General features: G+C 38.4%; 2 protein-coding genes and 2 long non-coding RNA genes across 13 annotated transcripts; 2 read left to right on the top strand and 2 right to left on the bottom strand.

Annotated features, from left to right (window-relative positions):
• Window positions 1-10,278: 10,278 nt before the first annotated feature.
• On the bottom strand, window positions 10,279-117,187 carry ASB5 (ankyrin repeat and SOCS box containing 5). Of its 8 annotated transcripts, XM_031664158.1 has the most exons (14): window positions 116,362-117,053; window positions 103,899-104,055; window positions 99,991-100,121; window positions 99,292-99,403; window positions 77,504-77,590; window positions 77,191-77,281; window positions 76,927-77,110; window positions 69,924-70,208; window positions 20,442-20,521; window positions 17,492-17,599; window positions 16,623-16,773; window positions 16,329-16,463; window positions 13,425-13,616; window positions 10,279-12,336 (listed from the first exon to the last, which is right to left on the bottom strand). In XM_031664158.1, exons 8-14 carry the CDS (start codon window positions 70,117-70,119, stop codon window positions 12,209-12,211), a joined length of 990 nt encoding a protein of 329 aa, XP_031520018.1. In that variant the 5' UTR covers window positions 70,120-70,208; window positions 76,927-77,110; window positions 77,191-77,281; window positions 77,504-77,590; window positions 99,292-99,403; window positions 99,991-100,121; window positions 103,899-104,055; window positions 116,362-117,053; the 3' UTR covers window positions 10,279-12,208. The 8 variants fall into 8 exon arrangements, with proteins under 8 accessions (XP_031520018.1, XP_031520019.1, XP_017814714.1 ...); XM_031664159.1 differs by lacking the exon at window positions 116,362-117,053 and adding an exon at window positions 117,123-117,187 and having other exon boundaries at window positions 76,927-77,281; XM_017959225.3 differs by lacking the exons at window positions 76,927-77,110; window positions 77,191-77,281; window positions 77,504-77,590; ... (2 more) ...; window positions 103,899-104,055; window positions 116,362-117,053 and adding an exon at window positions 74,597-74,659.
• Window positions 31,884-60,390, top strand: LOC103884800. 3 transcript variants are annotated; one of them, XR_004182605.1, is made up of 6 exons: window positions 31,884-31,924; window positions 32,042-32,080; window positions 33,455-33,535; window positions 41,545-41,581; window positions 50,793-50,915; window positions 58,949-60,390. It is a non-coding gene; the product is annotated as an uncharacterized LOC103884800 (long non-coding RNA). The 3 variants fall into 3 exon arrangements; XR_647570.3 differs by lacking the exon at window positions 50,793-50,915; XR_004182604.1 differs by lacking the exon at window positions 58,949-60,390 and having other exon boundaries at window positions 50,793-51,847.
• LOC108586158 lies at window positions 64,992-66,559 on the bottom strand. The gene is made up of 2 exons (XR_001903062.3): window positions 65,720-66,559; window positions 64,992-65,408 (listed from the first exon to the last, which is right to left on the bottom strand). It is a non-coding gene; the product is annotated as an uncharacterized LOC108586158 (long non-coding RNA).
• A 196-nt stretch (window positions 117,188-117,383) lies between the features above and the next one.
• On the top strand, window positions 117,384-129,793 carry SPCS3 (signal peptidase complex subunit 3). Its single transcript, XM_003899385.4, has 5 exons — window positions 117,384-117,665; window positions 119,605-119,678; window positions 121,638-121,714; window positions 124,720-124,835; window positions 125,758-129,793. Exons 1-5 carry the CDS (start codon window positions 117,523-117,525, stop codon window positions 125,888-125,890), a joined length of 543 nt encoding a protein of 180 aa, XP_003899434.1. The 5' UTR covers window positions 117,384-117,522; the 3' UTR covers window positions 125,891-129,793.
• The last annotated feature ends 87,316 nt before the right edge of the window (window positions 129,794-217,109 follow it).

Raw genomic sequence — 217,109 nt, 5'->3', positions numbered from 1 at the left:
CTTAGAAGGTGGTATTTTAAGCTGATTAAGATGAGAGCTTTGAATAGCCATTTCTATTGTGAAAGGAAGTTAAATCTTGGGATCCCCCCCAACTCCAAATCACTAAAAGGAAAAGTCAAAGTGGGAACCACTTAGGGCAAACCTGCCTCCTCTTCAGTCACCCGTCTGCTCACTGAGCTAAATGCATACCTGATTGCCTCCTCTGGAAAGTCCAATCAGAAAGTCAACAGAATGCAATCCTTTGTCTCTTGTCTACCTATGACCTGGGAGTCCCCTCCCTGCTTGAGTTGTCCTGCCTTTGCTTCTAGTTGTCCCACCTTTTCCAGACCAAATCAGTGTTCATCTTACACATGTCGACTGATGTCTCCTGTACCCCTAAAATGTATAAAACCAAACCACTCTGCCCACCTTGGGCACATGGCAGGACCTCCTGGGGCTGTGTCATGGGTGCTCATCCTCAACCTTGGCAAAATAAACTTTCTAAATTAACTGTGACCTGTCTCAGAGTTGGGTTCACACTACCTTTTATTAGCTATATGTCTTTGGACAAGTTATTTAACATTTTTATTTGTAAAATAGGGAAATAAATAGGATACACCACAAAGTTGTAGAGATTAAATAAGTGAAATCTATAAAAAGCCTGAAACAATGGGCAGCACATAGTGCTCAGTAAGCATAGATGACTGCTTCAAAGGTGATCTTGGAAATTTATTTGGATGATGAAGGAGGAATCTCACACAGAATGACTGATGGGAGCAATTGCACAGAAATATGAGGGGTTTATGAAATGAGTTTTAGTAAATAACGGAACGCATTAGGGTTAGAGAGAGTGTTCTGGTGTTATCAACCAAAGAAACATTATCAACCAAAGAAACATTATCAACCAAAGAAACATTATCAACCAAAGGTTTAGATGATAATGGCTAGAGAAGTAGGTTAGGTCTATAGGTTGGGGTTTATTTGTTTTTGTTTTTGAGACAGAGTCGTGCTGTTGCCCAGGCTGGAGTGCAGTGGTGTGCTCAGGGCTCACTGCAGCCTTGACCTCCTGGACGTAAGTGAACCTTCCGCCTCAGCCTCTCATCTCAGTCTCCCACGTAGCTGGGACTACAGGTGCGAACCACAATGACTGGTTGGTTGTTAAATTTTTTGTAGAGATGGGTCTTGAACTTGTGGGCTCAAGGAATCAATCCTCCAGCCTTGGCCTTCCAAAGTGCAGCAATTACAGGCATGAACCACCACGCACAGCTGGATTGGGGCTTCATTGTAAACAGTTTTGCTAAAGAGTTAGAAAATCTTCCTGTAATCAATATGCCAATTGTTAAGCAAATACATCTTTGTTCCAAGTGTGACCTTTCCCTCTAGCTTGTTAGATTCCAGGATAGGGTAAAGGAATTACCTAAGTCACTTCCATCTGATTCAACCAAAGAGGACAACTTCCCTCCAGATGGGTGTTACGTACTAGCGTATGAGCTGGTGCATGCACAACAGAGTAAGACTAGCTGCGCAATTTGTAGGGCAAAGTACAAAATAAAAATGTGGGCTTATTGATCAAAAATTAAGAATTTCAAGACGATAGCGGATCCGTAAAAGCAAGCATGGGGCTCCTCTAAGTGTGGGGCCTTGCAGCTGAGTCCAGCTCAGTGTTAATAAAGAGGCATGGAAAAAAAGCATGTTGATCACGTAATTTGTCCTATACAACTCAAGAAGAAAGTTTGTGAGATTTTAAAAAATAATCCTTTTTTTTTTTTTTTCCCCAGAGAGAATGTGACTGAAAGGGTAAAATTACTGTCTTTCATTTCCTTAGAAAGGGACCATTTGGCTGACAATTAAATTGAGTTCTTCCTTACAAGGAGTAATGTTTTACCTTAGCCAATGTGTCATTATGTACATAATGAATATGGTTCTACAGAATAATTTGAAACATAATGATGAGAAGTGCTGACTTCACTTAGAGAGAGATGCCTAAAAAATTATAAGGTAGTTAGGAAAATATTTCTTACTGTCACACTGGCAGGGAGGTCACAAGCCCCACCAGCTTCTGAATGTCTAAGTCCAACCCAGGCTTGCGCGCCTAGTCTCTGAGGTGTGCAAGCTGTGCAGCCTGGGAAGCTCCATGCCTAGAAGGGGTCCATGCTTGGAGCCAATTACAGCGTTGGTCCCATTCTGCAGTGATACTGTAAATCCACACTTCCTTTAATACCCCTCTGCATACAGCAAATATGTCTTCAGGTGTTTGTATATCAAAGGAATTACATCTGTTGAAGTCACTGAAGGATTACTGTACATTGCTGGCTCTCAGTGGGGCAAATTTGCCCCCAGGGGACATTTGATAATGTCTAGGGACACCTTGATTTTCACAACTGGAGGGAGAGGGGACAGGGCGGGGTGCTGACAACTTGGGGGAGGGAGCAGATTGCTGATATCTGGTGGGTGAAGGCCAGGGCCGCTGCTGGACATCCAACAGTGCACTGGACAGTCTCGCACAGTGAGAAGTATCTGGTTCCAAATGTTCACAATGTGGAGGTTGAGATACTCTGTTTTAGATTAACTCAAACTTGCAAAAGTGTGCTGCTGAGTGGGAGATGGGGACTCCGAGGTGAGGATGGTGCTGTGAGCAGATGGTGTGGGTTCCTGTGAAGTCTCCAAGGAGAACACAATGAAGGGAAGAGGGTGGCCCTCACATACCTGAGGACAGAAGGTGGGGGATGGACGGGTAATGTTAGAACTGAGCTCCACAGACACTTATCCCACCTCGGGAGGTGGAGAAAGGAGAACAAACAGCATGTGCATTTATGAATAGTGTGAACTGTGATAAGAAGCAAAGGTTGAAATTATGCAACGTTGTTGCAGACCTTATGAATATTTTACTTCCTGCTGTTACTAACCATTACTACAGCTAGACAGAGTTCATGCAAAGCTGGCCCTGCTTATCACGAACAGGTCTTAGGAGTAAGCTACTCTGCTGAATTATAAAGAGTCTCAAAAACATGCTCCCTTCCCTCTTGCATTCTGAAACGATTCTCAGATAAGACAAAAGATCAAAGCAGTTGGAGAAAAACCCCTCAAATCTGTCACTGATGGAGTTGTTATTTGAGAAGGTGGCTTACGTCCATGGGCAAGCGTCTTCCTAATATTCAACTCCAGGTCTAGAATGAAGCCTCTCCTAGTCACAGACTCCTGGGACCTGGATTCAGGTAGAATCAGCTGCTGTCAAATGCATGGTTATAGAGAAGCAGAACAGAGCATTTGCTCCCTGTGGCAGCTCAGACCAGGTAGGGAGAGGAAGGGGTTAGACACACTCAGTTCTCCTACTAGTTAACCAATCCCATTCAGTCGCTCCCTCTCTTGTAAGAATGGGCACTACTGCAGGTGGCAGTTATGGAGGATGGGGCTGGGGGAGTGAGGACAGAGCCCTGGAGCGCTGTACTGGTGGGGCTTCCTACACATGGGAGAGTACAATAGGAATGGGAGAAAGATGCCGTCCTGCCCACCTTGCAGAGAGGATCAGTGTGCAGTCAGCTACTGCCTTTGGAGAGAGGGGACCCAGCTTGATGAAACCCCTCCTTATTGTCACGAGAACAGAGGGGCATGGGGTTGAGGGAGGAGCAACTAGAAGAAGAAATGCTTGCCATATATGGAATTGCTAAGGTGCACAGGCTTCATTTTCAAAACTCCTCTTGAATAAGCAGCTGAAGTTGGGGGCCCAAAAGGTGACGCATCACATCCAGAGTGCTAGCTTCATCCATTTAGGGGAAGGAAGTGGCTAAGAATCCAGCCTAAGCACAAGTATGGGAGAGGGAGAGATGGAGTTCCTGCTTCCTTTCACAATATCCCCCAGCACCTCCATAATACCCAATTCTTTCTTTTTAAAAGCCTGTCGTGGAGGGTTAATTACATCTTGTGTATTGGTAAAGGGAGATTGCAAAACACTATTTTCTACAGGTCTTATTTCCTTTGTTCTATCAGGTATGCTCACGCCATGATAAAGCAAGTCCGAAGGTCTGTCCTGCGGTGTAATATACCCTGGGCTACTCCTGCAGCGAAGCAACCTTATTCCTCATTCCTCTAACTTCACATATGCTCTCCCTACACTGCTCCTGTTGAATATTTTTACAGGGTCCTCCCTGTAGAAACCTGTCTTGATATCAAATATCCTGACTGACTGACTCTTCTACCCTGGATCAATAAGGGATCCCTTTTCTGATTCTCTCGATCCTCTCCTGTTTGATGTCAAGTCTTATGCCCACCAAAACCCCCATCCTTTTCTTCCTTGTGTCTTTGGGAATCTTCCTCGTTTAGTTCTCTAGCATGTTGTTAGTGTTCTGGCACAAAAACACGGCCGGGCGCGGTGGCTCAAGCCTGTAATCCCAGCACTTTGGGAGGCCGAGACGGGCGGATCACGAGGTCAGGAGATCGAGACCATCCTGGCTAACATGGTGAAACCCCGTCTCTATTAAGAAATACAAAAAACTAGCCGGGCAAGGTGGCGGGCGTCTGTAGTCCCAGCTACTCGGGGAGGCTGAGGCCGAGAATGGGAGGCAGGCGGAGCTTGCAGTGAGCTGAGATCTCACTGCACTCCAGCCCTGGCGACAGAGCGAGACTCCGCCTCAAAAAAAAAAAAAAAAAACCACTCATACCTCCGGTTTTTAGGAACTGGACTGAATCAGCTTTACTTGCTCCCCATGGGTAGCTCAGATCAGGTAGGCAGAAGATGGGGCTATGCATGTTCCCTTCTCCTTCCAGTTAACCAGTTCCATTCGGCCATCCCCTCTGTTGTGAGGTGAGGGGTGCTGCAGGTGGCAATGATGGAGGACAAGGACTGGGGGAGTGAGGACAGAGCTTGAGGGTACTGTGCTTGTGGAACTCCCCTGACATGGGAGAAGAAAAATGGAAGATAGATGCCATCCCGCCCACCTTGCAAATGGAATAAATGTGCAGCCAGTCACAGCCCTTCATCATGCAGCCTGCAGGAATCCACTTAGAACAGCGATTCCACTGGATGTTTTCTTATGTATGTGTAGGGCATTTATATTCTCTAAAGTTCTCTCTTGAGCAATTCCTTTGAGAGGATATCAGAAGGAAAGATCCTGATGTATTGGCTTTAAAAAGTTACGTTACTGGTCTGGGCATGGTGGCTCACACCTGTAATCTCAGCACTTTGGGAGGCCAAGGTGGGTGGATCACCTAAGGTCAAGAGATCGAGACTCTCCTGGCCAACATGACAAAACACCATCTCTTCTAAAAAATACAAAAATTAGCTGTACACAGTGGCAGGCACCTGTAATCCCAGCTACTCAGGAGGCTGAGTCAGGAGAAACACTTGAACCCGGGAAGTGGAGGTTGCAGTGAGCAGAGATTGCACCATTGCACTCCAGCCCGGGAGATAAAGCAAGACCTGGTCTCAGGAAAAAAAAAAAAAGTTACATCACTGGCCTGCAAGAGACAGAGATTTTAGAGCTCTGCCCTCACCAGATTCAAGCTTTTAATTGTCTTCTCTCTGGAGCTATAAAGATAATGATTGTTGGCAGTAAGAGTTACTGGGTCACCATTATTTGCATTGACTGCCGAGATATAGCTGCCAGCTCCCTTCCTAGAGCACACAGTTCACCTCAGTGCTTACATTCCCCATCGAGACGCACTTTGGCTGCTTGGACCTACGAAACCCCTTTTAAATACTTTAATTGCTTACTGTAAGTTGTTCTATATAACCCATAAAAGGAACCTCCATGCCAGAGCTCGTGAAGCAGCTAATGAATCCCAAAATAGTGTTTGCACAATAGGAGGATGTCTTCCCTCTGGGCTATTTCTTAGATATTCATGAATTTGCCTTTATAGGAAGGACGACGTGGGATTAGCACGGGAGAAAAGCATTAATTGCCTGCCCAAGACAAGTATTTCTGTAATAGGTTATATCACATTTTTATTCCTGCTTTCTCCCACCTTTAGTGTGTATATTTTTGACCTGCTAAAAATGACCATCTACCCGGGCGTGGTGGCTCACTCTGTTCTTAGACCTCGTTGTCTAGGGTCCAGTGTGACAAGGACAATGATGATAGAAAGATTGAGCCTTTCCATCTCTGTTGATAAAGTTTTGCTGGCTTAAGACCAGTTAAGCGGGTGTATCTTAGTAGGTGTATCTCAGTCTTCCACAAGGATGAAACTAGAAGTTTCAAGATCTCTTGAGGCCTCGGCTCGAAATTAACCCAACGTCACTGCTACTCCATGTCTTAGTCACAGAAAGAGACAGGACCCATCCAAATGCAAGACATGGGGAACGTGCCCGCTTCTCTTGTTGGGAGGAGAAGGCAAGTGACATTGCAAAAGACTGCACGGGAGGAATTATTGTCAATATTTTGCAACCAATCTACTCCTGTTCCTCTGTTTCCTTCAAGTCTTAATGGAATATGATTTGGTTTGATGTGGTAATTTTCCCACAAAAATTCAAGAGAGTAGAGGGAGAAGTTACATTTGCAAGTAGAAAAGTTAGGCTTTTCTTTTGTCAGGGGATGTGTAAGTTTGTATCTCTTGTCTTTTTATTTTGATTACTTGTATATTTTAGTTATCTCTTTTTGTTTCATGCACTAGAGACTCACTGATATTCTTTAGCATAATTGGAGGGAATTGGGTGTTATCTGAAGTGCCAAAGAGTTCATGTTTAGTGCTCATCTCTTCTGGTGTCCTGCCAGCTCTGAAAGTTCCACGATTCTCCACGATTCTGAAAGTTCTGCGATCCTCCTACTTTTGCTGCTGTGGCAATTGGCCTCTGGTTGGGCTGCTTCAGACAGGTGGAAGGGCAGGCAGGTGAACAAGGAAAGTCTTTGAAAAGTCTGTCCTTAGAGACAGCAGTTCCACTTTCTATGCCATTGGCATATGTTTGCGGCTCTCTGAGTCTCATTTGTTAGTCTCATATCTCTCTGTTAAGTGCTTTATGGGATATTCAATTTTTCAGCACCTCACATCAGAGCACCTCCTTGTCCCAGCTTATCTTTCAGACCCCTGCCACACACCACAAGTCACCTGCCTGCCTGTCGTCTGCTCTTGGGGGAAATGCCCAAGCATCTCTGAAGGGGTGGTACATGATTCACATTACACGTGCTGGACTTGGCAATGGCTGTAGGTGTAGCAGATTTTTAAGACATACTTTGTTCAGTAAAGATGAATAAGTTTTGGGTAAATTTATTTTTATTAGTGTGTTTGAGAAAGCCAGTCTAGTCTGATTGTAGAATTTGGGTTGTGTTCTAACCCTAAGTCCCAGATTCCACCCATTGTGGGATGGATTGTCATCTAACATTGCCCAGTGGAGGAGGAGTGAGGGACAGCTCTGTGGTAACTGTCCCAAAGGACCTGGATCCGGGTTCCTAACTCCGCAGATGTCTCCACCTCAAATAATAGAGCCACTCTCTTTACCCACGAAGTCTTAACTTCAAGCTTTGCAGTAGGGAGACTGATTAAGGAAGCCGAAGCCGCTGAATTCTTTTAACATCTCCTTTCTCTTGTTCCCACTCTAGGAGAAAGGGTGCTATCTTTCCGCACACAATCACACACGTCCCTAGTGGGCAGAGAAGAAAAGAACTTTTGTGTTTCAAGCTAGTTGAAGAAGTATGTGATGGCCTTTAAGGGGAAGGAAATGTAGATGAATCTTTGACTGATGAGGAGGGAGTTGTGAACACGACACAGTTCCATCTACAATAAACTCAGAGCCTACACAGGAGGCAGACAAGCAAATCAAAGTTTGTCCTATAGTACTAGGGATGTGATTAGAAGAGGCCTGCACAGGGTCCCAAAGAGAATAGATAGGTGTGCAACCCAGACTGGGGGGTAGTGAGGAAGGTTTGGCTGGGAGGAGGATGAGGACGGTTTCTTGAGTGATTTTTTAGCTAATTGTTGGTGGTAATGCAGCAGTTATTAAGATGGAGGATGGAGAAGGGTGTGTTCCAGGCAGAGGGAAGAGCATTTGCAGTGACAAGGAAACAAAATGAGCTCTGGGAGGATCTAGTCTGTGTTTTGACTTTCACATTAGGAACTTTCTTTCTTTCTTTCTTTCTCTCTCTCTTTTAACCTTTCTCTCTCTCCTCCTCTCTCCTCTTTCTTTCTTTCTTTCTTTCTTTCTTTCTTTCTTTCTTTCTTTCCTTCCTTCCTTCCCCTTCCTTCCTTCCTTCCTTTCTTTTCTTTCTTTCTTTCTTTCTTTCTTTCTTTCTTTCTTTCTTTCTTTCTTTCTTTCTTTCTTTCTTTCTTTCTTTCTTTCTTTTCTTTCTTTTCCTTCCTTCCTTCCTTCTTCTTCTTCTTTCTTCCTTCCTTTCTTTCTCTTCTTTCTCTCCCTTTTTCTCTCACTTCTTTCCTTTTCTTTCTTTTCTTCCTCCTTTCCTCTTTCTCTCTTTCTTTACTTTCTTTCTTCCTTATTTTCTTTTCTTTTCTTTCTTCGTAACCTGGCTGCTGCTGCTGCTGCTCTCTCTCTCTCTCTCTCTCTCTCTCTCTCTCTCTCTCTCTCTTCCTTCGCTTCCTTCCTTCCTTCCTTCCTTCCTTCCTTCCTTCCTTCCTTCCTTCCTTCCTTCCTTCCTTCCTCTTTCTTTCTTTTTGAGACAGGATCTCACACTGGAGTGCAGTGGTGTGGTCATAGCTCACTGCAGCCCCGACTCCTGGGCTCAAGTGATCCTCCTGCCTCATTCCTTCTGTGTAGCTGGGTCTACAGGTGCACACCACCGCCCAGCAAGAGCTTTCTTAAATCAGTGCAAATGTCCTTTGTGATCTGCCACCTAATCACTGCCCCACATCACCTGCCTAACTCTGCTGACACACTTGAGTCTCCCAGAAGACAGGAGCATACGCATGCTCCCACCACAAAGTGGATTTCACAGATGTCTCCTGGAACTTGGATGCCATTCCAGGAAGAAATGGCGCGGGCCGGGGATGGGGTGGGTGCCGGGGTGGCAGGTGGAGGGGTAGAGGTTTGAATTGACTGAAAAGTTTACCTGAAGAAACTAAGAAAGCACTGAATTGACTGAGTTTATCCGGGAATTTCCTGATTTCACTTGGTGGAAAGGAAGCTTGGAGTAAAAATTAAATTCTGTTCAGGATAATAAAACAAACTTTTTTGCAAACCTGAACATGTGATTTATAAAATTTCTACACACAATATGTTTTTCATAAACCAAAAAATAATTTTTAAAATGTATTTGAATTCCCGCATCTTTATTAAAAGACTCAATGAATTTGAACACAGAACTGAAAATGGGAAGGAAACCTATCATTTAAAAAATGTGAAAACTGGCTGGGTGCGGTGGCTGGCGCCTGCAATCCTAGCATTTTGGGAGGCCAAGGCAGGTGGATTACTTCAGGTCAGGAGTCCAAGACCAGCCTGGTCAACACAGTGAAACCCTGTCTCTACAAAACATACAAACAATTAGCCGGGTGTGGTGACGCACACCTGTAATCCCAGCTACTAGGGAGGCTGAGGCCAGAGAATCACTTGAACCCAGGAGGCAGAGGTTGCAGTGAACTGAGATGTGAGACTCTGTCTCAAAAGAAAAAAAAAAAAAAAGCAAAACTGAGACTTACACAGCTGAAATGAAATGATTTGCTTAGGGTCATGGGTCAGATGAGCTAGTAATGCACTGAATTTTCTTAATAAATTTTCTTACATCGATCTTGAAAGTGTAAGAAAGTTCAGTTAGGTTTTTAAGAGAAAGGACTAACCTTAAAATAAGCTAAATTCTAAATGATAATGATAGAGAAATTGAAGTAAAAAAGTGGGAATAATCCAAGGGAAAGGATAATTTTTAAGTTACTTTGTAGCTGGATCACTAGTCAGTGGAGCTCAGTGCTATGATGGAACAATGAAAGCCTTCTGCTCTGAAGAGGCCTTTCTTTTCTGCTACTTATTTACTTTCTCAGAAACACCAACTATATGCTGTGGTTATAAAAACAATAGAATTTAATTACTTTTTTCATCCAAAAAAATTGTGTCAACAGTGTCTATCTACAGTTACTGTTTTACTAAATTTCTTAAATCTTTTGTCACATAGTAACTCTTTTCTTTTACTTTGTGAAATTTTGTCCTTGAACTTTAATGTATGTGTGTACATATATGTATAAAATATGTATATATGTATAATATATGTATTAAATATCGCATATATTATACGTATTATATGTGACATATATATAAAATATGTTTTGGATTAGATTCGGTGATTTGGAAATCGGTGGTGAAAAAAATTAGTGCAACTGAGTCACTCCATGACCTTCATTATAAAATAAAATAATGAGACAAACACAAAGTGTTTTATTCCAGTGAATAATAATCACACTTTAATATAATAACAAACATAAAATACATTAAAGTTAGAACACTACTTTGATAAGACAATCATACTCAAGCTGAGATACAAGGTACAGATATACTGAAATTGTAAAGTGTCCATTTTAATGTTTGATATTTGCTTCTTTTATTGGCACAAGACTAGTAAGATAGATGTGTTGCATTACTCTTACAATCTAAGACTTCTCCTCTAGCTCAGGGAAAATACTGGTGGAAACCTGTTTTACCCAAAAGCAGCTTTAGTATCTGTTTAACCAGGTTATCCTGTAATAAGAACTCCATTTAATGCACATTATCCATTACAAATGTGTGAGATATTCTATACAACACACATTTAAAGGTCCTTATCCACATAGAAGACATTGTTTAGTGAATATGCTACAGCTTTATTTCTATGTTTGAAAATCTCAACAAATGTTTTAAATCACAACTGCTTTTTTTTTCTCTGCCAAAATGCAAGCTTAGTGATCTGGGGGTCATGTGCAGTCATAGTTTATTTTCTCATAGTCTAGAAGTTAGCCAAGAAGTCAGAAGAAAATAAACCCTGGGTTGTTGAAAATAGTGGTCAAAATATTTACTTTATCAAAATTTAATAGATCTATAAAACTCACCCAAAGTTGCTTTTGTTTTACAAGGAGTAGTATGTTGATTATCTTATTTCTAAAATCATTATAGACCCTGAATTACAAAAAAGGCATAAAATTTTATTATGTTTTCTATTGCACTCAAGTATAGTTAAAGCTGAAGAGAATAAACATAGTATTTACCCTTGCAGAGGACTAGCTTAGAAATATCTTCTTTTATACAATACTCTCTCTTGCTATTACCTGCAAATAGAGTATATTCTAAATCCTTGTTTGTGTAAAAAAAAATTAGAAACAGTGCGATTAAGTTCTTTATATACATTTTTTTAAGGTCTCCAAATGTGTTAAGTGGCACCCACTCTTTAAAAACTCCACAATTTGAGTTTTTAATTTCCAGTTTTTTCATATGCTTGGACTGACTTGATGATCCCTGGAATATGATCCAGGGCCTCTTCATCAATTTGATATGTAGTTCATTTTCTTAAGTCCAAGTATCACTAGCTGTTGACAATTTCTGACATGGAAGAAGGCTGGAGTAATATGCATATAACAGCCTTGATAAGAGATCATCAGGGGCTACTCCTGAGAAGGAGGCAGTCTTCAAATAGCCTTAGAAGGTGTGTAATGTTCTAAATATCTCAGGGTGAGAGGGCAGTACTGACCTTTCATCCTATCACTTTTCTGTAACAGGTCCATGTACTATGGAGAAAAGAAGTGACTTGTGAGTCCTTTGCTGGGGGCAAGGCAGTGGGCAATTTATCTTTATGAAGTGGTCATTCTAATGACCAGTGGACATTCAACATAGTGGATTTCCTGAACGAGCATCATCTTGGTTTCAGAAAGCATATGAGTTGCTCTTTGCTAAGCCATACTCATATTTTATGTCAATATCAATAACAAGTTAGCCAATTACAATAGCCAAAATTAAAAAGTTAACCCATTAGTTGAAGAATATAGACCTTTATAAATATAATATGAATAACTTTACTAAGAGTTTTATTTCTTTCCAATCTGAAAGAAAACATATGATAGAGGCTTTATTATTTTTTTCCTAAATCAATAAGAAGGCATGTTGAAATAACAAAAAATAGATATTATAAATATGCTATAATCCAAAGACAGCATCAATGATAAAACAATAGTACTAACTAGTACACTTAAAAAGAAAATTGATACTTTACTGCTTCCCTGGCTGATCTCATACTCACTTTTACCCTATCTTTAGCATATTTTAATATGAACTATTCCTAAAGCAAAAGAAATAGAAATTTTGATTTTTCAAGGTATTTAGAATTATTTTACTGTTTTATCGATACTGCAAGAAATTCTTCAGTAATGTTGGCAGCTGGAGCTGTGGGATAAGGTGCAATCTTGGTTTTCCTATGTAACTTCGGATACAGAGTCGGCAAAGTTGGTAAAGAGATCTTGGGGTAGCTACAAGAAGACATGAAACTATTTGTTAATTAAAATAGAAATGAATTTTTTATGTTGTAAGGGACATAACATAAAGCCATAAAAACTGTAATGCTTTGTAGTAAACCTAGAATAGTATGACCACTATACTAGGGAAATTTATGTAAGCAGTTATATTGCTTTTATTTGTAAGATATTATAATTCAGATATATTCCACATATGTTCTTTAAAACACTATAATCCTCAGGCTTAGGAAATAATTGTTGAATTTAAAGCCTCAGAAACAAAGTCAGCTGTTTGAAGGAGATATAAATAAAAAGTCCTGAGAAGTGTTATGCACTAAAAGGAGAAATTTTAAAATTAAGTTTAATATGTATGCTAAAAGAAATATTACAGTCCTTGGACCAGGCTTAAGAAATCCTATTTTAGAACAAAAGTCTTAAATGTAAAAATATTTACTAATTTTATTTCTATAATATGTCATAGAAGGTTCGTGCCCTTATAAAATGGGGCATGTTCCAAATAGAAATCAGCAGATATGATACCAGAACTACATATAATGCATCACCAAAACTAATTGAATAGATTTAACCAAAGAAATATGATAGTTTAGGTAAGAAGAGAAAATTAAAATTATCATATCTTTTTTTTTTTTTTCGGAGATAGAGTCTCACTCTGTTGCCAGGCTGGAGTGCAATGGCGTAATCCTGGCTCACTGCAACCTCCACCTCCCAGGTTCAAGCGATTCTCCTGCCTCAGCCTCCTGAGAAGCTGAGATTACAGGCACGCGCCACCCCGCCCAGCTGATTTTTGTATTTTTAGTAGAGACGGGGTTTCACCATGTTGGCCAGGGTGGTCTCGATCTCTTGACCTTGTGATCTGCCTGCCTTGGCCTCCCAAAGTGCTGGGATTACAGGTGTGAGCCACCACGCCCGGCCGATATCTTCTTTATAGATAAAACCTAAGTTAAAAATTATTTACTTTCACAAATAATATTCCACATTTTATGCCATTGTTACTTTCCATGCCAACAAAAACTCTCTCACTTTCATCTATTTTAGGCAAATATATTTTTGTTTTTGTAAGTTTCCACATGTATTTTTCTTACCTTCATGTTGAAGCAGTATTCTTTCCACCATGCTGCTGGACGTAGCTACATCTATAGGTCGCAGAAGCTCTGTGTTTTTGGCATTGGTATCTGCTCCAAATTCTAGCAGTAAGTTTACAATTTCTGTACTGGATTGTTGGGCAGCAGCATGTAATGGAGTATCCCAATATTTGCCTTTCTGTACATCAGCACCTACGTGTAATAGGGAGTGAAGATAAATATACATAAAAATTATTAAGTAAGCCAGTTGCCTCAGTGAGGGTAGAAAAGGAAGGGCAATAGAGGAAGGTTACTAAGGGGACTTCAACTCTATTTGTTATGAGTTATTTCTTTTTATATATATATATATATGTATATATACAGTATCTACATACACATGTATGCCTCATATGTACATAAACATCTGTATAAACTGGGCACATCTGAATAGGAGAGGGTACATACATTTGTTATGTTACACTCTGACACTTTTCTTATGCTTGAGCTATCATAATACAATTCTTTTTAACTTTTCAATGATCCCCAAAGTAATCATATTAACTAATATTATAGAGAGTGCACAATTAAAGTTCATTCATTTTTATTTTCATCATGGTTGATTGCTTTTAGAATTATTCAGGTGCTTATTTCTATTATTCTTTTCATTTATTTAAGGCAATGAAGCTCTTTGGTTTTCTTGGGAAACTCATGAATATGTGAGCTATTTAAGTAAAATGTATATAGATTTTCCTGCCATTTCTCACTTATGTAGTTTACGTCAATAAGTATATAAAGATATTGAGCCTTGTAAATCAAAAGGCACATTGATGATAGCTGCATGAAAGGAAAGTTTTTAAAAATGCTTATGTTAAAATGCAGCCTACATGTTAAATTACCTCCTGCGTACTTACTTTATCCTAGTGCAAATCCTGGCACGTGGTGGTCATTCAATGCATTTGTAATAAATAAATGCTGTTTAGTACTGTTAAAAATAACCATCCCATTTTCTGGTACATAAATGGTTACACCACCAGAAATGTCTACCAATAAAAATGCATAAGTTCTTTTCAACTCTGTTTTCCGATACTATCTTTAAAACTAACGATGTCTTTACGAGGCAGTACACTTTAAGTGTCCCTTTATGGCCCTTCTGCTCCTTTCAAATTTCAATAAATGTAATCATTTTCAATATTTTTAAAACAAATATAAAATGTTTAGTGAAAAAATTATATTCCATAACAAAATTTCCATAGAGAAAGCATAAACTTTGTTGGTTATGTCAATTTTATGGAAGAAAAGAGCCTGAAAATAACAATCAATCAACAAATACTAACAGTACTTTTTCCATATTTTATATATATATAGAGAGAGAGGGAGAGAGAGAGAGAGAGAGAGACGGAGTCTCACTCTGTCACTCAGGCTGGAGTGCAGTGGCGCGATCTCGGCTCACTGTTACCTCCGCCTCCTGGGTTCAAGTGATTCTCCTGCCTCAGCCTCCCGAGTAGCTGGGACTACAGGCACGTGCCACCACGCCTAGCTAATTTTTGTATTTTTAGTAGCGACAAGGTTTCACCATGTTGGCCAGGTGGGTCTCAAACTCCTGACCTCAGGGGATCCGCTTGCCTAGGCCTTCCAAAGTGCTGGGATTACAGGCCCATATTTTTTGAAACCCAGTATAAAATGTTTGGTGGAAAGAATAATATTCTTAGCAAATGAACAAAAGGCTTTAAAGCAGGGATGTCCAATCATTTGGCTTCCCTTGGCCACACTGGAAGAAGAATGGTCTTGGGCCACACATATAATACACTAACACTAATGATAGCTGATGAGCTAAAAATAAAATAAAATAAAATAAAATCTTATAATGTTTTAAGAAAGTTTATGAATTTTTATTGGGCTGCATTCAAAGCCATCCTGAGCCACATGGGGCCCATGGGCTGCAGGTTGGACAGGCTTGCTAGAAAGCATGAACTCTATCGATCATACAAACTTCACGGGAGAATATAGCCAAAAAATAACAATCTGTTAATGCTATTAACATAACTCATGTCTAAGACTGAGTAGGTATAATGAGGATGAAATTGTAGATGTAGACCCTGCTTGCAAGAAGTTTCTCAGTTAGCTAAGATAATGTGAGTAGTGCATAAAAGGGCTACTAAAAATAAAGGTCAGTATATATCAGGGATCAAATGACTCTCATAAACAATAAATAGCATAGAACTCCATTTACTCATTTTATTTATCTTCTAAACATCTATCACATGAGAGGATGAGAGAGAGGAACCATGCTAGAGAAAACAGGAATGGAAAAAAGGTCTGATTCAAATCCTAACGGGACTCTGAGTCCTGTGGTGAGTGGGACCACTATGGTCTCAATGGGTTACAAATGTTTTTCAGGGACTAAAGCTGAACTTACTTGAAACAAACCTTGAGGAATTGATTTCTTTCAAGTAAGTGGAAAAGGGCAGTAAGTCTTTTCAAGTAAGCAGGACAAAAAGTGCAAAGTCTAGAAAAGTGCGTGAGTTTTTAAGGTTAGCAGAAGATGAGTTTGTCCAAGCAGTTACCATCCTGAAAATTTCTTTTGATGGATTTGTTCCAAGATATATACATACTTGGCAACATCATATTCAATCTTGAGGATCCTAATTTTATGACCTAAAAGTAGAGCTTTCAGACTCCATTACATACCCATATGTCTGCTAATGCAGGGCATGCAAAATGCAGAGATGATGTATCTATCTGTGAGCTGGGAAGCCGACTTATCAAGAATGAGGTTCTTTTTATTGGTTCTCTATTCGTGTGTGAAAATGCTTACAATAAGAACATATTTAGCAATGAGATCTAATTTTTAAAGATGCTTATTTAGAGAAATAAATAACTGCTTGTGTGTATGGACAGAACGGAAGATGTTTTAAAGGAAAATACCAGCATAAAGAAGTTTCCAGATGCAATGGAATTGCTGTGACATACAAGCTACATAGAGAGGAGTTCCCAAATGAGGAATGTCTTGGTCAACGTCTATGCCCCAGGATATCAGGATGTCAAGACATTCATGGTGACCTGCCAACACAAAGTAGAGGATTTTACTCAATGCCCATCCACCCCACACACCTCACCCCAGGCTTGCCCTGTGGTATCATTCACTGAAAGATCAACAGAGCACTGCAGGTTGCTAAAGAAACTTTCTCCCCTTTTCACTTAATCCCAGAACTAAGTTACCTTTACTGGCGGCCTCATGCGTGGGGGATGGAAGACAGGACTCCAGCTGAGCTTTGGCGCCGTACTCCAGAAGCAGCTCTGCACAGCTTGGACTGCCTTGGGAGCATGCGTTGAATAACGGAGTCACGCCATCTATCGTGATTGCATTTACCTAAACCAAACCAAAATACCCAAAAATAAGATTCATAAGTCATACATGATTAACTGACTTAGTTATGCATTTTCAAAAGGTACGTGATCGGCTAACAGAAATACTTGGGAAAATGTGAACAGTAAATATGACAAAGTATATTTTGCTTTTACGCATCAACAAGAAAAGCTGTAAAACAGACAGAAATATGATGTGGCAGAGAATTCATTGGAATGGGCATAAAACTAGTGGAAATCATGAAAAAAAATGCATGCTCAAATAGCAAATAAGATCTAATTCAATGATTAGATACTTTTCAGTAAGAATAAACATGAAGAAAAAAGTGTAATGATGATGAAGTTGTAATGAAGCCACATTGCTAGTTTACAGTGGTAAAATTGGTAATTCTATTTCTGAGACTTTATTTAAGGAAAATCATCCAAAAGATGGGCAAACATTATAGACCTAAATATGTCCATCGACTGCTATTTAGAGTCATGAAAGCAGGAACTAACCTAGAGAATAGTCTATATTACGATGCAGCATGCTACCCATTTATGCAATGATTGGAAATCCTTTTCAGAGTGCAATAAGAAGGCTAAGGAATTCGAGAGCTTTATTTTTATTCTGTTATTTTTGAAAATTACCAAGAATGAAGGGAGGAAAAGTAAAATGAGAACTCTGTTGGATTCTCTCTGTCGGTAGATGTTGAATTATTAATGTTTTGAAAGGTACTTACATTAGCTCCTGCTTCCAGCAGAGTTCTGGCACATGCCACGTGATCTCCGAGGCAGGCTTCGTGCAATGGGGTGACATGGTCTAAGGTTACTGCATTTACATTATAACCCTAAATGTGACATAATTGTGAAAGGTGAGCAAAGAGTTATATACTTAAAAAATCATCTATATTGATGTCACTAGAGAGTGATATATTTTAGAGATTAAAGAATCTCAGGCAAACCAGTTTCCAGTTTAGCAGGATAGGCCAGTTCAAATGCCATGGGGTCAATCCGTTGTCCGGACTCCTAGCCTATCATTGTGGCACCATCATGCCTGGACCCAATAATGCCTTAAGTATTCGGTTCAATAGATTCCGGCACATTTTCTTTAAATGTTGCTTTCTTAATAGTTTTTGTCCTTATTTTGTGCTTTGTTTTGTGGAATTAAACACTCCTTTTTGTTTTGTAGAACTAAAGACTTTTTTTTTTTTTTTTTTTGAGATGGAGCCTCGCTCTGTCGCCCAGGCTGGAGTGCGGTGGCACGATCTCGGCTCACTGCAAGCTCCGCCTCCCGTGTTCACGCCATTCTCCTGCCTCAGTCTCCCAAGTAGCTGGGACTACAGGTGTCCGCCACCGCGCCTGGCTAATTTTTTTGTATTTTCAGTAGAGACGGGGTTTCACCATGTCAGCCAGGATGGTCTCTATCTCCTGATCTCGTGATCCGCCTGCCTCAGCCTCCCAAAGTACTGGGATTACAGGCGTGAGCCACCACACCCGGCTGACTTGTTTTGATTGAGGCTATAAAATTACAGGTCAGTCAAGAGTGGGAGAGAAATACTCTATACTATAGTAACAGTTTTGTGAATTTTTGTCCCTAAATAGGTATGATGAAGTTGTGTGCTGGTGGTTAAGAACTCTGACTACAAAATCAATTAGACTTGGCTTTGAAGCGTGGCTCCATCATGAATAGCTTTAATTTGGACAAATACCCTAACCTCTAAATTTGAAGATTATCATGAAAATTAAATGAGATGATGCATGTAAAGCAATTATTATTATAATGCCCAGCGTATGAAAACATTATTTTATTGCAATTATTCAATCAAAACTAAGGAAACACTTTTTCACTGTATTCCAATCAAACTCAGAATATCACACTGAAATAATTAAATACTATTAGGATGTGAGATTGTTTACCTTCTTGATATCTTTGGTATTTCATTGTCTATTGACAAGCATACTAAGTACTGCAACAGGAAGAACCTCAAAGCCAAATCCTCATAACATACTACAGATCACCAAGATCTGTAACACCAATATAGACATGAAGAATTTTTAAATGAAGGCAAGAAAACATAATCCTTTCAAAGATTTCGAGTTGACTAGCCAGCAGTTAGACTTGGAAAGCTAATCCCACACGGCCACACACTAGAGGCACCGGATGGCAGAAGCACCCGAGAAGGCTGAGACTCCCTTTCGCATCAGGCTCTGGGGACAGCGTCTTGTGATTCTTGGCTGAACTGTCAGTGGATTAGAGACACACACTGAAAAATATCCTAAGACAGCTCTTCTTCAAAGAACTGCATGGCCCTTTCTGAGGAATTACCCTTTAGAAATTGTTGACCCCTTTTCAGTGTTTATTTTCCTCCCATCAAGTGATGAACGAAACAAAATAGTCATATGGTTATCACAGAACTGGAAGACCCTAAGGAAGTGTCTCACTCTACAGATGAGAAAAGGAGGCTCAGGCAGGTTGTGGTTCACTTCAAGTGCCAGCCTAGGATCCAGGTCTTGAGACCCAGGCAGTGCTGTTTAAATTGGGCAACACGACCTTTCCCCTTTCCCTTCTTCGTAGCCATCTGAGAATGTTCTTTCTCCTTGAGACTGGGAAACACTAGCACATGACTTCCAGATCTGGGTGTGCATTTGATTTTTTTTTTTTTTTTTTTGAGATGGAGTCTCACTTGCTCTGTTGTCCAAGCTAGAGTACTCTGGCATGAACTTGGCTCACTGCAACCTCTGCCTCCTGGGTCCAATTGATTCTCCTGTCTCAGCCTCCCAAGTAGCTGGGATTACAGGCCATAGCCACCATGCCCGGCTCATTTTTGTAGTTTTAGTAGAGATGGGGTTTCACCATGTTGGCCAGGCTGGTCTCGAACTCCTGACCTCAGGTGATCCACCTGCCTCCACCTCCCAAAGTGTTGGAATTACAGGCATAAGCCACTGTGCCCGGCTACTTTTTAAAATTTTTTTATTTTTAGTAGAGATGGGGTTTCACCATGTTGGCCAGGCTGGTCTTGAACTCCTGACCTCAGGTGATCCACCTGCCTCCGCCTCCCAAAGTTCTGGAATTACAGGCATGAGCCACCGTGCCCAGCCTGGTTGTGCATTTGAAATACACCAGAAGCTTTCAACAACAACAAAAAAATACCCAAGCCAGAGTGGTTTTCTCAATAAGGATTTGTGTTTTTCATTTTTCCTCTGGTGAGTCTGCTGAGCAGGCAAGTATAGAAATGGTTGTCCTGTAGTTTTGTTAGGCAATTCCCCAGAGCATATCACAGATTACCATAATGTAAACAAGATTGCTTTGGCATCTGATCTGATGACTTCTTTTTGGATACTTTATTACTGAACTAAGTCTGTAATGAGCTGTACAATTGTGCAGAGTTAAGCATATTTAGAAAGCTTAGTCAATAACACATAAATCCAATCATTACTTCCTTAAATGTCTATTGATCAACAAATACGCTGTCTGGGAAATTTAAAATACTAAGACATACAATTATATCAAAATATTTATAAAAGAAGTTTCAAAGATAAGTGAGAAACTATTGACTTCTCCGACATGAGTTAAAATAAAAGAGCAGAAGTAAAAATCAAGTAGTTTTATTATATTTGGATTGATTTACTTTGACCATGTTCTATGCACATGGAAAGGGGGTATATTTTAAACTATTTGTAATATATTACCTGTGATAATAATGTTCTCAGAGCAAGAAGGCGACCTTGACTTGCGGCTTCATGTAGTGGTGATCGATCTGCCCAGGAACCTGTCAAAAAAAAAAAAAAGAAAACAAAAATCTGTGAGTCAAAGTGATTACTAGTAGATACAATCAATTCCGAGGTCACATAAATTATTCACACACAGTTCTCAACAGGGTGACCCAGATACTTATACTGTATATTAGGAAATTTGACTTTTATTGCAGGAACCAGATAGGCAGTTCCCAACATGAGCCACGATGCATGCTCTGAAATTGACCCACCCTAGACTTACTGTGCCTTTTTTTATTTTTTTATTTTTGTTTATAGATGGAATCTCACTCTGTTGCCCAGGCTAGAGTACAGTGGCATGATCTCAGCTCAGTACAACCTCTGGCTCCCAGGTCAAGAGATTATCCCGCCTCAGTCTCTTGCGTAGCGGGGACTACAGGCGCACACCACCACGCCTGGATCAGTTTTGTATTTTTAGTAGAGACAGGGTTTCACCATGTTGGCCAGGCTGGTCTTGAACTCCTGACCTCAAGGGATCCACCTGCCTCGGTCTCCCAAAGTGCTGGGATTATAGGTGTGAGCCACCGCGCCCGGCTTACTATGCCTTTTGAATTATCTGCACTCACTATTACCCCTAGTGAACCACTAGTAACATTTTTCTTCCTGACTTTATGCTTGGCTGGCCTAGAGGTCTTAGCTCCAGAGGGAGGAACCCTTCCGCCCAGAGATACAACAATGTTTCCATTGCCATGGAAGCTGAGAATGAGCTCCTCCCACCTCTGAGTCAACAGGCTAAGAAGAAGGGAGTTATGGTGTTGACTGGGGTGACAGATCCAGACTTCCATGGGGAAACTGGACTAGTACCCCACAATGGAGCTAAGGAAGAGTATGTCCAGAGTACAGGAGATCCTTTAGGGCATCTCTTAGTATTATCATGCCCTGTGAATATGATCAAAGGAAAATCACAACACCCAATCCAGGCAGGACTATGAATGGCGCAGCAGGAATGAAGGTTTGGGTCATCTTGCCAGATAAAGAAGTATGACCAGCAAGGATGCTTGCTGAAGGCAAAGGGGTTACATAATGGGTAGTAGAAGAAGGTAGTTGTAAACACCAGCTATGATCGCGTGACAAGTGACAGACATGAGAACTATAATTGTCATGAGTACTTTCTCCCTATTTTGTTAAGAATATGTTAACATATATTAAGCAAATTTATCTTTATTTTCATTCCCTTTTTATTCCTTTATAGGTAACATAAGATGTACTGATTTTTTAAATCATGAGATATCAGGAAAGGAGTAAACATCATCCCAGAACTTTACCTCTTCTTCTGGAGAAGGGATTAGTGTGTTTTCTGTTATTGTCAGGATAGTAATATTATATCTGGTGGAACCATTACCTTGTTGGGCATTTGTTTTGGAGATTACGTGGCTTAAGGAGATGCATGTAGGAGCCATGTTGACAAGGGGTGGATTAGTGATGGTAAATTTCAGATGTCAACTTGACTGAATTAAAGAACACCTAGAGAATGGGTAAAGTACTGCTTATGAGTGTGTCTGCGAGGGTGTTTCCAGAGGAGATTGTCTTGTGAGTAGGTGGCTGAGTGGAGAAGAGCTTCTTGCAGTACGGATGGGCACTATCGTATGGTTGGCGGCCTGGAAAGAACAAAAAAAACTCTCCTGGTGTTGGGACACTCTCTTCCTCCTGCCCTTGAACATCAGAACTCCAGGCTTTCTCTGACCTTGAGACTCCAGGACTTCAGCGGCCCCCTGGGTTCTCAGGCCTGTGGCCTCTGACAGAGAATTACATTGGCTTCCCTGGTTCTGAGGCTTTGGTACTTGGACTGAGCCACACTACCACATTCCAGGGTCTCCAGCTTGCAGACAGCCTGTCGCCGGACTTATCAGCCTCCAGTCATGTGAGCCCATTCCCCTAATAAATCTCCTCTCATTTATCTACATCTTTCTCTCTCTCTCTGTCTGTCTGTCTATCTATCTATCTATCTATCTATCTATCTATCTATCTATCTATCTATCTATCTATCTATCTATCTCTATCACCTATATGTTCCGTCTCTCTGGAGAACCCTGACTAATACACCTAACAGAGAAGAGGAGAATTAGGGTCACCAGATCAGCCACAACAAAGTTCTTTTCATAGTTTTTCACAATGAACCCCTCCTCTCAATTTTGTTTTGTCCTTTTAGCAGGAATAGCAGCTTGAATGCCCACCTCACCACACTCCCAGCTCCTTCTACTATATCCTGTGGTCCCCCCACCTCAGCTTGCCCAGACTCTGCGGTGTAGGGGCTGCAACATGTTGCCATGGAGGGCAAGTAGCTGCGCCCCATGTCTGAAGTGAAGCATGAGCACTGCTTCTGCACCCAAGCTCTCCTGAGTGATTCTCAACAGTGTCCTAGTGGTTAAGCATTCTATTGCCTGTTGCTATAAAATGGGTATCATCATTGTGATAAGGAAAGACCTCCAAGGCAGCTCATTATCTCCCCCGCAGTAAAATCACTCTGCATAAACCAAAAGGCAAAACAAAGAAGACAGTGCATGGTCATGCCAGTCAGGCCTAGGAGCATCAGCTCTGGAGTTAGACCATACGACTCTCTAAATCATTACATTTCATCTAGATTTCATTTCCTCAAGTTGAAGATGGAAATAATAATTGTATATACCTCAAGGAGATATGAGAAACTAAATCAGATACTATACATTGCACTTAGACTAGCATATGCACATAGTAAACACCATTCAACATTACCTGCTATTACCATTACTTGTAAGTCAACATAGAGAAGAGAAACTATGCCTGCTCTCCCGTAGGATTTGTATTTCTGAGAAAATTCTGTAATATTACCAGACACAAAGGGATTGATAACTGGTAAATGACTTCTGCCCTCTGCACCAGGCTGGAGTAACAATCTTAACATTGAGAAAAACCAACTTATTTAATGATAACCTGATTGCCTAAATAAAAGCAGAGAATGCTTGCACAGTCCTCACCATACGCCAGGTCCTACCCTGGTTGCTGGGCATAAATTTACTTGTTTTATCCTCACCCTGATCCTTTGAGGTGGGCGCTATTATTATCTCTGTTTTCCAGGTGAAGAAACTGTGACACGCAGAAGTTAAATAACTTGCCTAAGGTCGCACAGCTAGAAAGGGGTGGATGTAAAATTGAAACTGCAGCCTCCTACCTGCAGTGACAATACTTTTCACTTGTTGAGAGATAGTGATCCTATCTCTCAATACACACACACTCTTATGCACAGAGTATGTGAAACATTTTAGCCAATGGTAACAGCATACATCTCTCTGAGACATTTTGTTCCTGTCATTGATTTCATTACTATATTTTTCCTTCTAACACCCCCTCCAAAATAAAACCCTTCAATCTAAATAGAAGTTTTATTTCATTGTATTCTTAGCAAACGTAGGCTGTTGCTTGACAAGATAAAGTTTACTGAAACAAGATACCATAGCAATAGTACAGGAATATTGTAATCCATGCTAAGTTGTAAGTAAACAAATTAGGGAGGCAAAGGCTCACTTTGATTCTAAGTTTTAGCAAGATCTTTTTAATTTAGTGGGTTGAAAATTAAAAGTACTTTTCTCATTCTTGGGTTCTGTTTCTTAGATAGTCAGGGAATTTCTATTGTCTACACAGTCTTTATTAATCATCTCTTATTATTTTAAAATATAATCTGTTTCATTCTGATTCCTTTTCAGCAAATTTATGCTACTCCCTGATTTCAATAGAAAAAAAGACAATGACAATTAAGTCTTATCACATATTTATAAGAAGAAAAGCAATTCCTGGAGTATGTCCCTGAAATGATAGAACTCCCAGCCAGTTTCTTGCATTGGTGTTTATCCTGAATTACAGAATAACAATAATTGAGGTTTACAATTAAAGACGTTACAACTCCCAAAAGAAGACTAATGTATACTTTCTCTCTCAATAACAGATATAAGTTTCCATCTAGTGTTATTTCTCACTTATCTAGAAAAGTTAGTAAGCCAGACACATAATTATTTTGAGTTTTCATTTGCAACAAGTTACTGTGATTAGCCATACTGTGTATTACTTCTTTCTACTGTGTGACAGCTGTATTCTATATTCAAGGCAGAATTGCAATAATGCACACCAATAAATATTTTTTGGTAGGCCAAAAATTGGTGGCAAAGTAATAACTTATACGAAATTGGAACATTATATTATCATTAGGTAAAATGCAAACGTCATCATCACAAATAATGTTCTTTTGGGGAAAGCATTTTGCCAGTTCCAGCTTCTAAGATGAAATCTGATGCTTTAAAAATCGTAGGCCTCTGTTTGTATCATCATTAAACAACATGATTGCAGAATGAAATTCTGCAGAGCTTCAGAACATATATCAATTTTTTGTGAATACTTAGATATTTAAGAAAATGTGAAAATTATATTAACGTTGCAAATAGATTGCATATGTGAAGCCACTTTGTTCAGTTTAATCAGCAAAGCAATAACAAATCCATAAAAATTTTAGTAATCAATGCCTAAATGTGTTTAGATTTAAATAATCACTTATAATATTTATAATGATCAGTTTCTCTCTTGTATAATAGTATATTTAATTATCCTTAATTTATCTCTTAAACACAGGTGGTGAATTATATGGTATTGACCCATTATCCCTGCCTATTTTTCCACTGTCACTAGCTAACAGGACAATTAACCAGATGTTGTTGGGAATGGTAAAGGCCTAGAGACGCGGCCTTTGGGATTCATTCTGGAATCATTCCTTTCTAGTATATTATGATGGCCTTTAAGGGGAAGTAAAGCTAACAATATTTGTAGCTGAAGGGTATTTGATGTTTCTTCTAGCCAGCTCTTCTCCCTTGCATACTAATGTGTTTGTTCATCAAAACAATTGTATTAGTCTTCTGAACAATTTCAGCATTACTTGCTGAGATTGAGAGAGAGAGAGAGAGAGAGATAGAAGGAAAGGATTATTTAGAAAGCAGGCCACATCAGGGACAAAATAAATAAATGTCAGTATCCAAATCCCATCCCCCAGTTTCCCCCCAGGCTGTCACTTAGCTTTCTGGCCCCACTGCCATTTTCTTTATCATCCAAACTTAACTCCATCAAGATGAGGAGAGGAAAAAAAAAAAAAAAAACTGAAGCGAGATATTATGTATGTGCACGTGCTATTATTTCTATTAATAGGACCCCCTTTGGCATGAAAAAGTTGAATGTCATCGTCATCCTCAGAAACGAGTTTTGAATGTTGGATGAGGGAGCCCTTGGCCCATCTTGCAAGAACGAAGCACATGCTATCATTTCATGAACTGAGCTCTGCTCACCTGCAAAGGACCTTGCAATCTCTCGCTGTTCCTTGAAGAAGGGGGATGGGAGTGGAGAGCAGAAGGAGAAGAAGAAAATAGAGAGTAGGAGGAAGTGAGAAATGGGATCGAGTGTAGGAAAAAGGCTGCGGGGCTGGGCAGGCCTGGATTGGCACCCCAGCTTAGGACAGTAGCCTTTATAAAGTCATCTAACCTCCCTGAGGTTTTGTTTCCTCATCAAATGAGAAAAGCACAATCCATGAAGCAGGATTGAGGGAGGATTAGAAACGAGCATGTTAAGTGCCTGCTCTCTAAATGCACAATAAATAATAACTAGCATTATTGGCTAAACATAAGCTGGTAAATGGGGGAGATTTTAATATGAGTTTTAGGGAACAATATTTCCTCCCAAGATAGGGAAACTCAAGTAATAAATAACATCATTTATTGACTAAAATATTTTTCTGCACTGTCACCTTAATTAAATGACATACAACAATGGAGTGATTTATAAATATATATAAGCCAGCAACCAACAGCTGCTGTTACATTTTTTTTCTTTCTGAAATGAGAAATAAAAAATGAAGCTGTATCAATCTATTACAGAAGTAATTTCTGGAACATGTATACCACTCAATGAAAAAGAATCTTACTTGTTTTGAACTGTGTATTTATTTCCCTGTAATTTATTTTCTTGTAATTCCTTAGAAGAATTTATGTAATTAATCTAATAACATATGAGAATCAAAGGTACTACAATGTATATCACCTTCCAATTTCTGTATGAACTAAGTTTTCACACCTTGTTTTTCCCCTTCAAAATCTGAAATTTAGTAACTATAGATTTCTATTCAGATATATTTAATATTAAATATCTTATCTTTCAATATCAATATGCTTTATATCAGAGAGATTTATGAGCCATCTCAAGACCAAACAAGATATAAATATCTTTATGTACAGCTACTTACTACTTTTATAATTGTGTTAGACTTTCATTGAGTGTCTAAGATAAAAGCAATGCAACCCTTACTTTAAAAAATGTGTAATTTAACTCTTTAGGATAAATTATTCAGTGTGAAATTGTTTTATAAAGTGTCTGTAACTTTCACCATGCTAATCAAATTCCTAGTTATTCTCTCTCTGTAGCTACACAGGAGGTGGCTCTGACTATATTTAGAAGCAACTCTTGTTCCCAGACATCTGGTATATAATTTACAGGGAGAGAGCCTGCCCTGTTTTGTAAACACCACATTGCTAGAGAAAAACACTCACGTTTTTATATCTATGCGATTTTGTAAGGTTTGATACCATACCTAAATCACCATCTCCCCATGGTACTTCACACCAGCCACTGTCGAGGTAAATCCGACTCATGCTTTTTTTTTTTTTAATCAGCAAGAAAAGAAAAAATCACTTGTCATTTGCTAGTTCTGTTCGGCCATTTTAAGGAGCTCCAAGCTCCTTGTAATATGACCGTCAGCCTCCAAAAAGAAAAAAGCTGTTGAAAAGGTGATTTATTTTCAAAATTGCTTTTTCTTATTGATCACTCCTCTTTACTTGAGAAATTTCTGGTCCTAACTTATTTTTTCTCCTTACAACATGTGCCCTGAATTGAAATAAAAGCACTACAATTACACCTCTGTCCACGGCCATGGAAAAACCGTATTATTATTAAAAATGTCTTTGTGGCCGGGGCCGATGGCTTATGCCTGTAATCCCAGCTGCTCTGGAGTCTGAGGCTGAAGGATCACTTGAGCCCAGGAGTTTGAGATCAGCCTGGGCAACATCGTGAGAGAACTTGTCTCTGCAAAAAAAAAAAAAGAAAAGTAAATTTTAAAAATTATCTGGGCATGGTGGTGTGTCCCTGTAAGTCCCAGCTACTAGGGAAGTCCTAAGATGAGAGGATTGCTAGAGCCTGAGTTTGAGGCTGCAGTGAGCTGTGTTCCTAATCCTGCACTCCAGCTTGGGCAACAGAGTGAGACCCTGTCTCAAAATAAAACAAAACAAATAAACAAAAAAGCCTTTACCTGCTCCCAATCTTAGAACATCCCATCAGCAGAAGCAGGATGTGGACTCAATAGAGAGCTAGCTTAGCGATGGTGCAGAGTTTAGCCACACCCGCTCTTCCTCAGTGTTCTCAAAATAGGAAAATAAGGGAATTAATTATAAGGAGAGGGAATAAGCAATGACATTTTCATATAACATTTTCATTTCGGTAAAAAATGGCAATACCTTTTTTAGATCTCTTACTATACATTTTATAAATATATATATATATATTTAGATGGAGTTTCGCTCCTGTCGCCCAGGCTGGAGTGCAATGGCGCAATCTTGGCTCACCACAACCTTCACCTCCCGGGTTCCAGTGATTCCCCTGCCTCAGCCACACAAGTAGCTAGGATTACAGACATGCGCCACCACACCAGTCTAATTTCTGTATTTTTAGTAGAGATGGGGGTTTCACCATGTTAGTCAGCCTGGTCTCAAACTCCTGACCTCAGATGATCCACCCACCTCGGCCTCCCAAAGTGCTGGAATTACAGGTGTGAGCCACCGAGCCCAGCCCCTGTGAAATATTAAACCAACAATCGTCTTCACAATGGAGGTGGATTTACCATGAAGCCAGTGAAACCCCTAACCTGCACAGACTCCCCTTCTAAGACTCCGTCCCTAATTTCATGTTACTTTTCTTAAAGGAGCCCCTAAAGTGTATACAGTATAAGCTTCAGACTGGACAACATCTAGCCCATCTCTACTCACAAGTTTATAAGCAAATAAAAAATCACCAGGCATTTACTAGCCTTTACTGTATACTTTCAGACAACCACAGAGCCACAGAAATCCTTGAAACATGGTTTCAAGGGAAATAATGTCTGGCATTTCAATGCATTTCTAAAAGCCAACGTCTTTATCTTAAGACTAGCTATTCCTTTTTCACTTCTCTGTTGGTTTAAACAGTATTATCATTTCCCTCCATCACCTGGTAATAATCATACGGTCTCAAATTGAAGCACAATAATTTTCAAGCTACCAGTTTTCTCAGTTAACTATTACTGATCACTGGTGCCATGGATAGAGAGTGCTGGATTTAAGTATAAGATAGACCTGAGTTCAAATTCCAGCATAGATATTCACTAGTTATGTGACCTTTGGCAGTTAACATCTTGAAACTCAGTTTTCTCAACTGTAAAAACAAGGGTGATTCTGCCTACCTAATTGAATTGTAATGAATGTAAAGTACTTAGCACAGTACTAAATGCATTTGAAACATCACAAATACAGTCCAAATTTCATCTTAAACAATTACTTTCATGTATCTTCCCTATCAGCTTTTAACTACATCTTAAAAAAAGAAGGAAGGATAACTTATTTAAGATAATGATGCTTTATCTCATCTTATTCCTCTTGCCTATATATCCGTAGGAGATAAAAAGAGAGAATTGTCAAAATTTAGTAACAATTATTACATGCATATGGATTACTCTAATCTACATAGCTCCCACGCTGATCTTTCCCACAAATTTCAGTGCCACATGTTAAAATTTACTTCTGGGGATTCACCTAGACACTTTCCTGGCATCTCAATACATTTCTAAAAGCCAACACCTTTCTCTTACGATTACCTATTCCTTTTTTATTTTTCTATTGGTTTAAACAGTGTTACCATTTCCCTCCATCACCTGGTAGTAATAATATGGTCTCAAATTTAAGCACAATAATTGTCAAGGAAACTCTATATTGAATGTTTCATATGCTTCTTCGAAAGGAGTCAGTTATTTTTGGCCCACTGTTTTTTTCTGTTGTTGTTGTGGTTTCTTTCCCCACCTTGAGTCCTCACCATTCAAGCTCAGTCTTTGGATCTATCTACACTTACTCTTGAGGAGCTCCCTATTAGTGCCATGAACATAAATATTATCCACATGTTGATTACCCCAATTTTAGGTTTGGCTATTCAGCTTCTCCACTTGAATATATAAATAGGTAATTCAACTTAACATGTCCCAAACTGAACCCTTGATTCGTTACTCCTAACGTCTCCTGATCCGCAAATGGTAACTCCACTCATCCAGGTGCTTCAAGGCCAAAACCCTTTGCATAATCCTTAGTTTCTATTTCTCTCGACCGCCAGGCCCACACCAGGAAGTCATTTTGCCTCTATCATTTAAATGTATCCAAACTTTGTATCTCACCCTCCACCACTATACCCTCGTCCAAGCCACCATTATTCTCATCTGACGTATTGCAAAAGTCTCCTAACTAGTCAGTGTGTTTCTGCCCATGCCCTTCCAGTAATCTTTACTAAACATGGGAGCCAAAGCAATCCTTTGGAAGTTAGAAAGAATCCAATGGCTTCCCTTCTCACCTGGAATAAAATCCAAAGCCTTTGTCATGACCTATGAACTCTCCAGGCTCTGATCTCGGGTTCTACGCACTTTTTCCTAGGCCCGTCATCCTCCTCCAGCCATACTGGCCTCCTTGCTTTTCCTTACACAACCTTCTGTTTGCTCTTTCTGAAGTACTCCTTTCTGAGACACACATCACTTGTTCTCTGACTTTAGTGCTCCCTGAAATATCACCTTATCAGACAGGCCTTCTTGACAACCTTCTATTAAAAAGTCCTCCCTGTTCCTTCCCTAACATTCATTCTTTGTCTCCTTTCCCTGCTCTACTTTTCTTCTCAGCACTTATCACTAGAATGTTAGACCTTAGAAAGTGAGACTCAATTGATTTCATTCATTACCATACCCTCGATACCTAGCACATGAGTGAATGTTGCATGAATGATTGCTCAGAGTCACACGATCACACCCAAATTCATTAGAACCTTGTCTGAGCGGCCATATGGAGCTTTGTAATGAGGTTAAAATCAAGGGCTGTGAAAGGAGGCATATCTGAATTGGACTCCTGACTCTATCACATATTGGCTAACTCCATTTCTTGACATTGCTAAGTTTCAGTTTCCTCATCTATAAAATGGGGGCAATCGTATTACATATTCTAGCTGTTCTGAGGGTTACATGGACATGAGAAGTGTCTAACACATTGTGTTCTTAAGAAAGTCAATGTTATTATTTCCATTGCATTAGGACATAGGGCAATTAAATGACTTGCCCCAAGTTATAAACAATAACTGACAAAGCCAGGAAGCAAACTTGGTTCTTTTGAACGTCCAGTTGAAATTTTAGGGTACAATATTCTTTTCAACCCTAGAACTCATAGGGCACTTGGTGGACTGTTAATCCACAAAGAGTCCATCATAAATATAACTAACTGACTACACAAGTGGAGAGTTATTTCAATAAAAGGAAGAACTGTGGAATTGTGTTTTCTATATTTTCATATAATAATATGTATATTTGAAATAATAGCAAAACACAGCAATACAGTACTATTAGCTGTAATGCCATATTGACTATAAAAGTTGTACATTAAATAAATGAAATTTAAAATACACAAGAAATCATAATGCTTGTTTCTAAATACAACCATTACAAACATTTTAGGTTGTATCTTTCCAACTTTTTTCTAAAAACACACATTTTTTAATCAAGATACAATCATACTGTTCATAATGTTTTTAACCGATTTGTTTCATTTAAGATATCTCATGGTCATTGTTCTATGTGAAAAAATATAGTTCTACCACAAGTGATTATGATATATTGATATGTATTTAATCATATAGCTAGAGCATTATGTATGTATTTATTTAATTATCTATCAAATGATGTTTAGGTGGCTTTTAGTTTTGGGAAATCAAACATTATTACTTATCTTTGTGAATAATTATCTGCTTAGGGTAAATTCCTAAAATTTTCACACATGCCATCAAATTACCTCCAGCAAGACTGATCCTATTTACATTCTCATTAATAGCACTGAGAAAATGTAAAGCTAAATCTAGTGAAAGTTTGCTAAGACTTGTCTTTTTTCTCCTTTTAAATCAAAGCATGGGGGCATTTTTTTTATTACATTTTTTTCTTCTTTTTTTAAGAGACAGAATCTTGCTCTGTCATCCAGACTGCAGGGCAGTGATGTGATCAAGGCTCACTGCAGCCTTCAAATCAGGCTCAAGCAATCCTCCTGCCTCAGCCTTCTGAGTCACTGGAATAACAGGTATGTGCCACTGGGCCTGGCTCTATATTTTCAGTATATTTAAGCCATGTCAAAGAAAATTGTATACAAAATTAGATTTTTAACATAAAATAATAGCTTATTTTCAACTTCCTTTAGAGTCTCTATCTGCATTGAAGATACGTGAGATTCATCCAGGTGAATTAGTTTACTTAATTCTTTTTTTAATTTTTGCCATTGCCACAGTTCTATTATCTTGCTAATGCCTGTGATTTAGTGCATTGTTAGGTAATTTACCCTTCATTTAAGAAATGACGGGATTGTCTTTATTTCTATAATAATTGCATTCCTTCTGGACTTTAAGGACCATAAAATGATGAGACTGTTTATTGCTGCTCTCCACCTCTAGCATAGTGCCTAGCACACAGTCAGCACTGGATGGGCATTTGTTGGATTGTTGAATTGTCTTCTTTGTAGTCAACCACTTTTTTCCTTGCTGGTATATTTCTCAATTTTGTTGTTAATTATGTTTTTAAAAAGTAACAAAAAGGAAATGTGTATTGGGGTGGGGAGTAGGGATCCAGTTGCTTTCTCAATGTTTGAAAGAAATTATAGTGTTTTAATTTATTTGAAAATATGCTTTGTATGTTTGAAAAACATAATCATTTATAATAACATTCTTCGAGCTCTAGCTATTACATAGTAAATATAACTCTTATAATCTTGGGGGGCAGGAGTCATTTTATCTTGAATCTGCATTTTCAACACTTAAATCAATCACCTATCATAGTGGTGTTCTACTGAAACTTATGCAAATGTATGCATATTCCTTTTTAAAAATAATTCCTCCTCTTTGGTGCTGGGCTCATTCTCCTTTATATCTTTCATATTTTTCTATCATTATAATTAATGACTTCATGTCAGAACACTTTAAGGAAGTTGCTCTATTCATTTACTTGCCTAAATCATCCTCCTACTTGATGTCTAATTTACATGATTTAAAATTTCCAAATTGCCTGTAAACAGTCTTTTCCTGCTTAATAGCATCTTTCCTTGTTTCCACACCAACTTAGAAACACCTGCTGAAACAGAAAGGTAAACAAGCCAGAGGCTAAGAGTTTGCAGTTGTGTTTAATATACAGTCATAAAAATGAGGCAGCCGATGCAGTTTCCATACACGAAAAGGCGAGAATACAGAGCAGTCCTTTGCCATGCCATACATGTACATTTCAATCCACATTCTGGAAAGCACCCGCAGTTTAAAGTTAGTATTTGCAAAACAGGCCAATATGGTTTATTTCAGGACACCGACAGATTTGAAATGGCTGCCATACTAACCTTGACTGGTCAGAATACCCCAGCTAGCTTTTCGTTTAGAAGAACATTCCTCTCTACTCGCTAGCCTTCTTTTCGTGAGGACCTGCTTAATGTAGTTCATTTCAACAGCAATATCTGTGGACATAGTTTGGTTGACGTTTTTTGTCTGTGACAGCCAGGTGTCATAACTGCAAGTGTTCTAGCAAGAGGAAATATCAGTGTCTGGATTTCTAACTATTTTTTCCTTCCCTTCAGACTTTCACAGAGGTTCCTGTGTGCTAACCTGAGAATGTCTTCAAAATTGAACTCTATTCATAAGCACTTGGAGCAGGGCTGGTAGGTGCAATGTGGGGGATGGGCCAGAAATGCTGGAGCATTTTCTATTTTTAAAGCAGAGACATGCTGCAGCCGGCAGTCTTTAACTGTTTGTGTGATATAGAAAGTAAAAAGTGAGTATAATTGCTTTTCCTAGTCGAAACAGGATGGAAATTAGTTGTATCGTTAAAAGATAAAAGCCTATTTAAATAACCTACAAATCAATCAAATGTAAAATTGCCTGTTGATAATGACTGCAGACAGAATATTGCAGTCAGAAAGCTCAGGAGTGATCAGTGACTAGGTTAGCCTTTCTCCTTCATCCTCACATGCAAGTATGAGATGTGCATTAGGGCTGATGTGCATTAGGGCTGGGCACGGTGGCTCACGCCTGTAATCCCAGCACTTTGGGAAGCCGAGGCAGGCAGAGCACCTGAGGTCAGGGGTTAGAGACCAGACTGGCCAACGTGGTGAAACCCCGTCTCTACTAAAAATACAAAAATTAGCTGGACATGGGGATAGGGCGCCTGTAGTCCCAGCTACTCGGAAGGCTGAGGCAGGAGAATCACTTGAACCTGGGAGGCAGAGATCGCGCCACTGCACTGCAGCCTGAGTGACAGAGGGAGACTCCGTCTCAAAAAAAATAAATAAATAAAAAGCGCGTTACGGTCAGCTGGTAGCCAGCTCATGTTTTCATTTTGCAAGGATCTAAGTTTAGAATTGGCTTCAGTACAAAATCACAGTCCTCTTATTTATATAGGCACAGCTCACTATTGTGATTTTTCTAGAGGTCATTTCTAAATCAAAAGACGTCAGCAGTCAATTTAAATACAGCTGAGATTGTTCACCCTAAAAGGCAGAGGAAAGGGTAGTTGGCAAGATGAGAGGAAAAACCAAACATGTGCCTGGTATTTTTTGCTGGCCTATAAAGTTGAAAAAGGCACACAGTCTATGATGGAATCAAGAGCAGTGACCGAACTATGATAGGACTCCAAGGATTAAGTGAGCTGGTGATCACATTACAGAGTATTAACATACTGAAGTCTGTCTTGCTGAAATATGGTGACAGATTCTGTTATCTGTCTTTTTTCATCAGCATTTTTAAGGCTCTACCTTCTTCTGGTATATAAAAGGAAAAAGAATTACTGGGGATATTGTCTTCATGTAACAAGCAAGAGAAAAAAATTATGACGATAATTCTTTCCTAGGTACTAACCTATTGACATTTGCTGCCATATTACATTGCCAATGTTTACCTCCAGTTATCACTAATGAATACCATGCATATCTTTTCCTTATCTTGAATTAAGTTCTAATCCTACCAGCTGTTTGTGTGACCTGGGGCAAGTAGCTTAATGACACCAAAGTTTCCTTCTCTATAAAATGAGGAGCTTGGATGTGACCAGATTCTAAGACTAACACACAAAGGGTAAGAGAGTGCGTGAGCTGTAGACATATTATATGACCACAGAAGAGGCCAGATACTCCCAATGAAACTGAAACTCAGAGCCAGCTTGGCCCAGGCTATTTGTATGGGTGGCACATTACTAGGTGAAGTTAGAAAAGACTGAAGGGGCCTATTCAGTCCAGCATATTTACATGAAGCAACTGTCATTCCCCACTGGCTCTTTGTCACCTGGTTTGTACTCATAAGGGGAGTACGGTAATCTACACAAACCATACAGTAAAAGTAAATTTTAATTTTTGTTTAAAATTAAATTAATTAAAATTTTCAATTTTAAGCTTATGCTCATTATTCTGTAACAACAAAAGCTTTATGCTTTTGAATAATGCATATTCCTACAGAATGCATAATAATGCATAATAATATTCCTACAGAATAAATGTAGGAAGTTTTATCATAAGTATTGTGACAATTTTTGTTTTATCATCAGTACTGTGACAATGTTTGTTCTGAAAACAATTTTAGACACCGTATATTATAATGTTCTGTTTCTATGTCTGTCTCCCCCACTGGGTTGTGCACTCTGATCACAGAGACTGAGTCTATACAGCTGTTATTGCACAGGTCTAAGTACTGTATCTCTTAGGCCATGTGCACTAGAAGAGTTGTTAAAGAGTAATTCGAACATGGAATTTCCTAGAATGCTTTAAGAAGGCTTTCTGTAGTCCTTAATGGTAGTAAACAGATTTCCAGGGCAGTGGGGAGAAAAGAAGCCAATGGATTTGAGCATAACTCACACTTATTGAACTGGGAGATGTGCTGGGCTTCAGGAGAAGCCTTAGTCCGTTCAGGAGAAGCCTTCGTCCGCAAATCAATCAAATGTAAAATTGTCTGTTGATAATGACTGCAGACAGAATATTGCAACCAGAAAGCTCAATTTGTGGACTAAGGAGAACCTATCAATACTTAATTCTTTTAAAAATTTTAAATGGATCAAAAGCAAAAGTGATTTTTAAAAATGACTGCATGGAATTGGAAGAAAATGGTATATGGTTAATTCACTAGAAAATGACAAGGAACAGAAGAGTGAATAGACTGAGTGTCCTCAGTGTATGTTCTGTGTGCTCAGCTGTATGGATTCATTAAAAATAAATGCACAGTGAGTGAACGTGTTAGGGACAGAATTGTTTAAATGCTGGATAGCTATGATTGTACGTATAAGAGAGCACTGCGAAATCTCGAGATACCTAGAAGAACATTAAGCCCTATGAGTGGGCAGAAGTTTTAAAGAGAGCCAGTATCAGATAAAACACTAGGAAAATAATAAGAATTACATTCTATAGAAGATAACGGACTCTGAATTATTATGGCTCAGAAAAAGCATCTAAGATATACCATAGATGAGGGATGGCCTAATGTTACTACCGACAAGGACTAAAATAAAATGTTAAACCTTGTAGGATATGAAACAAAGGCAATTCTATCTACCCACCTCAGCCTCCCAAAGTGCTGGGATTACAGGGACTATTGTATTTCCATTTTAACCATTGCTAATGTCCCTGAAAGCACGGGGACCTGTGTCTGGTTTGGTCACTAATCCTCAGTGGGAAAGTGATGTTTAAGTTGGAAAAGTTTCAAAGAAGGGCACCGGAAACCGTCAAAGACATGAAGACACTTCTGCAGCCGAAAAATCTTAAAACTTTTAGATGTTTCAAACTAGAAATTTGAAATCTAAGAGGTGTTAGGACAGAAAGCTACATAATTATGGAAGGCGTAGTTAAAAGTGAATAAACGTTTTCAAGAAATTCTGAAAAACTGGAAAGCAAGATCACCTTCTGACAATTTTTAAAGCTAAAATATTGGGGACACAAATTTAGCTTTTCTGACTTACACAACCAATCACAAACTTAGAGAGCTCACTGCTTCCAAGAAGTGGTATTTAGACAAATTAACAAATGAGTGATCCACAGATATGGATTTTTGAGGGTATATACCTGAGTTTGGGAACTTAAAAGTAATTGTTACTCCACTGTCAGAAAAAGAACATCAGGATAAATATATTCCTGCCTGAATCTGGGTTGGCAGTTTTCCCCATTTTTTACTACAAAAATTTCAAACATACATGCATATCCATACACAGTGTCAACAATTATCAACTTACAGTTAGTCTTGTTTCATCTATAACTCACCCACTTCCCCATGAAAACTCCTAGGATTATTTTGAAGCCAATCTCAGTATATAATTTCATCCATAAATAGTTTAGTATTATTTCTAAAAGATGAGTATTCTTCATAATTATAACCACAATATCATAATCACAGAAACAGCAATACCATAATATTAACAAACACAGGTTGATAATTTTTATTTTCTGAAGAGCAGCTCAGTTCACAAACTGCCTTCAATAATGATACGTAAGTTGATATAACTTTTAAGTCCTTTTATCTCAGGGCAAAAGTCTGTGATCATCTTTTCATTTCTGAATGTCTTTTTAAAAGTGTAAGATTCCTATCCTTAGAAAAAATGAATGTTTACTCCAAAATTACTATTAAGGGCTCACTAAGTAAAAAATAAAACCTTCTCCTTAAATCATCACAAAGAAATCCTAAGGTTTTCTTTTACCTGTTAGTGCCAAATTTCCACCATTGCAAAGACGCATCTGGAACGGGCCATTATTCAGTTCTCAGAGGTTGTGTTGCTTTGGGTTTCTTTACAAGGCCATGCACTCATACAACCTTTAGGAGTCATATCTGAGCTCAGTTCTTGCTCCATTTTATTTTTTATTCTGCTTTACTTAAACATGAGTACCTAAATCTGTTGACCTAGTGGTAGTGAGTGAGGGCAGATGAGGTCTGAGGGTAAGCCTGACATAAGCATCTTGGAAAAAAATTGAGCAGTTGTTATCCAACAGTTAACCTTTGTTTCAAGGGTCATGCATTTCTTGTATAAAGGTTGCTGGGAAACTACAGATGTCAATCTTGTGGTGTGTGATGTCTCCTCTCCTACAGGAGAGAATGGAGTGGTTAGGACAGGTTACAAGGGTCTGAAAAAAATTACAATTAGAGAAAATATGGGTGGAAGTGAGTGATTGGGATTGAATGGTTAGGTAAAGGATACAACGCTCTGAAAAATCATAATTTGAGAAAATATGATTGAGATCATTACAAAACCACACATTTACCATCAGGGCCTAAATACTGTGGTGAACGATATTTTATCAGTATGTGTGTGTAAGGCTTTGAGAATAAATGTTATATAAGAAGGCCTTTTCAACTTTGTCAACTTTGATACAAGTAAAAACACTGTAAGCATAGTATAAAATCCAATTAAATATAGTTTAAAATAATAATGTCATATGGTTTCACGAAATATATTTTTATTATAGATCCTGAAACAAAATGATAAAGGGCTTCTGTTGAGGAAAATATATCTGTTCCCAATATCCAGGATACTGAACCAACAATAAACATTACTTTTCCTTTAGCTGTTACTTAAGGATGATTTCTATCCTACTCAAATGTTTGTCAATATTGAGAGCTAAAGGTTCTCAAAATGTTTAAAATATCTTGTGTAATGTTAGAAAAGGTATTCCTGCTTTGGGAATATTTTAAACTACACTGAATAAGATTGATGATTTTTTTAAGGCACAAATAATCCCTCCATGCAGAAATAAATAACAAAGTACAATTTTAATTCAAAATATCTAAATCCTTAAATCATGAGGGACCACCATAAACTGTACCAAGGTTTATTAATTTTTATTTGTGTAATGAATGAAGGAGGTGAAATGTCAGTCATTCATTTACCCATTCGCTCAATATGTATCAGGTGCCTAACATGTTTTATGTCCTGGGGACACACAGGTGAAAATAGTTGCTGCCCAGTTGAACCTTAAGCTCTTGAGAGACTTTTAGAATTGCGTGAACCTTAATCAAGCCATCCTCGTAAGCCTGAGAGTCAAAGGTTCTCAGAGTCATGACAAACTTAGCAAATTCCCATAGTTAGGTTGTAGGGATGGTCCCTTAACTGCTAACATTGTCCATAAAATATTTGATTTACATATCGTTTTCACTGATGGTAAATAAATTGTAGGTAGCACCCTAAAATAGTGAGTCCTAAAACAGACGGTATGACTTTATTATAGACAGTACATTTTTATACTAAGATTTTTATGAAGCACAAAAGAATTCTGTGGAAAAGGAAAGCAAAAACTATTTTTGCTATTGTTATCCTTAACATGGTATCCTTGAAAGCCTTTGGTTGGCATGTGAACTGTGAAATTAACAAATTTTGGCCGGGTGTGGTGGCTCAGGCCTGTAATCTCAGTACTTTGGGAGGCTGAGTCAGGCAGATCACCTGAAGTCAAGAGTTTGAGACCAACCCGATCAACATGGTGAAACCCCGTCTCTACTAAAAATACAAAAAGTAGCTGGACAAGGTGGTACATGCCTGTCATCCCAGCTACTCAGGAGGCTGAGACATGCAAATCGCTTGAACCGGGAGGCAGAGGTTGCAGTGAGCTGAGATCGTGCCACTGCACTCCAGCCTGAGCAACAGAGGAAGACTCTGTCTCAAAAAAACAAGACAATGACAACAAAACACAAAATTATTTCACGTCCTTGATATGAAAAATATTAAAAAGAAAGATGTCATTGCAAAGAAAACAATTAAACAAGCAAAAATCTAACCAAAAATATTGATTCTATTTTTGAAAATAGGGACTTGACCTTTCTGCAGATTTCTGCTGAACATACAATATTTATAAGAAAATATATACTTCCTAAAAAATGCCAATTTTATTTGTAACCAAAATACACAGAAATAAAAGTAGCTCTCATTGATGTCGCTTCTTACAAATTTCACTTGCATCAGCAGTTTACCTACATTTGATATAACAAATGACTTTACAGGAGAGCTATAAACAGAACTATTTATTCCCGTATAGGATAGTTGTCAGGAGCCTCAGCCCTGCAATCATACTGCCAATGGTGGGTCCATATCCCAGCTCAGCCAAATATTAAATTTGTTACCTAAAAAAATTACTCAATCTCTTTGTGCTTTAATTTCATTATCTGGAAAATAAGGTTAACAGTAGCACCTACTTCACAGAATTTGTGATTAATACATAACTGTAGAATTAGTACATGAATCAGAGCACCGCCTGGTACACAGCCAGTCCTCAGTTAATGTTAGCTTATGCATTATTCTTATCGGTGCTATAATGTAGATATAAATGCACCATGCATGCTTTCTTCTTCTAATCTTGTCTTTCTACTGACGGGTAAAGTTAAATAGCAAATTGAAAACTTACAACTCAAAAGCACCTTAGTTATTGGTAAACCCCACAAATGTTCATGGTTCATTGTTACTTGGTGCCTATGGTGTACACAAAACAGCACCTTGGCATACTAGAGTAAGTTTGCCCCCTTTGTATGCAAAATAAAACAAAGAAGAAAACAAATAAAAGCAAGCAAACAAGCAAAAACAGCCCATGAAAATGAAACAACCACCAAAAAACCCCACAACCTGAAGAGCTGTGGACTCAAAAGACATTAAACCTATATCATGGGTGTGTCTACCCATGGCAAAGAAATCAGTGCTGGTTGACATCATATAGTATAACAGACCTGCCATTTTCATAACAGTCAAAAAATTTACAGAGGGAAAGTACTTAAAATAGTAGAAATAAGAAAATTAAAGAATAACGGGTCTGGAAGAAGCCACAGATTTTGAAATAGTTTAAAGCAGCAGTACTCTGGAAGCACAGAACTCTCCAGAATAGCCTTCTCAACAGTCCCTGGGTTCTCAAAGGTGTTGCCGATGGTGATGAAGCCAGATGACAGTCCCTAGGTGCAAGTTTCCTGGGTTGCTGGGTTCAATGAAGCACTTTTAAGTTTTTTCCTAGATTAATTCCAGATTAACAGACAAAGGATTTAGTACAGTTTTTGTTAGTTAGTTAGTTAGTTTGTTTGTTTTGAGACGGAGTGTCGCTCTGTCTCCCAGGCTGGAGTGCAGTGGCTCACTGCAAACTCCACCTTCTGGGTTCAAATGATTCTCCTGCCTCAGCCTCCTGAGTAGCTGAGATTACAGGCACGTGCCACCACGTATGGCTAATTTTTGTTATTTTTAGTACAGACGGGGTTTCACCACGATGGCCAGGCTGGTCTGGAACTCCTAACCTCATGATCCGCCTGCCGTGGCCTCCCAAAGTGCTGGGATTACAGGTGGGAGCCACCGCGCCCGGCCAGTACAGTTCTTAAATGTATCATAATGTACTATCATGTCTTATACTGAAAATGCCTTGATAAATTAAATTGTGATTACCCCAAGGTTTTCAGATGTTGATGTGAAAGTGTGTATAATTTAATCCATTACTTCATCATGTCAATGTCTCTCCAAATTTTCTTTGACAATGTCTATATTCATTTATTTCCAATACCATCATACTTGAATCAAAGGTCGAGGCCAAGTTACCATTATTATCTATATAATGGTTATTAACTATAACTATAATAGTTATTATATATAATATACATATATATATATAAAAACTATATGTATAATGGTTTTTCTCTTCACATTCATTCTGGCCTTCCTCTAATCCATTCTTTCCTTATTCATTAGGTGATCTGTCTGAGATTTGCTTCAAAATAATCCCAAGGTAACTTTTACAGGTTTGATTGGGTTTTACAAAAACAACTTTGTAGCTCCTAATAGAATATTGTTTTTCTGCTCCATTAATGGGACAGGATGCTATTTAAAACAGGATACCTTACCACAACAGATTTCCTAGAAAGCTTATTTGCTGATATTTTATTTAAGATTTTGCAGCTATATTCATGAGTGAGATTGACCTATAATATTCCTTCCTCGTAGTGACCTTTCATATTCTCGTAATGTATCAGTTAAGGTTTAATCACTCTGGATGTTACAGAACAAGAGATTTATTATACCAATTATACCTTCTACATTTGCAGAAGTTGATTAATAAGTTCCTGTGAGGCTGTTGTCTTTGTATCTGATATTGTGCTTAAAGTCAACATAGGTTGCCTGTCTGGCAGTCAGCAATAGAGCTGACTAAGAAATGGTCTGGGGAGAGCAAAGATGATCTCAAACTTATGGGGGAAAAAATCAGGAATGTGTCTGTCTATCACCATCTTTGTCCTCAATGATACAGATGACCTAAGGAGAAAAGGGTGGCCTTCACCACAAAACTCCACATATACCTGGCCTGGGTTCTGGAAGGGTCAAGGGGAAGATCTGGCAAGATGAGGACAAGCTTGACCTCTGTATGTTGCTAAATGACCAGTGACATGTGCAAACACCCACGGCACCTGGTACCCTACACCAAAATTCAGAATCCCAGTGGCAGCTTCCTCACACTGCCATCCAACTCTTACATTACCTTTTCTTCCAGCCAGTCTCGCTCGGGACAACACAAAAAGGGAAACAGATCCAACATAACCAAGCTGACACAATACGGAGCCACCACAGATGACAGGGTTAGTTATACTTCACTTCATGACAGGAGTTGGGGACTAGTCTCTTGTTTTCTCTATTATTGTGGTTCACATACTAGAAATATTTCCACCTGTAATGCTTGGTAGAAGTCACTAGTAAAATAATCTGCTTTTGGAGTTCTTTTGAGGAATTTTAAAAACTACTTATACATATACATATTTGAATTTACAACTATTTAAGTTCTGCCTTCTAAACTCAGCTTAGATCAGTTGTGTTATTTAGAAAATTGTCCACTTTGTCTTAATATTCAAAATTATTGGCATTGTTATATAATAATCACTTACTGTAAACATCTCAGTGATATCTGCTATTATATTATCTTCCTAAATCCAGCTGTTATTTGTACCTCTTTTACAATGACAAGTTTGGACGAGGTTTACTAATCATACTAGTCCTTCAAAGAACCATCCTTTGGCTTTGTTGATTCTTCCTGTCTTCATTTTTCACCTTATTAATTTCTGCTTGCAGCTTTCTTATTTTCTTCATCAATTTGTGGAAAGTGATTGTTTTATTCTTTACATAATTTTGATTTCTTGACCTATGAGTTACTTTAATATCTTTCCTTAACTTCCGAATAAATGTTTTTTTCTAATTACATTTTGTTAATGATTTCCCCATTAAAATTACTGAGGCCAGTTATATGTTCCAGATCAGAGGTCAGCAAATTATGGCTCATGGACCAAATTTAGCCTATCACCTGTTTTTGTAAATAAAAGTTTTATTGTAACAGAACTAAACTCAATTGTTTGTATATTATCTATATTTTCTTTTACATAACATCTGCAAAGTTGAGACTGTTCTCAACTAGTCCCACAAAGTTGACCCAGGAGACTAAAATATTTACTCATTAATTTTTTACAGGAAAAGTTTGTCAACCTCTGGACTTTATAATATTAGAAATTTAAAATTTACTGAGACATGCTTTATGGTCCTGTGTATACTTTACTTTTACAAATGTTCAAAACGTCCATGAAAAGAATGAGGATATGAAGTTCCATATATCAATTAGGTCTACCTTTTTAAATTATGCTACATGTTTATATAATGAGCATGTTTGTCCGCTTAACCAATCAATGACTAAAATGATTCGATTAAAATATTTTTCCTTAAAACTTAGGTCAATTTTTGAATTTTATATTTTAAAGCCATTACATGAATAAGAATTGTTACAGCTTTTTAGTAAATTCAACCTCTTACCATTATATAGTGGCATCTAGTAGTTTTTTTCCTTTATTTTTACTTTTTATTTTTTTGGAGACAGGTCCCACTCTGTTGTTGCCCAGGTTGGAGTGCAGCAGTGTGATCTCGGCTCACAGCAACCTCCATCTCCCAGGTTCAAATGATCCTCCCACCTCAGCCTCCCAAGTAGCTGGGATTACAGGCATGCGTCACCATGCCTGGCTAATTTTTTGTATTTTTGGTAGAGATGGGGTTTCACAATGTTGCCCAGGCTGGTCTCAAACCCCTGAGCTCAAGCAATCTGCCTGCCTCGACCTCCCAAAATGCTGGAATTATAGGCATGAGCCACCACACAGGCAGTTTTTTTTTTTGTTCCTTAAAGTCTTATTTTTTTCATATTAATACAGCAACAGCACTTTTAGTTGGTATTTCCCTTGGGCACATCTTTCTTGATCCTTTTATTTTCAACCTTTCTGAATCCTTAAGTTTTAGGCAGGTCATTTCTAAAAATACATTGCTGGATATTACAAAAATTCAATCTGAACATTGCAATCTTTTAAGTGGAAAAACCATTCAATTTATAGCTATTTAATTGCTGATGTATTTTGGATTTATTTTTCCTACATTAGTTTTGTGCTTTGTATTTGACTCACCATTTCTATGTTTCTTTGCTCACTTTCTTTCGTTCTTTTAATTTTTTTATAATCCCATATGTCCCGCTTCTACTCTGAATGTTATATATTTATGATTTTCAAAACACTGTGCCTAAAATTTTATTCAGACTCAAGCATTAAGGAGAGCTGGAATAAAATCATAGCCATAATCTTATCTACAGAAGTGACGTCTTTCAAGTATAAGTTTGGGGTGATACATACTTCATACACCAAAGCACAAATCCATTGATGTACAGGGCATACCACATAAACCGCATTTACATGCATAGCTACATACACCCATAGCTCTGAATAAAAACACTATTGTTTTTAATAGGCCAATTACTGCTTCAATTTCTATGTATGATTTAAATCTGGAACAGCTATTTGGAAACACGACCTCACATCTAGTACAGGGAGGCACTGACTCTTCCTCTAACGGTGGCTTTCGCTTTGATAGAACTCAATTTTATCCTACTACCAAGTGAAAATAGCCAAACTGTTAACAGTCATTCGAGTTAAGATGACCTAGGGGCTGGGCCTGGTGGTTTACACCTGTAATCCTAATACTGTTGGAGACCGAGGAGGTGGGAGGATTGCTTGGGGCCGGTAGTTTGAGATCAGCCTGGGCAATATAGTGAGATCCCCATCTCTACAAAAAAAAATTAAAAATTAGCTGGGCATGGTGACATGTGCCTGTAACCCCAGATACTCAGGATGTTGGGACTCATCCTGAGTAGCTGGGACTACAGGCACACTACAGGCTCAAGTCGGGAGGATCACTTGAGCCCAAAAGTTCAAGGTACAGTGAGCTATGATTGCACCACTGCACTCCCGCCTCAGCAACAGAGACCCTATCTCAACAACAACAGCACCAATAACAAAAAAGATGACCCAGGCCTCACCTCAGCCATCACCCTCTTTATAATCTGTCCCCTAAACCCAGCTCTTCAGGACTTTCCAGATAAACTTAATTATTCATTACCAGGAAGTGATGAGAGACATTATGAAGCTATGCAGACATAATGAAACACAAAGAAATCCCCCATATTGACAAAGGGCTAATATCCAGAATCTACAAAGAACTTAAACAAATTTACGAGAAAAAAATCAAACAACCCCATCAAAAAGTGGGGAAAGGATATGAACAGACACTTTTCAAAAGAAGACATTTATGCAGCCAACAGACACATGAAAAAATGCTCGTCATCACTGGCCATCAGAGAAATCCAAATCAATCCCACAATGAGATACCATCTCACACCAGTTAGAATGGCAATCATTAAAAAGTCAGGAAACAACAGGTGCTGGAGAGGATGTGGAAAAATAGGAAAACTTTTACACTGTTAGTGGGACTGTAAACTAGTTCAACCATTGTGGAAGACAGCGTGGCAATTCCTCAAGGATCTAGAACTAGAAATACCATTTGACCCAGAGATCCCATTACTGGGTGTATAACCAAAGGATTATAAGTCATGCTACTATAAAGACACATGCACAGGTATGTTAATTGCGGCACTATTCACAATTGCAAAGACTTGGAACCAACCCAAATGTCCGTCAATGATAGACTGGATTAAGGAAATGTGGCACATATACACCATGGAATACTATGCAGCCATAAAAAAGGATGAGTTCATGTCCTTTGTAGTGACATGGATGAAGCGACCACCATTCTAAGCAAACTATCACAAGAACAGAAAACCAAACACCGCATGTTCTCACTCATAGGAGGAAATTGAACAATGAGAACACTTGGACACAGGGTGGGGAGCATCACACACTGGGGCCTGTGGAAGTGAGGTGGGGGGAGTGGTGAAGGATAGAATTAGGAGATATACCTAATGTGAATGACGAGTTAATGGGTGCAGCACACCAACATCGCACATATGTACATATGTAACAAACCTGCACGTTGTGTACATGTAGCCTAGAACTTAAAGTATATTAAAAAAAATTACACAGATTAAAAAAAAAAAGACATCCCCAATATTGATCTTGGTGTAAAATTAGTAATGGTTATTTAACTTAGGCTAATTAGAACTTGCTATGTTGCTGTTAAAATATCAGAATTGGAAGAAGTGGGGGAAATGTTTTACTGTATTTAATTTTAACCATAAGGAGAAAGGCTTTTACAGCTACTATAAGACTATTTATGGGTCAAGAGATAATAGGGAGAAAGGAAGAAGCATGCTATTCAATGAGATTTTCTGAGGCAATCTTCTATAAAGTTTTTTAAAAATCTTATCTGAAGAAAAAGAAGAACCTTTCAGACCATCTATCAGATACATGCAGTACATGTATTCAGGATGTAAGGAATGGACTCTGAAAGATAATTTTGTTTAAACCAGTATCACAGCACTAGTCATGACCACAGAGTACAAGTGCAGACAGTCCACATCACAGTGCAGTTGCTTATTTAGTGAGTTCAGGTGCTATGAACTGTTCCCCAGATATTAAAGCTGAAACATGAACTACACCAATAATGATATGGGGAATGCTTTCTAAAAAATGCATGTGCAAAGCAAACTCTCCTCTGTATACTGAATGTCCAGATGTGTGCACAGCTCAAAGTGAGAAACTTCCTTAAGAATGGTAAGGGGTAGCTACAAAAACAGAACAGAAACCTTCAGAAGGCATGGTGGTTAATGACAGAATGTTGAAGGCTTTCCCTCTCAACTGAAAAACAAAAATGAACACTCCCTACCACCAATCTATTCAACATCGTACAGGATGTTTTAATCCATAGAATAAGGAAAGAAGAAGAAATAAAAATGGTGTAACATTTAGAAAGGAAACAAAACTCTCATTATTCACAAATAATATAACTTTCCACGTAAAAAATCCCTATAGAACCCATAGATTCCTATTAGAATTAATAAGAGAGCTTAGAAAAGTTCTTTGGTATGAAGTTAATATACAAAAATTAATATATTTCTTTCTGCCCTTGACAAACAGGTTGAAAACATAAAAATTTATTAAGATATTATTTATGGTAGCATAAAACAATCTGTTACCTATGAATAAATTCAACAAATATATATAAGATCTCCCCGGGAATAAAACATTATTGGGAGACATTCAATAAAACCTATATAAATGAGAAAATATATCACATTTATGATTGAAAAGCCAAGTATTACAAAGTTGTAAATTATTCTTCAAATAAATATAGGTTCAATGAATTCCAATAAAAATGCAACAAGTATTCTGCGAACCACAGAAATTACTTCTAAAATTGATACATAGAATTTCAAATTGCCAAGAATAGCCAAAACTACGAAAAAATAGAAGAATGTGGGAGAGCTTGTTCTATGAAGACCTATTCTAAAGCTACAGAAACCAGTTTAGTATAGTATAGGTCCAGAGCAATGTAATTGATAAGAGCCCATAAACAGACTCATGCATGAATAAACGCTAGACTTACACAAACTGGGCACTGTAGTGACTATAGATTATGAAATATAGAACCCACTTTCCAATACATGGTGTGAATATAATTGACTGTGCATTTGGTGAAAAGTAGACTTAAACGATACAAAAAATTAATTTCAAGTGGATGATTGCAAAGGAATACTTTAAGAATATGGAAAAAAAATACTTCCATTACCTTGAAGTACCAAAAGATTTTTAAGATGAATTCCACAAAAAGTCTTAATTGAAGTGGAAAAAATTTGTAAATGTGACTATTTTTAAATTAAGAGTTTCTGTTCACCAGTGGAAACACCAATAAAAAGTGAAAAGTCAAGCCACGGAAGATATTTGTAAATAGTTCTTCTAAATGTTTTCATTTTCTTAAAATTTTAGGATACAAAATAACTTGTAATACTCAATTTTAAAAAGGGGGAAGGCAGACGGACCAATAGAATAGAAGGCAAAATATTTGGCAAGCACATCACAAAAGAAGAAGTACAAGTGGTCAACAAAAATTAAAATGGCATTATTAGTTAGGGAAATGAAAATTAAACCATAATATACTCCCACATGCCCACCATATTGGCAATTTTATTTTATTTTTTTATTTTTTTGAGGTTGAGTCACTCTGCCATGCAGGCTGGAGTGCAGTGGCGTGATCAAGGCTCACTGCAGCCTCACCCTCCCCAGGCTCTGGTGGTTCTCCCTCCTCAGCCTCTCAAGTACCTGGGACTACAGGTGCACATCACCATGCCTGGCTAACTTTTGTATTTTTTGTACAGATGGAGTTTTGCCATATTGCCCAAGCTGGTTTCCTGAGCTCAAGTGATCCACCCACCTTGGCCTACCAAAGAGCTGGGATTACAGGTGTGAGCCACTGTACCCAGCCCAGATTGGCAAATATTAAGAGTACTGACAATACGTGAATTCTCATAACCTGCTGGGGTTTCACCACAGATACAGCCACATTGGAAAACAGGGCAACACTGTCTTAGAAATGGAGACACACAGGCCCTATGACCTGGACATTTCACTTTTAGAGCTATGAAAACTTATTTATACTAGATGTTTCTAGAAATACTGTTCATAATTGCCCCAAATTGGTTATGGAATTTACATTATTGAAAATAAATGAACCTAGATATATGTAGACAATTATATCATACTGTTCATTGTAAAAGTAAATAACAAAAGAATATTTAGAGAATGATTCAATTAATATAGGGTTCAAAAACAGGTTAAACCATGTCAATATGAGATGTATGCATAGGAGCTGAAACTAAAGAAAGGCAAGAGAACGATTACTATAAGAACTAGTCACTCTGTCTTGATGGGATGAGAAGGTATTGTGATTGAAAAGGGATACCTGAAGGCTTCTGGGGTTCTATTTCATGACTTGAATGGTGGTTACACAGGTTTACATTTTGTTTTGTTTTGTTTCTTTGAGACAGTCTTGCTCTGTCGCCCAGGCTAGAGTGCAGCGGTGTGATCTCGGCTCCCTGAAACCTCCGCTTCCCAGGTTCCAGCAATTCTCCTGCCTCAGCCTCCCAAGTAGCTGAGATTACAGGCATGGGCCACCACACTCAACTAATTTTTGTATTTTTAGTAGAGATGGGGTTTCGCCATGTTGGCCAGGCTGGTCTTGAACTCCTCACTTCAAGTGATCTGCCTGCCTCAGTGTCCCAAAGTGTTGGGATTACAGGCGTGAGCCACTGCATCCAGCCTATACAGGTTTATGTTTTAAAATCTTGTATTAAACTCTGTAAAAGAAGTTCTGTTCCTTTTTCCCAGTTGAGGCATGTTTTGTGATCAAGAAAATACTAATTAACAAAAAGAACCCAGGTAAAACGATTTTAAAAGAGAGGAAGAGGTTAACAGAAAATGGGACACTCCCAATATGAGAAGGGAAGAGAAAGTACTTGGCTCTTCTTACCCTGCTGTTCTTTATTCCAACCTGCAGTCTTACTGGGACTGTCTGCTCTCCCTCACTGGGCAGATCTGCTGAATGTCTGCGCTACCACTGAGGGCAATAAGAAACTTTAGTTCTCCCATTGGTGCCGAGGAGTAACAGAGCATCCAAGATGACGTAGGAACTTGCTCCTCATATGAAAGTGTGTTTGGTGGAGAGGATGTGAAAATACGGAGATAGACGAGTGCTCCAGAGTGCTGGGAAGAAAATTGCCAACAGCATTCTTTAAGTGACCTTAGGCGGTCCTTAAAAGAAAGTGAGTTAAGTGAAATATCACCTGCAAGGCCACAGGAAGTGTCCTAACATAATGATCATTACACATTATTTGGTGACTCAGTGCAGTTGTTCTGAGTTCGGTCAAGTACATTCATGTTCTGGAATAGGGTGACTGAGGTCATGGGCGTGAGAAATTCACAAAAGGTAACTTGGGTTCTTTGTGCTAAAAGTTTCTCTGGCAGGAAACTGGTTCACCAAAAGTCAAAATAAATGTGCATAGCATTATTTGGCATTCAGAGCTAAAAGTGGATGTAGAAATCATTTTCTTTAGCCATTTACAAATGGCTTCAAAGAGCCCAAGGAGCTCAATAAAGCTACCGCAGAGTGTGCTGGCAAAGTGTGGGCTCTGTCTCCCATCAGGGTAGCTTCCACTCTCAGCTTTACAAAATGACCTTCCAGATCACCACAAAAGAAAGGGCCAATGGCTTTAGAAAAGATTCAAAAACCAGTGATCCTGCCTAACTCCTCCATTTTGTGGATGAAGAAACAGGTTGAGAGAGGGTAGGTGGTATTCTCAAAGTGGCTCACAGGGCTCTCAGCAAAACAAGATAGGAACCAAGATTGTCTGCTTCCGACTTGGACTCTTTCCAATGTACTAGATTGCTAGTCAACACCACATGCGAACAAATCTAAACCAGTGAATATCAAATAAGGAAGACAGAAACAGATCTCTCATCACCAGCACCTACATCATAAGGTTTTCGTAAAGATTAAATGAGTTTATAATGGTACTTGTCTAAAACAGTTCCTGGCATGTACATAAGAACTGGGCATTTACTATTCTTATAAAATGTCACTTTTCTGGTCCTTGCATTCTTTTTACCCACTTTGTTCACACTGTTCTATCTACCAACTGCCAGCTCGAAATGTTCAAAGGGTCACAAATCCACACAAGGAATGAAATCAACAATCTGTATTCTCTAGTCTGAGGACAACAGCTGCCGAGGAGAAAATCTGATCTGCACCATGGACAAGGACTTAATGTAAGAACCATTTTACACGTAATCCTTCTCCTCTCCACGGCTCTAGCCACAGATAGTTTTATCACCACTTAACCATTTACTCATGCTCATGGGAGGTTTAGGCTCTGACGGCAGTTAGGGTGTTTTGTGTTGATACTTTTAATGAAAATCAAACATATTTGCAGAAGTATGTCTTCAGAGCAGAAAGCACAGAAAGTCAGGAGTCCCAGATGTGCTGGCCTCAACCACAGTTTTACATGCCAAGGTGTCATCCCGTCCATGCTGGCAGCACAGCGGGTGTCCTGCAGATACTATGCCTTTGTCCAACTGTCTCCAAACAGGAGACCTCACTCACTATGGGAGCTGCTTCCTTCTCTTGTCCTTGCTTTACAGTGACTGCAGGAAAATAGATTTCCCATCGCTGGAGACAGATCATCCCTCCTGTCAGAATCCTCTAGTAGCCTATGTATGAAGAAGCCAGTTGTGTGCATGAACAAAAGCAAGATTTCTATTTTTTGTTTAACTATTCTTACCTTTGTTAACTAAAACAGATATAAAGGATTTAGGACACAAGCATCCATGCAGAGTATCTGTAAGGGTGAAGATCTAAAGTCCAGAGTGGCTGTTTTCAGCAGGTACTGATTCTCAGTTTTACATTAGTCACAGTCCTTCCTGTGACACCATCTAACACTTGATAATTTTCTGGTCTGCTTGAGAGAAAAAAGAGAGTAATCTCCTTGTCAGTTATAGTTCCCATATCTGGTGTCTGCGATGTTTTCTGTTTGCCACACGCACTTTGTGGTACCATATTGAGCATTCAATCTTAAATACACAAAGAAACAATGTTTAATAATGTTTGGGCCAGTTGCAGTGGCTCACATCTATAATCTCAGCACTTTGGGAGGCCAAGGCAGGCGGATCACTTGAGGTCAGGAGTTTGAGACCAGCCTGGCCAACATAGCGAAACCCCGTCTCTACTAAAAATACAAAAATTAGCCAGGCGTGGTGGCACGTGCCTGTAATCCCACTACTCAGGAGGCTGAGACAGGAGAATCGCTTGAACCCAGGAAGCGGAGGTTGCAGTGAGCCAAGATCGCACCACTGCACTCCCGCCTGGTGACAAAGTGAGACTCTGTCTCCTTAAAAAAAAAAAAAAAAAATAGTTTGAATATTGGCTCAGAAAGTTTAAAATATTAACAATAAAAATGTATTCAGTTAAAAGTGGCGAATCAAAAGGTGAAAAAGCAGTGTTCTTTACTTAAAGGAAAGTGACCTTCAAGTTAATAAGACATGAAAAAGATACTTGAATATATTAGCAGCCATTAACTGATTCTAGTTAAAAAGAAACACATAGGACCAGCATGATTGCTCATGTCTGTAATCCCAGCATTTTGGGAGGCGGAGGTGGGAGGATCACTTAAGCCCAGGAATTCGAGACCATCCTGGACAAACAACAAGGCTAAACCCCATCTCCACAAAAAATACAAAAATTAGCCAGGCATGGTGGCACACACCTGTAGACCCAGCTACTCAGGAGGCTCAGGCAGGAGGATCGATTGAGTCCAGGAGCTTTAGGCTGCAGTGAGCTATGATCGCAGCACTGCACTCCAACCTGGGTGACAGAGCAAGACCTTTTCTCAAAAAAAAAAGAAAAAAAAAATAGGGAAGCATATAAAATATTTTTATTTGGCGGAGCATGCAGGGGTGGTGTTCTAACGCCAATTTTATGAAGTTAAAAGAAATCGGGAAAAGGCACAATACGTCTGATTAAGAAGAAGGAATGAAAGATATTACTTATAGATTCAACCTTGGACAGTATTGATTTTCTGTCTTTACTTGTTCTTTGAAAATTAACTCCAGAATCAATATCCATTAACACTTATTCAGTGCACATGCACCCACAACATTCAGATAGGGACAATTAGAACGGGTAACATCCTGCATTGAAAATGGTGACAAATTCCATTCACTTAAGTTTGAGTCCCCTCACTTTCTCCCTTCCTCTTTTCCTTCTTCCTTTTATTCTCCTTTCCATGACTATTCATTAAGAAACTGCCATGTGCTGGTATTTATCTAAATTCTGAAGATGAAATCAATCTGTCTTCATATGGTATACAAGCTAGTAATGATATTGACTCGATGAAATGGTCAGTATTGAGTTTGTTTACGCTGTCATGAAGATGGGGAAAAAGCCACACAGAAAATATTAAGATAATCCGCGTCTTGCTGGGGTTGGTACAAAGACTCTGAAAGACAGACTGCAACCCAATACAGATATTAGTTCTGGACAAAGGACACTGCCTGTTTCATAATATAAAGAAACAAAATCTCACAAATGGTAAGAATGCGTGATGTCAGAAGCAATGTCAGAAGACCAGGGCTCACATTTTTACTTTCCTCTAAGATCAATAACCTTGAGCAAATGCCTCTGCAGTTTAAAGCCTTTTTTCTTCTCTACAAAGGAAGCATAACATAATACCATTACCTTATGTAGGGCACAGTTATGAGGATTATGGCATGTGTGAAAAGTTTGTGAATTATAACCAAAATATAATGTATTGTCATTACATTAAAGTGTGAGGTAGGGCATGTTCAGGTCAAAGCCTAGGAAAAGAAACCGTCAAAAGAGACTGGCTATCCACATGTATTAAGTGCAATTACAAAACTTTGAGAAACATGAGACTTACTTTATGTTGAAGAGGATGTTCACTTTTTTCCATTTCTCATTGTCTCCTGTCTTCAAATATTAACCACATAATGTATACTGGAAAAACAACTCACAGATACACTTCAATTTTTAAAAATGTAGTCTATAAAAATATATACATTTATAAAATATAGATTGTCTATTTCCAAAGGACAAAATTCGGTGGTTTCCTAAAAGCTCTTTTATACACAATTTATAAGCACAACTGTGCACACATTCTGGTAAACTTTTTGACTGGTATTTTACCAAGTTTCAAACATAGCTTTTAAAGAACCTAGGATTTAGCTAGTTTGAAAAATAGTTCATACTGAACAGGCAAAAACTGGAAGCATTCCTGCTGAGAACTGGAATAAGACAATGATGCCCACCCTCATTACTCCTATTCCTATAATATTGAAAGTCCTTGCCAGAGCAATCAGGCAAGAGAAAGAAATAAAAGGTATCCAAATAGAAGTCTTTGAACTATCTCTCTTTGCTGATGATGTGATTCTTTACTTAGAAAACCCAAGAACTCAAGTAAAGGTCTCCTGGAACCGATAAACATCTTCAGTAAAGTTTCAGGATACAAAATTAATGTACAAAAATAAGTAGCATTTATATACACCAGTAACACTCAAGCTGACAGCCCAATCAAGAACACAGTCTTGATTTACAATAGCTTGCATTTTACATTTACAACAGCTGCAACAACAACAACAAAATACCTAGGAATATATCTAACCAAGGGGGTGAAAGATCTCTATGAGGAGAACCACAAAACACTGCTGAAAGTCATCAGAGATGATCCAAGCAAAAAATCCTATGCTCGTGGATGGGAAAAAGCAGTATCATTAAAATGGCCATACTGCCCAAAGAAGTTTACAGATTCAGTGTTACTTCTACCAAACCAGCAACTTCATTTTTCACAGAACTAGAAAAACCTATTGTAAAAGTAAGATGGAACTACGGAACCAAAAAAGAGCCTGAATAGCCACAGTAATCCTAAGCAAAAAGAACAAAGCCAGAGGCATCACATTACCAGAATTCAAACTATACTCTAAGACTACAGTAACTGAAACAGCATGGTAGTGGTGCAAAAACAAATACATAGACCAGTGGAACAGAATAGAGAGTGCAGAAATAATGCTGCAGACCTATGGCCCTCTGATCTTCAACAAAGTTGACAAAAATAACAATGGGGAAACGACTCCCTATTCAACAAATGGTTCTGGAATAACTGTCTAGCTGTACGCAGAAAAATGAAACTGGACTCCTTCCTTACACCATATACAAAAATTAATTCAAAAAAATTAAAGATTTAAATGTAGATCCTCAAACTATAAGAATCCTAGAATAAAACCTAGGAAACACCATTCTGGACATCAGTCTTGTGAAAGAATTTATGACTAAGCCCTCAAAAGCATGTGCAAAAAAAAAAAAAAGACAAATGGAACCTAAAGTTTTGCACAGCAGAAGAAACTATTAACAGAGTAAACAAGTGACCTACAGAATGGAAGAAGATATTCACAAACTTTGCATCTAACAAAAAAGTCTAATGTCCAGAATCTATAAGGAACTTAATTCAACAAGCAAAAAACAAATAACCCCATTAGAAAATGGGCTACATGAACAGACACTTCTCAAAAGAAGACATACAAGTGGCCAACAAATATATGAAAAAATGCTCCACATCACTAATCATCAGAGAAATGCAAATCAAAACCACAATGAGGGCCAGGTGCGGTGGCTCATGTCTGTAATCCCAGCACTTTGGGAGGCTGAGGCAGGTGGGTCAAAAGGTCAGGTGTTTGAGATCAGCCTGACCAACATGGTGAAACCCCGTCTCTACTAAAAATACAAAAATTAGCCTGGCTTGATGGCACGCATCTGTAATCCCAGCTACTCAGGAGGCTGAGGCAGGAGAATCACCTGAACCCGAGAGGTGGAGGTTGCAGTGAGTCAAGATCGCACCACTGCACTCCAGCTTGGGTGACAGAGCAAGACTCCATCTCAAAACAAACAAACAAACAAAACAAAACAAAAACAAAAAACCACAATGAGATATCATCTCACATTGGTCAGAAGAGTTGTTATTAAAAAGTCAAAAAACAACAGGGGAAGCTGTGGAGAAATGGGAATGGTCGTACAACGTTGGTAGAAATGTGAATTAATTCAGCTGCTGTGGAAAGCAGTTTGGAGATTTCTCAAAGAACTAAGAGTTGAACTACCATTCAACCTAGCAATCCCATTACTGGGTATATACTTAAAAGAAATTGTTCTAACAAAAAGGCACATGTACTTTGTATATTCATCACAGCACTATTCACAAGAGTAAATATGTGGATTAAACCTAGATGCCCATCAACAGTGGATTGGATAAAGAGTATATGGTATATACACATCATGGAACACTACACAGCCATAAAAAGAACAAAATCATGTCCTTTGCAGCAACATGGATGCAGCAGGAGGCCATTATCCTAAGCAACTTAATGCAGGAACAGAAAACTAAATGCTGCATGTTGTTACTTATAAGTGGGAGCTAAGCAATGTGTTCTCATGGACATAAAAATGGCAGCAATAGACACTGGAGACTACTAGAGAGGGAGGCAGAGATGGGGGTATGGGTTGAAAAACTAACTACTGGGTATTATGTTCAGTACCTGGGTGATGAGATCAATTGTAACCCAAACCTCAGCATCATACAACATACCCAGGTAACAAACCTGTATCCCCTGAATCTAAAATAAAGGTTGAAATTATTTTCAAAAAGAAAGAAAAATAGCAATTCTGTTAGAACACTACTATTCTGGTATTATCAAGCAGAACTGGATTTCTATAATCTCAGAGAACAAAAGGTCATTATTGTTTTAGTAACATTATTCCTTAAGAGTCTATTAGAGACTAGCAAGACTGAGCTATGTCCTAAACATTCTAGGGGCTGCCGTATATGGCTGTGTTACTCAAAAACATTACTCTCAAGTTTGCAGTTCACCATAAGATATTCCATTTTGAGAGAGTTCTTTGTCCTTCATCATATTCCTGCCAAGCATTGAGTAGTAAAACCTCATTTCTGACTTGAGGCTGAGATTCACACCTGCCCATACATCACATAGGAGAAAGCTAGCATCTCAGATCTTGCAACTAAGAGCATTAATTTTCCTACTGTTTTGATTATAATTTTGTTCCCGATTGTTAACATTTATGGTATAATGGTCTCATAGTGAAGAGAGAATACAAAAATCATTATTTGCATTTTATTATTTTCTCACTGGAGGCTTAGCCACCTTCAGACAGACTTTGCAATGGCCTGGTAAAGGCACAAGTGTTCCTGGAAGCCTCAGTTCTAGGATGGATACTTTGTAAACCTGTGCATAAGGCTCCAGATAATTGAAAATACGAGTTCAAGTTTGAGGTCTTTCAGTGACTCTATGAGATAATTCCACATCTTTATTTCCAAATATACTCTGCTTATTTTTAAATGGTTTTTCTTTTTTCTTATAAGGAAAAATACTTTCTGTAAGATATGACACGGAAAACTATGTTTTGCCAGGCGTGGTGGCTCATGCCTGTAATCCTAGCACTTGGGAGGCCGAAGCAGTTGATAGGCTTGACCTTGGGAGTCTGAGACCAGCCTGGTCAACATGGTGAAACCTGTCTACAAAAACTACAAAAATTAGCTGGGCATGGTTGCTTGCACTTGTAGTCCCAGCTACATGGGGGGCTGAGGTGGGAGAGCTGCTTGAGCCTGAGGCAGAGGTTGCAGTGAGCCATGATCGCACCACTGCACTCCAAGAAAAAAAGAAAAAGAAAAAAGAGAAAAGAAAAACTATGTTTTGGTTACTTCCTGAAGAGACCAGCTGGCAGAAAGAAGCAGAGAAAATAAAGGAAGACAGGAAAATCCCTGAACTAGCTGACTCAGTTCTTTGTTGTGAATGTTGTCATTAGATTTTGTCTTTCCCTTTCAGCTGCCAGGGATTATGAGAAAAGAAAATAAAAGGACAAGAGGCTTTTAAGAAGGATGGTTTGGCAGAGGACGTTACTATCTGGTGCTTTGTTGTGTGCTGGAGGTTAACGAAGCCGCTTTGACTCTTTCTATGGCACTGACTATAAGGGAGAGCCAAGAATTTGCCAAGACTTGCCATTGCTACATGCTGTTATGTAACTCATCACAGAATTCTTTCAGAGCAACCCAGGCTTTCCCACAGGACAGCCATGACTAGGTATTTGACCAAATGCGCCCAGGAAAACATTTCTGTTTGAAGAATTTCTGTCAAGAAAAGTTTCTTGGACAGAATAAGACTGTAGAAGAAATTTCTGCAAGTAATTTTAAAACTCCCAACTCTGAGCTAGCCTTCTCAACAGAGTAAGATTGTAGAAGAAATTTCTGCAAGTAATTTTAAAACTTCCAACTCTGAGCGAGCCTCCCCAACCTTAACATTCTGCCTGGCTCCTGGTCACACTAGCCAAACTCTGCATTACTTTGCTCCAATCCTATGGAACGGCTCAGAATGTCTTACTTTCCTTTGTATCAGAGGGAGCATCTGCAAAAAACATACCTTGAGTCTTAAAGGCATAAAATAAATGGCTTATTTTGGGCAAGCTTTGTATTTTTATCTTTTAAAATAGTTATAGTTCTGCAATATCTTTCCTTTTGTATAGAAAGGGCCAGTCAACAAGGCGCATGGATGGCACAGAGACCTCACGCACACGAGGCTTTGATTTTGCCACTCACCCTGTGATTATTCAGTGAGAAAGACCATAGAGTGGAAGAGGAATCTGGGTTGGAATTCTGCTTATTCAAGTTACTACCCGAAAAAAATGACAACTTACTAAGCTCTTCAGAGCTTCAGTGAATTGTGATATTGGCAGACAAATAAAGCTGACCTCTGACACGATCTAAAGAGCTAATATGATTCTGGGGTAGAACACCTGCTTAGTAGAAAGGTCATGGTATTATAGTATGTGCTTATAGCAACCGTTTGGCAAACACAGTTAATTTATTAGAATGTTACTGTATTTTCCTATTGATGCTTTCCTGTGTTACTAAACTGTGGGCAATTCTAGCCTGTTTTTGAATTTTTTAAAAAAGTATGATATAAAAAGCTAACATCGATACAGTGTTGACTGTACACCAGACACTGTGGTAAGTGATTAAGATAATAAATTATATCTCATATAAGATTTCTGCTAATCCCCTCAAGTAGTATCAATACCTCCATTAAACTGAGATCTATAGATGTTAAGCGACTTTCTTGAGATCACACAGCTAGAAAAATGCTACAAACACGACACAACAACTTATGTCTGGGTCAAACATTGTGCAGTATGCAACGGATTTTTAACCTCCATTTTCTCTTTTTTTAAGGTCTTTTATTCATTCTACAACCATTTGCTGACTTTCTTCAATATCCAAGGCAGTGTTTTTCCTGCATGCCATTGAGAGTTATTTCAAGGACCAAGTGACTTTCGTCTAGTAAATTGAAATGTTCTTCTCCATAATAAAAGCAGTTTTGACTGATCTACCTTTCTTGTAGCCCATTAAAATTCAGTCTCTAGTCAAGTACTTGGCAAAAATCACAGGTTTGTCTCACGAGCCTTAGGTTAATTATAAAGTACATAGCTTTTTTTCTTCTACTTAAAAACATTGTCTTTCAAAAGTAATAGAATATTCATTATAATGCTATAGAACCAGGTTTGTAGTCATTTTGTATATGCTTTCTAAAATGGAGCTTTAAACCTACAAAATCTCAATCACTGAATTCAATGAAGTTTCATAAATACAAATAAAAATGCTTTTTCAAAAAAATATTATCATCAGTTTCAGTAGACTCCAAATACTAAGCTTACTTAAATAGATTTCTTTTCACATGCTTGGAATGTCACACCAATTAGATAGGCAACTATTACTTTGGGACTTAATGTTTAGTTAAGGTTTTTTTTTTTTTCTCCAGCCAGAGCCAGTCTTGTTTTGTTGGTTTATTTGAGTAATGGTAAGTACCCAGAAAACTTAGCTCCTATACTAGATTCTCCTTGAGCATTTTCATCATTACTGTGGTGGGTGGGAGAGAGGGAAGGAGAGAGATGCTTACGTTTTCATTTTACTCCTTTTCTTTTAGTTCTTGGAGTTACAATGAAGTATTTATTCTTTCTTGGATGCAACAGATCTGCGACCTGTGTATTTGAGCTCTAAAGAATTAGCACTTTTTCCTTTTCCAAATTCATGATTCTAGATCACAGGTCAAGATGGAAGTGAGACACAAAACTTCCAAATTCAAGAATTCATTAGGTGCATCATTTCATTCTAAAAATGAACTATTACTTTTACTTGATGAATGATGGAAACACCATTTCTCTAGTGAATGAAGTAGAATTTGGAAAACATAAGTGCACATAAATCTCCTCAGTGGCTAAACAAAGATGTATTTGGTTGCTACTGAGGGGTTGAGTCACTACCAAAGTCGCCGCTCTTTCCAATGTCATTATTTAACAGTTCTTGTAGTGCGTTGAGTCTGCTTTAGAAGAAGTCTTGAGATTGCTTTAGAAGAAGGATTGCTTCCTTTCTCACTTTGGCAGCCTCACCTGATTCAATTCACTAACAAGGAACTTTGCGGTGTTATGACGGTGAAGACCAGATTTCCAACGGATGGGCCTTAGCTTAAATTTTATCATTGTCAGCTTTCACTTAAATCACGCTGCACACTTGACAGTTGAGGTGAGCCAGTGCTTCTATTTAAAAACACGAATGGCATTTTGGTGTTAAATTTCAGTTTGTTTGTACTCTACCCATAGTTTAAGACTCTAAGCCTTCTGGAAAGAGTATGTGTATTTCTTTTTTTTTTTTTATTCTGAAGGTTTCTATTTTACTCAGTGGGTACTGGTGCATGGAAATTTTAGCCGCCCTGATAGAGAGAGGATGCCTTCCTGCCGTTTCACATAGTTATGTACATGCCTGACAGGCCCCAAATGTTTGCTGCTCATCTAATCCCTAGGAAAGAATTTGGAAAGGAGACTCAGTTATGACTCATATTATCAGATGGTTAGCTTCTGTAAAGATATGTGTAACAAATAATATTTTCCATAAACTGGGACAGTCTAGTTTTAAAAATTATTTTATCCCTTTCTTTGCAGAAAAAGATTATTACTGTTTTAAAGCCCAACTTATGAAGATTTATGAAAGCCGAGTTGTACTGTTCAAAAGGGGGAAGGGGACCCATGGAGACCTTGTCCCCTCACACCACCCTAGCTTCTCAGCCCCCGAGGGCCTTCTAGAAAAATCTTAAATCTACCTTAAATATGGGATATTAATCTATCTTAAATATGTAAGGCAGATTTTTAAAATCCTTTTCCATAGTAACCAATGAGGATTTGTAGGATGAGGATTGAGAAAAAAATCATCTGATATATGTTCATCTTTAACCTAAATTTCACAGAGTGGACTTGTTTAATCACAGACCACTTGGAAGATTCTTTCAGTATTAATTTAACAATTTATGAAACTCCTTAAGCCTCTCCCTCCCTGCCATGATATTCTTTGGGCAATTCCAGTCTAAAAAGCCAATGGTCTGCTTTGTAGCATTGCTGAGGGATGGCTGGAAAGAATAAATGACTTATTCCCTATGCAGCTGATAATGCTTTGCTTTGTTGTTGTTGTTTTTGTTGTTGTTGTTTGTTTGTTTGTTTTTGAGATGGAGTCTAGCTCTGTTGCCAGGCTACAGTTCAGTGGTGCAACCTTGGCTTACTGCAACCTCCGCCTCCCAGGTTCAAGCAATTCTCCTTCCTCAGTCTCCGGAGTAGCTGGGATTACAGGCACGTGCCGCAACGCCCAGCTAATTCTTGTATTTTTAGTAGAGACGGGGTTTCACCTTGTTGGCCAGGATGGTCTCGATCTCCTGACCTCGCGATCCACCCACCTCAGCCTCCCAAAGTGCTGGGATTACAGGCGTGAGCCACTGCGCCGGCCAGAAATGAGAAAAGTTCTACATCACTCGTAAGCAAATGCTCGCTTTCTTTTGATTTTTTAAAAATTATTTGAGGGTGGCTTTGGAGGAAGAGGTATTCCAAATACTTCATCTGCTTTTAATGACATGGTTTATCTGTCACTGGGGATAATTGTTCTTCTCTCCTCTGCGGTTTAGAAAATGGGCTTAATTGCTAAAATTGTTGCCCAAATCCACAGAATTACCACGGATCCACTCTGAGGATGTGCGGTGCTGAGTCAGTGTTGCGGAGGTACTCCATCTTCTCTGCGATGTACTTCATGAAACACACATAATGACATACTAAACCATTATACCAAGTATCTTGTAAAATATTTATGGTGATAATTATTGCCATCATTAGCTAGCAACCCTTTTTCATATGCTGAATCCTTATTTATGGTGATAATTATTGCCATCATTAGCTAGCAACCCTTTTTCATATGCTGAATCCTGTAAAGGCATCAGAAAATTCCTAAAAGAACTTCTGACTTTTAGATGTATGATTCGAGATGTGTGTTTATTTTTCCCATTAGCATCAACCACTCAACTTATGTGTCTTCATCCCTCACATTTATTCTTCCACCTTTGCTCCAGATGAAAGAGGCTTGTTTGGCTCCACATTCTAAACTTTTCCTCTTTTTTTCTTTATATTTAGCATGGTTTCATCCCAACATCTACATAACCAAATATGTTCTGCCTTTGGATTTCTGCCTTAAGCTCTGCTTTATTTATGAAGTGCCTTACAGTCTCAGATGACCTCAATCTCTTCCTTTTCTGACTTAGAGGAGAACATCCATTGCAAAACTTGACTGTTTCCCTTTTAGCACCATATGGTTTTCTACCTGCTTGCTGTTTTGGTTGTCTTACTTCTGCAATGTTTGACTCCACTCATCCAAGTCTTCTGCTTTTACTCATATATCACACATGGTAAACATATGCATATATATAATATAGAAATTATATACAGGATATAGTATGCATTATACTTATTATCTATTAGTTATGTGTTATATATTATAGGTATTAAATACTATATATATTGTAGATATATTGGTATGTGCGCATGTAGTACACAATATTGTGCTAGGAAGAGAGTAGATAGCTCAGTATTTATTCAACAAAGCTACATTCAAAGCTATAGCAGTTATGGCAATGAATAAGAAAAATAGCTTATTTTAATAATTCACTGTCTTCTAAAAGAGATAGTAAATTGAGAAGCAGAAAGTTAAGACCTAGTTTTCATTCCTTTACTATCTTGATGACGTAAAAAGTTTTAAAACGTTGACAATATCAACATCCCCTGTCAAAGTACACAAAATCCATTTTGAAATTTTTTCATCAAAATATTTTTCATTTTTCATAAAGCATACTTGTGTCCTTCCTAAAAGTAAATTCTTTTAACAACAAAACTCTGAGTCTAAGATAAAGCTTTAGGTAAGAGATACGTTAGTCCGAAATAGCAAACTGAGAAGTGAAAAAGTTGGTAGGAAGTGAAAGTGGGGAACTGGGAAGCTTTTGAGCATTGAGAATAAGGATGCATGCTTAGTTGTGTGAGAGAATGTGTATATTGTTAGTACAGCTTCTGTGTAACTGGCATATCCTAGGCAGCACTATTCTTAACTCTACATACATTTCTCTGTAAATGTATGTAGCACCGTCCCATAGCACCTTCTTTAATCTTGTAAAATAGCATTTTCCATGTTTTAAAATTACTTGCTTATCCATCTTTCTTCCACTAGACTGTGTACACTGTTGGGAAAGACAGTGGTTAGTTTCTGTAGTTTATCCTTAGTGTCTAGCACAATGCCTTTTGACCTGGTAGATACATAAATAAGTGTTGGGCAAGTACATTATGTTGTAAGTAATAAATGTGCAAGTAATTGAATGATTAAAGGAAGGAAGAGATGAACAAAAGATATAAGAATATTCCTAGGAAAACTGATCCCTCCTAAACTATCACCACCAATGTCAATTTTTTTAATTTAAAAAATGTATGCATTTCTCCAAATATAAAGTTATTAAGTGCTATGGTTTGGATATTTGTCCCCTCCAAACCTCATGTGGAAATTTGATCCTCAATGTTGGAGGTGTATAGTCTAATGGAAGATGTTTGGGTTATGGGGACGGATCCCTCGTGGATACATTAATGCTTGCCCTCCCTCCCTTGGTGCTGAGTGAGTTCTCACTCTATTAGTTTCTGAGAGTTCTGGTTGTTGAAAAGCACACACACCTGCCCCTACTCTCTCTCTTGAGTCCTCTCTTGCCATGTGATCTCTGCACATGTTGGCTCCCCTTCCCTTTAGTCATGAGTGGAAACAGCCTGAGGACCTCAGCAGCCACCAGAATCATTAGCTAAATAAACCTGTTTTCCTTCCCCAGCCTCAGCTATTCCTTTATAGCAACACAAAATGAATAAGGAACAGAAGGAGAGGAAAAGCATTAATACGTTAAAATTTGACAAAGTCTTTTCTAAACTTGGAACTTTGTTCCCACATTTCATTTTTAATTTGCAGGATTATAGTGGTTTCTTCCACAAAAGTGTTCAGGCATTTCTGAAAAAGTAGCGCTTGGACAAAATTAGAACCTCTTTGAAAAAAAAAAGTAGTAGCACTTTTGAGTATAATGCCATGTATTTTGTCATACAAGAACAATTCTATCAATTCCAGTTATTATTCTCTGGAATTGTTCCACCTACGTATAGAAAATGTGTCCAAAAACTTCCACATATTGATAATATTTACCTTTATATAATAAAGATATTATTAATAAGTCATCCTACAGATTCACTACAGATTCTTTGCTGTAATTCTCAGAATGTCCCTAAGATAACTAATCTCGTGCACAGGTAACCAGCAGCACCAAAAGTCACATGAAATAAGTTGCTCCTCAGAAACAGGTATAAAGAATACTACTGCTTCTATTGCTAGCACTGGCTGTAAAGCTAAATTCCTAAAGTTGGTTTTAAACCTAGGATGGAGTTTATTTATGGAGAAAAAAAGATATTACATCAAATTCTAGCTGCTTTTCCTATCCAGGTTATGCTATTCTCCAAAATGCTAAGTTCACCTGCCATTCAGCTTAAGGTAACACATTTATACTATGTCCTATTTCCAAGTGTCTACCACAGACTTGACAAAAAAAAATTCATGATTAATGGCAACCCTAAAATAAAACTTATGAAATCACAAGCATAAATATTCCATACGATGATTTTACATGTGTTGTGTATTCTACATAAAATCTCAACCGTGAAAGGAGCACCTGAAGAGCTTGGGTGTCACCAGATTGTTTCTCAAGCAGCCTCACAGAGACACGTTATCTTGAGGAATTTTCCACAATCCAAAATTTGGTCCATGACCTTGCAGGCTCAGAAATCTGTCAGCAAGTCTGGAGCAAATGTATGTCTCAGAAATGGACTTACAACTCCACAAACACAAAGTACTGTTGATTGATATCAAGATGCAAATGTATTAATTTGCAACAAGACCTACAAATGCCAGATGGACTAAAACAGTCCTGAGGGCAAGTTGGCACATTTTCTTTCTGTGGGCAGATTGAGATTGGAGCCAAGTCATAATCAGAAGGCTTGGTGCTTAAAAATATAATTTGGAACGAAAAGAATACATTAAATAAATCAAATGCAAGACTAGAAATCAGATTATAATTCTGTTACTTCCTGATTTACCTTGATATTTCCCAGTAGGGATAGGTATGTAACCTACCAGACTCAGCAAGCTCTAAGGGTTCACTTTCAAGGGGTGGCCTTGGCTGGAGGCTGCAGACTTGACCTGTGTGGCTAATCAATCTTCTGATTGACATGTTAGTATCTAACTCTGGGAGAAAAAGCTATGTTAAAATGAAAAAAATAATATGTTAAAATGTTACTCTAACGTAACATTTGCTCTTTCTGCCAATTTAAAGGCTATTTGAATGCTATTTACAGGTATCATCACATTCTTTCTTTCTTCTTTTCTTTTTCTTTGTTTATTTTTTGTTGTCATTCTTTTTTTCTGTCCATACCACCATTACCAAACAAGTCTAGGTCCTCATCTCCTCATGGCAAGGTCCTAACTGGTCAACTTATTTCAAATCTGTCTCATCCAACTCCAAAGAATATTACTATAGAAATATACTTTAAATTATGGCTTAATACATACCCTTTTTTATTTTCCCACCTTCTTTCATACCAAAAACTTTCAATGACGCCTACTGCCTTCAAAGTTAAGTCTGAATTGTTCAGCGTGGCATTCAACTTCCTTTACATCTGGGCCCAACTTATTATTACTTTTCTACTGCATGAACTCTCCACTCCGGCCAAATCTACTGACTCCCAACAGTCCATGTGCACCCATAAATCCACGCCTCGCTCATTCCCGGAGTCACCTCAAGATCTGCCTCCTCTTTGAAGATATCTCTGAAAGTACAATTGGAAAATGACCCATTCATTCTTTAGAGTCATTTGGCAGTGAGTATTCTGGAAAGTGACTATTATCTGTAGATATCCTATCTCCTCAATTAGAATATAAACTTAAGGATGAGAACAATACATTTTGCCTTTTATGTATACCGTATCCTCAGTGTCTTGATATCAAGGGTGCTCAAAAAAATCAATGCTTAGAACTTGTCCTGTCCATTTGTAGCAAAAACTGCTAAACTTCTTCAGAGTCTAACACAGAACTTGAAAAGTATTGCCCTTAACAGAAGAGAAGGGCTGCCTCTTGAAGTATCTTTGGGAGTCAAGTAGTTAATGGCTTCTTCTAGGCCTTTGGTATGATTTCACCAAATTAATACATTTCTCCACATCCTCATTCTCTCTGTACACTGTTTAATATTAAAATATAGTCTTCAAAGCCTGGTAGTCTCCCTGTCAGTTTCAAAGTCTAGAGTTAGCTTCAAGAATAGACTAGGCTGGCCGGGCGCGGTGGCTCAAGCCTGTAATCCCAGCACTTTGGGAGGCCGAGACGGGCGGATCACGAGGTCAGGAGATCGAGACCATCTTGGCTAACACGGTGAAACCCCGTTTCTACTAAAAAATACAAAAAAACTAGCTGGGCGAGGTGGCGGGCACCTGTAGTCCCAGCTACTCAGGAGGCTGAGGCAGGAGCATGGCGTAAACCCGGGAGGCGGAGCTTGCAGTGAGCTGAGATCCGGCCATTGCACTCCAGCCTGGGCGACAGAGCAAGACTCCGTCTCAAAAATAAATAAATAAATAAATAAATAAATAAATAAATAAATAAATAAAAGAATAGACTAGGCCTCTGATATATAAAGACTGTAATCAGAACACTTAGCAGCAAGTATGATACGGGAGGTAGTTATACAAAAAAGCAAAGCAAAGAATAGACCCCTGCAATATGATGATGAGGATGATAAAAGTCTTTAGAGATTAAAAGATAGATTTGTAAAGTTTAATGAAATAGCAAAAGGATCAAGAAGGAAATATCTTAAGCTATTTTAGATACCATTTAGCTTTTCAGCATTCTCATGGGTAATCATACCTTGGTCTCAAGCCTGATAGGAAAGAGCTTTAAAAAAAGAAAAAAAAAGAAAAACAGATATTTGTCTAATACAATCAGCTGATTGGCAATAATATCTAAGAAGGTTAACAGTTCCTTTTATTTCACACCAAAGTACTACTGCTCATGGGGAGGGCATCCAGAATGTTGTCAACAGGGTCTTCTGTGATTATGAAATACATGAAAATATACACACCATCTCTTATTTCATGGAATTTGGCAACTCCACATCAGAAATGTTGGGGAGCAGTCTGGCTAAGCCTTGAAAGTAGGAATGAGAAACCCAATTCAAAGGGGAATGAAGGTGATAATCTCTCCCGGGAAGGAGGAAATTGCTGGATTAAACACAGATAATTAAGCCTAATTAGTGACTTCTAAAGACACAAACAGAATTTAAAAATAATTTACTTATAGTAAATAAAAGAAAAAACTATGTTAAAATGGAGAAAGTAATAATTTTCCTGGGCAAGCAAGAATGAATGCTTAGAAGTAGAAGATAAGAAAGAGTTTTATAAGGTACCTGATTTGTTCTCTTAATGTTAAAATAAAATTGGAAACAAATTATGCTTACATTGAATAAAAATTATAATACCATACTGTATTGTTTCATATACAGATTAATGCATGATATTAGAGAGGAAATTTTTGTTAAATAGATCTAATATTAAAAATAACACAAAACAAAATTTTAAAAACTTTGCTTCCATTTTATATTTCCAGGAAAAGTGTCTCCCATTAATTGATATCGATTTCCTTTCTTCTTTCCTTCTTGAGACAAAAAATCCTAGAGTTCTAATTTATTTTAAAATAGAATCCTAAAAGTATATGAGAATGTAGAAACCATTGCATATATTCCCATGATTTCCCAGTGTAAGTACACTAAGATCTGTCTAACGAGGGGATGAGTGTTTCTTTTTATTTGAAAACATGTACCAAAAGGAGCTTCCAAGGCCCCCTCTAAAACCCTTTTCAACCCACAAAAAAGTTTCTTCTGTTTAGGCAATATTTCATGTGTCAATGTAAAGCAATTCTCATAACACATAGACAAGATCTGATTATGAAGTAATATGCTACAGGCTGCCCGTGAGGGTAAATTTTACCACCTTACGATCATGTACACTGTTTACTCGTATATCTGCAAATATGGCTTTTGTTTTAAAATTTAATTTTCTATGTTTGCTGTTTTGTACACAAATATTCCATTTGCCAACTAAATTTTTTAGTACAGATGAATCACATAGTGTATATGTCACATTTCAATACAGTTTAGGCCTGGCACGGAGGCTCACACCTGTAATTCCAGAGTTTTCTGAGGCTGAGGCAGGAGGATCGCTTGAGCCCAGGAGTTTGAGACCACACTTGAGGTGGACAATGTTGAGACTCTGTCTCTACAAAGAATAAAATTAGCCAGGCACGGTTGTGTGCCCTAGCACTTAGGAGGCAAAGGCCAGATGATCCCCTTGAGCCTAGGAGTTCAACGATGCAGTGAGAATTGAGCCACTACACTCCAGCCCTGGCAACAATGTGAGCCCCAGTCTCCAGGAAAATAAATACATACATAAAATATAGTTCTCTCTGTTCTAAGGCAGAGGTGGTAGGTAAAGGGTTAAATACTGCCTATTTACTTGAGATTTTATCTTCCCTATAAGAGATTCTTATGAACATTTAAATTTTCCTCATTTTGAATGAGAACATCAATTCCTCAAGTTGCAAAATTGCAATCTTCCTCAGTAAAAATGTATTCATTATCTACCTCATACACTAAAAATGATTTTCCACCTTCACTCAACTTTCCATGTACCAATAGAGTAACCTAGATTTTAAAATGAGTCGCATCCCACATTGAAAAATGTAGGAACATGGATTTTAAGAAGGCAAGCTTTCTACTCAAGTGATTTTTCTTTCAAGTTTACATGTTTAAATTGTGTGACTGTAAATTTCAATTCTGACAATTTAAGTTGTTTTGGAGGTATTTGGGCTATAAATATTCATACATGCCTATTGATTTTCAAATCAGAAATGAATCTGAAGACTATGAGAATTAAAAAATGGCACTTTAAAGCCTGCCATATGAATCATTTTTACTTTTTAGAGTATCGATCCAATAGAACCTAAATGGTTTTACAACTTTTTGAAGTCTACGGGTAATATTGTTTCTCATTTGGTTTCATACCACAATTTCTTCTAAAGAACATGGATGCACTTGGCTGCACACATATAAAATTTATTAATTATGTTTCTATCCTTTTATAATCAATTTTTTACAAACTGAGCTGAGCAATAACAACTCCATCAGAAAAATACATGCCATCAATCTTCTTTTTGTGTGTGCTTTATTTTAGAGTCAAATGGTTATCTTATTAAAGTTGTGAGAAACCAAATCTTGAAATCCCCTCTTTTTAATAACAATTATTTTACATATAACTAAAGATTTGATTTAAAATTATACAATCCAGGTACACATTAAAGGATGACTGAAGTGCAGTCAATTACTTCTAAAACTAATCTCTAATACTATGACTTGGCAAATAAAATGTTTAACGTTTTAAAATGTTTCTTCATAGGAATATATATATATATATTCCTATTATATATATATTCCTATTATATATATCGTATGCCTCCCTTAATCTCTTTTGCAATGATACCTTGATTTTAACCCAAACATTGACATAAAAAAAGTAATGTTCCTCTTTATAAAGCCATGAAGTGAGTTATAAGTATTTCCCTTAACAAAAGTTTATAACATATTTACCTTGAAGCAGTCCAAAAAGAAAACATGTAATTATGGATCAAATGAAAGTTAAACTCCACTTGAAACAAGAGAGGATTATCACAAACATACCTTGTCCTTGGGTTACTCCATAAAATTCAGCTGCTATCCTTGCCGCTTCCTTGCGGTTGCCTTTCACAATGTAGAAATGACTGAGGATGGCAAGGCTGATTTTCACAAAAAGCTTAAAACAGAACAGCGAAAGTATCGTAAAGTAGACATTGGATAATTGTTGAGCAAATGGCCGATTTTCTTCCAACACCGACATTGCTGCAGAAGAATCTGTGGCTGTCTTTAGTTGGATCCAAGTCTCAAATGTGCCTGGCTCTCGTCCGGGATGCTCCTGAACAGCTGGTCCTGAGGAAAGAAAATATCAGCTGGTAATGATGCCTACAGCTCAAAATATTTATACAGTCCGTAAAAGTTCTTCGCAAACTCCTATTGGTCTGAAAATATTCCATGGAAGCAATTGCATCACGTGTCGCAAGTCTCCTGACTTTCCATTCTCAATATAAAATGATACTCCACCTCTGTGCTCCAAATTTCAAAATCCAGATATTGAAGTATATAAGCATATCCTTTCCATTTGATATATTTAGTTATCAAGAACAATTTGAAGACAGTGTATGGGCTTCCCATTGTTAATATAAATGATATTCATAACATCAGGTAAAGTTGTCTATCATTTCAGGCTTTAAAATGGCACTGTACTATTTGTAGACCATGAGCTAAATCAGTAACAGTCCAGGCTTGTATCTTAATGACCACTCATCAGATTAACCAATTATTTTGTTTTTACTGTTTTAGAAATAAACATTTTTCTTACAAGTCATGACACTGGAACATCACAGATTAATAACTTAACACGGTTCCTTCATCCAATGGACAGTTTTTAAGAACTTGGTATGTGTCAAACACTTTGCTAGATTTTGAAGAGACAAAGACAAGTAGAATGGTCCCTGCCACAAGGAGCTCAGAGTCTAGCAGATGAAAGGGAAAAGAAATCAGGTAAATATAAAGCAGGTGAAAACAGTGATTAAGGGAGCAGAAAGAGGAAGCATGTAATCCTGGGAGGGAGGTGTCAGAAAAGCCATATCCAGAAGGATTATCAGGTAAACATATGCATTTCATCAGGACTGTCCAAAACCAAGGAAAACAATATACTTTTTAGGGCTATAATCTTTGCTAACCTCAATATGTTTCATTCATTAATGAAATGCGTCTGTATATAGGTATCCTTAGGCAAGTCATATTTTAAAAGAGAAATAGAATAAATTATTAAGAAAATGACATAGAACAGCAATATTTTGGCATTTAAGCCAACAATGATATGCCAAAATACTAAATATCATTTCTTACAGGGAGTTTAGTTACATATTTCTATGACCGGGTTTGGGGCCTGTTGATTGTGGTATTTGCTGCCTAATTCATTTGAGAAGTTCCAAAAGAACAAAAAATAACAACCGTAAGAAAATAGAAGTGTCTGTTCTTGGAATAAGGAGCGTACCTATGACTGGTCATACTAGTAAGTGTTGGGTGCTTCTCTCCCTCGCTGTATCCATTTTATGCTGAGTATGTTAACTGATTGGACAGATTTGCCTGATGCATTCCAACACAGGAGAAATGGCTGTAAAATAAATATGTCAAATAAAGCAGGCTGCTTCTTTCCCCAGTGAATGAATGGCTCTCAGACAAAATAATAATAATAATTAGATCTATATATTAGAAAGAAATTACCAAGCTTCTTATGAAAATGGCCCCTAGTATCATTTTCAGAGGCAGAATACTGGCTAGGCAGACACTAATTAGACCCAGTGTGCCATTTCATATGTGCTTTCGAAATCAGTGAAAATTAACTTCAAATAGAAGATTAACAAAATGTTCCTCTCTTTCACTACTGGTAAGACTGTGTCAGTTGAGTCAATACATGCTGATGCTTCTATGGTGAGTCCTCCCTCTGGCATGGTGATGCCTGACTCCACACTAGAGAGGTATGTCCGTGAACAGCTGGGCTATCACAGTGCTCTGAGTCACTGCAGACTTCCCTTTCAGTGCTTCAGGATCAGAAATAAAACCTGCCTTAGTCACGTCTTCGTGCCCATCTAAGGTTTCAGTCCTTTCTCTTTACCAGTAAGTGCTATTACAAATAATTGTCTTTGCGTGAGCTAATCAGGAGCCTGGATTCTTTGGGGTTAAGCAACATTTTCATTTCACTAAGGCTGGAATCATCGGTGCATTAAGTTTAAATACATCTAGTTTTACTAGTACAAAAAACTACAGTATAATATTTAGGATTTTATGTCAAGACATCAGGTTTTGTTTTTATGAATTACTTGATTCCCATTTGTATGTTCTGTTGGTATACTTTCCCTCAGCAAATTTTACCATCTCTGAGTCTGTTAATTACTAAATAAAAATTAAGCCCAAATAAAATAACTCATAGCATATGAATTCTTCAAGTGGAAATTAGATGCTGTATTTTTCATATTATAAATCTTTCCAAATAACACTATGAACAAATCTGTTAATATTTAAAAGATACACAACCACATTAAAAGTATTGTGCATCTATTTTCCTGGCATTTTCATTTCCTCAGGAAAATAAAATATTGATTAGTCATTAAAGTGACTTACTGAGATAAATGTTTTTATAATATACCATGTTGAAAGACTGTGGTAGCAAGATCTAGTTGATTAGCTCAGTACGTCTCAACTTTCCTGATCTTGTTAGCTTCGATCAATCAGTTAAACTAAAATGTTGAAACTGAACTCAACATTGTATTACTAGAATGGCTGATGTGAGAAAAGTTAAAACATAGGAAAAATCATTTATTGAGGGTATACTGGATGCTACATGCATATATTCATTTATGAATTTATTTCATCTTAGGGGTGGATATTATTATTCACATTTTAAAGATGAGAAAAGTTGGGCTCAGAGAGCTTTAGAGACCTATAAAAGTTCATTATAAAGAACAGCACTATTTGAACATAAAATACATGCTCAAGTTGCCTCTAAAATTTTCTATTTTTAAGCACTTACAATCTGAGCAAATACGACTCATACATACAGAGACTGAGACAGTCACACAGATTCACAGATGCACACACATACTGCCCCAGCCCCTGACACACACAGAAGAGATCATACAAGATTATATGTGATCGGGAACCCAATTACTCCAGTAAGCTGCATACATGCTACGACGATTAAATAAGACGGAACTTTGTGTGCATTTACTAAGTGGGAATAAAGAGAGAGGGGCTAATACTGTTGGACTATTCAAAGCTATGTGTTGGTGAGTGGTTTCCACTAAAACAGCAGAGAGAAAGTCAAGTAAGGTAGTCGAGAGTTAGTACATTAAAAACCATTGAGTGTTCAAGGCAGGGTCCAATGATTAAGAACTATTAGGTTGGTGTAAAAGTAATTGAGGTTTTTGCAATTGCTTTTAATGGTAAAAATCGCAGCTACTTTTTCACTAACCTAATAAAAGGATGAGGATAAAGGAAAGTATGTTGAGTCTGGCCAGAAGTTCACTGATGACCTTCAACTCAGTATTTTAATAAAATAACGGAGTGGGAATCAGGACATCAGTGTTAAGGGAATGATCCTCACAGCAACTCCCGAAGAACAAGGGCTCCCTGGCTTTCCTCCTGCTGTCACCTGTCTAGGTGCCTCTTTTTCTCACCTCCATGCAGGTATCAGAGAAGAGACTGTACAGCCGACCCCTGGGACTCCCCACCTTCCTCTTTTTGAGTCTCTTGCTCACTCTTCTCTTCAGTACTATATGAATTGTTGCTGTGTTTTAGGGACTTAGTTTCATGTCACTCAGAAGTTGAATAGGAAAATGACTTTCAAATGTAACCAGATAGCCTTTAAATTTTCATAAAAGAGCGAATTTTGCATCTAGAGATTATGGGACCAAACTGTTTTGACTTAGCTACAGTATTGATCCAAGCTATTAGATTGAAAATATCAATGGGATATAAAAATAAAAGTGCCTGTTTCTAGTGCTTTCCAGTTGCTAAATCTAACAGAGGGGAAATATAGTGACCCACCTTCGATGACTTTTTTTTTTTTTTCTTGAGGCAGGGTCTTGTTCTGTCACCCAGGCTGGAGTGCAGCATCATGATGACAGCTCACTGCAGCCTTGACCTCCCAGGCTCAAGCAGTCCTCCCACCTCAGCCTCTGTAGTAGCTGGGACTACAGGCATGAGCCACTGGGCCCACCCTTTAAAAAAATGTAATTTTTAATTCTCTGGTAGCTATCTAAAGGCTCTAATTGACTTTTTTTATTCCTAATATTCCAAAAAACAAAACCACAGGGACACATTTCAAACAGCAAGGTTGCTAATGTTCAGCATAATGGCAGACAGGTTCCTAGCCCTACAACAGGTTGTTGAGGATTATTTGTATGCAGTGAATACAAACTCAGAAAGGTCATTTACCCATAAATTTGAAGGCCAATGATGGCTGATGAAAGAGAAAAAATTATGCAAGTTGTCACGGTAATCTATTCACTATTGCATTTAAAACACTACTGAAAACATAATCCTCATTTTTTTTGGTTTTTTAAATCTCATGAGAAAAAATAAAGGCAAATGAAGCCCCTAGATGTTCAGAATACATGAGAATTTGAAATGAAAACAGCAGTGTTTACACTTCAAACTGAATTCCTTAAAGGGAATGAAAAACTGAATTTAGCCTTATCTCCATTCAGTATATCCTGTTTATCTTCACTTACCCCCAAGCTGCACTAATGGAAATAGATACTTTAAAAAGGCAAAACACATTTTCATAACTCCTGATGCAGACTTAGATATTATGACATAATGCTTTTGTCATAGACAATTAATATATTCACAGCAGAACTATAGACACTGATGTCTCAGGTTTCTATGAGATAACCATAATTATTGATGCAGGATAAGCTCTCTTAGAGATTATAATTATCAAATAATTATTACTTATAGTGTTGGCTGGGGAAAGTTTGGGTGAGAGCTATTTTGTTGGACTATCCTACTTGGGGGGAAATTCCTGTGTTTGTTTGGTCTCTTGCCGTAAAAGAGTAATTTCTGCTAGCATTATGATAATCCACAAAAAAGGTATTTAGCCACAAAAAGGGTCACTAACTTAGATTGCATCCAGGCTCTTTGGAAAAATTCACTAGCTTTCCCCAAAACACAGAATAGCCTTTATCCTAAAAATTGAGTTACATCAAACATGACATATTGAGATCTGCCCTAACTAGAAATTGCTTCAGGTTAAATGAGCTTTATTCATGTATATGTTGTCCAGAAAAACTTGGCTGAAAGCTGGTAGTTCTGCATATATAAGAGTTTAAAAAATAGATTTCTTAAAATCATTAAAATTCTTACTATATGCCAAGCAATTTTCTACAGAGTTTATTAGAATGAAATGTTGGGAATTTGGTTTTTTCTTTTCTTGTAAACCCAGCATTTCTTTAAAGGATCATATCTTGCCCAACATAAGTCCATGTACTTGATCTCCTGGCTCTAGAGAAAGAAGGATACTTGACCAAAACTAGCCAAGAAAGATATTTCCAGGACTTCTGCTGGAGTTTTGGAAAAAGCACTCATCCTCTGCAGGGGAGGCTAAGATAGCAAGATCTAAGCTTAAAGATGCTGGAGGTATAATTGACAGTCAAGAAATAGCTCGCCTAGGAATTAAGCCAATAAAAAGAAAAGCACGGATGAGATTTGGAAAGGCAGCATCACAGTACCTTCATTTGAGCACCTGGATCTAGTTAGTTAGTTGCACCTGAAGTAGCTAATCTGACAGTAATATAGATTTGACAGTAATACGAAGTAATAAAGTCATTTTTGCTATTGTTAATCAAATCAACTTGAATTGAAGGCCTCTCTCACTTGTATGGAAAAAAAAAAATAAAAACCCTGGTGTATTTATATTTTCTGGAGTCCTTATAAAGAGAAATTATGAAGTGGGTATCATTATCCCTTCTGTACAACAGATGAAGAAACAGAAAGAAGGTAAGGAATTTGCACCAGATTATACATCTTGAAGCGGAAGCACTGAGATTCCAACCCAGGTTTTTCGCCCTGCAGTGCCTCTCAGATTATTATTCAGATGTTAGTGTTGAAACATTGATAATTGCCTGGTTTAACCACTGTCCTCCGAGGTAGCCACACCCTGTGATCTACAGTGTACATTTGTGCCCTGTGTGGGTTATAAATAGCCTTTGGCTAAATAGTGGAGTATGTTACTGGGCCGAAGCTGATGTGTCTCACCCAAATCTTCTATGATTAAGAATTTGTTCTAACAATCTCATTTTAACTAACCACATATTTAAAAGACTATTGAAAGGGAAACCTTTCAATGACATCATTTTGAAGATCCAAAGTATGGGACCACATTAGAAGTGAAATGATGCCACAGTGATCTTTCCAGTACTTCCAGCATAGCAATTTTTTTTTTTTTTTTTTGAGATGGAGCCTCACTCTGTCACCCAGGCTGGAGTACGGTGGCGCAGTGGCACTATCTGGGCGCACTGCAGCCTCCACCTCCCGGGTTCAAGTGATTCTCCTGCCTCAGCCTCCTGAGTAGCTGGGATCACAGGCGCATGCCACCATGCCTGGCTAATTTTTGTGTTTTTTAGTAGAGACAGGGTTTCACCATGTCGGCCAGGCTGGTCTCAAACTCCTAACCTCAGGTGATCCGCCCGTCTCAGCCTCCCAAAGTGCTGGGATTATAGGCATAAGCCTCTTCATCAGGCCCAGCATAGCAACTTGATCAGCATTCTTATATACATGTATGAATTAATAATGATCATTTCTTTTATCAGGTAAAAATATATCATTTACCCTGGAACATGGCCAATTGGCTAATAAAATTGGGATCTATGAGGACCTCGTTTAGGAATCTAAGATTAGAGTTTCTTTAATAACATAAGTAGCTGACTTATGTGCATGGATTTCAAATCTATTTTAACTCCAATTATGAATTTTAGAGAAAAATTATATTTTAAACATGTTCTTATTACTTATAAATTTAATACTTTTTATACAACACGAGCAACACTAGTACATAGTTCACCTTTCTCCAGCAATTTACACAGTCAACTTAGTACTCTTCATGCTTCCATGTCCCAGCTCCCTGTGATCCCATAGAATATGAGCAACGGGGAGCCTCAGCACATGTCTGCTGGGGCCGCAGGAGTCACTCCGGTGACCACCACTCAGTCTCTGGCTAGTGTCTGCTAGCTTCTGGTGCTTCTATTCTGGAGAAAGCAAGATAAGCACAAGTCATGCACTAGCTGGTAATATTCCCATCTTCATACTTGCAGGCAATAATATAAACCTGGAAATTGAGAATTTAGCATCTGGCTGAGTCCTCTCTCCTTCATCCCCGCTGCAGCCATGCAAGCAGGCGGCAGAATTCATTCTTCCACCTGCGTACAGAAGACAGAAAATGAGCTGGGCTTCATCTTTTCCTTGTTAAGCTTAATGGGATAAAATAATATGTGAAAAGGATAGTACATATTCAACCTTGCTCCAATTTCAAATATCATATCCAGTGTAGTAAAATATAAACTAAGTTGAAGTATTTCCTCTACCATAGATGTGTAATCTTGGACGATCTGGTAACCCTCCCTGCACCTCCACTTCCTTACCTGTAAAGAGTTCCATGAAAAAGTATCCACTTCCCATGTTGGGAGGTTTAAATGCAGTAATTCATATAAAGCACTCACTTGCCTGCACTGTAAGAGTTCAACAAATGTTAGTTACATTGTAATTATTACTATTACTTTGTTATTTAAGTTAAATTAGAATCTGTTGCATGCCAGGCACTGAAATTTTACTGTGTGCTTGTCTAGTGAAATGTCCAATTTCCAATAACACTATACTCACTGCCTACTGTAGACAGGTAGCTATATAATGGAAATCAATCAGTCCCCCTCTGGTGTTAGGAAATATGTCCATTTCTACAAACAGAATTCATAACCAACGTTATATATAAAACAAATGACGTATTTTTTGCTCCATGGTATGAAAGATAGCTATAACTTCTTAAGAAATATACACAACACAAATATTCTGAGTAATTTCTTCTTCCCAGGCTCCATAACAAAGTTACTCAACTGTTTGATATATCCTGGGAAAGCAGCAGATATTTTGGGTTTTAGAAATAAAACATATCCCACACTGGCATCCACGGCTCCTGATTGAAGAAATCAAGGCTCTGGAACTGGGAACTCTTACCTGAAGATGTGATCCTGGCAATGATAATAAGAACAGTAACAGCAAATACATCTTGTTGTATATTACTGTAACCCTAATGCAACCCGTGAATTAACTGAAGTTGTACCAGTAGGGAAATGAAGACAACAAAAACTACACGGCCACCTTAAAGCCTCGACATTTGCTCTGATGAGCATCTAGCAGCTGACACGCTGTATGTCCCAGGCTAATCAAGATAAGTCAGCAGAATGTGGTAGGCAGGCAGTGCAAGGTCTTCAGAAGAACCAGTTGCTCTAGTTATGAGCTGTTTGAACTTGGGCAAGCTTCTTAATCCCTCTGAGCCTGTTTTCTCAACTATGAAAACAGGAAAATAGTTCTATTACAGGCCCATTGGAAGGGTGTGTGAGAATATGCCCTGCATTTTAATTTCCTTTTAAAGGCAGCCCCTCAACTGGTGAGCCCCTGATTTTATCCTTTTCAAAAATAATAAAGAGGCCGGGCTTGGTGGCTCACGCCTGTAATCCCAGCACTTTGAGAGGCTGAGGCAGGCAGATCACGAGGTCAGGAGATCGAGACCATCCTGGCAAACACGGTGAAACCCCGTCTCTACTAAAAAAAATACAAAAAAAGTAGCCGGGCGTGGTGGCGGGCGCCTGTAGTCCCAGGAGGCTGAGGCAGGAGAATGGCGTGACCCCGGGAGGCGGAGCTTGCAGTGAGCTGAGATCGCGCCACTGCACTCCAGCCTGGGCCACAGAGCGAGACTCCGTCTCAAAATAAACAAACAAACAAATAAATAAATAAATAAAATAATAATAAACAAACCTGTCCCACAGTAATTTCTCAAACTCCAGCTTACTGCTACCAAATAACTGCAGCTTACTGCTCTGAGTTGCGAGTCAAGATATGGCTCCTTCATTCACACACATCTCTTGAGCGCCGTGTGCCAGGTGCTATAGGGCACCCAGCAGTGTGGGGATTGCAACAGCGAGCAGGCAGGCGAGGACTGCGCTGTCACAGTGTTAAACTCATCAGCTGACACAGTCGGGACTCGCAGCCTGTAGACCGTACCCAGTTTTTCAAGCAATCGATTTTCTCTCGATTCTGCTCTTTGTGCTGCTCTTTCCTTTATCTAGTGCCAGAATCTCAAATCAATAAAAAGTCGAGTGAAGCCTTTATTTGTCCACCAACCTCCGCATTAGTTTAGTGTTGATATTCTCTCCTTGTCTTTCTCACTTGGACAATTCTCAAGCCTCTATTTTGCTTTCCAGTTACATTTTGGCTTCATTTTTGTGTGTGTGGTAACTGCCTCCGAGCTTGGCTCGGTCACACTTTCTATGTAGTGTTTTTTGCGGAGCTCCCCCGCCTGGCCTCTGTCTGTAATAACACCAAAGGCAGTAGAGGGCTTTGGCGGTGTTTTGCTAAGACCAACAAAGATGAATATGCATCACACTGAGGTCCATGAAACCGAGATCAGATTTTTTGTGTGTATGGCAAGGGAAGGCAGACTGAAGGGACTGAACTGTTCAGCCTTTGCATATTTATCACATGAATTTGGCAACTCATACATGGAGAGAATGAAAGCTCGCTCCCCAAACAAATGAGGAAACATTCGTGAGGAACTGAATGGGGTCAACAGGTAAGCATGCCTTGCCCATATTTGGCTTGTGGAGAGTCTCTTCAGTTTACCAACCTTGTCACTCAAACGAGCACATTTTATATGTACCTAATTTTTGTGCAGTTGTTTACTATAAAGACAATTTGTAGCATATTAAAGGGGCATGGCTATTTATTCTAAGGTTATATGAGATTATGTTAGAGGCATTCCTTACTCACATATGAACATCTCTAGAGAGCCAGCATTGCCTCAGGAGCCAGAGCACCTTGGATTGAATCTTAACTCTCCTACTTCTCCTCCTGTGACCTCAGGAAGTTGATTAATTTCTCTATGCCTCCATTTCATAATTTGTAAAATGCAAATACTAATAACAACTATCTCAAGAGGTTGTCAGAATGATTAAATATTAAACAAGTCAGTACTTAAAAGCATTTGGAATAATGTCTAGCATATACTAAGTGTTTTATAAAAATTTGTTAAAGAAATAAATTTTGAAATAACAAAATATATGACAAGTAAAACCAATTGATGAAGACCAAGTTGGAAGATGAAGCCTGGTGTGTAGCTTGGCGTAAGAAACTCCAATAACATAGCTATATTCTAAGTTTAAATATGAATGGCCTCTCATTACCCACAAGAAATTAAAATTCAAAGGAATTCTGAGCATGTTCATAAAAGATATATTCATATTAACCAAAACTGAAAACAACTCAAATTTTCATCAAGAAGAAATAAACTAACTCTGGTACATTTATATAACATAATACAGTACAGCAATAAAAGGAATAAGCTATGAATATGTACAAAATGTAGATGAATCTCAAAAACTTTGAGCAAAAGTACATTATATGATTTCTTTTATATGAAGTTTAAAGTCAACAACATAAATATATGATTACTGAAATTAAAGGACATTGCTGAGGGGGGTGGGATGAGTTGGAGATTTTACTAGATGAGGAAATGTGGTAACTTTCCAGGAATATTGGAACATCATCTGTCCTTCAGTGATGATAACATGTGAATACACATTTGGGGGAAAAACCCCTCATCAAATGTTCATTTAAGATGTGTGCATTCTATTCTGTGTGAATTATACTGCAATTAAATAAAAACTATACTACAAAGATAAACAAATCTTCAGTTCTGGTAATGGCAGGCTAGTTAATTCAGAACAAATCTCCCATTGGAGACAATGATTTCTAGATGAAACATTAAACCATTTTTCTAGTTGCATCTACAAGCTATAAAGAAAATGAGAAGGCATTGGACCAAGAATCCAGGACAAATAGAAAATCCGAAGAGGAGAGCATGGACTCTGGGACCATTTTTTTTTTCAGGTGCATTTTTATTTTACTTTTTTATTTTTATTATCATTATTTATTTTAAAGTCCTGGGATACAAGTGCAGAAAAGTATAGGTTTGTTACATAAGTATACGTGTGCCACTGTGGTTTGCTGCACCTATCAACCCATCATCTAGGTTTTAAGTCCCGCATGCATTAGCTATTTGTCCTAATGCTCTCACTCCCTCACCCTCCAACCCCCCACTGGCCCTGCTGTGTGATATTCACCTCCCTGTGTCCATGTGTTCACATTGTTCAACTCCCACTTATGAGTGAGAACATGTGGTGTTTGGTTTTCTGTCCCTGTCTTAGTTTGATGAAGATGATGGATTCCAGCTTCATCCACTTCCCTGCAAAGGACATTATCTCATTCCTTTTTATGGCTGTATAGTATTCCATGGCGTATATGTACCACATTTTCCTTATCCAATCTACCACTGATGGGCATTTGGGTTGGTTCTATGTCTTTGCTATTGTAAATAGTGCTGCAATAAACATACATGTGCATGTGTCTTCACAGTAGAATGATTTATATTCCTTTGGGTATATACCCTGTAATGGGATTGCTGGGTCAAATGGTATTTCTGGTTCTAGATCCTTGAGGAATCACCACACTGTCTTCCACAATGGTTGAACTAATTTAAATTTCCACCAACGGTGTAAACGTGTTCCTATTTCTCCGCAGCCTCACCAGCATCTATTACTTCTTGACTTTTTAATAATCACCACTCTGGTATGAGATGGTATCTCATTGTGGTTTTGATTTGCATTTCTCTAATGATCAGTGATGTTGAACTTTTTTCATAGGTTTGTTGGTCGCATAAATGTCTTCTTTTGAGACATGTCTGTTCATATCCCTTGCCCACTTTTTGATGGGGTTGTTTTTATTCTTGTAAATTTGTTTAAGTTCCTTGTAGATGCTGGATGTTAGCCCTTTGTCAGATGGGTAGATTGCAAACATTTTCTCCCATTCTGCAGCTTGCCTGTTCACTCTGATGATAGTTTCTTTTGCTGTGCAGAAGCTCTTTAGTCTAATTAGATCCCATTTGTCAGTTTTGACTTTTGTTGCAATTGTTTTTGGCATTTTGTCATGAAGTCTTTGCCCATGCCTATGTTCTAAATGGTATTGCCTAGGTTTTCTTCTAGGGTTTTTATGGTTGTGGGCTTTACATTTAAGTATTTAATCCATCCCAAGTTGGTGTAAGGTGTAAGGAAGGGGTCCAGTTTCAGTTTTCTGTGTATGGCTAGCCAGTTTTCCCAGCAACATTTGTTAAATAGGGAATCCTTTTCCCATTGTTTGTTTTTACTGGGACTACTTTTGCTAGGAACATTTGCTATGAGGAAGAGATGGCAGGGAGATAAAGTAATCCTCGAACAGTCTCTTCAGGAAAGCAGAAATAAAAGGTGAAGAAACAGGCCTACCAAGATTGAGGACCATGGTAAAATGGAATGCTGAACACTTAGACCTGACATCCAGAAGAGCTGAAATCTAGCAGTAAGAATGAGTAAGCCAGAAGTACATGAGCCCCTTCAATGTCTGCAATCTACATGGGCAATAAAATTTTAATCCCTGAAATCAGATTAAGGTGATTCAAGATTGCTAGTGCCCATAGGCACCTAACAGAAAGAAACAATGCTCTCTGGCGGAAGGTAATGTTCTAGGGCCTAAATTTTTCTATACATATTTTTCAAACAAGTTTAGGAGTCATTCAAAAAATAATAAGGAAACAGAAAGATATATCAATATGATTAAGAACTAGCACAAACAACAGATATAGACCCATAGGTATTTCAGATGGTGAAATTTCTGAAAATAAATGTATCTAGTATTTTATTAAGCTCATAAAGTTAGAAGTCAAATTTTAACATTTCAGCAGAAAAGAGGAATCTTTAAAAAGAACATCACAGATTTAAAGCAAAAGAAAAAAACGAAAATGAAAAAAAAAAGAGAAACCCTAGAAATGAAAAACATAGTATCTAAAATTAGTAACTCAGTGTATGGGTGTATCATCAGCAGATAGATGTAACTCATAGCTCATAGTTAGCACCTCTGAAGATGTCAGGAGAAACTATCCAGGATGAAAGAGACAGAAGCAAGAACAGGAGGAATTGATATAATTAGAAAACCTAACACATATTTAACAGAGGTCATAGATTTAAAAAATAGCCAACAGCAAAATTTGCAAATGTAATGGCTGAGAATTTTGCAAATCTAATGAAAGCTATCAAGCCACACATTGAAGAAGCTCAGTGACTCTCAAGCAAGCTAATTAAAAATAAAAATCTGGGCCAGGCCTGGTGACTCACACCTGTAATCCCAGCACTTTGGGAGGCCGAGGCGGAGGGATCACGAGGTCAAGAGATCGAGACCATCCTGGCCAACATGGTGAAACACCGTCTCTACTAAAAAAAATACAAAAATTAGCTGGGCGTGGTGGTGTGCACCTGTAGTTGCAGCTACTCCGGAGGTTGAGGCAGGAGAATCGCTTGAATCCAGGAGGCAGAGGTTGCAGCGAGCCGAGATCGTGCCACTGCACTCTAACCTGGTGAAAGAGCGAGACTCCGTCTCAAAAATAAATAAAATAAAAATAAAAGTCTGGGCTGGGCGCGGTGGCTCACTCCTGTAATCCCAGCACTTTGGGAGGCCGAGGCGGGTGGATCACGAGGTCAGGAGTTCAAGACCAACCTGGCCAAGATCTCTATTAAAAATACAAAAATTAGCCAGTCACAGTGGCGGGCGCCTGTAATCCCAGCTACCCGGGAGGCTGAGGCAGGAGAATCGCTTGAACCTGGGAGGCAGAGGTTGCAGTGAATCAAGATCGTGCCACTGCACTGGAGCCTGGGTGACAGAGGAAGACTCTGTCTCAAAGATAAATAAATAAATAAATATCTGATATATGCTGAGGAGGTGGGGCCAAGATGGCCCACTGGAAGCAGAGGCGTTTGGAGGCTCTTATAGAAAAAAAAAAAAAAAAGTCATAATAAGTGTATGAAGCCTTCACCAGCAACCAAGGTATCCAGGTTCTCTCATCCAAATTGACTAGAAGGCTGGAGTGACCCACGGAGAGAAGGAAGAGCAGCGTGGTGCAGCGCCCACCTGAGAGCCAGGCGGGGAAGAGGAATCCCCTCCTCCCAGCCAAGGGAGGTGGTGAGGGAGCCGCTGTCTAGCTGGGGAAACTGCTTTTTCCACGTAACTGTGCAATCCACAGATCAGAAGATCCCACTCGCAAACCCATGCTACCGGAGCCTAGTGTCCCCACCCCAGAGCATCGGAGCATGCAGATTCTTTGTTTTTTTGAGACAGAGTTATTTGTTCTTGTTGCCCAGGCTGGAGTGCAATGGCGTGATCTCGGCTCACCGCAACCTCTGCCTCCCGGGTTCGAGCGATTCTGCTGCCTCAGCCTCCCGAATAGCTGGGATTACAGACGCCCTGCACAACACTAGGCTAATTTTTTTATTTTTGGTAGAGATGGAGTTTCACCAGGTTGGTCAGGCTGGTCTTGAATTCCTGACCTCAGGTGACCCACCCACCTTGGCCTCCCAAAGTGCTGGGATTACAGACTTGAGCCACCACACCAGGCCACATGAAGACTTCCATTTTTTTTTTCCCTGAGAGGGAGTCTCGCTCTGTCGCCCAGGCTGGAGTGCAGTGGCCTCATCTTGGCTCACTGCAAGCTCCGCCTCCCGGGTTCACGCCATTCTCCTGTCTCAGCCTCCCAAGTAGCTGGGACTACAGGTGCCCGCCACCACGCCTGGCTGATTTTTTGTATTTTTAGTAGAGACGGGGTTTCACTGTGGTCTCCATCTCCTGACCTCGTGATAAGCCCGCCTTGGCCTCCCAAAGTGCTGGGATGACAGGCGTCAGCCACCGCGCCCGGCCTCACAGCTGGAATCTGCTTAACCCTAGGGAACTGGGGGTGGGGGGGCCTGCAGCAACCATCACCAGCTGTGGCTGCCTGCTGTCTAAGCCGTTTGAGCTCCTTGTGGGAGGAGCAGCAGCCAGCACTGGCACTTGCAACTACCTAACACGCTAAGCTCCCCGGGCTGAGGAATGGCAGCACCAATTTCTATAGCTCCAGGCTATAGAAATATAAATCATTCTGCTATAAAGACACATACACATGTATGTTTATTGCAGCACTATTCACAATAGCAAATACATAGAATCAACCCAAATGCCCATCAATGATAGACTAGATAAAGCAAATATGGTACATATACACCACGGAATACTATTCAGCCATAAAAGGGAATGAGATCATGTCCTTTGCAGAGACATGGATGAAGCTGGAAGTCATCATCCTCAGCAAACTAATACAGGAACAGAAAACCAAACACCGCATGTTCTCACTCATAAGTGGGAGTTGAACATTGAGAACACATGGATGCAGAGAGGGGAACAGTACCCACCAGGGCCTGTTGAGGGCTGGGGGGTGAGGGGAGGGAAGTTAGAGTATGGGTCAATAGGTGCAGCAAACCACCATGGCACACATATACCTATGTAACAAACCTGCACACTCTGCACATGTATCCCATTTTTTAAGAAGAAATAAAGGAAAAAAACAATAAAAATCTTCCTTGTCAAGAACTGTGAAGAATGTGAGACTTTATGCTATTTGTAATCTAGTTAAGTTAGGCTGCCATAATTTTGTGGCTGTTAACAAAACACATCAGCCTCCTAGATCAGCCACTTTATTTCAAGTCACAGGACTTTATTATTCATGGCACAGCAAATAGCAAGAGTATAGTGTTCGCATCAGTTCCTCTTGCCTACAGGGCAACAACAAAGGGATGAAACTAGTGTATGTGCTGCACATGCAGTAGTTTCATGTTGTGGCTCAGGCACTCCAAGCTTTAGGAACCCAGATCTTTTATAGTGGGCAGTAAGCTGACCTACACTTTACCCTGGAGGAAGATCACTATGCTTATTATGCTGAACAGTAAACAAGCCCACCCTCTGATCCAAAGACATTTACCTCCATCTTCCAAGCTATTTGCTATACAAGTATCCTTGAAAGGATAAACCTACATAAAAAAGGCAGCAAGCCACTCTTTTTGCAAAAAAAAAAAAAAAAAAAACCACAGGCATACGAGACCCATGGAGAACTGTCTGCCGATCTTATTCACACCTCATTTTTACACCATCTTGGCTCGTAATAAATTTTCCCGTTATGTCCACTGATCTATCAAATTTTGTGACTAATCTGATCAACAGAAGCTAAGACCAAATACATTCAATTTGTTTCCTACAGAACATAATGAAGACACTGTTAACAGGACTCCAAACAATAGGATGAGAGCAGCCTAGACTCTTGATTTCAACCATTCCTCCCAGAGTTCTGAACCCAATCAGCTGAACAGTTACTACAAACAAATTCTGACAAACCTACCTTCCAGTGCTGAGGAGGTTTCATCGATCACTTTAGCTAAAGTTCGGGGAAAATTTTGCATCACCCTGTCTAATTGGACGACTCCGTTGTAGAAACAGTTACCCTCAGATTATGCATAAATAATGAGTAAAAATTACCCTCAGAGTATGCATAAATTGCTCTGGGGGGCAATTTCAAGTAATCAAGAGTAGCTTCATTTTGGAGAGATCTTTGCAGTCATCTGAGGGATACAGGATCTATTGGTGGCATTTTTCTAAATCATTCTTTAGGTGCAATCCACTTGGTTTTCAGGAGGAAGGCAAGGTTATGCATGGCTTCCACACAAACTGTGCAACCCCATGGATTCTCATGGTGTCCTCAAAAAGTGTTGTTCGAACTGTTGGGCCACTCCAAGTGATAGGTACATTATATGGGGACGGAGGGACACAAGTTGACAGTGCCTCTAATATGGCTTCCCATTGGCTGGTAAATCTTAGGCTTCCCAGTTTAATTTTATAATTGACTGTAGTCCTTATTTTGGAAGGGACTGCCTGAGAGCAGTCAGTGCAACTTGTCCAGTTTATCCATACCATAGCTGGTGGCATTTGCCCACTCCATGGAAAAACTGCTTGATGGCTCAGGGTGGGGAGTGCAGGAGACATCTGGAGGCATTGACAAGGAGGCAGGAACTGAGCCATCTCCTGCTGTCTCCAACAGACTTTACAATATGGTTAAGGAGAATGGTGGTCAAATTGTGGTTAGAGCCCTTAGGCTGGAGGTGCCAGACCTATTAAACTGGAAGCTGCCTACTACAGTTTGAGAAGTCTGCAACAGGCCATTTTTCTTTTTCTTCTGCAACAGGCCTTTCCTTCATAAGGAAGGCACTCAGGGCAGATCGGAAGGGGAAAGATCATTAATGTCTCTCTCTTCCTACACTTCCCAGGGTCTAAGGTGTTCGCTCTTCATGTTTCCAGACTGCAACTATTCCAGTAGCTCAATCTTTACCTTTTTTCCAATTATCCTCTACATACACTCAGACTTTTCATCCAGAAGGGTCCGATGCAATTGACAGAAAGGGATTTTTATAAAACAGGGAGACTCATTATATCTTCAAGTTTAGCCTCTGTGGGCCATTGTAGTGGGACCTGATAAGCAGTGTTCGCAACGAGTCATCCTTACTCTTGTCATAGGCTGATTGTGTTGCTATAATAGAATACCTAGGTAATTTATAAAGAAAAGAGATTTATTAGGCTCATGTTCTGCAGACTGTACAAGAAGCTAGCATGAGCATCTGCTTCTGCTGAGGGTCTCAGGCTGCTTCCACTCATGGCAGAGAAGAGAGGAAGCAAGAAAGGGTGTGAGATGCCAGACTCTTTTTAACAGCCAGCTTTCCTGGGAACTATTAGTTGAGAACTCACTCACCCCTTTCCTCACACTCCCCGCAACCAGGAAGGCATTAATCCATTCATAAGGAAATCTGGCCTATGACCCAAATACCTCAGTTAAGCTCCACCTCCAACACTGGGGATCAGTTTCCACATGAGGTTTGGAAGGGACAAAAGTCCAAATTATAGGATTTCTCATGATCTACGAACATGCCATTCCCCCCCAAAATTAACCCATGTGGCTTAAGTTTAAATCTCCAGGAACCCTTTTTGACTAGGCTGTCAGCAGAAAAGTATACTTACCAGGTGGGCCTGGATTGCTATTAGGGAAAAAGAAAGGTATATTATGCCAGAAATGCTCAGGGCAGAATCCCCAGCTTTCAAAACACATCTATGTCACTCCTCACTCGTTCTGATCATTATCCAGAAGGCAGATGCGGATGTTCCTTTTCTGGGAATAGCCACATTCAGTGACCAATCTGCCTTACCACAGTGGATCAGAAGAAGAGGAGGGAGATAAAGTCAGAAGTCTTTATTTATTTATTTATTTATTTTTATTTTTAATTTTTAATTTTTTTATTTTATTATTTAATTTTTTTTGAGGGAGCTGTTCCAAAGGTCAACAATATCCAATGTGTGGAAGCAGGGAAGGTCTGTCAAGTACCTTGACTATCCATGCACTATTGAGTAGCTTTGATAAAAAGCACACCATTGTCAGACTGAAAATAATCCAGAAAGCTGAACACAGGGCACAGTTTAGGGCCACAGTGGTTAGTTGATTGGATTGTGCTATGGTTTGAATGTTTGTCCCTCCAAAAACTCATGTTGAAATTTAATTGCCAATGTAATGAGGTTGGGAGGTGAGTCCTTTCAAAGGTGATTAGGCCCCAAAGGCTCCCCGTCATTGGTGGGTTTAATGCCTTAATATGAAAGCTTTCAGGAATGGGCACCCTCTCTTGGTCCTTGAACCTTCTGCCACGTGAGAAATAGAATTTCTCCCCTCTGGAGAAGGCAGTGTTCAAGACACAATCTTGGAAACAGAAATGGAGTCTTCACCAGACACCAAACTTGCCAATGCCTTGGTCTTGAACTTCCCAGCCCCTAGAACTGTGAGATATAAATGTCTGTTCATTATAAATTACCCAGTCTGTGGTATTCTGTTGTAATAGCAAACATGGACAATGGAATAAGATAGATTGGAAAAGACATTTCACAAATAGAAAATGTTAATGGTGGTGAAGCACCACTGATAGCCCCAGGAGAGGGTCAAAGCTCTGACACAGTCTGCCAAGAGTGTGTAGGACCATGCCCCACACCATGCAGCCTTACTTACGGAAGACAAATTAGACATCTTCTGATAGGAGTCACACGTATGAGGCAGTGGTGGCCTCTGCATGACAGTCCCCAGTCTCTGATGGCAGCAGTCTAATGTTGCCATGTTCAGTGTGATAATGAATCTAGGAAAACTGAGTGGTGCAGACTCAGTCAGCAGCTTGAGTTGGTTTCATCTTATTGGTCTCATCAGGATGGGCCCTTACAGGCATCCACATGAATGACCCAGATAGTTCATTTAGTAATTGTGCTTTGTTTCCAAAGTTTGTGGCCCCTAAGATGAGTGTCTTTAATTTGCCAGTATGCAGTTTTCCAAGTGGCAGACCGAACAGCTAGGTTATTGGCAACAGCTCAAGAATCAGTAAAAATAGCTTCATCCAGGGGAGGGCCATCCTGGCCAGAGCTATGAGAATCTAACTGAATTATACCCACCAAATGGAGCAACCACGTTCATTTTCTTTTCTGTACCATTGGCACTGAGACTGAACAGTCCAAGCAGCCCAATGGACACCATCTGGTTTGGGCTTAGCCAAACTGTCAGTGAACCAGGCCCAGGCACTTAGTTGATTACGAAAATAAACTATAGCTACACAAATATGACTTTTACAAACATCATGTTGAGAAAATGGCTTCCCCATACCAAAAAAAGAATATTATAGAATTTCATTTACAAAGTTCATATAAAGGTGAAAGTGAACTATTGTGTTTAGGGTTACATATTTTGGTGCTGAAAACCATTCTAGTGTTTACCGGGTTAGTGGTTATCTTTGGAGATCAGGAGGTATGACAGGGAGGGGCCCATGTCCTATTTCTTAAACTTGAATGATCACTTTATAATAATTTGCTAAGATACTTGTTTTGTGCATATTTCAACATATTGTTAACTTTCAAAATTTCTTAAAGGGGATGAATCCCTTAGCATGTTAACATATAAAGGAGTTAAGAGTGCAAAATGAAATTCACTTGATCTTGTGAGTTACCAGAGTCAAATACATCTTAAGCTAAATTAAGATCCAAATATGATTTTCCTAATTTCTTATTCTGCTCAGGTTCAGTCTAAGGGATTCTCAGGAAATGGAAAGAGTTGGAATTCTTGCAGCCTTCCCAGCCTTGTCCTCATTTGCATGATTGTAATACCATTAGGGCATCAAAAGCTGCATTCGCTCAATGCCAGGTCTCTTGTGTTCCTCATTTATCAAAGTGTCCAAATAGATACAGAACATATAAGATTATCAGCAGCCCTGGCCCCATACCCAACAAATGCAGAAAACAAGCCAATCCTCTGCTGATGGCAATTATCCCAGGAAAAATTACATTCCTACTACCCAGTATTAGTATTGCCAAAAGCCAAGGCAGAAACTCAATAGTATCAAGTGTAGGAGTGTGGATACACAAAAAACAAAATCTGGGTTTTATCTTCACCAGATTGTCTGTCAAAAGATGCCAAATTGTACAGCATCTACAGTTGTGAACTTAAAGAGAAGAAATTTCTCAGCAAGAGCTTAATTTGAGTACTATAAATCTACCATATCTGGAAAAGAAAGCCCACCTATACATACTCTTTCCTCTTTCAGAGAGTAATGTTTGTGACTAAAGTCTTTTTGCAGAGATTTGAATGCAATGAAGACAGTTCCAGTCACCAGTCTTTTTTAAAGTTCCTTCCTTCCTTCCTCCCTCCCTTCCTTCCTTCTTTTCTTTTCTCTTTTCTCTTTCTCTCCTTTCTTTCTCTTTTTTCTCTCTTTTCTTTCTCCTTCCTTCTCTCTCTCTCCTTCCTTCCTTCCTTCTTTTTCTTTCTAGATAAGGTCTTGCTGTGTCACCCAGGCTGCAGTGGCAGTGGCCTGAACACAGCTCACTGCAGTCTTGACCTCCTGGGTGCCAGCAATCCTCTCAATTCAGTCTCCTGAGTAGCTAGGACTACAGGCATGCACCACCATGCCTGGCTAATCTTTGCATTTTTTGTAAAGACAAGGACTCCCTATGTTGGCCAGGCTGGTCTTGGACTCCTGGGCTCAAGTGATCCTCCGTATGTTGGGATTACAGGCATGAGCCCCATGCCCACTTAAATATTTTACTTCCCAATCAGTAAAACATCATAATTTCTATTTCCCTTTTGAGCCTCATATATCTGATACTAAAGCTTTATGTATGAGTTCTAGAAGGTAATATGGCCTCCTGAGTATCTAGTAACCAATCATTTTTAGTCTTGCGCCTCAGAAGTTCCTGCCACTGTCTTTTCTTATGGAACTGCTTAGGTCTAACAAACTAGTGTTGAGAGAAAGTGTTCACCAAGTTCTCCGCCTTCGGTTCACCTAGAAAATCACCCTCAACAAACTCCTGAACTGAAGCTGCACTGGGGAATTTTAACGCCTGTTCCCTGAGAGCCCTGGAGAGGCCTGTGTAAATTTCTCCAGCTACTGTCTTTTCACCACTTTGAATTCTACAATCATCTCAAAGATGTTCCTTCAATCTGGGTGGTGCAAGTTCAACCAGCAGCTTGGTTCATTCCCTCTATGTCACTTCACAGTTTATCTATTGATTCTTCCAGTATTTTTATATTTGATCCCACAGATCAGCCACATGAATTCAAGGTTATTGTTCCACAGTGCATCTTGCACTTCAGTGTAGAATTTGGGGCATCGCAATTTTAAGTGTGGAATCTCATTAGCGTTTGGTAGGAACAAAGCTGTCAGCTATCCTGTCCTGTAAAAGCAGCAGATACATTCTGTGTCCTAACATCTAAAAGGTCTGTATACAGAAAGACCTTCCCCTATAATGAATCCTAGTTCCCTCTCGTGTCACACTAGCACCTATTGAGGCCCTTCGATCTGGAAATGTTTGCCAAGTGTACCCTAAGGGGATGCTGTAGCAACCTGTGCCCTGAGCAACCTTGCTGACATCCTTACGGCTCTGCTTCAGAGAGATGCTGTACACGTGTTGTTCGCTTAGAGCTTCTCACGCTTGTAATTTAACCTTCATTAGCAGCGGCCACTCACCCGTGGACAGAGCAGAGTGGCCATAAGGTGCATGCACCCATCAGACCAACATCCACATGAACTACTTTACTAAGGTCAGAGCAGTTAAAAGCCGACTGCACCATGGTAAATGACTGACCAGACTAATAAAAGCCTCCACAGGCCATCAAGCAGGGATGCAGTTATGACTTTTGTGGGCCCTGTGCACTTTTGCCTTTCAAAGCTCCTTTCATGAAAAATTCTAAGAAGCTATAAAAAATATTAAAAGTTACATCTCACAACTGCATTGGTATAAAGAACACACCCAAGCTGGATTATATGTATTTCTTTTCTTCAGAGTTTAAAGACATGGAAACATTTTTGTGGGCCCTGAAATTGTCATGGGCCTTAGGCACTACGCCTACTGTGACTACAGATGAAGTCAGCCACAGCGCCGGGTCAACATGCCCTGCTCACATGAAAGTCTGAGCCTGAAGCCCAGGCTTTAATCACTCCACATGGAGTTTTGTTCTTTCTAACCTATTTCTCAGTGATCCTGGCCAACATAACAAAATAATGATGTTCTGAGGGGACGGAATAAATAACACCTCAACACTCCCACAGAAAGAAGGCAAAGAAGAAGATGAGAATCAAAATATTACCTTTATTACTAATAGATGCTAGGGTGAAGAATACCATCCATTTGACTCCCACATTTGTTATACAATTGGGAAGGCCAGACATGGTGGCTTATGCCTGAAATTCCAGCACTTTGGGAGGTCAAGGTGGGCAGATCACCTGAAGTCAGGAGTTCAAGACCAGCCTGGCCAACATGGTGAAACCTTGTCTACTAAAAATACAAAAAATTAGCCTGGTGTGGTGGCAAGCACCTGTAATTCTAGCTACTCGGGAGGCTGAGGCAAGAGCATTACTTGAACCCAGGAGGTAGACGTAGCAGTGAGCCGAGATCAAGCCACTTCACTCCAGCCTGGGCAACAAGAGTGAAATTCCGTCTCAAACAAAGAAAAAAGGAATTGGGACATGTATCCCCCAGTCGCAGGTAATGCTGGACTGAAGCAGATTGCTCCAGAAGGCATGGAAATGCTTGTTCCTGCAGAAACAGCAGAGAATGTCCCTTCCTGATAAGAAGCTAGCTCCTACAAGGGACAATATGAAATGGAGAAGCTGAGGTGAGCATATCCATATTTTTCTCCAATGACTTGTCAATCAGATTAATCACTGTGTGACAGATGCATATAACTTAAGCATACCCTGAGAATGACCCTATGGTCTGAGGTAGGGAGTCTCGTGCCTTATCTATGAGGAACATTTGAATCCCTAACCCATTCCATGGAGTGCAGGCTGTACAGGAGATGGGAACCTTCTGTTCTGTGTTGAATAAAGGTTGCTAGGAGGAGACTGCTAAAGAGAGGGTGATGGGTGAAAATGCTATATAAATCGCATGCTTTTTACAAGTGGCTGCACTTCTCCTGTCCAGCCTGCCCCCACTGGACCACCCTGTGTGTAAATACCTTCAATAAACCCTACCTCTCATTCACTGACTCTGGGTTTCTTTTTCAGTCTGTCAAACTTAGTGCTATCCCTATTGAAGTCAATGGAGATCTGGCACAAAAGTCACTTGATGCTGGGGTCAGGAAAGAGAGGAAGTCAATAAAGTAGTGGAGAGAGACACCAGTTGAGTCTCTATGCCTAGGAAAAGCATCAGCTCAGAAGATGCATTCCTCTGAAAACAGGCTATGGTAAATGGTAAGAACATTTAGGGGCACTCAAATGATGGGCAGAATAGGACAGGAATTATGTTCAACATCATTTTGACATTTTAAGTGTCTTCTACAAAAGGAAGAATGAAGGAATGAAACTAAAGTTTTATGTCTTAAACTCGATAAATCAATAATATTTATTGAAATGGCTATGCCTAAATCTTATAAAAGAAAGGTGGTTAAAAACTTTGCAGTATTTTTTTTCAATACATGTACTAGAAGAATAGGCATTAATTCCTGGTAGAGTTTAGTAAACTATTACAGTACACATAAGAAGAAAATAATGCCTTGCACTTGACTTTCTGTTGATTAGCAGCACTAAAAATAAACAAAGTAGATAAAATTCTCTAATGAAATTATCCTCTACTGTTACAGAACAATTCTGGTCTAATTCCATTCTCAAGTCTCTTTGACGTTCACTATTGAGTCAAAAAATATGCATTAAGGACCTTCCATGCTTAACTGAGAATACAATGATAAGCAACACAGTTTTTATCTTCATGGGATTTACATTCCTGCATCTTAAAACAAAAGGAATTCAAAAGGCTCATATACTGAAAGGAAATTATATTCAAGTTTTTAACCCACACTTCTCCCAATGATAAGCAAAAAACCCAAATATTTGTTAAAAAAAAATAAAATAAAATGAGAAGACAAAGAGTAGCCTTTGAATTCCGGGAACTACAATGACCAGTAAAAATGACCTATATTGGTTAGTTATGAATCATACACATTATTGCTAACTCATTTGTCTCTTTTACATGCTATGTGTAGATACAGAAGGAATTGCCATAATATCAGGTCTTAGTCAGCAAGAGGCAGCTTTGTTCAATGGTAGTTTAATTGGAATACATATCGCACAACATTTGGAAACTTTCTTATTTTAAGGTCTTGAGGCTTTTTGCTTGCTCAGTTTTATCTCATGATAATCTACTTTATCAATTAACTTCCAGCTTGGCTAAGACACATTTAGTCTTAATGGAGTGTTGATTTGTGTCATCAATAACCTTCTGGCGAAGTTTGCTGATGAAATTTATGTTATGGGCCTTGGATAATTGTGTGAGGTGACCTTCTAAGGTAATTATCATTTAAATTTACTTCAACCAGATACGCTTTCCAACAACCACACACTTAGTCTTTCTGTGTAATCCATTTTTTTCTTGTTTTTCCAATCTTGTCCCTGAGCAACACATTGGTACCTGTTTGAGTTACCTATTATTATCATATTAATGGTAACAATGTTGTGCTTTTCCAGTAAGACAGTTGCTGTAACAATTATTGTCCTTTTAATAACTACATTAAGCTTGCTTTGATACATTATTCATGTTAGTTATGTATTAGTATTAAGTATGTAATTGCCACAGTATGACCAATACTTAATCAACTTGATCTATCTGAACTGGATGATCATGAAGCTTCTATAATGCAAAAGCATGGTGAAGATTTTTATTGCTTCATTCATTATAGACTTATCAAGCACCTACTCTGTGCCAGCACTATATTAGACATCAGAAGGACAAGTGTCAGTAAAACAGGTATCCCTTTCTTCATGGACCTTATATCCTTGTGAAGAAGTCATATAATAATGATTTGAAAGATAAACAACGACTGATGATTGACATGTAGGAAGTAAATGCAGTGTTGTAATAAATAAATAACAGTGCTGACCCACGATTAAGGAAGCAAGGACATATTTTTGGAGGAAGCAATATTTAAGCAGAGACCTGAAGACTCAGAGACAGAGTGCCAGTCAAATGAAGAGCTGGGGAAGAGCATTCCAGGCACAGGACAGTGCAAAGATCCTGTGACAGTAAACGATTTGAGTTTCCTAGGAACTGACATACAGACGGTCAGTATGCCTGAAGCGTGAGTGAGGGAAGGTGCTTGAGACGTGGGCAGGGCCCACTGTTTTGGGCCACACGTGATCGTGTGATGTACCAACCAGATTTCCCCACAGAACTATAGCATTTATTCTCCCAGCTGCTAGTGGTGCTGCCTGCTGACTTCCTTCAGCTGTCCTGTTTGCTTTTCATGGCCCTAATCAACCTCTCAGAGATTTCTTGAGGAATCCAAACTACAATACCACAGTAAGTACATGGGATTTTACACTAAGTTAAATGTGAGGCTATGGAAAGTCTTTAATAAAAGCAAGGGAGGATCACTTTGCCAGGTATGTGTAGAATTAGAGCAGAAGAGAATCAGATGGCTGGTTAGGAAGCTATTGCAGTTATCCCCGAGAGATGATGATGGCTGGAACTAGGGTAATGGGAGTAGAAACTGAGAAAAGTGGATAAATACAAGATACATTTAGGGGTAGAATTGGTGATTGGCTAGTGAGAGAAAGGAAGTACCAAAGAATAACACCAAAGAGATAGTGCAACAAAATTTTGCATATGCAGTAGCAGAAAAGGTAGGGCACCTGAATTCAATACTGCTTTCTGAAGCTTGAATAAGTACTGAGAAAAGACCCATGCTTAACATTCTACGAAATAATATTTTGGGTTCATTTTAGAAACTATCTCCAAAGAAATGTGTAATCAGTATGAATTGAAAACCATGGCCACAAATGATTATGTTATATATTGTAGTTTTTTATAGTCGATGGTGTTTGAAAACAAATAATTGCGAATTCGTCACTATCTGGCACTTTGTAGCTAAGCTGAGCTTAAATATTGTAAACTGAATTAACGAATGTAAGAGAACATGGTTCACAGTTCTTATGATGCACTAGCATGGTCTCAGAAGTCAATAGTGGCTTGATATTCCAGAAAACAGACTTGTACTGTTAAGTCTAAGCCCACGAAATCATTTTTAAATAGGTATTACACAAAGTCAGTATTTGTGAATGACTGTGGAATAAAAGAGAGTAGAAATTAAATGGCAGAAAAATTAGGAGTTATTTTTAGAGTAGGTTTGCACTAACCTAAGATTTTAAATAAATAAATAAATAAAAAATAAAATAAAGCTCTGGCTTAACAATTATTTTTCAGTCAGATTCCTATCTATCATATTGTGTATACTTTGCCACTGAATGTTATTGGTTATAGAGATTAGAATCCAAGTCTGTTAGTTTAAGCAGAAAAGGATTTATTAAGAAATATTAGGAAGTTGTCCAATCACTGAAAGCACAGGTGCAGCAAACCTAGATTGACCTAGGAACACCTCCCAAGACCACATAATAGAAATGACTCGTTGCGGGAGAGGCTAACTCATCTGACTTTAAACTTAACGCTGCCTCTACCATAATCTAGAACGAACTACTGCCACCAATGACCACCCAAACTACACTGCTTCTGCTGTGATTCCGGAAGCACTTCACTTACCCTTAAACTCAGAAACACCCACGCTTGCAAATATGGATGTCACCACACTATTTTGCCAAGCAATTGATCAAATCAAAGGCTTATTAAGCTGTATCTGATTGGTGAACTCTAAGTCACATGTCTGTACTCTAACAGTAAGTTTGCTGGGAGATGTAGTTTTTTCAATTCTGCGTTGGGGAGGCACAATGCACAATGTGGGAAACTATCACCACATGGAGAAATCATTGAGAAACGTCTTTCATAAGTAATAGACATGAATGACAGAGGTCAGTCATAATTAATATTCCAAATTTATTTTTTTAAACAGAGTCTCACTCTGCTATCTCGGCTCACTGCAACCTCTGACTCCCTGGTTCAAGCAATTCTCCTGTCTCAGCCTCCCAAGTAGCTGGGATTATAGGCACAAACAACCACGCCTGGACAATTTTTGTATTTTTAAAAGAGACTGGGTTTCACCATGTTGGCCAGGATGGTCTCAATCCCCTGACCTTACGATCTGCCCGCCTCGGCCTCTCAAAGTGCTGGGATTACAGGCGTAAGTCACCACACCTGGTCCATTCCAACATCTTCACTCATGGTTAAGTTCTATTAATATCATTAATATACCCCGTTTTCCACTGGATAATATATACTGACCTCTGAAATAATTTTTAGAAAAATGTAGGAACCAAAGAATTGTATATGCTTGATTTATAATGTTCCTTATGAATAATGAATATTGAAATCTGCATTTATATCTTCAGTAATGAATCAACTACCCCATTTTTAGCAAAGTCAGATATTAAAAAGATTTTCAACAAAACTATAACTGATTATTTGAGCTCTCAACAGATAGGGCAGCTGCTTAACAGACTTATTTATAGCATGTTAGATCTAAAACTGACTGATAGTACTTTAATAATTCCACAAGGTCCCCAAATAACTCACTCAAAGATAAATCAGAGACAATGAGGAATCTTTTCATTGGATGTGCCTGGGCACCATCCATGGTCAGCAAGCTCAGTGTGCTGGAGTTCAGGGTTGTCTATTTCTTTTGCTTCTACAGTTAATTTCTTAGCATGTGAATTTTCAGAACTAGGTGGACCGGCATCAGTCCTTTTGGCATCTTCCAAAGCAAGTTTTTGAATAGAGTATCGACTAGAGTTTCTAGTACAAGGCTCTATTTGAATCCTTCCAATAGTCATAGAGATTTTGCCTGCTTTTGTTCAACTTTCTTTTAACAGCTTCTCTTCCTTGTTACCAAGAATCTTTGTGTTAGGCAGCAATAAAAGATGGTGAACAAGTTTTCATCAAAGCAATCTTTTATAGAGACAAAATCCCTCTAGCTTAACGACCCTAAATCAGATCTAAAGAAAAAATTCAATGGAAACGTCGTACCAGTGTTTTATGGCCTACACAACAGACTCCTACTCTTTCACACGGTTGGCTTAATGGAAAAATGGTTAGTTTTTGTTTTGCCCAGTCTAATACTATTGCACTTAGGAATAATAATTCTATTAGCATATATATGTATTTGTTTCCAAATCACTTAAAAATACATTATCTTATTTAATTCTCGTAACACAGTGAGTGAACAAAAGCATTGCGTGGGCTGAATGTAGACTACAAATAAAAATGGCCATTCAGATTCTTATACTACATTATCTAAAAAGTTACCTTTAATCATTTGCAATCATTAAATATTTTACTTTTACTTAGGCAATAATGACAGTCCCTAACAGATAATTCTTCCTTGCAGGTCTCTACTAAATAGCTCTACTTAAAATAGCAGGGCTGAGTCAACATCTCAGAATGCATTAGGAGTGTAGGCAGCAAAATGACTCACAAAATGGTAAACATACGAAGAAGCCAAACCTTCACTTTAAAAGATCAATAATAGTATACAACAAATGATAAAGTAAGCATCTATGTCTACTACCTCTTACCTGGGAGTATTTCCCTGGATTCTAAATAAGGATTCCACACAGATATTCTATAAGTTTATATTGAAGAATGTATATGCTTTGACTGTGCCTACTCTTTTTCATTGTGCCACAAAGCTGTTGAGCTTTATATAGAACTTCAGTTTAGTGCATTTATTTGTCAAGCTATAGGTGTAAAAACCAGCTCTTCTAGCATTTACCTCATTCGTTCAGCTTCCTCTTCTGACCCTTTCCTTCTGAGATTTTTCTTCAACATCCTACCTCTTTTTCTTTCTTCATATGCTTGGTATAAAAATGTAAATAGTTTTTCAGCTAGAAGGAACAAGAAAAGAGGTCCCCTAGGTTTCATCTTTATAAATTACTGGTAAGTTTATTAACTCTAAGAGCTAGCTCCTAACAATAGCTCTCATCTGCATAGTAAAGGGCCTCCATACATCCCATTTCTTAAATCCTTCTAGACATCCCAAAATAATTTAAAGACTGTCAGTAATTCTCTCTGAAAGCTCTCTTAGCCCATATACTATAGAACCAGTCTGGACACTCTAGTTAATGGTACACCCATCCTGTGGCTTAGATCTCCCATAGAGTGGCATGGATGCCCTCTTGCTCTGGTACGTTTTGGTCATCTTCTATGTCTGCACCTGTCCCCTATGGCCCTGGCCACATCTGCCTCTAGATCTAGTCATCTGTATTCACTACTATCACCATTAAGTAGGAAAACACTTTTTCTTTCAGTGCCATTCTCGGCAAGGCAGAGTAGGGGTGATGTTGGGTTCTTAATATTTATTTTGGTTAATTCATCTTGAATGTGCACATGAGTATTCTAAATCCAAGACAGCCCTGTTGTTAATTAGTTTACAGTAAATAATAAATTATTGGACCATTTCCCCAAAACTTACCTTGGAACAAAGGGATGAAAGCAGCTGGAAACATCTCCTTTATGAGGCCAGACATTCCCCAGGTAAGAAAAAGAGAACTACAGATTTTCTTCTTTTACATACTTAAGAGAGATGACCTGCCTACTCATATCCTAAGAGGAGAGAGAAGAACAAAACCAAAATATTTGTTCCTTAGAAATAGGATGGAGGCTGGGCATGGTGGCTCAGGCCCATAATCCCAGCACTTTGGGTGGCCAAGGTGGGAGGATCACTGGAGCCCAGGAGTTTCAAGACCAGTCTGGGTAATATAGTGAGGCCTCATATTTACAAAAAATTAAAAAAATAAGCCATGTGTGGTGCCACATGCCTGTCGTCCTAGATATTTGGGAGGCTGAGATGAGAGGATCGCTTGAGCCCAGGAGGCAGAGGCTGCAGTAAGCCAAGATTGCACCACTGCATTCCTGCTTGGGTGACAGAGGGAGAACTTGAAAAAGAGAAAGAGAGAGAGAGAGAGAGAAGAGAGGAAGGAAGGAAGGAAGGATGGGAGGGAGGGAGGGAAGGAGGGAGGGAGGGAAGAAAACATGAAAGAAAAATGGGAAAAAAGATGGAAAGAAAGAAAGAAAGAGAAAGAGAAAGAAAAAGAAAGGAAGGAAGGAAGGAAAGAAGGAAGAAAGGAAGAAAAGAAAGAGGAAAGAAAGAGAGAGAAAGAAAGAAAGAAAGAAAGAAAGAAAGAAAGAAAGAAAGAAAGAAAGAAAGAAAGAGGAAAGAAAAAAAAAAAAAAAAAAAAAAAAAAGAAAGGAATGGAAGGAAAGAAGGAAGAAAGGAAGAAGAAAGAAAGAGAGAAAGAAAGAAAAGAAAGAAAGAAAGAAAGAAAGAAAGAAAAAGGAAGAAAGAAAGAAGGAAAGAAAGAAAGAAAGAAAGAAAGAAAGAATGAAGGAAGGAGAAAAGGAAAAGGAAAAGAAATGGAATGGAAAGAGGTTGGTTCAATTTAATCTTGGAATATTTTCTAGATAAACCCAGATCCTGGCTTTTATAATCTAAAGTCATCTCCTAAATTCGAGATTCATCTTTTTTGCTATGTAAATACCTAGAAGATAGTGCTCCAGTCCTCCTGATACTTTGGGACTTTACTTAGGGACCTAGTCTAGCTGTAACCATTTGGCTTTCAGGAAGACAGGAAAAGTGTTCACTTTTCAAATCAGAAATAGAGCTACTTCTAGTATATGAAGAGTAAAATGCTTCAGGGGAAGTCAAAGCAAACACTCCCAATCTGCGTATCAGACTCATCTCCTTGCCTTAGGAAACTAGGGCTTCTTATAGGAATACTGGGAAAACCAGGAAAGTGTTATTTCCACTGGAGAGTCTGTGTTCTTTTCTCAGAACGGAAATACTTGAATTGCTAGTGTGAAAGGAAAATCTTGGAACCCTAAAATTGCTAAGCTAAAGGGAAAATTCAAGCTGGGAACTGCTCAGGGCAAACCTGCCTCCCATTCTATTCAGTCATCCCTCTGCTCACTGAGACAGATGCAGATCTGGTTGCCTCCTTTGGAAAGGCTTATCAGAAAATCAAAGAATGCTCTCATTTGTCTCTCACCTACTTGTGACCTGCAAGTCCCCTCCCTGCTTCCAGTTGTCTCCTCCTTTCTGGACTGAACCAATGTACATCTTATATATATTGGTTGATGTCTCATGCCTCCCTAAAATGTATAAAACTAAGCTGTGCCCCAACCACATTGGGCACATGTTCTCAGGACCTCCTGAGGCTGTCTCACGGGTGTGCATCCTCAACCTTGGCAAAACAAACTTTTTAAAGTAACTGAGACCATCTCAGATATTTGGGATTCACACTAGTAAAGATGTTTTGGTGGTGGTGGTTTGTTTTGTTTCTGGTTTTGTTTGTTTGTTTTTGAGACGGTGTCTCACTTGGTTGCCCAGGCTGGAGTGCAGTAGTGCAATCCTGGCTGACTGCAACCTTTGCCTCCCAGGTTCATGTAATTCTCCTGCCTCAGCCTTCCAAGTAGTTGGGATTACAGGCATGCACCACCACACCCGGTGAACTTTTGTGGTTTTTTTTTTCAGTAGAGATGGGGTTTCCATGCTGGCCAGGCTGGTCTAGAACTCCTAACCTCAGGTGATTCGCCCATCTTGGCCTCCCAAAGTGCAGAGATTAGAGGCGTGAGTCACCGTGCCCCACCTGTCTCTGTCATTTTTTAAAAGGCTTTCCATATCCATAGCTTTCTCCTGTCTCAGGCCAGGGTGGGAGGTGGTGGTAGTGTCTGTGCTCAGTACTTCTTCACTTAAAGTGACATTTTCTGCCCTGTCAGGATCCTTGTTCTCTCTGGCTATAACTTTCATCAACATCTTCTGTGTGCTCCTTCTTACTGTCTATAAACCACAATTATGGGCAAGATTCAAGTTCTTTTCTGTGAAATTCTTAAGTTTCAAGAAAATCAGGAGTTGTGATTAAACATGATGGAGTGCCACCTAGTTCTGCATGTTAGTGTCCACGAGCTGTTGCTCATGTTGTTACGATTTACAACCTAGAGACGCTGTATAAGATGAACCTAGTTTATGATAAAATAGCAACACTGAATAGATCATAACTGTGTTGGCTGTGGTGAAGGCACTAAAAATTAAGTTATTTTTCTTTTCTGAATTAACAGATAATGACAATAATCACACATTATTTATTAGATTATTCTTTCAAATACACTTAGTATTCCTTGCGTCAAAGATACTGTTTTCTTCCGAGTCATTTTGTATAAAGTAATATCCCCCTACACTCTGGCATAATAAAGCAACCAACTCATATTGCAAGTTTTTTTTTTTTTTCTCGTAGACAGTTAAGATATATGCAATTTTGCTATTTTATTATAAATTATATTCATCTTATTCATCATCTTTAGGTTTTAAATAGTAGCTGCACTTGTAATATAGTTAAATGCTATTTTAATTCTCCAATCAGTATCTTATATATACAAATAAAGAATATAAAACTCTAAAAGTGCTTTTCATGCAGTTTCTCATTTATTACTCATAATACTCTGTTATCAACTGAACTGTGTCCCCACTCCCCCCAGTTCATGTTAAAGCTCTAACCCTCAGTGTGATTGTATTTGGAGTATGGCCTATAAAAAGGTAGTATAGGTTAAGTGAGTCACAAAAGTGAGTCTTTTTTTTTTTTTTTTCTTTTTTCTGAGATGGAGTCTCACTCTGTCACCCAGGCTAGAATGCAGTGGTATGATCTCGGCTGACTCCACCTCCTGGGTCCAAGCAATTCTCCTGCCTCAGCCTCCCGAGTGCCTGGGACTACAGGCACACGCCACCATGCCCAGCTAATTTTTGTATTTTTAGTCGAGATAGGGTTTCACCATGTTAGCCAGGCTGGTCTCCAACTGGCTGGTCTCGAACTCCTGACCTTGTGATCCGCCTGCCTCAGCCTCCCAAAGTGCTGGGATTACAGGTGTGAGCCACCATGCCCAGCAAGAGTGAGTCTTAATCCAGTATGACTGGTGTCCTCATAAGACAAGGAAGAGACATAAGAGGAGTCTCTCTCTGAGTGCACATCAGAAAAGGCCCTCTGAGGATTCAGTGAGAAGGCAGCCCTCCACAAACCAGGAAGAGAGGCCTCACTAGAAACCAGTCCTGAGGGCATCTTGATCTTGGACTTCTAGAAATGTGGCAAATTCATTTCTGTTGTTTAAGCCACTCAGTCCATGGTAGCTCAATTTTACAAATAAGAAAAGAGGCCCAGGAAAGGTTCAGAAACTTGCTCAAGGTCACAAAGCAGCCGGCAGATTTTCAGCAGACTGGATGGCTACAAGATCAGTCAAAAGGGGCAAGTTAGAAAAGACTTGAAAAGAAATGCCATAAGCAAGAATATTTAATACACAGAGCATAGTTTATAACAACATAGCAAGATTGCTTACAGCCTAACTGGATTGCTGGATGAGAACGTCAGGCAGAGAGAAGCCATCTTGTAGAGAACATCACGTGACTCAGAAAAGGCAGAAATAGGCTTTTATCTGTTCTTTTGAGGCTGGATAACCTTTGCACCCAATTCAGGAAGAACTTTCTAAGGTTCACCTAGGGAAAGAAATGAGAGAGTAGCTAGATGATAAAGTCTGAGACAATAAGATATCCGCTTTCCACACTAATACAAAATAAGGAAAAAGACTACTTCCCACGGTATTCAGAATACAGTTCAAATTCCTTAACAAGGACTATCTTTGTGGTATGATGCTATAATTTATTAACCAATCCAGGACATTTTTTGAAGTGAAAGTGTGCTATTACAATTTTTCCAGGAAAATACGGTTAAACTAGGACAGTTCTGGGCAAACATGTATATACAGTTACCTTGGCGATAAATGAGGGCCCTGCATCATCTTACCACATCTTGTTAAATTTTCCCCATTCATTGATCCTACTTTCTTTCAGTTCTTTGAACAAATCCACCTCTAAGCTCATTCCTGCTCAGGGACCCAATACACACTTTCAGTCTATCTTGTTCTGCTCTTCTCTCTTTTCCTGGTTAACTAATAATCTCCGTAGTGGTCACACTCTGTAGGCCAGTTACACAGCAACCCTTCCCTACTTTTTTCTCAGTGGTACCTGGATTTTGTCCAGCCATCCCTCACACAACTTCCGTCACTTGAGAAACTCTGTAACTACAACCTTAGTCCAGCGAAGGATACTGACAGGAAGAAGTCGGTCAGCTGTGGCATTCCTCTGTCTACCAACAACTTTAGTTTTTAGAGACAGGCTCTCGCTCTGCTGCTCAGGTTGGCGTACAGTGGTGCCATCATAGCTCACTGTAGCCTCAAACTTGTGGGCTCAAGTGATCCTCCTGCTTCAGTCTCGGAAAGCACTGAGATTACAGGTGTGATCCATTGCACCCAGCCTTGTCTGGGCAATGAATTAAGGAAAATATATTAGTTTGGAGCTTCACAAGGCAGAAAACTCTTCTAATTAGTGGTTTGAATGAAACAGAAATTCATTTCTCTCCCTCATTTAAAAGAAGGAGCTAGCCAGGGGTCGGGATGGTGTTATAGCTGTCAAGCACTCAGGGTCCATATTGCCCTGTTATCTTCACATGTGGCTGTAGATCTTCAGATCATATTCACGTTGCAGCAGCAGGAAGCAAGAAGGGACAGGGAAGGGTACAGCCCTTCCTTGTAAGAATATAGCCCAGAAATCACTTCCACTTACCTCTATTACCAAAAGAGTCAAAAGGCCACACCTGGTTCTTAGGAAAGCTGGGAAATGTAATCTTTGCTCCAGGTGGCTCTGTGCCCCACTAAAAACTTAGGATCATGGATCTCGGTGCACAACTAGCAGTCCTTCTGCCACGGTGCACCAATTAGCCCGAAGGAAAGGACTTAGTCCTAGCATACTCCTCTTTCCCTCTCCTGCTGGACATGAACAAGAAGACAAGAAATCCTAGTTGCAACTCTTTAAGTGAGAGAAAAACAAACACCCAATTTTTTTAGACTTCTTATAACCATAAAAAGACTCAGGCTTCAAAGGAAATTGATACTGTGGGCAGCAGAGCCAACACAAGAACCCAGGCACCTGATAATATGGTTTAGCCACTGAAACCACCAACTGCAAAACCTGCTCTAGCTCTCCATGAGCTGCCAAGAGAAGAAACTTCTTTATTGTGCAGGCCACTTTGGTTCAGAGTTTCTTTTCCTTGTAGCTGAAAGCATCTTAATGAAATTCCTATAGGTGCCCTACACACTCAATCTCTGTTATAATTTATCTTAGTAACTTCTTCTTTTCCTTTATAGCCTTTATTGTAATTTTGAATCATTTGTTACTTGCTTGAAGTTTATCTCCTCTGCTAGGCTGTGAGCCATGCCCTTTGGGTCTAGATTTGTTTTGTACTTTGTTGTATACCTAGTGAATGAAACAAAATGGCTAGCATGATGCTGGGCACACAGTAGGTGTGTAAGTAAATGGTAGCTATCATAAAAATGATGTTTGACTAATAAGCCTTTCTCATTCGAAGAGATCACCTCTCCTTAAAGGTAGCATTAAAGCCACATGAAGTAATGAAGGACAGTTTGGGGAGTCATTTTCTCCTTTATTCTGCAGGATTTTGTCATATACTACTCATTATTTCAACTACATCAAGATCTATTTTATAGTTTTGCTGTGACCTCAAATTTGACCTCAAAGTTGAATACTGGACTACTTAGAGCTATAGCTTGGTAAAGGAAGGACTGCAGAGCTGAGTGCCCAGGTGACAGTCACAGCTGCAGCACAGGTGGTTGTGCTGTTGCTTTCCCTCAGATACCACAGGAGTGGTGACTACATAAATGTGACTAGGGTCGTTCTCAGTCTCTTCTGTCACATTACAATACTGAAGTGATGTCTTCCCAAACACTGGAGGTCTTGCCTTCTCATCTGCAGATGGCAATCCCATTCACGTCTAGCTTTTAAGCACACAGTTTTCTTCCTGAGGGCATGTTTCTTGATAAGTTTTCCTTTTTATACCCTCTTCCCAAAGCCCCAAAACCTGTCATTTTTTTAAACTTCAGGTAATAGGAAATAATTTAAATAATATGTTTATATCTACAGGTAATCTCTAAAGTCATTACATTCCATGTTGAGGTGTACTTCTGATGTCTTTTCTGTCTCGTATACTGTTTGTTTATATACCTAGGACATTAAGTTTTAATTACAGTCATATGCCACAAATGTTTCGGTCAAGGACAGACTGCATACATGTAATATATAAGATTACATATATAATACTGTATTCTTACTGTACCTTTTCTATGTTTAGATATGTAGATACACAGATACTTACCATTGTGTTAGTGTTGCCTACAATATTGAGTACAGTCACATGCTGTACAGGTTTGCAACCTAGGAGCAATAGGCCATACCACATAGGCTAGATATATTAGGCTATGCATCTAGGTTTCTGCAAGAACCCTCTATCATGTTTACACAATGATGGAATTGCCTGATGATGCAGTTGTCATAACATATCTTTGTTGTTAACCAATGTATGACTGTATTATTTATCTCAGTTCTCCATTGTATCTCAATGTGATTAATTACTACATAAGGTGCTTGGGAAAAAAAGTATAACCATGGCATTGATCACTGGTAAAATATATAAGTCTTTACTTTCAAAAACTTTGTTTAGACTTTTTTTTTACTTTTAGCAATGGCGATACTAATTAGGTATCATTTATTGAGTTCCTACACTATTCCAGGTATTATGACAGATAGTTTATATAATGCAAGCAGAAAAAGAATGTATTTAATCAGTGGGCCAAGGGTTATACTACAAGCTGCTCTATGTTATACAGAATGAATCGTTGGAATGGTTCAATAATAGGAAATTATCTGAATTTAAAACATTTTAAATTATCATTTGCATTTAGATGTTACTCACTGAATTATAGCGTAACTAAACATTTACACACACACAGATCAAAAATACATTTTTAAAATTTGATAAAGTTCACAGAATAATTGGGAGGGTTAAAAGCAACTCATCTTTTTATTAGTATGAGTATTTTTTAGATGTATAAATGTCCCTATTTTTAAAATTTTTGAGATTTAATTCACTCACCTCACCTAATCATGGATACTTTGTCTTAAAATGGAAATAAAAATAGGCATTTAATCTCTGCCCTCCCACTCCGATATCGTCTCCCCCTGGTCCTCTGTTTCCCAGCTTCTGATGGTTATGATCCATGACTTCCTGACGTCTCCCTCTAACTAAAGCTTCAATTTTCTAGCTGTTTAGTCTATCCTGACTATAACAAGGCAGATATCAACAGCATGAATGCCCTCATGCTCTAGAGTTCAGCATAATTAATTAACGATCCTTCACTGCAATCCGGGAGCCCAGCTATGACAGTTTTGCTCCTTTAGTCTCCTTAGTGAGTAGCCACGTGTGCTCATAAAGTGCAACTTTTCTTTCTCATTGCTGTTATCATCACCTTATATTGAACTGAGAGTCTGCCATGGTCTCTACTTCTAAATTCAGCCAGGTTATTCAACTTACTGTCCTGGGAGTCTTGCCCCGAATACGTACTAATACCTATACCCTGCATGGACACACATTAGGCTTCACTTGCCTAATGCCTGGATATTGTCTCTATTGTTAAGTTTCTCAACACTGGGTTCTTCTCTTGTGATCAGAAAATTCAGCCCAATCAGAGCATATAATACATCAAGGTTATGTGCCTAGAAAATGCAACCTTGCAGAAAAGATTTACTAATAATGATTTCTGTAAGACTGAATGGAAACGGTCGAGATGTATTTCCAGATCTCCATCATCTATGTGTTTTATTCTAACAACTCTCTCCCTAGACCTTTAAATAACTTTTATATTATGTAACATACAAAAAAAATGATTCTTGCCTTAAAAATATTGATTCTAGGCTTGGTAGAAGGACTGCAAGTAAACTCTAAGGTGTTAAACAGAGAAGTGCAAGTGTCATGTATGTACTGCTCTGTATTCACACTGATATCCAATGGCTCAATGAACACTGAAAATGGAGAAATGTAACCGGTGGGTCAACTAAAGGTTATTCCTTCTTTATCCCTGTTTGAGAAAATAAGGAAGAAATGGTTGATTTACTGTTTTTGTTCTGAGGATAATCATGTCAAGAATCATTTGGAATCACCTCCAGGAAAACTGTCGCAAAATTGACCATCTTCTAAATATGGCAACTTACGGTGAAGCATGTCTCACACAAATGAATGACATAAATGCAGAAAGATATCTGCAGGTTTCACGCATAACTTACCTCAGATGCTGATTACTGCCAAAATTACAACCGCCCTGCACCACTCTTGGGTGCTGAATCTTGCCTGTCTAAATGATAAAATCAGTGTGCATAAGATCATTTTCTTGGCATCTAGGACCAGATTGCATGCCAGGCAATGAGTTCTTTTCTTCCCTACCCACTCACCGAAGCAGAATTTTTGCTTCAAATATTTCAGTTTTAGTAGTATATCTATATCACTTGAATGGTACTTTTTACTTTCTTCCAATAAAAGGGTTCCCGGAGTGTAATACGGGGAAAAAAAAGAAAAAAGAAAAAAGAAAAAACCATATTCTCCAGCACCCAGAAGCTAAAACAAATGAATTCTTTTAAAACATTTTTTTTCCAGAATAGACTTTTCAAAGGAAACCATGAAAAATTCGGACATTTCCTTATTTTTTTTTTTAAGTTACCAAATGGAATAATAGAGTTGCATATGAATTTTTAACTCTATAGGTATTCTCAGTAATAAAAACATGTGCACGGCTCATCTAACCTTCTCTTTCATATACTGATTTTAAATTCTTTTCAGCTTTATATCCATAAATAAGGAGCATGAAAGTAGCAACAGGTCCACAGAAAGAACAGACCTTCAATAATGGATTTTGCCTGATTAATTCCCTTTACATGGAGGTCAGAAATGCTGATGAAGACACTGAGTGCCTCAATGGTTAAGAACAAGAGGTGAAAGCATTTTCCCACACAATTCTGGGCATATGTGTGTAAAGAGAACGCTGAAAATCAAGACTGAGCAGCTATTAAATAACTCAAGGTCAAGAACCTAGGGAAGTGGGTCCATGTGAGTTAACATGACAGGTAGAGCCTGAGATGGTAACTGGGAACTAGAGGGCAGAGACAAGGATTCTGAGTGTCAGGCAGAATAAAACTGAGGTACAGCAGGTCAAAATATGTGAGCAGTATAGCATCCAAAACAAAAGACTGAGATGCCTAACAGGACTTAGGATAAAAATAATAATAATAATAATAATAAATTTAAAAAAAATAATAAAACCGTTACAGAAAAGAATGGGGCTAAGTTTCCCTAGACTCTGCAGAAATCCTTAAGACATTCTGAATATGCAAATGTATGAAATGGGAGATAGCCCTTGTGTTTAGGGTTCTCAAGACCAACCTACCAGAAGGGCTCACAGGATTAAATATATATAATCATATTCACAGTTAGGCGTATTACAGTTACAGGATATACAACAACATCAGCAAAGGGAAAAGGAGCATGAGGAGCAGTTTGGAAGAAACCAGGCACACACTTCCAAGAGTCCTAATGGAGTCACACAGGATGTGCTCAGTTCCTCCAGTAACAGATTTGTGTGAAGTTATCAACCAGGAGAGCTCATTAACCAGTGTTCAAGGTTTTCATTGAGGGGCGGCAACGTAAGCACCTTCTGCCTAACACACACCAAAATTCCAGACTCCCAGAAGGAAGGTAGGTGTTTAACACAAACCACATTGTTTCTACAAACAGTTTAGGACATTCTTATCATTTAGGGAAATTTTTATATCAGTGTAGGAAACTATCAGCCAAGTTCTCCAACACCAGCCAAGGGCCAACCTTGCAAGCAGGTCTTTTTTAAGAATAGAAGTCTCAGGTGTGTTACGTCAACTCTTTCCTACATAGTTCCCACCATAATTTTCCCTCTTTGTTTCCTTTTCAGATATAGCTGCTTTTGTTTGCACATGGGAATCCAGAAACTTTCCTATCATCAAAAAAACCTCAAGTAAAATAATTAACTCACCACATAGGACCTTAATTTCTGGATCTTATTTATTCTAGAGCTCTAGTTGTCTCAATGTATCATAAATGGGGATTTGCCGCACTTCAAGTAGCAAGTATTTCCCTAAAACCAGTGTTTATATTGGTAGTGATTTCACAGGTCCATTAACCTCAGCTGGGACTAGTTTCTTTAGAATGAAAATGCAGTGATACAAACTAGAACCTGGGTTCTCTGGTGACCAGATGTTCACGATAGCATATTACAGATATAATTTCAGCAGTGGGTTTGTGGGTGAATCAGAAAAGGCCAAGAAGACAGAAAAATTTACTAGCTTTGTTAACTGCGAGAATGCTACATACAGGCTTCACAAGGAGCCAAGCAAACTCTCTCACTTTCCTAAAAAGTATAGTTGTCCAGATAATATAAGCAGAGAAGCTGAATATCAACTGCTAAAACTATTCAAAGAATCCCAGTAACTTTTGGATGTCCTTGATTGTCTAGAGAATATGGAAGGGCTTCTTGTCCATTTTCCTTGGGACGGTGAGGTATAGATTCTCAGAAACCAATGATCTCTGGTATCCTATCTGGTTCTGCTCTTAAGGAAGCTCAATAAATGATTCTGACACGTGCGCGTGGGCCAGGCAGCTATGACTACATGAGCTAACTGCTCAAGCAAGCTCAGGGTCAAGTGCCTACAGGTGGGCTAGAAACATGGTTCAACAGCTAGGTTCAAATAGCAAGTCTGAGAAAGGAGGGCCTGAGATGGGAATGAAGAACTAGAGTGAAAAGCCAAGATGCAAAAGAGTGACAGTGATGGGAGAACAAAACTAAGGAAGAGAAGCTGCTTGGAGAAATACTATACTTAAAGGTCTGTGGCGGACAATGGGCTTTTTATAAGTTCTCCATGGTCTACTGAGTGAATAAAATAGTTCTGTTTGAATGAATCTGAGCTGAGTAGGCAAACTTAATATTAAAAAAAGGAAAATAAATGAAGGAAATATACTGTAATAAAAATTAAAATATATTCTTAAATTTTCTTATGTGCCATAGGAATCATTCTTTAAAAAGCTTTCAACAGAAATAAAATGACCTGAAAGCAACGATTTTAAACTACTGCAACAGGCCTGAGATATCGATCCTTAGAAAGACCTGTAAGCAAGGTTGGCCCTTGGCTGGTGTCTGGGAACGTGACTGGTAAACAGTTACCCACACTTTCCTAAGTGATAAGACTGGTTTACTGTGACTAACTGTCCACAATGTGGTTTATGCCAAACACCTTCACACAACGTCCCAGCTTTCCTTCTGGGAGTCTGGAATTTGGGTACATGCTAGGGAAAAACTCGTTTTCCTTAGGAACTTTTTTTTTTTTCATCTTTAAAGAGAGTCACAAACTGGAATTTTGTGACTCTCTTTAAAGATGAAAAAAAAAAAGTTAGCACTCCTGGAATTATCACATTGGAATAGTCTACTTACCAGTCTCGAGTGATTATAAATCCTTCGATTAACCAAGCAAGTATCTTCAAAACAACAACCATAACAAAAACCTACTGCAATAACTTCTGGCCTGGTCTACAAACCGGCAGTCTCATCCCTCTCAAAGAAATTACTTATTTACTGAGAGCCTACATGGTTATGACACTCAACTGATCTAAAATCCTCAAAAGTTCGTTAGTGTCTCTTGAATTATGATCAAACTTATTAGCCTGGCACTCAGGCCTTTTACAATTTGTCCTTGGCCTACATATTCAATTTAGCTTTACACTTTACCATTTTACCCATTTACACTTTAACTGTTTGTTGCCTGTGTGTGACATGTATGCTTTCCATGAGAATTCTTTCAAAAATATCACGATCTATGATTTCAAGGTATCTCAATCCAATAAGAATTGTTTTGCCCATCTACTGTGTGCACGGCTCAGTGTCCTGGGCACTGAAAGGGATAGAAAAATGAACAAGACTAGATCCCCACTCTCCATGCTGGACAATATAATTCCCAGTCGCTTTCTGAAAATCACGAGTCCTTGATGTGCTAGATCTATAACCTGCCCCATTGCAGGGACTTCCCTGGGGAGCTTGGTGCTTCGTGGACTCTTTGGATATTCCCAGTAACACCATATGTAATTAGAACGCTTTTCTTGGCTGGGTGCGGTGGCTTATGCCTGTAATCCCAGCACTTTGGGAGGCCTTGGCAGGCGGATCACCTGAGGTCAGGAGTTCAAGACCAGCCTGGCCAACAAGTTGAAACTCTATCTCCACAAAAAATACAAAAAAATAGCTGGGCGTGGTGGCAGGCGCCTGTAATCCCAGCTACTTGGGAGGCTGAGGCAGGAGAATCGCTTGAACCTGGGAGGCGGAGGTTGCAGGAAGCCGAGATCGTGCCATTGCACTCCAGCCCGGGCAACAAGAGTGAAATTCTGTCTCAAAACAAAAAGAAGGCTTTTATTATATCTTTTAAGTTTATCTCCTTTTTAAACAGCATTATCTGTCCATGTGCACACAGCTTTATTTAAAGATTTCCTCATAAAGTGATTTGTTGTTCTTACCTCTTCCTAGCTTGATGTTACAGTGAGAGAAGAGAGACAGACCCTATCATATTGTTTTATACTGAGAAAAGGAAAGAGAAGTGAAACTAAAGGCAGGTAGCCTGGCGCCTAGGGACCAGACCCAAAACCAAGGAACCAGACTGAAACCAGGCCTGGGCCTGCCTGACCTAAGCCTGGTAGTTAAAGATCGACCCCTGACCGCATTGGAAAACTTCCGGTCTGTTCTCACTGACCACCGGTGCACGCAGCCCCTGTCACATACCCCCTGCTTGCTCAATCGATCACTACCCTCTCACGTGGACCCCCTTAGAGTTGTGAGCCCTTAAAAGGGACAGGAATTGCTCACTTGGAGAGCTCGGCTCTTGAGACAGGAGTCTTGCCGACGCTCCCGGCCAAATAAACTCCTTCCTTCTTTAACTGGGTGTCTGAGGAGTTTTCGTCAGCGGCTCATTCTGCTACAACAGAAGAATAATTATTTGCAAATATGAAGATCAAAACTTTATATTTATTCTAGGTTTCTTTCTATCCTTCGGAAATACGGTTAGGCATGTCTTCCCCAACTGGTCACTATTTACTCAAGTGCTGACAAAGCATGCCAATTGCTCCCCCCACTACTGCCATTAGGTTCTGAGTTGAAATCATTAAAGAGTACAAGACATTTAGTTTAAAAATGCTATGTATTAATTTAATTTAGTAAATATGTAATACTATTTAAGATAAACAACAGCCTCAGTTTCCTTCAGTACACCCTCAGTGTTTGACTAGTAGTATTTGCATCAAAAAGCATTAAAAATAAAACAACACGTTATAATGTTGAAGACTACCATTCATAATGAAAATGTACCTATTATTAATACTTGCTTACCAAATAATATATCAACAATTTTTGTAAAGGAGAAACTATAGGAGATGTGAGAATAAACAGACAAAACACATTAATATTGGAGATTTTTAACAGATCTCTCAGAATCCAAGAAAATGAAGATAACTAATATTACTACAGATGTGAAAGACATAAATAACCTAATCAATAAGGCAGATCTCATAGATATCTATCAAATTCTATATACTATTAAGAGGAAATACCTTCTTTCAAGTTGCATGTTGAATTTTTACAAAAGTGACATTTTAGGCCACAAAGAAGATCTCAATAATCCAAAGAACAGAAATATACAAACAGCATTCTCTGACTACATAATTTAAAATCAGACATTAATTTAAAGCAATCAAAAGTAAAAAGGGCACTTTCTCTTGGAAATTCATAGTCAGAAATTTTAGGATACAGCTAAAGCAGTTACCATAACAATAAACATGAAAAATATAACAACTAAATATCCAATTTCCAAAGCTAATAAACAAAAAAAGTGGAATGAAAAAAGCTGATAATGTTAAAAACAAAAATTAATGAGTTAGAGAACAGAACAGTAGGGTTAATTAGTAAATGCAGAAGTTAAAAACCAACAAAGAAAAATACTAATTAAAACAATACATGAAAATGGTAGAAAGCACAAGTATACATAGAATTAACAATAAAAGTAGAAGAATAGGCTCCCTTCGGAATTTCTACCAAATTTTTAAAGACCAGATCCAAATGCTACTTAAAATATCCCAGTGCATAGAAAACTAAGGAAAACTTTTTTTCTTTGTTATATTAGAAATATATATTTTCTAATTTGAGTATATTACAATCAAAAAAGAAAAACACATCAGTTTCACTATGAATTTTGATGACAAAAACTAAAAAAAAAAAAAACAAAATTAACAAAGAAAGCCCAAGAGCATATTAAAAACGGATTCATCATGACCAAGTAGGGTTTATTCCAGGAATGCTTAGTGGGTCAATATTATAAAATCTATTCATATAAGCCATTAAATAAGTAGAGGAGAAAAATTATATTACCATCTTCAAAGATAGGGAAAATGCATCTGAAAACAATTTAGCACTTGTTTATATTTTCTAAAATTTCCCAATAGGAATTAATAGATATTTCCTATCAATATGCAATATATATTATATAACGATACATGTATACACACATACACACACACACACACACACACAAATTTCCATCTCAAAGCCAACATCTTACTTGATGGAGAAATGAAAGACAATTTCTTGCTTAAATCAGGAACAAAAAGACATAAGTTGTCCCCATCTGACTGAATATCATGTTGGAAATATTAGCAATTGAAATGAATAAACAATTGGAAATATAATAATTGGAAAAGAAAAGGCAAAATGATATCTAATGTAGGTGATATGATTAAATGTCTAGAAAATCTAAAGAAACACTTGGAAAAAGACAACAGAATAAGAAAATTCCCTATCCCATCCTTATCCTGCTCTTTTTGTGGACTTTTATGTGTTTTTAGCACTACCAGTAAGTCAAGTTAAAAACTATGGTGTCATAATAATAATACTAATTTCATTTGTGTGTTCACAATCTGCATTCACTCTGTGCTTTGCAGACCCCCACTCTTAATTTAGGCAGTTGCTAAGTTACACGGGGTTTGTTTCTGAAATGCCTCTCCTATCAGTCTTCCTTTTGGGGTCCAATCACTCACTCTCCACATATAGCTGGTAAATGGTTGTCTGTGTAGCGATGCTTGTTTTATATGTAATTTCTCTGATATAAAGTCAACTTCTTGACCTGGTTTTCTACCATAATTTACCTTTCCAGGCTTATTTCTGCCTATTCTTTTATATATGCATTGTTTATCAGGACCAGCCTTCTGAGTATTTCTTAGATATACCCGTACTTGCAGTTCGACAACAAGAATTATTTCCCTAAAACATGCTACAATAATAACGTGTATTGTTGAGGCTTTGTGTTAAATAACTTGCACACTGCGTTGTCCCACATTACCACGGCTGTGATTCCTTCCTCCTTTGCTATGTAACTGCCCACGGTATTTTTTTGTTTTACATTTCAGATTTCTGTTTTTATTGTATTAACTCTACCTGATTATATACTTTGAGTGTAGAAAGTGATCAGTACAATCTCTGTATCACTTGCAGTAGAGATGGCATTCAATACAAATCTTTTTTTTTTTTTTTTAAATAGACTGTGCCAGCCTGGAAGTTAAAAACTAAGATTTTAAACGCAACTAAGGATCTCTCTTTAGTCTCTATTTTATCGATTTTTCATTAGTTGGCTCTATTCCATTTGAGCAGGGAGTTTGCCTTATTAGTGCTGTATTCTCAAGACTTAGAACTATTCTTGGTACACGGTAGGCACTTAGTAATAATCCTACCTGTATGGTTATACAAAAATTAATTGAATGGTAATGAATAATGCAAAGAAGCGAAAGCTTACCAAGAGACAACATAAGCCAGTATCAAGATCAAATCTTCACAATTTTCTGGTTTGTTCCTGATGACATTCTAGGACAGATGTTTTTGTTTTGGTTTATGGACTGAAATTTTTAAAAAAATCTATTTCAGCAGACCCTCTGAATCCATTTTTACAAAAATCCTTAGCTGTGAAAGGAACGAAGGTTTTGGCAGATAGTATAATCAGAGTCAGGACTGGCTCGGTTTGAACCCTAATGCACTTCAGGATATTGAAAATGTGATAAAATAATTGCATTATTTATTAATGACCTAACGAAATTCGAATACATTATGCTGTAGAGCAATTCCGCAGCCATTATCTCCTTTGCTCCCAAGAACCCAGAAAGGTTATCCTTTTATTTATCAGAAATCACCATGTTAAAATTAAAATACTTCGGATTGGTAGTCTCAACCCTTATCTTCTACAACATCTTTAGCTATCCATAGAAAGCAAAGCATTAATAGGAATTGGACTGACGTTGGAGATGGAAATACTGTTGCACGTGACAGCTGTAAGGACTTGGGCGGCCAATTCCCCACTCCCCATTCCTCCCCAGATCCTCCAAAAAAAGCTCAAGTCCTAACTTTGACCAGGTTTGACAAAGAAGGGAGAGGCAGAGGCGTTTTGTAAAGTGCTGCTTCCAAACGCCACCCATCAGGACAGATTCTAAACCACCTTAACTTGCTGCCGGTTTCAACTGAAAATAAATAGTACATAGTAATCAAGAAGTTGCCGTCCCAGACCTCTGATCAAAGAACCGAAAAACAACAGCGAACGACCCGTTCCCGATTCTCTGAACCGAAGAGTAGGAGAAGCTGTTTAGGAGGGGATGGGTCTTCCGCGACAAACCCCGCCCCTCCCTCGCTCGTCGCTGATTGGTGGCGGCGTTAGGCCGTGACGGAGGGGCGGGCTCGCGGCTGGGTCGCTCCCTTTCCGCGCGGTCCCGTGCGCGCTGTGGGTGTGTCTCGGGAAGCGGGCGCGCGCGCGCTCGCGTCGGAGGACCGGAAAGGAGGCGGGGCCGCGGCGGCGCGCGCTCCCGGATCGCGCGCACCGCAGACGGCGCGGATCGCAGGGAGCCGGTCCGCCGCCGGAACGGGAGCGTGAGTGTGCGTGTGGAGCCGGGACTCGTGGGAGACGGTCGCGATGAACACGGTGTTGTCGCGGGCGAACTCGCTGTTCGCCTTCTCGCTGAGCGTGATGGCGGCGCTCACCTTCGGCTGCTTCATCACCACCGCCTTCAAAGACAGGAGCGTCCCGGTGCGGCTGCACGTCTCGCGGATCATGCTGTGAGTGCGGCCGAGGCCGGGCCGGCGGTGCAGAACGCCGGGACCGGGCCGGGGCGGAAGCCGAAGCCGGGCCGCCGCGCCGGGGCTGCCGTGCCGGGGCCGCAGGCAGGGCGTCCGGGTCGCCCTCCTGAGCGGCCGTTCGCCCCCGAGGGCGGTCGTCAGGGGTGGACGTCGCGGGCTTTCCGGCGTCCCTTCGGAACTTGCACCCCTCCACAGTAAATTCCCGGGCTTGCTCTTAAATTTTAATTTTGAGCGTTCCTCAGGTCGGTGCCTCGGTTTGCTTCCTGTTCCTCACTTCCCTCCACCCACGCCTGGCCAATGAGGGAGCAACACAACAGCAGAGCCGGCGCCGCCGCCCGCCCGGGCTGGCGCCTCCCGCGCGTCCGGGGCCGCTCGTGGTCCGCACGCGAGGCCCGCCAGGCGCTGCCGCCACGCTCTGGGTCCGGCTTCCGTGGGGTTTCCCGGCGGCTCTGGAGGCCACAGGACGGGGTTGTCTTTGTGTCATTCATCACCCGAGTTTGCCCTGTTTGACATTCTCTTTACAGTTGTTGCCTTTGCATCTTCAGAAGGCAGTAAACACTTGCAGCGGCTTTGAAGTTGGCCAGAGATACTGGGTACTGAGGGAATTAAGCATCTTAGCCATCTGATACAGCGGGATTTTTGTTTCGTTGGGTTTCTTTTTTTGTTGTTGTTGTTTTCTTTTTCTTTTTTTAATTTTTTGGCCAACCACTTGAAGAAATCTGCGAAAACGCCGAAAAATGCAATTCGAAATGACAGGGCCATTTCGCTATTGCCTATTTTGTCCTTGATTTTATTCTCTGGCACTTTTGTCTTTAATCCTCGTATTTTTTCCCCTCTTATTCTCATACCCTTCTCTATTCCATCTTCCAACAAGTTCTTTAACCTTAGTTTATTTCTTTGTCAGAATCGCCAAGAAGCCAGTCATCAAATAGCCAGCCTTCTCCCCCACCTTTTTTTTTTTTTTTTTTAAATTACTGTACTGATGTTTGTTAGATATTGTTCGAATAGACCTGGGGTGGAAATCAGCACTGCCACTGTCAGCCCTGTGAGGTTAGAAGAGCTTGGTGCATATTAAACACTGAACAGATGTTAGCTTGTCTTGAGCAAGTTTCTTACTATTCTGGGACTTAATTTCTTTTTAAGATGGAAGTAATACCTAATTGGTAGGTTGTGAGAATTATTTCAAATGTGAAAAATATTATCAGTGGGTCTGACCCGTAGTAAACAGTAAATAGCAGCTGGTTACAGTAGTATCCCCTTAATGGGGTAGGTATACGTTCCAAGACCCCCAGTGGATAGCACCAAATCCTAGTATACTTGGTTTTTTCCTATGATAAAACTTACAAATTAAGCACAATAAGAGATTCACAATAACATAATAGTTAACAACTGTAACAATATACTTAATAAAAGTTATGTGAATATGATCTCTTTCCCTTTCTCTCAAAATAACTTACTTTACTATACTCACCTATTTTCACACTGGGTTGACCGCGGATAATTGAAACCGAAAAGTGAAATCTCGGATAAGGGGGTGATTACTGTATCATCCCTTAATATGCCGTCTGTTAGTATTCCATATCACCTTGTAGTCATGTGTAGTTTCTTCTACCCATTATGCACAATTGCTTTACATCAAGTATTTACTATTCTTTTTAGCAGTTTTTAAAAACTCAGTTTTCCCTCTGAGTTTTGTTAGGGATTCTCTTAAGTTACGTGCAATTAGCTGAAGACTTACTTTCATATTGGATTAGAATGTTTCTCCTGTTTTCACGCTTACAGATTTCTCTGGTGTTTACTTGTTTCTTTGTGTGATTGCTGTTTCACCTGTGCACAACACCTGTATTCTTTCTCTTTAAGAAGTTACGTGAATTTTGTATGTTCTGTTGGATGGTAAAACTTTTATCTTTACTTCTAGAAAAAATGTAGAAGATTTCACTGGACCTAGAGAAAGAAGTGATCTGGGATTTATCACATTTGATATAACTGCTGATATCCTTTAAGAAAATATTTCATTACTTTTTCTATAGTTTTATAATGAGATATGTGTTGTTTAATGATTTGGATGACTATCTCATTGAATCAGCCAAACCTTGGAAATTCCTGTGCCTTTTTCATCAGTAAAATAATGTTAATACCTCCCCATCACACTTTGAGAAAACTTCGTAGATTTCACGAGTAGTTGTGTGAACGTACTTTAAATTCTTATTGTGTGAACATACTTTAAATTCTTAACCGAAACATTAAATTGATTGAAAGCTACGTAAGAAAGTGTGAATCTGTTTTTTAGAAAGAAAAAATGAAATTAGATCATTTGGATAAGAAGGAAAAATATTACCAGTGCTCAGCCTGCCTATAGATATTTCATGTACAATTTCAAATAATGTATCCATATTTTATTATAGCAGAGAGAGACATATGTTTAAAAAGTGAATTATGTCTGTTATGATTTGAAAGGGTGATATCAAAATTATTGGTAAACTGGTTGCTTTTTGCCATCATAACTCTTTTTATAAGGAATTTTATAAAAGAAAATATTAACAATTGTAAGAGTTTCTTTGGTGGTGATATTTAAATGTTTTCTCTTGATGTTGAATTTCTGTCTTTTGACAACTCTGATCATTTTGGCCAGGCTAGTCTTTTTTAGGGTCTTAGGTTAATGTCTTGGCAATGTTCTCTGCCATTTCTAGCCTGATCTCACCTGCCTTTTTAATACCCCATGATTTAAATGGTTGTGGAGATTGAACAGTCTGAACTTGTGTGAAAGTACCTGTCTGAACAGTTAAAGCTGGTCATATACTTGGGGAATTTATCTAATTTGCCTTTCTATGACCATGAAATTTACTTTCAGCTTAACTTTTAACAATTGTCAGGTTTAGAAATAGGCTAAGAATTAGTTCTGTAGGTACCTTTTTAGGAAATAGAGTGTACCATTGGAAGAGTCTTATGCTAAATTTCATGTGTATTTTTAAGTCTGTATGATTTTTAAAAATCTGCTCAAGGGAATTTAGGTCTACTGTGAGAGTAGTAATTTTGTGTATCCAGAGAAGTATAGTGAAATTTCCTGATATCTATGGTATTTATATATTACCAATCTCATTATTTGTAGTTTCTTCAGATTTTCTTAATGCTGCTGCTACTACTACTTCAAATTGTACTTGTTCTTGTAAACAGCAGTCCTAGACTTAGTTCTAAAGGAGTGATTCTTAGTGGTTACACATAATTAATAATGGAATGCAACCAATGTGTTACTAACAGTGTGGAAACTCATATAGTAAAATGAGTTAACTTAACAATTAACATAATACTTAAAAATCCAAATATTAACTCCGCTTATTTCTTGGTATTGGCACCAGTCTTGTTAATTCTGGTGATGTTCTTGTCCTCTTTGGGAAACTAAATTGAGCCACATTGGTGTCATTTGCATCTTTGAGAGACATTTTAATGTCTACTTGCATGTGACCAAAAGTGACATGTACAATTTATTATACTTGGTTAATTATAGAGCCTTGTTGATGTTTGCATATTGTTAAATTTAAATAGTGGTGATTGTTTATACTTTAGAGCACCAGTGGAATTGTATTTGCTTGAAATATCAAGTGCTCTTTTTTTTTTTTTAATTTTTTTAAACTTAGTTGATGTTACAGAAAACAAATTTTGGATTTGTTCTTTTCTTACTAGTCAAAGTATCTCAGCTGGTAATCGTTGGAGGAGTACGGGAGGATGCCAGTAATCTCATACTCAGGTTTTTTTGTTTTGGAACAAGGTGGATTTCACAATGTATTTGTCTTCTGCATATTTTTATTAAATTAGTGGCACATTATGTTTCTGGGCCACCGCTCTCTTTTCTACTTCAGTATTACTGTTATGGATAAATAACCTAAGAATAATTAAGATCTGTTTAAAAGTGATATACTGCTCATAAATTTATATTTTCCTTAATTTACTTACATCTAGAGAATATATTTGATTGGAATGTTAAGCAGTTGTTTCTTTATTTATCAGCAGAATATTCGACAAAAAATAATGTAAGTATATCTAATTAGAAGTATTTTAATAGCTATTTAAAGCCTTATTCTTTATGAAAGAATACACATTTTATGTATTTAAAATTCCTGACCTGAGTTACCTAGCAAAAAATCACAAGCCTGTGGTGGTAACTCTGTTAAAAAAAGTTAGGTCTTTTGGGAGCCTCTTTTTGTTTTTGTTTTTGTTTTTCTGTTTGTTCTATATAGCTCTCTAGCTTTGGGGTCTCCAGAATGGGGTCCATGCAAAGAAATACATGTATGTAAGGAAAACAGAAGCTTCTATTAATATATTAATTTGAAGTAAAAACAGTTAAGCTTTACTAATACTTGCTATATGAACTGATGTTAATATTCGTATTCAGCCCTTAAGTCAGATAAATGGGCACGTGCCTTCTACAATATGCAGGTATTCCGGAGGAAAGGAGGAATTCTGTAGGTCAAGAAGTTCACCATGTTACCTAGCATTTATTCATTTGTTTTCAGCATGTTGCAAAATATTGCAGTATATGCAATACATAAGTGGATTCTATTATCTAATTTTAGCTAATTCTTTCAAAATGGAAAAGTGGCTTAAAAAGATTTCTGGAAAGAAATCACAGATTGAAGATGATGCTAATAATCCATACATATGTAAACAGTAGGAAGATGGTGAAGCTCATACTTGTATTCTTCTGAGCTGCTCTGTCACACTGAAGGATAAAAAAACACAAAGACAACCTAAATAGATCTGATAAGTTGACTGAGACACTGTCAATGGTATTAATGATAGTACATATGTAGTACCTACATAATTTATAATAACACTTATTTCGAGGATTTGTGATCCAAAAACTATTGGAGACCACTTTCTATAGTAAGATCAGAAAGATATTGCTGAACTATCAACTAGGAAACGGAGCGGGTAGCCAGTAGTATTGCCACTCAGCTGTTTACTCTTTTTTTTTTTTTTTGAGACGAAGTCCCGCTCTTGTAGCCCAGGCTGGAGTGCAGTGGCACCATTGATCTCAGCTCACTGCAGCTTCTGCCTCCTGGATTCAAGCAGTTCTCCTGCCTCAGCCTACCAAGTAGCTGCGATTACAGGCGCCTGCCACCATGCCCAGCTAATTTTTGTATTTTTAGTACAGACAGGGTTTCGCCATGTTGGCCAGGCTGATCTTGAACTCCTAACCTCAGGTCATCCGCATGCCTTGTCCTTCCAAAGTGCGGGGATTACGGGCATGAGCTACTGCGCCCGGCTGTTGTTTACTCTTTAAGTTAAAATATTCTTTCTCCACAGCTACAGTTAGAGAGCTGCATGGTGACTTACTTGAATCAACAGAATTTGAGATCTGTGATTATAATTCTCATTATGAAGATATATAATCAAAAGCTGTAAAGATTGTTAATAATTTTTTAACCTTCTGAGATTATTTTAAAATCCATCTTAGTACCTGATACCTTTCTTTAAAAAAAAAAACATGGTGTGAACTGTTTTGGTAGTCTTATTAAGCCATATAGCTACAATTAATTAATATCCCTACCTATTGAGAACAGTTTGCCTTTGTTTTGGGGTTGTATGGGATTCATTAATATAAGTATCTGAGTACTTGAACTGTTTTTGTTTTGTTTTGTTTTTGACATGGAGTTTCATTCTTGTTGCCCAGGCTGGAGTACGGTAGTATGATCTTGGCTCACTGCAACCTCCACCTCCTGGGTTGAAGTGATTCCCCTGCCTCAGCCCCCCAAGTAGCTGGGATTACAGGCACCCGCCACCTTGCTAATAACTTTCAGTCATAAACTAATAGTTTTAATAGGTTTTGATATAATAGTTTAATAGCTTTTAATTATAAAACTTACTATGAATTATAATTTGTGATTTAAAAAACTAGTTCAGGCCAGGCGCAGTGGCTCACACCTGTAATCCCAGCACTTTGGGAGGCTGAGGCAGGGGGACCATCTGAGGTCAGGAGTTTGAGACCAGCCTGGCCAACATGGTGAAACCCCATCTCTACTAAAAATACAAAAAATTAGCCGGGCGTGGTAGTGCGTGCCTGTAATCCCAGCTACTCAGGAGGCTGAGGCAGGAGAATCTCATGAACTTGGGAGGTGGAGGTTGCAGTGAGCTGAGATTGTGCCATTGCACTCCAGCCTTGGTGACAGAGCAAGACTCTGTCTAAAAAAAAAAAAAAAATGCTCCACATTTCTTTTTAGTTAATGTAGTCATCATATACTGAGTAATTGCCCTTACAAGCTAATAGATGCTAACTTAATAAGAACAAATTCCTTGGGATTTAGTAGTGGCCATAAATTTTTTTTATTTCCATCTCACACTTTTAATTTTCTAAACGGAACTTGTTTGTAATATGTTGAAAGAGTGGCTTAAAAGAATTGTCTGACCTCTAGAATTTTGCCTTGATGAGACAACAATGCATGTATTTTTTTTTAATTAAAGGGAAAAAAAGATCTTTAAAAGGCTTCATTTTTTTAGTGATTTCTTCAAGATTTTGTAAAGAAATCTTGGAGAAGATTTCTTATAAATTTTCGTGACATAATTAATCAGTAGTAAACTGTATTAGCAGTGTGATGGAACAGGGATTGGCTCTGTTTTCCTGGTACCGTTTAGGATCCATGCTGAGCTGGAGGGTCTTAGAAATTTTAAGGGAAAAGTGATTTAACAGAAGACTTCCCTTCTAGGGATTTAATTCATCTGTTCCTCCAAAGGCCTCACTTTTTGGAGATCTTATAGATCAAAAACCTTGCATTAAGTTGTGAAGGCCCGAAGTAATACAGTTGAGTTAGCAAAAGGAATGGATTCCTTCAGGGAATTATCATTCTTCTCTCCAAGAAAAATTTGCTCCTTTTTCTATCTGTCTCTTTGCTGCTGTTTGTATGCATTAAGATTCCAGCAAACTCCTCAAAGTTGAATTCATTAACATGTCAAACTATTTGCTTACTAATACTTTTAATTTGAAGTGATAAGATGGTATTTCTGATGAGTTATCTAATTAATTTTCATTTCAATATAGGCTCTGAACCAAGTTGTCCTGTGGGACAAGATTGTTCTGAGAGGTGATAATCCGAAGCTGCTGCTGAAAGATATGAAAACAAAATATTTTTTCTTTGACGATGGAAATGGTCTCAAGTGAGCAATTCTTGGTCATTTTTTAACATTTAATAAGAGATGAAAAAGAGAGAAAGATATATTTTTATTTTAAAGAAAAATACTTGAGAGTAAAAGGAGAAAAATTGGAAGAGAAGTATTTATGCATATCTGAACTGAAAAATCGGGTGGAAATGCAAAGTGGGATCTAAGATAAGCAATTCTCCTGCAGTTTGTGAAATGTCATAGTCAAACTAATAAAGCTTCTATCTTAAGTGTACCAGGAATATGGGCTTGTTCAGATGTGGTAGGGCTGTGGTCGTCAAATTAAAGGGCTCCTTTCTGAGCGTGAGTCGGGAAACCTTAGAAGCAGCGTGTTGGGTCTAGGAGTTGATAATAGTTAAGGGAAGTGCTATTGGTCTCCAGATGTGACTTCTCTAAAGCTCAGTTGACTCAGAGTGACTGATCTCTCAGGTTATTTTTACCTCTTAGACTCTAGTGGCAAACATTGGAAATAATTTTAGAAGAAAGCTATTTTGACCAAGCCAAACCTCTGTATTTGCAATGAAAATTTCAGAACATGAGAATTTTGTTAAGGTTTGTCCATCTAGGTAATTGACAAGAGTTAGGTTTCAACTCATTGCTCTGATTCTTAGCTTGTCTCTTTTTACATTTCCTGTTTGAATCATTTAAACTTTTTGGTTGAGAGTTCTATTAACTGCAGCTGTGAGTTTCTATGGGTCATCCTGGGACATCAGTAAATGTAGTCCCGGTGTCTTCTAGCATTGTCCTTGGATTTTAAGTGACGTGAGAAAATAGTTCTTTTTGCAGATTAGCATATTAGGATTTCTGTTAGGAATAGATGGTTATAAGTAAAGTATTTAACATCTCAGTGTTTGACTTAAAAATTTTTTTTGATCTACTAGTGTTTCTGATGATTTGTGTTTATTGTATCTTTTTATAGGGGAAACAGGAATGTCACTTTGACCCTGTCTTGGAACGTCGTACCAAATGCTGGAATTCTACCTCTTGTGACAGGATCAGGACACGTATCTGTCCCATTTCCAGATACATATGAAATAACGAAGAGTTATTAAATTATTCTGAATTTGAAACGACATATTTTTATACTTAATGAATTGTATCTCATTAATCTCTTCCCTTACATCTTCATATATTGTTGGTTTGGTTTTTTTTGTTTGTTTTTTTATTTGGTATAAGAACTAACATCAAAAGGCCTGTTTGAAGGGAAAGGTTAATGGGCTACTTAATGTTACAAACAAAACAAAAAAACAAGGCTGCCACAGTGGAGTGTTATCTTACAAGAATAAGAACTACATAAAATGGATTTGTAAAAAATACATATTTGAAGTATTCCCTGTATTTCTATTATTCTCTATGGAATATAAAGTGAGCATGAAAGGTTGTTAAAACTTTCAGGTGCCTGTAGAGTCGTAACAACTCTGTATTTTATGCCTTTTGCATTCACGCAAGTTCATGTTGGATGTGATTTAAAAGTAGACATTCTCTTTTATCTCTTTTAGGATATGTTCGATTACTGGAAAATTAATACGGTTATTTGTTAGAAGTCTGGTTTATAAAAAAGTGATGGAATTTTATTCCATTTGTCTTAGGAAGGCCCATAATACTTGTTTTTCTTACATGTGACTAGCAACTTTCTCCACTTAAAGACTAAATACCTCTTCATATGCTGTAAATTATTCTAATTCATTTTAAAATCTTTTAGGTAAACCAAATGTGTGTCTTCAGTACTTTCTCTAAAAACGTTCCTTTATAGCTTTTTACTTTTTTTTAGCGTTGCCATTGAAAGTTAAAATGTTTGCATGGTTTACCCTCTGAGTTACGTTTCTTGTAGGGCGCATGCCTACTGTCACTAAGTGAATTATTTACTACTTTTTGTAGGTCTACATTTTAATAATTATTGGGATAATAACTGTGGTATGCTTTCCCATTTACAAACCACTCATAGACTTTATGTCATCCTGAATAATCTAATGAGGTAAGTAGTGTGTTAGCTCTTTGCAGATAAGAAACTGAAACCCAGAAGTTTATTGAATTGCTCCATGGTTACCTAGGGAGCAAGGAGTAGAGTTAAAACTTGAACTCAGATCTTCTAATTTTCTGAGCTCATCCTTTCTCTTATACCTCAGATTGCAGACTAATCAAATTTCACTTAAAACCTTCCTGATATTTTTGTCACTCTGGACACCCTTTCTATTCTAGAAAAGGTTTCCCGTTTTATATGGAAGTGACTAATTTTCAAGCTGCCAACAACGTATGTCAAGGTAATATTTTATTCTCTGAATAAATTCATTTCACTTATATTAAAAGCATAAAGAAATCTACATGTATGTAAAAATAACTTAGAAATTCAGTACATAATACATGATTGAATACATGATCGTATTTAACATGATTTTTTTTTTTTCTGCAGTGGATAAACAAACATCCCCAAAGTAGCAACTGCAAATCAGTTACCCTTAGAAAAGCAAGACCAAACACTGTAGTTACACTATTAGCAGTAACCAAAAAGGGCTAGTATTTTCTAAGAATTGGGCTAATATTTTCTAAGAATAGTTTAAATTATAAACATTTGTTATATTTACCTTATTTGAAATATGTCACTATTTAATTACATTAATTTTAACATCTGTTGTATGGAGTTGTATAGTTCATGCAAAAGCCTGTGGGTATGCGTTTTTCAAATCAGCAGAAAGGTCAAAGATACCATGAATGCTAAACTGCTTGGCTCCCAGCTTTTTCAAGAAACTTTTCAGGGTCTTGGTTTCTTTATCTGTAAAGTGACAGAGTTGGACTAGTTAACTTTAATGGCAATCCTTTTACTCCACACAAATCTGTAAAATTTATCTGTTCAGCAAAGAGATTGAACAAAAAAAGCACGTTAGTAATATGAAGACAGGAAAATGAGTGAAAGTCTAACACATAACTCATATTGATCTACTTTATTTCTGTTAGATTTTACACTCAGAAAATGTAACCTCATTTATTTTGTACAAAACTAGACATGGAAACTTAAAATGTGCAGGTGTCAAAGCTTAAAAATCAGGTGTGTCCTCTTCAAAGAAGGTATTCGCAATAAGCCTGCAGTCTTAACCAGACCTGGTACCAGTTTTAACAGTTCGTTATACTTCTGTGATGAGTGGATCTGTTAGTCTGGTAGAGATTAGTGTTGAAATTTACTTGAATTACAATTTCACAAGCCCACTTTTTTTGGAGTTTGGTGAGGAAGAGAAGTAGAAATGCCCAACTAGCACAGCATGGAGAAAGTTTTCTGTTGGCTTGACTAAGGGAAATTGCTCAGAACAAGAATGCTCCAACGTGGGAATAAGGACCCTCAGTCTCAGGAACTCATTTTTGGGTGCAGTTTCTACATTTAAAAAATTGACTTGTGTTCAGTTTGATAACCGTTTTATTTGCTTTAGTCTCAGTGTTTTAGAGAAGTCTTATAATGTTCTACAAAGACACAAAGCTTTAGGCTTATACAAAACTGAGCATGATTAGAAATTTCTGAGCCCAGAAATGATTCTGAGAAAAGAGAATGATTTCAAGACACTTATTTAAAAGTAATTATGGTTAGAAATGAATTAATTTAAAAATGTGCTCACATATCCCTTTCTCTAACAGTTTAACTAGGCAACCATCTGTATCAGTGTTTTTTTATTCCCCTAATGGATTACATTTGGTTTCTTTATTCTGAAAGGAAAATAACAAAAACTTCAGAAATTCCTAAGGGTGTAATAGGAAAGTGAGTTTTGAGTTTCCTTTCCTGGAATTATTTTATAGTTCTTTGGTGGGTCTCGTCAGCCAATTCATAGCTGGGCTTTAAGATTATCATCTCAGAGATGATAGATGGGCTTTTTGGAAGATTCCATCTTAGAGATGAAAAGCTGGGCTTCTTCTCTAAGATGATAAGCTTAAAGCCCAGCTATTGATAATGAACATTTTTCACTATTTTTTTTTCTATCTGAATCTTAGAGATCTAAAGCTTTGGATCTTTGGGGTATGTGTCAATGGAGGTATTATTTTATAATACTTTGTATTGACATGAAGTGGGTTCATGGGGGAAGAACCATAAGCTGTGAACATTGGTTGCAAACAAACATATATTCATTTCAAAGCTTTCCTTGCTTTTAGCAGAGAGAAGCCTGTGTACCTTACATGTGTGACTTTCAGTAGTTTAAAGAGATGTTTCAAAAAGTTATTGCATGTTTTTGATGCAGTTTGAGAAATTGTTTACTTCACAATGTAGTCATTCATAAACAAATTCATGAAAATACTGAATATATGTTTGAGGATTTTTCTTTTCTTTTTTTTTTTCCCGAGACGGAGGTTTGCTCTTACGCCCAGGCTAGAGTGAAATGGCGCAATCTTGGCTCACTGCAACCTCCACCCCCCAGGTTCAAGCGATTCTCCTGCCTCAGCCTCCGGAGTAGCTGGGATTACAGGCGCCCGCCACCACGCCTGGCTAAGTTTTGTATTTTCAGTAGAGATGGGATTTCGCTGTGTTGGCCAGGCTGGTCTCGAACTCCTGACCTCAAGTGATCCACCTGTGTCGGCCTCCCAAAGTGCTGGGATAACAGGTGTGAGCCACTGTGCCCAGCCGAAGATTTTTCTTAATTGCAATAAATATTCAGCATTTTTTCTAATGAAAATGAATTTTGTTTACGAGTAGAAGTATGCATTTTAAAAGACTTTCAGATTTATGCTTTTTATGTGAAGCTGCTAAACTAAAAGTAAATGGAAGAAACCAAGTCTAGTAGGTTTTTTCTTTTTTTGGTGGGGGTGGGATGGGGGAGGTTAGCTACACTTAAAATATCTTCTCCAGAGACTGTATGCTCCTATACTAGACTGTAAGCTCTTTGAGGGCAGTCTGTCAGATTTATCTTTGTATCTTCCCCAGGGCCTAGCATAGTGCCTTGCACATAATAGGCACCCAATAAATACTGATGAAGAATGAAGGCGTTGTGTTTCTAATGTGACCAAACCATGGGGATTCTTTGTCATTAATACTGTCCTCCTTTGTAAGTGCTGTTTTTCTTTTTTTCTTTCTTGAGTTCCTAATGAGATTAGATCTTACTGAGTTCAGTTGGACAATTCAGGGGTAAATGCTGCTCTTGATCTAGTTGCTGTGACCTGTGTTCTTTCTGACTTTTGCTGAGGGAACCAAGTGATAGTGGCTAGTGATAAGATTGATACATAAATTGCTTTACTTTAAAATAACACTAGAAAACCCTACTGTAGACCTGACCGCCACACCCCCCCCCCCACCCCCCCCCCCCCCCCCCCGCAAAAAAAAAAAAAAAAAAATTCTCAGGATGCATGTTTAAAGTACAGCTCAGGAAGAAATGGGTTAAAACAAATAGCTGACTCTTTGAAAGGCCAGGGTGTTGGCTGATCCACCAGCTTCTTGGGCACATTGGCTGGTTTGGCTCACTAAGGGAACATTTATTTACCAGTGAATTCAGGCAATCAAAACAGAAATACTCCCTCAAAACAACAGAAAATCATTGCATTTAGAGGGTAAGAGTTTTTAACCTAAGTGTATGTTACCAGGAATGATAAAAGAGGTCAACTATATTTTACTTTGTTTTCTCCCAACCTGGGCAAGTGTATACCAGAACTTTCACTTTTTAAACGCTTTTCCTCATACTCCCTTGTCCTTTTCCCGCTCTCCCAGTGAAGTGTTAAGCAAGAATTCTGAGTTCTGTAGATTGTTGCCTGATTAATGAGTTGCCATGGCCAAAAGAAAACTTACAACGTTAATAAGTATACTTTTATATCCAAATAAACCTCAAGCCTGAAGGAGCTTTGAGGTATTCCCTTTCCATGTGCATAATTTATACACATTCCACTTGTGTATCTGTGGAGTATAGTTGGAAATAGGCACCTAAGAGTTGAGAAGTACATGGACTGATTAGTACTATACTGTAGAAAAAGCCTCTGTGCATTTCTTCTGAAAGCTACCATGTTTGTGCTCCTAAGCTCTATGCTTGCTTGTGAGTGGCTTGGAATGGCTGCAAGCTCCCTGATGAGGGAGTACAAAGGGTGGGAAGGAATCTAACAGATGTGAGTGGGGAGGAAGTGGGTTTTGACATGCGCTGAGGAATCTGAAACAAATTGATCTTAGAAGTCTGCTCAAGGTTGTGTGGGTCTCGCTCAAATTTATTTGAGAAGTCCATGGCTTGTCCAACTACTGCAGCCTCTGCTGCTGCTTTAAGAATCTGTAAGTGCTGTTAGTTCTCTGCACGTGCACCGACAACCAAGGATGACTAAAAGTCTAACTGGGAATCACACTTAATTGAGTTTAAGATAGAGATTGATTGCTACCTGACTCTTGCTCTCATCTCAACATTTGAAAGCCTGATTTAAGCACTCTGTTAGTTAACACCAAGTGCTATGATAGGTAACATCAAAATTTTGGTAGCATAAGAAAAAGTTTGGCTGGGCACGGCTCACGCCTGTAATCCTAGCACTTTGGGAGTCTGAGGGGGGCAGATCACGAGGTTAGGAGTTCAAAACTAGCCTGGCCAACATGGTGAAATCCCGTCTCTACTAAAAATACAAAAATTAGCTGGGAATGGTGGCGCGTGCGTGTAATCCCAGCTACTGGGGAAGGTGAGGCAGGAGAATTGCTTGAATCGGAACCCAGGAGGCGGAGGTTGCAAGATAGCGCCACTGCACTCCAGCCTGGGCTACAGAGTGAGATTCCATCTCAGAAAACGAAAGTTAATTTCTTTTTTTACAAGGAACCAATGTGGGTGTTGAGGCAGCTTTCCACATGGTGTGACTGAAGGACCCAGGTGTCTTCCAGCTTGTGACTGCCATCCCAGGATTGACAAGACTTCACTTGAAGTTGGCAGTCTGGGGTTGAGGAAAAGAGTGGAGAAGGCCCACCTGCTTAATTAGCTTTGCCCAGAGTATCACACCACCAACTCGCATTCCAAGGGTGAAAACAAATTGCATGCCCCTGTGTAGATAAGCAAGGGGCATCTGGGAAGTACAGTCTTTGGTTGGGTAATCACTTCTCAGAAACAACTGTGTGGTGGATGGGAAGCATAAATCTTTCTCGCATAGCTAGTCACTCACTTGCTGCTTATGCTCACCAGCTTAAGCTGACCCGCCCCTGTTATACCCCAGCAGGGAATGCCAGTTGATTATAGTCAACATTTTATTTTTTGTGTCTTGTCTGTAGTGCATTAAGGATTTTCTGAAGGTGAGCATATTAGATTTTAAAGGTTAGATTTTAAAGCACTTACCAGGCATGAGTTACCTGATCTAATGAGTTACCTGATCTAATCTCTAGCCTAATCATCCAGTACTTAATTTTTTATATTAGTTCCTGGAACATTATTTCCTTACTTTGCAGCAGCATTTATAGCTCTTGCTGCCCCTTGGGAATATATATATATGTGTGTATATATATGTGTATATATGTATATATGTATACACACTATATATATGTGTTTCATGTTTGTCAGTTTCATGAGTGAGAAGGCTATGTTTATCTTGTTCACTTTACTATAAGACACTACATATTTGCTGAGTAAATTGAATTAATAAAAAGCAAAAAATGAGTGTGATTAATAAATTTTAGTTATATTGGCTTACACAGGTATTTTGTCTCATGTAAGAGAGGCATTTCAGGACATTCCATGACAAATTTTCAGAGGATAAACGAACTGGATTTCTACTGTAAAATGTTATCTCCTAGTTGTAACTCAGTGATAAATGTTTAACATTAATGGTAAAGGGAGGCATATGGAGTAGTTTATATTTGAAAAGTATTAGGCTAAGGACAATCATAAGTCCTCATGGATTAATGTCTTTTGCCATTTTTTACATTTGTAATAGACAAAAGGAAATGTGGAAAAGTTTATGAGATATTTGTATATAGTTTACTGAATAATATAAAGCATGTGCCTCTGTAACTACTACTCAGATCAGCAGTTGGAACAATACCATTACTGCATGCTTCCTCCCTATACCTCTTCCGGATCACAACCTGTTACCTTTTCACTGTCTTCACTTTTGTGTTAGCTATTTTCTTGCCTTTTTTGAAAATTTTACTACCTGTGTTGCATCCTATCAGCTTTACTGCCATCATGGACAATAGAAACATCTCAGTGGCTTACAAAAACAAATGTATATTTCTTGCATCAATAGGGGCTTAGGATATACTCCTCACATCTCTTCATTCCAGATTCCAGGTTGAGAGAACAGTTCCTTTTGCGATGCCAAAGGGCAGTTAGAACTGTTGGGAACTCTTGGAGCCTCTGATTGAAGGTGACAAGCATCATGTCTACTCCTTTAATTGACTCAAGCAAGTTACATGGCAAAGCCAAGAAGTTGAAGGGTTGGAGAGCTAGATTCCATAGGGAAAGAGCACAAGTCACATGGCACTTAGTAATACTCTTACAGGAAAGGAGGAGGGAATTCTTAGAAATACAAGTTATCACACATTCCTAAGCCATATAGTTTAGTTTGGTTTGGTTATGAACATAAGTATAATCTTATCATAAGAATTTTTGGTCTTCCTGCTTTGGCTCAACATTAAGAGTTTCATTTATGTTTTTGTGTGAAGGTGTAGTTCATTTTCATTGTTTAGCAGTTTTCATTGTAGTATAGTCATCCATAGTAGGCATCCGGAGTAGGCATAATTTATTTACCTGTTCTGTTGACAGACATGTGCTCTGAATATTCTTGTACAGGTAGCCTGGTGTATGTGTTTCTCTAGGAAAGGGATCTTCACATTTTGTTGCTTGCATAGCACATCAAAGATTTTTTTTTAAACTTTCTTAAATACTGAAAAATTTTCATCTTGTTATAGAATGTAATTTTTGGTACATTGCAAATATTAACATTTTAAAGTACAAACTGCACATTATTTTTTTGCATTACTTTAAAAATGTATCTAAATGTATCCAGTAGAATATAGTATTTATATGATTTGATACAATCATTCATTCTCTAATGAACAAATTCTTCCTTAATGGTCAAAGTTCTTATTTCTTTTTCAAATCATATATACATGTCTCTAGCAAAATTTTGTCCTAATGGGTAATACTCTAGAGAGTGCTATTTTCAAGTCTTTTATTGATAACTCTACCACATTTCTTTGTAACAAAAATGTGCATGTAAATTGAAATTGATCTTTTACAATTTCCTCTGACTCCAATATTCTAAGTTCTAAGGGTTTAAAAGTTATTCTGGAGTAAGTTAATTCTGCGACTATCAATAGTACACAGTTGATCAAAACAAGTATATTAGAAATGTGATAGATACTCATAACTCTTGATGAGATGGAATTAGATATGGGAGGGGATAATTTATGTTGCTTTTATTAAGGGAATTATTAAATTATTTATTTGTCCCCAAGGTTTGATGCCTTCTGGCAACGCACCATAGCAAGATTCTGGATGAGGTGAGGCTTTCTGTTGTGAAAGGGGTGATGGAAGGAAAGAACCTCAAGCCTGGGTGCATTACCAGCCAGATCACTTTAGAAGTACGCATGAGAGCAGAGCTGATTTCCGTACAGCTGTCTGTCACCATGCACAAAGTTCCATGTTCCTCCTAATCGAAGACCACTGCTCTAGCATACACATCTAAGATTGGAAATTCCTAAGTCTTGTGGAATTCATATCAACGTCTTTATATTACCAAACTTTCCCAAAGTGGTTTTTCGAAGTATGAGTTCTCTTTGCCTCAATTTGGGTTTGCAGACTTTAGTTTTTGCCAAACTGGTGAATATCCAGTGGTATCTTATTTTGGTTGTAACTTACATTTCTCTGTTTGCAAAAATGAGAAACTTCTATTCATGTTTATTGTTCATTTGAATTTCTTTCTTAGGTGCCTGTTCAAGTTTTACCCATTTTCTATTTGTCTTATTGATTTGTAGGATTTCTTTATATACTCTCAGTTTGAGTCTTCTAGCTTACCCTTTCACTTTTGCATGGTTCCTTTTGATCAATCAAGCTGCTTATTATAATCAAATGTATTAGGCTTTTCTTTTATTTAATAATGCTCTTTTAACCATTCTCCCAGCTATCTATGGTGTTATGAAGCAGAAAATCTCTTAGTTTTGAAGTCAGAATATCTGGGTTTGGATTCTGGTACGGACACTTTCTAGCTATGTGAAATTGGCTAAGCAATGCTCACTAGAGTAAGTTGTCTAAGCCTTATGTTTGATATTAATTGTTTGTGCCTGGCATTATTATGTGTGCTTTGCATATATTAAACTCAATGCTCACAACAACCCTATGAGGTAGATACTATTATCATTCCCATTTTAAAGAAAAAGAAGCTAAGATCAAGATAGGTGAGTAACTTGCTCCCTGTCAGTGTGGTAGGTAGTGGTAAAGCCAATATTCAAAGCCTGGCACCTGCACTAGAGCCTGAACTCTCCTCCATACAGACTGTGCTTCTTCCTCAGAAACATGGGAATGAGAATACCTTTCTTTTAGAATTGCTGTGAGCAAAAAAATATGCATGGGAAAGGACCTCCCAGCATTTTTAGTACATAGCAGGCTTTTGTTATTTCTGTGAAATGTAGGGGAATTGAGGAAACAGAACCGAACAGAACACAAACATTAAAGTCTCTTTGAAAAGTCATATGTATTTTTTTAACAGATAATTGTAGAGCAAATTGAATAATTCTTTTACCTTGTTCAAACCAATGAGTCTTCAGTATCTTTAATGTAGGAGACAGATGTTCTCTGAACAACAGACTTAGTATTTTTCTGGTAAGAATGGAAAAAAATCAATTTCTTAGCTCAATCATATACATTAATTTCTTAATGATCTTGAAAAGTATAGGAAAATATACCCTCATTTTAACCATGTGGCCTAAAAAGGGCCAGAGAAAACAAATAATAAAGCTTTGAATGGAAGTTGGTGTGAAAGACAAAATTCGCCAGACAATAAAGATAATTTTACTCTGGATATTACAATAGGGAGAATTTTCATTTCCGCAGGAGAATGTGTGAAAGAAATGAAGGAGGCCTGGGGTTTTAGAGAGGCAGGTAAACAAGGGAGTCAAGGGAAAGGATGCGGGGGCTCAGTTCTTGGATATGCCAAGGGAGGTGGTTCCTTGAAGTTAACTGTTTCTCATAACATAAAAGGTGGGAGGTTTTTTTGTTTGTTTGTTTGTTTTTAGCAATTACTTTTTCCTGGGAGCACAGGGCTCTGGAAATTTTCAACATTGTCACTGCCTTTAGGAAAGCTAAGAAAAACACAGAATCCTCTACTGTAACAGCAAGGCTATGGGTCAGTAGCCAGGCAGTCACAATGGTCAAAGCAAGTGTGTAACAAACCTAATCAAGAGCCTAATCCCCCGAAGAGAAGAGGAACCCAAAATCTGAAGTGATTTATAACTTTAACTTAAAGATTGATAGTTCAGTGGCCACCAACCCCCCGCTCTTTGCACTTGATTGTAAATCAAGAAATTCAATTAAATATTTGCACAGCATGTTTTTTTTTTCTAGCAAGTTCTTTATTTTAATTTTAATTTGAAATCAGTGCATTATATTAATAACTCCATTGATCGTTTGTCTACTTAACAATCTTTGATGATCTTTCCAATAGTGAAATGATCCTATAAAACCATTGACAGGTTCTAAGATTTTTCCTTTGTCTACCCATCCCTACTAACTAGAAATACATTTCTGGGAAGTAGTCTAACAATAATTTCAGTTTTGAAAAAGGTGTTGGATGGTAAGGAGACTATAGTGTTTAAAGGCCTTTATTGATCTTTTTATAGATTTACTGGAAGTTGAAAACTAGCACAAAGAGGTTCCCTGTAACCTTCACCTAGTTCTCCCTCATGGTGATATCTTACTAACTATAGTTCAGTATCAAAACATAGAAATTGCCATTGGTACAGTTAATAGACTATTCAGATTTCATCCATTTTACATTGTTCATTTGTGTGTGTTAGTATCTTTAATAGGCCGACACTGCTTATACTCTGGAGTGGAGTGTGGTAATACAGACAGTTCTTCAAAACACTTTACACTTTCTTGGGAGGTTTTTGTTTTGTTTTGTTGTTTTGTTTTGTTTTGTAGTTTGGCCTCAATTCTCAGCCCTGCCTTTAAGATTTCTCCACTTGTCTTAGAGAGTCAAGAATTAAATATTGCCACTGCAGTGATTGTTAATTAAAGAATGAATATATTAACGTGGGTTGGAGGCAGGGGGATAACATGTCGCTTGTCACATTGAACCAGCTAGTTAGAATTCTCCAGATGGATGCAAAGGCCTAGGAAGCTTAAGTTCCTAGATAGCAGAGAATCTTTGCCATGCATGAAAACAATAAGGAACATCACTACCTGGTTGGAATTGCCAAATTTGGCCAGGGGGATCAGTCCTTTCAAATCTAAGTCTCTGTGTTGGTCATTTTCCTTCTAGCAAGGAAGATCCATTATTTAAGAGGTATACGATCTCCAGGAAAACCTATGAAAGATCTGTCAGTATCTTTTGTGCTTTTATAACACACTCATAACACACACATAAAATTACAAATAAGTTTCACAAAATACACTTATGAGGATATGCTCATTTATTCTTTCATATCGTTTTTCAAAAAATTGGTGGTCATTACCTGGTAAATCAATTTCAGGACCCCTTGTTTAAAAGAAAAGTCAGTTCAAGCAGTAGTAAGAAATGTTAGGTTGGTGCAAAAGTAACTGCGGCTTTTGCCATTAAAAGGAATGATAATAAGAGCCTAAAAGTTTTCATAATAAGAGCTGCAATTTAGGTGATTTTCCGAGAAAATGACCAGTCATAACATTCTTGGGATTCATTCAGTATTCAACACATAGTTATTGTGCTCCTATTTGCTAGGCATTGTTCTAGTAGAGCAGTGACCAAAGCAGGAAAAAAAAATTGTCTAATGGAATTTACAGTCTAGTAGGGAGAATATTTAACAGACACGTGAGAAAGTAAAGCATATTTCATGTCATAGGATGTAAGTACTATGAAGAGAAATAATTAGGGAAGGGAGATAAGGAGTACTGGGATGCTAGCTTAAGTAAGGTGGTCATGGCAGACTTCTTCAACAAGGTGATATCTGAAGGAGATGAGAGATGAGAGAGAAAACTGCAGGGATATTGGGTGGAAGAGAAATCATGGCTGAAGGAATAGCAAGAGCCAGACCTTGAGGCAAGACAGATACTGGAGAATTCGAAGGATAGGACAGTGGAGTTATGATTCAAATGCAAAACAACAGGCTCAGGACATTGAGCTCAAGGTCAGACTTAGAGGGTCCTGAACAAAGGTCTAGCTGACTCCAAAGTCAGTGCTCTATTCGTTACAAATAACTACATGTGCTAGTGACTGCTCATCTACTATGTGTCATTATCCACACTCTTGCTCTAAGTATTTGATGGCCATCTAACGTTTTCTGGTTAAGTAAAGGAGTCAAATTGCCCTTGCTAGAAATCACATTTAAAAGGAAACTGTCAACAAAAGAAAGACACTCGGGACTACAAACTTTTCAAAGATTAGTAAGAGGCAAATATGTCTAGTGCATTACTGTTTCAATTAATTAAGTGATTAGTGAGATAGCACTGGAGAATCAATTTCTCTATAAATGAAATATTTTTTAACCTAGTGTAAGCAGTAAAGTCACTAGAGAGGAAAGTAATTTTTCCAGTTTCTTGCTTTAAAAATGTCTTTATTTATGATAAAAAGTGATAGCATCAGAGAGTCTTTGGCATGGCACTATGCACTGTGTAGACCCGATACCCTGAAGCTTTGTATTTCATGTTACCTTTATGAGGTGGAACTTCTTCACACTGGCAAGATAAGTGCTTTTGAAAAGATTGGAGAAAAACAGTATAATCATTATAGTGGTTTTTTCCCAAATGGGTTTTTGTTTGTTTTTATTTAGTTAGTTAATTAGTTTTGCTCATAACTGGTCCTTTGGTGCCCTCTGGTGATATAGCTGATGAAAACAAGTACTAGATCTCTCATTCTCTCTCTCACACTATATAGTATTGCCATCTAATGTACACAATTTACAACACCAAAATGCATAAAGAAAAATTACCCACAAGAATAATTGTACACTTACCAGTTTATTTAGTCTTGCCTCACATAAAAATTGCTAAAAGTTTTGAGTTGAGAGCGGTAATGTAAGAGAAAGCAATCTCTAACTTTGTGAGGGTTTTTTTGTATGTGTTTTTTTACTTTTTGAAACATGAGACAACTTCTCACTCTGTCACCCAGGCTGCAATGCAGTGATGCAATCTGCACTCACTCCGGCCTGGACCTCCCAGGCTCCAGTGATCCTCCCATCTCAGCTCCTTGAGTAGCTGGGAACACAGGAATGCACCACCCCACCCTGCTAATTTTTATATTTGTAGAGATGAGATTACACTCTTGCCTGGGCTGGTCTTGAACTCCTGAGCTCAAGTGACCCACCCGCCTCAACCTCCCAAAGTGCTGGGATTACAGATGTGATCCACTGCACCCAGCAGCGATGTCTAACTTCATAAACTGAGACTACGCTAAAAAATCCATGGCAAGGAAAAAAAAATTTAAATCTCTAATAGACTAACAGAAATCAATCAGCCTTACCACTTCTCTGTGCATATTGCCAGTAAATCTCCTTTCATTGAAACAAGGCAAGTAAATTAAAAATGGTGAATAACCCACTGATTGAAAGCATGGTATTTTTTCTGGGCAATGTGAACTACAAACTGGTTGACAACAGGAAACAGTATGGCCCTACACTACATGATTTTCCATCATTAAAACTATGGAAATCTTGTCCTTGTCCTCATGTGTTAGATATTTCTCTAATAGTGTACAGCTGGATTTTTAAAATCCAATCTGGTAAGCTATTTAAATTGGTGGTTATAGTGATTAATAATGTATTTGGGCTTGTTTTGCCCCTCTTATTTGTATATAATGCATTTTTTGTACTTGTTTTGTTCATCTTGTTTTATTTTTAACTGAATCTTTGTTTTTATTTATTTTGTATTCAATGATTTAAAAATTTTTATGTTAACCTTGAAATGTTGTCATGCAGATTTAACCAATTCTTAAGCTACTGATTCTTACTAGTTAAAAATGTAAAGCATTAAGAATGTGAGCTCCATTAGAGCTGGGATTTTTGACTTTGTCCACTGCTGTATTCCCAGAGTCACAGGATCTTGGGGTGTCGCTTTTCCAGCCAGAAACCTCTGTGGCTGGTGGTGCCTTTGCCCGAGTTTTGCTCAGGCCTGCTGGGCTCATTCTGCCCACTTGGCCTAGCAGGCTATGCTTGACTCACATTGCTGGCCTGGATCCCTCACCTGCCAAGGGCAACCCAGGCCCAGAGTGTTGAGTGGTGTGTGAGCAAGCCAGTGTGGGATTCAGTCACTGTGCACACTGAGGTATGCCAGCTGCAGTAGCATGGACAGCTCCAGGTGCTGGCAAGGGTCCTGACTCCCTGCAAGACTGTGGCCAAATGAGGCATACCACAACCATCTTCAATGGCTGTCACTGGGGAACATGGTGGTATCCGCAAGCTTGGAGATGCCAGGAAATGCAGAGCCCCAGTGAGGGCCTCAAAGCCCTGGCTTGAGAGCTCCTAGATATAGGCTCCTTGAAAGGCTGCAGTTCTTCTCTTTGTCTCTCTTCTTTCCTTCTTGTTGCCTGCAACGTGGTGAGCAAGGGGCATGTTTCAGCCCCTCTTGTGTTACAGCTCTTTCAGCCCTGCCATATTTGGTGGTTCCTGAGTTCTTGTCCCAGGTCCAGAAATAATGAGGTATGTGGACAAGTGGAGAGTGAGCAAGGCAAAGAGGTGCTTAACTAAGTGACAGAACAGCTCAGAGGAGACTGCAAAGGTAGCTCCTCTCTGCAGGCATGTCAACCTGTTGTCTGCAGCCTTCAGTGGAGAGGAGGCCCAGAGTTGGTAGCTCCTATCCACAGGCAAGTTGTCCCATCCTCTACCCAAGCCTGGCTGAGTCTGGGGTTTTTATGGGCTTTAGAGGGGAGGAATTGCATGCTAACTGGTCCATGGGCAGCCATGGGCAGGCCCGGAAAAAGCACCATAAGTTCTGTATCCAGTCTGCAGAACTGATAACCTGGCCCCCAGGCTTCAGTCTGTCCCTGGCTTGAAGGTGTGGCTTCACTGGGAGGCCTGCTTCTTTGTGCCCAGGAGGTTGTCTACCTCCTGCCACCATCAACCTGCCATCCACAGTGCCCACAGTGCCCAGGCTGTTTGTGCCAAGGGGCATGTGCAGGCCCTGTGCTGAACTGCTCTCAGCCCCTCTAAGCCTCCCTCCTGTGCTTGTCAGTGCCCAAAGTCAGGAGGGGGCTGAGGTGGCAGGGGGCTGGCATGTCAGCATTGCCTCAAGCACACACACACCCATCTGAGTTGTAACAGCACCCAGGCTTTTCTGCAACTTTACTACAAAATAGGAGCAGGTGCCAGAAGCAGGGAGAGGCCAGGCATTGGGAGCAGCAATTCCAACCTGCAGGAGCAGGAGGGTTTCCTGGGCTCCAGAGAGCACAGGTGTTGAGAATAGGCCCCCAAAATCTGGCCATAAACTGGCTATAAACAAAATTACTGTGGCACTGTCACATGTTTGTGATGGCCATGATGCCCATGCTGAAGGTGTGGGTTTACTGGAATGAGGGCAAGGAACACCTGTCCCACCCAGGACGGAAAACTGCTTAAAGGCGTTCATAAGCCACAAATGATAGCATGAGTGATCTGTGCTTTAAGGGCACGTTCCTGCTGCAGATAACTGGCCAGGCCCATCCCTTTATTTCGGCCCATTCCTTTGTTTCCCGTAAGGATACTTTTAGTTAATCTATAATCTATGGAAACCATGTTTATCACTGGCTTGCTGTCAATAAATATGTGGGTAAATCTCTGTTCGAGGCTGTCAGCTCTGAAGGCTGTGAGACCCCTGATTTCCCACTCCACATGCTATATTTCTGTGTGTGTATCTTTAATTCCTCTAGCGCCACTGGGTTAGGGTCTCCAAGACTGAACTGGTCTCAGCAAGTGGCGGCCAATGTGGAGGCTCGAACCCAGGTCGAAGGGTCACCGAAGCGACGGTTGGAGAACATGGAACTAAGTTGGAGGACACCTGAGTACTTTAAGCAATCCCCATGGTGAGTAAGAAGGAGAGCTTAGAAGCATCACGGTAACAATGGGACAAGTGTGGGCTCTGGTTCGTTCCACCTTGGAACCTTTCCACACTGATGATGAGGAGGAAGGAGAGTACAATGAAGTAACAGAAGAAGTAACAGAGCAGGTTTGTTTGCCAGCTAAACCTAAAGTGGCAAAGGAGGGAGAGGTTCATCCCTACCCTTCTGCACCCCCTCCTTATTTTGAAGAGAAAGAGTGGCCTGACCCTCCAGATCTTTCTTTTCCAGAGGACACTGGGCAAAAAGTGGTTGCCCCAGTGACTGTTCAAACAGTGCCTCAAGCAATCGCTCTCAGTTCTATTCAGGTGGGAATTCAGCAAGCTAGAAGAGAGGGTGATTTAGAGGCTTGGCAGTTCCCTGTTAGAATACACCCCCGAGATCGACAGGGAAATATTATAGCTACATTGGAGTCTTTTCCTTTTAAATCACTCAAAGAATCTAAACAAGCTATTAATCAATAGGGACCAGGTTCTCCTTTTGTAATGGGACTGTTAAAGAATGTTGTTGTTTCCAGTCAGATGATTCCTACTGACTGGTGTGCTCTTGCTCCAGCTTGTGTAACTCCTGCTGAGTTCTTACAATTTAAAACTTGGTGGGCAGATGAAGCTTCCATTCAGGCTGCTCCCAACGTCTAGGCCCAACCTCAAATTAAAATAACTGCAGACCAACTTTTGCGGGTCGGTGGCTGGGCTGGTTTAGATGCACAAGTGGTCATGCAGGATGATGCCATAGAGCAGCTTAGAATAGTGTGCATTAGAGCTTGGGAAAAAATCACTTCAGGGGAGAAAAATACCCTCCCTTTAGTGCTGTCAAACAGCGACCAAAAGAACCATATGTGGATTATATAGCTTGGTTACAGGAGTCTCTTAAAAAGGTGATTGCAGATTCAGCTGCTCAGGATACAGTGTTGGTTTTAGTTTTGATAATGCTAATCCCGAGTGCCACGCTGCTCTGTGACCTATTAGAGGGAAAGCACATTTAGTTGATTATAACAAGGCCTGTAATGGTGCATAAGGCTACTCTGCTAGCCCAGGCAATGGCAGGACTGAGAGTGGATAAAGGAAATACTGTGTTTCCTGGAACTTGTTTTAACTATGGGAAGCATGATCATACTAAAAAAGAATGTAGAAAAAAATCAGTGAGTCAGGCTGCCGGATAGGGGAAGAAAGAAAACTGCTGAGCCTGAAATATGTCCAAAATGTAAAAGAGGAATACACTGGACTAATCAGCGTCACTCTAAATTTGATAAAGATGGGAACCCAATTTCAGGAAACGCCATGAGGGGCCCATCCCAGGCCCCATTCAAACCTGGGGCATTTCCGGCTCAAGCCATTCCCTCACCGATGTACAACGTCTGTTCCCCAACACAGCCAGTAGTGCTGCAGTAGATTTATGCTGCACAAAAGCTATGGGCCTTCTGCTGGGGGAACCCCCGCAAAAAGTTACAACAGGGGTATGTGGACCCTTGCCAGAGGGGACGATACGATTACTTCTAGGCAGGTCTAGTTTATTTTTATTTATTTATTTTTTTAATTTATTTATTTTTATTTTTATTTTTTTTGAGACGGAGTCTCACTCTGTCACCCAGGCTGGAGTGCAGTGGCCGGATCTCAGCTCACTGCAAGTTCCGCCTCCCAGGTTTACACCATTCTCCTGCCTCAGCCTCCCGAGTAGCTGAGACTACAGGCACTCGCCACCGCGCCCGGCTAGTTTTTTGTATTTTTTAGTAGAGACGGGGTGGCAGGTCTAGTTTAAATTTAAAAGGGGTACAAGTACAAACAGGAGTCATTAATTCAGATTACAATGGGGAAATTCAAATTGTTATACCTACTTCTGTTCCCTGGAAAGCAGATCCAGGAGAGCGTATAGCACAGCTCCTGATTGTGCCATATGTGGAAATGGGGAAAAGTGAAATTAAACGAACAGGAGGATTTGGAAGCACAAATAAACAAGGCAAAGCAGCTTACTGGGTAAATCAAATTAATGGTAAATGTCCTACCTGTGAAATAACTATTCAGGGAAAGAAATGTAAAGGTTTGGTAGATACAGGAGCGGACATTTCAATCATTTCTCTACAGCACTGGCTGTCTGCATGGCCAATTCCACCCACTCAATTTAACCTAGTTGGAGTTGGTAAAGCCCCTGAAGTATATCAAAGTAGTTATATTTCACATTGTGAAGGGCCTCATGGACAACTTGGGACTATTCAACCAATTATAACTTCTGTACCTATAAATTTATGGGGAAGAGATTTATTACAACAATGGGGAGCACAAGTTCTAATTCCAGAACAATTATATAGCCCTCAAAGTCAATATATGATGCATGAAATGGGGTATGTCCCTGGTATGGGACTAGGAAAAAATTTGCAAGGTTTGAAGGAACCACTTCAGGCAGAAAGACAAAGTTCCTGCCAAGGTTTAGGATATCATTTTTCATGGCGGCCATTGTTAAGCCTCCAGAACCTATACCTTTAAAATGGTTAACAGATAAGCCAATTTGGATAGAACAATGGCCACTAAGTAAAGAGAAACTGGAGACTTTAGAGGGCTTCGTTACTGAACAATTAGAAAAAGGACACATAGCTCCAACATTTTCCCCTTGGAATTCTCCAGTTTTTGTAATTAAGAAAAAATCAGGTAAATGGAAAATGTTAACTGATTTAAGATCTCCATTAATTCAGTTATACAACCTATGGGGGCATCACAGCCAGGATTGCCTTCTCCTGCTATGATTTCAAAAAATTGGCCTTTAATAGTCATAGATTTAAAAGACTGTGTTTTTACTCCCTTAGCTGAGTGGGACTGTGAACGGTTTGCATTTACAATTCCTGCAGTAAACAACCTGCAGCCTGCTAAGCGTTTTCATTGGAAAGTTTTGCCAGAAGGTATGTTAAACAATCCACAATTTGTATGTAGAGGAAGCAATTGAACCTACTCGTAAAATATTTTCACAATGTTATATTATTCATTATATGGATGATACACTTTGTGCTGCGCCCACTTGAGAAATATTACTCCAATATTATGATCACTTGCAAAATTTGATTTCTCATGCTGGTTTAATTATAGCTCCTGACAAAATTCAGGCTACCCCTTACTCCTATCTGGGGACCTTAGTAAATGACACTACCATTGTGCCACAGAAAGTAGCCATACATATGAATCAATTAAAAACATTAAATGACTTTCAAAATTTACTAGGGGACATTAATTGGATATGGCCTGCTCTAGGCATTCCTACCTATACCATGAGTAATCTGTTTTCTGTCCTTAGAGAAGATCCTAGTCTCACTAGCCCTCAGCAATTAACAAAAGAAGCTGAGGCAGAGCTGCAGCTAATCGAAAAGCAAGTCCATAAAGCTCAAATAAATAGAATAGATCCACAGAAGATTCCAGATTTGCTAATTTTTCCAACTCAGCATTCACCTACTGGTGTTATTGTCCAAGAACAGGCCTTAGTAGAATGACTTTTTTTTCCACATATGAATTCACAGACTCTTAACTCTTTATTTGGATCAAATCACTACTACGATAGGAAGAGGGAGAACTCAGATTGTTAAATTACATGGATATGATCTTGGAAAAATTATTATCCCTCTCACGAAGGCACAAATACAGCAAGCTTTTATAAATAGTCTTACTTGGAAAACCCATTTAGCTGACTTTGTGGGTGTTCTCAATAATCATTTTCCTAAAATGAAACTGTTTCAATTTTTGAAATTAACTAATTGAATTCTCCCTAAAATAATGAAATTTAAACCAATTGGAGGTGCTAAGAATGTTTTCATAGATGGGTCTGGTAATGGTAAGGCTTCTTATTCTGGCTCAAAAGGTAAAGCTTTTCAGACGCCCTATACTTCAGCTCAAAAAGTGGAGCTTGTAGCTGTACTTGAGGTATTGACTGCTTTTAATACGCCTATTAATGTGATTTCTGATTCTTCATATGTGGTTCATTCCACACAATTAATTTAAAATGCTCAGTTACGATTTCATACAGATGAACAACTGATGACTTTATTTACACAATTACAAACAGCAGTTAGGAGTAGAATGCACCCTTTTTACATCACTCACATTAGGGCTCATACACTTCTTCCATGACCTTTGACTGCAGGGAATCAAATGGCTGATTGTCTAGTTGCTAATGAAATATCTAATGCTAGACACTTTCACAATTTAACCCATGTTAATGCTTCTAGTCTCAAACACAGATAGAACATTACCTGGAAAGAAGCTAAAGTTATTATCCAGTGATGCCCAACTTGCCAAATGGTGCATTCCTCACCTTTTCCACGAGGAGTTAATCCTCGACGATTGGAAACTAATTCTCTTTGGCAAATGGATGTCACACATGTTCCCTCGTTTGGGAGACTAGCTTATGTAAATGTATGTATGGACACCTTTTCTCACTTTGTCTGAGCTACATGCCAATCAGGAGAGTCTTCTGCCTGTAATAAACATCACCTTTTGCAGTGTTTTGTAGTGATGGGCATTCCAGCTTCTGTTAAAACAGATAATGCCCCAGGCTGTACTAGCCAAGCTCTAGCTACATTTTTCTCCATATGGAATATTAAACACATTTCTGGTATCCCCTATAATTCTCAAGGACAAGCCATAGTGGAAAGAATGAGTCTCTCCCTGAAGCAGCAGTTGCAAAAACAAAAAAGGAGGAGAATAGGGACTATGGGACACCCCATATGCAACTGAATCTAGCATTATTGACTTCAAATTTTTTGAGCCTGCCTAAAGGCCAGATGTTATCAGCAGCTGAACAGCATCTATAGAAACAAGCTGCAAAGACAGAAGCAGAACAACTGGTTTGGTGGAAAGATCTGATAACAAAAAGTTGGGAAATAGGTAAAATAATAACTTGGGGTAGAGGTTATGCTTGTGTTTCTTCAGGACTGAATCAACAGCCAATTTGGATACCATCAAGACACCTGAAACCTTATCATGAGCCAGATGCCAAGGAAGAAATTCCAGGAGGATCCCAAGGACTCCCTGGTTGCAGCCATGTCAAGACTGACGCTGAGGAGGACCCCAACTGTCACGAGCAACACCTGTTGAACACAGCTACCCACCTGGGGACAGATCAAGAAACTGTCACAGATGGTGTAAGAAAACCTGAGGAAAGTGGGACAACCAGTCACAATGAGTAATTTAATGGTAGCTATGATATTAGTGATCACCACTGCTGTGAGTATTCCTTCAACAAGGGCTGACACAGAGAACAATTATACTTATTAGGCATATTTATCAATCTTGGCTGGCAATAATGCCTAGATGTAATCACTCTATGACACAGTTACACAGGCTTTCTGATCTTAGTATTTACCATAATACATCTGCTCCTATAATTGAGGCATACCACCCTCGAAAACCTATTTGTAAACAGAATTGGACCTGGCCAGAAGTAATGAATGTACTTGTTTGGGAAGATTGCATTGCAGGACAGGCAGAGGTGCTGTGCAACGATTCCTATGGAATCATTATTAATTGGTCCCCTAAGGGGACATTTAGCTTGAATTGTACTTCTCAGTCTGTGTGCCACGGCTACACTATGTTCAGCTAGTCTGAAACAAAATGGTCAGATGGTAGAAATAGTAAGAAATATGGCAAGAGTTCCTATTATCTGGAAACATAGTGGTATAGTGGCACCTCAACCTCAAATGATATGGTCCATTCTAGGAACTAAACATAAGGATTTGTGGAAACTATTAATAGCTCTTAAGATCAAAATTTAGGAAAGAATAAAAAAGCATCTAGAAGGACACTCCCCAAACTTGTCTTTGAATATTGCAAAATTAAAAGAACAAATATTTAAAGCATCCCAGGCACACCTGACCTTAATGCCAGGAAATGGAGTGCTTGAAGGAGCTGCAGACAGATTAGCAGCTAGTAACCCATTAAAATGGATAAAAACACTTGGAAGCTCTATGATTTCAATGATGATTGTGCTTTTAATCTGTATTTTTTGTGTTTGTATAGTCTGCAGATGAGGATCCCAGCTCCTGCAAGAAGTAGTTCACTGGGACAAAGCTGCCTTTGCTTTTATCATTTTGCAAAACAAAGCAGGGGGACATGTTGGGAACAGGCCCCCCCAAATCTGGCCATAAACTGGCCTCAAAACTGGCTATAAACAAAATCTCTGCAGCACTGTGACATGTTCGTGATGGCCATGATGCCCACGCTGAAGGTTGTGGGTTTTCCAGAATGAGGGCAAGGAACACCTGGTGGAACACTAGGGCAGAAAACTATTTAAAGGCATTCTTAAACCACAAACAATAGCATGGGCAATCTGTGCCTTAAGGACATGTTCCTGCTGCAGATAGCTATCCAGACCCATCCCTTTATTTCGACCCATCCCTTTGTTTCCTGTAAGGAATACTTTTAGTTAATCTATAATTATAGAAACAATGTTTATCACTGGCTTGCTGTCAATAAATATGTGGGTAAATCTCTATTCGAGGCTCTCAGCTCTGAAGGCTGTGAGACCCCTGATTTCCCTCTCCACACACTATATTTCTGTGTGTGTGTCTTTATAATTCCTCTAGTGTGTCTGGGATAGGGTCACCATGATGAGCTGGTCTCTGCACACAGGGATTCATGGGTCCACAGCCCTGGCTGAGCAGCTGCAGCTGCACCCTGGAGGGCAAGGCTCCTACTCCTCAAAACCAGAAGTGGGTGAGGTTTCTGCCGGTTCCAGGATCCTGCTGGATCCGTGGAGCACACAGCCCTGGCCATGCCTCCCCCACTGCAGCTGGTATTTTCCCAGCAGCTGCTTCACATGAGTCACTGCTGCCATCACCAGCACCTAGAAAAGTTCTGGGCAATAAATGGACCTCAGAACATCTTAGCCACATTCACCTGCTCATGACCTAATGCAGCTGTTGTCCATTATTTTACTTCTTTCTTAGACTTAACAAAAGTTGGACATCATTCTCATTGTGAAGCCTGAATATCTGAGACATGTCTCAGCCAATTTAGGAAGTTTATTTTGCCAAAGTTAAGGATGGACGCCCATGAGACAGACTCAGGAGTTTTTGATACCATGCGCCCAAGGTGATCCAAGCACAGCTTGGTTTTATACATTTTAGGGAGATATGACACATCAATCAATATATGTAAAATTGATTTTGTCTGGAAAGGTGGGACACCTCAAAAAAAGGTGGGATAACTTGAAGTGGGGAGGGGGCTTCCAGATCATAGGTAGATAAGAGACAAATGGTTGCATTCTTTTGAATTTCTGATTACTTTTTCCAAAGGAGGCAATGAGATATGCGTTAATGTGTCTGTGAGCAGAGGGATGACTTTGAATAGAGTAGGAGGCAGGTTTGCCCTAAGCAGTTCCAAGCTTGACTTTTCCCTTTAGCTCAGTGATTGTAAGGCCCCAATACTCATTTCTCTTTCATATTTCCCCTGCTTTTCTTTTAAAAATATTTTTGGAGAAAGCATTTTAGAAGAAAATGAATCTCTGGTCTCAGGTTTTGTCTGATCTCTCATGGCTAGGATGGTTTATTCCTAGACAGGAAGGTCCTGAGTTATTAGGAAAGCTCATTTTAACAGGTTGTGAAGTCGCATGTTCTACGAAGAGAAAATAGGGGAAAGAAGGGAAAAAAACAACAACAAATGAAAGAGCAATCCTGGAAGATCAATATAGGCCACAGTACTCTGAAGTCCATACATTAGTAGGTAGGTAAGAAAGTGGCTTATGTATGTAAATAGGTTTCTGTTGTTTTCTTCTGAAGTTTAAGTTGTCTAGCTTTAGTTCATAGGGATTTAAGAAAACACAACTTAGTTTTCAACAATTTCAAATTAGGAAGAATGGGGGCAAAAAGGAAAAGAAAGAAGAAACACATTGAAAACATTATTTTGAGGCATTATTTCTTATAGCCAGAAAAAATTAGAATTCAGTTCAAACTGTAGAAAATAATAAAAACTGAAAAACATTAGGCAAGACTAGAATCTAACAATGGGTATACCATAGTTTTTGAATTTTTCTTTCTCCAGTTTGCCATTTTTACTAAAGACAAATTATGGTAGGAGTGATTAGTGTTATTATACTTGGCCAGATTATTTGTACAGCATGCAGCAAGAATAATTATTTTTCACATAGACTTTTAAATTTTGCTTTGTTTATTAATTAATAATTTATTAATTGTAATTAGTTATTAATTTATTAATTAAATGTAGCTTTGTTTCATAGAATCTCAGATAAGACTTTTTAAAAGCCCAGGCATGGATTTGTACCATCAAATACCTAAGAGTTGGGTAAATTCCTCTCCTCTTGAAGTCCCAAGAAAACTTGGGGCTCCTGAGCCTGTCAGAAAGTGACATTCTTTACTTACCACAGGTCACGAACCCTGTACAGAAACTGTATAGGCAAGGTATGAGGCCAGTTTTCCCAAGAGGCTTTTATTGAGTCTATAAGTCAAGCTTGATTCCTTAAATGAAAGCACACCAGTCAAAGCCTTGGTAAAATAACCAGTTTCTCCAATGATGTGCTGTTGCAAATGAAAGTATTCCTTGCACTTATGCAAATAACTGTATTGCCATATATTAAGCATACTCACAAAAGTTTACAAATTCTGGAGAAATCAGGTAGAAACAAGTATGCTCCAAATTTTGTTCACAGGAGTATACTTTACTCAATTGCTACAAACTATAAATAGGTCAAAAGAAAAGTGTCCTTGTTTCTGAAAAACAAAACGAAGGATCAGCAATGTTTTAAGCAGAAAGGTCAAAAGATTAATTCAGTCTTCTTTTAGTTCAGTCCATATAGTTAGCTCTGGTTCTGCATGATATTCATGGACATTCCATCTCCCCATAAGAGTCCTGAAAGTTTTCCTCTGTTTTAATGTCACAATCTCCAAAGTTACAAGCCTGTATTCAAGAACACCTGTTAGAATTTTATAGCTGATTATAAAGCTACCTTCTAAAGAGGACCAAAACAAGAAAATTGTTCATCGATGACAAAATGTTTTAAGGCAGCCATGGTCAAAGACACACTTGACAAGGAAATTTGTTACCTTTGTGGCACACGATAATTTAACATAACAATTATAGTTATGACTAATAATGTGCACTAAGTCATAATCAGAAATATAGCAGTTTCCCATGTTAGAACACCTACCAGTAGCATATTTGTAGAAATATAGATAGCCTAAAGAAAGCTAAATAATATGTCATATTTGACAATGCTTTCTGTATGATTTTTATGCCGAGTAAGCCAAATATGTCATTTTTTGACTTTAGGGAACCAAAACCTTAAAGGATTTATTAGGTCAGAAAAAGACATAATTTATAATTTGATTTTGGAAAATTTGTCAAATATCAAAAGTTTAAAACACTTTATATCACAAAATAGGATCACAGGTAATTGTAAAATAAGTCTTTCATTTAACCAAAGTAATAAGGACTTCAAAAAAAGATGAAAACCTTCATTCTTTGAGAGAGGAGACTTAATCTTTCAAACAATAAGTGCAATAAAAACAGCATGAAGTCAGTTAAATTTGTTTTCAAAATTTTTTAAACCTATAAAATTTTAATCATCTTGACATAAGATATAATTTCCATAAACCTTTTATAACCTTTATTAAGGAGTTGGCTAATGCTTCAGGAAAATCTTGTAAATCTGACACTGGGGCTCATACACTGTGCTTGCCTCAGTGTGCCTTTGATATTAATGGTTACTTTATAGAGAAACTGAACTTACTTTATCTCTCAAAATTGGCCCTTACGATCTCATGTGCTGGCCACTTCTGCAGTAATTCCTGGGCCTTGAGGAATTGAATAGTTTTAATTTTTGGCCCTGTGTCTCCCAAACCCAGTTTATTTTGATTGGTATCTTCTATGGGGTCTGAAGATGAGGATTTAATTGCTGTCAGTGTTAAGATTCAGCAGAACTTGGTGTCCTTTTAGGTCCAGGAGTCAAAGCCCTATAATTTATTGGCACAAGGACTTTAAAAGCACATAACAGAAAGTTATATGGATATAATAACTTTAATTTAAAAAATAGTTTTTAATCTCAGTTTTTTTTCTAAGTAAACCAGACATAGTAATAATGATACAGGAATTATTTCAATGAAGCATAAGATCTGTTTATTAGGCCAGTTACCCAAGGCAAGAGAAACGATCTTTGGCAATGTGACTGCTGTTCCCTGTGGGGAATATTCTGTTGTAAGGAAACATTTCCTTTAGACATTTAAGATGAAATTGTTTTTTAGTTTTGTTTTGTTTTTGCATCAGGCCACAACAGTTAGAACTGGAAAAAAATATATAATTTGCAGGAACTGAAAATGAGTTGAACATAGAGTTACTATTTCAAGCCTTTTAAAAAGGGAGAGAAAGCCAAAAACAGCAAATCCAATAAAAGTTGAACTTTGCATAAAAAATTATAATGTCTTTTAATTTATTATGAATAAAGCAATTAGAGCTGGGCATGGTGGCTAACGTCTGTAATCCCAGCACTTTGGGAGGCCAAGGTGGGTGGGTCACTTGAGGTTAGCAGTTCAAGACAAGCTTGGCCAACATGGTGAAACCCCATCTCTACTAAAAATACAAAAATTAACTGGGCGTGGTGGCACACACCTATAATCCCAGCTACTCAGGAGGCTGAGGCAGGAGAATCACTGGAATCCAGGAGGCAGAGTTTGCAGTGAGATGAGATTATGCCACTGCACTCCAGCCTTGGTGACAGAGTGAGACTCTGTCTCAAAAAAAAAGAAAAAAAAAAAAAAGAGTAAAACAACAGCTTAAGAAAATTTCATACTTTGAACCAATTATTTAGGGTATAAGTAGTTTTTTAAAATAATTAAACCCAATCTCTAGATAGACCAATATAATTTCTCTTTAATTATAGACAAATTGATCATAGAAAAAGTTTTTAAAAAAGAAAAAAATCCTCTTACTGTGTCTTACACAGACCATTCATAACATACTTGGACAGTCTGGTTTGTCATGAGCATCCCTCTTTTTTAAACAACCAGACATTTTATTTTAGACAAAGTTTACCATATAAGATTCCTTCTCATTTAAAATTATTTTTCTTTAAGCTTCCTACCAAAAAATACCTCTTTATTTCTATAACTTTCTTTGCATCTCTCTTATTTCCTGGTATCTTTTACCTTGTTTTATACCTAACCTTGAAATAAGCTTTGAATTAGACAAAAATTATTCACCTTTTTAAAAAGGACACATATTGTGTTTTTAGAAAGAATGTTTTCCTACAATATATTTTAATTGGAAAATATGCAAGTAATGAAATAGCTATTATTTAATATATCTTTAGATTCTAAATTAAGACAAGTTTGTCTATAAGCATTTACCCCATACATTTACCTAATTATTCTGTTTACCTAGATTATTTATGAAAACTGCAATAGTCATCACTTAAGGTTATGAAACTGCTATTGCAAAATATAACTGAGACAGTGAAAAACATCTGGCCTAACTGACTCCATCTTCCTTCTAACCTCCAAGCTGTCCTTGTTCATTCCTGGGCATGGGCCAGACTAACTTTTGGAGGAATTTAGGTTATAATTAGCTTTTAAACAAAGACAATAACAGTCCTCTCCCAAAACAAACCCCCTTCCTGCCTGGGGACTAGACTGCCTAAAGCTACACGATTAGAAGTTGTGGTTATTTTACTAAATAATTCAAGATTGAGCTATTGTCATTAAACCAATATTAATGTCTTATTTAACAAAAGCTGCATAAACAAAGATCATTCTGTTTTGCACTAGGTTTTATAGTTTTGTAACCCCTAGGCCAAATTTTGAGAACTTACAGTATTTGGCAGGGATAAGTATGAAAATGAATGATTAATAAATACCAACAAAAATGTGTGCTGGAAATTCTTAAGACAATTCTAATGTTACTTTACCAATAATTTTAAAGTTAGATTATTTATTAATGATTTTACTTAGGTCTTTGAAAAATTTGAATTTGAAAAAGCATTTGACTAATCTTTCCCTTTTTCTAATAAAGTATTTGATTTAAGCACTTTTATTTTTCTTTAAACCAATTGCTTAGAGCTCTTTCATATATTTTTAATAGTGAAACATTATGTACACAACACATTAATACATAGACATATTAGGCATATCGATAAAAGTACACCTTACAGGTTCATAAGACCTCCTTTTTTTCCCCCTATTTAAGACATGCAAACTCTTGAAAACCTGTTTCATTATCCTGGCAGTTGTCAGGTAAATAGCCCGAAATCTGCGTATTGAAGGAAACAAGTCTTAGGTGAAAAATCAAATAGCAAAGTTTACAACCCAAGGTACAGAGAGAAAATGTCTAATAGTGCTAGAGGGAAATTAAAGATGGATGCCAAATCAAACGTAAAAATATATAGAAATCTATCATAGTATTATACAAGGAGACTGATTTTATTTAGATAGGGACTGTTATGCCCAGACCGTTTGTTCCCCAAAGAAGACCACCAGGGTCCAGAGTCAAAGCCAAGCGGCAAGGATCTTTACTACAAGTTCGAACTTGGTCCCTCCACTCCACAGCATACAGGAGGGCCTCGAACAATGCGAGTGCTTGCTTTTTATAGCCTGATGTAAACAGGATATGTAAAGTTACAGGGAACAAGGTAATTCTCTCGGTTACAGCATTACAATTGGTTAACATTATACATTTAGCATTCCTTATCGGAGATCTCCCAGGTGATGTTTTTCTGAAGTTTGAAAGAAATATGGAGGAATGTGTTTGTGCTGGACTCAGGAAGTTGGGAGATATATGGGGGATGTGCCTCATTCCTTTCATTCCCCCCTTCTTTTCAGGTAACTCTAGAGCCAATCTTGGGTCTTATAAGTCTGACTCTGTTTCAGCATTTACAGGTTGGTATTGGGCTCTGAGGACCATGAGCTGAACAGTGTCAAACCTTTCTCTGACAAACTGCAAAATTCTGTTAACAACACAAGGTCCTACGGTTAGCAGAAATAGTAGACTTAGCAGGGGTCCAAGGAAGGGGGCTAACAGAGAAAACATAGAGGAATTCTACCATTGGTCTGCAGCTGAAGCAAACTGCCGTGTTTTTACTTCAGTGCTTAACTTGCGTAACTGTTGGACCTGGTCTTCTGCAAGCCCTGATTCATTTATGTAGAAACAACAGTCTTCTTTTAGAAACATACATGTACCACCTTTTTCAGCAGTGAGTAGGTCTAGGGCCCTCCGGTTCTGCAAGGTTACCTGAACTAGGGACGTGAGCTGCCGCTGAAGGGATGCAAGGGACTCAGCTGACTCTTCCATAGCAACGGCAAATTGTTGGTACAACTTGTTGCTTTCTATGAGGGTGTGACCTAGGGCTTCCCCCGCCATCCCGGCCACAATGAAGGATGCGGTGAGGGAGATTCCTGCAATGAGGGGGAGAAGTATGGCTCGTGCAGGTCTCGGTCTAGGGACTGGGTGAATAGCAGTACTAGTCCAGTTACCGGTGTACCCTAGGAACTCGCCAGCAGTTAGTAGAGTCAACCGGGGAACTAATGTGACAGGAAGACACAGTAGATTGGTAACAGAGGGACTAGATAGGTCCTTAGATAATGTCCTATTACACCAGAAGAATATGCCCTTAGGGTGATATTAGGGGTTGTTTCTCTCCCCCACCACACTTCTTCTTCTTTTTTTTTTTGATGTTGTAGGAATTTAGCCACTTCAGAGTCCCGTATATTGGAACTTTCCTTTATATTTGATCAAATTGGATAGAGTTGGTCAAACCCAATAGGAAAAAGACTGAAAGAACAACAAAAAGAGAAACAAAACAAACAATGAAAAAACAGTTAAACAAAACACACAAATGACTGCACAACTTACACCATTACTGAGTGCTCTAATGGTAAGGAAAAATTAAGACCAGCCTGTTGTTAATCTTAACGTTAGTTAAGACAAACCTCAATTCAGTTACTTACCTAGGGAAGGGTCTCAGGCTGAAGATTGCTCTCTACCTTCCTAGAAGCAGGAAAAAAAAAAAATTCAAACTCGCCTTCCCTGTTGGGAGTGATTTCAAACTCCAGAAAGGAGTTACCTGCCTTCCATCACCATGGAAACAGGAAAACGTGCCCTCCCTCCTTGTTGGAAGTGAGTAAAACTAAAAAAAAATCAATCAATAAAAAAAAGTTGTTCAGCAAAATAAACTTCATATCTCAACCAAATTTGAGGAGACCAGGGATTCTCTGGAGGGTGAGGCTTCCAGGCCTCAGCAAATTGTCCTGTTGGTTTGAGCCATAAAGATAACTCGAGCTGGTACCAAGCACTGATAAGATTTGTCAAAAGTCAGGGGCACCTCCACTCAGAATCCCTTCATGGTTACCAAAATGTGAACCCTGAATATCTGAGACAGGTCTCAGTCAATTTAGGAAGTTTATTTTGCCAAAGTTAAGGATGCACACCCTTGACACAGCTTCAGGGGTCTTGACGACATGTGCCCAAGGTGATCTCAGCACAGCTTGGATTTATAATTTTAGGGAGACAGACATCAATCAGTACATGTGAGACAAACATTGGATTGGTTGGGAAAGGCAGGACAACTCAAAGCAAAGTTGGGACAACTCGAAGTGGGGAGGGGGCTTCTAGGTCTTAGGCAGATAAGAGACAAATGGTTGCATTCTGTTGAGTTTCTCATTAGCCTCTCCAAAGGAGGCAATCAGATATGCATTTATCTGAGGGAGGAGAGGGATGACTTTGAACAGAATAGGAAGCAGGTTTGCCCTAAGCGGTTACCAGCTTGACTTTTCCCTTTAACTTGGTGATTTTAAGGCCTCCTAATTTATTTTCCTTTCACGTCATCATAATCACTACAAACAAACGTCTTTGTTGAGATTTACTTAAATATTTACCATTTTCTTTTTATTTTCTTTTTTTTCTTCTTTTTTCTTTTTCTTTTTTTTTTTTTTTTTTTTTTTTTTTTTGAGAAGGAGTCTCGCTCTGTTGCCCAGGCTGGAGTGCGGTGGCGCCATCTCGGCTCACTGCAAGCTCCGCCTCCCAGGTTCCCGCCATTCTCCTGCCTCAGCCTCTGGAGTAGCTGGGACTAAAGGTGCTGCCACCTCGCCTGGCCAATTTTTTGTATTTTTAGTAGAGACAGGGTTTCACCATGTTAGCCAGGATGGTCCGGATCTCCTGACCTCGTGATCTGCTCGCCTCGGCCTCCCAAAGTACTGGGAGCCACCAGCGTGAGCCACGGTGCCCGGCGAGATATTTACTATTTTCTTAACTCACCATTACTTCTTGCTTTCCATGACTTTTTTGAAGTCCACATGTTAAATGTTTCTTTGATGAATAATGTATGGTGGTAGTGCTCTTAGTTTTTGTTTAATCCTTCCATACAAATATTATTCTATTCGTTCTTAAAATTCTACTTGATTCTTTTAAAATTTCCATGACCTTTTTTGACTTTTTGGTCCTTGCTCATTAATTTAGTTCCAACTTTTATTTTTGAACATTTTATACATTGCCCTTGAAAAATTTTGTATCTGAAAATTCTTATCATTCTTACATCTAAAGACTTTTTATTTTACCTGCCGACTATCATTTACGATAGTTTATTTCTTGTGTATTGGTGATTTAAAAAACATTGGGAGCCTACATCTGGTATGATTTACTCTAAAAAGGCTAAGTGCCGAAACTAGTGACTTTTCTAACAAGAATTTGCATTTGCTCTGCCTTGGCGCAGTTTGTTGTTCTGACCTGGAAACATTAAATGTTTCCAGAGGCTGTGGTGGCTTCACATGGGAGTTCCACATCTCCCCCCTCCGCCCCACCCCGTGCCTCTCTGTGAACTCCTTTGACTACTACATTTGTCTTCATTATCAAAGAAAAATATGGTTGCAGATACATTGTGGAGCAACAGAGAAACACATCTGGAAGTCAGGAGACTGACGTGCCTCCAAGTACTCATGATAAAAATTAACAAAATAATATAGAAATCCCATACAGACAGGACAAACTGAGGCACAAAGGAATGAAGCCTTGGGCCATCCCACCAGGTAAAGAACCTCAACCAGTTGAGGTGTAAATGGGGAGTGGAGGAAGGACATTGTACATTTCAACTAAGCCTTCCTGATTAGTTATAGAAATAATTTTTATAGTAGCTATCAATATTTTCTTCTTTGCATGATCAGGCATATGTTTACATAATTTCCCTTTTCTATTTGTGTTGCCTTTGGCTAATTTTACTCTGAGTTTGAAATATACAGACCATCCTAGAAGTATAACCAAATTGGAAGATGAATAATGAATGCAATTATTGATGAAACTTGGGTTTTTTTTTTTTTTTCAGGGACAGAGCAAACATATTTTTATTTGAATGAAAGATAATCTCATTATGTTAGGAGAAAATGTGTGTTTTTTAAAAATATAAATGTTGAAAGAATGACACGTATGGACATTGTGTTGTCAAAGGGGTGGACTGCCAAGGAAAACTGTGGATTGACTATGGCAATACCCATTTTCAGTGTGCAGAGACTACAGAAGTAAAATTATGTTTCTCAGACTCACCTGTAGCTAGTGTTCACTGCAGCTAGTGATTTAGGTTCTACAAAGCAAATGCACTCATTTGAGACATTCAGAATATGAGTCACCAGAGGGCAGAGGCAAAATGTGGGGCACCCATTTTGCTGACATTAATTATGTCAGCAAATTAAGATGTATTTCTGAATTAACTGCTATAGCACTGGCACTCTGACCATGGCAGAGACAAAAACTTCATTCTTTGTCCAGTTTGATGGTGTCATTTGGGTAACTGTTTCTGCAAACATAGCCTAAAGACTTCTTTTAGCTCATCCACCAGTTCTGTGAACTATTTAGATAGCCCTTTATAATCCCTTTCTCCTAAAGTACAGCAGATTGCATTGGTTGAAATTAAAAACATTGGCCAATATTATATATGGGACTGCACACAGATACTGACAGATACTCTAATCCAGTATTGTCAAGAGATGAGAGATTGGCCTCAAAGATAAATGAGTTCGCCTGAAACACATGAACTGTGGTTACTTCTAAAACAAGGTTGCTATGTGTGTGAACCTTGTTTTAGAAGTAACCACAGTTCATGATCTCCAGGTTATAACCAGAAATACAGGAAGTGGTATCCACCGTGCAACCTGGAAGAGCAGTAGTGAAGAGCTTGATCCTGAGGAGGCATATTATAGCCTAATCCCACTCCCCCCAAATTGATTGTCAGAGAAGGGAGAATTTATCATTAGGATACACACATATACAAACACACATGCGTATTTATACTATTATGTTACAGTTTAAACTTCTATAAAATATAAATTTAAATTTTTATATAGATATGTATTCTAGGTATGATATATTTATAAAAATTTAATGTTTTCTAACCTGTATTTTACTCTACATAATGAAAATTTTACTGTTGTTAAATATTCACCTATAACATCAATTTATATAAATTACCAATATGAACTATATCAGTCTATTGTTTGACATCTGAGATTTTTGAAGTCTAATATTAAAAACATTTCAACAAGTATCTTAGCCTATAAGTATTTGCATATGTTAGCATATATTTTTAATGATTTCCCTAGGATAATTTGACATGGAGTCTCTCTCTGTCTCCCAGGCTGGAGTGCAGTGGCATGATCTCGGCTCTCTGCAACCTCCGCCTTCTGGATTCAAGCAATTCTACCTGCCTCTGCCTTCTGAGTAGCTGGGATTACAGGCATATGCCACCACACCTGGCTAATTTTTGTATTTTTTAGTAGAGACAGGGTTTCGCCATATTGGCCAGGCTGGTCTTGAACTCCAGACCTCAGGTAATCTGCCCGCCTCAGCCACCTAAAGTACTCAGATTACAAGTGTGAGCCACCGTGCCCAGCTGAATATTTTATAATTTTTTTGTATTATGTAATGCCAGATTGACTTCTGGAGAGGTTAGGGCATTTTTTAAATCACCTGACAATTTATGGGGTTTTCCATTTCTTTACAAGCTTGCCAAAACTAGATTTTATTATTTTCTTACAAATTTCCAATTTGTTGGTGAAAACATTTACCTAATTTTAAATTATATATGTTTGATTCTTATGAGATTGAAATGATTTAATGTTTCTTTTCTCTTTGCGTTTCTTCTTGGTAAATTGCTTTATCATGTCATTTACTAATATTGTCCCATGATCTTAAAATCTTTCTCTTTTTTAAAAAATAGTTTCAACTAATTTTAGATTCAGGGGAGATGTGAAGACTTGTTAAATGAGTATATTGCATAATACTGAGGTTTGGGCTTAGTACCCAACAAGTAGTTTCTTAGCCCTATCTCCCTTCTCCTTCTCCCCTCTCTAGTAGTCCCCCATATCTGTTGTTGTCATGTTTATGCTTATGTATACCCAGTGCTTAGCTCTCACTTATAAGTGAGAACATGTGATATTTTGTTTTCTGTTTCTGCGGTAATTCGCTTAGAAGAATGAGCTCCAGGTCAATCCATGTTGTTGCAATGGACATGATTTCATTCTTTTTTATGGTAGTGTAGTGCCTCAGGGTATATGCACCGCATTTTCTTCATCCAATTCACTATTGATGGGCATCTAGCTTGATTCCATGTCTTTGCTCTTGTGAATAGTGCTGTGACGAACATACAAGTACACATTTGGTAGAGGGATTTCTTTTACTTTGAGTATATACTCAATAATGAGACTGCTGGGTTAAATGGTAGTTATTTGAGAAATCTCTAACTTGCTTTCCACAGGGGCTGAACTAACTTACATTCCTACCAATAGTATATAAGCATTTCCTTTACTCTGGAGTCTCACTAGCAATCTGTTCTTTTTTGACTTTTTAACAATAGCCATTCTGACTGGAGTGAGTTGATATCTTCTTGTGGTTTTGATTTGCCTTTCTCTGATGCTTAGGGAGACTGAGCAGTTTTTCATTTGTTTATTGACTGCTTAAATGTCTTCTCTTGAGAAGTGTCTGTCATGTCTTTTGCCCACTTTTTAATGGGGTAATTTGTTTTTTGCTTGTTGAATTATTTAAGATCCTTATAGATGTTGGATATCAGACTTTTGGCAGAGGCATAGTTTTCAAATATCTTCTGCTCTTCTGTAGGTTGTCTGTTTACTCTGTTGATAGTTTCTGTTGCTGTGCAGAAGCTCTTTAATTAGGTCCCACTTCGCAATTTTTGTTTGGTGCATTGCTTTTGAGGATGTAGTCATGAATTCTTCTCCAAGGTAGATGTCCATAATTTACTAGGTTTTCTTTCAGGATTCTAATTTAAGGTCTTGCATTTAAATCTGTGATCTGTCTTGATATAATCTGTATATATGGTGAAAGGCAGAGCTCCAGTTTCTTTCTTCTGCATGTGGCTAGTGAACTATTTCCCCATTGCTTATTTTTGTCAACTTTGTCAAACATCAGATGACTGCAGGTGTATAGCTTTATTTCTGCATTCTCTCTTCTGTTCCATTGATCTATGTGTCTGCTTTTGAACTAGTACCATGCTGTTTTGCTTACTGTAGCCTTGTAGTACAGTTGAAAAATGGATAATGTGATACCTCCTACTTTGTTGTTATTGCTTATGATTCCTTTGCATTTACAGCTCTGTTTTTTATTCCATATGAATCTTGGAATACTTTTTTTTAAATTCTGTGAAAAATGACATTGGTAGTTTGAATGGAATGGTGTTGAATCTTTAGATTGCTTTGGACAGTATGGCCATTTTAATTATACTGATTCTTCCAGTCCAGACACATGGAATGTTTTTCCATTTGTTTGTGTCATCTATAATTTCTTTCAGCAGTGTGTTGTATTTTTCCTTGTAGGGATCTTTTACCTCCTTAGTTAGGTGTATTCCTAGATATTTTATTTTTTGTGTGTGCATATTGTAATTGACATTGCATTCTTAATTTGGCTCTCAGCTTGAACATTGTAGGTGTATAGAAATGCTACTGATTTTTGTACTTAGATTTTATATCCTGAAACTTTTCTAACGTCATTTATCAGTTCTAGGAGCCTTCTGGCAGAGTTTCTAGGATTTTTTAGGTATAAAATCATATTGGCAGTTAAGAGAGATAATTTGACTTCTTCTTTTCCTTTTTTGATGCTTTTTATTTTTTTCTCTTGCAGGATTACTTTAGCGAGGACTTCCAGTACTATGTTGAATGGGAGCGGCGAGAGTGGGCATCCTTGTTTGTCCCGATTCTTAAGTGGAATGTGTGCAGCTTTTCCCTTTACAGTAGGATGTTGGCTGTGAGTTTGTCATAGATGGCTCTCATTATTTTGTGGTATGTTTATTCAATTCCTACTTTCTTGAGAGATTTTGCCAGGAAAGGTTGTTGGATTTTATCAGAAGCTTTTTCTACATCTATTGAGATGACCATATGCTTTTTGTTTTAAATTCTATGTATGTGGTGAATCATATTTTCTGATTTGCATATGTTGAACCAACCTTGCATCCCAGGAATAAAGCCTACGTGATCATGGTGAACAGTATTTTGTTGAGGATATTTGCATCTATGCTCATCAGGGATATTGGCCTATAGTTTTTGTTCATTTGTTTCCAGTGTGTCTTTGCCAGGTTTTGGTATCAGGGTGATGCTGGCCTTATAGAATGAAGTGGAGTCCTCCTCCTTGATTTTTCAGAATAGTTCTAGTAGAATTGGTGCCAGCTCCTCCTTGTACATCTAGTAGAATTCAGCCATGAATCCATCTGGTCTGTGGCTGTTTTTGGATTGGTAAGTTTTTTATTACTGATTCAATTTCAGAACTTAATATTGGTCTATTCAGGTTTTCAGTTTCTTCATGATTCAATCTTGGGAGGATGTATGTTTCTGGGAATTTATCCATTTCCTCTAAATTTTCTAGTTTGTGTATAGAGCTGTTCATAATAGTCTCTGGGGATCTTTTGTATTTCTTCAGGATCAGTTGTATTGTGATCTTTGTCATTTTGATTATGCTTATTTGGATCATCTCTCTTTTTTTCTTTGTTACTCTAGCTAGTGGTCTATCAATTTTATTTACCCTTTCAGAGGACTAAATTTTGGGTTTGTTGATTCTTTGTATGGATTTTTGAGTCTCCATTTCATTCAGTTCTGCTTTGATTTTAGTTATTTCTTTTCTTCTGCTGGTTTTGGGATTAGTTTGTTCTTGTTTTTCCAGTTCCTCTAGGTGTGAGGTTAGATCATGAATATAAGATCTTTCAAAAATTTTTGTGTAGGCATATAGCACTATAAACTTTTCTCTTAACACTGTTTTTGCTATATCCCAGAGATTTTGGCATGCTGTGTCTCTGATTTCATTTATTTCAAGAACTTTTTTATTTCTGCCTTAATTTTATTGTTTACACAAAAGTTATTCAGGAGCAAGTTGTTTAATTTTCATGTAGCTGTGTGGTTTTGAGAGATCCTCTTGGTATTGATTTCTGTTTTCATTCCACTGCAGTCCAATAATATGTTTGGTATGATTTTGATTTAAAAAAAAACGTATTGGGACTTACTTTATGGCTGGGCATGTGGTTGATCTTAGAGTATGTTCCATGTGCAGATTAGAAGAATATATATTTTGAGACTGATGAATAGAAATTCTGTAGATGTTTACTAGGTTCAGTTGATCAAGAATTGAATACAAGTCCAGAATTTATTTATTAGTTTTCTGTTTTGATAATCTGTCTAATGTTTCCAATGGTATATTGAAGTCACCCATGATTATTGCATGACTCTCTGTCTTTTAACAGCTCTAGAAGTATTCATTTTATGAATCTGGGTGCTCCAATGTTGGTTGCGTATACATTTAGGAAGTTAAAACTTCATGTTGAACCCTTTATCATTATGTAATGATAAAGGCCTTTCTTTCTCATTTTTTACTGTTGTTACTTTAAAGTCTGTTTTTTCTGATGTAAGTATAGTGACCCCTGCTTTCTTTTGTTTTCTGTTTGTGTGTGATAGTTCTCTCTATCCCTTTACTTTGAGCCTGTGGGTGATGTCACATGTGAGATGGGTCTCTTGAAGACAGCAGATGAATGGGTCTTGTTTTTTTGTTCAACTTGCCACTCTCTGTCTTTTAAGTGGAGAATTTAGACCATTTACATTCGAAGTCAGTATTGATACGTGAGATTTTGATTCTATTGTGAAGTTGTTAGCTGGTTGCTTTGGAGTTCAATTGTATAACTACTTTACAGGATTTGTGGACTATGTACTTATTTTGTGGTAGCAGGTATCGTTCTTTCATTTCTATATTTAGAACTCCCTTAAGTGTCTCTTGTAAGGCTGGTATAGTGGTAATGAATTCCCTTAGTGCTGTCTTTTCTGGAAAATATTTTATTTCTCCTTCGCTTGTGAAGCTTACCTTGGCAGGATATTAAATTCTTGGTTGGAATTTCTTTTCTTTAAGAAGGCTGAAAATATGCCCCCAATCTCTCCTAGATTTTAAGTCTGCAGTTAGCCTGATAAGGTTCCCTTCATATGTGATCTGACCTTTTTCTCTGGCTGCCTGTTCTTTCGCATGGACTTTAGATGGTTTGGTGACTTTACATCTTGGTGATGCTCTTTTTGTATAGAATCTCACAGGTGTTCTTTGAGTTTTCTGTATCTTGGTATTTACTTCTCTAGCAAGGTTAGGGAAATTTTCTCAAATTCTCCTCTCAAATAAATTTTCCAGATTGTTTACTTTTTCTCATTCTCTCTCAGGAATGTCAGTAATTCATTGGTTTGGTTGCTTTACATAATCCCATATTTCTTGAAGTATGTTTTCATTTCTTTAAAAAATTTCTTTATTTTTGTCTGTGTTAGTTCAAAAGTCCAGTCTTCAAACTCTGAAATTCTTTCTTCTGATTGGTCTGGTCTATTGATTAAGCTTTTAATTGTATTTTGAAGTTTCTTAAGTGAGGTTTTCAATTCCGGAAGCTGTGATTGATTTCTTTTTAAGATGTTTATATTTTCTTTCATTTCCTGGATTGCTGTAGAAGTTTCTTTGTATTGATTTTCAACTTTGTCTTGGATTTCATTGAGGTTCTTTGCAATCCATGCTTTGAATTCTTTATCTGTCATTTCTAAATTTCCATTTTGTTTAAAGACCATTGCTGGAGACCTAGTGTTATCCTTTGGTGGTGCCAATATATTCAGATCTTTCATGGTAATCAGAAATCTTACACAGGTTCCTTATCATCTGGAGATGCTGGCATTTCTAATTTTTGTGATTTTAGTGCAGATAGAATTTTTCTTTCTTTCTTTTCCTATAACATTATTGTTTTTTCTCCTTCATTTTTCCCTCATTTCTAGGTGGTGTGACTGTAGCAAATGTTTGGTAGAATCTTTTGGCTTTGCTTCCATAGCTTTATGCACTTCAGTTGGGAGGTTTTATTTTGCACTGTGCAGTTTGACTGACAAGCCAGTAGCTGAGGCTTATGAGTGAGAGCTGGCAGTGACCAATGTGGCCAGGTACGTACTAGATCCTTGTTTACTGGGAGAAGCTTCTGTTGTCTCAGGCAATGGGTTGATTCATGGAGTGCACAGTGATATGAGCTCCTTGCTTAGCCCTAGCGGGGAGCCAGTATGAGTGGGGCCAAACTGGGCAGGCCTGCCTGCCTACAAGTCTCCCAGTGGTAGGCACAAGAATCAGTACCAAAGGAGAATCCACTGGGTGGCCACCAAGCACCAGCAGTGTGCCTAGGCATGGAACTGCATGGAATCCTCAACAAAATACTGGCAAATCACATCCAAAATCACCCCCAAAAGATAACACATCATGATCAGCTGGGATTTATCCCAGGGATGCAAGGATTTTTTTTTTTTTTTTTTTTTTTTTGAGACGGAGCTTCACACTGTCACATGGACTGGAGTGCAGTGGCATGATCTCAGCCCACTGTAACCTCTCGCTACCAGGTTCAAGCAATTCTCCTGCCTCAGCCGCCTGAGTAGCTGGGATTACAGGTGCCTGCCACCACGCCTGGCTAATTTTTTGTATTTTTAGTGGAGACAAGGTTTCACTATGTTGGTCAGCTGGTCTTGAACGCCTAACCTTGTGATACACTTGCCTTGGCCTCCCAAAATGCTGAGATTACAGGCGTGAGCTACCACACCAACCAGTGATGTTTAACATAAACAACTTAAACCAAATTAAGGATAAAAATCATGTGATCATTTCAGTAGATGCAAGATAAGCATTCAATAAAATTCAGCACTACTCCATGATAAAAATCCTCCACAAACTAGGCATAGAAGGAACATATCTCAACATAATAAAGACCATATATGACAAGCTTACAGCCAACATCACACTTAATGTGGAAAGGTTGAAAGCCTTTCCTCTAACAACTGGGACAAGACAAGGATGCCCACTTTCACCATTCTTATTCAGCGTAGTACTGGAAGTCCTCACCAGAGCAATCAGGCAAGAGAAGAAAAACAAAAGACATCCAAATTGGAAAAGAGAAATTCAAATTATGTCTCTTCATGGGTGATATGATCTTATCTCTAGTAAAGTATTCCACCAAAACATTTAGATTTGATAAGCAAATTTAGTAAAGTTTTAGGATACAAAGTTAATGTACAGAAATTAGTAGCATTACTATACATCCATAATAATCTAGCTGAGGCCCCAATCAAGAATTCAATCCCATTTACAATACCAAAAAAAAAAAAAATACATAGGAATATATTTAACCATGGAGGTGAATAATTTTTGTAAAGAGAACTACAAAACACAGAAGAAAGAAATCATAGATGATACAACCAAAGGGAAACACATCCCATGCTGATGGATTGGAAGAATCAGTATTGGTAAAATGACCATATTACCCAAAGCAAACTATAGATTCAGTGCAATCCCTATCAAATTATGAATATCATTTTTCATAGAATTAGAAAAATGAATCATAAAATTTATATGGAATCAAAAAAGTGCTCAAATAACTAAAGCAATCCTAAGGAAACAGAACAAAGGCTTAGGCATCACATTGCCTGACTTCAAACTATACTATAAGGCTATAGTAACCAAAACAGCATGGTACTGATATGAAAATAAACACAGATCAATGGAACAGAAGAGTTCAGAAATAAAGCTGTATACTTAAAACCAACTGATATTTGACAAAGTCTGCTAAAATATACACTGGGAAAATGACATTGTATTCCATAAATGGTGCTGGGAACAATGGATAGCCATATGTAGAAGGATTCAACTAGACTCATACGTCTCACCAAATACAACAATTAACTCAAAATGGATTAGACCTAAATGGAAGAACCAAAACCATAACAAGTCTAGAATAAAACTTAGAAAAAACTCTTCTGCACATTGGCCTAGACACACAGTTTATAACCAAGTCCTCAAAAGCAAATGCAACAAAACAAAAAATAAACAAAGAGGACTTAAACTAAAAAGCTTTGGTACAGCAAAAGAAGCAATCAACAGAGTAAACAGATATCTTACAGAAAGGGGGGAAATATTTACAAAGTCTGCATCTGAAAAAGACTAAGTTGCAGAATCTATAAGGAATTCAAACAAATTAACAAGAAAAACAACCCTGCTAAAAAGTGGCAAAGGACATGAACAGATATTTTTCAAAAAAAGACATACAAGCAGCCAACAAACATATTAAAAAATTGTCAACATTACTGATCATCAGAAAAATGCAAATTTAAACCACAACGAGATATCATCTTACCTTAGAATGGCTGTTATTAAAAAGTCAAAAACTTGCAGATGTTGGCATGGATGAGGAGAAAAGGGAATACTTAAATGCTCTTGGTCGGAATGTAAATTAGTACAACCTCTATGGAAAACAGTATGGAGATTTCTCAAAGAACTAAAAATAGAGCTATCGTTCAGTCCAGCAATCCTACTTCTAGGTTTCTACCTAAAGGAAAACAAATCACTGTATTAAAAAAAAAATATATATATATATATATATATATATACACACACACATACTCATACATTTATCACAGCACTACTCTCAATATTAGAGACATGAAATCAACCTAAGTCTCAATCAATGGAGGAATGGATGAAGAAAATGTGGTATATATATACACCATGGAATACTACTTAGCCAAAAAAAGGAATGAAACTATGTCTTTTGCAGCAATATGGATAGTTGGAGCTGGAGGCCGTTATCCTAAGGGAAATGACTGAGAAACAGAGAGTAAAAAATGGCATGTTTTCACTTATAAGAGGGAACTAAACAATGGGCACACATAAACATACAGATGAATGTAACAGGCACTGGGGACTCCAAACATGGGGAGGGGTCGAGGGGTAAGAGTTGAAAAATTACCTATTGAGTACAATGTTCACTATTTGGGTGAACGGGTACACTGAGAGCCCAGACTTCACCACAGGGCAATGTATGCATGTAAGGTACTTGCACCTGTATTTCCTAAATATAAATAAAATTATGTACAGTACATGATGCTTTATAATGATAATAAACATCTATGTTACTGCTTTATGTATTACAAAGCAAAAAGAATTTCAAAAGGGCTTGCTTTAAGGAAGTTAAGTCACTGAATAAACTCTCTGCTTTTCCTTAAAATTATATATATATAAAATATATTGGTATATATATATATATACACCAATATATACCCTTGTACCCTTGATGGATACACATGCAAAAATCCTCAAAAAATACTAGCAAATTGCATCCAAAAGCACAATAAACATACATAAATGTCATATATAATATATAATGTCTTATATATATATAATGTGTTACATATGTTTATATAAAAGCACATATATGTATATAAATGTCTTGTATGAGAGATTGGTTGTCAAGAATAAGCTCATGATTAGACACTTTATATTTTTATAATCAGATTGTTTAGTATATTCCATAAGTGTGTTACATAATAAAACAAATAACATTTTTGTTACAAGAAAATACTTATTTCAAAGAGGTTCTCACCAGTTCTTTGATCACTGGATGAGTTATTGCAAGACAATGGGAAGACTAGCAGTTGTGCCTGTTAAAAAACAAAAGTAGCATTATCTACTGCATTTTTGTTGATTTCCACTAGATGGTACTATTGAATTCAAGATTCAACCTACTATATATTTTAATGCAGAAATTTGATAAATTACAGAAGACATTTATATTGTGTTACTTTTACCGTCTATGTTAATATTTGAAACCGTATTCAGACTATGTTTATGCATGTTGGAAGTTTTTAAAAAAAATACAACTTTTGGAAATTTGAAAACTTCTTAAGGATCTGGTACAATATTAGATGTATTGTAATTCATAGACATAATCTTTTATTGTGAAACAGTGTTTTTAAAATAATTTTTGCATGTGTTTTAAATTCTGATCATCTTCATTTTCTTTTTCAGGCAAAATGTGGATTTCATTTTTAGTTTATAGAAAGAGTAAGAGAAAAATGACATGAAAATATTTTTTTTTCCAAATGTTTCTGTCAGGAAAGATAGCCTCTTGAGCAGGTGTGTTTGTGTGTGAAAATAGACCACCTTCGAGTACATATTTTCACTTCAATTTCCATGAGGCATTATAAACAAAAACAAAAATTAAAAAACCACTTTTTCAATTAATGAATGATGAGTACAATATGTAGCTAATTGTCTTGATTATGTTAGTGTGTTATTGCAGAATAATAATGAACTGAACGAACCTGTTTTCCTTTGCTGTATTCCTAACTAAATGCACCCCTGGAAGATATGTTAGGAGTTTTCTAGTCCATCTTCATCATTGTACTAATGAAGAAACTGAGGACTGTGACTGCTTTTTAAACTGTTCCAGAGAAAAAAAGGAAAGATAGGTTCCATCGACTCTGCTGAGTACTCCCTTACTGATTTACAGACCTTTATCAAATACTTGCTTGAAGAGAATATCCAAAAGCAGGGTCAGATCATGATACTCTTCAGGACCGTCCCCAACATTTTTCATTAGAAAGGTACACAGTTAAAAAGTAGCATAAAATGGTGTTGGCACTGGAAAATACAAAAGTACCTTGAATTCAATTGTAGGTTGAAAAGCACCAACCGTGGAATCAGGTAGAATGAAGTAATGAATTTCAGCTCTGTCACAATCTGTGTAACGTTGGGCACATTCCTGCACCTCTCTGACATTAAATCTTCTCATCTACAAAATGGAGTTTTAAAAACACCTACCACATGAAATTATAGGATATCCTAAATGGAATAACTTAGTAAGCTCTCAATAAATAGTTCTCCCATTGCCTCATTAAGAAATCATTTTTAAAATGGGAACTATGTTAAAATCCAATTTAAGGCATAGATCAGCGATGTTTGATGGCATGAATCTATTTTGGGACTAAATTGTGTTCTAACCCTCCAAATGATCAATTCTAAGTAATTCCTTGGTTGTAGATTTGTCAAGCCCGTTTAGCTGATTGCGCAGACATGGCCAGAGTCAAGATGACAGGAACCCACAGACTATAGAAATCAACAATAATATGTAGAAAAATCACGGGCAACAAAAATGCACTATTTTTAGAGATTGTACAACTGCTCTAGAGTGAAGTTATCTTGATAGGACTCAGCATAGTGCAACAGAACAGAATTACACAGGGTACCACTTTCCATTACACCCCATTATTCATCTGTTTTTGAGGACTTATGCTAACATTGTTCTGTTACAGATGTAAACATTGATGTATTCTGAAACTGTTAACTGTGAGCATTTATATGCTTGCATTGCTTTCTCTTCATTTCTCTTGTATTCCAGCAGATGTCAGTCATTCCCTTTAAATAATCTCCATTTAGTCTCACCTGCCTATGACCAGCTGAAGGGAAATCACCTTTAGTTATGTCAAAGTGACATGTTTGTTGAACTGTAACAATAATAATGCTCCCTATTAACCTATCAGGGACTTGAGCCATTTTGCATTCAAACAATGATGAATTTTTATTTTCTCATTTAATTATTTAAAAAATCTCCATCTCAGTTTCCAAAATGTGTAACTAGAAAATAAATGAGAAACCAGAGAAGACATGCAGAGAATTTAAATTTGCAGTTGTGGTAAAATAATCTGCACTTGCATATGAGAAGACAAATCACTCTTTGATGTCAATGTAAGGTTATGATTTTACTGATAGTTTAGAATTTAAAAATGTCATATAGTGTGGTATATATTCATGCAGATGCGCATGAAACAATGTGCTTTTTAATCATTCCTGCTACAATCACAAACAATCATTATATCTAGCCGTTGATCCTAGCGCAGGGCTTGTCAGGTAAGGGCAGATTTTATAAAACCTGGGTAAAACAAGCTTACTTTTCATAAATTGAGTTTTTTTTTTTTTTTTCTAAAAGTGAGAGAGTACCTTTGTAAAGAAAATATAGTAAATGCAAAAGTCAAAGAATCCTTAGATGTTTCTCAAACTATCTTTGTGTTTGAAATCTACTTTCTCCTTTTAATAGGAATTAATGATTTATCCTCAAAGAGTATGTTCCTTAAAAGGGAACAGTATTACCAGTTTTTCTCAACAAATCTCAAATTCACTGTGGGAAAACTGATGATGTCTCTTCATTTCTGTTTTGTGATTCTCATATTTCAAATCAGTTCATTGAAACAGTTTGACTGAGTGCTGTATTTTAGTATAGGAATTTCTGCTCATATCTGGTGGCTCTTGCTGAAGGAGGGACACAGAGCTAGAATGCTTGTCAGGGATCCCACCTTAACCTGCTTCTGCCCCTTAGATAGAACCTCATTGTCTACAGGCCATTTGCAACCAGGTGAAATAAAAATTACCGTGTTTCTCTTTATTTTATTTATTGAAGATTTTTTGACTTCTTATATAATCTACATACCTTTTAAATACAAAAGCTAGTTTTGAGGAATGTATATTAAACAATAGTTATTTGTCAGGACAAAAGATACCATACTAGAGAAAAGCTAGGAAAAGAAGAAACACAGTTTCATACTAAACAACTGTTTAATAACTTTAAGAAAAAGAGTACAGTTTAATATTTGAGAAGGGAAATATGCTATCATTTTGTAAAGCTTGTATGCAGAAAACTCTTAGTTTTCTAACCTAATGGTAGTTTCTATACTAGATTTAAAACTTTTTATACTAGGCCTTTTCCTCAAAAACTAATGTAAAACCTTAAATGTTACATTATCAATGCATATATAGGAATGCATATACAGGAATTTACAAAGTAAAAGAAGAGAGCAATACTCATGTCTGTCATTGGTTCACACACTGTACCCTTTAGAAGTGACTGAGAGTGTGGTAGCTCACTCCTGTAATCCCAACACTTTGGGAGGCTGAGGCAGGCGGATCACCTGAGGTCAGGAGTTCCAGACCAGCCTGGCCAACACGGCAAAACCCCTTCTCTACTAAAAATACAAAAATTAGGCGTTTTGGCAGACACCTGTAATCCCAGCTACTCGGGAGGCTGAGGCAGGAGAATCGCTTGAGCCTGGGCGACGGAAGTTTCAGTGAGAGGAGATCGCACCACTGCACTCCAGTCTGGGTGACAGAACAAGACTCCATCTCAAAAAAAAAAAGAAAAAAAAAGAAGTGACTGAGTACTCAGTTATCCAGCTTTTAGGGCAAAGTGATTAAATGATAATAGAAAGGAGGAGACAAGAGAAAGATTTTACAAATACAAATAGTAATGATGGTCCAGGGACATGATGGAAATCGCAGGATGAAGCAGAGAAGGGAGCTCTGTGTGTTCCCTGGGTGGAGATTGTACTAATGAGTTGCTCACATTTGAGAAACACAGATTGATGAGCTTCTCTGGCAATTGCTATGCAGCAATATTCCCATAAGAGGTCACAGTAGTTATCACAGTATCAGAGCACCATAAAATAAACACATTGCTTTTTCCATAAACTTGAATATTTCATGTTAGAGATGAGTACAATGGAGGCAAATGAATCCACTCCTTCCCATTTTCTCACATCCCTACTTTTAAAGATTGTCAGGTATTCAATCATTGTCATAGTTGTGTGAGACTTTAGGTCCCTATAGTTTATCATTTTCTAGTAATGTTTTTGAAATGCAATAATTTAAAGATCTCTCAACTCTTGGATTTACATTACAAATGCTGGTGACACAAAAATTTCATTCAAATTAGTCTAGACCGTGAAGTGTGGACTTTTTGCATATTATATTATAAATTTGAAATTGAAACACTGTCCTGGTCTTTGTTTAAATAATTTAAAACTAGTTTTTAAATATTATAAGTTTTTCTCTTGCAAACGTTTTACAACTGTAGTTTATAGTTCTGAGGACTGAAAGTGTAGGAGATTTGCTTAAAACAAGAATGGAGATCAGAACTAGGGTGTCTACTGTATTCAACATTTTTCAAAATTCGCTCTGCCATCTGTCAAGAGCTGAGCTGAGCTGGAGAGAGCTGAGATACCCGTGGTTGGAGTGGTCAATTAAGACAACAAGCCAAAGTGAAAGTAACAGCCAAGCCTTTAGTGACTTTCTAAGGTAGTAGAATAGGCAAGAGAAAAAAGCTTAACCCTTTTCATGTTCCTTTTTTCTCCACAGAATGGCACTGGGTGAAGGTCCAATGTATCAGTGCACACTGGGGAGCGGGGCGGGGAATTATCTCACCACCTACGGGAGCCTGAACAAAAGGCTCTGACCATTTTATGGACCCAGGGGTGGGGATTGGGGTGAGCTGGAGAGGGGAGGACTAGGTGTGGGAAACAGTGAATACTGAGTCAGAGTGAAAAAAGAGTCTTCAAGTGTCCTCCCCAGTGAGGAGACCTCCGCAGAATGCCCCGATGATGAGACCTCCTCTCTCTGAATGCAGGGAGGGCTGGAGATGCAGATATGCATAAGCGCATGGTGCTGAGGATGGAGTGACTGAGTCCTTGACTGCAGCTCCCTTCAGAGAGTGCAGTTTCCTGGTTGCACACAGTCTGGTGTGGGGAGGACAACTTTTCCCTGTGAAGCCTGCCAGGTAAATCCTTCGCAATTGTCTGTGGTCGGGCTTGAAAGATCATTATACGCTTTTGGCTAGGAGCTGGACTCCTCACCACTGTCTCATTTCAGGCCTCCTGAAATAAACACCTCATTTTGGGATTATTAGAGGTGCTTTTATCCATGCTCTCCACTTCTCTGAAGTTTTTTTTTCCAGCATGATCCATCATACTCTTGATTGCCAGATTGCTTGCTTCTAAATCACTAGATCACTAAATCACTAAATCGTTCCTCTACTGTGGAATCTAGTATGTATTATTTTTATATCAAACTCAAACCACTCAGGTGAGCATGCAAGGCCTTTGTTTGATGGGCTTCAGTTTATTTATCCATATTTTACTGCTTCTCACAAAGCTTTCTCGGATTTTTCTCAGCCGATGATGCTCTATCAGCCTGTCCAACCCAAGGCCCATGGCCACATGCGGCCTAGGGTGGCTTTGAATGCGGCTCAACACAAATTTGTTAACTTTCTTAAAACATTATGAGATTTTTTTGCTGTTTTGTTTTTTAGATCATCAACTATCGTTAGTGTATTTTATGTTGGCCCAAGACAATTTTTCTTCTTCCAATGTGTTACACAGAAGCCAAAAGATTGGACACCCCCTGCTCTATGTCTTTTGTACATGACAGTTCCTTCTCAGCTCTAGCCTTTCATACTGTTCTTAGAATATCTTTGACTGTCATCTCTAGCTATCAACCTATTCTTTTTCTTTTCAAACTCAGCTAAAGACATTGTCTCTGTGCAGCCACTGCCCTGCCCCTCACACTCATTCTTTTTGCTGTTGTTCTTGCTGGTTCATGAATTCTTCAGCCCCTATTTCATTGATTTTGTCTATCACACTACTAAAATATAAATACTTGTTCAACATACAACTTCGAATTCTTCTCTAGTTATTTATTTTTTCTTGAAAAAAGGGTTCAATGGTATGCCCATCTAATTTTTAGATATTGCATCCTTCTTCATCAGGTATTATATTCTGTGTTTCCTAGGTGTCAGGCAGAATACTTGGTATTTTCATTTATGTCATATAATTTAATTTTCACAAAGGCTCATGAATCATGCAATATTTATCATGACGTATACAAGACAAAAATTAATCTCAGAAAGTTGGAGTAATTTTGTCATGCGTAAAAAAACAGTACATTGGCAGTCGTGAGATCTTTCTTGTGCCAATGTCCATGCTTATTTCTTCTACAAGATGCTGCCATTATACTGGAAACACAATAGTGACAGGATCAATGAATGAGATTCAATGCTAGTTTATGTTTATATACTCTCTACCTCAAGAAAAAGGGTATCTACACAGCATCATTAGTAAAGTTATTAACTCTAAGTTTTTGTTGTTAAAAAAAATTGATATTGGGTGAAGGTGTTATTAGCATTAAAGGCAGGGAGTCAGAGACACAGGTCTTTTATTTGGAATCTTGAGATTTCATCTAAGAAATCCTGCCCTTTTGGTGTGACCTGGTTGAGATGCCACAACCCTTGAGTGTTGGCCTCCTCACTTGGCAGATGAGATGATCAGATTGCTGATTTCTGAAGTCCATGTTGGCGATGGTGGAGGCTAGATTCTATACCTTTTTTTAATTACTGCACTCCGGATTTGTTTTATACAATGTACTCAATTCTTCCTCCCCAATATAAACTGTATATAGTTACTTCCCATCATGATGTCGTCCTTCTATTAGAGATAACTAGAATATGACACTTTTTCTCTGTTTTCCGTCATATGGTTTAGAGTGCCATGTCTTTGCTTCTGAATTTCTTTTAAAAGGTGACATTACAGTATTAGTATCTTTATTTAAAAAAAATCTAACCTGAGCATCATTATTTATTGGTCATTCTTAACGTCATAGTTGTCATAATTTATGGAGTCAAATAAACACATTTCCATCTCTTCAGGTCCTGGACATATTTTTAAATCTATTAATGCTATTATTACCATTGTTATTTAAAATGTGTTAAAACATTATCTTCATAGCAGATATCATACACAAATACTCAGGAACATACTTCATTAGAGGTAGAAATTAGAACAAAGTTATAGCCCTCTTTCCCCAGCCCAACAAGAAGGGGAAAGAGAAACAGAATGTACTAATTATGTTATGATGCAAGTAATACAATTCTGTCCTAGAATGTGAGTTGTGTATGAACTTCAAAGTATGCACTAGTGAAAGTCAAAGCCAAATTAGTAAATTCATTTTAGTATATTTCCCACTATTTGTTGAGTGTATGTTTTAAAACATTGATTTTTTTCCGTGACTGTTTTTTAGTCCTGAGAAAGGGAAATGATGCAGGAGGACATGGTGAGAAAAGTTAAAGGAAACAATGGGCTGAGTCACAGTGCGAGGCTCTGTTTCACAGATTCCCATGTACAGCAAAAATGCTTGTAGAGGGAGTTGAGAGGGAAAGAAGTCCAAGCTGTTTTCAAAAATATTATAGTAGCCAAGAAGAACATTTGAATTTTAAAAAGCAAAATGAATGTCCACGTCATTACATACTGCCCCATTTCCTTGAATTATGGCCGTGTGAAATTGATTTCTGTGTAGATTGGATTCACTGGCAGTTTCCTTTCCTACAAAGTCCCACAGTTCCCTTTCCTTTCCTTTCCTTAAAAAGCAAAGGTACCCCTTGGATTATAACTCACAATGTCCATCCTAGTAACGGGAACCAGTCTGACATGGTGTTTGATTTGCTGAACTTAGGTGGGCTTCTGAGACCTCCCCACTTTCTTCTCTGACGTGCACATTTCTGATAAGAGAGGCAGGCACTGCTTTAAAACAATGTAGCCTGAGTTTACACTGGCAGGTGGCTTTTCCTCACTGGTTTGGAAACACAGCTGCACATTCTGTTTACAAGGGTTTTCCACCATCAAGTCTCTGAAATTTTAATCTGGCTAACAAGCATTTCTACTGATGATAAAGTGAAAACTTCCCTCTGCTATAAATGAAAAGAGGCTTTCTTCTTGGGAATCTAGATTTTGACAAACTTATTTCTTTTTTTTCTATTGCTAACCTTCTCTCCTTTTTGCATATGGATCTTGTTAGGAAAAATTATAACATTGGGGATATTTATTTTCTAATAAATATGGTAACCATCATGCAAAAAAGTAGAGTTTTAAAATAAACCTCCTCCCAGTCATTTGTTGGTGATTACGGCGACTTACAAGCAAGGCTGCCTATCCACATTGGTTAAATCTACCATCAAGAAGGAAACAGATGTAACCAGGCATTATCTTATTAATGTGTCAATGCTTTCTTACTAAACTTCTTAATTCTTTCTAGGAAAAGAGAGAAATGACTGTGGTTTTAACCATTAAATATATTATTGTTTGCAAACCTGCCGCTGACCTTAGCAGGATCTGGAGCAAAAGTACAAATGTAAACCCCATAATATTTGGCTAAATATCTAGCAATTATAAATCAAGCTAACAAAGTTTGAAAAATCTTTCCTATTTTCCTATCTTAACACACTTCTTTTCATGACGACTTGGAAGTATAGGTTTGAATTCAAACTTCCTGGACCATTCCAAGTACTGAGTTGGGATGTGCTGGTAGGCTTGGAGCTAACCTCAGGCATATGACTTGACATTTTCCTTTCCCACCCTCAGCTCTGCCCCTCGCCGTGAGAGGCCCCACATGCACAGGTGTGGACGCCCAGCCTGGATGCATTTCTTTCTTTCTTTCTTTTTTTGAGGTGGAGTCCGCTCTATCACCCAGGCTGGAGTGCAATGGCATGATCTTGGCTCACTACAGCCTCTGCCTCCTGGGTTCAAGCGATTCTCTTGCTTCACCCTCCTGAGTAGCTGGGATTATAGGCATGTGCCGCCACTCCTGGCTAATTTTGTATTTTTAGTAGAGAAGGGGTTTCTCCATGTTGGTCAGGCTGCTCTTGAACTCTCGACCTCAGGTAATCCAGCTGCCTTGACCTCCCAAAGTGCTGGAATTACAGGTGTGAGCCACCATGCCTGGCCACCTGGATGCATTTCTAAGCTCCATCCATCCCTCCCTCATTCAACAAACAGCGGCTGCTTGGCAACCCCTAGGGCCTAAGATTACAGACACCTAGGCACACTCACGCTTGTGAGGAAGAGTCTAAAACAATCCTGGAAACAGGCTTAGAACTATGTGGGTAAGGGGTTGGGGGACTGGTATATCTATAGCAAAGTCTTGAAGGGTTAGTGTGGGCTCCATGGAGGGAGGGGATAATATCTCCTTGGTCATATGAGCTCCTCAGTTCTTGTGAAGACATGGCCAAGGAAACACAGAGCCCAGGACAGGGTACTGGTTTCTTGAATCCCTATTAATTGAATCACAGTCTGTGTTGAGAATAGTTGGCAATACACAAAAACAAAGCAACAGTCATAAGGTAAGGGTGCTGCTTAAATTTACTTTTAATTTGGGAATCTAAATGAAATAGACATAATAGATGGCTACACAAACGATGTAATTTAGGGGCAAGATATCTTGTCCCAGATATCAATTCCATCTGCAGACCACATTCAGCTTTCAAATTAAGTACTGCTTTTGAGGCTCTGGCACACAAAGTAGAGAATTTTTTTTAGATATTGCCTCTATATCCTTACTAACAATCCTTCCTCAACACACAATTATGGGGCATGTGTATTGTGCCAGGCATCATGCTGGGAGCTGGGCAGTTCACCAAAGGGATAAAAGAGAACAGATCTCATTCTCAAGGTGTTCTGTATTTAAGGACATAATCTGATGGCTTATGGTAAGTGCTAACAAAGAAACATTTAAGACACTTTGGTATCTGAAAGAATTGAACAAATTTCTGGATGCAGGATAATGCAATGGTTAGATGGATGGGCTTTGCATTCAGAGATCTGTTTAATTCCCAATTCTACCACTTACTAGTTTAAGTTATTTAGTCATAAGCCTTAATTTATTTTATCTGAGAAGCAGACTGTATTGAGAAAACACATATATTAGTGTAGTCCTTACTATGTGCAAGCACTTTGGATGTAATGACAATAACATTATGAGGAACTATTATTAGCTCCATTGTACAGAGGGAACTGAAAGCACAGGGAGATTACTTAAGGTACCAAAGGTACCTTATTCATAGGGAATAATAGAACTAAGATGACAACCCAAGTAGTTTGACTCCAGCATCTCTAATTTTAACCACTATTCTTTACTTCCTTCTAAGAAAAAAGTACATTTCCTGACACATAGTAAGAGCACATTACACCAGTATTATAACTGTTGTCAGTGACTATACCTTGATAAAGGCAAGGCAAGCAGGTAAGGAAAGGTTTCACATCAGCAGTAATGGGTAGGTTGAGCTTGAAGGAGGCATGGGAAGACCAAGCCATTTCAGGCAGAAGCAGCTATATACAAATGTCAGAAGAGAAGGTGATATTGACGGGAGATTGGGACTAGAGTGGATATTAGGGAGTTGTGGCAAATGGGGCCAAACCATATATATATATACCAAACTAAGGAATTTGGTTTTTATTGGGTAAAGTATGGAGGAGTGGGCAGATGGCCAAATTTTAACCAGGAGAATATTGTTAGGTGACTTTCTACTAATCTGATAATTTGTCATTAATAATAGAAGATAACTTTAATGATCTGCAACTCATGAATATGGGAACCAGTTACTTCTAAAGACTGAGAGTGCTGTTTGCAGTCTAGAAACCAACCTTCCACTTTTAGGGAAACAAAAAAAGGCTTCAGCTGACAGGCTGATTGCATCTTTGATCAAGTAACTATAAAGAAAATGGACTGGGCATTTGCTGCTATAGTATTATCTTCTTTATGTTAAGTTTCTTTGCTTTGGAACCCCCAAATTCAGATATTATCGCAAGGATGAACTACTGTGTTTGTATCTGTTTGGACTTTTATCTTTTCCCATTTTGAAATACATTAAAAATAAATTCCATATAATATTTAAATGGACTTGTAGATGCAGGTTCTTAAGAATGCAATTCTTGATATAACATCGTCAAATATTTTTGAGGGTACTATAAGTGCAAGTTAGTGTACAAAGTATTGAAGGGGGAAGATATAAAGATAAAAAGCTAAGTTAATTAGCCATGTCATGTAATTATGCAATTTTTACAATTCAAATGAGTTCTGTGTACTCTGTCCTTATATTCTGCTTAGCTCAGACTCATTCTTATTTTAATAATCCTGAAAAATAGCTTCCCAGTCTTTCCAAGTATCTATTACCTCCGCCCTCTCCCATGTCTAATGTAAAGCTAAATTGTTTGTTTAACAATTGTGACTGAACTCAATGGATTTGTATAACTGTGTAAAGCTGGTCCAACTATTTCCCTAAGGGCATGTATCACAACATGAACTTTTTGGCAGAGTCTGTGTAGTGCTACTGTTTCTAAAGACCGTATTTTGATTTTTAGAATACTCTAGTTCATAAGTCTTGGTATATTATAGAATGAGTTTTAAAAATTCTGACATGTTAAATTTCTCACTGAGAGGTTCCAAATTAGAAGTCTAAATTTAAGTGCTTCAAATAGTAAACATATGTAACTCTAATATGTATGAACACTATGTGTTTGCATGTGTGACAATAATAGTGAGAGAAAAATATTGGGGAGAAAAATTTGGAGAGAAAACTATTGGTTCAGCGATTTTGACTGAATTGGCTTATAAAACCAATTCACTCCCTCTCCCACCAAAGAATGAGTGAGTTTTTGAGTCACTCAAAATTATCTTATGGTCCTACTGTTTTATGGTCTTATCTTATGGTCCTACTGTTTTGTATTCAGTCAGTAAACAGCAATGACTGATTATTCTTAATAAAGTCCATTATTTCTATGACTGAATTAATTTTATTGGCTAATTATTATAGTGTGCATAGTTACAGTATATTTGTGTATTTTATACTCTAAAGACAATGAAAGCCCTATTATAAGCATCCTACACATCTACGTTCTGGTATAGGGGTACCCAAACCCTGGGCCAGGGACCAGTCCACGGCCTGTCAAGAACTGGGCCGCAGAGCAGGAAGTGAGTGGCAGGTGAGTGAGGGAAGTTCATCTGTATTTACACCTGCTCTCCACTGCTTGCATTCCCGCCTGAGCTCCATCTCCTGTCAGATCGGCACTGGCATTAGATTCTCATAAGCATGCACACCCTACTGTGACTTGTGCATGTAAAGGATCTAGGTTGCATGCTCCTTATGAGAATTTAATGCCTGATGATCTGTCATTGTCTCCCATCACCCCCATATGGGACCGTGTAGTTGCTGGAAAACAAACCCAGGCCTCCTACTGATTCTACATTATGGTGAGCTGTATAATTATTTCATTATATATTAGAATGTAATAATAATATAAATAAAGTGCACAGTAAATGTAATGTGCTTGAATCATCTCGAAACCACCCCCCACCACTGGTCTATGGAAAAAATTGTGTTCCATGAAACTGGCCCCTGGTGTCAAAAAGGTTGGGGACCACTGTTCTGGTATACCTTACAGTCAAATAATACTCTTCTGGGTTGGTTAAACTTAAAGAGAAGTGTAGTGTTTGATGAAGAAGAAAGACATTTCATTTAGCTAAATAATATGATGGAACGTACATTTGATCACACAAAAGATTATGGCTCATTCAAGAGTTACTTGTGTGCATATTTGAAATAATGGGTTACAATTTTTAGATTAAATAAAGAATGGAGACCAGAGATTGATCTCCTGAGAGAACAGGAAAGCATTAAAGAGCTTAAGGTCAGGGGAGATTCAAGAGCAATTTTGGTGGGAATAAGGGGTGCCAGAATTAGAAGGAGATGAGGTTCTTTGTAAAGTATGTAATTTCAGAATATGGTGTTTTAGAAGGAGATGCTGAAGATGACATGTTATTCTATGTGACATCTGAGTGGCATGGATATGATGGGAACCAATGTAGAGGAATGTGGCACTGAGATCTGCCTGGACTATGCACATGAACGTAGAAGTCACTGAGAAGAATCCTAAGAAAGGAAAAACAAAAATACAGCAGGGTCTTAGCCCACAGGAAATCTAGTAGAGCTTCATTGAAGGCATATTGATCCAACGTCTTGAAACAAGTCTGAAAATGGGATACAGTACAAGGAAAAGCACTGAGAGTTTGGAGGATGTGGGTGAATTTGTAACTTCTTTCTGAGAGAATTTGAAAAGGAGAGAAGGGTCAATAGGAAAAAGTTGTGTTTTACACAACTGAATTGGTAAAGGGTATGTGTTTTTTGTTTGTTTGTTTTGTTTTTTGTTTGCGACCGAGTCTCACTCTGTTGCCCAGGCTGGAGTGCAGTGGTGCAATCTTGTCTTACTGCAACCTCCGCCTCCAGGGTTGGAGATTCTCCTGCCTCAGCCTCCCTAGTAGCTGGGACTAGAGGCCCGCGCCACCACACCCAGCTAATTTTTGTATTTTTAGTAGAGACAAGGTTTCACCATATTGGCCAGGATGGTCTCAAATTCCTGTCCTCATGTTCTGCCCACCTTGGCCTCCCAAAGTGCTGGGATTACAGGCATGAGCCACTGTGCCTGCTTGGGTATGTGTTTTAATAGATGAAAGTTTGGAAAATGAAAGATTTGGCCGGGCATGGTGGCTTATGACTGTAATCCCAGCATTTTGGGAGTCCAAGGCAGGCAGATCACCTGAGGTCAGGAGTTCGAGACCAGCCTGGCCAACATGGCAAAACCATGTCTCTACTAAAAATACAAAAATTAGCCGGGTGTGGTGGCGGGCACCTGTAATCCCAGCAACTTGGGAGGCTGAGGCAGAATAATCAGTTCAACCTGGGAGGCGGAGGTTGCAGTGAGTCAAGATCACTCACTGGGTGACAGATTCAGACCCTGTCTCAAAAGAAAAGAAAAAAAAGAAAAAGAAAAATGGGAAATGAAGAAAATGAAGGATTTTTCTTTGATAGTTTAACAAGGTTAAGGAAAGTAGAGAAGAAATGGCTAAAAGATAGAAGCAGGTCAGGTAGAAGTGGCTTAAGGAAGAATTGAATTGGCTTTCAATGAAAGCCGTAATTTTTTACATTGGTTGGTGAGTGACTCAAGACCCAGGAGTGAGGAAAAAAGAAAACGATGAGGGGTAAAGTGGAGGAACGCTGTAACCATAGGGAAGTGGCTGGGTGAAGAATCAACCTATACATCATTTCAGTTGGGAGAAGTCTTGCTGGAGAAACACAGAACACATTAGTCTTTCCTGCCATGAGGTCTCATACCAAAACAAAGAGCTAACATTGCAGAGATACTACATACCTGATATTGTGCTAGCTCTTTGCATTCAGTATTTTATTAAATCCTCTTCAGAAACATTATTATCCATATTATTAAGATGAGGGCTCTGTTTCTTAAAAGTGAAGTGATTTGCCCAAAATTACAAGTAGTAAGGTCTGAAGTTTGTATATAGGTTGGTCTCATTCCAGAGTCCCAACACTATATCACTATAGTACGTATGCTGTCACTTCCAAGATGGCATTAATGGGAATAAATATCATCATGTCACTCTGCTCCTTACAATCCTTTATTAGATTTCTATTGCCTGTTGGATACAATTCAACTTGTTCTTGTTACGTAATGCCCATAAGGGTTGGGACTTGCCTATCTGCAAGATTCATTTCTATAGCTCCACCTTCCCATCGAACCTCAGCTACGCAATCTACCTGCTGTTGAAAGTGCCAAAGGGCCTCCTTGCCTGTGTACACTATGTCTTCCTTTCTCTTCTGCAGTATTTCTCTCCCTATATCTTGCCCTTTTCCCAGCCACTCCCTCTCCCACCAAACAGTGAGTGAGTTTTTTTGAGACTTGGTTCCATTCTTTCACCTTCTTTGACACATTCCCTGAAAGCTTATCTAACAGTACTACTGCTTTGTATTCATTCATTCAACAAATATTTATCAGATTCCTACTGAGGACATAATAGTGAATGACAAAAGAACTTTGATCATGCAAATCTTGCATGTGGTGAACTCAAGGTAAAATATTATCTATAATCTAACAAGATTTCCTGTAGAATTGAGCATGGTAATAGGACACAAAGCTGTGATGTAGGGTTGGGAATGGGACAAGAAGAAGGGAGCTATTTTAAATAGGAAGGTCAAAAAGCTTTTCTCCAATGAGATCACATCGATTAAAGACCTTTAGTGAAGAGGGGAAGTGAGCTATGAGGAGACCTGGGAAGAGAATATTCCAGACAAATGAGAACAGAAAAATCAAAAGCCCCGAGGAGGAAACAAGTTTGATATATTGGAAGAAAGGAAGAAGATCCATGCTGCCAAGAAGAGGGGTGGGAAAGATATGCAGAGGCCAGGTCCTGTGGGACTGTAGATCTCAACCCCAGCTGCATGTCTAAATTACCCAGGGAGCTTAAGAAACCACTGATGCTGAGACAGACCCTGCCTAAGCAATACAGGTTTAACTGAAGGGGTCCTTGCCAGGCAATTTTTAAAACATTTCTCAGTAAGAAATATTTCTGCTATTGAAAGACACCATCAGGGGGTTCCTTCTTCAGGTTTCAGGATACTTTACAAAGAAAGAATAAGTAAGAGGAAATATCTCTACTTTTTATGAAGCTCTTCTGGGTTCTCAATTGTGAATTTTACGTTCAACTTCACAACTATCACATGAATACATTCTCACTGTTAAAAAAATCAGAAAAAAATAGATCAATCCAAAGGCCTCCTTAACTATCTGTAATCCTTCACACAGCTAACAATGGTTATTAGCTGGACATTTAACGTTTTTGTCACTTTTTATGCGACACACGTGTTTATTCTTCTGCTGCAACTTGCTTCAAGAAAACCTGCTAATAGTCTTCGAGATATTTCAGTGCTGGTACACTTCAGAAATAAGAATTTCAGGGGCACAGAAGATGTTCATTTAAAATTTTAATAGATATTGTCAAGCCACCTTCAATTGATTTTACCAAATTATATTCCTGTCAGCATTGTAAGTTAATACTAGTTTCCCCACACCCTAGTAGATACTTGATTTTATTGCATCTGAAAATGTGTCACTATGATACATAAAATAGTACTCAATTTTATTACTGGTTAATTTTCACTTACCCAACATTCAGAATATGTCCTCTTCTGTGAATTGGCCATTTACATACTTTGCCCTCTTATGTTTATCTTTTTTGTTGTTTTATTTGTACCGTTTCATTACATATTCTAAATTTAATCTTTAGCGGTTACATACATTGCAAATATTTTCTTCCAGTCCATCGTTTGCCCTTTAACTTCTGGAGATTTTTGTCATACAAGATCAGTTATAATGTCACATTGAGGGCAAGTCCTGAGCCCAGGTAGAGACAGGTACAGAGAGCTGGCTGTGGGTGTCTGGATTGCGGTGTTAGGCAAAGTACATATCAGGAAAAGTAGATACAATCGAATTATAATTTGTAAAGTAAAATTTTTTCCTTGTTCCATAAAGATTAAGCCTCTCAAATTTTTGAAAAATCCTTGGCATCTGCGTATATTAGAGCACGCCTCAAAGACGAGGAAATTCACCTGTGACTTAGGTGACTCTAGAAGATTTTAAAAGGTTTAACACTTCCTAAATGATATCATAAAAGAAGATGTAAATGATGAATGCTGAGTATTTACCCAGATTTGTTGAACTGGATTATGAGAATCAGAAATTATTTTCATCCTGTGCTTCAGAGAGTCTTAATTCTGTAAAAATACCATTTTCATCACTGGGGGACTTCCAACTACGATGCCTTTGTAAAGCCAAACAGATTGCAAAGTGGTAAAGTCCTACAAACAGTTAAAATACTGTAAGTGTTATGAAACAAAAGTTCTGAATTCAAGAAGTTGTGAAATACTATATTCAAAGCTGTAGCCTGTGACATCCAACTGGGGAGGTGACTTAAAATAGTGTGGTTAGGAAAGGTAGCTGCAATGTTAACTAACGTGTTTTTTTGTTTACAGTATTTTATTCCTCCATTTAGCCCTTTCCCATTGAATACATTGAGTACAGTGAAAGTATAAACAACAGGATTAAATTATTGGCTTTTATGCTTCAGAAGTCTGCCTCTCAGGGACTGAAATAACAGATTTGGGAGAATCTAATAAGGAAAAGTAAAATTCACGAAACATCTCCTCCCGTCCCAGACTAGAAAGACTCCTCTAAATTTGACAGCAGGAGAGCAGGAAGGAATGTAATGAAAGGATTGTCAGTGGGCTTTGAAATGAGCCTAGTGAACCTGGAGGGATTGTGCAGAACAGAGTGACAACTAGGATCCTCCTGCCTCCACCACAAGCATCAGCCATTGTCAGGGCCCCAGGGCAGCCTAGAAGCCCAGGCAAGTCCCAGAGGCCCTGCTGCCTGTTGGCTGAGCACCGCCCCACACCCTGCCATGCTGTGGTGAAAGGACAGCACTATGAAAAGAGGCCATAATCCTATCTACATGGCAATAACCCCTGCTAATATCTTTGTGTTTCGTATCCACCTATCATTCCATCTTGGCAGCACATACAGATTTCAATAGTATATAAGAAAATGGGTGAAATATTGCCATAGCTCTGTTAGGAGGTAAATTTATCACGAGGGTTCATAAATATGAACAAAAATAATTAAGCTAAACACTTAAATCAAATATTTTAAAGAAACAAACAAAAAAGAGCAAATCTGAGGAAAGCAAGGAGAAGAAAACATTAAAGAATGAAACAGAAACAAAAAATTAAAAAGATTTTTCAGAGCAGAATTTATAAGTCAATCCAGATCAGTATCTTTGAAAATGCCAATCAAGGATATCTAAGTAAGAAGGAAGTTCTTGAAAAAGTAGATAAGAAATATCTAAAAAGAAACAAAAATGATAAAACCTGAAATTTAAAAAAAGGAAAATAACGGTAACATAAAGTTGAAGGTAATACATTTGAAAATCTTGATTCAACAGTTAATTATAGAGAAAAAACAAATTATCATGATTGACTAAAGACAAAGGAAAAATTTAAGTAAAATGATAATCATTAAAGAAACTGGGAAATTTAGGAAGGGAAAATGCACTTAAAATGGCTCCATGGCTAGTGTATTTAAGCTAAATTATTTCCAAATTTAAGGAAAAAACAACTTCCATACTATACTATATAATATTCACTTTAAAGTCTATTACTTTCATGTCTACTTTCTCTATTCCTATATCATATGAAAACTGAAGGTAGAGATTTTGTTGTTTAAATATTACATAAATATCTAGTTTTAATTGTATTTGATGATCAAGTCTGGGTTAGCTCTAAATTTGAGACTTTATTTACTCATTGTTTTGTGATGTAATATAATGTCTCTAATAACATTAGTGAAAGCACCCACTGGCACTAACAAAGCTTTTTTTTTTGAGATGGAGTCTTGCTCTGTTGCCCAGCCTGGAGTGCAGTGATGTGATCTTGGCTCACTGCAACCTCCACCTCCTGGGTTCAAGCCATTCTCTGCCTCAGCCTCCTGAGCAGCTGGGATTACAGGAGCCCACCACTACCCCTGGCTAATTTTTGTATTTTTAGTACAGACGGGGTTTCACCATCTCGCTCAAGCTGGTCTTGAACTCCCAACTTTGTGATCCACCCGCCTCGGCCTCCCAAAGTACTGGGATTACAGGTGTGAGCCACCGCGCCCGGATACTAACAAATCTTTTTATTGGAAAAACAGATAGAGCTACTCTTCTTTTCCTCATTGTAAATTCCAAGTCCATTTTTGTTCCTTCTCTTTCAAAACTACAGTTCTTTTGACATTAATGTACTTAATCTTTAGCATCCACTATCTTGCTACCTTCCAGATGTGCCTCTTCTTGTAAACAGGCTTGTCTTTTAAAGAAATTAAGAAGGAAAAATAATGTTTTATATTTGCTTGCTTATTTACCATTTCATGTGATATTTATTCCTTTATCATCTAGACCCAAATTTCCATCTGGTACCATCTCCCCTCAGCCTGAAAAACATCTTTTGACATACCTTGTAGTGCAAGTAGGCTGGCAACAAATTCTCTTGACTTTTGTGTATTTGTAAATGCATTTTATTTCACCATGGATATGAAGGTAGTTTTACTTTGCTCTCGGTTCTGTGGGACCACCAAGCTCTTTTTCCTCTTGAATCTGTGCATTATGATTGGAAATTGTCCCCAGGCAAATAGTAGAGGTAATTGTGGGGCCTATCTGGTGGATTTCCCTTCTCTCGGAAATTTCAGTTTTGCATGCCTCTTGTTCAGTGACTGAACATAGTTGCCTCATATATTCGGTCTGGCTTCAAAATTCCTTGTGGCAGGAAGGCTAGTCTAGTATGTGTTACTCCACCATGCCTGGAAACGGAAAGCCTCTAACATTGCCTTTTATGACTTTGTATATCTTTTTTTGTTTATGGTTCTTCTTATATATAACTATAAATTTTTGATAACTTTATACTCTTTTATACCTTTAGTATCTGGCTCACCCTTTTTTTACCTCACCGACTTCTCCTGTCGTCATGCCTGGTATCTTCAACATCCACACATATTATTTATCCTAGCTTCTTAGTACCTTGACCTCTTCAACTCTAACAATTTTCTCCTGTGCACCAGCTCAACGACCCAATCACAGACATTATCAACACCAACAACTGTGCCACCTCCAAACACTCAGTTTTAAACATTTTATTATTTTTATTTTTTGAGATGGAGTCTCGCTCTGTCCCCCAGGCTGGAGGGCAGTGGCGCGATCTCGGCTCACTGCAAGCTCCACCTCCCGGGTTCACGCCAGTCTCCTGCCTCAGCCTCCTGAGTAGCTGGGACTACCGGAGCCCGCCACCGTGCCCGGCTAATTTTTTTTTTTTTGTATTTTTAGTAGAGACGGGGTTTCACCGTGGTCTCGATCTCCTGACCTTGTGATCCGCCCACCTCGGCCTCCCAAAGTGCTGGGATTACAGGCGTGAGCCACCGCGCCTGGCCTTAAACATTTTATTACCTGTCTGTTAATTGCTATGCTTCCCCATTCATTTGTTCATTTATTCTTTTTTTTTTTTTTTTGAGATGGAGTTTCCCTCTTTTTGCCCAGCTGGAGTGCAATGGTGCACCATTAGTAGAGATGGGGTTTCTCGGTGTTAGTCAGGCGGGTCTCAAACTCCCAACCTCAGGAGATCCACCCGTCTTGACCTCCCAAAGTGCTGGGATTATAGGTGTGAGCCACTGCACCCGGCTCCATTTATTCTGATATCCTACACTGTCTATTCTTCAACCCTAAAGGAGTCTCCAATTCTTTGTTCCAACCACTGTTTTATGGTATCTCATTTCCATGATGGCATCACCCTGCTCCTTATGTGCTTAGCTTCCATAGCTCAGTACTTAACTCATTCCCACCTGTCCCTTTCTGCATTGTTCTTGTTGCCAAACTACCCGGTCAAAGATTTGTCTGTGCTGCTCCAGCATGGACGTCACTCACCTTCTCCTAGTCTTCCCCTTCTTTGCTCTATTTTGACACTGACCTCCACATTGCTCCTTGACCATACCAGACTTATTTCTACCTCGGGGTCTTTGCACCTCTTCTGGGAGTGCACTTCCCAACTATTTTTTTGGCTTTCTCACTTGGAAGTCTCTGCTCACATCACATCTTCTTCTTCTTCTTCTTTTTTGTTTTTTGTTTGTTTGTTTGTTCTTCCTCTTCCTCTTCCTCTTCCTCTTCCTCTCCTTCTCCTTCTCCTTCTCCTTCTTCTTCTCCTCCTCCTCCTCCTCCTTTTTTTTGAGATGGAGTCTTGCCCTGTCTCCAGGCTGGAGTACAGCGGCGTGATCTTGGCTTACTGCAACCTCTGCCTCCTGGACTCAAGTGATTCTCTTTCCTCAGCCTCCCAAGTAGCTGGGATTACAGCATGCACTACACCACCATACCCAGCTAATTTTTGTATTTTTAGTAGAGATGGGGTTTCACCACGTTGGCCAGGATGGTCTCGATCTCTTGACCTCGTGATCCGCCCGCCTCAGTCACATCACATCTTCTAAGTGAGGCCTGGGCTGCTGACCATACTCATAGTCATATTCATTATCCCCACCCCGAAACCCTTTTTATTCTCCTTACTTAGACACTTCTTACACATATATTGTTTACTTAGGTATTTTGCCTGTTTTTTTCCTTTTTCCCACTGGAATGAAAACTCCATGAGAACAAGGAATATTTTCGGTTTTCTTTACTGCTTTATTGACAGTGCCTGAAACACAGGAGATGATTACCAGTGGTTATGTGTTGAGTGAAGGGATGGAAGGGAATTCCACATCAACATGACCACATCTTATTTTAAATGTGTGAACAAAAATTTCAAATAAGCACCAAACAAGGCCATCATATTTATCTATTAAATTAACTTTCCCACTCTCTGAGACAATTATTTGACAACTTCTTTAGTTTCCCTCTCACATTCAGTTACTTCTATCCTCTTTCCCCATTTTAAACTAAGGACCTCGCTTCATGCTTACTTAGAAAATAAATACAATTTGAAACTCTTATCTTCCCATTACTAAACCCACCAACATACATTTGTCCTGTCCCTCATGCTCTGCCTTCCTTCTTGGTACAATCGCTATTTATATTAACTTCTCCATTTACATTCTGCATCCCATTCCTTCTTGGCTTATAGGGACTTTGTTCCTAGACTCATTCCCCTTCTAATTGGCAGCATTGATTTCTCTGTCTCTGATGAATCGTTTCCATTAGCATGTTAACAGTCCTCAAGTACACTCACCAAAAAAACCAATACTAAAAAGAAAGTTCTTCCCCAAATCTGTTTGTTTTTAGGTCAATGCTTTAAAGGAGTTATTTATATTTATCTCTACTTCTCCTCTTTCCTTTCTCCTCTCACTTTATCCCATTACTCTTGGACAATTGATCTTACCACTCTGGAGAAATGGTTTATATTAAGATCACCAATGACCGCCATCCTGGAAATCGTTATTAATTTGACTCTTATTTTCATCTTACCAGCCTTTTCAGGAGCTTTTGAAACAATTGTTCTCTCTCTCCTACTTGAAATTCTTTGCTTCCTCCATGACTCTTTTTACTCTTTTTTTTTTTTTTTTTAAATTCATGCAGTGCTCCTTTTTGGATTCTTTAGCTTGTATCTCGGCTTCTGTTGGATTTCTAAATGCTAGAGTGTTCTAGGACTCTGTCCTTCACTTTCTTCTATTCTCTGTGAACTCTTATGAACAAAGTTACTCTAAATATTTCTGGACACATTTGGTTACAAATTTATTTCACGTTCTCTACAGAGTGGAATCAATGCTAGTTAGGGCATGTACATCTTTAATTTTGCTAGAGAAAAGTTATTTGCCGAAGTGTTTGTACCAATTTAAACATTCACTTCAGTTTATGAACTTCTATTGCTTTACCTCCTTGCCAGTATTTTGTATTTTCAGGCTTTTAAGTTTGGCCAATCTGTGATTGTAAAATATCTCAGATTTTAATTTGCATGTTTTAATTATTAATGAGTTTGTCCATCTCCTTTAATATTTTCTTTTTATTTGAGATGGATTCTCTGTTGCACAGGCTGGAGTGCAGTGGCACGATCTCGGCTCACTGCAACCTCTGCCTCCTGGATTCAAGCGATTATCCTGCCTCAGCTTCCCAAGTAGCTTGAATTACAGGTGTGCACCACCATGCCCAGCTAATTTTTGTATTTTTAGTAAAGACAGCGTTTCACCACGTTGGCCAGGCTGGTCTTGAACTACTGACCTCAGGTGATCCACCCTCCTCGGCTTCTCAAAGTGCTTGGTTATAGGCGAGAACCACTGTGCCCAGCCTCTTTTCATATTTTCTGAGCTAGTTTATATTTATCACCTCCAAATTCATCATAATTGCAATTTTAATAAACGTTTCAACTATAATACATCTTCTGAAATAATTGACGAACACAACACATTGGACCACATGAAACACTGATTTCCATTACATAAACTACAGGCATACCTCATTTCATTGTGCTTTGCTTTATTGCCTTTCACAATATGCTTTTTACAAATGGCTTGCATCAAGCCAAGTCTGTCGGTGCCATTTTTTCCAACAACATGTGCTCACTTTGTGTCTCTGTGTCACATTCAATGATTCATTATTATTATATCTGCTATGGTTATCTGTGATCAGTGATCTTTGTTGTTACTAATGTAATGGTTTTGTGTGCCATGAACCACACTTATATAAAATGATGAACTTAATCCGTAAATGTTATGTGTATTCTGACTACTCCATTGACTACCCATTCCCCAGTCTCTCTTTCTCTCCTTGGGCCTTCTCCGAAAAATAATATTGAACATAAACCAGTTGATAACCCTACATTGGCCTCTAGGTGTTCAAATGAAAGGAAGAGTCACACCACTTTCACTTTAAATCTAAAGCTAGAAATAATTAATCTTAGTGAGAAAAGCAGGCCCACAGCCAAAAGAGGCTGAAAGGTAGACCTCTTGTGCAAAACAGATAGCCAAGTTATGAATGTAAAGGAAAAGTTATTGAAGAAAATAGAAAGTGCTACTCCAGTGAAGTGATGAACAATAAGAAAGTGAAACTGCTTTATTACTGATATGGGAAAAAATTTAGTTGTCTGGATAGAATATCAAACCAGCCACCACATTTCCTTAAGCCAGAGCCTAATAATCCAGAGCAAGTCTCTAACTCCATTCAATTCTGTGAAGGCTGGGAGAGGTGATGAATCTGCAGAAGAAAAGTCTGACACTACCAGAGGTTGGTTCATGAAGTTTAAGAAGCCATTGCCGGCCGGGTGCAGTGGCTCAGGCATGTAATCCCAGCACTTTGGGAGGCCGAGGCGGGTGGATCACGAGGTCAGGAGATCGAGACCATCCTGGTTAACACGGTGAAAACCCATCTCTACTAAAAATGCAAAACATTAGCCGGGCGTGGTGGTGGGTGCCTGTAGTCCCAGCTACTTGGGAGGCTGAGGCAGGAGAATGGCGTGAACCCAGAAGGCGGAGCTTGCGGTAAGCTGAGATCACACCACTGCACTCTAGCCTGGGTGACAGAGCGAGACTCTGCCTCAAAAAAAAAAAAAAAAAAAAAGCCATCACCATAACATAACGGTGTAACGTGAAGCAGCAAGTGCTGATGGCAAGTTATCCAGATCTAGCTAAGAGATTTGATGAATGTGGCCGTGCAAAACAATTGATTTTCAGTGTAGAACAACAGCCTTCTATTGGAAGAAGATGCCATCTAGAACTTTCATAGCTAGAGAGGAAAAGCCAATGTCTGCCTTCAGATCATCAAAGGTGAAGCTGACTCTTGTTAGGGGCCTAGTTAGGGGCTTTTATTAACTTGAAGTTAAAGCCGCTGCTCCTTTACCATTCCAAAAATTCTGGAGACCTTGAGAATCATTCTTAAGAATCACGCTAAATAAACTGTCAGTGCTCTAGGAATGGAACAGCAAAGCCTGGGTGACAACACATTTACTACAGCATGATTTACGGAATATTTTGAGCCCACTGCTGAGACTACTGCTCAGAATAAAAGACTCTTTTCAAAATATATTCATTGACAGTGCACCTGATCACCCAAGAGCTTTGAAGGGGATATCTGAGATTAATGTTGTTTTCATGTCTGCTAACAACATTCATTCTGCAGCCCCATGGATCAAGGAGTAATTTTGACTTTCAGATCTTCTTATTTAAGAGATACATTTCACAAAACTATACAGCCACAGATAATTATTCCTCTGATGGATCTTAGTAAAGTAAATCAAAAATCTTCTGTAAAGGATTGACCATTCTACATGTCATTAAGAACATTCATGATTCATGGGAAGAGGTCAAAATATCAACATTAACAGGAGTTTGGAAAATGTTGTTTTCCAGCCCTCATGGATGACTTTGAGAGGTTCAAGACTTCAGTGGAGGAAGTAACTGAAGATGTGATGGAAGTAGCAAGAGAACTAGTATTAGAAGTAGAGCCCAAAGAGATGACTGAATTGCTGTAATCTCAGTTGTGCTTGTGGATGAACAAAGAAAGCGGTTTCTTAAGATGGAATTTACTCCTGGTGAAGATGCTGTGAAAACTGTTGAAATGACAACAAAGGATTTAGAACATTACATATACTTAGTTGATAAAGCAGCAGCAAGGGTAAACAGGATTGCCTCCACTTTTGAAAGAAGTTCTACTGTGGGTAAAACGCTATCAAACAGCATTACATGCCACAAGAAAAATATTTTGTGAAAGGACAAGTCAGTTGATGCAGCAAACTTCATTGTCTTATTTTAAGAAATTGCCACAGCCACCCCAGCCTTCATCAACTAGCACACTAGTTAGTCAGGAGCCATCAACTTCAAGGTAAGACTCGCCATCAGTAAAAAGATTTGGACCCACTAAAGGCTCACATGACCATTAGCAATATTTAGCAAGAACATTTAAAAAAAATTAAGTTATATACATTTTTTAGACCTAATCCTATTTCACACTTAGTAGATGACAATATAGTGTAAACAGAACTTTTGTATGTACTGGGAAACCAAAAAATTTGTGTCACTCACTTTATTGCAGTGATCTGGAACTGAACCCACAGTATCTCTGAGGTGTGCTTGAATATCTTTTCATTGAAGTTCTTATCAATCTCATAATGCTACATCAGTTATGGTAAATTAAATTGATACACTTAATTACATACTATATTTTTATCTGTAGTCTATAATTCCCTACTTGTCTACAATAGAAATGGGCAAACTTTTTCTGTAAGGGAACAAAGATAAATATTTTGGTCTCTGTTGCAACTCTCTGCTCAACTCTAGTGTTGTAGCACAAAGGTAGACACAGATGATACATAAATAAACGAAGCAGGGAGCGTTCTACTAAAACTTTATTTTCAAAAACAGTGGCAGCTGGATTTAGCTCTCAGGGTGTAGTTTACCAACCCAGGGTCTACAAAATTAGAATGATAAATCTTTATCAAATGTCCTACTTAAATTCAGATATAGTATATCTACAGAAATTTCTTAATCAACTTCACAATCTATTCATCCGTAAAAATCAGAAATGATTGATTTGAGACACCTATTTTTAGTGAAACTGTTGAGTCTTGGTTATCATCACTTCTTTAAAGTATTTCTGTTTTACCCTTTATCATGCATTTTTTGAAGTGATCAAGATCCATGTCAATTTGTTAGTACGTAGTTTATAGACATTAACTCCTCCCTTGCACCCTTACTTTTGGGCATTGAAACTACATATTTTAAGTTCTATCTTTCCTTCGTATTTTTCTTGATTCCTCAAAGAGCACTAGTTGTTTCATGAACATATTAGGATCTAATTAATTAGAATGAGAAGGCTTGATAATTTTAACATCTAAGTTGTATAATACTATCTCATGTACTTTGGATTTCAGTTAGTATTTTTTCTAGCTTTTAATATAACATTTTTATAATACTTATATTTTTATAAATACTAATACTTACATCCATGGTTATTAATAATTTGCTATATTTGATTTATCTTTATATCCCTGTCTGTTGATGCATGTATTTTTGCCTGAACCATTTGAAAGTTGAAATCTCATGACTCTTCACACCAATGATTTTCTCCCTAATGAAATTATAATTGTCACAGTTAAGAACATTAACTTTAATATGACTTAACATATAGCTTATTTTCAAAAATATCAAATTAATTTAATAATATTTAAAACTTTCTATTTTTTATTGTGGTAAAATATACATAACACTTACAATTTTAACCATTTTAAAGTATGCAATTTAGTGGTATTAAGTACATTTACACTGTTACTACTATTTTCAGAACTTTTTCATCATTCCAAACAGAAACTCTATACCACTTAAGTAATAAGTTACCATTTCTCCCTCCCCAGAGCCTCTGGTATCCTCAACAAATTCAGCGTTCCTAATTTGAAAAATCTAAAATCCGAAATGCTCCAAAATCCAAAATTTTTTGAGCGCTGACATGATGCCACAAGTGGAAAATTCCACATCTGAGCTTATGTACACCAACGTTGCCTCATGCATGCAATTATTAAAAATATTGTATAAAATTGCCTTCAGGCTGTGTCTGTAAGATGCATATGAAACATAAATAAATGTTGTGTTTATACTTGGGTCCCACCCCCAAGATATCTCATTATATACATGCAAATATTCCAAAATCCAAAATGATTTGAAATTCAAAACACTTCTAGTCCCAAGCATTTCAGATAAGTGATACGCAAACTGTATTCTACTTCCTGTCTCTATGAATTTGCCTATTTTAGATATCTCCCTATTTCCCTATAAGGGAAATCAAGCTATATTTGTCCTTTTGTGTTCGTCTTATTTTACTTAGTATACTTTTTCAAGGTTCTTTCAGTTACGTATCAGATGTATGTATGTCTTCCAGTATGTATCAGAACTCTATTCTTTTTATGACTGAATATTACATATGTGTGTGTGTGCATATATGGGTATGTGTGTCTACACAGATGCATATGTCATTTTTTTTTTTATCTGTCTGCTCAAATCTGCTGTTGAATCCTCTGGTGCCCTGGTGAACTTTTCCCTTAAGTTATTGTTCCTTTCAGCTCCAGAATTTCTGATTGTTTTCTTTTTATAATTTCTAGCTCTTTATTGATTTTTTTTTTTTTTAAGAAATGAGTTGTTGCTATGTTGCCCAGGCTGCTCTCAAACTCCTGGGTTCCAATATTCTCATTTTGTTTGTTTTCCTGAATTATTTTTGTTCTTCGTCAATGACTTCTTTTAGCTCATTGAACATATTCAAAACAGTTGATTTAATTACTTTGACTAGTAATTCCAATATCCCGGCTTTTTCAGGGATGGTTCCTGTCAAATGCTTTTTCCTGTGAGTAGGCTATCCTTTTCTGTTTCTTTATGTTTCAGTGTTTTTATTGAGAACCTGACAATCTTAGTATTATAATGCGGTGACTCTGGAAATCTGACTCTCCCACTTCTCAGGGATTGCTGAGTTTTGCTTTTTGAGGGCTAGAGTTATCCATTTGAGACATTTCCACACTATTTTTGCAAAGTATATATTCTTTGTTGTGTATGGTTACTGAAATTTCTGTTCCATTATCTCTGCAGTCATCCAGTGACTTGATAAAGATTTCCTTAAAATGTCTGCCTTCAAAGAAAGGGGGGAAAACATTCTGTGCTTTAACTTTTTCAGTGGAAGCTCTTTGCTACTGAAAGGACTGAAACCAAGGCAAGTACATATGCCTGTCTCTGGGTGCGCTTCCAGATCAACCAATCACATTACACAAAATTTTTGGAGACCAAAGTCTCCACCACCCACCCTGGTACCAGACATCTACTTCAAGAACACAGGCTGCAACCCCTTTAGCTGTAATGGGGCTGAAAAATGGGGTGGGTGATCATTGTTTTGCATATGCAGCTCACCTGGAAAATGTAGCAGCCTCGCCTTTTATCAAGCACTCCCCTGGTTGCCATACATGTCCAATTAGTTTTTAGTGTTCCAAATTAATTGATTTCAATTGCCCTTTCCAGCTTAGCAGCTGCTTTGGTAGAGAGTATGACCCTAGAGCTTCCTACTCTGCCTTCTTGCATCTCACCCTAGTACTTTCTGTTCATTGGAAATTAGGTCTAAAACTTTACTTAGATTCAGGTTAAACATTTTTGACAAGAATACTTTATATTGAACATATCATTAGACACATAATATCAGGATGTCCCACAATACTAAAATCAGTCCCTGTGTTAAGGACTGAACACTAAATCTCTTAAACATAAAGGTAGTTTTCCCTTTTGAGTTAGTGAATAACTTGTGTCAACCCTTCGAACTTTGCAAATATCCTGTTTTCCAACATCTCTCAACCTAATGGTTTTAGCATGTATGCTTGAATAAATCAATTTTTTTTTGTTATTTTCCATCTGAATGGCATTATCAAAGTGAGAGAACAGGCGAATCAAATAAAAATCTAGGGTAGTGTTTTTATTTCTTCCCACCGTCTGTTAACATTCAAACATCCATCTCAAATGGGGCCTTTCCCTTTCTTGTTTCTGTGTTTGGTTTTTCCTTAGCGTTTGTTAGTAAGCCCTCGGCTGACTTACAGATTTCACCTTCCTGATTTATCCAAGCCAGCATCTTACATCTGTCCTTGGCTGTGTGTTCCTTCTTCCTGCTGTTGTACACATCTATTACCATCTAAATTCACTGAGAACACTCTGTGGAACTCATTTATTTCTTAATTTGCCCTTCATTTTTCTACCTCATTGGAATAATTAGTTATTGCCTAGATAATTACATTTTTAGAGCTTTCAAACTCTCTTAATCCATCTTTCTTAAGAGAGATCCAGAACATAGAATGAAATCTTTGCCTTTGTATTTAAAATCTGTCTCAAGGAATTATACAAAGGAAGTTTTCTCCATTTCTGATATTACTTAATCAGTTTTTTTTTTTCTCACAGTAGTTTTTTCATTGCCAATGTATTCCTCCCTGTTGATTGGAATTAATTCTGGTGTGACAGTCTTTTTCCCTGCTTCTAACTTCAGATCAGTGAAAATATGAGCAAGGTCAAAACTTGACAGGTGTTCTAGTTTGAGCTAATGAGTTTTGTTAGCTCTTTGAAGGGATGAAGTTTCCCATCCCTGCTATATATTAATTCTGTGTCAGCTTTATCATCTGCTTCTCCCTTCTTTTAGCTTTACCCAAATGAACTCTAATATTTTGCTTTCTCACATAACTTCATTACTTTCTAATGGATGTATAATTACACGACTAACTTCCCACTCACCTGTTTTTTTTTTAAATTGAAGTTCTACACTCTTAAAAACCAAAGTATATCTTTTAAATTAAAGTTTGGTGTTGTTACAGGTGTATCAAAATAGTGAAGAGATATTTCTTACATATTTCTGATGAAATACTGTTAATGCTGTAGTCTGATTGGAGAGCAAATTTGAATCTCTCTCTCTCTGTGTGTGTGTGTGTGTGTTAGAGAGAAAAAGCTCATTAAAATAGTTAATATTCTTTCCTCCCAGAATTGATCCAACACAAATGATGAGCGATAGACGCCTGCTGATGTAAATATGTTTCTGTCTTCCGTGTCATTTATAATAATGAAATTAAACTTCAATAGTTTATGATAAGATAATTGATTATGTCTGTTGTAGTAGGACCAAATTATGACATACCATAATAATTAAAATGATGTATTTCCAAGTTATTTTGCCTTAACAAAACAACTTATAGCATCATGTTAAATAAAGACAGGAGGGTCTGAAAGACATTCAAAATGATCTCAGTTCTAACTTTTAACTAGGCTACCTACCCCAGGAGGTAGGCTGCACAGGAGAAACTTTTTCTCCTCTTCCCTAATGTATAGAGTATACTTTTTGTAGAGCAGTCCATTTCCTGCTTTTCCCTCACATTTCAACCTAGCTCTGTGTGGAATTCTGGAAATGAAGGCCATAGAACAGCAGGAACATACAGACTGACTTTCTTTTTCTAAAGGGGGCAAGAGAAATAAGGTATCAGGAAGTAGAGGCAATGTTCACTCTCTTCTGACATTATTGTGTGTCTTTGATGACCATAATGCATGCGATGGCTTTTCCCTGAGAAAGGCCACCAAATGTGTCAGAGGAGGTAATTTTTTGGGCCATCTTAAAGTACAGAGTTGTATAGCTAGGAAACAGTGTATTTTTCCATTTTAACTATAAATTTACTTCCATTGCTGCAGCTGTCGGGAGCTATCCACAGGGTTCCATGTGTCTGAATCTTCTATTGACGTGATGGCACTCTCTCTGCAGGACCTCATATGATTAGCAGGACAGATGAAGAATTCCACAGATTTTCCTTATTCCTGGTGACATCTCCTGTCTGCCACCCGTGGCACTGCCCTAGATATCACCAGAGAGAAATAGATCGTCAGTTCCTTGATCTTCAACAATCTGTTTCTCCATCATTTCTCAGCCACCCACGCACATGGTCACAGCATAGAATTTGTTATTACCAACATCTTTGTCACTTATCTTAATCTCTACTACAAGTATCCCATTCTATGAAAACTGTGTCTTATCTTTCCTATTTATTTCCTCTAAATGTCTAAGACACAAAAAACTCAATCTGATAGGCATCTCCAATTCACTGACTCTACCACCTCCATAATACTGTCCCAGAAAACCCTCAATGCTTTCTTAAATCTTCCTGTACCTTGTACCTAGGAAGCTGATTGTGGTTGGAAGAAAGTACACAATCATGACTACTTTAAAAAATATATGAATTATGACTAATCTTAAGTCGACTCAATATTGCCAGGGAAAATATTACATTTCCTTAATTCCTCTGTTGCCTTATTATGTTAGGCCATTAGTCCATAACTTATCTTTCCAAAACTTCTCCAATTAGTCTCTACTGATGACCTTGCTCCCAATTTTTCTGAGGAAGTTGAAGCAATCAGAAGAGATCTTCCACATATTCTCACCACCACATCTGCCAACCTGTCTCTATTAGCACCTTATAATCTTCTTTCTTATTACCATGATTGAACTGTCTGATCATCTTGGCCCACTCCACCCTTCTTATGCATTGTGTCCCATCTCTATCATCTGCTCTAGAATCACTTTCTTTAAATTTCTCCCCATCATTCATGCATTAACATTTTTTGCTATACAACCACATTGTAATTGCTTCCATCTTAAAATTACCCTCTGATGATAACAAGAGCCCTTATATCTACTGCCCCAATTCTCTGATCTCTTTGCAGCAATCCCCTCAAGAGTGTTAACTCTACTCATGGTATCCACTTCCTTTACTCCTCTTTCCTCTTGAAGCAGCCCCAATAAAGTTCTTGTCTGGATCACTGCACTGAAACAACTCATAATAGTTTAAGAGATGCATTTGCATTACCAACTCCCTGGTCAATATTTTTATTTTTGTTGTCATCTACCTCAACCTACAAGCAACATTTGACATAGTGCGTGCCCTTCTTAAAACATTTTCTTTACCCGGCTTCCAGAACACTTCTTTCTCAGTCCTCCTACTGCTCCTTGAATTCCTCTTTTCAGTCTCTTTTGCTCTTCTCCTCACCTTCCCAACATTTGTGGAAACCACAGGAGGTAACCCTGGTATCTCTTCTCTAGCTTGCCCTACTTCCTAGGTGGACTCATCATTTAATGACGAAGTTGACACCTCCAGCCTCTGCTGAACTCAGATCTCACACATCCAAGTACCTAGTTGACATCCATCTGGATATTTAATAAGCTTTGTAAATTTAACATGTCCCAAACAAGCTCAACTGCACACATACCCCCACTTACATCAATCTGATATACTCACCCTCTCGACTTCTTATTGAAAGGCCCATTCATCTTCCAGTTTCTTAGGTGAAAATTCTCAGAGTTATCCTTGACTCCTCTCACTCTTCACAGGCAAACATCTGTAAACTCAAATAGCTCTTCCTTTGAAATATGTCTAGAAGAGTCTGACCACCACTTATCGCACTACTATGACCCTTCCCCATCTCACATGTTCTTACTTGGACTTTCGCTATTATTTCTTATTATCTTTGCTTCTCATCTTGCTCCATAACAGAGAATTCTTCAGACATAACAGAATGATCCTTTTGAAACATAAGTCAGATCATGACTCATTTCTGTAGAAAAGACTTCAGGGCTCTTCACCACAATCAAGGTGAACGCTCTCCAGCCTCATTTCCTTTTACTGGCCTCTCTGCTCCCTCTGATCCAGCCATATGGGTCTCTTTGCTGTGCCTCAAACCAGCTCAGCCTACTGTGCCTCCGGACCTCTGTACCTGGTCTTCTATGAGCTCTCTGTCAAGCACCCCCTCTATCAGTCTTTTCTTTTTTATTCTATTTTTTCTTTATATCCCTAATTTGCACCCAGAAAAATGACATATTCATTTATTTATTTGTGTATCTGTCTCCTTCAACTAAATGTGAGCTGCACAAGGGAATAAATTGTGTTTTGTTCATTGTTGTATCCCTAAGGCCTGAAAAAGTACTTGGCACACAATAGTCACTCAAAATTATTTCTGAATGTACATAATTCTCTAAAGGTGACATGATCTACTCTTTTTTTTTTTTTTTTTTTGAGAAGGAGTCTTGCTCTGTTACCCAGGCTGGAGTGCAGTGGTGCAATCTCGGCTCACTGCAAGCTCCACCTCCTGGGCTTACGCCATGCTCCTGCCTCAGCCTCCCGAGTAGCTAGGACTACAGGCGTCCGCCACCTCGCCCGGCTAATTTTTTTTTTTTTGTATTTTTTTAGTAGAGACGGGGTTTCACCGTGTTAGCCAGGATGGTCTCGATCTCCTGACCTCGTGACCCACCCGCCTCAGCCTCCCAAAGTGCTGGGATTACAGGCGTGAGCCACCATGCCCGGCCGATCTATTCTTTATATCATGAGAAAGTTGAGATATTATTAGTTTATTTTCTTCAGTTATTCTAGGTCCACACCCCAAATTATTAAAACATCTTATAAATTTCTTTTCTTCTTAGAATTTAGTGGCCGAACAAAGGCCTACAGAAACTTTGTAACTTTTTGAAGGTCAAATAAGTGATCAAGGATGGAGGAAAGGTCTAAAATGAAGATTTTCTTTAGTCAATTCAGTAAAAAATTCTTCGAGCCTTGATATTTCTGTGTAGTGATGAGACCATCTTTACACAAAGAATATAGCGCATTATGTTGGTAGGCAAATTGAAAATAGGCATTGCATTTACGAGGATATAAAATTAAATGTAATGCTTATTACCTTGAAATGTAAGTGTCAGCTACCAGTTTCTCAACTTTACAAGATATGTAGAAGAGACACAGATGTTCTATTACCTATTCCAGTTAATTTTCCCTTTCTTTCCGTGGACATCATTAGCTTCTTCTCAGAATTATAGCCAGTATCTTGGGAAAGATAAGACAAGTGTGGTAATTTTGGTTGAAAGCTTTTCAATTAGGTTTTCACAGTGATCAAAATACTGAGAACATGAGCGTTAAATATTTTAAAGAGTTATTTTTAAGGATACCTTTCTCAAAGTGGGAACTTGATGTGGGCTGATCATTTAGGTTCAGGATGAGAGTTTGTTGTTGCTAGTTGTGTGACCTCAGGAATTTTTTTTTTTTTTCTTTTTTTGACATGGAGTCTCACTCTGTTGCCCAGGCTGGAGTGCAGTGGCGTGATTTCGGCTCGCTGCAAGCTCCACCTCCCAGGTTCTTACCATTCTCCTGCCTCAACCTCCCGAGTAGCTGGGACTATAGGCGCCCGCCACCATGCCCGACTAATTTTATTTTATTTTATTTTTTAGTAGAGACGGGGTTTCGCCATGTTAGCCAGGATGGTCTCAATCTCCTGACCTCGTGATCTACCCACCTCGGCCTCCCAGAGTGCTGGGATTACAGGCGTGAGCCACCGCACCCGGCCAACCTCAGGAATATTTTTTAAACGCTCAGGTCCTCAGTTTCCTTATCCAAAAACTTGGCAAAATTATACCATCTCACAGAAAATCTCCAGGACTAAATGGGATAATATACAAATGCACTTTGCAAACTACAAAATATCATTGTGTATCTTATCAATAATAATAATTATCACTACGGGGTGATGACCCCATCAAAATCACTAGATGTTAAAACTGAAAGGTACTTTTCAACTCCCTCATTTTATAGATGAAGAAGCAAAGGCCAGGAAGCAACCTCACTTAGTAGCAGTGGAGAGCTCAAACTCAGAGCTGTGGCTTGCTGTACTGAATGTCCTTTGCCCTGCACCAGCCCTGCAACTTGTTTCTATATGTGACTCCACAGAAAAAACTTGCTGACCCTTGCACTACCCCCATGAATCCCAACTTTGATAGTTATTGACCACTTAGCATCACTACACTATTAAATACAAACGGTAAACTGTAAGTGAATAACACATGTTCTTCAAGTCTTACACCAGTCTTTTGAAATAAAATGATAATAATTAAATCTAAGACCAAAGCCTCTACTGATTAAAATTATTTTTCAGAATGAAAATTAACAGTAAATATTATTAAATTAGTGTTAATTCATAACATTTCTCTTATTGATTTCTTGCCCATTTGCTTCCCTGCTTTTCCTGTGTATGCATGTAGACACAGAGATAAACACACGCACACACACACACACGCACATATACACACAAAATAGCCATAGTCTTATTTGCTGCTGCAGTACACCTAGCCCAACCTGTGCAAAGAAACAAAACAAAAGAAACAAACATACCAAACCAAAAATATTCATTAAATTCAAAGGGAAAGAAAGGGACATCCTATTTAGAGCTGACATTGCTAGAAAATATTTGCTTTAGTAATAAATTTTGGAAATGAATCCATCTAATTCATCAAAATGAAGGCTGACACTGTAAAATTATTTTCTTTATATTGTTTCAAGTGGTATTTTTGCTTAGAACTAATTAAATAATAAAGCAACGGCCTTCATTCATTGAAATTACTTATACTATAAGGATGCTAACTATATCGTTTGATTTTTTAAAGACAGTGTTGGCCATAGATCAATTATTTCCAGCTTCATAACAGTACTTAGGTTATAACTTTAAGGTGATTCAGAGTTTTGTCTATGAAAATCTATGTTCTTAAATATCTTAAACAATGGACTGAGATAAGAAAACACACACTAACACTGTTTGCTCTCTGATGACCTACAATGAGAATTAAATGTAAGCGGTATTTTTTTAGATAACTGGTGAGGAATCTTTAAAGTCTTTGATAGTGTTAAGATTCAGAAATTAAAAACGTCTGGGAGCTGCCCCCAAAGAGCCATCTCTAATACCTGTGAGCCTGTCACTTCAAGTCTGTGTTTGAAAGGGCCAAGTCAGGCAATATTTATAAGGCAACAACAAAGGACTTCAACTCTTGAAACCCAAGATCGTTTTTGCCCTTGAAGTCCAAAAAATGGATGTTTGGCTATTTGTGTGGGTACTAAATACAAAGAATCCATTTATCTGCTTTCATTTCCCATATACAGTCCCATATATCAGAAGATATCTGTTAATGAATGCCACCATGTGATCATAATATTGCCAGATAAGTTGATCCCTTCCCACCACCCTCTGAAAATTAAATTTACCTAAGAATTCTTAGCAACACTCTGGATTCGTTTGCCTGTTTTTTCCTGAAATAGCCCTTACATTATTTTTTATTATTTAATGTTTGTTTTGTACCTAAGAATATCAGACTATCTGTTAGTTTTCATTAACTAATCTTTTCCAAACTTAAAGCCTCTTTTCTCTGGTTTTCTCGAAAAGATACATATAATCTCTAAGAATAAATAAAGACATACCTACCTAACTAAACTTTGCCTTATTTTGAAGTTACTTCTAGTGGTTTAGCAATTAAGAGTTTCGTGGCCAGGCGTAGTGACTCATGCCTGTAATCCCAGCACTCTGGGAGGCCGAGGCGGGTAGATCACGAGGTCAGGAGATCAAGACCATCCTGGCTGATATAGTGAAACCCTGTCTCTACTAAAAATACAAAAAATTAGCCGGGCATGGTGGTGGGTGCCTGTAGTCCCAGCTACTTGAGGGGCTGAGGCAGGAGAATGGTGTGAACCCTGGAGGCGGAGCTTGCAGTGAGCCACTGCACTCCAGCCTGGGCAACAGAGCGAGACTCTGTCTCAAAAAAAGAAAAAAAAAAGTTTCGTAAACACTAACTTGTATACACATAACAGTTTTACTTAATTTTTATTGAAAAAACTAGCTTAAATTTAAAAAGCAGATTGTTTACGCACTAGATTGTAGATAACTTCCTTGATTAAATAGAAGTCTAGATAACATAACATAGATTGGCATATGTAAAAACTTATAAGGATTTTCTAGCAATTTAAATGTACTGTGATTATAGGTAAACTTGAAGAGGATGCAGTTAAAGGTATTTTAGTATGAAGCATGTTAACATGCTTTAAAGGACTGGCCCTACAAAACCTTATGAATTTTTTTAAGAAATAATTTATTTAACTAGGCCAAAGTTATTTTCCAAGAAATTGTAAATGATTGGCTTACAGTGACATTTAAGTTGAAAAATAAAGATGTAAGATTGTATTCATCCATTTTGGATTTCAAGAACTGATTCTGGATTTCAAGAGTTGAAGCCCTACTGGTGTTGTTCACTCACTGGTGAGGGTAATGTCTGCTCTGAAATTAGAGTTCGCCTTCTATTTCTCCCAGAAGAAATTTCCTCTGGAACCACAGTATAGTCAGCCGTTTTCTGTTAGCCTGAAAATCCGAGAGTTAAAATAATCTTCCTGGATAAGTGACAGGAAAATGGACAACCAAATTTAATGAATGTTTCTGCTGAGAGCTACTTCCTGAGAGAATTTTAAAAGGTCTTTACGGGAGATACTATGCTTTTTAGCTGCAGAGTAAGATTTCAGAAAAAGATGGTGAGTGGCAGCTCCAATCTGTCAGGAATGCCAGCAGCGTGAATCGGATCGGGTGTCCAATTACCAGAATTGATAAGTAATTGTTAATTTCAGTATCCTCACAGTTTATTGAAAATTCTTTTTCAGTGGCTAATATTCAAAGCAAATTTTGGGTTTCAGGTCTTAATATCTTCCTGCAACAATCCTTTAGGGTTTTGGGGTATTTAATTAAATATTTAAGTACTTATAAAAATGAACTGCTCATTCTCCTGGAATATGTCAACTTTTTCAAGAATCTCACTTTAATGGATTGTCCTTAGTGTAGAAACTGGCAGGATTTCACTGAAGGTGGAGCCAGGAAGGAAAATTGTCTAAGTTAAAAGTTTTTTAGAATTCAGATTTGGAAAAATTTATGATTTAAAAAATAACTGCCTTTTCTTTCCAAGGCCTTTCACTTCTAAGTGGGTGAAGCTGAGTAATATAACTCTCGGTCTTTTATAGGGGACACAGAATTTCCTAAATTACCTTTAATTGAGGTTGGATAATCTAAAATCAGAGCCGTAGATTGTCTCTTCTTTGGTAAAGATAGTAGACATTCAAATTTTATGTGCAAAAGGTACAGCACGAGTTACAATAAGAATCCATTTCAAATATCTCCCTACTAGGTTTGAGGCAATATGACAGTACAGTGAAGCAACATGAAACAAAAAATTGGAAGTGGTGTGTGGCAGAACACCCCAAAATAGGCCACTTTGGCAGAGGGACAATTTTAAGCTAAAGGCATTTAGAAACAACAGATACAAGAGGGATAATCTATCCTTCCCTTTTTCTTCTTGGAAACGAGAGATGAAAATTCCCGTGAGAGACGCCCTCCCAGCCCCAGAGGAAAAAAAAAAAAAGAAAAAAAGAAAAAGAAAAAAACCACGTTCTTCAACAGGGAGTCATAGCCAAGATAATTCTGTAGGAGAGGTCTGTACAAACCGACCTTGTTAAAAGAATTCTTATCTTCCGTTAGCCTCCCCACAAAATGTGGCTGCTTTTCCACAAGTGCCTCTCTTTGTTCAACCTAGTATAAAAGCATTTAGATTTTGCCACTTCTTTAGGTCCTTATTTCCTTATAAAGTCTCCCAAGTCACATGAAACTTTTACAAATTTGTGTGCTTTCTCTTGTTAATGTATCTTATGTCAATGTAATTCTTAGGCTCAACCAAAAATCCCAACAAGGCAGAAGTCAAATTTTGCTTTCTTAACAGAAGATAGAAGTTCCATATTCCAATTCTGTCCTCACTTGCCAATGACTCATCTTCTCAACTGTAAAATGGGAATAATCCCAATAGTTTCACATTCTTCACACTGTCAAATATCAAATAAGATGATGCACTCCCACTCCCTCTTCTCAACTCCATCCCAGCTTGTGGATTATAACAGGGTTTCAATAGGAAAATATTCTCTTTGGTTCAATTCCAACCTGCAAAATTTGCAGACATTTCCTTAATACCTCTCCAAAATAGTCCAGGAAACCACTCAAGGGCATCCCAGTTTCTTCCCTATGTGCCAGCCTACTCCCCTGCTCCTCAGGTGGGTTACTGATGACACCCACAGCCACTCCTGATGGATGCAATGCCCAAGTGGGTGCGATTCTATGGAGATCTTTTAAATTCATAAACACAAATTTCGAAGAGCCCTCAGCGCTGCAGCAAAACATTGTTTGCCGATTTGTGTCTCTCTCATACTCTCTTCCCTGTGTATCAAAGATGACTTTTCATGTATGCTTTCCTCTCTTGGGACCTTCTCTAACTCCTATTTTCATCAAACGGCCTCCTTTCCTACTTCACTGAAACTCAAACAGTGTTAGAAAAAAGAAAGTGTTAGAAGTACTCCAAAATCAGAAAGCATTCGGTGGCAATTCCCTCTCCTTTTCTGTCACCAAATCCATAAACCTCTCAGCGACAGAATCCTTTTTCTTTCTCTTCCCTTCAAGTAAAGGCAACGATCCCGCTGTCATGGACTGAGTGTAACTGCTCAACGTTCATGTTAGCACCCTCATCCCAAGGTGGTGGTGTTAGGAGGTGGAGTCTTTGGGAGGTAACTAAGTCCTGATTGAAGTTTGTGAATGGAATTAGTGCCTTATAAAGAGAGACCAGAGAGCTAGCTAGCTCTTTTTCAGCTGTGTGAGAATACACCATAAGACGGCAGTCTTCAACCAGAGAGAAGGCCCTCGCCAGAACCAGATGATGCTGAAACCCTTGGGGATCTTGAACTTCCAGATTCCAGAAGAGTGAGAACCAACTTTCTGCTGTCAATAAGCCACTAGTCTATGGTAGCATGTTATACAGCCTGAACTGACCAACACACCTTCCTTTAACAAAGAACAGTCCTTTCATTTGTATTCTATAGTGTAATGATTCTCTCCTGGGGAAAACTATGTTCTTTCAGTTCTTCCTCCTCACTATATCATTCATCTGACTTTGATTGGTCATTTCGTCTCTACGGGAACACACATTTAAAATTTCATAGCCCTTCTACTTCCCACTACCTAACCATAACACTGACCCATTTCTCTGCTCCCCACTCATAACCGAATGTCTGGGAAGATTTCTCTACAGCCGCTGGTTCTACTTTTGCACCTCCCTGCCATATTATTTCAATAAGCTTAGTCAACACAATACCATATGCCATTTAAATCATTATACAGAGGTACAAGTTTTAAAAGGAAAAACAGCGGCTCCCTGTCTCAATTCTGCCAACCCCTAATTTCCACTTTCCAGAGAAGGTCACGTCCAGTTCTCTAAACTGTTTCTTACGGTACTCTGCAGCACACTCGGTTAGCTTGGTTGCTGAAACCAGTGGTCTGTGTGCCTTTTTCAATGGTAGGTCTTTAATCACCCTCCAAACTTTTCTTTGTTAATTGGTATATTTAAGTCTTGCATTATTTTTCATGGCTCAATTTCTATCATTTACGTTTTGCCAGAAATTCCCTCTGGGATTTCAATTTTGTGCTATCTGTATCTTATAAGTGATCCCAGATTCATATTTCTGTCTATATCTCTATATAATTGACCACATAACATCTCCACTTGCATACCTAATGCCATTTCAAAATTAACATGTTCAAAACTCAACTCCTGCTACCTATACCCAAACCTGCTCCTCCAAAACTTTTCCTCAACTAAATAAATGGCAACTCTGTTCTTCAATTGCTCAAACCAAAGCTTTGGAATCATCCTTTAATTTTTTTCTTTCTTTCGTATCCCATCTATCTAAAAATCCTTTTGGCATTCTATTAACAAAATGTACAGAATCTGAACACTTCTTACCACGTCTTCTGCTGTAACCTGATCAAAGCAACAATCACTTTCCATTTTCACTGAGAACTTACACTGGAGGATGGAACAGCCTTCCTACCTTGCAGTTGCCTCCCTGGAGCTCATTCTCCATACAGCAGCCAATGTACATGTTTAAGAGTCCTTATACTAATTGGTTTGAAAGCGTCCATTGAGTTCCTGTGTCATTCCAGCCTTATTGTGGTTTACAAGGCCTTACATGTTTCATCTACTGCCACTCAACTTATTTTGCCTCCTGATACCTTTCCCTCTCTTTGTACTCCTGCTACACAAGCCCATTTGCTGCCCTGTAGGCATGACAAGCACACTCCTGCCTTAGCGCATTTGAGCCTGTCCTTTCCACTGCAGCAGTGTTGTTCCTTTAGTATGGCCTGATCCTCTGCTTCTTTCAGGCCTATTCCGTATAGTTACCTATTGGTACAACAATGCTGCACAGCAAGCCATGACAAAACATCAGTGCCACTCCAACATCAAATATTTACTTAAAAGTTTCGGCTACACTGGGCGGGACTTGGCTGGTCAAGCGTGGGCCCAATCATGTGTCCACCTTCAGCTGTGGGTCAGCAAGTCACCTCTTGCTGATCTTGAATGGGCGGAGTGATATATCCGAGGGTCAGCTGGCTACTGGATGATCCAGCACAGCCTCAGCAGGGATGACTGGGGCAACCATGTCTTTCATCCTCCAGCAGGCTGGCCCTGGCATACTGCTATGGTTATGGCCAAGGAAAAAGACATGTGAAATTATGGCAGGACTTTCTCAAAAAGGCTTTGTGACTTTCTCAAGCTTCTGCATTAGCCTCATCTGTAAAAAAGCTTGTTTTGGGGAAGTGAGATACTGATAGATGAGGCTCACACAGAAGCTTGAGAAAGTCCTGTCATGATATGACATGCCTCTGAATCTGTCTAGATTCAGCAGTTGAAAAAATATAGATCCTGCTTTTGGTGCAAAGTGATGCAAAGTCCCGTGGCAAAAGGCCTGGATAAAAGAGGAGTGAAGAATGAGAGCAGTGATGCTATCAGTCAGTCAAGCATCCTTTCAGTGAGTCCTTCCTGACCACCCAATGTAAAACAGCATCCTCCCCTCACACACATTCTTATCACTCTTATCCAGCGTTGCTTTTGTATCTGTATCTGGCATCCTCATATGTGTCAGTCATGGCTTAATCGAGAAACTGAACCAGTAGGAGATATATATTGACACTTATTGCAGAGTTGTCTTACGTGATTGTGGAGGATGGCCAAAGCAGGCTACAAGTCCACAGGAAGGCTCCAAGAAGGATAGATTGCTACTCTGGGGCTGAAGCCCACAGTCCACAGGGGGATTTTTCTTCCTCAGGGAAGCCTCAGTTCTGCTTTTAAGGCCTTTCACCTGATTGAATCAGATTATATTAGGGTAACATCCTCACTTAGTCAACTGATATGTACTTTAGTTCATTTAAGAAATACCTGCACAGCAACACCTATAATTAGTGGTTAATACCTGGAGATGATTACTGAATTAACAGCCTAGCCATGTTGACACACAAAACTATCATTCTATACATTTAATTTTTATTTATTTATTGCTCATATGCCCCCACAAGAAAGTTAACTCTGTGTAGGCTGGGACATCTCTGTGACTCACTATTGCAGGGACCGGAATAAAGCTGGAACACGTCAACCCCAAAGAATTGTAAAATTGTACTTCATTGATTTTCTAAGTCATATGCTTAAACTGCTATTTCTTTTTAAAATCAATTGTATACAATATGTTGTGTGACATGATACAGTCCCTTATGTTTTTCTTTCTGACTGCCATACACACATTTTCTACCTGCTCATATTCTCATTTTAGTTACAGCACAGTTTAGGATGAATGAATATTCAATTTTTACATTAATGTGACTGCCAATATTTTTCATGGCAGAGACATCTAATGCAGTGTGATCACATTTTCAGTCTTGTATATATAAGTGTGCCTATATATATTTTTTCTTCTCCTAGAGTTCATTGCCTAATTTTTTCACTTGCTAACTTTTCTAAGTATGTATTCCCAAATATTTCCCAAATACTTTAAATTATAAATTCCCTCCAAATATAATTCTGTGTATTGGGGTAGGTATCAGTATCATGCTTTTTCTGTCTTCCTCTATCTTCCCTCATTACGTTTTAGGTCTGCTGCATCTTCGTCCTCCTGGGACATTATTTCACCACTACTCAGTCAATACTTTTCCCTTCTGGCTTTGATCTCCTGTTTCCTGAATTCTAAGTTTTCTTTTTCTTGGTTCATTCTTACATTTTATTATATTATTATTACAAATCACAGCCTTTAACATTGAAATAGGTACTCCCTCATTTGTTTAATGCTTTTAAACTTTTTATTTGCTCTTTGCCAGGTATATCTTTGTCCTTTCATTTTTAGCGTTTCTCAGTTTCTGTTTTATGGATCTGTTTTGTAAGAACATAGAGTTGAAGTTTACATTGTTGGCTAATCTGCAATTCACCTTCATTTAATAGAGCAGTGAGAACCATATTGTTATTAATATGACAGGTCACAGAATTGGTCATAAGATCATACAATCATATAACTTATATCTGTGATCTTAGTTCCATTATATGGTTTTAGTTTACATTTCTAAATGTTAGTTGTAAAATACGGAGTCATATAAAGCCTTTCATCATAAGTTTATTTGCTTTGTAATTTACCTTTTTTGTATTTATTTTGGAGTTATGAGGTTTGTTTGCCTAATTGTTACTTTTATACTGACACATTTACATAATATCCTTAGTTACATCTCTCTTAGATACTCTTTACTGGTTCCCTGTAATAATCAATATTGATACTGCCCAGTGACTTCCTATTCCTCATCCTTTTCTTTTCTCCCATTATCTGATTTATACATGATTTAAAAAATTTCTCCTAATTCTTATGAGGTAATTGCCAAGCTTATTCTACCCTTTACATATTCTCCACACATTCCACTTTTGTTAGTTTTATTGTATGTACACTGTTAAAGCATGTATAATTTTATAATATTTTGCCCTTATCTCCCAAATTAATCTATGTTCTACAGTCACATATATTCAAGGCTACCTGTCTTTATGATCTTTTTTTGTTTGATTGATTGTTTGTTTTGAGACGGAGTCTCACTCTGTCATCCAGGCTGGAGGGCAGTGGCACAATCTCAGCTCACTGCAACCTCCGCCTCCAAGGTTCAAGAGATTCTCCTGCCTCAGCCTTCCGAGCAGCTGGGATTACAGGTGCACACCACCACACCTGGCTATTTTTGTATTTTTAGTAGAGTTGGGGTTTCACCATGTTGGCCAGGCTGGTCTCGAACTCCTGACCTCAGGTGATCCGCCTGCTTTGGCCTCCCAAAGTGCTGGGATTACAGGCATGACCTATTGCGCCTGGCCTATGATGTATTTTTTATAGTTTTTTATTGCCCACCTAAGGCTTGTTTCTACATATTTCTTAGGAAATATTTCTACATATTTCTTAGGAAGACTATAAAGAACAATAAACCTCAACAACAATAACAAAATGGCCAGCTGTGAAGAGCTAGAACTTGGCCACCCCACTGCTGTGTCATCCTTCTCCATCCCCATAGGAAGAAACCACTGTTTTTTTCTCTTCTCTTATTTTTGTTGTTGTTGCTTTTGGTAGATTTATCACATATGTGTATCCCTAAACAACATATTTTAGTTTTGCTTATTCTTGAGCTTTATAAATCTGGATTCAGACTTTCTAAAGCATATTGTAATTTGCTTTTTCCACTCCGTCTTATGCTCTAAGATTTATCTGTGTTGTTGCTGGTAACTGCTGTTAATAGCATTGTGTGCACAAACCATAATTTATTGCACATTTGTGACTATTTTTGTTTGGAATTTGCAAATGAAGATCAGTTAGCTTTGTACAAAATCATTAAGTTCATGTTTTTTTATTTTTTATTTTTTTTCCCCTTGAGAATTTAAAAATGCTTCTTGATTGTCGTTTGGTACAAAGTGTTCATATCAAACACTCTGAGGCGATTCGGATTTTCTTTTTACAAATTTTATGTTCTTGTTATTTGGATGTCTAAAGGATTCTTTCTCTTTCCCTGATTTTGAATTAATTTACATGAAATGTCTTGGTGTTGATGATTCTGAGTTGATTTTCCCAGGTTAGAGTGTCCTTTTCTCACTTTATTGCACTTCATCTTTATTCTTCAGTTTTCTTTTACACTTATGTGGTCTCTTCATGGCCTCTCTTCCATATTTACCTTTTTCGCAACGAACCCTTTCCTATGTTTTTCCTTACACTTCTGACTTTTTAACAACGTGTTCCTTTTTAAACTTCATTTTTCTTCCTGTATTTCTCTAGTGTTTCTTGGTTTTTGTGGTTTTTGTTTGTTTGTTTGTTTTGTTTTTTTGAGAAGGAGTCTTGCTCTGTAGTCCAGGCTGGAGTGCAGTGGCACAATCTCAGCTCACTGCAACATCCGCCTCCTGGGTTCAAGCAATTCTGTGCCTCGGCCTCCCAAGTAGCTGGGATTACAGGCACTCACCACCACGTCCAGCTAGGTTTTGTATTTTTAGTAGAGACATGGTTTCACCATCGTGGCCAGGCTGGTCTTGAACTTCTGACCTTGTGTTCCACCCTCTTCAGCCTCCCAAAGTGCTGGGATTACAGGCGTGAGCCACCACGCCCGGCCTAGTCTAGTTTTTATGTGTGATTTTATTCCTTTCCCAATCTCTCTCCACTATTCCTTAATATCCTCCCTTTGTCTGGTTATATTATTTTTGGAATTTCCTTTTTTGTGCTTCACACTGTTCATTTGTAGCTTCCGTAATTTCTTTTCTTTTTTTTTTTTGAGACGGAGTCTCGCTCTGTCGCCCAGGCTGGAGTGCAGTGGCCGGATGTCAGCTCACTGCAAGCTCCACCTCCCGGGTTCCCGCCATTCTCCTGCCTCAGCCTCCCGAGTAGCTGGGACTACAGGCGTCCCCCACCTCGCCCGGCTAGTTTTTTGTATTTTTAGTAGAGACGGGGTTTCACCGTGTTAGCCAGGATGGTCTCGATCTCCTGACCTTGTGATCCGCCCGTCTCGGCCTCCCAAAGTGCTGGGATTACAGGCTTGAGCCACCGCGCCCGGCCTAGCTTCCATAATTTCTTAGCTCCTTTGAGCCAATTTTGAAATACTAAGTTACACCTTTTTCTGGGGTGATCCTTTGTTGGTAAGTTATTTGAGTATTTATTTTTACACTCTCATTCAGTAGCAATCAATTACAAACATTTTCTGTTGCTCATGTTTAAATAAGATGGATTTTCTTGTGTATTTAGAAAGAGCTGTTAGTATTTACGGTTGTGAGTGAAGCAGTATGCATTTTGACCTTCAGTGTTGAAAATTTCCCTCATCATGGGTCCTATGAAGTATGAATAGTAGTGTCAGTCTTTCTAACTACCTCTAAAAAAGCTTTCTGAGGTCAATTTCGTCTGAACTCCCCCTCACTAGTGTGTAAGCCTTTTCTCTTCTGTACCACCAGCGTTCTTGCTTGCCCAATTTGGAGTCCACTTTCAGCGGTATTTCCTTAGAAGGGGCGCTGTCCTAATGAAAGGATGATTTTTTCGTATGTTTCTAATTCCTGAGAACTTGGGCATCCTCTGATCTTGCTGTAGCCTTCTACGTTCTGTGATCTTGCTATCGTGTACTCATCCATTTCACCATTTGGTTCTATAGTCTGCTTGCTGAGATTCCCACTCAGATTGTGGTCCTTTTCTTTTAGAGATGAAGATTTTAAAGCAACTTTTGAACTCTGTCTCAGAGGATCATCAGAACTCTTTTCTTCCGAAATAATAAATTTCTTTTCTTCTATTTCTGCATAGCTGCTGATCATATGGCCTCAGTCTGATTCTATTTATGCGTATTCTGGGGTTTTGAGGAGATATTTTGTCACCTGGTTTTGTTGATAATCCTGTCCTCTAAATTTTTTTTTTTCTTTTTTTCTTTTCTTTTTTTAAATGAGATGGCATCTCATTCTGTCACCCAGGCTGGAGTGCAGTGGCACGATCTCGATTAACTGCAACCTCTGCCTCCTGGGTTCAAGCAATTCTCCTACCTCAGCCTCCTTAGTAGCTGGGACTATGGGCGCCTGCCACTACGCTCGGCTTATTTTTGTATTTTTAGTAGAAATGAGGTTTCACCATGTTGGCCAGGCTGATCTCAAACTCCTGACCGCAGGTGATCTGCCCGCCTTGGCCTCCCAAAGTGGTGGGGTTACAGGTGTGAACCACCGTATCTGGCCCCCTAAAAATTTTCCTATACTATTTTCCTTCTCCATATTTATAAAGGAATTTGAGACTCTCACAAACTATGCTGTTGCTACTGTTTTATTGATTTAATATTGTTTAAACATGACTATAGACTAAGAAGCACATTTCTGATGAACTCATGACTCACTTATTTTTAGGTATAGTTAAATATGTCCATTTTGACTACTATTCAAATGCACTCCTTTTGGAAGTCTTCAAAAATACTCTGCTCATCTGGTCATTCGCTTATGAGGCTTGCTTTTCTTACAGTCTGTCTGCTTTTCTTCACATGAGTCCTGGTATGCTTCCTCAGGGTCAGATTGCTTCTCTGGTTCTCTGTGTAGCACCGCCCTGACACTTTGATTTTTAGAAATACAAACTTCAGCAATACAAAATGAAAGTTAGAGTGCCTGTGTCTGAGTACAAGAGTTACTGAGTGGTATAAAATTGTGTTTTGTTTTGTTTTCCATAGGATATAAAGATGTTTAATTGGATAACCTTATTCATTCAGCTGTGATCTGCAGAAGGATCTGAACAGGTACAGTTAAAGTGCAAGCTAATGAATGTTTTGGGAGGCAGGCTGCAGAAATTCTGGCACTTCATATTTTCTTCCAGTCTAACAACTCAATTCTGCAATTGGCAAATGAGCTTTAAAGGAATACTATATGATTAAATTGTTTAGCATTAAAAAATTATTACCTAATTCAAAAACTTCAAGTAGGAAATATTGTTGGTCATCAAGATAGAAAATTTGAGAAAATATTTAAGTAAATGAAAGAGAGATGTGAGAATTTTAAATACTCTTAATAGAGAAAGGAGAAAAAATATAAATTTTGATAAATTAGCTTTTTAGACTCATGTATCTCAAAATCAGATAATCTACTTCAAAGTGATAAGAAAATGTGGATATCGTCAGAATGCCTTTATTAAACTCACTGTAAAAGTATCTGAAAATGCTCTTTTAGCATTTGTTCAACAGACAGCAATGAACCTTAATAGCTCAAAGGGAGTGGCTCCCTGATCAAGAATCAATACAGAATCATGGTGCCAAGAGTCTAGGAGTGCACAAAATTAAGTTCCAAATTTAGGTCATTTGAAAATTTCTATCAGTGCTCAACTCCGTACTCATTGCAAAGCAAATGTGGTCTTATTAATAGTAAATTGCTTTTACTTTAAAATTAAGGATTATATTTCATATTGTGTGTTCTTTTGTTAGTTGTGGAAATAATAATTAAGCAACAATGCATTTACAGACCTTGGAAAATGTTTAGTGACCCCATCAGTTTGATGTATTATACTTTAATAAACCTTATTAATGGCAAACATTTAAGGTTATTTCCTGAGATCGATGAGATTTATTTG

The sequence above is a fragment of the Papio anubis genome, chromosome 3 (assembly GCF_008728515.1).
Source record: "Papio anubis isolate 15944 chromosome 3, Panubis1.0, whole genome shotgun sequence".
NCBI classification, from domain to species: domain Eukaryota; kingdom Metazoa; phylum Chordata; class Mammalia; order Primates; family Cercopithecidae; genus Papio; species Papio anubis.
The sequence above is the reverse complement of the archived record's forward strand: the minus strand, read 5'-3'. Positions and strand labels throughout refer to the sequence as shown.

Excerpts from the sequence above, each read along its gene's own strand:
- ASB5 (XM_017959225.3), bottom strand. The coding sequence starts at position 74,651 with ATGAAAATGTGTTTTGCCTTTTTAAAGTATCTATTTCCATTAGTGCAG. Across the intron at positions 70,209-74,596 it reads TCCATTAGTGCAGCTTGGGG|GACCAGCTGTTCAGGAGCAT; the intron begins GTAAGTGAAGAT and ends TTCTTTCCTCAG. Across the intron at positions 17,600-20,441 it reads TGAGAACATTATTATCACAG|GGTTATAATGTAAATGCAGT; the intron begins GTAATATATTAC and ends TGTCACATTTAG.
- SPCS3 (XM_003899385.4), top strand. The coding sequence starts at position 117,523 with ATGAACACGGTGTTGTCGCGGGCGAACTCGCTGTTCGCCTTCTCGCTG. Across the intron at positions 119,679-121,637 it reads CACATTTGATATAACTGCTG|ATCTAGAGAATATATTTGAT; the intron begins ATATCCTTTAAG and ends TAATTTACTTAC. Across the intron at positions 124,836-125,757 it reads GACGATGGAAATGGTCTCAA|GGGAAACAGGAATGTCACTT; the intron begins GTGAGCAATTCT and ends ATCTTTTTATAG.